We start from the raw sequence: 288358 nt of genomic DNA, 5'->3' as shown, positions 1-288358 counted from the left end.
GCATTTAAAACTCAATCTAAAATTATAGTATTTGACAAGCGCAAATACTATAAAGTAGGGAACACACTCAATAGTTCAAAACATGGTGTGCGCTGTTATCCTTTTCCTTAAGTAAAGACACACGGATAGATAGAGCCAACTCTCCCCCAGAATGTGAATGAGAAGGAAGGAAAGGGATGAGAGAATAACCAGAAAAGATTAACTGTCTTAGCAGAAAACAGCAACAGCAAACAGAGGCGCAGGTAGGTGGAGAAAAAATACAGTCACACCAGGCCAAGCCCTGGAACCACAAGTTCCACACTCCTAAGTGGCTGGCTCACCCCCAAGCAGGATGGAACAGGACACCAAAGCTAAAGAGACTCACTAGGACATCATGATTCACCTCTCTCTGTGTGGACGAGTGGCTCCTGGAGGCTTTGTTCTGTTTGGGGTTGGTGGGGGGGGGGCTTTATTTTTAACTAGAAAGAGAAAAAAAGAAGCAAAGTTTACTGATGATGACCACCCTCCAGAAACGCTCAGCCCTAGACCCACCTTCCATGGGCAGTGGAAGGACTTAACAAAAATACAGACTCTCACCTGCAAAGTGGAGGATTCCAGCATAGCCAGGTAAAGAAGTAGAGGAATCAACAAAAAAATTTTTTCATACTATTTTTTTGGACCAAATAATAGGCCTGGGTAGAATTTTCCTTGGTAAAAAAAAAAGAAGAAGCAGACAACAAATAAGGGCTCTTCAACAACAGCAAGAAAAAAAATACGGGGAAGAATTTAAATAATAATGTTTAAATAATGTTTAAGGAAACTTAAAAGAAATATCGCCTGAGTGGAAAAGAAAAACAAAGAGATCAAAGCTGTCAAATCAAAGTTGACATGATAGAGCTAATGAGAAATGAAGAGAAAAGCAATACGAATTCAGAACTTAAAAATGCCTGAGAAATATCCAGAAGCAGAATTAACATTTCAGAAAAACTAAATCTATGGTGAGGAGCCCAGCTTTAAAGGAGGGGAAAAAATCACCTGGAAGGCAGAGGAGATGGATAAAGAGATAAAAAAGAAGATAAAGAGAAACCATGGAGGACAAGATAGCAGAGCAGCTTTGTTTATTGTGAAAAAGTTCATTCACCTTTAACACAAAAATCTGATTTTGCTAATGGACAGATATGAGGGGGAAGGTCCATGCAAGCCACAGGATAGAGAGTTCAGAGGTAACTCTAACTGAGACATCATTTCATCATACATTCATTCATTCAATAGGTGCTTACTGGTTGCCTTTTATCTGCAAGCAGCCCATAGGCTCACTAAACCAAACACATGACTTTCCTGCCTTCCTGGGGCACACAATCTAGTAAAGGAGCAGAGAATGAATGAATGAATGATGAATGAATGATAAAGAAATAAATAAAACTATTACAAACTGTCACAGGTGCTACATAAGAAACAAACAAGGTGCTGAGACAGAGAACAAAAGAGAGCCTGCTTTTGACAGAGCAGCAGGGAAGGTCGGGTGGGAAGGAGCCAGCCCTGGGAAGAATGGAAAGCTAGCTACAGGCTATGAACTATCAAAAGCATGGTGAGTTCCAGAAGAGGCTGGACTGTAGTTAGATGATAGTAGCTCAAGAAAATATGCAAGAAGTAAGCAGGAGCCAGGTCACACGGAATCATGCAGGCCATAGGAAAGAACTTGAATGGCCTGCTAAATATTTCTTCTAAGTCTGAGAAATGCTGAGTTGGCCCCGCTTGTCAGGTCAGGGGGAGGGGCAATAGCCAGAAGGAGGAGATGCCATGCCATCCCACTTAGCCACCAAGGATAGTGGCTCAAAGGAGGCCCGTCTTAGATGTCTGCTCGTGTCCGGTTGGCTACGGGGTCGTTCGCCTCCTAATACAGTAGGAAAACATTCAGCCCAGGGCTAACATATCAAATCTCTTCTGTGAATACAAAAGTGAGTTTAAAAAGCGATCTACGCATGCTCAACTTGTCACAGACATATTCTCTCTAGTTCAAAGTTAAGATCTTTATAGAGTAGGAGGCAGCCATAGCAGATGGGAAGTCTGCTGAGCCAAGACCTGGATCCCTTACCCCATTCTCACTCTCCCTTCTCTGTCTGGGACTCTGAATAAACGTTTGTTGGACTGTTTCGTCTCTGTATCTTAATATCCTCTCTTAAGCATAACCTCTCTCATGTCATGCTATCTGTGCCTCAGTGTCCTCACCATAAAGCCTAGGGGAGAGAGCAACCTGCTCTCTAAGGCCCCTTCAGTATAGAAAACGTAGGAAATCTCTGAGAGAGGAGAGCCCACTTATATATAAATAGCTAGTTGTTGAGTGGTCAGAAATGGAGGACAATTTTTATGCCAAACTGAAGTAATCTGCTTGGGTTTTCCTTGCACAAGACATGGAATATTATTTTAACAAAAACATTATCATATTCATTTCCATAACAGCGAGTCTTCCATACATAACGTAGAAGTTCTGTATTTGTTGAACAAGCGACACAGCTCCCCTCACGTGGCTACAATTTTTTTCTGTTGACTAGGAAATTTTTAGCACAAATGTATTTATTAATCACTGCCCATTTAACAAACTATTTATTAAGATATGTACTGCCCTTCTGGCAGAGTATTCAATGAATACTCTTCATCAGTTATATTTAAAATGTGATGTTTTTAAAAATGAGTTAGATTTGGGGAAAGAAAGAGGTTTTATTTTTTAACTAAGCAGACCTCTAAAAGGCAATAGATTATTCCAGATGCCATTTTGTACTTCCAATATCTTTGATTAAAAAAAAAAAAAAATCTGTCTGCTCTACTGTATTGAATCATGTCTAAAGGATTCTGAGTATCTGAGATACTGTTCATTTAGTCATACATGATAGTGAAAGGAGAGACTCAATAAACAAATAAATGAGTAATTCCAGAGCATTCTCTGTGGTAAAGAGTACTATGAACAAAATAAGGTAGTTTAGAAAGTAGCGCTACCCAGGGATAGTATTTCATATCGAGTGGTTAGGGAAGGCTCGCTGATGCGATATTTGAGCAGGGATCTGCGGAGGGTTAAGGAATAAGTAAGAAGGATAACTAGAGAAAGAGAAAAGGCAGTCCTTGCAAGAATTTACTGCCAAAATGTATTTCCCCTGTGTAGGCCCCCCCCCAAAAAATCAAGCTGTAAATTTATTTTAAAATGATATTGGAGCAGGAATGATCCTAGGCACCTGACAGAAGCAAAAAAAAAGAAAAATTCTCTCTGGAGAAGGGCACCTTCATCTTTGGCCTCAAAGAATTCCCACAAACTACTTTTTAAAGGACAACGTGAAACTCACAGAGAAAAAACACCCAAGCACCCTAGGAAACAACATATTATAAGCAGACAACATCAGCAGAAACACATCAGCCAAGACTAATGTTATGGGAATTATGAAACACAAAGTATACAACAATCATGCTTACTTTGTTTAAAGAAATAAAGCACAAGCCTGACAATATCTGCAGGGAACAAGAATCTGGAAATCATGAAAGATTTGAAAAATAACCAAAGAGAATCTCCAGAATAAAAAAAAAAAAAAAAAAAAGCACAGAAGATCAATGTCTGGGTTTAACAACAGATTAGACATTGTTGGAGAGAGAATTAGAGAAAAAGTCCAAAGAAATTGGAAAATATTGCAAAGAGAGACAATACCAGAGAAAATACAGAGAAGATATTAAGATACAGAGAGGATTCAGTCCAACATACATTTATTCCAAGTCCCAGATAGAGAAGAGAGAGAGAATGGGATAAAAGCAATATTTTAAGAGAATCATTGAGAATTTTTCAGAACAAATGAAAGACGCCAATCACAGATTCAAAAGGCTCAGTGAAACACAATCACGGTAAGTGAAAAGAAATCCACTTCCAGACACATTATAGTGAAACTTCATAAAACTAAAACAAAGAAAACATCTTAACAACAACCAGGGAAAAAAGACAGATTACTTTGAAAGACTGGCAGTTGCCTTCCCAATAGCAACAATGGGGGCCAAAGACAATGGAATGATATCTTCAATGTATTAAGAGAATACAATTGCCCATCTGGAAATGTATCCTCAACAAAAACATCTTTTTAAAATGGGAGCAAAATAAAAACATTTTTAAACAAAAACTGAGAGAATTTGCTACCAGGAGATACTCACTAAAAGAAATTCTAAAAAATATTTTTCCAAGAAGAAGAACAGTAATCCCAGATGAAAGATCTGAGCTACAAGAAGGAAGAAGAGCTAAAAAAGTAACAAAGATGTAAATAAATCTAAATTGACACTATTTGCATAAAACAGAAAAAATGCCTTGTGAGGTTTTTTTTTTAAGGAATAAAATGCATGACAACATAATTTATAATCAGGAGGGAGGTAAATGAAATCAAAGTGTTCTGAGGTTAGTGGGTAAAGAAATTCAAGAGGGTAAAGAAATTTATTAATTTTAGACTTTGATGAGTGAAGCATGTATGTTATAACTTCCAGAGGAATCACTAAATATAAATAGAGTGCATACATTCAGAACCAGGAAGGAAAAAAAATGGAATGATATGAGATAACCAAAAAGGAGACAAGAAAGGAAAGAAAATAAAACATAGAAATTGGCAGAAAAAGCAGCAAGTCCAAATAAGAGATGTAAACCTAAATAGATCAGAGGTAACATTAAATATGAATGAACTAAATATTCCAGCTAAAAATCAAATTGTCAGACTGAATATAAAACCAAATCCAGCTGTATATATGCCATTTGCAAAAGACCTGTATAAAATATAAAGATATAGAAAGTTGGAAAAGATACATAATACAAATACCAAAAGAAAGTTGATATAAATATATACAGATATCACTTATATATATATATATATATATATATATATATATATATATATACACACACACAAGCACACACACACACACATCATACAAAATATTTAGGCACCAAAGGCTTTATCCTAAGCAAAAGGAAGGATGGAGGTGGGTTTAATGAAAGGTGAAGAGAAATTAAGATGAGAGAGATTATAACTGCTGGGTTACAGTTTTAGAGGTCAGAAGTCCCAAATGGATCTCGCTGAGCTAAAATTGAGGTGTTGGCAGGGCCGAATTTCTTCTGAAGACTCTAGGGGAGAATTCATTCCCTTGTCTTTTCCAACTTCTAGAGACCACCTGCATTCCTGGGCCCATGGCCCCTTCCACTACCTTCAAAGCCAGCACTGTACCGTCTTCAAATCTCTCTTTAACACTCTTGTCTCCCTCTTATAAGGACACTTGTGATTACACTGGGCCCACCTGGATAATCTTCCCATCTCAAGATCCTTAACTTAATCACATCAGCAAAGCCCAATCTGCCACATAAGGTAACATATTCACAGATTCTAGGGATTAAGATGTGGATATCTATGAAGGAGCAGGGGAAGGGCATTATTCTGCCTACTACACACTGGAAGTCACACGGTGTCACTTCTGCTCTACACTGTTGATCAAAGCAACCACAGCCAGCCCTGATTCAAGAGGAAGGGGCACAGACCAGCCTCTCAGTGGAAGGAGTGCCAATGACTTTGTGGCATGTTTTTAATGTCCCACCACTGTCCCTGTTGTAGCTGCTCCATGGGCAGGAAGGAGCTCCATCCCATTCTTCACTCAGCGCATAAACACACAAAGAGATGAACAGTCTAATCATTCCACAGACATGAGAGCGGAGGCAAAGGATTCGCAGTGCAGTCGCAGTTTTGGCCAATTTTAGTGTCATATAAAACAATAAATACCTCTTCTCTTTATGCACAGTCAAGCAAATCCTACTTTATATTTATCCCTCTGAGAGAATCAGACTCAAATTGTGTAAGTTTTGAATTATGTGAGTGTTTGCGGAATGCATCCCTTGCATAAACTGTGAACATGCTGTACTTGTTTTTATTCTGTAAGGGTCCAAAACATAATGTAACATGAAGAAAGAAAACAGAGGAGATGTGAAAATTACAACCAACTTTCAGCATGAGGATTAAAGAATCACCAAATGATTAACTTCCCTCAAAATACGAGTTTCCCATGTTGTTTGAATTGAAGGAATGTTTTTTTCTGTTGAAATCAAGCATTATTAGTAAACAGCAGTTGTGAGAACTCGAAGTGGCTAAATTGTAGGCTTTGTTGGAAACAGGCCTGAATAGAACATATTAGCATAAATTGTATTTTTTATGGTTAAGCTGCAGTGTTAAATATCAAACTGTGCTAAACGATTGCTCTCCATACAGCGGCTAAATTGAACTACCTGTTATATCAGTTTAGTAAATTGTCAAAACTGGAGAAGTCAGCAATTTCAATGGATGTGTTTGTAAAATATCCTAAGGTACTCTGGCTTAACTTCAAGGAACAAAACGCCCCTTAGAGTGTTAAAAGCTTGACTATTAAAAATAAGGATTAGCAAGGGGGTAAAGTATAACATTAATGTGAAAAAGGAAAGCCAGTATACCATAAAAAACGAACGTAAGACGTTCGGTTCACATTTCATGTCAAAAAAGTTTGTATTGTGTCTTAATTTCCTCTAAATTAAGTATTGTGTTCAATCATTTTTGCCTCACTATTGTACCTTCAGGAGACTGGACACTGAATTTTGCCCCATTCAACTGATCATCACTGTCTGTTTCCTTCCACTTTTGATCCTGGATATTTAGCACATTTTATGAAATAAGGAGGGGAAATTAAGCAAAAGGTATACCCTCACGACTTCATGGTTTTTGCTCAACTTTATATATTCTTTGAGAATACTGAGCATTGCAGATAGACCTCTGCCTTCTACTTTAAATGGATGTTTGTACACCACCTGGCAGATATATGCAGCATCCTGAGGGTAAGCGGTTTGCATATGGCTTAGTTCTGCCAAATGTAAAATTGAGCATCTATGTTAGACAGTGTTGGATGCCAAAGCTAATCGTTGAAAATAAGATCATAAACCCTTATTTGAGGTCTGACCATTCAAAACATTAGAAATATTTGAAATAATCAGGCACTAGTTAACAAATGGGTTTCTTATGTCTTCTATAGTACAAGAAAATTGCTAGAAGATAAAGTAAGTTGTCCCTAGCACTTCCCTCAGGCTATTTTGCCACTCTTATTTTGGTACCATCTACATAACTGGGAAACATTTTTCATGTTTTTAATACTTTTTTCTAATTACAAAAGCAACACACTCTCATTGTAGAAAATTTAGAAAATATAAACCAACTAAATAAAAAAGTAAAAATCCCCCATGATAATTTCTTTTAAAGTCCCTGAATTAGATTCCCAGTCTCACTCTTTAAATCAAAAGAAATTAGAATTGGAGCAAAGGGGTAAATAAAAAAAATTAACTCATAAAAGTGCTAGAGGGAGATACAGGTGAATTTTTTATAAGTACCTCCCCGGCAGTCCCTCCCAGGATCTCATCAGCAGGCCAGGTTTGCATCTCACATCAATGGGCATTCAAGCCATTACCATTAGAATCTCAAAGCCAGGAAAACTCCAGAGGGCAAATGGGACATGTGGACAATTCATTATAACATAATGCAAGTTGAGATAAATAGAGAAAAATTAAAGAGCTGGGGGAACTCAGAGACAGAAAAGAAGGGATCTGACCAGCAGGATCAGAGACAGTATCAGAAAAGAAATATTTGAGTGGAATTCTGAATGATGAATAAGCTATCAAGAAGCTAAGAAGTCAAAGGGAACAGCATTCCAAGGAGAGGGAACACAATGGAAAGGACAGAGTTAGTTGTGACATCCAATAAGGATAGTGATCAAGTCACAGAAGAAATGCCTTGGGGACCCACTCTTCAATCATCAAGAAAGTCAAGCCAGACAGCAATTTGATCCATCCTTTTTTCCGTGTTTTCTTATGAGGCCATGTCAGGGCACTCTAGAAAATCTAGCATCTTCAAACATTTCTGAACTCTGCCAGACAGGGTTATTTTAACTGCAGTTAACAGAAACCCAAGTCAAACTAGTAAAAAATGGTAACTTGTTAACTCACATATTGAGAAGCTTAGCTACCACTTGCTAGCGTAAATGAAGAGCACCGTCTTCCCCACTAGATCTAGTAGAAGAGCCTCAGGGAGGCATCTTTGTGACCCAAATGGGAAAAACACCCACCCCTAAACCTCTCACCATGACTGAGGAGATGTCATACTAGGGTTGGCCCAGCGTAGATCACATGTCCACGTGACAGCAGAAGGCAGTACACATCACCTTAATGGACAGCCCCACCAGGACCACATGAGGTGGGATAGCAGCTTCCCAAAGGAAGAATTGGAGGATGGGAGAGTATGCTTGTCACATACAGCTTTAACCATCACAGTCTATCTCCCAGATATGTGGGGGGATTTATTCCATCTCAAATGTGGGAATACATCTTCATAGTCCCCCAGACTTAAGTGTGGTGTGCCTCACACGCTGGGGAGGACTGCTGGTGGATGACAGCTCTCCTACAATATATGCTGCTGAGAGGTATACTAAAGACACATTCAAGCCAACACCTAAACAACTCACCTGACAAAGATTTTCAAGAAATGTTCAAAATGGAAAGCTGCACTGAACTGAGCCCAGGCAGTCCAGATCCAGAGTCCGCGCTCTTAACCCCAACCCTGGAGTGCCCCCACTCAAGATAAATCATAAAGTAAAAATGGAGAGTAAGGGGACAGAAAAAAAGAGACAGTGATGAATACTACACTGAAATGAAGCAGTCTTCAAGAGAACAAGCAAGCAGATGTATAATAACATAATCTAGACAGAACTGTCAGCTCCAAAGCATGAACCTGTGGGCATAGCCTCAACGCTGGCTAGGACACACTGTCAAGAGAGGCTGGGAGCGATCTGCTTTAACTAATCCAGATTAAGGGCTCCTCCTACACTAGTGGCATGAAAACATCCTCTCCCTCCCACAGATGCCATGCCCACAAAGGCAGCCTGGCATGTGGGGATAACCTTTCTACACAGGACCCGAGGCAGCTCATTGTCATGTTCAATAGTGTTTCTTTAATATTGAGGCTTCTGTGGCCGCCTATTACTAGGAGAGTCACAAGGGCTGAAAGACCAGGTTCTGGGATCAAGAATGTATTTATTGTGCACCTACTATGTGCCCAGCCCTATTGTGCACCTACTATGTGCCCAGCCCTATTGTGCACCTACTATGTGCCCAGCCTAGGCCCTGAGGACACATAGGACAATGATCAGACAGACTCAGCCATGCCCTCACAATACTTTCCACCTAGCCCTGGTTCGTCTCACACTCTAGCTGAGGTTAACTAGAGTGTTTAGCATCTTTTACAAGAAGACCTGGTATCTGGACAGTATGCACCCCTACAGGCATACTGGTTGGTAAAATAGTGATTTTTTTTTTTTTTTTTTTTTTTTTACTGTTTAGTAAATAGCCATTACCTAAGTCTCTTAACTGTCCCACCACTGCCTACCGTACCCTGGCCCCCTTCCCAGGAACCCCCGGCATGTCCCCACAATCCATTAACTACAGGACTAACCCCGGTGAGGCAGGGGGTCTCCAGGACCACTCTCCAGCACATGACCTGCATAAGTTCTGATTGTGGATGCCCGTGCCCCTGCTCATATGCACTAAAAGTAGCCAAATGGCAAACAGTGCCTTCCCCCTCTAAGCAAGTGTTCACCTCACACTATTCTGGTTGATTGCCAGCTCTCTTTAGAAACAGTAGGTCTTTATGTTTTTTTAAAAAAAGGAAAAGCATCAGACACAATGTGACTATCAGCAACTGTCTGAGCGCCGCCCGTTGATGCAGAGAACATCTTGCCAAGATGGGACCAAACTATCACCTCCGCCCATGCCGTCCACCACAGCGCCTCTCCACAGACACCTTCAGAACGGGGGCCTCAGTGAGACACACCCAGATGGCCCAGCAGCCACGGTAACCAGAGGGGTCTGTCTCATGGCCCAGACTCCTGCCGGCTGTGTCAGTCACGAAGGGGTGGCAAGTCACCCCAGTCAAGTAGCTTCACCCACTCGCTCAGGTGACAGCCTCACTCGCTGGGAAATCCCTCTACCTGCCCAGGTGCCAGGAAAGATGGAGACTGGCCCTGAGAGATATCTGCAAAAGCAGACTCAGAGGCAGTCAGTTCCCTGTGATTACTGTGCTCTCAATCCTGGCTGTACCTTAAAATCACCTGGTGGTGCTTTAAATATAGATGCCAGACCACAGCCGGGCACCATCAGTTGACCACCAATCCACTGGGACCTGCTGTGGCAGAGGGGGCTCCAGACTTGTGAACTGCCTCCATGGACCAGTCAGACCCCAAGAATTTCACTTTCCTACAGACAAGCCGGCAGCCCAAATGGAGAGTTGTTCAGATGGCACTCTGCCTGCAGGTCCCCCCGCCCGCCCTGCCCATGTGCTCATACAGCAGAGTGAGCCATGGGCCATGAGGGGTTTCCCCCTTCTGCCTGGGGCAAGTTCTGGAGGCTAAGCGATTCTGCCACTTTGCCCACACATCGTGGCTGGACAGTGAAAACAAGAAAGACATTTGTTAACAATCCTAAGATGAGACTGCAAAATTTTTATATCACAAATTATTTATCCATCCTAATGTTTATGGAAATCTGGGTGGCTTCCAGTTTGGAGCTATTAAAAATATTCTTGTACTTATATCTTGTGGAACAGATGTCCACACTTCTGTTGGATATGTATCTAAGGATGTGACTGCTTGGTCACAGAATAATATGCATATATTAAGCTTTGGTAGATACTGCCAAAGGGTTTTTCAAAATGGTTGTACCAATTTATGCTCCCACCAATGGTATATGAGAGTTCCACTTGTTCTACATCTTTGCCAACACTTGCTATTGTTTGTCTGTTTTAAATTTTAAACTTCAGTGGGTACATGGGTATTTGAAATTCCTGATGACTAATGCCATTGAGCACCTTTTCTTAATGTTTATTGGCCATTGGGATAGCCCTTATTGTGAAATTCCTGTTCAATAATTTTGTCCATTTTTCCACTGTGTTTTCCATCTTTCTTTACTGTATTGTAGTTCTTTATATATCCTTGATGTGAATCCTTTGTCAAATGTATTACAATTATCTTCTCCTACTCTGTAGACTGCCTTTTCATTCTCTTAATGGTGCCTTTTAATGAACAGTTCTTATTCTTAATGAAGTTAATATTTTCTATCATGGTTAGTATATTTTGTGTTCTGTTTACTTATCTTTGCTTACCCTAAGGTCATAAAGATGTTCTCCTGTGCCTTTCATATTTAGATCTGTAATTAATCTGGATTGTCATTGTACAGATCAACCATATATATATATATATATATATATATATATATATATATATATATATGCACTTAAGTGTCACCTTTGTCAAAAACCAGGTGAGCATTTGTGTGTCAGTCTATCTCTGAACTATATTCTGTTACAATGGTCTATATGTCTTTTCTAGTGCCAGATACTGCCTTAATTACTATAGCTTTATAATAGATCTTGATACCTAGCAGTGTAATTATTCCAATTTTGTTCTTCTTTAAGATTGCCTTGGATGTTTTTATAGAAATTTTAGAATCAACTTGTCAATTTCTGTAAGAAAAAAATGTGGCTGTTTTTTAAAATTAGGATTGCACCGAACCTATAGATCAGCATGGAGAGAGTTGACATCTTTAAAATACTGACTTTATAATCTGTGAACATGGTATAACCCTCCATTTATCTAGGTTTTCTTTAATTTATCAGAATAATGCTTATAGTTCCATCTAGAGCTCTTACATATCTTTTATTAGCTTTATTGCAGACTATTTTATGGTTTTGATGCCATTGTAAATGATATTTTTAAGCTCAATTTTTATTTACTTGAGGTTCACATATAGAAATATAATTGATTTTTAAAATATTATCCTGTGTCAGTGGCCTTGATAAAGGTCTATAGATTCTTTTGGATTATGTAAATACATAATTATTAGATTACTTGCAAATAATGATGGTCTTTACTTCTTCCTTTCCAATATTTGTGCCTTTTCATTCTTTTTCTTGTTTTATTTTACTGGCTAGGCCCTCCAGTAAAATGTTGAATACAATCGGTGGATAGCAGGCTTTCTTGTAACATTCCTGGTCCCATCACTAAGGATGATATTTGCCACAGGGTTTTAGTAGATACTCTTTACCAGAATAAGGAATTCCTGTCTATTGTTAATTTGTTAAGAGATTGTTATCATGGCTGAGGAGATTGCAAATTTTAATAGTGTCATTCATTATTGCCTTCCAGGGATTTGGGTTTTTTTAATTTTCTTAACTGCTAACTAATATTTTAACTTTTTTAATATTAGTGACCTATACAGAAATTAAGATTTAAAAGTTGGCTTCTAAATAGACTTACAGATATAGAGAACAAATTAGCCATTACCAGTGGGGAGAGGGAAAGGGGGAGAGGCAAGATAGAGGTAGGCTATCAAGAAGTACAAACTGCTATGTATAAAATAAGCAAGCTACAAGGATATATTGTACAGCACAGGAATTATAGCCAATATTTTATAATAACTATAAATGGAATATAACTTTTAAAATTGTAAATCACATGTCATACAACTGAAACATATAATATTGTACATCAACTATACCTCAATAAAAAAGTTGGCTTCTCAAAGATAATATCATGCAAAAGGGGAGAAAAAAATCATAGTCTAAATGAGTCCTCATTGTCTTCTGAGCCCCTCTGCAAAGTACCCTGTGCTTAATTCAGCAGAGGGGTCCTTGTCCACACACCCTGATGCCAGTGGATCCAGAGAGAGGGCCATGGCGACGGAAGAGAAATCGCTTTGGGAAGCAAGTCTTTCAGGCACTCCTTCCTGGCACAGATCCTGAAATCTTGCCCCTCCCCTGAGGCTGCCCAGATTGGCAGGGAACCAAGCCATGGTGCCTCAGAACCTCCCAAGGTCTCCTTTCTAAAGAAGGATCATGTCTCTTGCTTTGCTGACAAGGAAACTAAGGTGCAGGGAGGTTAAAGGGACCAATTCAATGAGCAAATGTCTCCTTAGGGCAAAAAATGTCACTATCAGTACCTCAAGAGCACAGTAAAGAGAAAAACCTCCGACATGCATTGGGCAGACGTAAACTTGAGATTTCAGTTAAATTAAGCTGCTGTTAAATGTGTAGTTTTTCCACCTTTTAATAGCTTTGTTTAACCTATACATTCCGATTGAGGGGATTCATTGGCCTCAAGCTGTGTCCCCCGCACCCCCTGACACACACACAAAGTTGTTGCAAATAAAGTTCCTGAATTCTCTAAAAAAAAAACCAAAAAAACAGTGTAGTTTTTCTATCTCACAAATCTTGCCACCAAAAAAAAAAAAAGGAACGAATCAATGTAACTATCCCGGGTTAGGTACTAAATCTGGGCAAAGTGACGAGGCATCTTGTGCGGCAGGTCTCCCCTCCACACTGTCACTGCTGAGGAGGCCAGTCGTTGGATACAGCCTGGCCGCCTCTCCTAGCAGGAGGACCTCCTTCACAGAGAGGATGACAAGCAGGTGAGGGAGCAGGCCCCAGGCGGAACTGAGGAGGAAAGAGGAGAGGAAAGCAAACCAAGGAAATGAATCAGAGGGCCAAGGGAGAAATCTAGAAGCACATGAGCTCCAAACAGGCAGAGTCCAAAGTGCATTCCAGGGCTAAAAATGTGGCAAAGATAAAGCAGGAACTTGGGAGTTCCAGTTTTCTCTGTCAAAACCAAAATGTGCCCCTCCCCTAATTAGAAAGCAAACCTTAAGTAGGTTTGCATCTCCTGGTTCTAGAAACAAGGAAGAGAGGGGAGCTTAATTTTCATTACTTTTACATACCAGCAACTCTTCCAAAACCTAAGTACGTGACTTGGGCAAGCCATAACCTCTTTGGATCTTGACTGCCTCATTAGTAAAAATGGGGTTTAAAATGGTAAAAATGATTGCCCAAAAGGCAAAGAGTTGGACCAGATGACCACTTGAGCTTCACAACATATGACTGTACAAACTACTGAGGAATAGACTCTATTTATGTAAAAGATATATCCCTAAACAAATTGTCAATAAACTATATCTAAAACGTACCACAGACTTCACTCTTAGAGAAATTCCATTGTCTGTGGAGCAGTGGTTCTCTTAGTGACCAAAGAAGCAGCATCAGCCTCAACCAGGAACTTAGAAAGGAAAATTCTGGAGCCGCCACCCCAGACCAACTGGCTCAGAAACCCTAGGGGTACAGCCCAGCAGTCTGTTTCCCAAGGTACTACTACAGCAACTCATTTAGTAAACATTATAGCTCCTAATATTTGTTTCAAATATTAGCTTTATCTGTAAGCATTCCTGTCACACAGTTCTAGAGTCTTTGCTTCAAACAGTATCTGTATCAGCGAAGAAGAGAAACCTCCCCTGCAACAGGCCTCCTTGCTGTCCTGGATGCGCCCACCTTAGGGCCTTTGTCCTGGCCATTCCCTCTGCCTGGAGCACTGTCCCCTCCACCCAACTCCCTACAGGACTTGGCTCCAATGTCACCTTCTCAATGAGGCCTACCCTGTACCTCTGATTCCCCTTACCCTGCTCTACTTTTCCCAAAGTTTTTATCTCCTTCTAAAGAACAAATAATTTCCTTATTACTATATAGGGTTTTCTGAATGTCTCCCTCCAGTAGGAAGTAAGTTGCATGACTGTAATTTGTTTTGTCCACTAAGAGAGCCTGGAATAGTGTCCGACACATAGTAGACCCTCATATATATTTGCTGAATGATTAAATGAGTCAGGCAAACAAACATTTGGGGGTGCACAGCTCTCCTTTATTTTGTAAAGACTCAAGTGAGGGGCTACCTTTATGAACGCAAGAGAAGTTTCCATTTCTCATGGAAGGCTGGAGAACTGGTGCCCTAGCACCTCACCTAAGGTCCCAGTGTTGGTGCCACAGTGCATCCTTCTGAAGATCATCCTTCTGATGATGTTGTTTTGCAATCAACATTTAAGAAAGAGTGAATTGTTAGAAGCACACTATGAATCAGTAGTGAAGGTGTTGGGTGTAGAAAGCTTAGCCATCAGTTGAATGCACCATGCAACTGAAAATACTTCCTCTCAAATAAAGCCTTCTCCAGTGTTTAAAAGTTAAGACTTTTAGTTAAATTGCACAATCATCAGAGTTAACTAAAATTCAATACTTCTGCTTCTAGCTTAAAGTGGGAAATGTGACATCCTGCCAAACACCTATGACATTTTCTTGGCTGGTGATTTGGAAGTAAGGTATCCAGTCTCTCATAACTAGTTTCTTTTTTATGATTTTCCTGGGAATTTCCAGAGCTAGATATTTTTCTATAAAATGGTTCTACACAGATAGCTTTAAGGTCACAGCAGGGTAAAAGTGAAGGCTTACCACTAGAAAAGATCATTGGATCATTGGTAGATGTTCCACAGTCTTCCCATCCCCCATTTCCTCCAAATAAACCATAACAAACAAATTTTCCATCACGTATTTTAGTCTGGAAACTAAGATCTGATGTACTAGTGAATGTCACAATATTCATTTGCTCCCACCCCCATACTTTTCATAATAGGATCTTCTTTTATGCAGGGTATACTCCCTCGCCATGTATCCACACGGGGTGCCTCCTGACTGGTCTGAGTCAATCATGGCTATCCAATGATTGGATATACCTTTCCGATCATGGCTATACTTTTCCAATGATCGGCTTAGGAAGAAGACAAAATTTTGGTCAAAACATGAAGGAAAGTCTGTTGGAGCTTCTGAATAAGAGACATTCTTGTCTTCCTCTGGAAACCGTTATTTCTAGATGTGGTGCCTGGAATGACTGTGGACATCTTGTCATCAGAGAGGAACTAGCCTGCATACAAAGCCAACAAGCTAAGGATAACACAGTAGAATGAGAAGAATCAGGAACCTTGATTGTTATTTGCCATTATTAAGCTGATTAATTTACCAACCTTGGTGATGCCTTATCTCTGAATTTCATATAACGTAAGATAATGCATTTCCTTCTTGCTTAAGCCACTTGAGGTTGGCTTTCTGTTCCTTCCAGTCAAAAGCACACTAATTAACACAGCTGAGTATAGAATTCTTGGTTTACTTTCTTTTAGAACTTTGAAAGCATTATTCTACTGTATACTGACATCTACTGTTGTTGATTACTGAAGTGATATGCAAAGCTATTTCCCATTTCCTTGTGAATAATCTGATCTTTCCTCCTGCTGAGAGCTTCAACAGTGTTTGCCTTCATTCCCAGAGTAGTGAAATTTCATCAGAATGTGTCTTGGTTTGAATCTTTTCTCATTTATCCTGCTTAGTACTCAGTGGCCCCTTTTAACTGAAGAATCTGATTTTTTAGAGAAAGTTTATTTTATTATTTATTTGATTATTTCTTTTGTGTCAATTATACAGATATTGGACCTTCTCAAACTATATCTATTGTCTTTTTTCGTATCTCTTATACTTGCCACCTTTTCTCTCTAGGTTCTGAAAAAGCTTCTTAACTTTATCTTCCTGTTTACTCCCTTGGAAATTATCAGCATCCTTTCTGTTATTTAGACATTTTTACTACACTTTCAGATTTTCAGTAATCATATTTTTAATTTCTGAGAATTCTTTTTTGTCCTCTTTTTACATTCTCTTTCATAGCTGCATGTCATTGTTTTATCCATGTGAATATCTTCAAATTGCTTTTCATATCTCCTTATCCACTCAGGTGACTTGTTTGTTTATCTTCATCTTTGTCTTTTATGACATTGATTTCCCTCAGACATTTGGTGGTCCTTAGTTAACCATTTATACTTACTGATGAAGGACTTTGTAGATTAGTGTGAGTAGCTTGCCTGATTTTCTTTTGTGGTTAAGAAGGCTCTATTTGCTCTGAATGTGAGGGCAGACTGTAGCCTTTTTGTAGAGAGATCCTTCTCTTCAGTATACCTGGGTAGGGAGCAGGCAGGTGGATTTGGAAACCCCACCGCTGTCAAAGAAAAGTAGGGCACTTAACTGCATTTCCCTCCTAGTCTGAGATGACTCTCTTTTTTAACCCTCTGGCTCTACCCCAGAATTTCCATTTTATCCTGTGGACCGCCTTCAAATATTAGTCTGCCTTGCTCCTTTGCTCCAACTTCATTACTTGGACTGTCCTTTAGCAAATCTTTCACAAGTTCAGAAAACAATTCTTAGAATTCAAATTGCTCTATACGCATCTAAGAAAGGAAGAAGCTACTTAGCCAAAATGTCCTGAGGACATCCTTCTAGTTAACCACCCAGATTGCTGCCTCAAAGTTCATTCTTATCCTCTATATGTAACAGTTCTAGTACCTGTCTGAAGAAAGGCTCCCACATCCAATACAATCCCCCATTTGAGATCTAGGCCATGGATTCCTATGGTATATTACACTCATGAAATAATAGAAGGCAAGCCTATCTCATTTCCATCTTCCAGAAATTTGATGAAATCTCTTATCAAACCACGGCACGCATTCCTGTTTTCAGAGCTGTCATGGATTCATTTTTTTCTACATATCTTTAACTGTCATTTCAGTGGGTTCTAGGAAGGCAGGGGAAGCAAATGAATGTAAAGTCTGTCATCTTAAACCAGGATTCTTAATATATTTCTATTAACACAAACCAACTTTTTATTTCCATTTTTTGACATTGTGAGAGGTTTCAGAGTATCTGGGAAGTCCCCGAAATTGTATGCCAAATTTGATATGTATGTGCATATGTGCATTTTTCTAGGGAAAGCAGTCATAATTTTCATCACATTCTCAGTGGCCTGTAACCCAAAGCAAATTAGGAAACCAAGGGGAAATGGATAAGACAAACAATTGAGTGTTGTTGGTGCAAGTGAAATTCATATAATGTGGGAGGTAATGGTCTAGAAGTAAAAATTAATGTACTGTGTAAAAAAATTTAAATCTAGACTCAAATGTATAAAGTCAAATATGTTTTTCTCAAATTAATTTTAATCAGAATTAATAATTTGTCTTGGGACACCTCCCCCACAATTCCCTCCAAAGTTAGAAATTTAATCTAGGTTATTTCCAGGTAAATCCAGTCACTTCTGGGTAAAAGTAAGCATTTCAAGCTAAAACTTGTCAATTCAAAATATCACACCATAATCATCCTTCTTGCCAGGGTTCTATCAAGCGTGGCTCAGGCATTTGGGAACATGGTGCCTGCTCTGGCCTCCATCACACTGCTTTCCTCCCACCTGATCTTTGGTCACTGGTCTCTCTCCTCACCAAATTCTTCACTGATGTCTTTGGTCCTCATGTTGGCCTCCAAGCATAAGGTCCAGAGGGGTCATATGCATTCTTTTCATCTCAGCCACAAATTTATTCAGATTCGCTGGCTCATTCACACTCAGTCTCTTACTTCATGTATCTCTTTGCTACTTCAAAACTACCTTGAAGACCAGGAGTTTTGGATGCTGTTGTGAGCTAGACTCTAGTCTCAGACTTAGACATGCCACCCTTACCTTTTGTACCTTGCTGGTCCTGTACCATTATGATACAAAGAACTCTACAGGGCTTCTCCCTGGGAAACAGTGGGAATGGGAAGTAGAGTAGTAATGACCCTGCTCTTGAATTCACCTCACCCCACCTTCAAGGCTCAGCCCACTGCATAAAGATAGGACACTGGATCTCCTTCATGAACCCATGGCAATATGAGCTCTATCACAGCTCCTCCAACTGATGACATCTCAGATTTTTTTTTAATGTATTTTTTTAAAGTCTTTATTGAATTTGTTACAATATTGCTTCTGCTTTATGCTTTGTTTTTTTGGCCATGAGGCATGTGGGATCTTAGTTCCCCAACCGGGGATCGAACCCACACTCCCTGCATTGGAAGGCAAAGTCTCAACCACTGGACCACCAGGGAAGTCCCAATGACATCTTAGATTTGATGAAACTTGATATTTCCAATCTGTTGCTTATGGCATAACTTTTATGTCTTGAGTCTTAGGTTGCTAGGGCTGCCATAAACTGGCTTAAACAACAGAAAGTTATTGCCTACAGTTCTGGAAGCTAAAGTTCAAGACTAAGGTATTAGTGAGGTTGGTTCCTTCTGAGGGATTAGGAAAGGATCTGTTCCAGGCCTCTCTCCTTGGCTTATGGATGGCCATTTTCTCTATGTCTTTTCATATCATCTTCCTTCTATGAGTGTCTCTGTATCCAAATTTCCCCTTTTATAAGGACATCAGGCTTATTGGATTAGAGCCAATCCTAAAGACCTCATTTTAACTTGAATACCTCTATAAATACCCTATTTCCAAATAAGGTCACATTCTCAGGTATTAGGGTTTAGGACTTATGAATTTTGGAGGGACACAATTCAACCCATAACACCTTGATTCCTTCAAAGATTTGCTTTTGATGTTCAAAGCCCAGCTCTTACAAATCAAAAGTCATGCCTGTCTCTATTATGAATTTAAATTCATTCATTCATTCATTCATTCATTCATTCATTTATTTATTCTCTCAGTAGGATCCCTGACTGTTTCTTTATCTTTACATTCCTGCTGTAACAATCCAAATGCTCCCCAAGCAATAAATTAATAACAGAATAAGCAGGACATACGGAAACTTTAAAGGGTGAGGAGGAAAGAAATCTCTATTAATATTTCAAAATTTTCTCCAACTTCATTAAATCAACCCTAGGTGCCAAATTCACTGGGTGAAACCCACAGAAATCTGCTACTTCCAAGGACTGCTTTATGTGCTGTTCAAAATTCTCGACTGAAGTACTTCCTAACAGCAGAGGAGTGGAAAGACACCACAGGAATTTTGAAGACATAACCCAAAGCAGCTTATCAGAAGCATAAAATTTTTACATCTCCTGTTTAATCTTTAAATGCCATGTGAATTTTAGGTTGCCCTCCATAATATTCTTCAACTCATATGTGGCAACTGTTTTTATGAGGAAGAAGAATTCAAAACCATTTTCCCCCAAAGTTTCGAGTGACATCCAGGAAGATGTGCCCAGTTTATCCTATGATTCCATGTGCCCCTGGCTTAATGCCCCATGTTTGAAAAGCACAGCTTTCAGTGGAGGAAACAGGAAGTTCCACAGATAAAGGGGTTTTGTTTGTTTCCAGTAGAGAAGGAGCTTCATTCTGGCACTGCTAGGAAGCCAGTCCTTTTCCACCCAAAGGACAGCATTTCCTGAAGAGTAGATACATGTTCCTCCCCAGCTGGGGGAGAGTCTGCGAGATGAAGAGAAAAAGGCCTGCCACAAAATTAACAACAGAGCTGCACTTGAGCAAGGATGCGCACATCACGAGGAAAGAAAGGGACTGGGGGCAAACAGGGTGAGAGTTCAGGGAGGAGAAGAAAAACCAAAGCCCAGCACAGAGCAAAGAAGTCAGCAGAGTGTGCAAAGCATAAGCAGGAAGGCAGAAAGAGCACGGGAAGAAGGGATGAGTAGATTAGGATTTTGGGCAAAGGTCAGCAAAGTCTGAAATGGTAGTGGGACAGCAGAGCACAAATACAGCTGGGCCAACCAAAAACATCCTACCCTGAGCTTCATAGAGTACCCAGAACTGCTACCAAGAAACAACTCCTTTGGGGAATTCCCTGGCAGTCCAGTGGTTAGGACTCCGCGCTTTCACTACCGAGGGCTAAGATCCCACAAGCCGCCTCTACCGCGTGTCCAGTGGCACTATTCCGTCCTCTCAGTTCCGTTAGCTTGTTGTCTTGTGACACCTACTTAAGTGAAGACTCTGGGCACTGATGATGCTGAAGTCGCCAGGTATTAACTTTAAATTCTATGAAAATTAACTTTAAGTTCTATGAATCAAAGCTAAATGTAGGTCAGAAAATTACTCAACCACCCCTTGAATTAATGCAAGTCAGTGATAAACATTTTACTTCACAATCAGTTAAAAAATGAGTCTTTGTTGGTTTTCATTTGCATTTCTTGGATTATTCAGCATTGACTTTAAATGTGTTCCAGGCTGGGTTCCTATATACTCTTGTTTAGAAAGGTCCCATTCTGCTGATTTCATCTTTCCCTACTTTGCTCACGTACAGATGTGACGGTAAACACATCTGTGACTGCCAGGCCTCTGTTGGCCTCCAAAGGTCCCTGGCAGCCCCCCAAAGCAGCAAAGCAGGGCAGAAGTGAGACAGCCTCCACAGACCATACTTAAGGAAATCCCTGGGATCATGGCCAATTACATCAAAACCCGACAGCACCACCACCAAAGCAAAGAAATAAAACTGGATCTCTTCTCTTCTATTTGTAATGGAGACAACTCTCAGTTCTCAAACTCAAGCGTGTAAGGAATACAACTTTACTGTTCTCTAATAATCTGATGTGTATTGAAATCCTCCTTCTGGTAGTTACATGCAATTCAAAGTCTCTCCCCAGCCCCATCTTCCTAGTGTAATATCTAAATTCCAGGGCCTTCCTTAGTGAGTGCCAAGGTGCCAGAGGCAGAGAGGCACCTGATCCTCCAAGTTATCCCCCACCCCCCAGCCTCTGCCCACACCTCCTCTCCCCTCTCCAGCTTGGATCACGGGTCCACTCCAGGTATCATGCAGGCCGCCTCTCCCGACCACAAGGCTGCCTCAGCCACTCTCTAAGCCAACCTCCAAGTCTTCCACACCCCTTCTGGGAGCACTTTCCCTCCCCTGTGCTGTGCAAGGGCTCTGGGAAGTGCTGGGGTGGGGCTGGGGGGGCTTCTCTGCCTCTGTAGGATTTGAGGCCATTTCTACTTGAATGTTCCAGGGCCATATTCGTGATGCGAACTCGAGTCATACCTCCTCCCTGGGCTTTGCCTAAACGCAGGGCCACAGGTTTCCTCTGCACTCTGGTTCCCCAGGCTTGTGAGGGGTTTGCACTCACTGCCCTTCAGGACTCAGCCTAGACACAGGGCACAGCCTGCCTCCTCAAGGGCCTCAAACATCTTTCTCCCCTCCTTCCCCTCCACCACACCCCTCCCCTCACCAAGGGTACCATTACCCCACTGGGAGCGGGGATGTCTGAAGAGCACTTCTCTTACTCATCAGGCATCCTTCTAAATCTGCTGTCTACGCACTGAGTTCTTTGGTGCCCCCACGAGGACCAGGCTTTGGAAATGCAAGAGCCAAGCATTGATTTCTGAATTCCACTATGTCACTTGTCCCTTGAGGCAATGAATGTGAAATGCCCTAGCTGCCTAGGCAGGGGAATGTGCCATAACTAAAAGGAACCAAAGGGACAAAAACCTCAGTGAATAACTGGAAATAGTATCCTGCCACCTTCCCCATCGTCCTTCAGCTGCCCACATGGCTATGGCTCTGTCTGCTTTCCTTTCATGCTTTGTCCCTTTTGAACTTCTCCCCTCCAAAGTCCTTAGTAAAAGCATCAAATAATTAGATGCTGTAATTGCTGTTTGCACAGGGACTAGAGGAAAGGGTAAAAGGGGCTTTTGGCTAGTCATGTAAGGGTGAAACAGCATGAACAGTTCAAGGAACAGCAAGTAATAGAATGTGGTTATGAAGTAGGGAGCAGGGCTTCCCTGGTGGCACAGTGGTTAAGAATCCGCCTGCCAATGCAGAGGACATAGGTTCAAGCCCTGGTCTGGGAAGATCCCACATGCCACGCAGCAACTAAGCCCGAGCGCCACAACTACTGAGCCTGCACTCTAGAGCCTGCGAGCCACAACTACTGAAGCCCATGTGCCACAACTACTGAAGCCCGTGCACCTAGAGCTCATGCTCCACAACAAGAGAAGGCACGGCAGTGAGAAGGCCACGCACCGCAACGAAGAGTAGCCCCCACTCGCTGCAACTAGAGAAAGCCCATGCACAGCAATGAAGACCCAATGCAGCCAAAAATAAATAAATAAATAAATTTATTAAAGAAAAAAAAAGAAGTAGGGAGCAAGTATCCCATTTATGTTTTAAAAAAGACTGTATTTGTACATGGACATACATATGTGAGCAAAGGTACAGAAGAAGATGTTGGGAGGCAGTGGAATTGGGAAGGGGACTTCCATGCTTTTTCTCTATATACTCTATTTTGTTTAAATTACTTCCAATGAGAAAGTATCAGTGTTCCGTAGAAAAATGAAAGGCAGGATGCATGTGGAAGGTGAGTGGCAGATAAAGATGGATAGACAGGCAGGAAGGATGGAAAGAGATGCCTTCACTAGGAGTTTGATCATTATTGTGAAGCTAGTAAAACACAGACAGAATTTGAAAGTCCTAATTAGTATCTTTTGATTATTAAATCAACACACACTTATTGTAGGGGATTTGGAAAATACAAAGAAATATAAAAATAAAATGAAAATCATTAGTAATCCCATCCCCAAGAGATAGCCAATGTTGACATTTTGGTATATTTTCTACAAATTTGAATTCAATTTCTTTGAATTTTGCTTTTCAAAGAAAACTTTAATTTTATACAGTCCAATTTATGGTTCCAAGATCGTAAAAATGTTCACCTATTTTTAATGTGGAACTTTCATTTTATATTTAAATATTAAGTCTAGCTACAATTTCCTTTGGTTTAAGAAATGAAGTAAAGATCCAGGTTGCTTTAAGTAAAAATTTTAATGAAGTATAAGATACATACAGAGAAGTGTACAAAACATAAATGTACAGGTTGATGAATTTTCACAAGTAAACTCCCCCATGTACCACACCATCCAGTTCAAGAGCCAGAACACAACCCACAAGGCAGAAGTCCCCTTAATTTCCCCTCCCAGTCATCACCTCCCCTGGGTAACCACTATCCTGGTTTATATCCCCAGATATTAGTTCTGCCTGTTTTGGTGTCTGGCTTCTTTTTCTCAGCATTATACTTGTGAGATTCGTCCACATTTTTGCATGTAGTTATAGATTACTTATTCTCATTCCTATATATATTACCATAGTATGAATATATCAATACTATGATTTACTTATCCATTCTACTGTCTTTGGACATTTGGGTTGCTTCCAGTTTAAGGCTATTATGACTAATATGAATGCTATGAACATTCTTATATGTGTTTTTTGGTAATCATATATATACATTTCTGTTGGGTACATACCTAGGAGTGGAATTTAAGGTAGAGGGTATAGAGTGTTCAGCTTTAGTAGATACTACCAAACAGTTTTCCAAAGTAGTTGTATCAGTTTACACTCCCACCAACAATATATGAGAGTCCAATTGTTCCATGTTCTTGCCAACACTTGGTATTGCCTGACTTTTTAATTTTAGCCATTTTGGTAAATATACGTAGACATACTTATCATAGTTTTAATTTGCATTTCCCTGAGAATTAGTAAAGTTGCGTACCTTTTATTGACCATTTGAACATCCTCGGTGTGAAGTGTCTATTCAAGTTTTTTTCCATTTTTCTATTAGGCTATTTGTCTTTCTCTTATTGATTTGTAGTTCTTTGCAGTATCTTCTACTCTGTGGCTGTCCTTTCATTCTCTTAATGATGTCTTTTGATGATGAGAAGTTCTTAATTTCAATCTAATTTAGTTTATCAATATTTTTCTTTATAGTTAGTGCTTTGGTGTCTTGCCCATTCTAAGGCTGCAGACATTCTCTTACACTTTCTTCTAAGAGCTTTATTGTCTTACTACCATATTTAGATCTACAATGCATCTGGAATTAATTTTTGTGAATGGTTTGAGGAAGGGGGGTCAAGATTCATTTTTTTCACATGGCTATTAAATTGAATCAGCACCATTTATTGAAAAGACATCCTTTCTCTACTACATTTTGGTGTCACCTTTGTTGTAAATCAATGATCAGCTGAGGGTCTCTTCCTAAACCGTCTACCATGTTCCGTTGGGCCATTTGTCTATTCTGGCACATACACCACACTGTCTTAATACTATGGCTTTATAATTAGTCTAGATATCTGATAGTGGAAGTTTTCTCAACTTTGTTCTTATTCTTCATGATTATTTTGGCTAATTTTGGCCCTTTTCCTTTCCATACAAATTTTATAATCAGATTGTTAATGTCCATTTTAAAAGCCTACTGGAATTTTGAATGGTGTGCATAATTTACAGATAGATTTGGGGGAAATTGACATCTTTACAATATTGAGTCATCCAGTCTATGAACATGGTATATCTCTCCATCTATTTAAGTCTCATTTAATTTCTCTCAGTATGTCTTCTTGTATTCATTGTAGAAATCTTGTACATCTTTATTATATTTATTCCTATAAATCTGATGTGTTTTGAGGTAAATGGTATCATTTTTAAATTTTCATTTTGCATTTTTGTTACTAGTATATTGAGTACAATTGATTTTTATATATTGACCTTGTATTCAGCAGCCTTGCTAAACTTACTTAATAATTCCAATAGTTTATCTATAGATTCTTTTGGATTTTCTAAATACTCAATCATGTTACCTCCTAATAATGACAGTTTTATATCTTACTTTCCAATCCATATGCCTTTTATTTCTTTCTCTGGCCTTGCTGCAATGACTAGAACTTCTAATGCAATGTTATATAGAAGTGGTGATAGCAGACATCCCACGGAGAAAGCTTTCAACATTTCACCATTAAGTATGATGTTTGCTTTAAGTTATTTGTAGATACTCATCAGATTAAGGAATTTCCTTTACTAAGACTTTAAGTCATGAATCAATATTGAGTTTTATAAAATTATTTTTCTGCATCTATTGAGATGACTATATTCTTTTTCTCTTTATTCTGTTACTGTGGGGAATTACCTTGACTTATTTTGACTACTCTTGAATTCCTGAAGCCTGTCCCACTTGGTTATGATGCATTACCCTTTTTATGTATTGTTTAATTCATGTTGATTATATTTTGTTTAGGATTTCTCTACCTATGTCCATGAGAGAGTTTGATCTTTAATTTTCTTTTCTCGTACTGTCCTTGTCAAGGTTTGGTATAAAGGTTTTTCTTGAGAATGAGCTGAGACATGTTACCTCTTTTTCTATTCTCTGGAGAATTATTTTAAACATCTTGAAGACTTTACTAGAAAGACCATCTAAGCCTAGAGTCTCTTTGTTTGATTGTTTATCTGTTTGGTGGGAAGGTCTTTAAGAATGAATTCAATTCTTTAATGGATATAGCTCCATTCAGATTTTCTATTTCCTCTTGTGTTAGTTTTGGTTTTTTAAGGAATTTGTTTATTTCATCTAAATTGCCAAATATTTTGGCATAAAACTGTCCATAATATCCTCTTATTAATAATCCATTTCATCCTTAAATGTCTAACCATTTTTTCCCAAAATCACTTGTTAAATAATAAATCTTACAAAATGATACATATGCTACCTCTATTATATATGAATTTCATTTAATCAGTCATTCAAAAATATGTATTGGCTCAAACTATGATTCAGTCATTATTCCAATGCTGGGAACATAGCATTAAACAAGACAACATTCCTGCTTCATGAAGTTTACATTTAGTGAAGAAAACAGATAATAAACAAGATAATGATAAGGGTTCTGAAGAATATACCAGACAAGGGTCTGAAGAGGAGGAAGGGGAAGAACTATTTTACATATAATAGAGAAGGGTCAACTTGATGAGGTCATATCTGATCAGAGACCTGAATGATGTGAGGGAATGATCCATAAAAAGACCAGAAGGAAGAAGTATAAAGGCCCCACAGCAGAAATGTACTTGGCATGTTCCAGGAAGAGCAAAAAGGCCAGTGAGACTGTAGCAGAGTGAGTGAGAAGGAGAGAAGCAGAGATGTATTTAGAAACCTAGGCAGGGGCCAGATAATGCAGTGACCTACAGACCATGGTAATGATTTGGGATATTCTAAATGTAATGGGAAAACAATGGTTTTGAGCAGGCAAGTAACATGATCTGACATGTTTTGAAAAATCTCTCTAACAAATGTGTGTAGAAGAGACCGTAAGAGGAAGAAATGGAAGTATAGAAGTCAGTTAGGAGCTATTGCAATAATCCAAGTAAAGGATGGTTATGGCTTGGACTATGGTGGGAACCGCAGAGGTAAGGAGAAGTAGTCAGATCCAGGCTATATTTTGAAGGTGGAGTCAAAAAAGTTTGAAGAGGACTTGCTGATGGCCTAAATGTGGGAGTTACAGGAAAGAGAAGACTCAAAGATAACTCCTAGGTTTTGGGCCTGAGCAAAAAGATGGTGGTGCCATTCTAGGGGCCTTTTCAGGAAGGGAGCAGGTTTGGAGGAGGGGAGGTTGGGAATCAGGACAAGTTAAGTTTCAGATCCTCTTAGACACCCAAGTGAGAATGGAAGTGGGCAAGTGAATATATGGGTCTGATTCTCAGAAGAATGATGAAAACCAGAAATACAAACTTAGGAGTCAGGCAAATAGCTATTTAATACTACAGGACAGGATAAATTCATCTAGGAATGAAGCCTGAGCCCTGAGATACTCTAGCTTCAGAAATTGGGAAGAGAGGATCCATAGCAAAGAAGACAGAGGAGTATCCAGTAAGGTGAAATTCTCATATGTATATGAGCCTGTTTCTGAATTCTCCACTCTGTACTCCTGATCTTTTTGTCTGTTCTTGTGTCAGTTTTGATTCTTTTAATTCCAATTAACAGACAACCTGGGCTTCCCTGGTGGCGCAGTGGTTGGGGGTCTGCCTGCCAATGCAGAGGACACGGGTTCGAGCCCTGGTCTGGGAAGATCCCACATGCCGCGGAGCAACTAGGCCCGTGAGCCACAACTACTGAGCCTGCGCGTCTGGAGCCTGTGCGCCGCAACAAGAGACGCCGCGATAGTGAGAGGCCCGCGCACCGCGATGAAGAGTGGCCCCCGCTCGCCGCAACTAGAGAAGGCCCTCGCACAGAAACGAAGACCCAACACAGCCATAAATAAATAAATTAATTAATTAAAAAAAAAAAAAACAGACAACCCAACTCAAATCAACTTCAGCAATTAAAGGAAAACCAGGTTTGACTCCAATAATGTCACTTAGATGCAGTTCCTCTCCATTTTTCTGCTATGCTCTCCTCCGTGGGTGACTCATCCTTGGAGGCTGGGGTCCCACAAGCAGGAAAAGAGTGAATGCTGCTGGGCATCAGAATCCACAGATGTCCACCACAATTATTGATTACAATTCCTCTGCCAACACCAAAGGGGTTTAATTACTTTATCTATGGATACACTTTTCATAAGTGGTAGGACTTTTATGTTTACATCACTATGATTCTTAAAAAAAAAAAATTCCAGCTATTCACTCATATTTATTCTGAAAGAATCTATACTTATAATCTGTCTCCTTCTACTCTGGTCATATGGGCCTGTTCCCCCAAAGCACCTTAAACTTTTCTTGCTTACAAAGCACGTTTCATCCTCATTCCTCCCCTAGAAAACGTTCTCCCTTTCTCTCTTCCTATCCATAAATTTACCCTCCTTCAATACACAGATCAAATCTTCCTTCCTCCATGATATCCTTCCCAATGATCACATCTGGCAGTGTTATCTCTGTCCTCCTATATACTTTACAGCATAAATAACATTTTTTTAAATGGTCCAGATTTGTCAAGTATCTTTTCCTATTTGCCGATCTCCCAACTAGAGTGTAAATTCCTCCAGGAAGAATCCTTATTTCATATTTCTATATAATCTTCTCAGTAATCGGCCCAACCCTAAACAAATAGTTTCTACACTGAATATTTTTAAACAATGGGCTGGTTAAGCTACCACCCCTATTTTCTCTCCTCTTATTTTCTAAAGAATGAACAGCAGCAGAAGAAAGCAATAAAGGAATAATGTTTGTGGTTTATGATGTGGATTCTGCTCTGTAGGTGAGCTTCATCATTTGGGAATGGTTGTAAGTACTTAGTATATAGTACCCTGGGTGCTGAAGCTTTGGTTTTAGGTACTCTGCAAGGTGCTGGGGTACAGTGATGAATAATATAGACATAGTATCTGTCCTTGTGAAGCTCAAATATTTCTTTTCCAGTACTGTAATTAATTATTACCTTCTTTTCATAGTAGCTTTTAATTAAAATAAATTCTTAATTTTAATGCAATCAATATTCTCAATCCTTTCTTAAGTTAAGTTTGCTTTTTGCAACTTATTTAAGAAGTCCTTTCCATGCAGGGATCATGAAGGTATTCTCTTGTATTATCAAAATGTTTATAGTTTTTCCTTTCATGTTTAAGTTTTTAAATCCCCTTGAAATTGATTTTCATGTATTGTATACGATAGTCAGATGATGTTTTTCCATATGCATATCCATGAGTCACAGTACCCACTTATTGGAAAATTCAGTGTTAAACTGTAATGCATACTTTGCAATACATAAAGAGTCCATAAATGCACAGGTTTGTTTCTGGGCTCCCTATTTTGTTCTGTTGGATTGTTTGGTTATTCTTGAATCAGTTTCACTCTGTTGTTATTACTATAGCTTTATTATAAGACTTGATATCCATAGAGCAAGTCCTCTGACCTAGTTCTTCTTTAAAATGTCTTAGCTATGATTGCGGATATTTCTATTGCTCCTTATAGTTCTGTCATCCTTTCCTTTATATACTATGCTATATTATTAACATATATTTAATATTTCAAACTGATATTTTTCCTGGTAAAAATAACTTTTTACCCCTAGTGATGTTTTTAACCATAACATCTGCTTTATCTGATATTGTGCTTATTGTTTTGACAGTATCCCATCCTTTCACTTTCATTCTCTCTACAGTTTTGTTATAGATAAGTCTTTCTTGACTAGCTGTGATGTTATACACTCTGCTTCTATTCTTTCCCTGGTTATTCTAGAAAATACAATATACATTGTTAACTTATTAGTCTTAGAATGACTATTAATCTTTACTTTCCTTCCAGGTAATATCAGGACGTTAGACTCCTTTAACTTGTATGCCATTGTTATCTTATTTTCAATTCTCTATATTTTAATGCATAAGATATTAAAATTCTATTTTATATTTCATTTTTCCTACATTTACATTTACCCACATATTTACCTCTTTTTAAAATACTTCATCCCTTACTAGCTCTCAGCTTTTACCACTGGAGTCACTTTCCTTCCGCCTAAAGGAAAAATCAGTGAAGATTTCCTTTAGGTAGGCAAATTCACAAAGTGTTGGCAAACTCTACGTTTTCTTTATATAGAAATGTCTTTATACTGCCATTTTCTTGAAAGATATTTTCTCTGTGCATAGAATTCTAGGTTATCAGCTACTTCACTATAGAAATCATTCCACTGTCTTCTGGCTTCCATTGTTGGTATTGGGAAGTGTGTAAATCACTTTTCAAGGCAATGTGTCTTTTTTCCTGGATGTTTTTAGAATTTTCTCTTTGCCTTTGGTGCTCTGCTTGTGAATTTTTGGCTTGATATGTTTTACTGATTCTGGAAAAATGTCAGTCATTATCTCATCAAATAGTTGCTTCTACCCATTCTCCCTTGCCTTTTTGTACTCCAATTAAATGTACATTAGAACTTCTCATTCAATCCTCCATGTCTTTTTTTAAAAATGTATTGAAGTATAGTTGATCTATCCTCCATGTCTTTTAACCTCTCTTCCATATTTTCTGTATTTTTGTCTCCCTATGCAGCATTTTGGATAATTTCTTATCATGTATCATCCAATTCACTAATCTCTCTTTGATTTTATCTAATATGTTACCTAATGGTAATCCATTAAGTTTTTAAATTTCAGTTTTATATTTTTATTTCTAGAAGTTCTATTTGGTCTTTTTCAAACCTGCCAAGTCGTTTTTAACTGTTACCCATTCCCTGAAAATATTTTCAAGCTTGCTTTTATTTCTATGAACATAATAAACATAGTTATTTGTCTCTGATTAAATACATAAAAAATTTGTGAGTCTTTTTTTTTTCTTTCTATCAGTTACATCTGCTAGTTCTCTCATCATGTTTTGTTTCCTCATGTGCTTTTTTCTTTCTGACTGTACTGCTCATTGGCCCTGGAAAACTAGGAAGATGCTTTCCTTTAGAGAAGATTCATCTTTGATTCTGCCAGGTATCAGGGGAGGGGAAGGGGCAGGGAACACCAACAACCTGGAACTACCTTAAAGCCAATTTTTCGTACATTTACATTTACCCACTTATTTACCTCTTTTTAAAATATTTCATTCCTTGAAGTATTTTACAACCTAAAGACTCTCTTTTTTCCTTGCTGCCAAAGAGACAGAATACTTCCTACATATATGGCAGCTTGCCTATGTGATTCTTTATACAACCCTTCTTCTTTCACAACTTTGAATCAAACTATGCCAGGAGGGTTTCTTCTACCAGCTGTACATCCAGTTTTCACAACAATTGCTGTAAGCAAGGGATATAGCTTTTTCACATCAGGGTGCACTTTTCACCTTAAAGAATATGACTTTTCTGGTACTTTCTAAGATCTACTGCTGCTGGTCTCTCTCGCCATCTCTGTGCTGCCTCCCTTCAGTTCTCCCCACGTGGCTTCTACCTGATCTCATCTATTTGGGACAGTCTTTACACACATTTTGAAGTCTACAGATTAAATTTCTCTCCTAATTTTGCTGGAAATGGGGTTTGCAAAATTTTCATTATTATTTTTTCACCTTCCTTGTTGCTTCTAAATATTTTCAAGGAAGAGAGGGGGAAATGCCAACTATTGCAATAATGTTTATACACAAAGGTTGGAATCATCTTGACTCCTCTCTCTCATATCCAGTACAAAAATACATCATTAATTCCTGTCAACTCCACCTTCAAAATATATTCAGATCTTGTCCACTTCTCACCACCTCCATCTCTACCCTAGTCCTAGCCACCATTGTATTTTATCTGGACTATTGCATAGCCTCCTAATTAGTTGTCCTGAATACACCTTAGCTGCCTTGCAGTCTATTCCCATACAGCATTTACATTTATTTTTTTTAATTGAAGTATAATTGATTTACAATGTTATGTTCGTTTCAGGTGTACAGCAAAGTGATTCTGTTATACTGAGAATATATATATATATATATATATATATCTCCTTTTTCAGATTCTTTTCCATTATAGGTTATTACAAGGTATTGAATATAGTTCCCTGTGCTATACAGTAGGGCCTTGTTGTTTATCTATTTTATATATAGTAGTTTGTATCTGCTAATCCCAAACTCCTAATTTATCCCTCCCCTCACCCCTGTTCCCCTTTGGTAACCATAAGTTTGCTTTCTACGTTTATGAGTCTGTTTCTGTTTTATAAATAAGTTCATTTGTGTCATATTTTAGATTGCACATACACGTGATAAAATATGGTATTTGTCTTTCTCTTTCTGACTTACTTCACTTAGTATGATAATCTCTAGGTCCATCCGTGTTGCTGCAAATGGCATTATTTCATTCTTTTTTTATGACTGAGTAATATTCCATTGTATATATGTACCACATCTTCTTTATCCATTCATCTGCCAATGGACATTTAGGTTGCTTCCATGTCTTGGCCATTGTAAACAGCAACATTTACATTTTTAAGACATAAGCCAGATCACGCCACCTATGCTCAAAATCTTCCAATGGCTTCCTACCTCACTAGAATAAAATCCAAAGTCTTTAGCATGGCTGTGAGGTTCTAATTCCCTCCCCCTCCCCTTCTCCCATGATTGTTACATTCCAGCCACCATATCCTCCTTGTTGTTCTCTAAACAGGTCAAGCATACTCCCACCTCAGGACCTTTGCACTTGCTAAACTGCTCCACCCCTAGGTTCCCTCATGGCTCACTCCTCACTTCATTCACATCTCTGCTCAAATATCACTATGTTGGGAGGTCTTCCTTGAACAACCTCTCTCACACAGCATCACTACCCCGCACATCCACTCCATGTCTCCTTACCCAGTTTATTTCTCGTCTTGGCACTTATCACCACCTTACATATTTTATACTTACTTGCTTCTTTGTTTGGCGTTGTTTGCTTTCCCCCACCAAGATATAAGCTCTATGAGAACAGGGCCTTTGTCTGTTTATGTTCACTGATATATCACAAGCATCTAAATGGTGCTTGGCGTTATAGTAAGTGCACAATAAATGTCACTGAATGAATGCTGTGGCTACAGAGGAACCCAATTGCAGGAAGTACAGTGAAAGCAGAGACTGGGCAGCTCCTCCATCTCTGCTGCCACACCGTCTCTCACTACTTGCCGTCCAGCTTCTCTGCTCACTCAGCCACTTCCAACATCACCATTTTTAGCCTGAGTCTACAAGTTCTTCCACCTGAAGTTCCTCAGCTTGGTGTCTAAATCCCAAATATCAGATTGGTCTGCCTTAGTCCAAGAACCCTTCCAGAGTCCAATTAGCCATTGTTGGGGGATAGACAGTGGGTGGGGTCTGTTCACATGCCAAGTAGAGTCACCCTCTCCAGGCTCTTTACAAATGGGAAAGATGCTGGGGATCTTTAACTCAGATACAGAACAAGCCTCCACTAACACATCCCTGACATTGGCAGAGAGAACGGGCGTGACTTCTACAAGGGTGCCTCTAACAAATGCCTTCAGAGTCCTGGCAAGTGATATAAATGAGTGAAGAGGGGAGGATGGTAAAAATGGCAAACTAGGGAGTCTGTGCTACATCCAAAGAGGGGTGGCTACTATAACTAACTACTGCCAAGGAGGAATGTGGACCTGGCATTGCCAGATCTTCTGATGGTTCAAGAGAAACCAAGAAATTTGGCAATTTGGAAATTGTAGTGTGAAATCTCCCACTTTCAACTAATCCAATTTTTTAAAAATAAAATACTGTGCAGACCAAATAAAACACATCTGCTAACCAAATTTGGTTCAGGGCTACCCGTGTGCAATTCTGTTTTATACAGTCAGCTCAAAAATAGGACACAGGTAATTTATCACCCTCAAGAGCAATGTTTGTCAGGGGGTTCAATGTGAAGATTTCATTAGCTGGGGGAACCAGAACTCTCGGTCCCCTTTCACAGCACCTGCCTTCATCTTCTCTACCAGTCCTGGTACAAACTCCCAGCAATTTTACCCATGAGAGACAAGGCTTAATGGAAAGAATTAGGGCTTTGGAATCAAACAAACTGGATTAAAACCCAATGCTACCTCTTAGCTTTCCTTAACTTCTCCAAAACTCAGTTTCCTCATCTGCAACCTGGGAATACTAATTGCTACCTAGAAAGGTTCTAAGGAATGGAATCAATATAAGTAAAGTGCTTGGTGCATAATAGAGGCACAAAGTAGATAACTCTTATTAATAGACTAGGAGTCGCCCTCACCATAGAAAGGCATGATAAAATTTTCCATAATATAAAAGTTTTGAAAGAAAGGTTACAGGAGGACACAGCTACAACCTGAAAACAAAACCAAGCACTCTTCACTCTCCACTCTGTGTCTAGACACAGAAGAATCTGGGAAGTGCTCAGATCGACAGCCTACAGGGTTCCTGTACTCCCGGGACAGAGATTGTGTCTTTGAAGCATTACACGCAGTGTCTTCAACAAAACCGCCTTTAGAAAAACTTCCTAGAACTTTTCAGAATTATTCTGGCAGGACTCAGCTTCCCTTCTTGGCCTATAAACCCTTGTGCCTCCACAAATTACCCTGACAGCCTCCTCCCACTCCAAGGGCCTCTACTTCCTGTTCCAAACTACCGTGTTGAGCAATCCAGTTATGGAAATAGCTCCTGGGTGGCAGACGAACGCCTGTGTTCTGGAGGCTTGTTCAGCTGCTTCTCCCTCCTGCCTGTCAGAAGGGAGGGTGCTGTTATCACTTGCAAGGACTCAAGGAACACTTTATATTTCCCTCTTCTTCCTCCTCCCTCTAGCCTCAATATGCTCCTAATAAGAAATTTTTTTAACATCTAAAGTGGAGTTTTTCAACCTCAACCCTATGAGCATTTCAGTCTGAGCAACTCCTTGTTTGGGGGGCCATCCTGTGCATTGTGGGATGTTCAGCAGCTTCCCTGGTCTCTACCCACTGGATGCCGGTAGCAGGTATGCTGTCCCCAGTCGCAACAACCAAAAATGTCTCCAGACATTGCCAAGTGTTCCCTAGGAGGCGAAATCGCCCCTTGTCGAAAACCACTAGTCTAAAAGATAGTGGAAAACCAAGGCCAATATTGTCCTGGCAAAAAAAAAATGAGATTATACAGTTTATTTCCACATACACTATTAGACAAAGTATTTCAACTTATAAATTTGGAAATATCAATACAGAACTGAAGAAATGTCGCATCCTAAGCCAGAAACACATACAGGAACAAGAGAAAAATGAACTTACAATGCTCGCAACTATTTCTTCAGTCTTTGTGGCTTCCTGTGTAAATCTTATTTGTTTCCTCCAAATTATCCTGTTTTCCAGTCAATGTGGTAACCATTTCATGCCAAGCCTTCTCTGACGTGCCATGCAATCCGCATTGGAAAGAAAAACTCCTAATGCCTCTCTGAGCACTCCCCATGAGGTGTGCTGGCTCTACAGTACACACTCAACAGGTATCACTGGAGAACAGAAGCCCCCAAAGAAGATTTCCCAGTGAAATCAGAAGAAAGCATCACGTCCTCCTGGTATGGCTTCAAACACCACCAGATTCCCATGATGGCCAAGAAGCAAAACACAAGGCTAAAAAAGCAGTGTGAGAGGTTACAACACCCAAGGAGAAATACTATTCTATTTCTTCGTTAGGCAGAGGGAGTTTCCCATGGTACACTCCCCTCTTGAAAAGAAAGAAAATCTGCTTTCCAGTCTGCACAGGGCTTACACTAGCCACAGTCTGTTATTCAGCTTTGGGGGATATAAATACAAAGCTGTCTCTCCTCCCCACAGCACTGGACTTCCCAGCTCCACTCCCAACGCCCCCCTGACCCCAGAGAGATGTTGACACGTTCCTCCTCTCTGACGCTTGCGGACTGGCAGATGCTGGGTGCAGGGGACTCTGTCTTTCGGGGTCCATTACTTCTGCAATCCCAGGCCACCACCTGTCTCAGTCTGGATCCCCTCAATCCTAGATTCTGGCCAAGGCCTCCCAACTTGTCTCCCTGGTTTAGAGTTTCCCCTCTAATCCAGGTTTCACACAGATGTTGATCTTTCAAGAGCACAATCCAGAAGGGCCCAGAATCCTTCTGCGGTTTCTCGTTCCCTATCACTGGATACAATCCCAGCTTCTTCTGTGCCCAGATTTGTGAAACACACCAAATGGATGGCTCAGGAGGTGTCTGAGCAGGAGCAGGATAAGCACGGAGTGAAACAGGTATGCACACGTGGGGGATTCATCCATTGTATCGACGGTGAAGGGAGAAAGGGGTGGAGGCTGTTAGATGCAGTGACCTTAAAGTTTCCTTTCAACCCTGACTTGCCACGATGCTGGGAACTCCTGGATCCGCCATTCAGGTCCTGCCATCCAGGTCCTGCCATCATCTGACCCCAAGCCTCCTGCAAAGTGATGCCAAATGGTCCTCCACGAATGCTCCTGCATTGTCCAGCACATGATTACCCCACTTCCACAGCATGACTTCTTTTCTGCTTGTCTTTTATTTTTTTTAATTACAAAGGAATGATGCTGGTGGCAACAGAATAAAACAATACTGAAATATTTAAGATAAAGTCTCTCGACCACTGTCCCATGGTGCAGTGCATGGTGGCCACTGGCAAGCATACATCGTGTGCCCTCCAGTCCTTCTCCATGACACATACACATACGCATGCGCACACACCCCACTCATCTGATACTTGATCTTATACTGTGCCTTAGGGAGGAGGACATTTAATTCTTACATGCATTGACTCATCTCTCCAGCTCCCCAGGAGGTTAAGGCTAGTTAGTTCATCTGCTTCAATTGCTATTATTCCACCAATGAGGCAATGGGAGGCAGGGAGATCAGGTACCCTCCTCAAAATCACAGATTAGTTGGTGACAGAGTTAAGGCCAGAATAAGAACTCTTAGCCCAGTGTTTGTTATTACACTGTAAGTGCTCTTCTCCCCACAGTGCAGGGTGTATGCAGGCAGCAGGTAGAAATAAATACTTGCTGGAAAAAAAAATAACCTACAGAGGCAGGATAGCACAGTGGTTAAGTACTTGGACTCTGAACTCAGGCTGCCTACGTTAGGATCTAGCTGTCGTTTACTTAACTATGTGACCTGAGTCGATCAACTGGGCCTCAATTTCATTGTCTGAAACTGGGGTAATGATAGTACCTCCCTTATAGGATTGTTGTGAGAATTAGATAAGTTAACATCTATAAGGCACCCAAAACAATGCCTGATACCTATGCTAATAAAATCAGCATCATAATACTAATATAGTCCCCAAAATACAGTAAATATCATCCTTCTTAAAATTTAAGCTGGCAAATCAAAACTAAATCTTGTTAACTCGGTTCCTTGTTCAAAAAGAAATCAGCATGTGGGGAAAACTCACATGCTATTAGTCCACAAAATACTTAAGTGACACCGTGACTGAAATCATTTCTACAAGTAGGAATGACCTCATAATGACCTCATAGATCAAAAGCATTGTAACACCTACCGCACCAAAGAATAAAAAACCTTAACAGCCTCTAGCGGTAATTACCTAAGTAAAGTAGGCTGCAAAAATGTTGAAGAATTGTTTTTGCCATGATAATATTTCGAGTAAATTGCTGCTTCTATACTAAAAGTACTGGTGTTGCAGAACTGGCATACTAATAGAAAGATTATTATAGAAACACTATTAAAATGAATTAGACATTATTAAAGATTCAACACTACAACAGTGCCTGATTACAAGAGATTTCAAGCTGTATTGCTTAATGGGCAGAAAAAAGTGCTAATTAAGCCCACTCTTAGAGGATGTCCCTAGGCAGGTCTGTAAACCACAGGCAGCAAGAGGTCTATGGACTAAATGCAGAACCAGTAACACCAGCCCAGATGGATACAGTCCTACCAGGAAGATAGGGAGAGAACAGGAAAAGCCAAGGTTTTCTGCACAGGAGGGGTAACCTGGTAAAGCAGACAACTATCCAAACTTATTTGAACCTCAGGGTTTTGGGGGTTTTTTTGTTTGTTTTCCTTAACTGCTTTGTCAGCAACACTTCTAATTCCTCCTTTGCTTAAGTGAAGAAACCCAAATAACCCACCATAGATTGGCGACCCTTAATAAACAGTATAAGCAGGGAGAGGCAGAGAAAGCCTTGCCATTATCACCAAAGCCTTCTCAGGCAACCAGAAGACACTGAATTGCTCTCCCGGCAGCACCTCGGCCAAAAGCATCTCTCACCGCAAACAGCCTAAAGCTCTCAGTGGTTCTCAGAGTTGCTAGACTAAAGGCATTAGCCATGCGTTTCAGGATCTATTTTGCTTTCCCACCTTGTTAATTAACTAATCAGGGATGGCAACGCGCCTCACAAATATAAATTTGGGAAATGCTAAGTAAATTCGTCTACACGTTCTGTCAATGCTCAATTAGGAAAGGGGGAAGAGCGAAGGGCTGAGCTTTCCCCAGAATGCTGCAAGCTAGGGGCTAGCCTCGCTAACGTACAGGCGGAGAGACCCGTGTGCCCTGCAGCAGCCTCCAGCCCAGAGCAGGGCTCTCGGCAGGACTTCTGGAAAGGAAACCTGGACCAGGGCCACCCCGGGGCAAAGGCAACGCTGCTCGCAAGGCGCATCCTCGCAGCTCAGCCTCCATCTCTCCGCATCTCTCAGATGTCAACAAACCCGGACCACAAAGTGAAACTTTCCGGGCCCCCGCTGTCGCGCTGGTTGTCTGCCCTCTGCCTGGGAGCGCGGCACGGGGACAGGTGTGGGGCCGAGGCTCGGGAGGGGCCCCTGCCCCCAGCCCCAGCGATTGTGTAATCGGCCCGAGAGGGGGGTGCTCGGGACCAGCCCCACGCCGGGATGCGGAGGCGCGGCCCGGGGACCCGGCTGCAGGCGCGGCGCCCGGAGGTGTGGGGGGGATGGGGAGGACGGTCGTCCCGCCCCCCGGGACCGCCCCCGGGGGGAGGCAAGGGGAGCCGCGGCGCTGACACAGCCCGGAGGGGGCGCCCGCGCGGCGGACCGCTACCGAGTAGGGGGACGCGATGGCTCGGCAGCGCGGCCGGCCTTACCTGCGCGCCGGGCCGGCAAGGCGGGAGGCGGCTCGGGATGCCTGGGCGACGGACGGCGGTCGGCAGCGCCGGCAGCCACCGGGGCCACGACATGTAAGGAACCGCGGCGGCGGCGGCGGCGGCGGCGGCGGCGGCGGCGGCGGCGGCGGCGGCGGCGGCGGCGGCGGCGGCAGGCGCGGGACTGACAGCCCCAGGCCCCGCCTCCAGGCTCTGGGCCCCGCCCCCTCCGCGGCCGCACGGCTGGCCCCGCCTCCTCCGCCCACCGCCGGGGTCAAGCTCGGTCCACCGGCCCGGAGGGCGGGGCCCCTCGCTTCCGATTGGTCCGGGAGATAACCGCCTCGCCTACTCCCCACCCCCTCCTTGGCGGAGAAGCGGCGCGTGCGCGGTGGCTGCGATGGGCAACGCGTAAGTGCTGAGTGCTGGCGTTCTGGATCCCCTACAGCTGGTATTGGGCATCCTTCCTTATCCGGAACGACTGAGAGCCTTGGGTGACCTGAAGAACCAGGATTCAGACTCAGACTCCACGGGGAATTGTCTTTATTCACCTGTGAACGAATCTGCGGGAAAAAAAGTCAAACCGGAATGGGCCAGGCTCTAACCACAGGAGACCGCGAAACTAGGAACTGCAACAGAAAACGAACCGCTGGCCCGGACGTATCTGCGACAGGTCTAGGGGTGCTTTATCCACGCGCTGGATTCTCTCCCTGGTCAACAAGTGTGATGGGTGTGCAGAAGGTCCAGTAGTTGTGAAGCGAGGTTAGGGCATTAAGGTGGTGCCGACAGAGGAAGTGAGGGATGTTGAAGAAAGTAGCCTCTCTCCAGCGCCTACTTCCTTCTCCCCACCCCCCCACCCCTGTATATCTCACCGCTCCCTCTGCGGTTCCCGCCACCCTCAGCCTGTAAATAAGACCAAGACTCTCCCAAAAAGAATCAACTGAGACCCAGCAATTCCACTCCTAAGTATTACTCAAAGGAAACATATATCTACAAAAAAACTTGTACACAGATGTCGTAGCATATTCGTGATGGCCCAAAATTGGAAATAATCGAATGTCCATCGTTTGATGAATGGATAAACAAATTATGGTTTATCCATACAATGGAATTTCATTGGGCTATGAAAAGGACTGAAGTACTGATCCATGGTATTATATGGACGAACATTGAAAACTAAGTGAAAGAAGCCAGGCACAAAAGATCATATTGTATATAAGTCCACTTGTATGAAATGTCCAGAATAGGCAAATCTATATAGACAGGAAATAGGTTGGTGGTTGCCACGGGCTGGGGGAAGGGAGAATGGAAAGTGACGGCTAATGGGCATGGGGTTTCTTCTGGGGTGATGAAAATGTTCTGGAATTAGATAGGAGTGATGATTGCACAACTTTGTGGATATACTAAAAACCACTGAGTAATACATTTTAAAAGAGTGAATTGTATGGTATGTGAATTATATCTCAATTTTTTTTTTAAATCAAGCTACAATTTTTAAAAAACCACACCTAACTCCCTTGAGGCTGTACCCTTTCCAATTACCATGCACTTTTCCAGCCCTTCTCATCCAAGATTCTTGCAAGGGTGGTCTGCATGTTTTTACTTCTACTTCCTCATCTCCCACATATATATTAGTTCCCTAGAATGTGGCTTCTGCCTGCACTAGAGCTCAAAACTGATGTCTCCCTTAATCCTGCGGCTTTCTATGACCCTGAACATTCCTGGTTCTCCCCCTTCTCTCCATTCTTTCTGTCTTTTGACCTTCATTTCCTTGGCAAACTTATTTTAAATATTGATGTTTTCCATGGCTCCTCCCAAAATCCTTCTTAGGTTCTATCATCCATGTCCATGAGTTCAGTTACTGTGCTGCAAATTCTTACATCCACCTGATGTCCCACAGGTTTCTCAAACTCAGCGTGTCCTAAGCAATTTGTCACCTTCCCTCCCCCTGCTCTACCGTCTCTCTAATAGTGATATCTATCACTGCATGCTGGGACCTGGGAGTCATCCTTGATTCTTCCCTTGTTCTTCTAGAGTCAACCACCAATCTTTATCCCATAAATGTCCTTACATCCCACGGTTCTTCTCTATTGCGACTGCCACAGTGCTAGTCCGCACTCCATCATCTTTTGCCAATTCCCTTCATCTTTCGTCCCCTTCAAATCGAGCTCCCAAACAGCTGGTAAGGTGGATACCCACTGCTTTAGCTGACATAGCGAGCATTCCTCATTCTTATGAGAGCAACGCCCTGATTTTGCTTTAAGAACCCACTCTCCCCCGTGAGATATAGGCTTGGTGAGACTGCCAATCAAGATGCCGACTTTACCTGGTTCAGGCTGGGTGTGCCCTCAAGCTGGGACAATACAACATCCTTCTTCTGGAATTTGAATCCTGCACAGAGCAAAATAAAAACAGAAGGTGGTTGGACCTGATTTTCCCCAACCAAGGAGACTGCCAGTCAATTCCTGATATTTCTGTCCTGGGAGCTCTTTTCAGAGCCTGGGTGCTGCAGCTTTTCCTTCGGTTTTCTGAATGATCCCATAGCTCTCCAGTGAATTCCTTTTTTGGAAGTTAACCAGGGTTGCCTGCAACCATAGATCCAAACGAATACAGTAATATGTCTAAGACACAAACCATGTCTTTCCCTACTTAAAACTGTTTAGAGGCATCCTATCACCCATAGGATAGACTCCAAGCTTCATGACCCTGCCCCTGCCTGCCCCTCCCACGTCTTCTCTCCCCACCCCCTGCCTGGCCCTTCTGAATTACTTGGAGTTTCATGGAAACTCACTGTAAGATTTCATGCCTCAGCGTTCATGAGTCCCCTCTGGGTAGAATAACCTTCCCTATTTTCCACCAGCTAACTTCAACCATTCTTTAAGGAGTTCTCCTCCTTCAGAAAGCCTTCCCTCGCTCTTCCCTGTTCCCAATATTCTGCTTCCTTTGTGTTCTCAAAGCACCCTATTCTTCCAGCTGTTACTGCACTTAATGGTGTAGTATTTTACTTATCCACTTAATTATCTTCCTCTTCCACTAAACTTGGAGTTCCTAGAGGGCTATACCCTTCTCTTTCGTATCCTTAGCGCTTAGCACAGTGCCTGGCACATGGCAGGTGCTCAGAACCCTCCTTTCTTCTTCTTTGCCTCTGTAATTCCTGAATAGGTGAATAAGACACTGAATAAGTGTCTCTCATTGTGGGACATTAACAAGCATTTTTCCCAGAAAGATAAAAAGCAGAAGTTCAGCCCTAAAGCATCTATACAGTTGCCCCAAAACTGAATTCCAGTTCCAAAAAATTTTCCAGAAGATGGCTAAAACCTCAGTAAGACTAAAGAACATTTATTTAAATGATATAGTTCTCATCTCTAAAATCTACTCAATTTCTCCTGAAAGCCTTCATGGCTTAATGAGATGCAAAATTAAGTGACTCAGACAATTGTACTCATTACTGTGACTAAATAGCAAGGTGTGTTTTTGTGCTTATTTGTAATCATAGCGGAAGAATAAATTGAACATAACAAGCAAATCCATAGTTCCATCTGGATGTCTATTGTGAAACATGTACTACCTTAAGAGGGATTATAGAACCATCCATATGCAGATGCTGAGTGAGAAGAGCTGGGTTCTTGTTTTAACTTGGCCATGACCAGCTACTTGACCTTGGGTAAGTCGCTGCCCTTGGATGCTTGCAGTCAGACTCCCCAGTGTCCATTCCTCCATTGTCCCACCATCAGAACCACAAAATTTCTTTGGAAAACCACTTTTTCTCCATTCTAATCCATATAGTCTTGCTTAACCTGACCGCAAACTCCAGGAGTTGGGCCTGATTGACTTAAAGCAATCATTCTATACCATTTGGTTACAGAAATTAGTTCAAAAGCAGACATGAAACTCAGTCAAGGCAATGAGTTTTGAGAAGACATTTTCAAGGGCTTCTGACAAAAAGAAGATTCCTCTCCCTGCTGTAGCTCCTATCAATGATGTAAGGTCTAGAATTAATGCAACCACATGTGACAACAAGGATAGAGACTAGATTGCCAGACAGTGGATGAATCCTGAGAAAGGCTTAATGGGAAAATGGAAAATAAACAGAACCTCAGTTACATTGTTGAGCAGTGAGCAGCTAGATCAAGCCACACCTGAAGCTGTTACCCCATACTTTCCAGTTATATGAGCCAATAAATCCCCTACATTGTTGGAGTTTAGTTTTCTGTCTATAACATAAATTGTCCTAACAATAACACTTAACAATCTCTGTGGGCCTCCATTTTCTCATAAATAAAATAAGGTAATATGAATAATCTCTAGGAATTCTTCCAGCTCTCACATCCTGTGAGTCTCCAAAGGGTTAATGTACTTATAAAGATGTAAGCACATTATGATTTACTAGTAAACACTAAAGAAAATAAGACTCTCTAATTTAACCCAACCAAAGAGACTAGAAATGCAAACAAAAATCCTTAATCTTTAGCCTATACCAGGGGCTACCCTGATCTCCACCCTCTCCCCCTATGTTTCAGCCACTTGTTCCTACGCTCTGAGAATAGTTATTGGGGGAGGGGTGATCTGGGAAGGAAGCACATAGGTTGCCCTGCTTTAGAAGATCTATGATTCTTGGTGGTGCCCATGGCCTTAGACCCCTTGTTCAGATTCTGACCTCTTCTACCTGAACTCTTTGACCTGAGCCTTCCCCTGTGCCTTCTCTCTCTCCCCGGATCTGACCTCTGAGTCATATGTTTAACCTGCCAGCCTTCCCCCATATCTGCGTTCCCAGCACTGACCACCTTCAATCAGCTGGAAGTGCTGATATATTAGCCAGCAACTCCAGAGCACAGGTTCATTTATCTGTAGCAACAGGGCCTAGAGGAAGGAGACCGGGATGGTTACTTAACTGAGGAAAGTCACTTAATAGAGATTAAGCACCTTAGAAGTCTGAAGGGTTGAGCTAATTGTTTGATATACTGCACTAGCAATTACGCGTGAACGGTTTCACATACAGGATATGTAGCTCGTATAAAATAATGCATTTGGACATGCAATTGTAATCAACATCCTAATTCAAAAAGACATTTCCTGGGTCCCTGTTAGGTATTGCATTGGGACACTGGGGCCATACCTGAAGGCACTGGGAACCCCGGGAAGAAGCGATGTGGAAAGAATCCGTGTTGCTTTCCTAGAAATGGAAATTAAGAGCATGCTGTTAATTAAGTTTGTTCTTTGTTCTGCTTTGCAAGATTCATGGAAAAAGACAGATCTCCAGCACAGTTTTGATTGATTCATTTAACATTTTATGACCAAATCACCTTTATATACAGAGATGACTAAGATAATGTTCCTATCCTTCAGGAGCTCAGGAGCTGGGGCAGGAAATGGACACTGGATCAGGCAGGTTGCAGCACTGGCTGATCTGAACAGAAAACCCACAAGAGAGTCCAGATGACACAGTTTATAGGGATCAGTCTCCCGGGGGGAGAATAAAGCAGAGAGGGCGGAGAGTGGATATAGAGCATAAACATAGAATAATCAGTTCACTTCACCCCATTTACCATCCAGCTTCCATTACTGCCTTTCATTTTAGTAATGAAAATCTCATCCCAAATACAAGGAAACAGAAGTGTCATCAGCCATCGTATTATTATTGGTGATGTCATCTAAAGTGTACTCCCACCTGCAATCTAAATTTTGAGGTTAGCTACCACCAGTATTCTTCATGTAAAGAATAGGGAAAGGGGAGGGGGAAAGAATCAATTAGCATAAAATTAGTATGACTGTTATAGTCACCACTTCTGTAGCCTGTCCCGAGGCAAGAGCTCATAATCATGGCTTCCTTCTTTGATTATCCATTCACCTTACCCTCTACCAGCTGGTGGGATGACCCAAACCTTCGTCTCAAGGTAACTGAGCCCTTACTAGTCCTCTCTGTATTGGGTTACCAGTTTTCCAATGAACTTTATTATTGGAGTGGAAATTCTAAGAAGTGGCCCCATGAATCCCTTGGGTTCCAAGCAGAGTCTTCTCAGCCCAGTGCACAGCAGACACCCGATTTCCCCTTGATAGCCAGGACAGTGATCTGCTTCTCTTCTTGGTGATTTAATGGCATGAGGAGTCCCCAAGTGGCCAGGGACAAGCTCAGCTTCCAATTCATCAGAACCATGACTGCATTCCTTAGTGGGAACATACCTCTCTTAGAACCAACATCCCAAACCTGTCAAACCCAAGATCATGGAGAAAGAAACAAAAGTTCTGTTAAGGGGAGTGTTCACTGTAATTGTTAGAAGGGCCACTCTTAACTCTTCCCTTTGGTCCCTAGCCCATGTGTTGTTGCTATGGAGACAACACCAGCTATCGACTGCTGGTTTAAAGCATACACTGCATCCTACAGGTAAGCTCAAGCCTTGCATAGCATCACATCACAGCTGGCCTACTGGCCCTTCACTTACAGACATCTTCGTTACAGTAGCCCTGTGTTGAAAAAGACAGAGATGCTGTCAGTCTTTTTTCCTGGATGACAGTATGGAGCAGAGCTGCCCGCAGATTTCAGAATTGTTATGTATGAGAGAAATGCATGCCTATATTCTTTAAGCCATTCTCTTTGGGGGTCACTTTGGCTCTAAGTAAGATAGCAATCATGGCTGTTAGCACAGCCCCAACTTGTGCTCTTTCTAGCTAGGTTACAGGGAGGGGCATGAGGTGGAGAGTATAGAAAGAGGAGAGCCTCTGGCACTTATAACCCACGTTCAAATACAGCTGCTGGCTGTACATTCCCCACTGGGCAACCCTCTGCCTCAGAAAACCGCCCCTGTACTTAAATTCCAGGCCCTGCTCTTGCTCAGGTGTTTTCCTTCAATGGCAGAGGGAAGAGTGGGGGAAAGAAGGGACACTCAGAGGCAGGTAGGACTGCTTGGACCTGCTCTGAATCACTCCCTGCCCCATCCGGTCCATTGCTGCCCTGACACAACTGTCCACCCTCAGCCAGCACTACTAGGGCCCTGCTGCTTCTCTGTCTTGAAGAGATGAAGATGTGGGCAGTGACCTGCCCAGGGAGAGAGAAATAATTCAACTCAACTAAAAGACTTCCCTCTAGCCTAACCCCCCTAGGCTTCTACCCAGCACTCCTCTGCTCTGTGTGGTTGTTAATCATACAGAGACACCAACTACATTCTGTCTCCCTAGGGGATTCTCACCGTCCTTCTGATGGTTTCTCAGATCCATCGACTTCCCTCTCCCATCTGCGTTGTCAGGGAAAAGTTGAGTGACCAGTGCTGGTTCCCTGTCCTATGCTGAGATGAGGTTTCAGAGGTAGTGGGGAGACAGGTCAGAAGAAGCTGTTGCAGAAGGAGGTGGGGTATGCATAGGAAGGTGGTTACATAGTATATGATCTCATTTATATGAAATTTCCAAAATAAGTCAGTCTATGGAGAAAGAATGCCGACTAATGGTTTCCAGGGGCTCAGGGGAGGCAGGAATGGGGAGTGACTGCTTAATGGGTAGGGGGTTTCCTTTTGGGGTGATGAAAATGTGCTGGAACTAGACAGCAGTGATAGTTGCACAACACTGTGAGTGTCATAAATGCTGCTGAGTTGGATACTTTTGGCTAAAATGGTGAATTTCGTGTTATGTGAATTTTATCACAATAAAAATAATAGGCAGTTAGACTTTATTCTGATTGGACAGAGAAGACACTCAGGAGTTCCAGGGTGAATCTGGTGGAGACTGAAGTAAAGAGAGCTGTAAGAGGTTTATTTGACCTTGGAGTCCGTCTTGGAGCATCTGTTCCCTTGAGCACGGGGACTGATGGGGATGAAGGAGAGCAGGGGAGAGAGTAGGATGAGTAGAGGATGCTAACTCCAGGAAGGGGAGGAGAGCAGGTGTCTGGGCCAGGTACCTCTTCTGGATTCTCCTGATGTCATGGATTTTCTGTTGTTTTTGTTCGTTTGTCTGTTTCTGAGTACTCGGCATTCTATCACCTCCTCATCTGGGGAGAATTCAAAGCGAGGGGTGGGGCATGGGCGGGTGGAACACTCCTTTGTAAATCTTGTCTATAGGCAGGGACCTTCCTCCCAATCCACAGTCTGAGAAGGCCAGAGACTTTCCCTCTAAGCCCCACACCACCACCTGCTAACTTGCTTAGCTGATGGGATATTTCTTCTGGGACTTCAAATCATGGAGAGTGATGCAACGACACAAAAGCAGGTGAGAGACCACTCACAGCAGCCAATCCCAAGGATGAGAGTTCACCGGTGGCAGCAGTGGACCGAGTGTGGGGCTTTGGCATTGAGGGTCCAGGGGCAGCTGTACCTGGCAGCATCTCCATCACACTGACCTTGAGGGTGGCCTTGGCTGTGGTAGGCACGGCCTGGCCTCTTGTTCTGGTTATCTTCTGAGCCTGGTTTGCCAGCCTCCCTTCAATTCTCAAGCCACCTGACATCCTTCCAATAAATCCCTTGACTGCCCAAGTTAGCCAGAACTTGTTTCCATTACTTGTAACTAGGAACCCTGGTACGTGGATGTGGCCTTACCGCCTCCCTTCCAGACAGAGAACGTGGTGCATTCCAATTAAATGCAGACGGCTTCTTGCAAAACTGAAGTGCTCTCTGCACCTTAATTCTTGCGTGTGTGCCTGTGTGTGTGTGTGTGTGTGTGTGTATTTCCTTTTAAACGTTACAGATGTGAAAACAAAATGCATTTCTAGTCACTGACTTATTGCAACTATAGTGATGGGCAGAAAGAGCACTGATCTAGCAATTAGAAGACCAAGCCACGCTAGTAGTGCATCCCCGGGCAAGTCAGTTTCTTCTTTATGTGGCTGACGTGATCTATGAGACCTTCTCCAGTACTTAAGATTCTGTGATTCAGGAAATGCAAAGGAAATAATTTATATTAGCACCGTGCCTGGGAAAACAAAGTATTCTCTCTCACAAAGAGGCTCTGTCTGAGTCAGTGTCATACAATGAAGACAGCCTCAGGTGTCAGTCTTTACTTCATCTATTAAATGATGCACAGCCTTGTAGATGAGCCACAGAAATTAACAACCACCTCTTCTCCCCATGGGGGTTGCCGTCTGCAGTAATCATACTACTGAGAGCTCCCATTTGGAGCTCTCATTTAATCTCTACAACAACCCCATGAAGGAAGTGCTATTATTATCCCCATTTTACTGATGAAGAAGCAGAGGTACAGAGAGGTTAGGTAACTTGCCCAAGGGCCACACAGCTAGTAGGTGACAGAGCCAGGACTCAAACTCAAACTTTCTGGCTCCAGAATCCAACTGCCTTATGTGTATGTGTGTGTGTGTGTGTGTGTGTGTATGTGCTAAAATTCACATAACATAAAATTCACTATTTTAACCATTTTAAGGTATACAATTCAGTGGCATTTAGTACACTAACAGAATCTGTGCTTTAAACAATACACTATATTGCCAAAACTATATATATCATATTACTCAGCCATAAAAAAAATAAGATAATGCCATTTGCAGCAACATGGCTGGACCTAGGGATTATCATATTAAGTGAAGTAAGTCAGACAGAGAAAGACAAATATCATATGACATCACTTATATGTGGAATCTAAAAACATGATACAAATGAACTTATTTACAAAACAGAAATAGACTCACATACACTGAAAACAAACTTATGGTTATCAAAGGGGAAAGGGGGGAGGGGTAAATTAGGAGCTTGGGATTAACAGATACACACTACTATATACAAAATAGGTAAACAACAAGGACCTACTGTATAGCACAGGGAACTATACTCAACATCTTGTAATAACCTATAATGGAAAAGAATCTGAGAAATACATACATGTATGTATAACTGAATCACTTTGCTGTACACTTGAAACTAACACAACATTGTCACTTAACTGTATTTCAATTAAAAAAACTATATATGTCATCAAATAAATAAACCCAATTTACCATCAGTTTTATAGACTGAGAGATCGTGAGATGAAGCAGTCATTTCTTTCATCCACTCCCTTGAATTTGATGGGTAGCAATGTAATTTCCCAATGGTGATTATAGAGTTGTGGTATGATTCATGGTATTAGGTAGCTTCTACTTCTAATCCACTCTTTGCCTCCACAAAGGCTGCATCTAATCTTTTTTTTTTTTAACGTTTTTATTGGAGTATAATTGCTTTACAATGGTGTGTTAGTTTCTGCTTTATAACAAAGTGAATCAGTTATACATATACATATTTCCCCATATCTCTTCCCTCTTACGTCTCCCTCCCTCCCACCCTCCCTATCCCACCCCTCTAGGTGGTCACAAAGCACCGAGCTGGTCTCCCTGTGCTATGCGGCTGCTTCCCACTAGCTATCTATTTTACATTTGGTAGTGTGTATATGTCCATATATACACTGCCACTCTCTCACTTTGTCCCAGCTTACCCTTCCCCCTCCCCGTGTCCTCAAGTCCATTCTCTAGTAGGTCTGCATCTTTATTTCCATCTTGCCCCTAGGTTCTTCATGACCTTTTTTTTTTTTTAGATTCCATATATATGTGTTAGCATACGGTATTTGTTTTTCTCTTTCTGACTTACTTCACTCTGTATGACAGATTCTAGGTCCATCCACCTCACTATAAATAACTCAACTTCATTTCTGTTTATGCTGCATCTAATCTTAATCAACCTCACAAGATGAGTTTCCATCACACTTTAACACTTCAGTAGAGGATCTAGCAAGGGAACTCCACACTTCCTCCCAGGGCTGGTCCCACCTTTTAACGACATTCCAACTCCAGAAAGTCCTGACCTACATCCTCTTTCACACATGGAAGCTTTCAACTTTAATGCTGACTTTGGGGACAGAGGGGGAGGTGTTGAAAAAAGATGGTCAGCGTTTCCTCTGCGGTGATCCTTCATGTTTATTGAGCGTCTGAACCGCCAAGACACGACTGTGGCTTTGGGCAAATTATCAGTACTTCTGAGGAGTCTCCCTTGTGACATTCATTTACTCAACAGCTATTGGTGGCACCTGTTTTGTGGCAGGCGCTGAGCTGAGCCCTGGAAGCAGAGAGGGTTGGAGGGGTCATGGGGTGGGTATGAAGCCAGTGGTTCTCAGCCTTGTTAGACCACAAGTCATCTAATGGAGCTTCTCAAAATACAATGTTCACTCCCACTGGATTCTGATATCCATGTGGAGGCTGGAGTGGTAGGTGGATGTGAGGGACACGTGCTTCAAAAAATCTGTTACATAAAAGGTACCAACTTCCAGTTACAAGATAAATAAGTACTAGGGATGTGATGTACAACATGATAAATATAACTAACACTGCTGAATGTTACATATGAAAGCTGTTAAGAGAGTCAATCCTGAGTTGTCATCCCCAGGAAAAATTTTTTTTCTATTTCATTAATTCTGTATCTCTACGAGAGGATGGCTGCTCACTAAACTTATTGTGATAATCATTTCATGATGTATGAAGTCAAATCATTATGCTGTACATCTTAAACTTATACAGTGCTGTATGTCAATATTATCTCAATAAAACTGAAAGAAAAAAATTTTACTTTTGAAAAATCTCTCCCAGATATATCTCATCTCCCTTATCCTGCCCCACCCCCCGGCCTCCCACCACTGCCCAACGCCTCACCCCAAGTGCATTTATCCTTTCAGAACCATTGGAATTGGCAATTTCTGAAACTACTTTGAACTCAGAGTAAAATTCCGTGGTTCGTTCATTAATATACTTCTCAATTCAGCATTTACTGAGTGCCTACTCTGTACCAAGCACTGGAGATACAGGTAAATCAGACCTAGGTAGACACCATCCCTACCTCCGAGAAGCTCTCCATCCGGTTGGGGCAGACAGACAAGCAAACCAAGCACATCTATAAAACATGAGGAAGTTGGGACACAGGGGAGCATTTTATGAACTGAATGCCCCTCTGTAGACAGCTCAACCTTCTCTTCTCCAAAATAAATGATTCCTTTGTCTTCTTTTCAAAGTTTCTATTTTCTGATGATCAAAAGCAACCATATAAGAAACATCTGACAAGTTCTAACCCTAATACATCTACCTTCCTTCTGGTTTCAGATGCAAAGCACATTCTCCATGGCACCTCACACCAAACGCAAATCCTGCCTGCTAACACTCCTCTACCCAAAGACTATTTTAATGAGGAGCTCGGTTCAGGCGTCAGCTATAGAACATTAATATTCATGGTTAGTATTTGTAAAAACCTTTATTTCAATCTTTTGTTTCTGTTGAGGGGGGAAGTCTTAAAGTGGCCAGAAATTCCCAATTCCCGTAAATTCTCTCTAGGCCTCTATTTTCAGAGTATTTTCTTTTTGGCTCCCATTATTTCATCAGGGTTGGCAAGAAAAGTTAGTTCTGCTCCTGTCCAAATGTTAAATGGATACTCATGTGTCTCTTTGCCACACTGGTATAATTAATTTTTATTGCAAATAGGATTTTTCTTTTTTCCCCTTTGCATGCAAATGTGGTACCCTTTCAGTGTTTGCATAATAGCAGTAATTCTTTCATTTGTACAAAAGGACATACATTATTTTGGCAGATAGATGGAGCTTTGATGGAGAGATTATTACATTTCCAAAAGCAAAGAGAATAAATCAGAATTTAGCCAGACGCTGACTAAACACCCCCTTCCCCCAACAGCACTGATCATCTGCCAAGTGTCTAACACACTTACACTTTCCTCCCAGAGAATAAACCTTACGTCCAGGAAGTAGGTGTCTACTCTCTGCCCTGCTCACCTGGGTTTCCCTGCCCTCTGGCTTCTGTTTGGGTTTGGCCAATGGGAGGCAGCAGCGTGAGAATGGAGGGTGGGAACAGAGAGAAGCTGGGGTATTTACTCCCCTTCTTCCCTCCTTGTTTGCCGGGGCTCAGACAGTGGCTGTGCTCTCCCTAAGGCCACAGTCCAGCTCTCACTGGACTCTGGTAATCCGCTTCCTTCTTCTTGCTGCTCCGTGCTAGACCTGGGAACCTCACTACCCCATGTTGGCTACCCCTGCCCACATCTGTCCATATGGCCCTTTATGTTCAACCCCTTTGAGTGAGCCATCTCCTTCCTTTTAGGACACTGAGAAAACCACCACATTTCTAAGATGTCACTTAGCCCACTAGGAAACATACACACACACACACACACACACACACACACACACACACACACAAATCCATAGCACTGGGAAGTAGTAAGGAAGCCCCAAACAACTGAGGTATGGAGGCATCTATGCATCTTCACAGAGTTTTTAGGAATTCCACCAAGCAGAAGAGGCATTTTCCCTAGGTGTGTCTAGCCTCACTGAAGTTATGTAGACGGTCAACATCTGCTGCTTTGCCCGCCTGTCACTTGGTCCCCTTCTTTTGGTCACAGTCCCCTGATTTTTCTTGAGGAGCCATCTCTTCCCTTCTCTTGGCACACATGATTGGGTGGGGCTGTTCTCACCCTTGGCTCAGAGGAAATACAAGATCCCAGCTTGGCCACTCAGAATCTCACCTCCCTCAGGCGACAGTATTGGTTCAGGGATGGGCATGTGATCTAAGCCAGGCCAATGAAAACCACTTGGATGAAATTCTGGGAATTTGGCTCGGGCAGCTAGGGAAAAGGTGCTTTCCAGCCTCTGAGGTTGCTGAGGACAGAAGCAGAAGTTTTGGTGGCCATCTGCCATGAGGGTCAGAGCCCACCTGAGAAGTGAACAATTGCAGAGCAAGCAGAGCTGGAAAGTGAAAAGAGAAAAGCTGGACTCCGATCACATCATTTGAGCCCTGGATCAAGCTCTGCTTTGCCTTTGCAGTTACATGAGGGGAAAGTTCTCTTTTTTTATTTACTTAGGCTGGGTTTCTTTCACTTGCAACTGAAAGAACCCTAACTAGTACATTGAAGATAGAAGCTCTTTTTTTTTATTATTATTTTTTTTTATTTTATTGATTGATTGATTGCTATGTTGGGTCTTCGTTTCTGTGCTAGGGCTTTCTCTAGTTGCGGCAAGCAGGGGCCACTCTTCATCGCGGTGCGCGGGCCTCTCACCATCGTGGCCTCTCTTGTTGCAGAGCACAGGCTCCAGACGCGCAGGCTCAGTAGTTGTGGCTCACGGGCCCAGTTGCTCCGCGGCATGTGGGATCTTCCCAGACCAGGGCTCGAACCCGTGTCCTCTGCATTGGCAGGCAGATTCTCAACCACTGCGCCACCAGGGAAGCCCCTAGAAGCTCTTTTTAAACTAGGAACTATTGTGGACTGAGTAAAGGGGAGATGCAGAAGAAAACAGAATTTCTGGAGCAGCTATTGTTTGCTCTAGATTAAAGCACATATCAATGTAGGTTAATTTATTTAATTCTCAAAATAATTGTTCAGCTAAGTTGAGGAACTTACCAAGTACTACACAATTAGCATATGGCAGGGTTAAGTTCAAACCAAGGACAGTCTGCCTGCAAAGTTATATTTGCTCCACTCTGATGTGCTGCCATTATCATCATGATCTTCTTCATCTTCCTCCTCATTATCATCTCCTTCTTCAGGAAGCTCCCAGAGGATCTGGACCACAGAGTAGGAAGCTGAGTTTCCTGGCCACCAGAAAACATAGACCCTGACATATATATATGAGGGTACAAATAACTGAACATGAAGGAGACAGTAATCAGTACCAGTAAAGAGGAGCAGACATCATGTTGAGAAGGATTACTTCCATCAGAGACAATGGAAGACCAACATTTAAAGATGGTAGAAGGGAATCCAAAGATGAGGAAAGAGTCTGAGCAAAGATATCAAGGTTAGGAATGCCAGACCATAAAAAGATTTGGTTTGCACATTTACAAACTTATGTAGTTCTCTAGTTTTCCAAGTTTCTCTCTTTGGACCCCTTCTTTATTTTCTCTTATTTTATTTTATTTTACTTTTTTATTTTGGTAAGAACATTTAACATGAGATCTTAACAAATTAAATTGTGAATCCTCTTAACAAGTTTTCCAGTGCACAATAGAGTATTGTTTTTTTGTTTGGTTTGGTTTTTAAAGATTTTTTTTGATGTGGACCAATTTTAAAGTCTTTATTGAATTTGTTACAATATTGTTTCTGTTTTGTGTTTTGGTTTTTTGGCCACAAGGCATGTGGGATCTCAGCTCCCCGACCAGGGATTGAACCCGCTCCCCCGGCACTGGAAGGTGAAGTCTTAACCCCTGGACTGCCAGGGAAGTCCCCAGTATTGTTGACTATAAGTACGATCTCTAGAACTTATTCATCTTGCTTAACTGAAACTTTGTGTCCATTGATTAATAACTCTTCATTCCCCCGTCCCCCCAGCTCCTGGCAACCACCATTTCACTCCTTGATTCTATGAATATGACTATTTTAGACACCTCATATAAGTGGAATCATGCGGTATTTGTCATTTTGTGACTGGTTTATTTCACTTAGAATAATGTCTTCAAGGCTCATCCATGTTGTTGCATATTGCATAATTCCATCTTTTTTAAGGCCAATGGTATTCCATTGTATATATACAACATTTTCTTTATCCATTCATCTGTCAACGGACATTTAGGTTGTTTCCTAAACATCCTTGGCTATTGTGAATAGAGCTGCAATGAACATGGGAGTGCTAATATCTCTTCAAGATCCTGATTTTACTTCTTTTGGATAAATACCCAGGAGCGGGATTATTGGATCATATTATAGCTTTATTTTTAATTTTTTGAGGACTCCCCTTACTGTTTCCATAACAGCTGCACCATTTTGTCTTCCCACCAACAGTGCACAAGTGTTCCAATTTCTCCACATCCTCACCAACACTTGTTGTCTTTTGGTTTTTTATTAATAGCTATCCTGGCATATGTGAGGTGATATCTCATTGTGGTTTTGATTTGCATTTCCCTGACGATTAGTGATGTTGAGCACTTTTTCCATAAAGGAAACAATCAACAGAGTAAAAAGGCTACTTACAGAATGAGAGAAAATACTTGAAAACCATACATTTGATAAGGGGTTAATCTCCAAAATATATAAGTAACTCAGCAGCAAAAAAACCAGTAACCTGATTTTTTAAATGGACTCAGGGCTTGATAGACATTTCTCCAAAAAAGGCATACAAAAGGCCAACATGAAAAAACAAAACAAAACTCAACATCTCGATTTTTTTCTTGATGTTCTTCCTTTCAATAACAAGACCAGAAGGTTGATAACTCCAGTCTCCCACTTCCCATAGTGCGTGGTACATTCCCTCCAACCTTCAGCACAAGGAGGGGAGAGCTGTTGAGTCTTCCAATATAAGTATACCTACTCTTCAATGGAGTTCACCTTGGAGACACAAGGAATAATGAACTGGTAACCATGCTGCCTGGTTTTAAAGGTGAACCTACAAGCCTCTGATCATGTCTTTAAAATCCCAGCATGTTGAGGCTCCTATCCAGTTCCCAAAGAAAGAGGTGTCGTGTGTTCAAACATTGACGCTCGTTCCAAATATTGTATGAATTCAGCCCTAGAGACACAGCCCTTTTTCTCTTTAGCAGAAACCCTGCTCTTGACCTCTCCTTTCCCCTACTGTTGTCTCACTCCTCTGTGAACAAGTGACAAGCTTTCACACATGCATCAATGCCTTATTTTATCACACTTCCTGCCTACATCAATTAACGAAAGGTGTTCTACTGATGCTAAACCAGGCAGACAGACCAACCCCCCTCAGTCAGTGTGTCTGCCAAGTAAAACACATGAAAATATGGTGCTCTATTTTTAAAAGCAAGTTAAATAAGGTGCCTTTTAAGTTGAGTCTCCTGGGATTGTATTGAGTCCCTAGGTTCTTGGTTTTGTGAGCCCAAGAGACAAAGCAGGTTAGCTTTAATTGTTTAACTAGGCCACTTAAGCCACTGAGCCCTTGTCTAATAGGACAATATTTATAGGCATTGCATCATGCATAGTTGAACTGCTCTTCTCAGACTGAGATCATCCTTCAGTTTGTTGAGATCTTTTTTTTAACTCAGGAGGGAAGAAATGAAGAAGGTCTTTTCATGAATAGAAACTACGGATAAAAACAGAAGAGTAGAAAAATGTTGAGATGCTAACTTTTTAGAGGCATAAAAGGTAGATTCTCTCCTGGCAAGGTTTTGATTCATAGCCATGGAAAATTTGAAGGTAATATTTTGACCATTGGAGGCTGGGACATATTTGATTAAAATTACTAATCTGGAAAACTCAATTTAGTCCAATTTTCTTCATAAAATACATTACTATTGTTTGATATAACTTTATCGTTCATGTGGAGATTGACGTGGTTTTCACTGTTTGGACTACACATAATCCATTGTAAAAGAGAGTTTATTTTGCTGTTATTTTTTCAGGTGAACTTTCCAGTTATGTCCTAACCTCATGATTTGGTTGTTTTATTTAACAAAATTTATTGACACATATACTCATGATTTAATCATAATGATAACAATGGTTAACATCTATTGGGCACTTACTATGTGCCAAGCGCTGTGTGTAAACACATCAGGTGTATTATGTCAATTGATCTTCACACAATCCTATTAGTTTCTATTATTACCACACATTGAAGATGAGGAAAATGAGGGTTAAAATGTTGTAAAACCTGCCCAAAACATACAACTAGTAATCACTGGCCAGGACTGAGTGATTCCCAGGGATTCCCAAGGCTCTTAGCCACTACATTAGGCTGACTTCCATCAACAAGTGAGATCATGCACTTTCTCCATGTAGTTCTACAGAAATCATGATTTTCTAGATGGTTTGGCGGGGGGAGGTCCTGTGGTATATGAAGAGCACAGAAATCCCCATCAAAAACAACAGACTTTTAAGTTGCTTTATTTTCATTAAAACAATGAAAGTGTTTATAAATTTGGGGAACTATTTTTATAATAAATATAAGTAAAATTATTTAATAAAAATGTCATTTTAAGCATGGAGTTATATAGCTATAACATGTAGCTTTCAGAAACTAAAATTAAATGGATTTCAAACAAAATGAAAAGCTTTACAATGTAGATTGGACTTCCAGCCAAGATGAAGCATCAAAGATGAATGCTTTGATCCACCCCCTTTGCTCCAAACACATTGCAGTGATTGATAAAGTATAAGAAGAGAGAGGGAAACAAGATAAACATCTCCACTGACCACAGCTGGCAATGAATTACAAAGTGTTGAGTGGGTTTGAAGGCACAGGTCTGCTTTGTTCCAAATCTGCAAGCACATGGTGGCAGTTCAAATGTGGTTCCTACCATGCAATGGTAAGTAAAAGTGCTTCATGCACAATAGTGGATCAGACCCAGGCTCACCACTTGAAGCCAGAGGCTGGGATGGGGCTCCTCCCTCTACAGAAAGAAGTCTATTAAGAAAAAGCAATTATCAACTCACTTCCTGAGACTACAGTTTCACAGAGGATTCTTGGCTTAGGAAAGCAGGCTGTAGATATAACTTCCTGGGCAGGAAAAGAGCCAGCCACCTGCTGCCCCATGACTGAATCTGTATAGCCCCAATATCACTGCAGAGAAAATTCCACCTGGTGCTGTACTGGGGACATAGAGGAGGGTCAGATGGAAGCAACTGCAAATCCCCAAAACTGCTAGACAAACAGGATGAGAGAAACACACACACACACTCACATTCAAAATGTGGCTGCCATAACAAGTAAAGAAGTCGAATACTAAAGAAGACAGCCTATAAAACCATCAAAATTGTTGATTGAAGTATGAAATGCCTAGAGTTAAAATTAATTTTATGAAACAGTCTTACAAAGACTTTAAAATAAGTATGTCTGAAATGTTCAAAGGCATAAGCTAAGGTATCATGTCCATTAACAATGAGTAAGAAATTCTGAAACAGAAAAGAGACATATATGAAACAAAACCAGGTGAGTATTAAGAAAACCCAAATATATATTACAACTAAAAAAAAATGTGGTTACCAAAATAAAAACTCAAAAGACAAGATAAACTCTAGATTAGATCCAAAGAGTAGTGAACTAAGAATTAGTCATGAGATGGACACACAGAACTTAGTGTTGAGTGACAATGAGATTATTTTTAATATAGTGGTTAACAGACATGGAAGATACCTGAGAGGTTCCAACCTATACCTGGTAGATATTCCAAAAGAAGAGGATGGAGGGAATGATGGAGGAGAAATATTTCAAGATTAGGGTTGAGAATTTTCATAATTGCAAAAAACATGTGTCCTCTGATGGAAAGCACACTCTGTGGACAGAACCTGACACATTCAGTGAAAGTGCAAATCACCAGTGATAAGAAGAAACTCTTGAAACCTACTAGAGAGAAAAAACAAAAAATACCCAGAAGGAATCATAAGGCTGACAGCAACTTATTTTCAGCAACAATTGTGGCCAAAAGACAATGTAGTAACATATCCTTAACATGCAAAAGGAAAATAGCTGTCAGCCTACAAATTTATATTCAGTTAAATTATTATTTAAGAGTGAGGGCAAAAAAAAAAAAAAAAGACATTTTCAAAAGCACAAAGACTGAATGGGTCCTCCCACATACATATCCACATTTACACACTTAGTGAAGTATATATATTCAATAAAAAGAAATGTAAAATTACTAAGGAATAGAAGAAACAATGAAATAATGGTGAGAAAAATAAATGTATTTTTAGGCTTAATTAAATATTAACTGTGCATACACTCTGTTTAGAAGGATAGAAATGCCAAAGAACCATATGTTTGTTAGAATATTTTAAATTCAAACAAGTTATGTTAAAATTTTAGGAAAATCACTAAAAGAATAGATTAACAGCCAACAAAGAATATAATAAAAGAAGTATTTAAAAAATAATTTGCAAACCTAATAAAAAGCCAAAAGGACTGGGATGGGGTGAGGAGGAACACAGGACAATGTTAATAAAAAGAAAATATAAAATAAGTTAAAGTATATCAGGAATCAAAATAAATGCAACTGTATTAAATGCATTTACTACAAAACAAAGATTAACATATTGGATTGAATGGACTGAAAGTAAAGAGTTGGAAAAAGATATATCCAATAAAAACTAGTGAGGTGATGTTTAATGCAAAAAGTTAATAGAAATTAAGAGGGGAATTACATAACACAAACAGAAACAATCTACCAGGAAGATATTAAAAATCATGAATTTATATACATCTAAAAACAAAGCTTCAAAATATATAGAGCAGAATCGAATTACAGGGAAAAGGATAAATTCATAATCAGACTCCAAAAATTTCAAACACTTCTATCAGACAGAATCAGATAAATCAAGCAGGCAAAAAATTACTAAGGCTATAGTAACTTTGAAGAACAAAATTTTAAATCATGATATAATACAAAATTTCCTAATTTTTCAACATAGCACTTTTAAGAAATATATTTTATATCAAAACCTAGTATACAAATGCACATGTGTGCACACAGAGAGAGAGAGAGAGAATTTTACAAACAATATTCACCTTTAATACAAGTGATGTATTCTGATACAATTTGTTTCATTCCATTCTATTTCTTTTTTAAAAATGTGAATTGCCCCCAACTAAATTGATTTCACAACCCAAGAATGGATTGTGACCTACAGTTTATGAAACACTGATCTTATAAATATATAAAGCTGTGTATCCAACAAGTAACAATTATACATTCTTTTCAACCTGAAGTAAACAGCATATACAATGGTGAAACCACAGAAGCATAAAAATTGGCAACAAGCAAGGTTGTTTTCTATTCCAAGGGTCAAAGTCAATGTACAGAGGAGGAGAAAGGAATCAGAGGTATAGGAGTTTGAAAGGTTGAATGTAACAAACTACAGCTGATTTATTATCTGCACAGAAGACAAACTTTTAGTAGTAATATGGTCAACAAGATTCTAAACACAAGAATGACAAACATGAATTATTTTTCTAAATACCAGTAATGATCAATTAGAAAATGTGACAGAAAAAAGTTATCATTCATAGTAACAACAAAAACATAAAGAATCTAGAAGTAAATTTAGCAAAATTGCATAGCCTTTATGAAGAATATTACAAAACATTTTAAAAGATATAAAGGAAGACCAGAATAAATGGAAAGGCATAACATGTTGAAGGATGATGAAGACTTGATATGAGGAAAGTGGCAATCCTCTCCAAAATACTCTGATATTGGATAAAATTCCAATCAAAATCCCAATAGATAAAGGTGATCCTGAAATTCATTTGGAAGAGCAAAGAGACCTGAATAGCTGACATAATTTTGAAAAAGAAGAAGGTACGGGGACTTGCTTACTAGAAAAGCTAGGTTTAACTGAAGCCACAATAACTAAGGCAATGTGAAGTTGGCTTAGAATGAACAAATATATCAATGGAGCAGGACAGAGAGTGCAGAAACAAGCTACCGTATGTATGAAAACTTGATATATGACAAAAGCAGCATTACAATCATTGCAGCAAGGGTGGGTTATTTAATAATTTATGCTGTGACATATTCAAAAGGAAAACTTACAATGCATTCTTCAAAATAAATTCCTGATAGACTTAATGTTAATTTTAAAATTAAAATGTTAAAAATCTCGAAGAAAATATAGAATATCTGTAAGGTTGTGGAGAAAGGCTTTTTTAAAAAAAATAAGATTTCTTAAATGAGAAGCAAGAAGTACCAACCACAATGTGAAAGATTGATATTTTTGTCATTAAAATTAAGTTGATATGTCCAACAAAAGTTATCATCAACAAAGTTAAAGATGCAAACTGAGAGCATATATTTATGATGCATATAATTAACAAAGGATTGGTGTCCAAAATTCAGATAGCATGTCTACAGTTTGATAACAAAATGACAAACAATGAAATGAAAAAGTGAGGAAGGGACCTAAACAGACAATTCATAGAAGAGCAAACTTGAACAAACCATAAATCTATAAAAACATATTTGAGCACACTGGAAATCAGAAAGTTAAAATTATATAACATTTCACCCCATCAGATTGTCAAAATTAAAAATTTTGATAACACCAAGTACTGGGGACTACTTATAGCTACAAGAACTCCGACACATTGTTTAAGGAAGTACAACTTGGTACAACAACTTTGAAGAATAATTTGACCTTATCTTATAAAGATGAGCTACTCTCCTACCCAGCAATTCCACTCCTAGGTACATACTGCAGACAAACTCTCATACATGTATGTAAGCAGAGAAGAATGCTCACTGCAGCACTGTAATGAAAGCATAAAATGGAAACAACCTAAATGTCCATAAATAGAAGAAAGGATAAGTAAATTGTGGCATCTTCCTTCAGTGGACTATTCTACAATAGGTAAGTAGATAAACTAAAGTTACATGCATCCATGTGGATGCATGATTGCATGATGCTGAATGCAGAAGTAAGTTGCATGGTGAGATACTCAGGATGATAATATTGGCAACAGTAAAATATGATGAAAGATGATGCTAATTTATGGCTACATATAAATGTAGTAATAGTATAAAAATATGCATGGGAATGATGAAACCAAACTGTTGTTTATCTCTGGGCAAGGAAAAGGGGAAATGGGATAAGAAAGAGGTTGTCGGGGGCTTCAACTCAATCTTTAATGCTTTTATCGTATGCCAAAAAGGGAAATAGGTTTTGACAGAGCTGGGTTCAAGGTACACAGGTGTTTGCTGTTACTCCCATACTTTTCTGCATTTCATCAGATCTCATCATCACAATTAACTCTGTCCACTTCCTCTTTTTGTTTATTTGTAGATTGTGATGTTGTTTGTTTAAATCAGTTCTGAATTAACAAATTGAAAAACCTAAACAAAACAAAATCTACCTCGTATTATCTGTTCTCAAATATTCTTTGCCTGCAAAAAAATGCTGTTGCTATGAAAACCTGTATTGTCACCTCATTTATGTCACTTCAATTCAGATAATTCCCACTGGTTCATAAGGGTAAATTTCTAATCCCATCAGAAATCTATTTGCGTAATTGGTTCTCTCTTTTTAAAAAGTATAGAAGTAATATAACACAATTATAGAAATTTGGGGAAATAGAATTTTTTAATCAACTCAAAATCCTCCTCTCCCCAAAACCCCATATAGGACAATTAGGATTTAACAACAAAGTAACAACAGTTAGGATTTAACAACAATTAGGATTTAAGTATATCTCTCACTAGCCTTTTATGCCTGTGCATATTTTAATGCAGTTGCAACCAATTTGCATACATAACTTTGTAGCCTGTGTTATCCTCTTAAATCAATACTGCTACATAGTCTTCCTACTCTTCGTAACCTTCCTTTATATTGTGTACACAATAGTCCCTCAAATCTTTCTACCATTAACCTTTCTCTTATATTTGGACATTTAGATTTCTTTCAATTTCATATTTATGTAAATAAAAGCCCATGACAAAATTTTTTTGTAAAAATATATTTTATGTATGTGTTTTGGATTATGTTAGAACTGGGATTTCCAGGTTACAGAGCATGAGCTTTTCCATAAATTGCTTCCCAAAAGCGACCTTGCTGTTTCCATTGCTTCATGACAATGTTTGAAGGCCCTGAGAAGCTGATGGAGCCCTGGACTCAAGTTGGAATTCTGTGGCACCAGAATCCTGCTAATTATTTTTTTCCTAAAATGTTAGCCTTAATCTTTGTGTCTATAGCAAGTGGACAAGCTGACAGGTGCCTCTTTTGACCTATTTATAAAATTTTCTAAAAGGTGATCTGGGACAATGGCATCTCAAATGCCATCTATATAATTAGAAGTAACTCTTACTTTATGGTCATACCCTTGCATTTGCACATTTTTTTTTATAGATTTTTAATTTTTTAATTTATTTATTTTTGTCTGCGTTGGGTCTTCGTTGCTGCGTGCGGGCTTTCTCTAGTTGCGGCAAGCGGGGGCTACTCTTCGTTGCGGTGGGCAGGCTTCTCATTGCAGTGGCTTCTCATTGTTGCGGAGCATGGGCTCTAGGCGCATGGGCTTCAGTAGTTGTGGCACACAGCCTCAGTAGTTGTGGCGCGCGGGCTTAGTTACTCCGCAGCATGTGGGATCTTCCCAGACCAGGGCTTGAACCCGTGTTCCCTACATTGGCAGGCGGATTCTTAACCATCGCACCACCAGGGAAGTCCCGAATTTGCACATCTTAAATTAAAACTATGTTCAAAATTTGCAGGGCAAGAGGGAAAGTTTTATTTTTTAATCTAAATTATTGTAGATAAACTTCTCGAAGGTTGAGTTTTTAATAACGCTGTGCTACAGGTCCCGTATCTTTCCTTGAGTATAGGAGGAACATATTGAGAAATACCAAAATATGAGAAATTAAACATAAGATAATGAAAACCTAATCTGTTTTCAGGCTGATTAATTAAATAAAATTTTATTAAAAAATCACAGGACATTTTGTTTTTTCTACCAAAGTAGGTTAATTGGGGCATATTTTGGAAGTAATTAAATGGTGGTAACTCTTGCAGGGACATATGTAAAAGGATGTTCTTTGCAGCACTATAGAGGTAAAAAAAAAATCTCAAAACAGAGTGAAAGGCTATCATTAGGGACTGGTTGAATAAGTGTCACATGCATGCTATGGAATGCAAGCAGCAAATAAAAAATAGGCTGCTTCCCTGCCCACTTTGTTGGAGAGATTTCCTCAAGGTACTGCTAAGTGCAAAGCAAGATGTAGAGATTATATAATAAAAACAACAGACAAAAATAGCATGTGTATATATAATTATAAATAAACAGATCATCAACATGGGTTATCTGTGGGTAGGAGGAGGTTGGAAGGGAGAAGGAAGAAGAAGCAAGAAAAGAAAAAAACTCCATTCTTACAGACAACTTGGGCAAGTGTTTAAGTAAAACGTTATGAATGAGCAGTAAAGGAAGCAAGAAGTTATGCCACCAAACACAGTGGGAGAAGCTCAGTCCAAAACTTCCCCAGAATGACCCCCCAAGTTGCATCACTTAAAGGTCACCAGTATTGGAGACTGGTATCAGATTCCATGTTCTATCCTTCATGTTTAGTTGTACGTAAGTAGTATAGTAGACAGCATTGAGTTCTCCTTTAAAATAAATAAATAAAAACAAAACTTTAGAGGATGAAAGTAGACACACTAAACGAAGCAGTTGACAAAGGATTAATCTCCAAAATATACAAGCAGCTCATGCAGCTTAAGATCAGCAAAACAAACAACCTGATCCAAAAATGGGCAGAAGACCTAAAGAGACATTTCTCCAAAGAAGATATACAGATTGCCAACAAACACATGAAAGGATGCTCAACATCACCAATCATTTGAGAAATGCAAATCAAAACTACAATGAGGTATCACCTCACACCAGTCAGAATGGCCATCATCAAAAAATCTATGAACAATAAATGCTGGAGAGGGTGTGGAGAAAAGAGAACCCTCTTGCACTGTTGGTGGGAATGTAAATTGATACAGCCACTATGGAGAACAGTATGGACGTTCCTTAAAAAACTAAAAATAGAACTATCATATGACCCAGCAATCCCACTACTGGGCATATACCCTGAGAAAACCATAATTCAAAAAGAGTCATGTACCACACTGTTCATTGCAGCTCTATTTACAATAGCCAGGACATGGAAGCAACCTAAGTGTCCATCGACAGATGAATGGATAAAGAAGATGTGGCACATATATACAATGGAATGTTACTCAGCCATAAAAAGAAACGAAATTGAGTTATTTGTAGTGAGGTGGATGGACCTAGAGACTGTCATACAGAGTGAAGTAAGTCAGAAAGAGAAAAACAAATACCGTATGCTAACACATATATATGGAATCTAAAAAAAAAAAAAAGGTTCTGATGAACCTAGGGGCAGTACAGGAATAAAGATGCAGACGTAGAGAATGGACTTGAGAACATGGGGGTGGGGGGAAGGGTAAGGTGGGACGAAGTGAGAACGTAACATTGACATATATACACTACCAAATATAAAATAGATAGCTAGTGGGAAGCAACTGCATAGCACAGGGAGATCAGCTCAGTGCTTTGTGACTACCTAGAGGGGCGGGATAGGGAGGGTGGGAGGGAGACGCAAGAGGGAGGAGATATGGGGATATATGTATACATATAGCTGATTCACTTTGTTACACAGCAGAAACTAACACAACATTGTAAAGCAATTATACTCCAATAAAGATGTTAAATAAAAAATAAATAAATAAATATAATAAAATGTTATCTCATTGTAATGTTAAAAAAAAAAGAAAGTAGACCCACTTTATTGCTCAGAGTTCTCTACAGAAACAGAACCAATAGGATCTATATATCTCTAACTGATATTTATTTATATTTTTATGTATATATATATATATAGAGAGAGAGAGAAGTTTTAAGGAATAGGTTCATGCAGTTATGGAGACTGGCAAGTGGCGAGTCCCAAATCGGCAGGTTAGGCCAACAGGCTGGAGGCCCAAAGACGAATTGGTGATTCAGTTTTGAGTTTGAAAGCTGTCTGGAGACCGAATTCCCTCTTCCTTGGGGGGGAGTCTTTTTCTCTGAAGGCCTTCGACTGATTGGATGTGGCCCATCCACATCATGGAGGGTCATCTGCTTCACTCAGAATCTACTGATTTAAATGTTCATCTTATCTAAAAAAACAAAAACAAAACAAACAAAAAACCCTTTCTGGCCACATGCAGCCTGGTATTTGCCCAGATATCTGGTTACTGTGGCCTAGCCAAGTTGGCACATAAAATTAACCATTGCACGGAGCAAACAATATCACTTCAAAAATATCAAGCCCATCTCACTTACCATTTAGAAATGAGCCGGATGAGACGACCACATTTTCTCTTAAGTTATATTAGAAAATACAATCAGAACACCCCACAGCATTCAAGGTTGTTGAAACTCTGGCCTTGATCCCAATTTCCCTCACTGACTTGGCTGAGTAAATGTTAGTGGGCACATACATAAGAACTCGATGGTGTATATATCAGCAAATTTCCTATGTTATATGGATTTACCTATATTAAAAGCTCTCTGGGACTTCCCCGGTGGCACAGTGGTTCAGAATCTGCCTGCCAATGCAGGGGACGCGGGTTCGAGCACTGGTCCGGGAAGATCCCACATGCCGCGGAGCAACTAAGCCCGTGCGCCACAACTACTGAAGCCCGCGCACCTAGAGCCCGGGCTCAGCGATAAGCCACGGCAACAAGAAGGCGGCACACCACAAGGAAGAGTAGCTCCCGCTCGCCGCAACTAAAGAAAACCCGTGTACAGCAATGAAGACCCAACACAGCCAAAAATCTTATTTTATAAAAATAAAAATAAAAAAATTTTTAAAAAGCTCTCTGCATTTGCCTTTCTATGGGATTAGTCACATTTCTCTGACTTACTCTTCCAGCCATTCTCATCTCTCCTCGTGGGCTCAGAAATCCCTGTGTCCATCAAGGCTCAGCTTAGATATCTTTGCTTCCTAGAAACTCCCCCATAACCTCTACCCTCTCCCATCTCTCCAAGTCCTGCCCTCACCCCAAGTCTGGTGGGGTACTCCTCTTTGGTGTTCCCGTTGTCCCCCTTCCATTGTCCCCCCCACGTATACCCTTCCATCCTAGCACCTGCCAAGCTGTATTTTAATTTCCTGTTTATGCATCTGTTTTACCCCCAATAGACTGTGAGTTCCTTGATGGCAGGGTTGATATCTTATCCATTATTGTATTCCCAGTGCCTCGGCAGTATTTATTAGAAGAATTAATAATTAAATTCTGCATTCATTATAAAGTTTTTCAGAGAATCTTGCCCAGCTTCTCCAGTCCGATATAGCTGAAGGCAATTTCACCTTGCACTTTGAAGGATCAGGACCACTTCCTTTAAAGAGGGTCGGGGCATCTTAAAGGCATAGCTACTACGGATGCTATTACACATTGTGAATGTTTAGAAAGCAGCATAAGGACTGGGCAGTCTTCTGAGGGAAGAGCCTGCTGTGATCTTTTGATTAAAGTGAAGATTGATGTCCCCAAGGCAGCCCTTAATGAGGCCTTCAATGCTCTCATAAAATTTCCACCTAAAATAAACACTTTGGGAGTGTTTGGCCCAGCTCCTAATCCCCCATCCCTTTTGTCTTGGAACTGCCTCTGATCCCCCAGGGCAGGCTGCTGGCAGCTATGTTTGTACCATGTGACAGTGTAAGATTGGACCAGGGGCGAGCACCTGTCCCTGGGGCAATCCGATTCTCTCTGACCAGCTCAGAGAAACCAGCAAATTAGTGTCAGCCTGTAGCTGAAAGTCAGAGCCATATTCTCTCCCGTGAATGGAAGAAATAGAGAAAGTTTGTCTCCGGTGATAAGGACTAAAACGGAGATGAGGGGTGGAGTGAAAGAAGCCCGGACTTTTCAGCGTCTGGTTTCAGTTCTCCCTTAGGTGGCTGTGTGCCCACTCAGGAGGTCCTTCAGACCCTCTTATATTCTTAAAATAAAGTCCCCCTTTCCCAGTTATGCTTACTCAACTGGATTTCTATTGCTCACAACCAAAAGAGCGCTATTGGATTTTCTAGCCCAGGAAGAGCAAGGGCAGAAAGCCCCCAGGTGTCCTGACTTACCTGGGCAAAGGAGCTGGTTACACAATCATCCTCACACTTTCTCCGATAAGAAATGGACCAGGGAAGGGAGAAGAGGAAATGCATGGAGGAGCACCCTAGATATCCTAGCTTCACTTCATGAACCTGATGTATGTCCCTGTAACTCCATCATGCTTCCATTTTTCCCACCTGTGAGACAAAGACAATGTTTGCTGAACCTTCCCCAAATCAGCGATATGAGGCTTAAGTAATAAATGTTTGCTATGCGTGTTGAATTTCTCAGATTAAAAAAAATGACAAATGAGACTCAGTCTGACTTGGAAATTTACCATTCAGGGAAATATATTTTCCAGTGACACCTTCCTTGAGCGCTTGGAATGCTCAGCTACATATTTTACCTAAATATGAACTAAGAATCTGGGCCTATCTGTGTCACCCCTTGACCTACAATTTCCCCACTTGTGAAATCAAGATTTGACACTTGCAGTAACCTCTGAATCACCCACAATCATATCAGAGAGGGGAAAAAATGAATTAGTACAATGTAGATATTTTCCAGAGCTTTTGTTTCAGACAGAACCATTAACATCCTCTCTAGTAAATACTAGTTCCAGTCTCCCTTCTTCTTCCAGGGAAAGCAGGAAGGGAATAAACGCCTCTGCTTTAAGAGCATAGAGCCATTTGGGATATGAGGAGCCCACAAGCAAGATATGCCAACAAGAATTCATAGAGTAATTGCCGTCCTGGAGTTTCATCACCCAGGGGTCTAAGAATTAACTAGGAGAAAACCTGAAAAGACTTGCAATGAGAAAGACAATCAGCAGAAGCACAGTTACCATGAAGCTGATGCAACTTAAACGTCATACAGATTGCCAACAAACACATGAAAAAATGCTCAATATCACTAATTATTAGAGAAATTGAAATCAAAACTACAATGAGGTATCACCTCACACTGGTCAGAGTGGCCATCATCAAAAAGTCTACAAACAATAAATGCTGGAGAGGGTGTGGAGAAAAGGGAACCATCCTATACTGTTGGTGGGAATGTAAATTAGTACAACCAGTATGGAGAACGGTATGGAGGGTCCTTAAAAAACTAAAAATAGAACTATCATATGACCCAGCAATCCCACTCCTAGGCATATATCTGGAGAAAACCAGAATTCAAAAGGATGCATGCACCCCCGATGTTCATTGCAGCACTGTTTACAATAACCAGGACATGGAAGCAAGCTGAATGTCCACTGACAGACAAATGGATAAAAAAGATGTGGTACATATATACAATAGAATATTACTCAGCCATAAAAAGGAACGAAATAGTGCCATTTGCAGAGACGTGGATTGACCTAGAGATTGTCATATAGAGTGAAGTAAGTCAGAAAGAGAAAAACAAATATTGTATAATATTGCTTATATGTGGAATCTAGAAAAATGGTACAGATGAACTTATTTGCAAAGCAGAAATAGAGTCACAGATGTAGAGAACAAACTTATGGATACCAAGGGGGGAAGCGGGAGTGGGATGAATTGGGAGATTGGGACTAACATATATACACTACTATGTATAAAATAGATAACTAATGAGAACCTACTGTAGAGCACAGGGAACTCTACTCAGTGTTCTGTGATGACCTAAATGGGAAGGAAATCCAAAAAAGAGTGGATATATGTATATATATAACTGATTCACTTTGCTGCACAGCAGAAACTAACACAACTTTGTAAAGCAACTATACTCCAATAAAAGTTAAAAAAAACTTCAGGGCCCCTCATGTGGGTAAATCCCCATGAGAGCTGGGAGGTGTTGGAAGTGGTGGAGGGTTCCAGAAGGGGAGGGGAAGCCAGGTGATAATCAGACACAATTTAAAGGTATTTCTGGTCAATTACCTAAAGAACTCTTAGAAGAAAGGGACCTAGAGCTCCTGGGCCCAGCAATTTGTTGATTTTTTTTTCCTTCTAAGAAAATACTTAGTATTTTTTAAAGTACTTTTAGTACTTAATTTTGTATTTGCAAGTCCTTTTTCTTAAAGAGGGCACCCTAAATGTTATAAATGCAGGCCTCACAAATTCTGGATGTGCATTGATGATTAGGACTCTCCATAAACAAATTGTAAAGTCCTTCTTCCACCCCTCCCGCCTGCTCCCTTCCCATCTATTATCCTGATTTCTAACTGTCCAGGCCTTGCCAAGGTCAAGCTCCACCCCGTCTCTACAGTCACAGCCCACAGTTCTTCCCATTTCCCCTCATCCAAACCAACCTGCCCTTTCTAGTTCTCCTAGGACCATGCTGGCCCACTCCCATGTTTCCAAGGTTACAATTAGTTTTCTAATAGACTAGAGTTCTTTCTAATGAGGTGATACAGCCTGAAAAATGGGTTGAAATGATGAGTTATACTGAAGATACAGAGTCTTAACCCAAATGAACACACTTCAGTTGAATTAAATTTTTTTTAATTTGTGTTTATTTCATACTACATAAGTGGCAATTTAATTGAGAAATTTTAGTAAATACAGAGCAGTCCAAAGAAGATTATTAAAAAATCACCCTGTAAGAAAAAAAAAAAAGCAAACCCACTAATCTCATTACCCCTTGCTAATCCCCATTAACATGTTCTTTTGGGCAGTTTTTTTTTTTTCTAAGCATATATAGATGTATAATATATGATTTCTGCAAAAATGGAATCAGAGTGTAATAATATTTTGAAACCTAATTTTTGGAGTTAAAAATCTACTGTGAACATTTTTCCCTCTCGTTAAATATTTGTTTACAGAATCATTGTAAATGGTTCCTCAATGCTCCGTTATATCAAGGATCAGCTAAGTTTGGGGATAATCTAGATGAAATGGACAAATTCCTGGAAAGACACAAACTACCAAAACTGACTCAAGAAGAAACAGAAGATCTGAATAAACCTATAACAAGTAAAGACATTAAATTAGTAATGAAAAATTTTTTTAAAAGACAACTTCCCACAAAGAAAAGCACAGGCCCAGTTGACATTACTGGTTAAATCCACCAAATGTTTAAAGAGAAATTAATCCCAATCCTCCTCAAACTATTCCAAAAAAAGTGAAGAGGAGGGAACACTTCCTAACTCATTCTGTGAAGCCAGCATTACCCAAATACCAAAGCCAGATAAAGACATTACAAAAAGAGAAAGTTACAGACCAATATCACTTATATGACTATAGATGCAAAATCCTCAACAAAAATTAGCATCCATCTCAACAGCATATTAGAAGTATTATTCACCATGACTAAGTAGGATTTATCCCAGGAATACAAGGGTGGTTCAACATAAGAAAATCAATCAATGTGATACATCACCTTAACAGAACAAAGGGGGGGAGCACACAATCACCTCAATTGACACAGAAAAGGCACTTGACAAAATCAACACCCTTTCATAATGATAAAAATTCTCAGGACACTAGAGACAGAGGGAAAATTCCACAACATGATAAAAGTTATTTATGAAAAATCCACAGCCAAAATCATACTCAATGGTGAAATACTGAAAGCTTTCCACCCAAGGTCAGGAACAAGACAAGGATGCCCACTTTCACTGCTGCTGTTCAACATTGTAGTAGAAATTAGACAAGACAAAGAAATGAAAGACATTCAAATTGGAAAGGTAGAGGTAAAACTATCTCTATTAATAGATGACGTGATCCTATGTATAGAAAAATCTCAAAGAATTCACAAGAAAATTTCTAGACCTAATGAATAAATTCAGCAAAGTTGCAGAGTACAACATCAACACACAAAAGTTGGTTGTGTTTCTATATACCAACAATGAACAGTCAAATAGGAAACTGAGAAAGCAATTCCATTTATAATAGCATCTAAATAATTAAATTAAATTATATCTAAAAGCATCTTAGGAATAAATAACAAGGAGGTGAAATACTTGCATGCTGGAAACTATAGAAAATTGCTGAAAGAAAGTACAGAAGACCTAAATAATTGAAAGACATCCCATATTTATGGTTAGGAAGACTTAACATTGTTAAGATGCCAATAATATCCAAAGCTATCTGCATGTTCAACCCAATTCCTATCAAAATTCCAACAGCCTTTTTCACAGAAACGGAAAAACCAATGCTCAAATTCACATGGAATTGCAAAGGGCTCCAAATAGCCAACACAATCTTGAAAAGAAGAATAAAGTTGAAAGACTCACAGTTCCTGACTTCAAAACTTACTACAAAACTACAGTAGTTAAAACAGTATGGTACTAGCATAAAGACACGCATAAATAATACCAATGGAATTGAATAGAGAGCCCAGAAATAAAATCTCATGTATATTGTCAATAGGCTTTTGACAAGGGTGCTAAGACCAGTCAATGGTGAAAGGACAATCTTTTCAACAAATAGTACTAGGAAAATTGGATACCCACATACAAAAGAATGAAGGTGGACACTTAACCTTACACCTTGTAAAAAATTAACTAAAATAGATCAAAGACTTAAATGTAAAAGCTAAAACAATAAAACTGTTAGAAGAAAACATTGGAGAAAATCTTCATCACATTGGATTTGGCAGAGATTTTATGGATTAAAGCCAAAAGCACAAGCAACAAAAGTAAAAATAGATAAATTGGACTTTAGCAAATTAAGAACTTTTGTGCATCAAAGGATACTAAAAAGAAAGCAAAAAGATAACCTGTAGAATGAGAGAAAATATTTGCAAATCATATATCTGATAAGACATTAATATCCAGAATATATAAAGAACTCCTAAAACTAACAACAAAAACAAACAAACAACCCAGTTCAAAAATGAGCAAAGGATTTGAATAGGCATTTCACCTCAGAAGATATACAAATGGCCAATAAGCATATGAACTAATGCTCAACATCATTAGTCATTAGGTAATTGCAAATGAAAACCACAATGATATACTACTTCACACTTACTAGGATGGCTATAACAAAAAAAAAAAAAGAAAGAAAGAAAAGAAAAGAAGGAAGGAAGGAAGGAGGGAAGGGACAGGGAAAGAAGGAAAGGGAGAAAGAAAGAAAGAAAGAAAGAGAGAGAAAGAAAGAGAGAAAGAGAGAGAGAGAGAGGGAGGGAGGGAGGGAAGGAGGGAGGAAGGAGGGAAGGAGAAAGGAAAGAAGAAAGGAAGGAAAGCGTTGGTGAGAATGTGGAGAAATTTGAACCCTCATGCATTGCTAGTGGGAATGTAAAGTAGAGCAACGACCATGGAAAACAATCCAGCAGTTCAAAAGGTTAAATGTAGAGATACCACAGACCTGGCAATTCTACTCCTAGGTATATATCCAAAAGAATTGAAACAGAGACTTAACCAGTTATTCATACACCAATGTTTATAGCAACATCATTCACAATAGCCAAAAGATGGAAACAACCCATGTCCATCTACAGATTAATGGATAAACAAAATGTGGTATATATTGATACATACCTTGAAAACATCCTGCTTAGTGACATAAGCCAGATGAATAAGGACAAATACTGTATGATTCTGCTTATATGGAGTGCCTAGAATAGGCAAATTCATAGAGACAGAAAGTGTAATAGAGGTTATCAGGGGCTGATGGAAAGGAGAAGGGGGAGTCATTGTCTAATGAGTACAAAGTTTTTGTTGGGGATGATGAAAAAGTTTTGGGTATAGTTAGTGGTGATGGTTATACACAACAGTGCAAATGCATGCCACTGAATTAAACATTTACAAAAGGTTAAAGTAATAAATATTACAATATGTATATTCTACCAAAATTTAAAAAAAATTTAATTAGTAACTTTCATTCCTCACAAAACACCATTAAGAGAATGAAAAGGTAAACTGCAGAGTGGGAGAAGATATTTACAGAACATAGAACTGATAAAGAGCTCACATCTATAGTATCTTAAGAACTCTTACAAACCAATAAGGAAAAAGACAGACAACATAATAAAAAGATGGGCAAGAGACTAGAATAGGCACTTCACAAGAACATAACCAAATGGCCCCTAATAAACATTTGAAAAGATATTCAACTGCTTTAGTCATCTGAGAAATGCAAATTAAAATCTCAAGGAGATTCTTCTACATACTCAACAGTGTAGCTAAAATTAAAAGGACTATTACCAAGTATTGGCAGAGACGTGAAAAAACTGAAACCCTCATATACTGGCTGGGGAGAGTGTAAATTGGCATAATCACTTTAGAAAACTATTTAGCAGTATCTAGTAAAGTTGGACATATGCATATGCTAGGACCCAGTAATTCCGTTTCCTAGGTATACACAATAGAAACATGTACATATGTGCCTATAGCATTATTATTCATAGCCCCAAACTGGAAAAAAAAATGTCTAGTGATAGAATGAAAAAAATAAACTGTGGTAAAGTCCTACAGCCGTGAAAATGAGCAAATGATACACAACAGCATAGATGAGTCTCACAGACATAATGCTGAACAAAAGAATCTAGACACCCCAAAAAATACAGATTGCATGATTCCACTTATTTGAATTTCAAAACCAAGCAAAGCATCATCAAAAAGAACACAAAAAATAAACGTTGGTCAGGATGTGGAGAAAAGGGAGCCCTTGCACACTGCTGGTGGGAATGTAAATTGGTGCAGCTGCTGTGGAAAACAGTATGGAGGTTTCTCAAAAAACTGAACATAGAACGACCATATGACCCAGCAATTCCACTCCTGGGTATATATCCGAAAAAAACAAAAACACTAATTTGAAAAGATACATGCACCGCAATGTTCATAGCAGCATTATTTATAATTGCCAAGGTATGGAAGCAACCTAAGTGTCCATCAACAGATGAATGGTTAAAGAAGAATGGATATATATATATACATATACACAATGGCATACTACTCAGCCAAAAAAGAATGACATTTTGCCATTTGCAGCAACATGGATGGACTTGGAGGGCATTATGCTAAGTGCAGTAAGTCAGAGAAGGGCAAATACTGTATGATATCACTTATATGTGGAACCTTAAAAAATACAACAAACTAGTGAATATAACAAAAAAGAAGCAAACTCACAGATACAAAGAACAAACTAGTGGTTACCAGTGGGGTGGGGGGGAAGAGGCAATATAAGGATAGGGAAGTGGGAGGTACAAACTATTGGGTGTAAGATAGGCTCAAGGTTGTATTGTACATGGGGAATAGAGCCAATATTTTGTAATAACTGTAAATGGAGTATAACCTTTAAAAATTGTATTAAATTTTTTTTTTTAATTTTTTTTAAACAAGCAAATCTACCTCTGGTGTTAGAATAAGCAGAATAGTAGTTACCTTTGAGGTGAGGGATTAGGGTCTGCCAGGAGACTGGGGGCTGGGGGTGTTCATTATGTTCTGTTTCTTCCCTGCATGGTAGCCACACAGGAGCATTCCCTTTGGGATGAGTCACTGACCTGTGCCCTTAGGACTTGTGCATGCATGTAGTATGTTACTCTTCAATCAAAAAGCCTGAAAAACAAAAGTAGATGTATTTGACTACAGTAGCATCTTCATCCTAAGTCCATCCCAGCGGTGTGGTCCTGGTGTCCACTGACCTGCTTTCTCAGGTCTAGAGAAACCCATTGACCAGCTCCTCAAAACCCGCACAGATCCAAATACATGCTGTGGTCTTTGGCTCGTAGCCCCAAGTCTACCATTGTCCAGTGTGCCCCAGAGCCTACGTGCAATGGCAGATAAGGGGCTTGATATTTGAGCCTGCCATGTCTTTCCTTTCCTTGGCCCCAGTCCTCCAAATGTATGGCCTCTTGCCTCTCCACACCTGCCTCCTCCAGTCCTAAAATCACACATGATTTTCTCCCAAACCATCTGAACTTTTTGGCCCATGTGCCTGAAAAAGCTTCCCACCTCATTCATAAAGAGAGATTATTGCAGATCCCACACCCCATCTCCTAAGCAGATTCATCCTGTATTTGAATCCCACCTTGGTGACTTACTAGCTGGGGTAGTGGCCTTGAGTGAATCACTTAACCTTTCAGAGGTTAGGGATTTAAAATAACACCTGATTTTCAGGTTTGTTCCAAGGATAAGAGATAGTATGTGTAAATACCAAGCACAGAGATTTGCACTTTACTCTATAATTTCATTTTTGCTAAAAAACAAAGGCAGAAACAAAACGAAAAACACCCCCTTTCTAAAGCTCCTTATTGGCAAGTTGGGGAAGCCATGCCAGAGCTGAGAGACACAAAAATAAGAGGCAGGAAGGAAACACAGGCACCATCTGACCAGTCTTCCCAACAAAGTAGGGCCCCTCTGCCAGTTCACTTCAGGGACCACCTGCTTCCATGCTTCCCAGCACAAGAAACTCACCCCTTCACACTGCAGCCGCTCAGCTTTATTAATATTGGGCTGGCCAAAACGTTCGTTCGTTAAAACCGAACGAATGTTTTGGCCAACCCAATATTTACCAGTTCATCCAAAAAAAATTTCTTTTCAGCAAATAGTGTTTTTATTTCCCCAAAGGTTTCCTTTTGTTTTTAAACATATTTATTGGAGTATAATTGCTTTACATTGTGTTATTTCATTCAACATACCTTCTAATTCACTTAATTCTCATTTTAACATGTCAAATTCTTTTTTTTTTAGCATCTTTATTGGAGTATAATTGCTTTACAATGTTGTGTTAGTTTCTGCTGTATAACCAAGTGAATCAGCTATACGTATACATATATCCCCATATCTCCTCCCTCTTGCGTCTCCTTCCCACCCTCACTATCTCTGCCCTCTAGGTGGACACAAAGCACGGAGCTGATCTCCCTGTGCTATGTGGCTGCTTCCCACTAGCTATCTATTTAACATTTGGTAGTGTATATATGTCAATGTTACTCTCTCACTTCGTTCCAGCTTACCCTTCCTGCTCCCTGTGTCCTCAAGTCCATTTTCTACATCTCTGTCTTTATTCTTGCCCTGCCCCTACGTTCATCAGAACCTTTTTTTTTTTAGATTCCATATATATGTGTTAGCATACGCATATTTGTTTTTCTCTTTCTGACTTACTTCACTCTGTATGACAGACTCTAGGTCCATCCACCTCACTACAAATAACTCAATTTCGTTTCTTTTTATGGCTGAGTAATATTCCATTGTATATATGTGCCACATCTTCTTTATCCATTCATCTGTCGATGGACACTTGAATACGTGACATACACCAGACCCTGCACCCGGTGTTGAAGATGCAGTGACGAGCAATACAGGGACCAACCTTACGTTCTAGGCACTTAGGACCCAGGTGGGTCAAGAGCTCTTACTTTTAGGAAGTTCTTTATGTAACAGTGTGTTGAACAAGCAGGACTTGTGTCCAAAGCAACTGGATTTTTGTTTCCACTGTTCCTTCAGGTTCTGGCCACTCTTGGTGGCCACTCTTGGATAATACAAGGTCCCCCATCAGTCACTAGGGCTCTGTAGTTATCAACTCTCCCACATCCACTCAGCCTTACAGCTCCTCACTCCCTACTCTGACCAGTTGCAGTGGAAAACCCCAGCTTCTTTCCTCTTTCTCCCTCCCCCAATTGCTAACTGCTAATACTTACTTCTCCCTGCCAGGGTCTGAGGCAGGTGGGAAGGGAGACGGGTAGGAAGAAAGAGGAAGGTTCTTATTTGAAGAGCGCTGTGCATGCTGCCTCTGGGCTGTCTGGGGCTGGCAGGTGTTTAAAGTCGACCCTTTCTTTCGTGGGTGTTTCTGTGATCCCTCTGGGGATGGAGGGACCCTCACCTGACATTCCGTTCATCCAGCATCCCTGGCATGTTTGTTCCTTCAGCGGGACTTACCCTGACTCCACCCGCTGCTGCTTGTATGCGTGGCCCAAAGCCGGTCTCTGCAAAACACCCAGACTTCCTTCACCGTGATGGCAGGGAGTGTGGGGCTCACCTCCTGCATCCGCCTCTTGTCACTCATCCATCTCAGCCGAGCAGCCCAGTCCTTCCCTTCCCTAGATTTCCCACTGCCCCTCCCTGAAGTGCAGGGGCATAAACAAAGTTTCTGAATTCCCCTTCTCTCTTGATTTAAGAAAAATGAAGAATCGCCCCCAAGAACAGCATGCTAAGGTTGAGTGTGTGGCGAGGGTAACCCACCACAGCTGTGTCAATAGGAGGTGCAGTGATTGTAGAGAATTTAAAAATCATAATAAAACCAATCAAATGCTGGCCTAATTTTTTTATTACCAACAAGCTCTGACAATGCTAACAATATCTGTGATCAGCACTTCTCTCCGCTGGGGCCGACCATTCCTGATACACCTCTCGATACACTGCTACCCCTGTCTCTTCCCTTGGTGTTGGGGGACCACTTGGAGCCCACGTACAGCTCTCTCTAAAAACCCTCTCCACCGACGGTTACGCAGTCTGGCCTTTGAGAGTCATCAAACCAGTTTTATTATATCGCCTTTGAAAACGAACATCTTGGACTGGCCCCTCACTATGAAATGTATCTTGGTGCGTCGCTTTAAACTTCCAATTTAATAGGCCATTGCCCTCACATCAAGCTGGGATACACCCTCCTGTAACTCCTACCCACCTCCTGGAGATGATAATGCCTCTCGGGGGCAAGAACATTCTGAGGATTCAATGAGTTAAGAGGCAAAGCACCTGGTTCAGGGTTTGGCACACAGCAGGAACGCCCACTCCCCTCCCCCTGCCTCTAGGGACTTGGGGGAATGATGGAGAAGTGTACCTTTCTCACCTGTGCTTGGGTCTGCCTTAAACAGTCTCACCTGTCCACCCATCTGCCTGCCCCACCCATGGAAGGCCTTTGCATTCTTTCCCACCTATATAAACATCACCTATTCTTTTGTTTTTAATTTTTTGAATTAAAAAAAAACAAGAGTGTTTTCGTTGAACACTTGGAAAATACTGACAAATGTAAAGAAATAAAATTAAAGCACATATCTCACACAGAGAGCTAAACACCATCAATAACATTTTAGGGTATGACGTTCTTGTATATTTTTGTGCATTTATCTACATAGAGATTATATAGATATAGATTATGTGCACACACATACACCTCTCCTTAGAATCAAATTGTGCATCGAATCTTATATTCTGGTTCTTTTCATGTAATCTCTTTGCTCCTTCTTACAGCCTCCCTCTACTGCTTCAATATTGGTTGCCCTGCCCTCCCCCCAACTTCCATAGTATTTTGAAGTATCCCAAACTCTTAGCAGTTAGTCACATTTCCTGCAATGACATTGAACCATTTAATGCTTCCTCTTTTTCAGGTCAGTTTTCCTCCAAAATCTGTATCTTTTATTACAAAATTGATGCACGCTCATAAAAAAGTCAAACATTACAGATATGTATAAAGCTAAAAGTAGAAACTTCTCCGCCCACCTTCTGCCACTTCTGTGCCCTGGAATTACTCAGTTTCAGTGCAGCCTTTCACATTTCCTATGTATATACAAATATATATGGGAATATATGCAAGCATATACATATATGTTTTTCACAAAAAAATGGAACCTTTCTATGTATACTCTTCTCAAACTTGCTTTTTTTAAGAATACAGCTTGGACATATTCTATATCAATACATATTGATCTACTTTATTATTTTTAATGACTACATAATATTCCATTATATAGATACACCATCATTTTTAAAGTTGCTCCCTCTTGATGGATGTTTAGGGAGTCCTGCTCACTGGCCATCACTGACAATGTTTCTGTGAAGATCCTCATAGGTAATTATCAAAGTATGTTGTACGATGCTTCTGTGGGATGAGTTTCTAGCAGTGTGATTGCTGGGCCATACAGGATGCATGTCTTTAGGAATGCTGGATGCTGCCAATTGCCCTCTAAAATGCTTGGGCCACTTTGTACTTCTGCCAGCACTATACGAGGGACCCATTGTCCCACATACTCACCAATATTGGATGAAATCACTTTAATTTTAGCTACTCTAATTGGTGGTTTTTGTCTAATTTTTGTTATTGTGAAATTCAGTGGAGGGACAGAGACTGCCAGTTCTTCTCCTGAATCCAATCCCCTTAATCCAATCTTCCATCCCAGTACAATTTCTAGCTGAGCATTTGTTCACCCAACTAAAGGGATATTCCTTGGAGTCTCTTGAAGCTGGGTGTGTGGCTGAGATCTGGCCATACATGTGGCCAGACGTAGGCATAAGAGAAGTGTGTGATTTCCACATTACGCTCTTAAAGGAAAGGGGCATTCCCTCCCCTTCCCCTTTTGCTAGACTGCTGGACGCGGGATACTGTGCCAGCTGACTATGGATGCAATGGCAGAAAATAGAGCAGCCATCTTGGACCATAAGATGGAATCTGGGGCTTCCCTGGTGGCGCAGTGGTTGAGAATCTGCCTGCCAATGCAGGGAACACGGGTTCGAGCCCTGGTGTGGGAGGATCCCACATGCCGCGGAGCAACTAGGCCCGTGAGCCACAATTGCTGAGCCTGCGCGTCTGGAGCCTGTGCTCCGCAACAAGAGAGGCCACGATAGTGAGAGGCCCGCGCACCGCGATGAAGAGTGGCCCCCGCTTGCCGCAACTAGAGAAAGCCCTCTCACAGAGACGAAGACCCAACACAGCCATAAATTTTAAAAAAAAAGATGGAATCTGAATGTTGAGGATGCAGAGAAACAAGATACCTGATACCTCACATCCCCGACACTCCAGAATCACCGTATACTGGCTCTGGACCATCCACCCATATTTTTACATGAAAAAGGAAAAAAATCTTCCTTCTTTAAGTCACTGTATTTTGAGGTTTCTTTATTACAGCCCCCAAACTTGACTAAAAGAAGTAGGAATTGGGAAGACTTTTTAAAATGCACTTACACTGACTTTTTCTGCAGAAGTCCTGTCAGCCTCTTTTCCCAACTGGGTTTAAGTTCCTTGTGAGCAGGACCTTATCTCACTGGATATTTAATGATTGATTACAAGTGTTCTGTCCGTTTTCTGGTCACTCACAGTTAAGGGGAACCTACCTTTACACACTTGCATTACTCCTAGAGATGACCTATTGCCCAGATACTATGCAACGCTGCATCAGGACCAAAGGAGAAATAGAAAACTGTATCTAAAATGTGTGGCACAGCAATCACTGTGCTTTATGCAGTTTAAAAATTCTCATAGAATTTGTGTGATTTCTCAGAGTTATATATTTTTTTAAGTTAGAGATTCAATAGACGGTGAGCACCAATACGATAAAACTCTTAACTGCCTTGTGGACATGCATATGGCTCCTAAACAAAGCAGTCTGGAGTGCCAGGGGACATGGACAACAAAAACAACCACATATGTTGATGTGCTAAGTCATCCCTGAGATGTTTCTTCTAAACTGCGCTCAATTCTCAGCTGCCGGACAGACAAACCAGCTGTGATGGAAGAATCCATGGAATCTGGGAAAAGTACCTTGGAATCTTCTTCTTTTTTTTTTTTTAATTTTATTGAAGTGTAGTTGATTTGCAATGTTGTGTTAATTTCTGTACAGCAAAGTGACTCAGTTATAGATATATAATATATATTCTTTTTTATTTTTAAAAATTTTTTATTGAAGTATAGTTGATTTACAGTGTTGTATTAATTACTGCTGTACAGCAAAGTGATTCAGTTATACATACATACATTCTTTTTTTTAATATTCTTTTCCATTATGGTTTATCATAGGATATTGAATATAGTTCCCTGTGCTATACACACAGCACAAGTAGGACCTTGTTTTTTATCTGGAATCTTCTGAAGCCCAAATAATTCTAAGTCACAGCACATGATGGTAAATGCTAGGAAGGGTTTAAACTGGAACAAGGGTTCAGGGTGAGTTGGGAAAAAAAAAAAAAAGGTGTTCTACTAAAGCCTAGGAAAATTAGGGCTAAGTGAGAACAGTTACAAAGCTGGTGCAAATTGTTGGGAGGTTCATTTCACCTCATTCCCATATTTTCAGATAATCTGTGGGCTTCCCTTGTAATGTGGTGAGTTTGCTGGAAGTTTTAAGGAGGAACTGGATGATCATTTTCTAGGAGACCATCAAGGAGCTCACCTCACTTACGAATGATCAGACCATGTGACTTCCACAGCTCCTGTAATTATAAAATTCCACATCCCTATGCCTTACCCCAGGGACCCTTACTTTTTTATTGAAGTATAGTTGATTTACAATGTTGTGTTAGTTTCTGGTGTACAGCAAAGTGATTCAGAGATATATATGTATGTGTGTGTGTGTATATATATATATATGTATGTGTATATATGTATATATATATGTGTGTGTATGTATTCTTTTTCAGATTCTTCTCTATCATAGGTTATTACAAGATAGTGAATATAGTTCCCTGTGCTATACATTAGGACCTTGTTGTTTATTTTATATATAGTAGTTTTATCTGTTAATCCTAAACTCCTAATTTATCCCTCCCCCCACTCCCCTTTGATAACCATAAGTTTGTTTTCTATGTCTGTGAGGTTTCCGTTTTGTAAATATGTTCATTTGTATCATTTTTTTAGATTCCACATATCATATGGTATTTGTCTTTCTCCATCTGATTTACTTCACTTAGTATGATAATCTCTAGGTCCATTCCATACATGTTGCTGCAAATGATATTATATCAATCTTTTTTATGGCTAAGTAATATTCCATTGTATATATATACCACATCTTCTTTCTCCTTTCATCTGTCGATGGACATTTAGGTTGCTTCCATATCTCAGCTACTGTAAACGGTGCTGCTATGAACATAAGGGTGCACGCGTCTTTTTGAATTAGAGTTTTCTCTGGATATATGCCCAAGAGAGGGATTGCTGGATCACATGTTAGCTCTATTTTAGTTTTTTGAGGAAACTCCGTACTGTTTTCCATAGTGGCTGCACCAGTTTACATTCCCACCAGCAGCGTAGGAGGGTTCAGGGACCCTTACTTTTGACTAAAGCCTTATGAAGGTCATAAGAAAGGCCTTTGTATGTCATTTGTATTCTTTTCTAAAATGTCTCTAAACCTCCCAGGGCCTCCATGAGCTATCACCCATCATCCACAGGTGCTTCGCTATAAGACATAAAGTCTTTTAAAGTTCATGTGTATTTAGAATTATGGATGATTAAAAATATCAGTGATGCCTCTTACATCTCTCTTCCCTAAGCAACTTAGAAACTTGTCCCCTAAATTTATCAAGGTAAATACTTTGCCAGCATCTTCACCCCCAAAAGACAGAGTTGTACAATACATTGTGTTGCTTTGGGCTAATAACAGCTTTAACTGGGGTCACTACATTCCCCACACAATCTAACATAAAGGCAGATTCAGGAAGAAATCCATGATGTGGCAGAGACCATGTGTGGCAGGTATGATCTTTGTAGAATGAGCACCTCTCTTCAAGATTTAACTGTGGTTAAGCTTTTCGCTTGGAACCTCCCTCACCCCACCTCCATGCCCCAGAAGGAGCAAACATAACTACACTTTCACTTAGACTTTGAATGCACTGAAATACCAGTAAATGTAAAAAGTAAACACTCTCAAGATGGACCCCTGCTCTCAAAGTACAAAATACACTCCCTAGTGACTGACAGTCGAAAACAGAAGTGAACAAATAGCTTCATCAATATGAGGTCTGATTGCCCAAATCCATCAGCTTTTCTCCACTACCTGGAGGCTACATGGTCAGCCTCCTCCCACCTTGTTCAGTAAAGCCTATCACTGAATCATTAAATTCCACCCATCCATGTGCCACTTGAGGAAAAGAACCAGAGAGTCTAGGTGATTTTCCAGAGCTGCACAGCCCTTAAGTGGTGGAATGAAGCAGGGAGTTGACATCTGCATGCCCGTTCACAGCCTCTCTCGTGTCACCAAATAAGTACATTTTCTCTGTTGCCTCCACAGTTTCTTAGTAAAGGAAACTAAAGTCTCCTTCTGCCTTTGTGCTCCCTGACATTCTAACACGCTTTGGTGAAATGATCAGCAGCAAAGTCTTTAGGTCCTATTATGGCAGCTTGAATATCACACGCTTCAGTTCTTATTGATTTTACCTTACATGCCTGCATAAAATAAAGAATGCTTGCTGATTAGAAGAAAATCTGGCAAAGAACTGACCATAGATATATTAAGGTTACATAACATCACATCAAACATGTGGAAGTAAATATATAGATGTTAGGGAGAAACTCTCAGAAATCAGGTCACCCAGTGGTGAGCTGGTCAATGTCTTAACAACAGACGGCAGGGTGGGGGTGGGGAGGGGGGCAAAGGAGGTCTGGCTTGTAGCAGTTGCTGATTTCTGTGGTGTAAATGCTGCCACCAGGGCTGATTTCAAGCTACTGTGACATCACTGAACGCAGAAATGGGGAAAGATGTGGATAACTGGGTCCACGAGTAGGTATGAAGCAGCTCCAGTACACACCACACACCATAATGAGATTTATGCTACCTTATTATTTACTTATTCTTTCTTTTTTTTAATCACGTGCCTACTATAAGCCAGACATTGTGCTAGATACAGGAGATTAATAGGAAGGAAAAGGAAACTTGGTACTCATCCTCTTGGAGCTCACAGTCTAGTGGTAAGATAGACATTCAATCATAAAAGTATGAAAAAATGTAAAATTTTAACTGGGATAAATGTTAAGGAGGGGTAATATATGGTGCCAAGAGGTCATGGAGCTGGAGGATGGATGGGGTCAGCTTACCTGAGGGAGTGATCACTGAGTTGAAGCATCATCATGCAGAGTGGGGAGAGATCTGGTCAAGCCAGAGGCCAGAGCATGAGCAAAGGTCCTGTGGTGAGAGGGAAGTTGCCTATCACATGATAACATCAAGACATAATTGCCTTTGTCCTTTTCTTTGCCACATTTCCTTACCTGTCAAGGTTTCAAAACTCAGTCAGAAGCATCCTGGGTTGCTGCAAAGATAATTGGGATTTTCGTATCAGGAATGCAAAGATAAATATTTAATGTTCTATTTTTCAATTTCTTAAAATAGGCTTCTGTGTTGAACCCCATGTCAGAAACGATAGTTTTGAAAGCCAAAGTTTTGAATTTGCAAGAACTAGCTTTTATTGGGAGAGAACAGGAACATCTCTTGAGACTCCAAAGGGAAATGATGTCAAATTTAAGCCTTATCTGCCAAATGGACAGAGGATAGAAGACATCAACCACACCCTTCCCTGGGCACTGGATGGGGATGTTGGATGAAGAATGATCCTCCAGGAAGAAAACTGGTGGGTCCTGGGCAAGGGGAACAGCGAGGACAGAAGGAGATAAGAGGCACACCTCTCTCCAGCACCAGGAGGCTGTGTGGAAGCCAAGGCAGCGCTCATAGACCATCATCCAGGGAGCTCCAGGGGTCTCCCCAGCTGAGGGGCCACATAAGCAGTGCCATCACTGCTCTCTGGAGAGGACCTTTCATTGACAGTTCCTGCAGGTCACTCATGATGAACCAGAAAAGTGACACTCTCCCAGACCCCGAAGTTGTGTTGAATGTCATTGGCGCTGCCCCGTGCTCAGCAATCCAGGACACACATCAACTCCCAAACACAGGGTGGTGTTCCTGGCTCCCAGAGGGGCTGGGGCAGGTGTAGAAGGCAGAACCCTTAGCTGCACTGGGATGGGAGAGGGAAGTGGTAAAACCAGCCCTTGTGCACTCAGCTGAGAAACACGAAGGTGGACGGTGTGGCTGGAGAAGTGTGCAGGTGGAGGGATGGAGAGATGGAGGCCACACCAGAGGGCCTTGTAGACCCCACTAAGGCACATGTCTTTTGATAAAGCAGCAGCCCGCTGGAGGGTTTTAAGCACGGGAGAGCCAGGAGTTGCGGTGTGAAAAGAAGCTGGAGGCAGAGTGCTTTCTGCGAGGGCTGGATGAATAGCCAGGTGGCCGGCACATCCCTGCCCTCACGCTCTCCCTCAAATGCTCTGCCCAGCATTGCCAGCATCCCTGCTGAGTATCATGAGTCCCAGGCTGATCCCGGAGTCATAATTCTCTTCCCACATTATTACACATTATTGGGGACAGTGTGAGGAAATGGGCTTTGTCTACATGGTGGCGAAAATTAAAATTGTAAAAATTTATAAAAGTAAATTTTCCATATTTTGGAAGTTTATAGACATGTATCCCAAAGAAACAACCTAAATGTCCAGCTGTAGGGAATTACATAAATAAAGTATGGTACACGGTACATCTGTATATGGAATATTGTGCGACAGTTAGAACGAGGTTGTACAATTTATTGGCATGAAAAGATCCCCAAAAGAGAGTGTGAGGTGTAAATAGCAGGTTACAAAATTGTACATGTAGTGTGACTCGTGTGTGTGGATGTGTGCACACGTGTGTGTGTCTAGAGCAAAAAAATATGGAGGATTATTTCAAGCTGATGATGGTGACTTTCTTTAGAGGGGAAATTGGGGGGAACTTTCTCTTTTTATGGGGGACATTTCTGGAATATTTGAATCATAATGTATTATTGCATCTGAAGACATGCAAAACAGTAAAAAAATTAAGGCAAGTTGGATAAAAGGGAAGCTCTGACAAATGGTCAAGAGGCTCCCAAGGAGGGTGACCACACCTGGGTTTACTCTTTCCTCTGACCCTGGGCAAGGCTTTCCATCTCTCTGGCCCTCAGTCTCCTTATCTGTAAAAGACTGGAGGCAAGTATAAGTTTCCTGGGAAAAGCTCAGACCTGCATTCAAATCCCAATTCTTCCATTTACTAGAGGAGTGACTTCGGGCAAGTGACCCTGTTTGAACCTCAGTTTTCCCATATGTGAAATGGGACCACCCCACCCCCTCAAGGGTGGTCATGAAGACCAACACAGCAGCCTTGCCCCATCTTGGAGCAGGGTAGGCGTTTATGCAAACTTAGTTCCCTCATCCCTGGTATCTTTAGAGTTTCTATCCCTCTGAAGTTCAATGATTCCGGACCTCTGAGTGGTCTTGCCTGAAAACATGACCTCAGGCAAACCATCCCCCTGCTGCGAGAAAGCTTTAACTTATCACCGTGTGCTCAAGATACAAAAATTCTTTATGCTACTTTGTGTCCAGCTTCAGGGATTCAAATGAAATATTAATTTCACCATCCTTCCCTTAAAACAATTTGCAGTCTAATACAGGATTTGAGAACTCTTATTTCACCAACTTAAAATTAAAAGACTGTTTCTTTATAGCCATTTTTATCTCACAAAAATGTGATCCTTTTCTATCATATGAGAGGTCTTGTCAAAAAGGAACATTAACTATATCAAACACTAAACACAGCTTTTGAAACTCTGAATTTTAGCCAACTAATTGAAAATAATTATATTTCAAAGAATTCTTACATTTCACTGAAGCTAATCCAGCCTAGTTAACTTTATTCATTCATTCACTCATTCATTCATTTAATCAATGAGTATTTTAATTTTGAGTACCTACTGTGTGTCTTGGTGTTAGAGATCATTATTTTTAAAACATACAGAGATTTTAAATATCTCAACCTTCGTGAACCTTATCTTCTAGCAGGGATGAGAGCTGAGAGACATGGATAATAAACAAATAATGATGTAAAGGAAAACAAAGCATCTGAGATGAGAGTTCTGATTTTAAATACCAGAGTCAGGTAAAGCCTCACTGAGACCAAAAACCTGTAAACCTTGCTCTACATGGGCAAGTCATATGGGACTAGCAAGTGCAAAGGCCCTGAAGTGGGAGTGAGCCTGGCACCTTGAAGAAATGGTCAAGAAGCAAGCCAATGCAGATGGAGCAGAGACACAAAGACGAGAGCTGGAGAGATGAGTGGGAGAGGCAAGTTCCAAGATGGAGTATCATCTACCAGGTCAAGAAACGGCAGGGACGCCAGAGGCAGCACAGAGGTCCTTTCGAGGAGCTGCCCTACCAGGAAAGATAGATGGCAGCTGGCATCCAGTGCCTTCTCCCAGAGAGAGATATTCATCAGCACCAAAGGAAGGAAAAGCAACCCACATCTGCCACTATCCCAGAGGGTAGTTGGAGCAGCACTTGTGCTCAGACATAGGGAATGGTCAGAGAAAAGATATATCCCTTGATGTTGGAGACATCTATCAAGCATGAGAGTGTGCTCTAGAGGCATCCTAGCCTTCTGAGAACATCTCTGAGGACCTCTACGTAGAAATATATCCAAGGACCTGTGCTGTCACTGTGGATTCAAATGACTTAATCAAAAAGACTCATGTCATAGCAGCTGATTCATGACAAAGTGTGGACTTGGTCCTCCCCATACGATGTTGACCATCATGGCCATTACATCACCTTTTTGTTGAGTAGCAAGAATAAAGCCACAGCTACCATATGATTCTCTTACAAAAAAAAAAAAACAGAGTGGGGACAGGACAAGCAGTAGATGCAGTTGGGGTGTAACTGAGACCATGCTGCATAGGGCTACACAGGTCACTGCAAGGACATCGGCTCTCACTCTGTAAGACAGAGGAGCACTGGAGGGTTTTGAACAAAGGAACAGTGAGATCTGAGTGAGGTTTTAACTAGGTCACCCTGGCTTCTGTGCTAGAGAGCAAGAGTCGAAACAGGGAGACCAGGCAAGGGGCCCGTGCAAGAATACCCCCAGGAAACAGTGGAGGTGAGGTCAGAGTGGGAGCTGGGGCGGTGGTGAGAAGCGGTCACATCTGGGTGTATTTTGAAGGTACAGACAACAGGATTTACTGAAGGACTGGATGTGGCGTATAAGCGAAAGTGAAGGGACAAGGGTGACTCCAAAGATTTTGGCCTGAACAATCAAAAGGATGGAGTAAGCATTTACCAAGATAAGAAAGAGCAGGTTTTAGGGAGAAGACCAAGAGTTCATTTGGGACATTTCACATTTGAGATGTTTAATGGACATCCAAATGGAAACATCTTGTAGGAAGTTGGACCTACTATGTTGGAGTCCAGGGAAGAGGTCTGAGTGAGGGATAAGTCTTGGGAGCTGGGAGTGTGTAGATGGCATTTTAAATTCCACTGATGAGACCACCAAGCAAGTGAGTGAAGAAAGGAGAAAAGTTCCAAGCTCTGAGCCCTGGAACACTGCAGCATTTAGAGGTTGGGAGATGCAGAGGTACCAGTGAGGGAGACTGAGAATGGGAGGCTAGTAGGATGTAAGGAGACTGTGGTGTCCTGGAAGGCAAGAGTCTCAGAAGGGAGAGATGAACAGTGACAAATCCTGCTAAAGGAATTCAACCTTACATCTGTCTGGCTCTGGAGTCCCCGCTCCCAAGCTCTCCCAACCTGTTAGTTGGAAATCACATGCGAAGCTACAGTGTTATACTCAGCAGAACTTACTGGTAGGATGAGCACCATGTGGACAGAGCTGGGCATGATTATGAAGGCTAAGTGGAAAGAATAAAAGTATACTGTCTGTTTAGAAACCTTGGACCTTCCTGAAGAAATTTACAATCCATAAATAAAAGTGTTCAGGGTGGTAATTGCACATAACACCATATTGAATTTTCTTAAAGCAAAGCACATTTATACATAGAAATATAAAATGTAGAGAGCGAGTGTAGGTAAATTCAAAGAAAGAGACTTGCCCAGGGAGCTTTTGAGAGGAACATTCATACTCCCTGAACTTTGTTTAATATCCAGATTATTGATCTTATAATCCTACCAAGCACTTAGCATATTTTAAAACATTAAAACCATTATCATGACTCAGTCACACATGATTTATACAAAATACAAATCACAGCTGATGGATTTAACAACTTAGGTTTCCACAAACATGAAAAAACTGATTACTAACTTATTTAATTATTCTTCTGAGTGCTTAGCATCATAGCTTTCTCACCAGATTTTCTTAGATAACTTAAGCACCCCTAAAATATCACAATGTTTAAGATCTGATTATTACTGTTATATTAAATACCATTTAAAAATACTAATACCACAAATTTAAACTTAAATAATTTTCCCTTTTTCTGGGGTTACCTCCTAATATTGTGGTAATTTTACCAGATATGATAGCTATACCTGCTTTGTCCCATATAGTAGCCAGTAGCCTATATGACTATTTAAGTTTAAATTAATTTAAAATTTAGTTCCTGCTCACCACATTTCAAATTCTCAATAGCTACACATAGCTGGTGGCTACTGTATGGACAGCATAGACATAGAATATTATTGCACTATTGCAGATGGTTCTTTTGAATAAAGCTGTTCTATACCTTCTTTGGGTTATAGTCATCTTATTTGACTCTAAAGAAGAGACAGATTCTGCCTTGGAGAAGCTAAATATGCAAGGTTCAGGATATCAACCTATTAGCTCCTGGTTGAGACACAGGACCTGGTTGCACAGTCCAAGAAGATTCAAACCTGAGCCCCCAATCACTGGCCTGAGCTTCTTTTAGAATAAAATTTCACTCACTACATCACTGGGATTTATTTCACATAAGATTCAGGTTTTTGACATTTCATCTCTTTCCCAGATATGTTGCCCTCTTTAAGTTTCACCACTCAGAATGACCTGACTCAATGATTATTATTGTGATCTATTCCGTTAGTATTATTGAAATTTTAAGAGAGCCTTGTAAGAATCTCACTATAATTAGCAAGAATTTCTAAATGAGAGGTAGAATCTGTGCATTCTCCTCTTCAACAGACTGGATAATTCATCATCTCAGAACTCACTTTGCTCCTACTACAGGTGACCACTGATGCAGAACAACTGCCGACCCCTATTGACCTGGTTCTCTCAATTGGCCCATGGTTTCCAACAGGCCTTCTTGTACTTGGTACCATTCTGATTTTTTCCAGGATTCTTGCCTCATTGGCTTGTTTGTGTTTGTTCTTTCTTGCTTAAATAGGTTAAAACACCCTTGAGTACCATGAGTAAAATCAGCAGACACCACAGACAACAGAACAAGACCCACAAATACTTCTGGAACTGGAAATACCAGAAAACTCAAAGAAAATTATGATTAATTTTTTTAATAAAAGACAACATGTATGAGACATAGGTGGGAAGGAGGAAAATATAGAATGACTTGGAAGATAAAAATATAGAGTGACTTTAGAAGACTGAAAAAGGACCAAATAGAACTTCTGAGAAAGAAAATATAAAATAACTAAAATTAACATATTTATAACAAATATAAAATAACTAGTAGGTTTAGATACATTATAATTTGACATGTTTATGTACCGCAATGTTCACTGCAGCACTATTTACAATAGCCAGGACATGGAAGTAACCTAAGTGTCCATCGACAGATGAGTGGATAAAGAAGATGTGGCACATATATACAATGGAATATTACTCAGCCATAAAAAGAAATGAAATTGAGTTATTTGTAGTGCAGTGGATGGACCTAGAGTCTGTCATACAGAGTGAAGTAAGTCAAAAAGAGAAAAACAAATACCGAATGCTAACACATATATATGGAATCTAAAAAAAAAATGGTCCTGATGAACCTAGGGGCAGGACAGGAATAAAGACACAGATGTAGAGAATGGACTTGAGGACACAGGGAGCAGGAAGGGTAAGCTGGGACAAAGTGAGAGAGTGGCATGGACATATATACACTACCAAATGTAAAATAGATAGCTAGTGGGAAGAAGCTGCATAGCACAGGGAGATCAGCTTGGTGCTTTGCAACCACCTAGAGGGGTGGGAATAGGGAGGATGAGAGGGAGGTGCAAGAGGGAGGAGATATGAGGATATATGTATTCTTATAGCTGATTCACCTTCTTATACAGCAGAAACTAACACTACATTGTAAAACAATTATACTCCAATAAAGATGTTTAAAAAAAAAGAATTTGACAGGTTAAAATGAGAATTAAGTGAATTAGAAGATATGTTGAAAGAAATTATCCATCTTGCAACATTCAGAGACAAAATATGGAAGATATATTCAATAGGTTGAGATATAAAGGACAAAATGAGATGATCTATTACAAGTTTATATGTAATAAACATATAATAGTTTACTATATGTTTCCTGTTCCAGAAAGAGAAGGAAGAGAGAAAATGAGTCAGAGAAATATTTCAAGAGGAAATGGTTAATAATTTTCCAGAACTGATAAACAATACCAATCCACGTATTCACAAAGCCAAACAAAAGCCACACAGCACAAATAAAAATAAATACACAGCTAGACACATCATAATGAAACTGCCAAACACCAAAGACAAAGAAAAAAAAACCTTAAAAGTAACCAGAGAAAAAAAGACTTACTACTTTAAAAAAAAAACCTCATCTAGACTGAGAGCTGACTTCTAAACAGAAACAGTGAAAACCAAAAAGCAGTAAAATCATATCTTAATGGCCTGAAAAAAAGAATTGCCAAACTAGAATTACAGAGCCAATGACAATGTCTTTCAAAAATTAGGGCAAAATAAAAACATTTTTCAAATAAACAAAAACAGAGAATCCACACTAAGGGAAATTCTACAGGTTGTACTTATTTTTTTATAAAGTTTTTTTTAAGAAATTTATTTATTTATTTATTTAGGCCACACCACGTGGCATGTGGGATCCTAATTTGATCAAACCCGTGCCCCCTGCAGTGGAAACGCAGAGTCTTAACTACTGGACCGCCAGGGAAGTCCCTACAGGTTGTAGTTAAAGCAAAAAGAAAGTGATCCTAGATGAATAATCTGAAATTCAAGAAAAAAATGAAGAAATTGACAATACCAAGTGTTGGCAAAGACATGGAGCAAGTGGAACTCTCATATGTGGCTGGTGGGACTGAAAAATGATACAACTGCTTTGGAAAACAGTCTGTTACTTTACTATAAAATTAGATATATACTTACCTTACAAACCAGTTATTCTACTCATTATTCACCCTAGATAAATGTAAATATATAACATATGTAACCAAATATTATAGCAGCTTTATTCATAACAGCCAGAAACTAGAAACAACCAAACCCAACTCAAATGTCCATCATTTGGAGAATGGATAAACAACTGAGGCATATCCATACAATATAACACTATTCAGGAATAAAAGGTAATGAGCTACTGATACAGGCAACAACATGAATGAATCTCAAAAACATTGTACTGAGTAAAAGAATCCAAGCACAAAAGAGTATATGCTGCATTATTCCATTTCTAAGAAATTCCAAAAGGCAAAACTAACCTATAGGAATGAAAAGCAGGTTAGTGACTGCCTGAGGCCGGGGTAGAAGGGGTTTGACTGCAAAGGGCATGAGGAATATTTGTGGATGGTGGAAATGTTCTTCATTCTAATTGTGGTGGTAGTTACACATTTTTTAAAACTCATCAAACGGTACAATTAAAATGGGTGCATTTCACTGTATTTATATTTCACTAAAATAAAGTTCTTTGAAAAATAAAAAAGATAACACAATAGCATCAAAAAAAATCTGATACCTAGAAATAAATCCAACAAACAGATGCAAGACCTCTATACTGAAAACTATAAATGAGAAAAATTAAAGACTTAAATATAAGAATGAATTGGGATAGTAAATATTCCACAAATTCTTTACAGCCATTAAGAGGTAGACTCTATTTTTCCCACTCTTTGAATTTGAGTGGCCCTGTGATTTTCTTTGCCCAACAGAATATAATGGAAATGATATTGTGAGAGTTTCAGAGTGTAGGCCTCTTGGAGCACCATCCTGAGGCTGCCATGTTAAAAAAAAAAAAAAAAACTGCTGGCATACTAGAGGGTAAGAGGCCAGTGGAGGAGAACCAAGGCACCCCAACTGATGCCTGCACCAACTGCCAGATGCATGAGTGAGGCCGTCCTGGATCTCTCAGCCCAGCCAACCCACAGAATCAGGAACAATAATAAATTATTACTATTTTAAGCCACTAAGTTTTAGGGTGGTTTGTTATAGAGAAATAGATAATTAATGGAAGTGACATACTATGTGCATGGATTGAAAACTAGATATTTTAAAGACGTCAATTATCACCAAACTGATCTTTAGATTCAATACAATTCCAATAAAAATACCAGTGGGTTAGTTTTGTGTCAAGCTAATTCTAAAAGTTATTTGGAAATGTCAAGAGCCAAAAGTATCTATGTCACTTGTAAAGAAGAACAAGATGTGAAAATTTATTCTATGAGATTTCAGGGTTTATTATAACCCTCTAGTAATGAAGAGAGTGTGGTATTGGTACAAGATTAGATAAACCAATGGAAAAGATGAGAGAGCCCAGAAATACACACGCACACAAAAATGCACATACACACAAGTGATTGATGACAATTACAGAGAAAATGATATTGAAGAGAATTGGAGAAAGAATAAGTTTTTTTTAATAAATGGTACTCAGTTAACTGGATATTCATATAAAAAAAGGTCATACTTGATCCCTACCTCATATTGTGTACACAACATGAATTACAAGTGGATTATGGATCTAAATGCAAAAGGCAACAATAGCACTTTTAGAAGATGATACAGGAGATCTTCACAATATCAGGGTGGAGAAAAGCTTAAGAAATAGGACATAAAAAGGACTAACTATAAAGAAAAGATTTATAATTTGACTACATTTATTTAAGAGCACCTCTTCCTTGTTGGAGAGGAAGAAATTTTCCTCTACCCTTCTAGGTTCTTCTGGTTGATCTAAGTATTAAATTGACAAGAGACAGATCAACAGGAGAAAATCAAACAAAAGTTTAGTAACATGTATACATGGGAGAGATCCAGAAAAGTTGAGTAACTTGCCAAAATGGCCAAGGCTCTCACCTTAAATGCCATCTTCAGCTAAAGACAAAAGAGGATGTTGGGGGTAGTGGTTTAGGACGTCAAAAGGGAGGAAAGCAATCCACAGGAAGATGGAAAAGTAAATGTTTGGTAAATAAATGTTTGCTGGGCCATGCAGAGACAATGGGACACAGAGTGGACTCTGATTGCTAAAAATTTCCCCCACCACCCCTAGCCCATATTCCTTGCAGATATCTCTGGTGATAACTCTATTCCAGGAACAGGCCCACTACCTAAATTCTTCTAGGCAGTTGGAGGAAGGTCCAAGTTTCTTCCTGAGTCTTTTGGGTCTCGATTGTTTTTAGCTCAAAATAATCTGCATGCCAAAGAGACATTTTGGGGTAGCAAGTTTTGCTCCCCTATATCCTCAAAAGACACCATTAAGAAAGTGAAAAATTCAAACCATAAGAAGGGAGAGGTTATTTGCAACAATATAGGTGACAAAATGGCTTGCACCCAGAACGTCTACAAATTAATAAGAAAAAACTAGAATTGAAAAATGGGCCCTGGGACTTCCCCGGTGGCGCAGTGGTTAAGAATCCGCCTGCCAAGGCAGGGGACACGTGTTCAAGCCCTGATCCGGGAAGATCTCACATGCTGCGAAGCAACTAAGCCCACGAGCCACAACTACTGAGCCCATGCCCTCCAGAGCCTGCGTGCCACAACTGCTGAAGCCCGCGTGCCTAGAGTCCATGCTCTGCAACAAGAGAAGCCACCACAATGAGAAGCCCGCACACTGCAACGAAGAGTAGCCCCCGCTCGCCGCAACTAGAGAAAGCCCGCACGCAGCAACGAAGACCCAACGCAGCCAAAAATAAAATAAATAAATAAGTTTATTAAAAAAAGAAAGACGGGGCTTCCCTGGTGGCACAGTGGTTGAGAATCTGCCTGCCAATGCAGGGGACACAGGTTCGAGCCCTGGTCTGGGAGGATCCCACATGCCGCGGAGCAACTGGGCCCGTGAACCACAACTACTGAGCCTGCGCGTCTGGAACCTGTGCTCTGCAACAAGAGAGGCCGCGATAGTGAGAGGCCCGTGCACCGCGATGAAGAGTGGCCCCCACTTGCCGCAACTAGAGAAAGCCCTCGCTCAGAAATGAAGACCCAACACAGCCAAAAATAAATAAATTAAAAAAAAAAAAAAAAGAATCTAGTGCTCTTTTAAAAAAAAAAAAAAAAAAAAAGAAAGACGGGCCCCCCAAAATTGAACAGGTACATCACAAAAGGGGAAAAAATGAGCAATAGCACGTGAAACAGTGCTGAACATCATTGATAATTAGGAAAATGCAAATTAAAATTACAGTGAGACTACATGCCCTATGACCCAATAATTCTACTCTGCCTAGATATATACCCAACAGAAAATATGTACGGGTGCACCAGTGTTTTTGGCTGCTTTACCTGTAATGACCTCAAACTGGAAACTACCTAAATGTCCACCAACAATAGAATGGATAAATGCACTTGTTGTATATTCAAACAATGCAGTATTACACAGTATTGAAAAATGAAAAATTTACAGCTACATACACGATAGATAATCACACAAACATAATGTCAAGTGAAAGAAATTATGGCTCAAAGAACACATTCTTTTCTTTCGTACATTTAAGTTTTCAAATTAGGCAAAACTAAACTACAGGATTTAGGGATACGAGTTTAAGTGGTAAAGTTATAAAGAAAAACAAAGACATAATTACCATAAAAGTCAGGATAATTGTTACCTTTGGGGGAAGGGAAGGAATAGTAACTGGCAAGGGGGTTGGCGGGGGTGGCCAGTGGCTGGGGATACTAGAGATGTTTTATTTTCTTGACAAAGCCAGTAGTTACACAAGTGTTTGATTTGTGATAAATCACTGAGTTCTGTATTTTTCTGTACTTTTTTTGCATGTGCATTATATTCTATAATAAAGAATGTTGAGTAAAATGAAAAGAGTAGCATTAAACTTTCTACCGGGGTAGAAGGGGTTTGTCACTACCGGGAAATCTGGACGGTAGAATATAACAGAGCAATGCCTTCAAAATTCTAAGAGATAATTATTTTCAATGTAGATTATTACATTATTATAATCAGACAAGTTATTTATCAAACATATGGGTATTATAAAAATATTTTCATACATATATGAATGAAAATAAATTCACCTTCTGCACCCCTTTCCAAGGAAGTTTCTTGAAGATATGCTTCGGCAAGATAGGAGTAAAACAAGAAGAAACATTGGTTTCTAGAAATAGCAATGTAACCCATGAACACAGTGAAGAGAAGTTCCACAATGATATCAGAACAACCACTCTAGATTGGAGTAGGGGGACTGAGGTCCCAGAAGGGAATTCTCCTGGGAAACATTTTCCTCAGTAGTATGTCTGATAATTACTAATAGTTTCGAAAGATAGAATAACAGGGGAAAAAAGCAATTTTTAAAATTTAAATTCAGGTGAGAAAATTAAAATCATAATACATCACTTGGTTGTGCAGGGAACAAAGTCTTTGTCATAATAATATAAAGTCTCGATATGTAAAGAGTTTGTTGATCTTTAGCTTCTAGAATCAACCTAGAGCTAAAGCGTATTATAATTATAGAACTTACCATAAACATCAGTGATTTTGGCAATATAAACATGAAAGTATATAAATGACAGAACTTGGGGTATGGAATAAGGAAAGGAGGTGAAGAGAAGAGTACAGACACTGACAAAGAGGGGAATCAAAAGGTACTGCCTCTATTTGATAGAACAAGAAATAAAGACATGTCCCTCCATGATCTAGTCCCTGTCTACTTCCTTAATCTAGTCTTACACCCTTTTGCATTGCTTCCTGATTTCCTTCATCACCTCAGGTGTCTTCACTGTCTCTGCTCAAGTGTGAGTCATGGACAACTGGCACTCTGTCTTCCTCTTTGCTCACTTAACAATCTTCATCCTCCAGATCTCACTTCAAGCATCACTTTCTTAGGGAAGCCTTCCTATACTCTCCAGATTAGATCAGATTCTCCTATTAAATACTCTTCTAGTTCACTGCACCTTCAAAAGATGCAAAAATGTTCAAAAGAAGGTGAAAAATAATTGCTCTGATCATAGTTATTCATATGTGTATCAGTCACCCTTGCCACAATAATGCTGCATAACAACCATCACCAAATGTAAGTGGTACACCACAATAAATATTTGTTCTCTGGGGCAGTTCAACTAATGTGTGGTGGGACTCACTCATGCATATGTGGTCAGCTGCAGGTCAGGTAGGCAGGTTTGCTGATCTTGGCTGGACTCTTTGTCAAGTCTGGAGCCTTGGCTGGGACAGTCTTTCTCCAAAAGGATAGCCCAAAATTATTCTTAGTGTCAGCATTCCAAGAGAATGAGCAGATAGGCACAGGGCCTCTTGAGATCTGGGCTCAGGACTGGCACACCATCACTTTTGTCTCAGTCTATTGGCCGAAGAAAATGCAAGGCTAGCTAAGATTTGAGAAGTGAGAAATAGACTTCATCAGTTGTTGGGATGGCTGCAAAGTCACATTACAAAGGGTTGGATACAAAGAAGGGTGGGAACTGAGCCCTGTTTTTTAATTTTTTTTAATTTTGATAAAATGCCCATAACATAAATATTACCATTTAACCAGTTTTAAATATACAGTTCAGTGGTATTAAATAAAGTCACATTATTGTGTAGCCACCACCAAAATCCATCCCCCATGGCTCCTTTCATCTTATAAAACTAAAACTCAATGCCTATTAAACAATAACTTCTCCTTCTCCCCTCCCCCCAGCCCCTGGCAATTACCATTATACATTCTCTCTTTATGATTTTGACTAAGTATCTCATATAAGTGGAATCATACAGTGGCTTTTGTGTGTATGTGACTGGCTTGTTTTACTTAGCCTAATGTCCTCAAGATTCATCCATGTTGTGGCATATTGCAGAACTTTCTTCATTTTTAAGGCTGGAAAACATTCTTTTATATGTATATAGCATATTTTGCTTATCTATTCATCTGTCAGTGGACACTTGGGTAGCTATGGTGAATAATGTTGTTATGAACAAGAGTGTACAAATATCTCTTTGAGACCCTGCTTTCAGTTTTTTTGACCATATACCCAGAAGTGGAATTGCTGGGTCATGTGGTATTTCTATTTTGAATTTTTTTAGGAAGCTCCATACTGTTTTCCACAACAGCTGTACCATTTCACATTTGGAACTGGGCCCATTTTTGCAATCAGTCTACCACAGGGTGACTTATTTGATTAATGTCTGTCTCCCTCACGAAACTATAAAGCACTATAAAGGCAGGAATTATGTTTTGTTTGTTCACTATTTTATCCTCAAAGTCAAGCACAAGTGCCTGACATGTTAATAGTTACTCAATAACTGTGTTAAATCTGGGTCTGATAATTTTACTATCTGAGCTTCTGTGTTTTTATTTTCTGTTCTTTTCTTTTTTCTGATGAATGTCAGTCATATTATCAAGTTCACTCTGATGCCTGGTTTACTTTGATGTTGAAGGTTGCATTAGAAAAATTGTTTATAGGCATAACGCAAGGTCTCGGATGGCGATAACTTCCACTAAGAAGACTTATGTTTGCTTTCACCAGGTGCAAGGGGAAAAGAACGAAGGGCACCAGGAATCCAGGACCATCTTAACCCAGTTGCAGGAATTGAGATTTTCAGGGCCCTGGAGATGGGCCGCCGAGCCTGGGCAAGAGCAGGTTTAGACATTAACAGAAAGATAGACAAAATGAAAAGGCAGAGAGCTATGAACCAGATGAAGGAAAAAGATAAAACCCCAGAAAAACAACTAAATGAAGTGGAGATAGGCAACCTTCCAGAAAAAGAATTCAGAATAATGATAGTGAAGATGATCCAGGACCTCGGAAAAAGAATGGAAGCAAAGATTGAGAAGGTGGAAGAAATGTTTAACAAAGACTAGAAGAATTAAAGAACAAACACCTAGAAGAATTAAAGAACAAACAGAGATGAACAATACAATAAATGAAATGAAAAATACACTAGAAGGAATCAATAGCAGAATAACTGAGGCAGAAGAACGGATAAGTGACCTGGAAGACAGAATGGTGGAATTCACTGCCCCGGAACAGAATAAAGAAAAAAGAATGAAAAGATATGACGACAGCCTAAGAGACCTCTGGGACAACATTAAACACACCAACAGTCACATTATAGGGGTCCAAGAAGGAGAAGAGAGAGAGAAAAGACCCAAGAAAATATTTGAAGAGATTATAGTCGAAAACTTCCCTAACATGGGAAAGGAAATAGCCACCCAAGTCCAGGAAGCGCAGAGAGTCCCAGGCAGGATAAACCCAAGTAGAAACATGCTGAGACACATAGTAATCAAACTGACAAAAATTAAAGACAAAGTAAAATTATTAAAAGCAACAAGGAAAATATGACAAATAACATACACGGGAACTCCCATAAAGTTAACAGCTGATTTCTCAGCAGAAACTCTACAAGCCAAAAGGGAGTGGCATGATATACTTAAAGTGATGAAAGGGAAGAACGTACAACCAAGATTACTATACCCGGCAAGGATCTTATTCAGATTCGAGGGAAAAATCAAAACCTTTACAGACAAGCAAAAGCTAAGAGAATTCAGCAGCACCAAACAAGCTCTACAACAAATGCTAAAGGAACTTCTCTAAGTGGGAAACACAAGAGAAGAAAAGGACTTACAAAAACAAACCCAAAACAATTAAGAAAATGGTCATAGGAACATACATATCAATAATTACCTTAAATGTGAATGGATTAAATGCTCCAACCAAAAGACACAGGCTTGCTGAATGGATACAAGAACAAGACCCATATATACGTTGTCTACAAGAAACGCACTTCAGACCTAGGGACACGTACAGCCTGAGAGTGAGGGGATGGAAAAAGATATTCCATGCAAATGGAAATCAAAAGAAAGCTGGAGTAGCAATACTCATATCAGACAAAATAGACTTTAAAATAAAGAATGTTGCAAGAGACAAGGAAGGACACTACATAATGATCAAGGGATCAATCCAAGAAGAAGATATAACAATTGTAAACATTTATGCACCCAACATAGGAGTTCCTGCTAACAGCTATAAAAAAGGAAATTGACAGTAACACAATAATAGTGGGGAACTTTAACACCTCACTTACACCAATGGACAGATCATCCAGACAGAAAATTATAAGGAAAAACAAGCTTTAAATGACACAATAGACCACATAGATTTAACTGATATTTATAGGACATTCCATCTGAAAACAGCAGATTACACTTCTCAAGTGCACACAGAACATTCTCTAGGATAGATCACATCTTGGGTCGCAAATCAAGCCTCAGCGAATTTAAGAAAATTGAAATCGTATCAAGCATCTTTTCTGACCACAATGCTATGAGATTAGAAATCAATTACAGGGAAAAAAATGTAAAAAACACAAACACATGGAGGCTAAAAATACATTACTACATAACAAGAGATCACTGAAGAAATCAAAGAGGAAATCAAAAAACACCTAGAGACAAATGACAATGAAAGCATGGCAATCCAAAACCTATGGGATGCAGCAAAAGCAGTTCTAAGAGGGAAGTTTATAGCAATACAATCTTACCTCAAGAAACAAGAAAAATCTCAAATAAACAATCTAACCTTACACTTAAACCTAAAGGAACTAGAGAAAGAAGAACAAAGAAAATCCAGTTAGTAGAAGGAAAGAAATCATAAATATCAGAGCAGAAATGAATGAAATAGAAACAAAGAAAACAATAGCAAAGATCAATAAAATTAAAAGCTGGTTCTTTGAGAAGATAAACAAAATTGATAAACCTTTAGCCAGACTCATCAAGAAAAAGAGGGAGAGGACACAAATCAATAAAATTAAAAATGAAAAAGGAGAAGTAACAACAGACACCGCAGAAATACAAAGCATACTAAGGGAATACTACAAGCAACTCTATGCCAATAAAATGGACAAGGTGGAAGAAATGGACAACTTCTTAGAAAGGTATAACCTTCCAAGACTGAACCAGAAAGAAATAGAAAATATGAACAGACCAATCACAAGTGATGAAATTGAAAGTGTGATTAAAAATCTTCCAACAAACAAAAGTCCAGGACCAGATGGCTTCACAGGTAAATTCTAACAAACATTTAGAGAAGAGCTAACACCCATCCTTCTCAAACTCTTCCAAAAAATTGCAGAGGAAGGAACACTCCCAAACTCATTCTATGAGGCCACCATCACCCTGATACCAAAACCAGACAAAGATATTACAAAAAAAGAAAATTACAGACCAATATCACTGATGAATATAGATGCAAAAATCCTCAACAAAATACTAGCAAACAGAATCCAACAACACATTAAAAGGATCATACACCACGATCAAGTGGGATTTATCCCAGGGATGCAAGGATTCTTCAACATATGCAAATCAATCAATGTGATACACCATATTAACCAATTGAAGAATAAAAACCATTTGATCATCTCAATAGACACAGAAAAAGCTTTTGACAAAATTCAGCAGTCATTTATAATAAAAACTCTCCAGAAAGTGGGCATAGAAGGAACCTACCTCACATAATAATGGCCGTATACAACAAACCCACAGCAAACATCATTCTCAATGGTGAAAAACTGAAAGCATTACCTCTAAGATCAGGAACAAGACAAGGATGTCCACTCTCGTCACTATTATTCAACACAGTTTTGGAAGTCCTAGCCATGGCAATCAGAGAAGAAAAAGAAATAAAAGGAATCCAAATTGGGAAAGAAGTAAAACTGTCACTCTTTGCAAATGCCATGATATTATACATAGAGAATCCTAAAGATGCCACCATAAAACTACTAGAGCTAATCAATGAATTTGGTAAAGTTGCAGGATACAAAATTAAGGCATGGAAATCTCTTGCATTCCTATGCACCAACAACAAAAGATCAGAAAGAGAAATTAAAGAAACAATTCCATTCACCATTGCAACAAAAAGAATAAAATACGAAGGAATAAATCTACCTAAGGATGTTGAAGACCTGTACTCAGAAAACTATAAGACACTGATGAAAGAAATCAAAGATGACACAAAGAGATGGAGAGATATACCATGTTCTCGGATGGAAGAAAAATATTGTGGAAATGACTATACTACCCAAAGCAATCTACAGATTCAGTGCAATCCCTATCAAATTACCAATGGGATTTTTTACAGAACTAGAACAAAAAGTCTTAAAATTTGTATGGAGACAAAAAAGACCCCTAATAGCCAAAGCAATCTTGAGGGGAAAAAAAACGGAGCTGTAGGAATCAGACTCTCTGACTTCAGACTATACTACAAAGCTACAGTAGTCAAGACAATATTGTACTGGCATGAAACCAGAAATACAGATCAATGGATCAGGATAGAAAGCCCAGAAATAAACCCACACACCTATGATCAACTAACCTATGACAAAGGAGGCAAGGATATACAATGGAGAAAAGACAGTCTCTTCAATAAGTGGTGCTGGGAAAACTGGACAGCTACATGTAAAAGAATGAAATTAGAACACTCCCTAACACCATACACAAAAATAAACTCAAAATGGATTAAAGACCTAAATGTAAGACTGGACATTATAAAACTCTTAGAGGAAAACACAGGAAGAACACTCTTTGACATAAATCACAGCAAGATCTTTTTTGATCCACCTCCTAGAGAAATGGAAATAAAAACAAAAATAAACAAATGGGACCTAATGAAACAAAAGCTTTTGCACAACAAAGGAAACCATAAACAAGATGAAAAGACAGCCCTCAGAATGGGAGAGAACATTTGCAAACGAATCAACGGACAAAGGATTAATCTCCAAAATATATAAACAGCTCATGCAGCTCAATATTAAAAAAAAACAAACAACCCAATCAAAAAATGGGCAGAAGACCTAAATAGACATCTCTCCAAAGAAGACATACAGATGGCCAAGAGGCACATGAAAAGCTGCTCAACATCACTAGTTATTAGAGAAATGCAAATCAAAACTACAATGAGGTATCACTTCACACTGGTTAGAATGGGCATCATTAGAAAATTCACAAACAACAAATGCTGGAGAGGGGGTAGAGAAAAGACAACCCTCTTGCACTGTTGGTGGGAATGTAAATTGATACAGCCACTATGGAGAACAGTATGGAGGTTCCTTAAAAAACTAAAAATGGAATTACCATATGACCCAGCAATCCCACTACTGGGCATATACCCAGAGAAAACCATAATTCAAAAAGACACATGCACCCCAATGTTCACTGCAGCACTATTTACAATAGCCAGGACATGGAAGCAACCTAAATGCCCATCGAGAGACGAACGGATAAAGAAGATGTGGTACGTATATACAACGGAATATTACTGAGCCATAAAAAGGAACGAAATTGGGTCATTTGTAGAGACGTGGATGGATCTAGAGACTCTCATACAGAGTGAAGTAAGTCAGAAAGAGAAAAGCAAATATCGTATATTAACACATATATGTGGAACCTAGAAAACGGTACAGATGAACCAGTTTGCAAGGCAGAAATAGAGACACAGATGTAGAGAACAAACATATGGACACCAGGACACCACCGGGGGAAAGGCGTGGGGGTGGGGGGTTGGTGGTGGGATGAATTTGGAGATTGGGATTGACATATATACACTAATACATATAAAATAGATAACTAATAATAACCTGCTGTATAAAAATTAATTAATTAATTAAAATTTTTAAAAAAAGAGCTGGTTTAGCTCTCAGATACAACAGACTAATTTTAATATGTCCAGCTTTTCTCTCTGTCTTTAGCAAGGGGATTGACCTTCTATTACCAAAGGTGGACACTCTCCCTCAATAAATATTTGTTCGATGAGATGCTGGATAAATTTAATGGTCTTCATTCTTGGCCTTTTTGCAATATTTAAATATTACGGGAGGAATGAAAACGCTGCAATTTTCAGAGGTGCTGCAGCTGTTTCTGCATTCTAGTGGTGGCAGCAAAATTCGTCTTTGGGAGAGACTGTTCTTTTGTTTGGGAAAATGCTTTAATGAGCCTCTTGAGGATGCAAAGGTGAGGCCCAGAAATTAGCCTGGAAGGAGAGGTCAAGACACTGAAGAGATAACTGCACTGCCAGCAAACATAAAATATTCCTGGGGTGCAGAATTTACAATGAGGCAAACTAAATGTTTCCTTTCTTGGGTGGGAATAAACAGGAATCTGGGGCCCCAAATCTTGGAGAAGGAGGATTCTGGGTTTAGCAGACTCTGAAGTAGGAAGAGCTTTAGACCCCCTATGCGAGGGCACGGCCAGTCCTGTGCTGTAATTCCTCTGTGCTACATTCACATCTCCGCTTCTTTGTTATTTCTGCAGCCTGGTATCTGCGGCACTGAAGGGAACTGACTGGTCCACAACTGGGACAGCCTGGGGTGTAGCAGCATCTCAATGGAGGAACATACCTCCATATTCCACAAACCCAGAGCAGCAGTTCAGAGCTGGCAGTTGCAAATGGTGCCCAAGTTACAAGCCTCAGGCATTGACAACTCCTGTCACCATCACGCCATATGCAATTGCTCTCCTAATCCCGATCATTTTACTCCTTAACTAGCTCTTAAATCTCACCCCTCCTTTCCAGCCCATGGCTCCTGCCCTTAAGGCCTCACCCATCTGACCTGGGCAATTGCAGTAGCCTTAAGCCAACCTCCAGGTCTTTCTGCTCTAGTTCATCATCACAGCTGCTAAGGTAATTTTTTCCAAAGTACAGGTCTGGTTGCAAACTCTCTTATGCAGAATCCTCTGCTACAGGGTAAGGTCTCAGCTCCGGCATTGGGCAGACAAAGCTCTCCACCATCCAGCCCCAACATATGTGCCAATCTCGTCTAGGTAGCTTCCCGCCACCTCTGTGTCATGTGCTTAGGCTACATGGTGACACAGTGTGGTGGCGAAGAGTACAAACTCACAGCCAGCCTGCCAGGGTTTGAATCCCAGCTCTGCCACTAACAAACACTGATCATGGCTAAGTGACCCAATCTCATCTGTACCTAAGGTTGTTGCGGGGATTAAGTGAGCCAGTAAACCTAAAATCTAAGAACAGTCTGAGGATGTGGCTACATAAGTGTTTGCTAGTGTTATCATTGTTACTATTATTCCCAAACTCTCCTGCTCTATGCTCTCCCAGCCACCCGACCCCAATGTCCTTCCCATCTCATGTGCCTGACAAATTCCTATTTATTTTCAAGGCTTCTGTCACCTCCTCCATGAGGCTATTTCTAATCCTTCATGCCCCTGGCATTCACTTCTCATTTGAGATCACAATTCTCTGTTCATGTGTCTGTCTTCCCATCAAGTTATGGGCTACAAGTGAATAGGCCCCTCCCCCATCTTACTGTCTCTATTTCCATAATGTCTGGCACATAGTAGATGTGCAATAAATATTTCTCAAGTTAATGTCCATCTCCCATCCGAAACTAGGATGCTCAACATGGGACCATGTCTCAGTCATCTTTATATTCCTCAGTTCTTAACCCAGCACATTGGATTTTATCTTCCATAACTACCAACACTCTTCAGCCAACCCTGTGAGATCCCCAGATCTCCAGCCAGTCTCTGAATAATTCTGATCTTAAACACTGGTTCTTGCCTGGTGAATGCCAGAATAGCTCACTGTTTGACCTGTCATCCACTCTTGCTATGGGCTAACGCTATGCTCCTTTGCCAGTAGCTTGCAGCCATAGGCAGAGAATTCAGAGTGTTTCGAGGATTGACACAAGAGGAAAATGGACAGCTTTTGTTGTGACCCCAGTTCCCATAGAATGCCAATATACATATATTTATTCACATTGGGTCTGAGTTAGCAAGAGTCTAGAGAATCGATGGGCCAAATGGTCACTGGCCACAGAACACTTCATTGCAAAGGAAAACATCCACTTAAGTAAAAGATAAAACAAAGCAGCATGCCAACTTTATGACCTTGAATATTTCTTATTTCATTATACATTGGAGTTAAAATACTGTGCGTAATCTCAAAAGGATGGTCAAGGATATCCATTTCCGACACATATTCTTGGTCTTATTGGAACAGAGGAAAGAGATAAGTTCAGCAGACACTGAAAATAATAATTGCTTTGTCCTGCCAAATGGCCTGACGGTAACGTAAATCAACCCCCATCAGTGAGCTTGTGGAATGCACACAAGCCCACGCAATCCTAAAAGATGGCTTATTGCTGGTGAGTAGAATCCATCTGTATTTTCTAAGATTCAGAGGACTGATTACCCTGTCTTTTCTTCCCTTTTTCCAGTTTTTACTTTATTTTTTTTAATTGAGGTAACATTGGTTTATAACATTACATAAATTTCATGTGTACAACATTATATTTCTATTTCTATGTACCCCACAGTGTGCTCACTACCAAAAATTTAGTTTCCATCCATCATCATACAGTCGATCCCCTTTGCCCATTTTACCCTCCCCCTGCCCCTTCCCCCTCTGGTAACCACTACTCTGTTCTCTGTATTTACCTGAGTGGAGGTTTTGGGGGGCTTGTTCATTTATTTTGTTTGTTTGTTTGTTTTTTATATTCCACATGTGAGTGAAATCATATAGTATTTGTCTGACTTATTTCACTTAGCATAATATCCTCAAGGTCCATCCATGTTGTCACAAATGACAAGATTTCACCTCTTTTATGGCTGAGTAGTATTCCATTGTATGTATATGCCACATCTTCTTTATTCATTCATTTCTCGATGGGCACTTAGGTTGCTTTTATATCTTGGCTGTTGTAAACAATGCCTCAGTGAACCTAAGGGTACATGTATCTTTTCAAATCAGTGTTTTCATAGTCTGGATAAATTCCCAGAAGCAGAATAGCTGGATTGTATAGTAGTTCTATTCTTAATTTTTTAAGGAATTTCCATACTGTCCTCCACAGTGGCAGCACCAATTTACATTCCCACCAACAGTGCATGAGAGTTCCCTTTTCTCCACATCCTCTCCAACACTTGTTATTTCTTGCCCTTTTGATAATAGCTATTCCAACAGGCTTGAGGTGATCTCTCATTGTGATTTTGATTTACATTTCCCTAATAATTAGTGATGTTGAACATCTTTGCATGTGCCTGTTGGTCATCTGTATGTCTTCTTTGGAAAAATGTTTATTCAGCTCCTCTGCCCATTTTTTTAATCAGGTTGTTTTTTGTTGTTGTTGTCATTGAGTTGTATGAGTTCTTTATATATTTTGGATATTAACCTCTTATTGGATGTATCATTTACAAATACCTTCTCCAATTTAGTAAGTTGTCTTTTTGTCTTGTTGGTGGTTTCCTTTGCTGTGCAGAAGCTTTTTAGTTTGATATAGTCCCGTTTGTTTATTTTTGCTTTCGTTTCCCTTACCTGAGGAGTCATATCTAGAAAGATATTGCTAAGACTGATGTCAAAGAGCATACTGCCTATGTTTTCTTATAATAATTTTATGATTTCAGGTCTTACATTCAAGTCTTTACTCCTTTTTAATTTTTGTGCATGGTGTGAGATAGTGGTCTAGTTTTATTTTTTCCATATGACTGTCCAATTTTCTCAACATCATTTATTGAAGAGACTATCCTTTCTCCATTGTATGTTCTCTGCTCCATTGTTGAATATTAGTCATCCATATATGTGTGAGTTTATTTCTGGGCTCTCAATTCTGTTCCATTGATCTATATATCAGTTTTTCTGCCAATACCATGCTGTTTTGATTACTGTGGCTTTGTAATATAGTTTGAAATCAGGGAGCGTGACACCTCCAGCTTTGTTCTTTTTTCTCAAGATGGCTTCGACTATTTAGGGTCTTTTGTGGTTCCCTATAAATTTTAGAATTGTTTGTTCCATTTCTGTGAAAAATGTCCTTGGGATTTTGATAAGGATTTCATTGAATCTGTAGATTGCTTTAGGTAATATGGACATTTTTAACAATGTTATTTCTTCCAATCCATGAGCCCAGAATATCTTTCCATTCATGTTTATCTTCCGTTTTTTCCATCAGTGTCTTATGGTTTTCAAGGTACAGGTCCTGCACCTCCTTTGTTACACTTATTCCTAGGTATTTTATTCTTTTTGTTGTGATTGTAAATGGGATTGTTTTCTTAATTTCTCTTTCTGATAGCTCACTGTTAGCCTATAGAAACACAACAGATTTTTATATGTTAATTTTGTACTTTGCAACTTTACTATTTCATTTATTATTTCTAATAGTTTTTTGGTGGAGCCTTTAGAGTTTTCTATATATAAAATCATGCCATCCACACATAGTGACAGTTTTACTTCTTCCTTTCCAATTTGGATGCCTTTTATTTCTTTTTCTTGCCTAATTGCTCTGGGCAGGACTACCCTGGCTTTTCTTAAAACCAATAGCTCAATATTTCGACTGTCTCTTACCTGAATAAAAACTGGATAACAGAGAACTCCAGTGTTTTAAAAAGTCATTTGTTGAAGAGAAATAAGCACTGAGAGAGGAGAACTGGCTGTTCACAGAAGCTTAGAGGACATAGTGATTTAGAGTGGTCACTCCATTCCTCGGTCTTCTCCCCATTTGGGGACACTCTTGCCTGAGCACCAGCTCCAAGGTGGACACTCAGTAAACCAAATCACAAGAACCCAGAATGTGGCCCAGAACACCAATCTATTTGTTTCCTGAGAGTTAGGGTGCGGGTTGTAAATGACACCTATCATCGGAAAACGTCTTGGGGTAAATAATCAAAAAGGACTTGAAAACAAGGCAGTCATTGGCCTGGCTTCCCAGAGGTTCTGGAATGCAGGTTTCATGGAAAGAAGGTGGCTCATGTAAAGGTGGTTCAGTCCAAACTGGGGAAATATTTAAGGATCACCTCACACTCTAGCAGCACAGTTGTAGGAGCCTCAGGGTAAGTCCCTCCACATTTCTTTATCTATTAAGCATGGCCACCCCGTGATATCTGCACTCCCTTTGTCTTAGAATCTTCTCCACCGCACACATGAGAAGCAAGGAACTCCAAGAAGGAAAACTGGGGAACAGGGTGGGAGGGGCACCTTTGTATTGTAAACCTTTTTTTAACTTCTTGAACTTTGTGCCATGTGAATATATAGCATACTCAAAGAAAAAAATACGATTATAAAAAGAATATCCACACCCTTGGCCTTGGGAGCTTTTCTGGGAAAGGCATATGCCCCAAACTGAGCACTGTCCCAACGTTTCCTGGAGCCCAGGAGAGAGGCATGCCAACCCTCTCAGGATGGCCAGTCACAAGGGCCATCCCTGCAAGCATGCACCTGCTATGCAGAGTCCTGCCAGAGAAAGAAGCTGACACTGGGGGTGTCTTCAAGACAATGTTGGAGAACTTCAGTCCATCCTCTCTTGCACTTTTCAGTACACGAACATTTTATGCTTTAAAAATAAATCAATAAAAAGAATGTGTCTGTCTTACAAAGTACTGAAGAACTCCTGAGCTGGTGTAGAGCACTGTCTGCCCAACCTTTTGGGGGGAATCAACATGAAGAAAATGTATGGCCGAGTGGTTAGGAGTTTTGGGGTCAGAGATATCTGGAACTGAATCTTGGCCCGATCAATTCCTAGACAAAGGATTTGGGCAAATTACTGGACTTTCCAGAACCTCAGTTTTTAAAATTACAAGTTGGGGCTAATAGTGATCCATATCCACTGGAATGTAAGCCCCGTGAGGGCAGGGACCCATCTTTCTTGTTATTGCTGTATCTCAGGGCCTGGGCAATGCCTGGCACAAGGAGGTGCCCGGTACATAGGTTTGCAATGAATGAAGAATGACGAATATCTCCTAGGGTTGTTGTCAGGATTAAACAGGAAGATGCATGTGAAATGCTTAGCAAAGCATCTGGCCCTTGTTGAATACAAAGCAAATGTTGCCTTTTATTATTATTAATTTGGGAAGCAAATTGTCAAAACTATTTTCTTTTCCTTTTTTTCATTTTTTTACTTGTTATTGAAATCTAACATATATACAAAAAAGCACAACATTATTTGAATTATTTGGCCGCATCCCCACCCCACTTCCCTTTGGCTAAGGACACTTCTGCCACATGATCCACCCTGCAACATACTGTTTCTGAACATCTGTGCAGTGGTTACACCTTAAGCTAATTGGTTCAGTTAAACGGTGGCCAGTTGGTTTCACTTCTCCAACCTAGAAACTGAAGTAGAAAAATCTTTGTTCCCTGCAGGTACCTGCAACAGCCTGTTGGAGCATCCAGGAATGGGTATATGTCAGTGTAGACACTTCAATGTCAAGAGGACATCTTAGCTCTGAGGTCTCCTGTGGTTTCTGAGTGCTACATGCAAGTGCAGCCACAAAGTTAAGGGTTTTCTCATCTCCTCTCTTAAAGAGAGATCCTGCCTTTCTCAATGATGGTGCCAAGAGCAACTAGACAGTAAAACACCAAAGAGACGGGGATAAGCTAGGGAGTGGTCTTTAGAGTTACTTGCTCATTCATTCATTCATTGCTCATCACTTCACTCAGTGTTATCACTGAGTTACATGATGATGATAAAACCATCAATAGTTACGGTCCCTTCCTTGTAGAATTAATGGTCAGGTCAGCTAAGTAGATACTGGATGAATAATTACAGATTTAATGAATGTTCTGAAAAGGGGAAGTCTGGAGTTCTTTGTAAGTATATAAAGCGGGGAGCTAACTTCATGCAACTGGGCAAGGCCTTCCTGACATGTCATAGTTGTCCAAGCAGAGACTAGAGTTTGTGGGAGACCAGGTGAGGCTGCTCTCGGGCACCTTTCTAAGGAGTCCCTCAGCCACCTTGACTTGTTGTCACTGAACCACATTGGAGCCGCATCATGAAAATGCAAGGCTTTTCTGGATGCCTTGGAGTTCCTCAGGCTGTGCCCTTGGGCAGTTGGAAGTTCTGACCTTAAGGGGAAGCCAGGACAGTCACATCTAAAGCCCATCCCGCCTTGCCTGCCTCAGCATGAGAGGGACGTTCCCTAGTCCTGTGTGGCCAACACTTCCCTCATGATAGACCCTTGTCCTTCCTACTTTGCGGTAAGTTTCCAAGCTTTGGATCTTGAGATGAAAAATTCAGCTTCAGAAGTTCCAAGAAAATGCCTCCTCTCTCCAAAGTCTGCCTTTCTAGACTAGGGTTGAGAAACTTTTTTCTATAAAGGACCAGATGGTAAATATTTCAGACTTCACAGGCCATATAGTTCTGATCACAACTACTCAGCTCTGCTGCTATAGTGCCAACGCAGCCATAGACAATTTGTACACAAACGAGCATGGCTGTGCTCCAATAAAGCTTTACCGAAACAGCCACCAGATTTGGTCCAAATGCCGTAGTCTGCTGACTCCTATCCTAGACTATTGTCTGTCTGTGGATTTAGAAAGTCTAGTTTGAAATTTACGGCTGGCGATGATTCCTTTGTTCTAGGTAGTATCCTCCCTCCTCTCTCCTGGGGCAATGAGCTTGGTCTCCTGGACCAGCTTTAAGGGCAGCAAGGGAGTGAAAAGTAAATTACTAAGAAGGGAAAATATGTCAAGAGGTTCTTCAAAGCATTTTCCTGCAACATATTCATGCAAAAAAAAAAAAGTCTTTATAGCAAATAGAATGAAATCCTATCTGACTTTATTCATGTTATACAAGCTTGGACAGCTTGGAACTAATCTCCTCCCTTCTATTCTTGCCTCCTTTCAACCCATTCTCCACTGTCCTGCCAGAGTGTCTTTTAAAAACACAAATCTGATCATGTCGCTCCCTTACTTAAAGCCGTACAATGGCTCCCCATTGCTCTTAGGATAAAGGCTCTGCAGGACAACAGAGCTCCTACCCAGCAGCGGCCCACTTCTTCCTCGCCACCAAGCCCAGCGTGCCTGGCCCCAGGGCGTGAATCATGGCTGGTCAAAGCCAATCACGGCAACCCTACACCATGACTGGTCTGGGGGTGGACTCGTGACACCATTCTGGCCAACAAGACACAAGAAGAGGTATGCTGGGGACTCTGGGGAAAGTTCTTCTGTGATGAGAGAGCATGTAAAAGAAAACTATGTTTTCCTCTGCTCTCAGAACACTTCTGATACCAAATGTGTGGAATTTTCCACACCAAGCAATTCTCCAGTTCTCAGTGGGCACTGATTGGGTGCCCTGCAACTTAACTTGATTCTGACCCTAAATGCCAGGGGTTAGTACGGACCCCATGGCTAAGGGCTCAGTCCCACAAGACGGCCCCCCACTTCTGACTCTGTTTCAAATTCCAGGTGGTCCCCTGTACTTCTGAACCACCAGCTATAAATGGGGAGTTCCCACCACCCCCTCCTTCAGGGTCAATAATTTGCTAGAACATCTCACAGAACTTAGAGAAACATTGACTTATGTTTACTGTTTATTATAAAGGATATTGCAGAGGATGCAGATGAACAGCCAGATGAAGATGTCCATAGGACAATACCTGGGGAAGGGGAGTGGAACTCCCATGCCATCTCTGGGCGCAGCACCATCCCAGCACCTCCATGTGTTCACCAACCCGGAAGCTCTCCAAATTCCATAGTTTAGGGATGTTTATGGAAGCTTCACCATGTAGGCATAATCAATGACTAGCTCAACATCCAGTCGCCCACCCTCCTCAGAGGTTGGGAGGTGGGGCCGAAAGTCCCAAGTTTCTCATCATGGCTTGGTCTTTCTGGTGACTTCTGAAGCTATCTAGGGGCCCTCAGTCACAAGTCATCACCTTAGCATTCAAAAAGACATTCATCGCTCTGGAGATTCCAAGGGCATTAGAAGGTCTTATGTCAAGAACCAGGGTCAAAGACCAAATATTAGAATAAAAGATGTTCCTAACCTCCCATCACTCAGGAAATTACCAGGGTGTTAGGAGCTCTATACCAGGAACCAGAGACAAACACAAATATATCTCTTACTACACCACAGCAAGCAAGGAGAAGGTTTGTCCATAGCCCCTTCCTTTCTGCTTGGGAAACTGTCATATGGAGACGTGATGCCTGGAGCTGCAGGAACATACTGGATCATACCACTCCCAGGCTCTACCTCAGAGAGAATGAAGTTGATCCAGAATCCCCTGGGAGCCCTGAAGCATCAAGTGCCCAAGCTTTAACCCAGGGTGAGCTAAGTTTCTAAGAAAGCTGGACCAAATTCAGCTCTTGACTGTGTAGGGAACAGGAAGATGGATGGACGGGTCCCAGTCTCCCTGGGTCGTGGCTGACAGGAGCCTCTCTTCCCTTCCTCAGTGTGCACATCAAGCACACTCTCCTCCCAGGGGACAAACTCAATGGATAGTCACCAAAGCTGTCCACTGATGGCAGGTCAGGCCTATGGCCGAGCACTGTCAAGAAACTTCAGGTTGAATTAACTTGCAGAGCTGCAGAAGCACTTGGTTTTATTTACCCAGCTCAGTACCCAGATGGATTTTCAAGACTTTGAGCTCTTCTGTATACATGTCACGCCGCCAAAGTTGCTATAAACCCTTGGGCAATTTGCAACATATCCTAGACCAGTCTTGGCTCCCAGGGGTCACCCTCCAAGGAGGCGCTGCTGGGTTCTTGGAATGTGGTCAAAGAACTCAACAATCAAGGACTTTTCCAAATATGTGCATAAAGTTGTGAAAGCTGTACCTTCTCCCCGCCTTGGCCCAGAAGCTGGGGCTCTCCAATAGGCAGGAGCCAAGCTCATTTTTCTTTTCTTTCCTGCTGGGATAGCACCTTTTTTTCAGACTGACTTTAAAAGGAAACAACAGTGGGAGAAACTGTAAGGGATCCTGCTGTTGGAGAGAAGTTGAAATCACGGCCCTGAGTGGCGTTCTCTTCCTGTGTCCCTTGACTGCCTCTCAACTCCTTCCTTTGCGGTCTCTGGGCCTCCATGTGTCAGAAACCAGGAACGGAAGGCAAAAATTCTAACTAAGCTGGGATTTTCTCCTAGGAGAGGAAAAAGGCTCAAGGGAAAGAGAAACATAAAAATACAAGGCATATTTGTACATGCACCCAGAATGAGGAAAGCCAAGATTTCTAAGATGGAGTCTTCCCTGCTCAGGAAGTTAATATTGAAAAACACCGAGTGGTTACTATGTGTCCAGCCCTGTTCTACCATGGTCGTCACGTGATAACTTATTTAATCATCACAACAACCCTATAAAGTAAATGCTATTATTATCGTCATCCCATGTTCCAGATGTGGAAACTGAGGCCCTGAGTTTGAGTTCCTTGCCCATGACTACCGAGTTAGTGAGTGACAGAGCTCTGATCTGGACCCAGCAGTCCCATTCCAGAGCCCTCTGTGACTTCTTAGGGATGGAGATAAAACATCAAAGACAGGGGCTTCCCTGGTGGCGCAGTGGTTGAGAATCTGCCTGCTAATGCAGGGGACGCGGGTTCAAGCCCTGGTCTGGGAAGATTCCACATGCCGCGGAGCAACTGGGCCCGTGAGCCACAACTACTGAGCCTGCGCGTCTGGAGCCTGTGCTCTGCAACAAGAGAGGCCACGATAGTGAGAGGCCCGCACACCACGATGAAGAGTTGCCCCCACTTGCTGCAACTAGAGAAAGCCCTCACACAGAAACGAAGACCCAACACAGCCAAAAATAAATAAGTAAATAAATAAGATTAAAAAAAAAAAAAAATCACAGACAGAGTGAGCTCTTTAAAAAACAAATCAGATGGCGTGACCCCCCACTGCTTAAAATCCCTTCCGTGGCTTCCCACTGCCTTTAGGATGGAGACCAGCTCTTCACCCAGCCCACAGAGCCCTGTGTGGTCCAGCCCTGCACTCCTCCATGCTGGCTGCTAGCTGTGTCTCGGGCACAGTGCTCACTCCCCCTACTGTGCCTTGGCACTAGCTGATTCCTCTGCACGGATTGCTTTTCCTCCTCCCCCTCCTCCCCCTCCTCCCCTTCCCCCTCCTCCTCTTCCCGCAGATCTTCTATCATCACTGCCTTAGGGGAGCCCTCCCTGACCCCTGAGCATCCCCCAGTCCATGCTCTCATCTGCCACATCACTTTCCTCATGAGTGTACCCTCTCACCAACTGAGTGATTCTTTCATTAACGTTTGTCCCTTCTCTACACAAACACCATCTAATAGAAGTGGTGGAGGCACATGGGTCATTTCAGAGTTTCTCACAGCCACATTTTAAAAAGTAAAAAGGAACTAATGAAATTAATACTTTTAATAATATATTTTATTTAGCCCGCTGTGTCCAAAATATTATCATTTGAATATGTAAGCAACATGAAAATTATTAGTGAGATATGTTACCTCATTTTTATCCTACTAAGTCTTCAAAATCCAGCCTGTATTTCACACGCACAGCACATCTCAATTCAGACTAGCCATGTTGCAGGTGTTCAGGCCACATGTGACTCGTGGCCCCTGCATTGGACAGTGCAAGTCTAGTCCAGTCTCCTCCCCTCAAGGAGGTCAAGTATGGCCATTTCACAGGTGATACAACTGAGATCCAAAGTGGCTAGTCCCGTGGCTCGTGGCCAGAGGTGATTTCTCCCCCAGGGGACAGCTGGGGGCAGTTTTGATTGTCATGACTTTCCCCGGGGTGGGAGGTTAGGGTGGAGGCCAGGGATGCTGCCAAAGATCCTACAAGGCGCAGGGCAGCCCTTCACAATAAAGAAGATGTCAGTAGTGCCCAGGGCTAGGTGTGTGCTCTAGGATGTGTGCATGCGTTCACTGGTCGTCCCCTCTTTCCCTCCCGCTTCCAGAACCTGTTCCTTCTGTTGTCTGCACTGGCAACTGTGCCTCTTTGAGACTCACAGCCTCAGTTCCTGGCGAGCCAGCCTTTATCCATCAGTCCAGCAGGTCCTTCCCAACAGACTGCCAAGCCAGGAGAGGGGGACCTTTCACACCTGCCTCCTGGAAAGGGGTAGGGAGCCAAGTGGCATTTGCCTTGGGTTTGTATCCTACACACACACACACACACACACACACACACACACACAAGACTCTGGGGACGGGATCCAGTGGTGATTTCCATTGCAAACCATTTCTGAGCATCCTTTAAAATCTTCACTTGAGTTTGTGAAAGGAGGGCGAGAGCACCAGACCATGAACAGAAGCACTGTCTCCGCCTTTCCTGGTCTGCCGGCCAGCCGAGTTTGCCTCCTCAGGAGAGGAGCCGGAATATGCATGAGACAGCCCTACAGCCCCAGGGGAGCTTGAAAAGGATGAGCACGCAGCCTGGGGCAGAGAAAACACTCAGGGCCCTGCCCTCCTCCGAGACTCCGCTTCCCTGGCTTATCTCTGAGCCGGGAAGCTGGTGCTGCCAACTGAGGGCATCGCAGAAGCACACTGATCCTTCAGCCCCCAGCCCCAGCCCCAGCCCCATCGTTTTAGAAGGAAGTTTAAGGAACACAGCTCTGAGACCGGCTGGCACCTGGAATCTGGGACTCTTTGCTGCAGTGCTTGCACCTGGACAAACATCACCTTAAGCAACAAAATACAAAGAAACTACAAGGGACTAAAAATAACCACGTGCATTCGCAGTTGGGGCAAATTATGGACAATAAGATACAAAAAGACCAAACCCGCCGCCCACTTCAGAAGAGCCAGGAGCAAAACAGGGTACTGCGCATGCCCCCTGCACTCAGCACCACCAAGAGGGTGGGCAGATCACCTCAGCCACCCCTCCAGCCCAGCCCCTGCACCCTCCCCTACCCTCACCCCATGTAAAGAACCAGCTCGGGGACTTCCCTGGTGGCGCAGTGGTTAAGAATCTGCCTGCCAATGCAGGGAACACGGGTTCAAGCCCTGGTCCGGGAAGATCCCACATGCCGCAGAGCAACTAAGCCCGTGCGCCACAACTACTGAGCCTGTGCTCTAGAGCCCTCGAGCCACAACTACTGAGCCCGTGTGCCACAACTACTGAAGCCCGTGCGCCTAGAGCCCGTGCTCCGCAACAAGTGAAGCCACTGCAATGAGAAGCCCGCGCACTGCAACAAAGAGTAGCCCCGCTCACCGCAACTAGAGGAAGCCCGCGTGCAGCAACGAAGACCCAACGCAGCCAAAAATAAAAATAAATAAATAAATTTAAAAAAAAAAAAAAAAAAAAAAGAACCAGCTCGCCCTGCCTTGGGGAGCAAGCGAGGGAACCTGTTACTTGTCTTCGCTCCCCGCTGCTGCAGCAGGGGCGCTCATAAAGCCTTGCATGAATTTCTTGTCTGGCCTCTTATCAATTTCTATTGATTAAGGAAGGCCAAGAACCCTGATTGGTAACAGCTCCACAGAACTCGCTTCCTAAAAGGGTCAAAACTACACATTTGGAAAGCAGAAAGCTGGATTGAGATGTGAAGGGATTTCCCCAAGCTCTCCCCGTGCATCCTCTGAGCAGCCACCCCACCCCATGCCCTTTATGGGGCACACTTGCTTGCACAGGCTCTACCCAGGTCCTGTGAGAACAAAGTGAAAGTGCCCGGTACAGGGCCTGCCCTTTACTGGAGAATTAATTTTAAAAAATAATTTTTTAAAAGGCAGCAACCTAGAGGGAGCCTGAGTTGAATCGCTCAGGGCCTCCAATAACTCCCCAACCCCTCCCTCGTCACACCTGAATTTCACTTTCAACAGCTTTACTGAGGTATAATTGACATTAAAAAAAAACCTGAAGATATCTAAAGCTTACAATTGGGTAAGTTTTGACAAATGTATACACCTGTGAAACCACCGCCAGACTCAAGATGGCAAATATGTCCATCTCTCCTAAAGTGTCCTCAGGCCCCTCTGGAATCCACACCCTCCCCCACCCCACCCCTGTCTCCCCTCACCCCCAGGCAACCACTGATCTGCTTGCTGTCATTATGGATTCATTTGCATTTCCTAGAATTGTATATAAATGGGATCATAGAGGTCTACTTGTTTTTTTACCGGGCTTTTTTCACTCAGCCCATTTTGAGATTCATCCACGTTGAATAGCATTTGCTGAACAGTATTGCGTTGTAGGCATGTACCAAAGTCGTTTATCCATCACTTACTTGATGAGCTATTACAACTAAAGCTGCTGTGAGCATTCAGGTACAAGTCTTCCCGTGGACATGTCCTTCCATTTCTGTTGGTTAAATACCTAGGAGTAGTTACCTAGCAATGGCTGGGATCATAAGGTATGTGTGAATTTAACTTTTTGAGAAATTGCCAAACTGTTTTCCAAAGTGGTTGTACCATTTTACATTCCCACCAGCAGTATTTGAGAGTTCCACAGCCTTGCCAACACTTAGTATTGCCAGTCTTAATGAAGTCAGTCTTTTTTAATTTTAGCTATTCTAGGGGGTGTAAAATAATATCTTAATGTGGTTCTAGTTTGCACTAAAGCCATGACAACAGATGTTAAACATTTTTTTTCATGTGCTTGCTTGCCATTCATTTATCTTCTTTGTTGAAGTATCTGTTCATATCTTTTACTCATTGTAAAAAATTGAGCTGTTTTATTATGGCCTTTTGAGAATATATAATCTGATTCAAATATTTTAACATATATAGGATTTACAAATATTTTCTCCCAGTCTGTTGCTTGTCTTTTCATTCTCTTAACAGAGTCTTTCGAAGGACAAGAGCTCTTAATTTTTAACTTAAAAAAATACTCACTTTACTGTGAGGTGGTCTCACAGATGTTGGGGGTATCATTAAGACTACTTTGCTAGATGTTAAGAATAGGTTTTCTCATCTCATACCAAACCACCCTCTTGTTGAGCAGCCTACAGCCGTATGGAACCTCCCAAGAGATTTCCAGGACAGACCTCTCTGTGCCTTGGTTTCCTTCTCTGTGAAATGAAGATAATAATAATACCCACTTCATAAGGTTGACATAGGAATTAAATTAGTTACCACACCTAAAACTCTTATCACTAAGTGTCTGGCACTTAGTATGTGCTACATAAATGTTATCTAGTATTATTACTTCACACTAAGGATTTCCAAGCAGGCCAAATACACCACCTTGGGGCAAAATACCTGGACGGTTCTGGTTGTTTTGATAAACATTCATCTCTGTGCCAGTCTTGGACTAAATGCATTACTCATTTACCCATCATAGCAAAGCAAAGAAGAAAGTACAATAGTTAGTCATCCCCATTTTACACACAAGGAAACTAAGACCAAACCCCGTTTGGGAGTGGCTGAGCTAAAATTCAAGCTTAGGTCTGTTGGGCCCCAAACCCATGCTATTAACTGAAGAACTCCTTATCTATGAGTAGAGTGGGCCTAAAGTCACATGGATTTTCTGCTGCTGGCCTTGTTGGCAGGACAGTGGACCAGCTCCAGGACCATTTCAGGTTGGGGAGCCTGCCCTTATGGATGCCCATTCTAGACGTGGCTCCTTTCTAGAGCAGAAATGGTACCACTTCAAGGGCCACTTGGATACAAGTCAGACATATGCCCATAGGCTCAAGAATGGAAGGAACTCTCTGGGTCACCAGGTCAGCCCTTTGCTGACACAAACTCCCCACGACCACCTTTGGCCCTGCTCCGATGAGAGGAAGCTCCCTGCCTCCCAGGAGGCCTTTCCCTTCTCCAGCTCCAACTGTTAGACACCCTTCCTGCCCCCCTGCAGCCTCCTCACACAGCAAAGACACTCAACCAATGTTTTTGAAATAATGGGCTGTCACGGAGTAGGATTTCTAAGGCAGGATTTGCCAAGCCTTTTCAATACTACAACCTGTGGTCCACAGGAGATACCATGCCTGCCCTACACCGTGCTCTGGAGTTGGATCCTGGCTGTACCAGTTCCTCCTGTGCCACCTTGGCACCTGACTTTATCTCCCAGAGCCTCAGTTTCTCCATCTCTAAAGTGGGGGTGACTCCCTCACAGAGGTGTTGAGAGGATTAAAGGACTGACAACTGCCTGCACAAAGTAAGTAGCCAGTCGCTGCTGACAGATGATGTGATGGCGACGATTTCCAGAAAGGTCCCAACATCCAGATTTGCTGCCAAGTCTTCTTCCAAATAACGGTGAAAGAGGAACTGGGACAATTTGGGGATGTATGTTTCAGTAACACAGTGCATTTTTTTTTTAACATTTTTATTGGAGTATAATTGCTTTACAATGGTATGTTAGTTTCTGCTTTATAACAAAGTGAATCAGTTATACATATACATATATCCCCATATCTCTTCCCTCTTGCGTCTCCCTCCCTCCCACCCTCCTTATCCCACCCTTCTAGCTGGTCACAAAGCACGGAGCTGATCTCCCTGTGCTATGCGACTGCTTCCCACTAGCTATCTATTTTACATTTGGGAGTGTTTATATGTCCATATATACACTACCTCTCTCTCACTTTGTCCCAGCTTACCCTTCCCCCTCCCCATGTCCTCAAGTCCATCCTCTAGTAGGTCTGCGTCTTTATTCCCGTCTTGCCCCTAGGTTCTTCATGACCATTTTTTTTTAGATTCCATATATATGTGTTAGCATACGGTATTTGTTTTTCTCTTTCTGACTTACTTCACTCTGTATGACAGACTCTAGGTCCATCCACCTCACTACAAATAACTCAATTTCGTTTCTTTTTATGGCTGAGTAATATTCCATTGTATATATGTGCCACATCTTCTTTATCCATTCATCTGTCGATGGACACTTAGGTTGCTTCCGTGTCCTGGCTATTGTAAATAGAGCTGCAATGAACATTGTGGTACATGACTCTTTTTGAATTATGGTTTTCTCAGGGTATATGCCCAGTAGTGGGATTGCTGGGTCGTATGGTAGTTCTATTTTTAGTTTTTTAAGGAACCTCCATACTGTTCTCCATAGTGGCTGTATCGATTTATGTTCCTACCAACAGTGTATGAGTTGCCTTTTCTCCACACCCTCTCCAACATTTATTGTTTGTAGATTTTTTTTTTGATAAATTTATTTATTTATTTTTAGCTGTGTTGGGTCTTCGTTTCTGTGCGAGGGCTCTCTCTAGTTGCGGCGAGCGGGGGCCACTCCTCATCGCGGTGCGCGGGCCTCTCACTATCGCGGCCTCTCCCGTTGCAGAGCACAGGCTCTAGACGCGCAGGCTCAGCAGTTGTGCCTCACGGGCCCAGTTGCTCTGCGGCATGTGGGATCCTCCCAGACCAGGGCCCGAACCCGTGTCCCCCGCACCGGCAGGCGGACTCTCAACGACTGCGTCACCAGGGAAGCCCTGTTTGTAGATTTTTTGATGATGGCCATTCTGAGCGGTGTGAGATGATATCGCATTGTAGTTTTGATTTGCATTTCTCTAATGATTAATGATGTTGAGCATTCTTTCATGTGTTTTTTGGCAATCTGTATATCTTCTTTGGAGAAATGTCTATTTAGGTCTTCTGCCCATTTTTGGATTGGGTTGTTTGTTTCTTTGATATTGAGCTGCATGGGCTGCTTGTAAATTTTGGAGATTAATCCTTTGTCAGTTGCTTCATTTGCAACTATTTTCTCCCATTCTGAGGGTTGTCTTTTCGTCTTGTTTATGGTTTCCTTTGCTGTGCAAAAGCTTTTAAGTTTCATTAGGTCCCATTTGTTTATTTTTGTTTTTATTTCCATTTCTCTAGGAGGTGGGTCAAAAAGGATCTTGCTGTGATTTATGTCATAGAGTGTTCTGCCTATGTTTTCCTCTAAGAATTTGATTGTGTCTGGCCTTACATTTAGGTCTTTAATCCATTTTGAGTTTATTTTTGTGTATGGTGTTAGGGAGTGTTCTAATTCCATTCTTTTACATGTAGCGGTCCAGTTTTCCCAGCACCACTTATTGTAGAGGCTGTCTTTTCTCCATTGTATATTCTTGCCTCCTTTATCAAAGATAAGGTGACCATATGTGCGTGGGTTTATCTCTGGGCTTTCTGTCCTGTTCCATTGATCTATATTTCTATTTTTGTGCCAGTACCATACTGTCTTGATTACTGTAGCTTTGTAGTAGAGTCTGAAGTCAGGGAGCCTGATTCCTCCAGCTCTGTTTTTCTTTCTCAAGATTGCTTTGGCTATTCGGGGTCTTTTGTGTTTCCATACAAAGTGTGAAATTTTTTGTTCTAGTTCTGTGAAAAATGTCAGTGGTAGTTTGATAAGGATTGCATTGAATCTGTAGATTGCTTTGGGTAGTATAGTCATTTTCACAATGTTGATTCTTCCAGTCCAAGAACATGGTATATCTCTCCATCTATTTGTATCATCTTTAATTTCTTTCATCAGTGTCTTATAATTTTCTGCGTACAAGTCTTTTGTCTCCTTAGGTAGGTTTATTCCTAGGTATTTTATTCTTTTTGTTGCAATGGTAAATGGGAGTGTTTTCTTAATTTCACTTTCAGATTTTTCATCATTAGTGTATAGAAATGCAAGAGATTTCTGTGCATTAATTTTGTATCCTGCTACTTTACCAAATTCATTGATTAGCTCTAGTCGTTTTCTGGTAGCATCTTTAGGATTCTCTATGTATAGTATCATGTCATCTGCAAACAGTGGCAGCTTTACTTCTTCTTTTGTGATTTGGATTCCTTTTATTTCTTTTTCTTCTCTGATTGCTGTGGCTAAAACTTCCAAAACTATGTTGAATAATAGTGGTGAGAGTGGGCAACCTTGTCTTGTTCCTGATCTTAGTGGAAATGGTTTCAGTTTTTCACCATTGAGGAGGATGTTGGCTGTGGGTTTGTCATATATGGCCTTTATTATGTTGAGGTAAGTTCCCTCGATGCCTACTTTCAACACAGTGCATTTATAAATAAACAGGTCAAAACACGTATCGATGAACTCTGCCCCATCAAGTGTATCACCTCAGACTAGTCAACGATGCTTGAAAATTTTCGGCGTCACTGTCATTCCTGGGCCACTTCTTCAGGATCCCAGTAGTGGCAAGTCTTCAAGGGAAGGAAGGCAGGGACCAAGCTGGGGTGCCATTGGGGTCCAAATGAGATGTAGTAAAACACCACGAGAATAGTCTTCCCTGATTGCTGATTTGAGCCATATGTGAACTAGGAGCCGACTCTGGACTTGAACAGCCATTTCTTTTTTTTTTTAATTTACTTTATTGACGTATAGTTGATTTACAGTGCTGTGTTTATTTCTGCTGTACAGCAAAGTGATTCAGTTATACATATATATATATTCATTTTCAGATTCTTTTCCATTATGGTTTATCACAAGATATTGAATTTAGTTCCCTGTGCTATACAGTAGGACCTTGTTGAACAGGCATTTCAGCTTATACGTTTTGATCTTTTTTTCCCAATACTATTTCTGAGGCGTTTTTTGATTCATTCATTCGAAAAGCATTTATGGCCTTTCAGCAGGAACCACCATCTTCCAGTAATTTCGCCAACATGACTAACACAAAGGGAAAGAGGAGGAGCACCCGCTGTAGGTTTTCCAGGCCTTTTAGAAAACAGGAAGTTGTTCCTTTGGCCACATACACGTGAACCTACAAGGAAGGTGATATCGACATCCAGGGACTAGCACTGTTCCAAAGGGAACACCCATGAATGTCACCACGGCAAAACTGAAGGAGTCTATGACATGGCCCTGTGTGCTGCTGGCATTATTGTAAACAAACAGGTGAAGGGCAAGATTCTTGCCAAGAGAAGGAGCATATGTGTTGAGTGTATTAAGTGCTCTAAGAGCCGGGATAGGAGGGAGCCAAGGAGAAAAGTGCCCAGGTTCAAGGGAAGCACCGGCCCACTCCCCCCAGAGAGGCAGGCTTTGTGAGACCGATGGAGAGGAGTCTGAGCTGCTGGGACCCATTCCCTATGAACTCATGACATGATGAGGTGAAAAAACCAAAACAAAATAATCACAGTGAAGATACTCTGTGTGGTATCATAATGATGGATGGATGTCATTATGCATTTGTCCAGACCCACAAATACACAACACCAAGAGTGAACCCTAAGGTAAACAATGGACTTTGGGTGATCACGATGTGTCAATGTAGGTTCATTCTTGGTTTTAAAAAAAAAGGTAACATTCTGGTGAGTATTGTTGATGATGGGGGAGGCCATGCATGTGTGGGGCCAGGGGTGTATTGGAAATATCTGTACCTTCCTCTTAATTTCGTGGTAAACCTGCTCTAAAAAAATAATGAGGGAATTCCCTGGTGGTCCAGTGGTTAGGACTCTGTGCTTTCACTGCCAGAGCCCTGGGTTCAATCCCTGGTCAGGGAACTAAGATTCCTCAAGCCGCTTGGCACGGCCTAAAAAAAAAGTAATAATAATAATAATAATAATAATAATAAAGTCTTTTTTTTTTAACCCTCTGGAATTTTTTTTCTTTAAAGGCACTTATTGAGCACATTCTTTTTGCCAGCATAGATTTAAGCATTTGGGAGATACAAAAATGAATAAAATATAGTCCCTGACCTTGAATAATTATAGCCTATGCTTTTATAACTTTCTCCATATGTGAGGCTCTGTGAATATGCTTTACACATATGAACTCATTTATTCCTCAGAGCAACCTTATGAGATGGGTACTCTCATAAACCCTATTTTATAGATGAGGAAACTGAGGCAGGGAGACATCAAGAAACCTGTCAGAGAGATCACATTTGGTAAGGAGCAGAGCCAGAATTTGGGCCCAGGCAGACTAACTACAGAGCCCACCACCTCACTGGATGGCCACTTAAGAGCCTGAGCTGGGAAGGAAGGTTGAGAGAAAAATAAACATACAACTAGACAGCACCTGTGAAGGAGAGGCAGGTCCCTCATATGTCCTCACAAGCTCAAAGGGGTTCTGTTGAAAAGCCTTGGTAACCCTAGTCCAGAAAATGTTACCTACACCAACCCATTTATTCAAAAACTACTCATGGAGCCTGTACAATGTGCCAGGTGTGTGCCCAATGGGAGGGACCCACCATGAGCACACCAGATGGGGTCCTGCCTCATGATGGAGAAGATGTACCTGGGCTGGGAGTCTCAAAGGCACCAAGGACGTGCACAGGGATTTGGGACCACCTTTACAGGGGAGTAACCTCCTCTGAGAATTAGAGTAAACTTGCTGGCAGGGGAGGGGGGTGGGGAGGCGGGGAATTAGCTGAGAGTTAGCTATGCTATGTGGCGAGGAGTGGGGTTCTAAGCAGAGGGAAATGCATAAGATAAGGTCATGATATTGGAAATTGCCTGGGGCACTCAAGGACTTGAGGGAAATCCAGCGCAACTGGTGTGCAGAAAGAGGAAAAGATATGCTGGATGGACCTGGAGAGATTTTTCTGGATCCTTCATCATGAAGCGATGGGCAAGCCATGCAAGTAGTGGGTTGTTTTAATTAGGGTAAGTTAAACTGCTATTAAAAATCAACTCCAAAATGTACAACCTTCCATCACGATAGAAGTTTCTCTCTTACTCACAGCAGAGTCCAAGAAATAGATTCATTCCTGGTTGGTAGACTGTTGTATCAGTTATCTAGTGTCCTGATGCTGCGTAACAAACACCACAAAACTTCAGTGGCACACAACAGTAAGTGCTTAGTGCACAGGCATCTGGAAGCAGATGGGGCTTGGCGAGATAGCACTGCTGATCTTGCTGGGCTCATTCACCAGCTCGTTCAACCAGCTCATGGGTTGCTGGTTGAAGGTTGGTCTAGGCTGGCCTTGGCTGCACAACTGGAGTGTCTTGGCTCACTCCATGTGTCTCTTCTCCAGCAGACCAGTCAGAAATGTTCATATGGAGATGGCAAAGATGCAAACAAATAGACAGAAACATGCAGGATTTCTTAAGACTTGGGCTTGGAACTGGCACATCATCACCTCTACCTCATTTTATTGGCCAAAGCAATGGGATATATATATATATATATATATATATATATATATATATATATATATATTCCATTGATTTAACCAACGTACTCCACCTTTACAGGAGGTACTCCAAGTTCACATGACAAAAGCTACAGGGAAGGATGAACCATTAAATGCACTCTATTTACATGGCCACTATCCTGAACGTGTTGATTCAGGGACCCCGGCTCTTTCCTTCTTGTGACTCTGCCATCCTGTAGAGCCCTGTCACCATCTGAAACCAATCAGTAAAAGGGGGAAATCAGGATGGGAAAGGTGCGCTGTCTCTTAAGAGCCTTGAACTGTAAGTAGCCCTCATTGTTTTTTCTCACATTTCAGTGATGAAAGCCAGTTATGTGACCAAGCCCAGTTGCATATTGCTGGCCAGATAGCTGCTTTCCATCCAGGACTGTGTAGTATGAGAGAGGAGAGGAAATTTTGATGGACAGCCAGCCATCTCTGCCACAGGGAATGACTCACCACCATGCTACCCTCAATTCCTAAAGGAAGCAAGAGGAGAGTAAACACCTCCTGCATCATAGTGCTGCCCCAGGTAGAAGTGATGGCAAACCCTCTATTATAACCCAACTCACCCAGCCAGATGTTTCAAAGGGGCACCAGAGAACAGCATATGTACTTGGGCATCAGCCGACAGGGTGGCAGCCAAGGTGCTAGCCTTTGCGGATCCCAATGCAACAGATTAAGGAGTAGAGACCGGACACATTCCTTTGTCCCTGGGCTCCAGCGACCCTCCTGAAGCCACACCCGGGCTTCCAGTGGAGCTTATGTGAGTGCATCCCCCTCCTTCGATGCTGACCGCCCTCTCCCACAAAGAGGCTGCCACACAGGCACTTGGGACACCCAGCCAACATCGAGCTCAACCGATTCAGCCAGGGGGGCAGGAGGACTCCCAGCACCCCCTGCCCGCTCCCTGTCGAACGGTACCCCAGGATCCCGTGCCTCTAGAAAGCGGCGGGTTGGCTTGTCAAGCCTCTCTCTGGAAAGCCGAGACACGAAGCGAATGCCAATGATCCTCCACACCCGTGAGGAGGAGGACACAATTATAGCAAATTCTGCTTACTGTTCAGATTCAATATTTGGAAGGGATAATCCTGAAATAAGAGATTGCCTGATTTCTCTCCCCAGCCTGTGAATGGTTCATTAGCTCCTATTTGACATTTGATGGTTGAGTCTGATTGGCCTTATTGTGGGAGTTGGACTTTAAGAAGTCCCCAAGACAGAGCAATCAAGTTTCACAATGATCCCCAACTGCAAATTTCAAAACATAAATGGCAGCTGCACCTTGGACATCAATCCCATGAATGCTGTGGGGAATTTGTATTTCATCCCCACTTAATGAAACTCAATCCTGCTTGGCAAAGCGGGGGTCCCTGACTCAGCAGTTAGGATTTCCTCAGCAGCTCAACCCATGGGCTGCAAACAAAGAACCCCCAACGGGAGCATCGGTAAAGATGGTGTGTCCTGGGCTTGTGTGGGACCACCTGGGCACTGGGATCTCTCAGGAATGTGAGATGGAGGCTGTGTCCTGGAGGGGATGTAGCCTAACTGTGGAGACAGGTCCCTTGCACCCAAACCGAAACAATTAAGGTAGCAGGGGCTGGGTTCCATGGAGGGGGCACAAGGGCCGCGGAAGTTCCCAAGAAGAAGAGGAAGGACTGTGGTCTGGGCTGGCTTCCTGGAAGAAGCGTGCTGGGGCAGGACATGGGAGAGGGCTGCAGGAGCATCCCAGGTATGAGATGTAAGCAAACAGCTGGAAGGGCCCCCGCTTCCACGCTGGAGGCAGGTGGGGCCACCTCGGGGTTCCTGGCACCTCCTGAGCTTCCCCATGCCCCGTGTCTGTCACACGGCATTAACCTCACCTGTCCTCATGGACCATGAGCCCTTTGAGGGCAGGGACTGTCTTATCCATTTCTGAGCCCTGGTGCCCAGCAAAGAACTGAAGCTCAATAAATGTTGGCCGAATGAAGGACTGCATCTAATCGTTATGTATATGCATCTATAGCAGTATGTTGTTGTTACTGTCACATTGCCAGTGGTGGGGATACATTAACTAACATCCAGGTCATTTCTTTGGCAAATTCCAGGACTCCCAGAACTTCTGAGAGGTAGCATTCATGGGGGATGTGAAGAGGACTCACCCTCTCCCTCAACTGTTGCCTTTAACTCTTAGGAAGGACAGAGGGTAGTGGGGACGAGGGGACAGCTACTGAGGGTCTACGAAGTGCCCAGCACTGCAAGGGCTGCCTTATATCCACTTACCGCTTACACAGGCCAGGTGTATAGTGCTTATGACACCAGCTCGGGAGCTCTGCCACTTACAAGCTGTGTGTCCTCAGGAGAGTTAGAAAACCTCCCTTGCCCCTTGCCCCTTGCCCCGGTGTTCTCGGTAAAAGGAACGCTTTCTACCACCGAGGGGGATGTGAGGAAGCCACGTGCTTGCGCTTGTAGAGCCCTTAGATCAGGGCCGGCCCATCGTCAGTCCCCAGTGAACATTCGCTGGCATTGCTGTGCCTTCGTCGCCCCCCGTCCGCCGCCACAGTGTGCTGTTTCCATGTCACCATCGAGAGAACTGACACTCAGTGAAGGGAATGATTTGCTCGAGAGCCCACAGCAGTGTGACCTCGGCTCTGCCTGACTCCAAAACTACAGCATCTGGGCGGCTGCCGGAGGGTGCTGGGGGAGTTGAAGAAGCGAGAACATTCGGATCCGGCTGCCCTGGGCTGGACGCCTTCCCGGGTCCTCCGTTAATCCCCCGGCTTCCAGGCAGCTGCGCGAAGGCTGCTCCCCCAGGCCCGGCCTCCACCTTCCCAGCCCCGAGCCCCCGCGCCCGGGACCAATCCTGCTTCAGAGGGACCCTGGCGGTCACCCGGCCCCTGTCCACAGCCAAGAGAGAGAGGCCTCCCTTCCAGCACCCGGCACACACTCGCACTCCCCCGCTTACACACGCACGCAGACACAAACATGCACATGCTCACATGCACATGCCTACACACGCTTACACGTACCTATTCACACACCACCCACACACGTGCAGATGCCCACACAGATGCAGACAGCCTACCCGTGTTCACATGCTCTCACACACACACGCACACACACGCACTCACCTACCACGCACGTGCACACACACACTCACCTATAGACACAAAGTGCACACATATCTACACGTACTCACAGCAGGCAGGCAGGCACACATGTGCTCACACACCTCTGACCACAGGGGGAGGAAGGCAGAAACACACCGACAAAAGCCAAGGTCAGAGACACACCATCTCCTCCCAAGAGAGCAGCGCAGCTCAGGCAACAGCAGACCCTGGAGGCCCAGGTGTCCCCCCCTTGCTGCGGCTCCCCGCTGCCTCGGGCTGCCCCTTAGCCGCTCCCAAGCCCCAGTCCCACCTGTGGCCTGCACCTTCTCCTCCCTCCCCTCGTCACTGCAGTCTTCTTGTTCACCTCAGCATCCACTACCTGGAGACCACAGGACTCAGACACCAGCCAGCAAGCAGGGGCTTTTCCCTAACCACCTCATGCGCTTCCCCTTACGGAGACTGTCACAATCACATTGGCAGGACCCTCCGCCCCTGGGAGGAGACATGGGGACAGAGGCTTTCCGCTGCCCCTCAAATCAGAGAGGATGTGTCTCCTCATCCATTAACTCTCAAGGGGTGGCTCAGCGAAGGATGCCTTAAGGACAAGGGCAGCTCGGCTCTCTCTGCCTGCAACGCTCCCTGCCTGACACCAGGGGACAGCCCTGATCCACTTATTTATGCTTAAACACTACCCAAACCCCAGTCCATAACGACGATTGGAGCTGGGGAGAATACAAACAAACCTGAAAGGGCTGTGTGTGTGTGTGTGCGCGCGCGTGTGTGTGTGTGTGTCAAGATCAGTACAATATGGGTAGACTGGGGAAATGAGTCAAAAGGGAAGTCATAGGTTGAATGAGATTCAGTGTAGTTACTTATATTGGGGTACAAATTTGGTTCTGAGTCTCCCATTGGCCATAGCAAAAATAGAACCATTCACTAGGTCACCCACTTCTTCAGGGAAGGGCCAAAATCTCATCAGGGAAGCTGCTGGAAAACCACCACACTTTGGTTTATACAATTCCCCATACAGGGTCTTCTAGATCGACTCTGCTTATGTGTTAAACCCAATACACCGATTTTTCTTTAAATTTGTCATCTCTCCATTTTACCCTTTAATTCAAAGTGAATGTTAAGCTCTCTAGCTCTAGAGCCAGACCTCCATTCTCACTGTGTCTATTTCCTGTCCTCCTCTTCTCTCTTGATCCCACTCCGATCAGGTTTACATCCACCGCTTTCCTGAAATTGATCCTGTCAAGGTCACCGGCCACTTCCATGTAGCTAAATCCAGGGGCAGTTCTGTCTTCACTTTACCAGAGCTGAGCCAGCCTTTGACCCCAGGGAGCATGCTGTTGTTCCTGAAACACCTTTTTCGTTTGGCTTTGAAGACACAACCCTCTTTTTGGGCTCCGTCTACTGCTCCTTCTCCATCGGCTTTGCCGGTTCCTCCTGCTCTACTTTACCTCCAAATACTGCAGGGCCCTGTTACAGCTCGGCCCTGGGACTGGCCTCTTCTCCAACCAGTCACTCTCTCAATCCAGTTTCAAGACTCTAAGTATCAGATCCTCCTTGATGACCACACATGTATATCTGTGGCCCATAGCATATCTCTACTCAGAGGTCAAGCAGGCATCTCAAACTCAACATGTCCAAACGGAACTCTCCAGACCCTCACCTGACTTGCTCATCCCTGCTTCCCATCTCGGTAAGTGGCAGCCCCATCTGACGTGGAACAACGTTGAGTTGTCCTTGACTCCTCCCCATTTACCCTCCACATCCAAGGGAACAGAGAATCCTGTGGGCTCTGACTTCAACGAATGTCTAGAACCCAACTTCTTCTCACCATCCCTATTCTGACACCCCCCCCCCCACCCACCATTTCCAAGCCACCAGCACTGCTCTGTGGGCAGTGGCTTTGTCTGTCTTGTTGGTTGCTGTATCCCTTGTGCCTAGAATGGTGCTTGGAACATAATAGGCCGTCAATAAATATGTGTGGACTAAATTATTATATACCCTAGAGTTTGCTATGCACATACGACACAAAAAGGATTTTGTTTCTTGATAAACAATGATTTCACAACTAGGAACACTAGTTCACAAATGTCTTCACATTTTTTGAACAGTCACCAGGCCCCTTACATATGGCAGGAAGGTGCTAAACAAGATGAATGAGGCTCAGAGAAGTAGGACATTTTCCAAGACCAAACATCTAGTGGTTGGTGGAGTTAACATTTGACTCATATTCATTTATTCAACTCATCAGGTAGTTATTAAGCACCAATTATGTGCCATATATTGTTTGGGAAGAACCAAGTAGACCAATTCCCTGCATTCTAGTAGTGAAAGAAATGCAAGAAGTGAAATGTGTGTATATGACAGGTGCTACAAGAAAGCAGGTTAAGGGAACCAGGAGTGGTGGGGAAGCTTTCTGAGGTAGGATGGTCGGGAAAGATCTCTTTGGGGAAGTGGCATATGAGCAGAGACCTGGAAGAAGTGATGGGGTGAGTTATATAAGTGCGTGGGTAAAGAGCAGAGTCCCGAGGTAAGCAACTTTTGGCAAGTTTGGGTGACAGCAAGGAAGTTAGTGTAGCTGGAACCCAAATACAAGGGCAGAATTTTTAGAGATGAGCTCAGAGATGTGAAGGGGAGCCAAAGGGACCTGGAAGGCCAGTGGAAGCCTTTGAATTTTACCCTGAGTAAAGTGGGAAGCCATTAGTGGGTTTGAGCAGAGGAGAGACATGGTCTGACTTAAATTTTAACAGGCTCACTCTGGCTGCCGCCTGGAGGCCTGAAGACAGGCAAGAGTGGATACAGAGAGATCTGTTTGGAGACCTCTCTTGGCCAGGCTGTGGTGCCCAGTTGTTTGGTCAACCAGCAGTCTAGATGTTGTTGTGAAGATATTTTTTCAGATGTGATTAATATTTACAGTCAGTAGAGTTTAAGTGAATAATGTGTGTGGGCTTCATTCAATCAGCTGAAGGCCTTAGAAAGACTGAGGTTTCCCGAAGAAGAAGAAGGAATTTTGCCTCAAGGTTGCAACATGGAAACCCTGCCTGAGTTTCCCACCTGCTGGCTTGTCCTGCAAAATTCAGACTCATGACTGCATCTGAATTTCCAGCCTGCCAACCTGCCTTACAGATTTCAAACTTGCCAGCTCCACCAATTGAATGAGCCAATCTTTTAAAATAAATCTAGACAACTTATCTACAAAACAGAAATAGAGTTACAGATGTAGAAAACAAACTTATGGTTACCAGGGGTGTAAGGGGGCGGGAGGGATAAATTGGGAGATTGGGATTAACATATACACACTACTATATATAAAATAAATAACTAATAAGGACCTACTGTATAGCACAGGGAACTCCTCTCAATACTCTGTAGTGACCTATATGGGAAAAGAATCTAAAAAAGAGTGCATATATATATATATAACTGATTCACTTCGCTGTACAACTGAGACTAACACAGAATTGTAAATCAACTATACTCCAATAAAAATTTTTAAAATAATTAATTAATTAATTAAATTTAATAAAAAAATAAATCTAGACAGAGATAGAAGATAGATAGACAGAATATATATAAATATATAACAGGATTGGTTCTGTTTCTCTGGAGAATCCTGACTAATACAAGGGTGTTGCAAGAATCCACGAGACCAGTGATGCATGGTGATAGCTTGGACCTTGGCCGTGGCAATGGAGATGATGAGACATGGTTGGAGTCTAGAAATATTTTGAAGGTAGAGCCAACTGGATTTGCTAATGAATTGAATTTGGTAATCAAAACAAAGGGAGGCATCAAGGATGACCCCCCAGATTTTTGGCCTGAGCAACTGAGTGAATGTAGTACCCTCACCTGTTCTGGGAGATGCTGAGGAGGTAGATAAATGAGTCTGGAGCTGAGGGGAGAGATCAGGCTAGGGAGTGAACAGGGTACCAATGGCACTAAAGTCCTTGAGACTGGATAAGATCTCCAAGGGGGTGACTATAGACAGAGGAAAGTGGTCCAAGGACTGAGCCCTGGAGCCCCTGGGGCATTCTAAGCTCTAGAGGTCAAGAAGAGAAGAAAAAAACAACAAAGGAAACTGAGAAGATGGGCCAGTGAAATTGGCAGAAAATCTGAAGAGCGTGTGTCCCAGAAGCCAAGTGGAGAAGGTGTTTTATTCCAAGAAAGATGGAGTGGTCAGGTGTGACAAATGCTGCTGGGAAATGGTCAGTTTGGGGTCAGGGATGTACCGTGGCGGTGGGCACTGGGCAGGGAGTCCAGTGCGGAGAGAGGAGCAGCCCAAATACACACAGAGGCAAAGTGCCACCCACTCTCCTCCGTGTTCGAGGTTTCCACACAGAGACCAGAGTCGAGGCTGGCATGACAGTCACTTCCCATGTCCCTCAAGAAGGCAGCACCCTGAGAAACGTCAACACACACTGGCTGAACGGGGCAGCGGCGAGGGTTTGTGTCTGTGCATCTGTGGCGTGATGGATGGTGAGTCATTGGTGAAGAGATTAGGAAGAGCAGCGTTGAGATGTGAATCTGCGTCAGATTAGGCAGACAAGGAAGCCACACCTTGTTCCCAGGGAAAGAGTGACACATGATGGGCCCTGACTGGCAGAACTGAAAGACAGAGGAGGGAAGGCCATGGCTACCGGGGCCTCCAAACCTACAGGCTTGTTCCTTGTCTCTTGGTGTCTGGCCAGTGGGGCTGAGCTTGCCTGGTGGAGAGAGCAAGGACTGGGGATTCGAAGATCAGAAGTGTGCCATCTGCAGGTTCAGAGATGGGGCCTGTCAGGGAGGGCTGCATGGGGAAGGAGAGGCAGGGAAACCACCACTCACGACATGGCCCCCACAGACCAGGCACGTGCTGGGGAAAGGAAGAGTCACAGGTTCCTTTGGGATGGGACTGTCCAGTTTTTCCTCGCAATAGCCACTGTGAGGTTGTCCATTACTTCCTCCACTTACTGATGAAGAAATGGAGGCTTGGAGAAGCCACCCAAGGTCACACAGGTGAGAAGTGCTGGAGTCTGGGCTTGAACCCAGATCTCCTTACATCCAAGGCCTGTGTTCCTTCTACCATAAGCTGAGCAGAGGCAAGAATTCCAGAGAGAAAACCTGCTGCTCACACAGTGCTTGAACTTGTTGGGCCTGTAAAATGAATTTCATCTGTAAAATGAAGACAATTATTACACTGTCCCATCAGATTGAATGGGATTATGCCCATAGAACAGCATGGCGCCTGCATATTAGAGAAAAGACAGTTATTGTTACTGACAGTTATTTCAGTTTACAGATATGAAATCACGTAAGATAGTCTATTAAATTCTTCATACTCATAAGAGTAAAGGTCAAAGTCCATATTCAAAGCAAGACAAAGGAAATACCAAAGTTCACTCAAGCTTTTTTCATTTCACCCCCCAAGAAAAGAAGGAAGGAGATGAGTATTTCAGGCAGGTGGAAAGCAGCAGCAAAAGCACGAGATGGGATTAGGCTCGTGCAAGGAGGATCAGCCTTAGGGAATACAATGACATCAGATTTTAGCCACAGGTTGGAGAGCCAGATGGGCTATCTGGGCTTCAATTCAATGTTATGCATGGGGCACCTACTGCATGCCAGGCTCCGTGCCTGGAAGAGCAGAGCCCTGGGATGGATGCTGTTGACAGCTGCCTGGGCTGGCAGTGGTGATGACGCCCTTGCAGACTTTGCCCACTTCTCCCTGACCCAACCTTCAATCACGGAGGTCATAGGTCATGCACTGCCCCGAATGGCAACTGTGAAATTAAGGGACCTGTGACAGCACGAGTTACCCCCAGATGAGGACGAGCTCAGGCAGGCCCAGCCCCATCACTCTCACAGCAACCTCTTGTGGTGGATTCTATCATTATGCCCATTTGATGGAAGAGAAAACTAAGGCTCAGTCAGAGTCGACGTGACTTGCCAAGATCACGCAGCTGCAGCAGGATCAGGATTTGAACCCAGGTCAATCTGTCTCCAAGGCAGGTGCACTTTCCTCCATACTGGGGTAGGCTACTGGCTTCTGAAAGGCACCGACAGGTGAGATGGACAATACCTGGCCTGAGTGTACCCATCACCATGGGAAATGGCAGGCAGAGACAGGTTGAGGGCCTGGGCAGGGACTGATCAGAACGATGGTTCTTAAATAGAACTGGGGAGAGGGGAGCGGGAGAGGCATGGGTCTGAGGGCATGGAGAACTCTGAGGTCAGCCTTGTATCTGCCCACCTTGCCCTGGACCAACCTGTCTGTCTGCACCTTTTGACCTGAGAAAGAACCCTAGGCTGAGCTGGGTCAGGTGCCTGAGGACCTGCTCTGCTATCGACTAGCTCTGTCACCTGGGACAAGGCACTTTACCTCTGGAGCCTCACTTTCCCTGTCTGTGAAATGGCCTCCCTCTCACCCCGCTCGCTCGCTGTCTTGCGCACAAGGCAGGCGCTTAACACTGCATCATGCTCCAGTGTGCTCTGGGCCTCCTTACCTCTATCATCCCCAACCCCTTTCCCGGGAATGGGCTCTGGGCTTGTCCGGATGCCAGCCAGCTGTCAACCCCACCCTGGCTGGCCAGTTAATGAGTGACCAGGGAGCTGGAACCCGGCCTATAAAGAGCTGCCAGCTGGGGAAGCAAGTGGGAGCCTGGTGGACGGTGGCGAGACACAGAGGGAACGAGATGGCTCGCAGGGTGGTGTCAGGGCTGCTGCTGTGTGGGGTTGCTGCGGTTTTCCTGGTACTGCTGCAGGGCGCACAGTCAGTCTACATCCAGGTTTGTCCTGAAGGTCCCCATGGTGAGAGGCTGGGATGGAGAGGGAATGCTGGGCAATTCACTGAGGATAGCTGAGGACCCAGGGTTCAGCCCAACACCCAATCACAGCCCAGGGACACAGCTGGTGGGGGGGGAGCAGCTGGGATGCCAATGGTGGCTATGATGGTGATGATAATAACAGTAAATTATGGTCATTCAGCATTGCTCTCCTCAAATGCCCCTCTCAGTCAGAAATCAGATGTGGAACAAGACGTGATCCCTGCCCTTGAAGAGCCCAGAGGTCAGGGAGACTTCTTTTATGCTCCCACAACTCTCTGTATTCACCCATGTGTGGGGAGGAGGGTGGAGGGTCACCAGAAAAAGTTGCCCCGGCCGGTAACTCGAGCTGACATTGTAGGATGGGCAGGAGGTAGCCAGGCACAGAGGTCACCGACTGCTCCAGACAGAGGGCACAGCATATGCAAAGGCCCAGAGAGAAGACAGCAGGGAATCTGGGTCTCCCTCCAGGGCAGCTGTGAGACAGAAGGAGTCTTCTGGAAACAGGGCCTGCCTGTGGGTGTGGCAGGATGCCGCTGGGCTGCTGGGTGGCACATTCCTGACTCTGGGCGGGGCCTCCTCGGGAAGGAATAAGGAAATCCTGGGGAGCGGTGTCAGCTTCCCCCTGCAGCCTTGGCTTTGGAGCCCAGCTGGCTAGACTAGGCATTGCCATCATTTTGCCATGTCAGTTCAAGGGCAATCATGCAGTTATCGAGGGTGCCCTGGGTACCAGGCACCAGAGAGCAGAGGAGTTTGATTATGTCCATTTGTCAGATGAGGCTCAGAGTGGGGAAGAGATGGTCAGCCAGTCGGGAAGAGCTAGGATTTGAACCGAAGTCCCCCGGCCTTCAAAGCCCACGCCTTGAACCAATGTGCTCCACGGCCCTGCTCGACCTCATCTCCCAGTTAGCCTGTGACACGGGGGTGTGAAGTGCCAGGCACCACCTTCCACGCAGGCAGTCTTCCGAGTGTGACCTTGACTTTCCCACTCGGTGAGAACAGGGAAGCTCTGGGGGGCCTGAGGAACCCTGGTCTCCTGGCAGTGCCCCACCCCCTTCCTGCTCAGGTTTTGATGCCCTCCCATCTCCTCTCCCTCCTCCCCCAGTACCAAGGCTTCCAGGTCCAACTGGAATCGGTGAAGAAGCTGAATGAATTGGAGGGGCAATGGTTGCCCAGCCCTGGCCTGCAAACCCAGAGCCCCCAGCCCTCCATCTGCCACCACCCGGCCCTGCCACTGGACCTCCAGCCCATCTGTGCCTCCGGGGAAGCGGACAGCATTTTCCAGGCCTTGAGTGAGTCCCCCCACCCCTGGCAAGCCTCCTGCCTCTCATTCTCTCTCCTCCCCACACCCCAGCTCCTCTACCTCGTGTGGTTTCTGTTAAACACCCAGTGGCTGAGAACAGGGAGATTCAAGAAACTCAAGCCCCTGGCCTACCCGGTTTGGGCACTGAAATCAGGCATGCCAGGAACTCCTTCAGTCCCCGGCAACCTGGACAGGGTGATCAGCCTACCTCCAAGACTACACAGATTGGGGGGAAGGGGACACAGGAAACGGACCCACAAAAATGACTGCAATGCAGTGGGATGATAGGGGAGGCACAGTGGTGACACGGGAGAGAGATGGCTCACGTCCACGGTGGCATAAGTGTTACTGAGTCCAACCGCACGACAGGCCAATAAATCAGAGACGAGGTGTTGAGGCATGGAATACAACTTTATTTGGAAAGCCAGCAGACCGAGATGATGGCAGACTAAGGTCTCCAAAAAACCATCTTATCGGGGTTTGGGTGCCAGTTTCTTTTATAGAACAGAGAGGGGGAGGAGATGAGGAAGTAAAGTAAAAAGGCCATAAGTTTTGCAAATGTCCCTTGGAATGGCCAGCCTCTGGGAGGGAATGTGTTAATTTCTTCTTTCTTGCAGCCATCCACAGGGTGGACAGGGTCAGGATGCTTCCCTGAACAATAGCACTTTGGTTTAACATTCAGGCAAAGGGGCAGGGTTCCCCAAGGCAGGCCATTATGTATAGACAGTATCCTTTTAGTGAACAAAAGCAGCGGAAAGCAAAGGATAAAGTAAAAGAAACAACAGATCCAACATGTAGTCAGATTTGGCTCTTCCTTGTTACATAATGGGATCTGAAAGGTTTCCAAGACAGGGTGACATCTAAGCTGAAATGTGAGGGATGAAACAGCTGGCCAGGAGAATGCGGCAACTGGCTAGTATTTTTTTTTCTTTTGATTTTATTGGAGTATCATTGATTTACAATATTGTGTTAGTTTCAGGTGTACAGCCAAGTGATTCAGTTATACATACACATCTATTCATTTTTTTTTAGATTCTTTTCTGATATAGGTTATCACAGAATATTGAATAGAGTTCCCTGCGCTATACAGTAGGTCCTTGTTGGTTATCTACCTTATATATAGTAGTGTGTGTATGTTCATCCCAAGCTCCTGATTTATCCCTCCCCCTCCACTCTTCCCATTTGGTAACCACAAGTTTGTTTTTGACATCTGTTAAGTCTGTTTCTGTTTTGTGAATAAGTTTATTTGTAACTTTTTAAAATTAGATTCCACATGAGTGATAGCATAGGATATTTGTCTTTCTCTGACTTACTTCACTTAGTATGATAATCTCTAGTAGCTAGTATTTATTGAGCACCTACTAAGTGCCAGGCCCTGGGTCAATCCCTTTGCCTGCAAGCTCTCCTCACAACCCCTCTGTCAGGCTGATACAGTCGAGCAGGCAGGAAAACTCAGGCACAGAGTTTAAGTGACTTGCCCAGGCACTGCTAGGAGGACAGAACCTGGGACTTGAGCCCAAGCTGCTCACGCTTCTTCTAAACTTTCTTGCTCTTAATCTATGAGAAGGATGCCAGGCCCCTGCCTCAAACCCTCTCAAAAGCAGGCCTTCTCTGGCTGCCTGGTCAGTGGCTCCTTGGACCACAGATGTTTCAGCTTCAGGTTCAGCTGACCAGTTTTCTCCTCTGCCCAGGGACCATCGCTGCTGACGACTGCGAGCTGTGCGTGAATGTTGCCTGTACTGGCTGCAGCTAAGATGGCCTGGGTGCCCTGAGCCCACCCTGGACACCGTGCACCCCCCCCCAGCCCACTGCCTTCACAGCACCCGCCCCCATCCAGGCTCTGGGGGTCCCCGCCACCACGGTCATCCCCGCCCCCCATCCCACCCTGCAGGGCCCGAGCAGCTGGATCTGGCACAAAGCAGTTGGACCCACCGTCGGAGGAGAGTTTGGCCCCTGAGGCAGCCCTGCTGCTGAATAAAGGTTCCCCACCTACACACAGAGTCAGGTGTCCATTTGTTCATCCCCAGGAGCCATAGGCAGAGCTGCCTAGGAAGCTGGGTGGGTTGGACTCCTGAGTCAGGTATTTTCCTGGTTTCCTCGCCTGAGAAGTTGCTCTATTTCATATCGAAGGAGTGAGGCTCTGGGTGGAAATGAGTCGCCCGTGATCACAGGGCTGGGAAGCCACAGAGCACCCAGATCCATCTGACGCCCCAAGCTGAGCTCAAGGCCTGGCCCAGCTGCAGAGCCAGAGCTTCTGTGCTCCTGATGGGTCTGGGGGGAGGACGGGGGGCTCCATCCCGTAGGTGGGACTGCGGTGGAGGGGGTGGAGGGAGGCACCACGTGGTGCCCCTTCGGGGCTGATTCTGCCCCCGGGCCTGCCTGAGTTCACCTTTACCCTCCTTCTTGGGCTCCCCGGGACTGCCTGGCCAGCTCCATATGGAAGGCCTTCCTTCCCTCTCTCCATCCTGGTGGCCCTAAGGAATATTAATAATACCAGCATCTATTGAGCATTTGCTATACCCTAGGTACTGTTCTAAATTCTTTGTAGGTATTAACTCACCGAGTCCTCACAACAGTTCAGTGAAGCAGGTACTATTCGTATTACCTTTACGAATGAGGAGACCCAGGTGCAGAGAGAACTAATTAGTCCAGGGTCACAGGCTCAGCAAAGTGGCAAAGCAGGCTTCTTCCCAGGAAGTCTGGGCCAGAGTCTATGCTCTGAACCATCACGTTACCGCCTCCCTGTGACTCCAGGCCCCAGCTGCAGCTAATGACACCCAAGGGAGGATGCCCTGCAGCCACTGCATTCCCCCAGGGGCCTTCAGTGCTCTACTAAAGGCCAAGAGCCAGACTGGGAATTCCTGGGAGAAGGGCTTTCCACAGGGTGGCTTCCTCCCCGGCCTCTGTCCCGGGCAGCCAGAGAGGAGAAAAGCCAGGTACAAAGTGGCCACACCCTCTGAACTCAGCTCCCAGGGCCAAGGCCATGGTGGATTCCCCCAGACCAGCTGCCCCTCCTGCCTGCCCAGTTGTGCTCAATCGTCCTGTAACCTCCCAGCCTCCCAGGCCACACCCCTCGGAGCTCTGGCTCCTTCCTGTCCTCCCCCCCGCAGGCAAGTCTGGCTAGGCGCCTTTGCAATGCCTCCTGCGTCTCTCTGGGCCCCTCTCATCCCTCTATCATCACTGCCTCCCTCCCGTCCCCATCCTCTCTCCCCCGCGAGGCCAGAGCTTCCTCCCTGCCCTGCATCCTGCAGGCTCTCCATGCCCACCAAGCCAGAGGAACATTGCAGCGCTGCTCCAACAGTGCCCCTTACCCTTCTGTGCCTCCCCAGTACCAACTCTCAAGTCTAAACTGAGCCCACTCACCATCTGGCCTCGTCTCCCACCTGCCTGGGAAGGAGGCAATAATGGGAACTGCCACTGAGTGAGCACCTGCTATGTGCCAGGCACAAGGAAGAGCCATCTAGACAGAAATAATAATAATAATAATAATAGCATCAGCACAGTGCTCACTCACACTGGGCCCGGTGGAGCTCTAAGAGTTTTCCCTGTATTACCTCATTTAATCTTCACTCACCCCTATGAAGTAGGGGAGAGAACAGGCTAAGTAACCTGCCCGAAGTCACACAGCTGGTAACAAGCAGTGCCTGGACTGACACCCAGAGAGTTTGGCTCCAGAGTAGGAGCATTAGATAATTCTACCCCACCAGCCATCTCATCAAGCACCCCTGCAACCTGGGGAGGAGGGATCTCCCAAGAGATCAGGGGTGAGCAGGGGTGAGAGGAGCAGAGGACATAGTGAGAACTATGGCTTGGGGTGTGGGCCCTGGGGGGAGGGCAGGAGGCAGTGCTGAAGTGGTCAGGACGGGGCCAGATTCTGAGGCCCCTTGAACACTCCCCAGCTAGGGGCTGATCTCATAGCCCCTCAGTGCTTGTGTTGGTCATCCAAACCAGCACAGGAGCTCACATGTGGCTTAGGGATCATGAAAGAAAAGCAGAAGTTCCACCTCCTCCATTGGTGGTCGTTGGATTCAAGTCTCCTCGGTGTCTGTGAGTGGGGGGCAGTACCGATGCTGGCTTAGCAGGAAGAGCAGGGTTCTTGCACTTAGCACACTAAACCCTGAGCTGGCGAGGGCAGGGTAGGCATCCATAAAGTGGGATGAAAGAAGGAAGGAAAGCAACACCAGGAGGACTCTGGAATCTGGTTTATTAGCCGTGGGTGGGGGTGGATCTTGGAAAGCACCGGGGGCAGGGGCTGGGCCTCCCCAGCCTGCCCTCTCGTCACTCCTCCATTCTGGGTAGGTGGAGCTGCGGGGAGGGAGAGCGGCCTGCGGGGGAGGGACAGAAGGTAGCGAGCACCCACCGTCCTAGCATCCAGCACAGGCAGCGTAGGCACAGATCTCACACGTGCTCGGATCCTCGGCGATGGCCTCTGGACAGGAGAAACGGGGCCCCGTGAGAGCAGCTTCCTCTGCCCAAAGCTCCCGCCCTCCCTTGAGCCAGAGTTTGAACATCCGCCACCCAGGAGAAACCCAGGCCTGTCCTCTCGGACCATCGGCACTTTCCACCCCAAACCAGGACACAAGTACTGCAAGCCAGCCAATCAGGGCTGAGAGCCTACCCAGAAAGGCGTTACAGCTGAGACCAGACAAACCAGGACGCACAGCAGAGGGCTTAACAGACCCACCAATCAGAGCAGAGGGCATCCTCGGAATCCCACCAATCAGAACACATCTCTCCTTCAAGTGCCACCAATCAGGGAATTCCTGGGCCCCGCCCTTCAGAGAGGGGGTTACTCACCGAGCCTCTCCAGGATCTCCTGGGCATTGGGCCCCTTGCAGAGAGGCTTGAGTTCTTCGGGAAACCTCGGGGAGCTGCAGAGGATGGGAACGAGGGATCCACCAGTATTTCTAGGGCTCCCAGGCTCCTGGAGCTGCTGGAGGTCCTTGAGCTTCTTCACTGACTCCAGAGAAAAGGAGAACTTTCCATCCTGAGAGAGACATGTCCAGGGTGTGAAGCCAGGCTACAGCCTGCTCCCTGGCCGCTTCCCCGAGGACTGCCCCCTCTCCAGCCCCGGTGGCACTCAAACAGTGTTTGCGGCACGCGGGAGCCAGGTGCTCCACTGCGAGGCAATATGAGGTGGTCAGAGCTCAGAGCCAGACACTGGGCTTGAATCCTGGTTTTGCTCTGCGGCCATGGACAGGTCATTTACACTCTGGGATTCTAGGGTCTGCCTGTTATATGAGGAATGGAGAAGACAGATTTGAAGCAGCAGGGACACAATAGGTGCCTATTAGTGGGAGCCACTGTGCTGATTTTCAGGGAGAGGCACAGAGCTGGGACCAAGGCTCAGGCATCCTGAATCCACGTGGCTGTGCCCCAGTTGTCTTCACCCCTGCCTGAGAGCAGCGTGGGCTGATCCCCTGGCCCCCGGCTCCAGCCTGCTGCCTGGCTGATGTTTGAGAAGCAGTAAAAGGCCTCCCGGGGCCTGGCTGTGATAGAATGGGGCCCCCGATGAGTACCAGGCTGGCCTACGGCTAGCATCCACACTGATGGGCACACCCTTCCGTCAGGACCTCCAGGCTGCCCAGGTGATTCCTGAGACCCAGGCCAGGGCTTTGGCTGAGGAGGAAGGTCTGGAACTGAATCAAGCTCCTTCACTTCCCAACCATGTGCCCATGCCCAGTTACAGAATCTCTCTGAGGCTCTATTTGACTCCTCTGAAAAATGAGACTAATAATCCCTCTTGCCATGGTGATCCTGGCGTTGCAGTGACATACTGGAGGAACCTGGTCATGGCAGGCACTCTGTACATTGGCTAATCACCTGCCTTTCCCAAATTGTTTCTCTTTTCTCTACCTGATGTTCTTTCTCCAAGTTTGAAGAGGAAGGCGTAAGAGGCAGGACTGAGAAGGGGGTCCCTGGGGAAGAGTCACGCCTTAGACATACCCCCCACTCCATCCCCAGAGGGGTGCTCTATCAGGGGACAGGCCCTGGGCCCTGGACATAGAGAGCCAGCTGGGCCACAGTAGGGACAGAGAACTTACCTTCACGGTGACTTCCCCTGCTAGGGCGGCCCAGGCCCCAAGGAGGCACAGTGCAGAGAGCAGGAGGGTGTTCATGGCAGCAGCGCCTAAGAGAGAAGAGTGCTTTGTTCTGGATGCCAGGGGAAAACAGTGGGACTTTTAAAGAGGGCAGGGTTACTGAGTAACCCAGGAGTCTTTGCCAGTGTCTCATCTGCTTGCTTGTCAACTTAACCCTAATCAGATAAGGCTCAAGACAGCCCTGTCTGGTAAGAAAGCAGTCGGGGGGAGGCCGTCAGAGCCCCAGCCTCTCCCTGGGCTCCCACTTTAACCCACGGCTGGGCTGGGTCCTGCATTCAGGACCAACCACTCACACTCACTGATGGCTCTGGGCCAGGCCATGCACCAGGGTGGGGCTGCAGACCCAGCCCAGCCCTTAAAGAGGGAGGCCCAGTGGCAATGCAGGGTGATTAGGGGAGTGGGTGGGCATGAGGAATGGAGGGGCCATTCAACCAGCCAAGGGGCGGGGCAGTTCAAGAAGCGTTCCCAAAGGAGCTTTAGAGAATGGGTGGAAATTTTCTTAGAGAAGGGGCTGAGGGTAGAAGGCCATTTCTTGCAGAGGATACTACATGTGAGACAGCAGGGAGGTGAAACAGGCCTGGAATAATCAAGGAAATGTGAGTAATTCAGCCTGGGGGGAGGAGGAGGTTGCCAGGGGGCTTCAAGTGTTAAGAAATGAGATTACCGGGGCTTCCCTGGTGGCGCAGTGGTTAAGAATCCGCCTGCCAATGCAGAGGACACGGGTTCGAGCCCTGGTCTGGGAAGATCCCACATGCCGCGGAGCAACTAGGTCCGTGAGCCACAACTACTGAGCCTGCGCGTCTGGAGCCTGTGCTCCGCAACAAGAGAGGCCGCGATAATGAGAGGCCCGCGCACCGCGATGAAGAGTGGCCCCCACTTGCCGCAACTAGAGAAAAGCCCTCGCACAGAAACAAAGACCCAACACAGCCAAAAATAAATAAATAATTAATTAATTTAAAAAAAAAAAAAAGAAATGAGATTACCAAGGCAGGCATTAGGTTTGGCCACTGTGACTTTGAGGAAGGACTCAGCTCTGCCATCCACAGGCCTGGTTCGAGTCCCACTTACTGCCCCATTCCTATGTGTGTGAATCTGGACAAATTGTTTCCCTCTCTGAACATCAGGACCCCTTGTATCCTCTCTGGGGACCAATATAATAATACGTACCTCGTGGGGTTATTTTGAGAATTAAATGAGGTTATAAAAATGCTTACCTCAATGCCTGGCATACAGAAAGCACTCAGTAAAAGATCCTTCAGTTATTATTACTTTGATCAACAGCCACAACAGCTTCTGGCCCCCGTTGGCCCCTCTGGAGACCACCTGCCCATCTGAGCCATAGCCTGTTCTCACCCAGTGCTGGGCCTGCTGTCCTGCCTGTCCTGCAGCCTCAGATCATCCTCGGATGTGCTCTCCCCACTCCCTCCTGATTCCCTTGCCCCTCTAACCATCCCCCCCACCCCCCGCCCGCACCGTGTCCCTCCTCTTTCTGCTCTGCTTCCCCCAGCTAACTCAGCCTAATCTCCCCCACCCTGGCCTTTCCTGCCAGGCCCAACTCTCCCAGCATCCCTGCCTTTGAATATGCTACTCCATCTGCCTGGAAGGCTTTTCCTTCCTTGTCACTAGGTGAACTCCTACTTAAACTTTAAGGCCCAAATCCAATAACCCCCACTGCATCCTCAGCTAAATAACCTCTCTTTGTTCTCACAGAACCAGACACATTCCCCTACTGGGGATCTTGTTGAGTTGGATTACTTGGGTGTGTGTCTCTGCCCCTCTAGACTCTGACCCCCATGAGGACTGTACCCCGAATAGTGTGTGTTCATTGTGTTCTTTTGTGAGCAGAGCCTCCAGGACACGGAGGAAGGGAAGCCCTGGGAGCTGCTTTGTTCTAATCTACAAACCAATCTGGCTGCAAGCCTGGATGGCTCCAAAGAAAGGGATGGGGGTGGGAATCCCTGGGTGGGGAGAGTCACTGCAGGGGAAATTGGAGGGAACTTCAAAGGGGTTCAGCCCAAGGGAGGGGCAGGAAACACTTGGTCATCCTGCCCTCTCAGGCTAGTCCTCAGAACCAGACTAAGATTCCCTCCCTTTTCTAGTGTGTGTGTGTACACTGAGGAGTGTGTGTAAATTGAAGTGTGTTAGTACATGCGAGGTGTGTGTGTGTGTACGCTGAAATCTACATGTCCAGTCCAGCCACATGGTGGCTGCTGCTAGCTGAGAGCTGGGTGGGAATGAGCCCCAGCAGAGGGTTAGGGATGGGATAGGGTACCTTAGGGTTACGGATGGAGTTTGGGTTGAAGGTGAGGCTAGAGATACACATGAGGGTAGAATGTATTGTGATTGGGATGGTGGTGAGCACAGGTAGAGATCAGGAGTGCAGCTGAGGCTGGTGCTGGGGTTGGAACTGGGGTTGGGTGGACTTGAGCTGGGTTAGGGTGAAAGCTGGGTTAAGATCAGTCTTAGGTTACCAACTGGGACTGGAGTTACATTAGGGCAAGATGAAGTAGCAGATAGTGATAGGAGTTCAAGTTAGGACTCAGATTGGGGTTTGGGTCAGGGTCAGGATGGAGCTGAGCTCGGTCGTGGGGTAAGTGTCACGGTTAGGCTTGGAATCAGGGGTGCAGCTAGGATTGGGTCGATGTGGGGATTGTAGCTGACACAGAGGTTGGTTTGGGGTTAGCTTAGGGTTCTGTGGTAGGGTTAAGGTGGGAGCTGAGTCTGCAGTGTAAGTTGGAGGTGTGGGTGGGGTCAGGTTTATGACTGGGGCTGGATCTGGGGTGAAGTGCGGGGCTCGGGCTGCACTGGGATTTGGTTTAGCATGAAGGATGGGGCTCGGCGCGGCCGCTGTGGGCTGCAGGAGCCCTGTTTCTGGCTCCCTTTGGCTTTTCAGTCTTTCCCCTCCTAAGTTACAGTGGGATTGGGGGTAAAGGGAGGGGCCTCTGGTTCCTGAAGCCTCTTTCTCCCATAACCCCTTAGCCGGGGCTTACCTGCTGCAAGGCTGGGGTGGAGTGGGTGTGTGGGAGTGATGTAACTCCACACTGTGGGAAAGAGGAAACGGCTCCTAGGCATTAGCACTTTGGGCCCTGCCCTACCCAACCCTACCTCTGACATCTCCCCTGGGAAATGGGAACCAACACCCCTCCCTCCCCTGCCAATTCCCTGGCCCAGCCTGGGCCCAGGTGTGAGTTCAGACCCCCTCCCTCCTCTCCTGCATCGAAGCTGCTGGACCTTGGTGTCCTCTTGGAAGCCTGGGGTTCTGGATCGCCCCGGGCCCCCACCTGAGTCCTGTGGCCTTGGTTCCCCAGCACCCCAACACCCCTCATCATTTCTTACGGGTGGCGAGTGGGTCTGGGTTGTTTGGGCGCCTCACATCCAAGGCCACCTCTTCTGGCAAGCTCTCACACCTCCATAGCCTCCCAGGCCATGCCACCTCTACCTGCCTCCCCACCTGAAAACCCATCAGTGGCTGCCCCAAAACCTTCAGAAGGAAGCCCAGACTCCCTGGCCTGGCATTCAAGGCCCATCATGGTCAGGCCCCTGCTCACCCTTTGCCCAGGATCCCGAAAGACTCCCTAGGAGTGGGCCAGGAAGAAGGGGGCCCATACCTCGGGTGCTGTAGGTGGAAAAGCTCCAGCTTTGGAGCCAGGCAGCCCTGGGTTAGAGTTCCAGCTCCATCAGTGAACAGCTGTGTGCCCTTTCTGAACCTCAGTTTTTGCACCAGAAAAATGGAGACAATAACAACTACACTGTGAATTTTGGGTTGCCTAGAAAACTTTCCTCACTCACTTCCAGCCCCAGCAAGCCTGTGTTAAGACCATCTCCACCACCTCTGGGCTCCACCAGCCTCCTATACTTTCCCCTTATAAAACCTACCAAACTATCTGTCCTGCCCACTTTCCTACGAGCTTCTGAGAGCAGAGCCTGTGTCTTGCTCCATCGTGGCCCCAGTACCCATACAAGGCCTGGCACTTAGTGGGTACCCCTGATCTCTCAGGAGACCAGGAAGGCTGTGGCATTAGTAATAATCATAACATTAATAATAGCAGCGAACGTTTATCAGGCACTCGCTCTAGGCTACGTGCTTTACAGGTGTGAAAACCAGACCCAGACCTGCAGCCCAGCCACCCACTGCTGGCAGCTGCCTGGGTTTCCCCTGCTGTCAGGCTGCCCTCTGTTCTCTGTGAGGATGCTGATGCCATTCCTTTTGGCCTAGAGATTGTTGAACTCTTGTGTTTGGGTGACCTCGTCATGGTTCCAGTGTGCCTGTTAAAGTTGGGTCCACTGAGGCCCAGCCCTCCCAGGCCTGGCTCTGCTTCCCTGCAGGCTGGAGGCCTCAGCTGACCCTAGGAAGAAAGGCCTGAACAGAGCCCAGGTGGGAGTCTGAAGACTCCCATGTTGATCTGTGTGACCATGAAGAGGGTGTGGCCCACATTCTACAGCCTCCGCATCCTGCTTGCAAACATGTCCTGGAGGTTCTTCTGAGAGCCCAGAACTGCCTGAGGAAGGCATCACGATGTATGTGAACCTCCCAATAGCTCTGGGAATACGTAAGAAATCGCTATAGAACCCCATTTTATAGGTGAGCACACTGAAGCTCAGAGGCCCAGAGAGGGTAAGAAACCATGACTTTCCCAAGGGTGCGGACAGAAGCTCCGGGCACAGTTTCACTGGTGGCGCTCTGCACGAGGGCACCAGCCAACAGAGAGGGAAGCACAGACACAAGTGTGGGGCTAGCTCAGCCTAGAGGAAGGCACAACTTTTCAGACTCATTGCCAGGTGGACTTGGCACCAGCTGCAGTCACAAAGCTGTAAATTCCAGAACAGAGGCCAGTTCTCACAAGTGCCAAAGAAAAGCTTAAACTTCTTTTCGGTTCACACCTCCTGTCCTGTCTTCCTAGCCCCAGACCCCCATCTTTGGGGAAGGAGAAGAAGAAAGGCACAACCATTGAGTCAGACCCTGTTTTACAGGGCAGCGATACCCGTTGTACAGAGGAGGAAACCAGGCTCCTGGGAGAGTGCCCAGGGCCACAGAGAAAGTGGATGACTGAGTGGGAATTTGAAGCCTGTTGGCTTGAGCCCAAGTCCAGGCGGGGGTGGAGGGCTCCCTCCCCTCCCCCAGGCGCTGGGGTGGGCAGGATCTTCCCCGTGATGCTCCGGGGGGCAGCTGGGGAGTGGACAGAGGGTGTGTCTGATTGTTTGCTCAGCAGTGTCATCTCACATCCCCATGGCCTGGCCGGGACGAGGCACTGGGGGAGCTCCATTCACCATCTGCTCCCCACACGGCAGGGCCTCCTCCTCCCACCCCCTGGCCTGCTCTGGGCATCGGCCACGGAAACAACCCATCACACTCGAAGGCTGTCAGGGAAGGAGGGAGACCCACCTGGTGCTCCTGCCATGTGCCCCAGAGCCCACAGGCTAGAGGGAGGATAGGACACAGGCACAAACTCCCTGGGGCTCCGCAGGGAGAAAAGGTCCCCCCGTGGCCGGGTCTGGGGATGCTTGCCAGACCAGGTGGCATTTGAACTGGGAGGATTTGATCAATGGGAGGATTTGGACCCACAGAGATGGGGTCTATATGGCAAAGGCCTGGCAACAGGAAGCACACAGGGGAAGGGAGGGGGGGATGGGCTGAAGCAAAGAGTGTGTCAAGAGGGGCTGTGGGTGAGCAGCCAGAGGCGGCTTTAAACACCAGGCTAAGGCGTTTTGCCCTTCACCCGCTGACAGTGGGAAGCTAGGGGAAGACCATGAGAAGAGCTGTGATTTAGAAAGATCATCATGGCCCTTGGTGTTGGGAGCGGACTGTCTAGGTATGGCTGCTGCACTGGTCCAGGAGAGAAGGGGTGTGTTCCACCCCCAGCAGTACCTTGGGAGGACCAGGGGTGATTGGAAGGATGGTGTGCAGGGGAATCCATGGGTCTTGGCATGTGCAAGAGAAGCAAGGGAGGAGGGCAGACAGGGAAGGCAGATGGGTCCTTGGGACTGACAGTGTGCCAGGGCCTGTGCTGGCTGCTTCCATCTGACTTCTCATGGACGGTCTCATCAACACTTTAATCCCATTATACAGATGAGGAGACTGAGGCTCAGAGAGAGCAATGTCTTGCCCAGATGGAACTTTAGGTTCTTTTGACTCCAGAGTTCGTGTTCTTTCCATTGCCTCATGTACTTTTCTGGCCTTTGAGGCCTGTAGAAAACACGATCAGCCACAGGCCAGCAACTCACAATGGACCAGCTTCTGGTCTGGCCAGGAAGCTTTGTGGGGCACAAGGAGGAGGGTAGGAGCTGCCTGGGGGCAGGAGCAGGTATAGATAGATCTGGGATCCAGTCCAAAGGGCCACAGTGGGGAGGAGCAGTGACAGCGGCCAGGCCAGGGATGTGATGAGAAAAGGGGAAGAATTCATCTGTATTGGACTTGCAGGGCCTAACCCTGAGTGTGCCTGGGAACCCGGCTCTATCCCAGGCAAATGTCTCCGGGGACGTGGGCTGCTGGGGAAGACTCGAGTGGCTAACAAGGTTAGGAAGGGAGGAAGAAGCCAGAACCTGAGTGGGGAGCCATCCCGCCCTCCCTACCCTGGGCAGAATGCCTTCTCTCCTGTCTGCGGCATACGATCACACACAGACGCACTGAGGCACACAATCGCAATCACGCAGGCGACACAATCACATACCCAGGCACAGACACATGAGCACACAATCACAAGACACACAAGCACACACATACAAGGTCTGGCTCACACACACGGAGGGCCTCATGAGCACAGTCGGAGTCACACAAGCACTCGCGGTTACCCTGACTTATAGGACCTACACCCCCCCACCCCAGTCACAGAGCTCATGCACTCACACGCTCTCACACGGAACCAGAGGACCATTCCCAGGAAGGCCTCTGCCTATGGACGTCACTCAGGCATGGGAAGGGTGGGAAGTGCCCCTTGGACGTCTTTATTGCCATCGTCTGGGACGGGAAGTTGCCTCTCTGACGTTCTGGGGGCTGCGTCATGAGAGGGGTGGCCTTCACCCAGTGACGTCAGCTCAGGCCCCGTGCTAGGGTAGGGGGGGTTGGGATGGGTGTGGTGACTGGCACTGAGGGAGGTCAAGGGCAACTGGGGAGTGCTGTGGAAGAGGCCATAGGCCTCGGTGGGAAGAGCAGACTGGAGTAAGGCAGCTCTGGGTTCCCGTCCCCTTGCCAACCTCTCACTGATGGTGACCTGGGGCAAATGACTTCACCTCTCTGAGTGGCAACGTCCAGCAGTAAAAGGAAGATAATGACACCAACCTCCAAGGCAACTGGGAGTGCTAACTCAGATAACTGCTGTCAAGTACTGGGCACAGGGCCTGGCAAATAGTGGCAATAATCATAATGTTGTGATGGCCCCGGGACTCGCTGTGTGAGTGTGTGCGGGCTCAGAGGCAGGGCTGGGAGGACAAGGGTAGACGCCCCGTGGCAAGGTGTGTGGCAGGCCCGGCCACACTTGCCTAAACAAGACATCAACTGGTCCCAGGAATGCAGAGCCTCAGGAAACTCAGAGCTGGGGTTGATGGTGGGGCGACCTTCCCCACCCGAACCTCAGAGTAGGTGACAGTGGGCATCAGGAGGGCTGGGCCCAGGCAGCAGACTCAGAGGCCACTCTGCAGTGGGCGCCCCCAGTATGTTTATCGCTGAGGACTAGAGGGCTCCTCGGCTCCCTCCAGCAAGCTCTGATGCGGCAGCAGAGTCTGAGCGCTGGCCACTGGGGTCCCTATCTGTCTGTAGGAGCTCCCAGCTCTGGGGGCTGCAGAAGAACAGAACACGGCCCCTGTGGTAAAGGAAACCTTCCAAACAAGGAAAGGCACACAGCTGGCAGCCCTGCGCCCTCTGGCGGCCTCTGGTGCTCACTGCGGCCTCATGGCTTTGTTCTAAGGCTCCCCGTTCTTTGCCCTGTAGGGACTGACAGCACAGCGCGCTGGAGTGTAGACACTGGGGCTGGATGGCCTGGGTTTGAAATCCCGGCTCTCCTGCTCCAGCTATTATTACCTCTACCACTTACGAGCCAAGAACCCTGGGCAGGTGACTTAATCTCTTTGTGGCTCAGATTTTTCCTTTGCAATAGGTTGACAACAATAGTTATCTACCACACAGTTGTTTTGAAGGCGAAATCTGATAACCCACAAGTACTTGGAATAAGTAATGTGAAGTAACAAGGAATACATGGTGGCCGTCCTACTCTGGACTTCCAGGGTCAGCGTTGCTGAAGGCACAGCTTGAGAGCTGGGTCGAAGCAGCCTTGACCTGGGGTTAGACTCCGGCTCTGGTGCACTTACCAAATGTGTGCTTTGCACATGTTGACTTGTTGCTTATCATGTAAGGCAGAGACACAGGGAGGCTGCTTATCATGTGAGGGAGAGACACAGGGAGCTAAGTCCAAAATCCTCTGGAAAATCCTTTACGAAGGCACCACACTGGGGAAAAACACACCATCTCAATAAGCCCAACATGGCCATTTTTCCTAATTCTTGGTTACAGTCTGTCTTTGAAGTAGCTGGCTTGCATCCAAGTGCAATGTTGTACAGAATGTGTATCTTCACCCACTGGAACGACACTCAGTGGTGAGATGCTCAGGCAGAGAGGTACCTGGAAGTAGACATCAGTTATGGTCTCAGGTTTGAATCTTCCAACTCGTACTCACTGAGGGGCACACGTTCATCACAGGTAGATACTATCACATTAAGATTTCCAATCTTGGGAGAAAATATTTGCAAATGAAGCAACTGACAAAGGATTAATCTCCAAGATTTACAAGCAGCTCATGCAGCTCAATAACAAAAAAACAAACAACCCAATCCAAAAATGGGCAGAAGACCTAAATAGACATTTCTCCAAAGAAGATATACAGATGGCCAACAGACACATGAAAGAATGCTCAACATCATTAATCATTAGAGAAATGCAAATCAAAACTACAATGAGATACCATCTCACACCGGTCAGATTGGCCATCATCAAAAAATCTAGAAACAATAAATGCTGGAGAGGGTGTGGAGAAAAGGGAACAATCTTGCACTGTTGGTGGGAATGTAAATTGATACAGCCACTATGGAGAACAGTATGGAGGTTCCTTAAAAAACTACAAACAGAACCACCATACGACCCAGCAATCCCACTACTGGGCATATACCCTGAGAAAACCATAGTTCAAAAAGAGTCATGTACCAAAATGTTCATTGCAGCTCTATTTACAATAGCCAGGACCTGGAAGCAACCTAAGTGTCCATCATCGGATGAATGGATAAAGAAGATGTGGCACATATATACAATGGAATATTACTCAGCCATAAAAAGAAATGAAATGGAGGTATTTGTAATGAGGTGGATGGAGTTAGAGTCTGTCATACAGAGTGAAGTAAGTCAGAAAGAGAAAAACAAATACAGTATGCTAACACATATATATGGAATCTAAGGGAAAAAAAAAAAAAAAAAGGCCATGAAGAACCTAGTGGCAAGACGGGAATAAAAACACAGACCTACTAGAGAATGGACTTGAGGATATGGGGAGGGGGAAGGGTGAGATGTGACAGGGTGAGAGAGTGTCATGGACATATATACACTACCAGATGTACAATAGCTAGCTAGTGGGAAGCAGCCGCATAGCACAGGGAGATCAGCTTGGTGCTTTGTGACCACCTAGAGGGGTGGGATGGGGAGGGTGGGAGGGAGGGAGATGCAAGAGGGAAGAGATATGGGAACATATGTATATGTATAACTGATTCACTTTGTTATAAAGCAGAAACTAACACACCATTGTAAAGCAACTATACTTCAATAAAGATGTTTTTAAAAAAAAAAAAAAATTTCCATTCTTTCTCTTTTTGGCCAAGTGTGTATAATTAAATTCCCATGCTTTAATCGAATGCATTCAGGAGGCTGCTGCCTTGTGCCTTACCTCTCTAAAGCAGTTTGCTTTTCTGTAAGCCGGAGCAATAACTACAGTAACTACTACAGCATCATGTTCTTGTGTAGATCAAGACAATGTGTGAGGAATTTTAAATTCCTGCCAGAAGATGACTTTCTCACTCCTCCCCTTCCCCCAAATTTCCCCTAACTAATGTATGACTTTGAGCAAGTCACTTCCCTCTCTGGGTCTCAATGTTCTCAACAGCAAAATGTGGGTGTTTTATAATATTAGATGATTTCAAAGGCCCCTCCCAGCTTGAAGCTTTCAAGATAGTTCTGTGATCCTAGGGCATTTTGATGCAGTCAACCCTTCTATGAATGCTAACTGATGCTTACATGGTTCTGCCAGGACTGCTTTGTCTGACTGGTAAGGGCACATCTATAAACAGCAGCCCTTAACACACTGTAACATGGTAAAGCCTTAAGAATGAAACATGCATCTTTATGATCTTTTTTTCATTTGATCAGCACAAAGGTGCACTGTAGCTGTGCCTGAATCAGCACAAAGTGACCAGATCTAACCATGCCCCCTACTACAGTCTTTCAGAGGCACTGAAAAAGCAGAGCTCCTCCAAGTCACACACACACACACAGAGGATGGGTAGGCACTATCCCTGGGTGGAGCAAAAGGAAATGGGCTTTGGAGTCAGGCCAGACTGAATGATCCCAGATCCTCCACTACCTATGAGAACTTAATTAAGGCAAGTTAATCTTTCTGAGCCTCAGTTTCCCATTGGTAAAATGGTTATAAATAGGTTTTCCTGACAGTGTTGTAGGGGTTAAGTTAGAAGTAGTGAGGGGTCCTGAGCAGGATCGTGGGATTGGTGGGGATCTCTCCCCTTCCTGAGTGAGACAGACCGCAGCTTCAAGTCCACTTCCACCAGTGTCGTTGGTCTGCCCATTGGTAGCCTCTCTGAGCCTGTTTCCACAATCAGGTCGGGACACCACCACTCATCCTAACTCCAGGGACAGCTGGTGCTTGGCTCTTAACTAGCAAACCGTCACTTCTTTGGCTTCAACCTCACCCCGGGCCCATGCTAATCTAGCTTCCATGCCTGGCTCAGAGCAGTGGTATAAATGGAAACGCCTTCTCCCGTTGAGTCCTTTGAAAACTCAACTTAAAAAGCCCATGCCCACCCCAAAGCTTTCCTAAGCCAATGCCCTAGCCTCAGCATGACCTAACTGCTCACCACCAGAATCTTGCCTTGCCAGGGGGTATCTTCAGAGTAGCTTCCCTGGGCAAGTTCCCTGGGCTGGCATTTGCTCCCTGTCCTGGGTAAGTCTGTACCCCCTACAGCCAGAAACTGTGGCTTTTTCACCTCTAGATTTCTCATGGGAAGGGCTGACACAGTGTGGGCTCAGCAAATGTTAGGAAGCTCCACTTTCACCTTTTGGAAAGAGCACTCTGGGAAGGCAGTGCTGGGGGCAAGACTAGGGTCCAGGGTAGGGGTAGGGACAGGGGTATTCCGTTGGAAGTAATAGAGGATGGTGTAAAAACATGACGTTGGAGTCAAATGATCTGGATTCAAACCTTAGCTCTACCACTTGCCAACAAAGGATCTGGGGAAGCCATTATACCTCTACTTGAGTTGTTCCCATATGTAAGATGAGGATAACAATATCTACTTAGCACAGCACGTGGCACATACTGAGTACTTTTTATGTTCCAGATGCTGTTCTAAATGCCTTAATTAATTTAATCCCTCTACAACTCTAGGAGGTAGGTATTATTCTCATTTTATAGGCACTGTAAATGAGGAAAATGAAGCTCAGACAAATGAAATAATTTCCTCAAGTTCACAGAGCAAGTGAGATGTTCAATAAACAGCAGCAATGACTGTTCTCAGGCAGCAGTACATGGGACACAATCTCTGAGACCCCAAGGAATGACTAACTCCAGGCTTTCTGCTTCTGGACTAGCTCCAATCTTGTTCCCTCAACTGCAGCAAATGACACAGACCAATCGGTGTTGTAAATAGAGTTAACATAATATATTTATTTTAAGTGCCATTCATGCATATCACTTTTGGCAGCAACAATCCTAATGACACTTGGGATATTTCTTTACAGCACTGAACAGTTACAAAGAATGGGTGCCGTTCATCATAGAGGCAAAATATGAAATCGTGCAATAGCAAAACTGTAGAAACATTAAAACACTGACTGTCCAACAGCAGTACAGAGAGCAGACTGTGTTTGCACAAAAAGCCAATGCATTTTCATCACATATATACAATATAGATATGTACACATCACCCTCTGAATGAACAATATCAAAATACTCTATTCCATTTGAAATAATCCCCAGATTGATTCCCTCCCACTTCAAAGGACATCTGAGAGACATGTATTTACAAGAACATACATGAATACATTTACATTTCAAAAACTGCCACAAATGCCAGTCGGATTATTCTCCTGGACAGAGTACCCCCATTTGATTATATGCATTTAAGATTCTTTTCCCCAAAAGCCTTCAGTCAATTTAAGCCCAAGACAGAACTTGCTCTGCATTTACAACTACCAACTGAGATGGCCACTAGAGGGATGCTCTGCACCTCACTAGGGAGCCTTGTCTGGCTGGAGCCCGTGAGAAAGCCTGTCCTGGGCTCCCTGGCCACATGAATCACTAGTGTGGGATGGGTCTGGATGGAGGCTCTGCCTCCAGGGCCATTCATGGTAAGTTTAAATTCTCACAAAAATATTGATCACTGCAAATCAGTAAATGACTGCCAAATGGGAAATTAGCTTCACACAATTTGTAACATCTTCATCAGCAGTTTCTACTTGAATCACTCAGTATAAGCTACTGCATTCTAATACCCAAATTGTTTAAAGTGCACACTGCTACCCACACAATTTATAGTCTCAAAACAGCTATTTTGGTATCTAGAGAACCGTGACTTGAGCAGACTACTGAGAATCACCCCCTTTTTTCCGAGCTTTTACTCTGCAGGCTATCTCATCTTGATTGGCTGCCTTTCCAGAATCCTCTGATTTCTACTGATCCAAGGGGCTGGAACTGAGTTTCCTTTTTCATGCCAAGCAGGATCCAAACAACAGGAATATAAAGCCCTTCCCTTCTCCCCAACCTCACCAGCCTTTACCATGGCTGGCTTCCCAGTGATTCATTCAAGGCAACACTCCACTAAAAAAAATACCCAAAGACGTTCGCCAACACTCTCACATACACACACAGAGAAACAAAGGTGTTTGTTTAGTTCAAGTAGAGATGACTCAACCACAGAATCAGTGAGGGTAATTAAAGTGACTTAATAAGCATGGCTGATGGAGACTAGAGATGCTAAAAAGCAACCAGCGAGCAGTTAGTACTCCTTGATTTGATGGAACATCGTTTCCCCATTAGAACTGAAAAATTCTGCTTTTTTTTTCTGGTTTAAAGAACCAATTCAAAATCTATTCATTAAAAAAAGAAATCTCATTTCTCTTAGTTTCATTGCAAAACTAAGACAATCAATCCATGCAAAGTAACTGTGAAATAAAACAAAACAAAAAACAAACAACTAATAAAAACCCCTAAGAGGCAGGCTGCATTTCAAAGAAAGGAACCAAACGTCATGCATACACAGACACACAGGACAACAGAAACAGCAGGCCACTCAACAGTAACTGCACTGAAGACTGAGGCAAATAAAATCCATGTGTGGCTCTACCCTCCTTTCAGTGCTTCCTAAATGGAAAGAGAATGAGGGGGAAACTTGCTATACAAACACTGCCCTGCTGTTCTGTTGCCCAAATGAACTCTGATTCAAATTCCAGAAAATCCTACTTAGCAAATAAGTCTCAATTAGCAGGAATGCAAAGATAGAGAATATACTCACATGGCAGGAGTAATGATAAAGAGAATGACACAATCTCTCTCTGATTGTCTTGTCTGTAAACTCTTATCAAGAAAAATAATTCTGTGCTTTCAGACACTGCATTTCTCCTTAATGAACCCAAGAGGAGTTGAGCATTCACAGAAGATAGCAATAAATATTAAAATAACACTTTTGAATAATAAATACATAAGTGAATGTGGAGACATTGATTTGTTTCAAAAGCCAAGCAGTGCCCAGCTTCTAATCAAACACATTTAGAACTGGCATACAATGCAGACTTAGAAAAACAGATGCTGACATGGTGCAACATGAACTCTAGAATCCCCCAGGCATCAAAAAAACATTCGGTCAGTCCTTCATGCTGCTCAGGAACAACATGCCCCTTTGGACTGTTTGGAGAGTATCAAACTCTGGGTTCTCTGGCTTACTGAGTAGAACTCAATACTCACATTTCCGAAAAAGATTAAATAAGGGGAACTGGGCTTTGAAAAAATCTATTTCCTTTCAGTTGCCTACATCAGTTAAAAGCATCCTGCCAAAAATAGCCTAACAAGGAATAAAAACTCACAGTAACTTCCTTTTCAAGACATAATAATCCAATTAGAAAAAATTGAAGCCTTTCAATAATTTTTGTACATGTATTTACACATATGCATCTATAAACTGCTTGCAGCAAAATAGGCTCTGCCTGAAAAATCAGTCTGGCACTTGTGGTCAACATCAAACTGACACAAATATGCAAAAGCCGTTCAAATCACACAACAATTAGGAGCTACATAGGGCAGCTGGCAGGGAGACAAACATGTAGTACTTGTCTGGGTCAGATAAAAGCAGTAAGTTATCCAGCTAAAATCTTTCTGATTGTCTTCAAAAAAAATTTCGGTAACATTGGTAAAATGATTAGAAACTTTGTTTTCTCAACTGGATACTCTCAAACCTTTCCCTTCACTGCACAGAAAGGTAACACTTGGGTCTGTCTGGTGCCTTGAGAAACAAGCTCTACACAATTGAATCCCAATCAAAGTCATCCTGGATGTCATCTGGAGGCAGAGAGCGCCGCATCTGGAAGGCTTGGGAAGGCATCATGTGCTGCTGGTTCATGGCTCCGTGATGGCCTGGAAGGAAGGAGGCAATGTCAGCAGTGACTTGGGAGAGGATAAAGGAAGAAAGAAACACACACCTACTGAACACTTCCTATGTGTGCCAGGAACTCAGTGCATATGCTCTCACTTACCCACCCAGAAGCCTCTACAAGGTGGCTCTTATGATCCTCATCTTACAGGTATTCTGCACCCCACCCCTCTGAAACAGGGAGTTCACCCCCTCCTGAGGCAGCCTCCTTCCCTGTCGGGACAGCTAAAGCCTTTTTCAATATTAAACTCCGAGTACCAACCCCAACACACCACACCCCAAACTACCTGCAATTGTTGTTCCTGGAGTGCTGAGTGCCTGCGGGATGTGAGGATAACCAGGGGGAGGCATCACTGAAGGAGCGAGATTTTGCCTGGTGTCTATGTACAAATTTCCTAATCAGATCGAGAAGAAGACAGAAGGAAAACATAGTACCATAAGTAAAGCAAATCAAACATAAAAATCTTAATAGAATTGTTACCTAAAACTAAATTAAGCCAGTAAAGTGAGGAAGAAAAGGGAAGGAAAAATCACTCCTTTTAGATGCTAAAACTCTGCCAAAGGTGGTGCTGGATTTTCAAACATGGTGCCAGGCTGGGTGTGAGTACACTGGTACTAATTCTGGCACTGCCTCTAACTCTCCGGAAGCTCGTAGGTAAGTTATGTCTGTTGTTGTTACATACCTCATTATAGTTCAAGAGCATTTTCATATCCCATTACTTCATCTGAGTCTCCCCCTAGACCCACAATGAAGGCAAGACAGGGATTACCCCCATTTTATGGATGAGGCAACAGAGGCTCAGAAGGCTGAGAAGACTTGCCCAAAGACACATCAGTTTGACAGGGCCTAGGGCTAGAATTCAGTTCTCCTAACTCATGGGCTCTTTCCAGTAATGGTTGTCTCTATTGCCCTGATTTTCTCATCCTTAAAGCAGACCTAAGTGTGCCCTAGCTGATTAACAAAGTGACTGGAGGCACAAAGTGACAGGAAAGATTTGCATAAAGTAAAAGAGCTATATCAAAGGTGATTAAAAACATATTATTTAGAAGATGTGTAGATGGGAAACATAGATCTCATTTAAATAGCATTTCAGAAGGTTCTTAAGTTAATATGCTTTCACTGACAGCAGCCATCAAGTATAATAGCTCCAGAATGCCAATTACATTGCATCCTAATGCAAAATAGAAAGGGAGGGGAGGAAAAATCATGCAACCTCCCACAACAACTCCTGGGGAAGAACCACCATAACACTGGTTTATATTATATGAAACATCCAGAATTCTGGAAAGGCTATTTCCCTAAGGTATTCTAATGTTTCACACAAACTATACTTGCATTCTAGGAATGCTGTAATCAAACTAGAAAACAGCAATCATTTTCCCAGAGGAAACTAGAAAGGGAAGAAAAATCTTCGTTTTATATTCATGGTAGGGCACACTATATTTGGCTGCTCACAAGTTCCCACCTGCCACTGGAAAGTCAGACTGTCCAAGTTTGAGATAGTCTCAGAGATAATCTAATCCAGCTCTACTTCTGTTCATGTAGGTGAGGAAATGAGACGAGAGAAAATGAGACAGAACCAGGAACAGAACCCAAGAGTTCTGACTTCCAGCCACTGCCTCCCAAGATAACATGCCTTTTTATAGTAAAGTTTAAAATCAGAAGTGATCTCTCTGACCAATTTACCATACTGAAGATTTAGGAAGAAAAGAAGAGAAAAGTTATACTAATAAAATTATACTAAGTTACGGCTCTAGTATATTTTTGCAGGAGAAAAAATGTGATCAGCCTTCATATTCGTGGCTGATGTACCTTTTAAAGGCTGCATCCGGCTAGAGGGGCTGCCCTCCTCTGAGTAATATTGTCATTCACTTACCAATGACTTCCCAGCCTCCATCCTGCAAAATCTTAGCTCTCTTTCTACTTATCCTTAACAACTCAAGTCATAAGACAAAACCTAATTTTTATTGGAGATTAATCTGTTTTTATATTTTTTTTTTCATTTCTCTTTTTTTGACTTAGTAATTCTTACCTTAAAGGAGGAGACAGGTGAGAATTAGAGAATTATGGAAATAAACAAGATTATGGGAATAAATAGACACTCACATTAAACAAATGGCCTTAACTTTTTGAAACTTGTCACATTCATAAGATTTTATTTTCATATAGAGATTCTCATTACTCCTCATTTTTTTCCCATGTTCTCATTACAGACTGAACAATGAGAGTCTACCTGGACTTTCTAAGCAAGAAATTAACTTATAATGCAGTTTCCAAAGATGTCTGAGATCCTGTAACACTTAGAATGTAGTTATGAGAATTTATAAATCTATACTGTGCTGTACACCTAAAACTAATATAATATTGCAAATCAACTATACTTCAATAAAAATCTAATCATGTAACATATTTCTTGAAAGTAGACTGTTGTTGAATGACCATTCATTCATTCAAGAAGTATTTGTGCTAGGCACAGCTCTACGCACTAGAAATACATAAATAAAGAAACAAACTCCTTGTCTTTTTGGAGCTGGTTCTCAGGGGATTGGGAGGGGTGAAGACGGGAGGGAGGAAAATAAAGTAAATTATATAGTATGTTATACACGCTACAGAGAAAAATAAAGTAGGGAGAGGGAAAAAGGAGTGCTGAGTAGGTGCCATTTAAGTAGGATGGTCAGGGAAGGCATCACTGTAGTAGGTGCTTTTTTAGGGAAAAACTTGAGTCATGTGTCTATCTGGGGAAGCTCACTCAAGATAGAGGAAAGAGCAAGTACAAAGGCCCTGAGGTAGGTGGAGGGGAGGGGAAGGGAAAAAGAGACAAGGTCAGAGAGTAATGGGGGACCAGACTGTGTAGGGCCATATAGGCCACAGTAAGGTCTTTGGTTTTTACTGAGAAAAACGGACACTAATAAAGGGTTTCGAGCAGAGAAATGATCAGACTTCTCTGTCATACAGAATCCCATTTATCCTGCAAAGTCCAGCTGAAATGTGTCATCTTGTATGAAGCTTTTCTTTCTCCCCAGGACAAGTAAGCCCCTTTCTCTTATTCCCATCACCCTGTGGTAGAAATGTAGTCCTCATAATACTGTATTTCTTGATAGACTTGTCTCACCTATCAGGCTGTGAGCTCCTTGAGATTAGGGACTATTCTAGAGTCACCTCATTATTCCTAGTCCCAACTATGTAGTCAGGCACAGGAAAGGTGTAAATAAATGTTTGCTGAATTAATGCACATCTACTTGTATTTAATGACCTTTAAGCAGAGCATCAAATTAAGAACAGCACAACTAGAGGACTTAAACATTACTGGAGGATTTAAACATTTTGGGCAAGACAAATTGTAAATACAGGTAAAATGATTTAGGAAGAAGAGGGAATACACTGTGTACTACAACATCCTTTTCTCCTTCCCCCTTCCACACTAACACATTACAACACTAGTTTCTGGCATCTCTAAGGAGGCCAAAGAGGTATTTACCAAAAGGGGAGTCCTGAAGACAGACGGGACAGGGAAAGTTTGAAGGATATGGAAACGCTGTATTCTGGGAGTCAAGACCTATATCTAAATGAACTTTGTAATTTCAGGCAAGTCACTTTCTCTCTTTGGATCAGTTTCCTTACCTGTTAAATAAAAGGATAACAGCTTTAACAGCTCTCTGAAGTCCTCTCTTATACTACATTTCTAAGAAAATGTGGTAAAGAATTATTGGGTGGTAGAGATAAGAGAAATGAGATATCTGAATGAATGTGAAAGACAGGGACGCAAGAAGGAGAATAAAAGAATGACAGAAGTGGCTAGGACTTAAAACAAAAGGAAGCAGGCTGGCATGTAAAAAACCTGAACGTGGGGCTTCCCTGGTGGCGCAGTGGTTAAGAATCAGACTGCCAATGCAGGGGACAGGGGTTCAAGCCCTGGTCCAGGAAGATCCCACATGCAGAGGAGCAACCAAGCCTGTGCGCCACAACTACTGAGCCTGCGTGCTAGAGCCCGCGAGCCACAGCTACTGAGCCCACGTGCCAAAACTACTGAAGCCCACGCGCCCAGAGCCTGTGCTCCGCAACAAGAGAAGCCACCACAATGAGAAGCCCACGCACTGCAACGAAGAGTAGCCCCCGTTCACTGCAACTAGAAAAAGCCAGTGTGCAGCAACAAAGATCCAATGCAGCCAAAAATTTTTTTTTTAATTTTAATTAAAAAACAAAACCAAAAACAAAAACCCTGAATGTTTGTTAATAGACATCAGCAGGCATGAGGTGATAGATACTTAACACCAGAGCTGATCACACAAAGTGTTGACAAAGGTCAACGTGGCTTGGCAGGCCAGGGCTCGTTCAAGTTCTTTTGACTCAGAAGGAAAAGACTAAAGGGGAAGGAAATTGGGAGACAAATAAACACTGAGGGAAAACTACAGGTCTTCTGCATCTGCCAGGCTATGAATGGAGTAGCACTGAGAATCAAGAAGGAGTTGGGGGGACCCTAGAGGGAAAGGAAGTGCTGGCAATAAAAGGGAAAGATGGCAGAAAAAATCAAGAGAATCATAAAAACCAGAACCAAATAATCAAGGTCAAGGATCAAGTAGAGATGACCACAGAAGTCTACTAACAAAGGGCTTTAGGGAAATAACCCAGGATCTCAGCCTAGAGAGAATCTAGAAGAGATGTCTGGCCACTCTGACAGAGGACAGCAGCAGATGGAAAGTGCTTTTTCCATGACCAAGAGTACCCAGTTCCAAAATCAAAAGGTACTTTTGGACCTTTCTTAGAAATTTAGGCCACAAAATTGAAGAAAGTCTTGTTTCACCATACAGCTTTGAAATTGCAGAAAGGAGAGCTACTGGCTAGCATGTACAATGGCCTTCTGAAATGGCCTTCTCTTAAGACTGACCCACATCTTCTTCTACCTGTCTTTCCTAGAATTCCCTGATCTGAAGGCAACAATCTGAGCAACACAGGGGCTCACCCCCAAACACACATGCATATTGATGTACATATAAACTACTCAAATTCACTTAGTACTTTTAAGGTTGACTGAAATGGTTTAAGGTGATTTGGAAAAGAGAATGTGGCAGCACTTAGAAGGGACAATTTTGGTTGAACAGGGAAAGAAAGGAAGAGAGGAGAACCAAGAGACAATGGACAAAGTATGGTACACCTGGTCTAGGACTTCAAGCAAGCTAGAAAAGTAAGTGACGTATCCTGAAAGGGACAAATTATAGGCTTAGAACCTATCAGAGGACCAAAGATAAGCTGTCCATGTAGAAGAATAGATTAAAAAGATGGAATGGAAGAAGACAAATAAGTAAAAATACATGCCAAATCATAAAGATCTTGATACTTAAACATGAAGATAGGGAGAATTCTGGGAAGATGGTGGAACAAGAATCTAGATAAAATTGCATGGGTAAAATCTAACATAACTAGTTTGCAACTCTGGACTCTCTATAGAAGGTTCACAACTTGCAGAAGAAGAAGGCTTGGTTGGCAAATTGCAGTTAATTTTGGTGAATTTCAGCTCTTAGCACAGATATAGCTACCTATCCCCTCACTCCTACCCCCATGGCAAGCAGCTGGAACAGCTTATACAAACCCTACAGGAGCCAGTGTAGGAAAAAGGGTACTGTCCACCAAATACTGGGGGTCTGTGCTCTGAGCACTGATTGTTGCTTCTGATTACAGAGGTGCAGACAAAAAGGAGGGCGGCCATTATTGCTGCATCTCCCCCCAACACTGCAAGCTCCTCTCCTCTGGCTGAACTGATTTCCAGGAGATTTAAAGGGCTGCTGCCCCCTTTCCCCTCTTTCTTTTCTTCTTTCCCCTCTGGGAGCCAGACATTAAAGACTAGGATACTGAAAAACAACTGCATATCCAGGGAAAGTTAGAAAGTGACCACCCATGCCAAAAGAAAAAGCACAGGCTCAGAGAAAACCTGAAAAGATCTTAAGTTTAAACCTTAAGTTGATCCTCAGCACAAGGATAGCCTGTAACAATCAAAAAAACGAAAACAGTAACAAAATCCTGCAAACCCTTGGGAAGAGGAAGAATCTGATTTCCACAGGTATCACATTAACAGATTCAAGTGTATGGTTTTCAACAACAACAACAAAAAAATCACAAGGCATAAAAATAAACAGGAAAGTATGGCCCATTCAAAGCAAAAACAAATCCACAGAAACTGTCCTTGAAAAAAATCCTAAAGGCAGATCTACTACACAAAGATTTTAAAACAACTTTACAGATGTTCAAAGACTAAAGGAAGATGTGGAGAAAATTAAGAAAGCAATGCATGAACACAATGAAATATCAACAAAGAGACAGAAAACATAAAAAGAAACCAAAAAGAAATTCTGGAACTGAAAATTACAATAACTGAAATTAAAAATTCACTTAAGGGACTCAAAGAAGAGCAGGCAGAAGAAAGAATCAGCAAATGTGAAGATAGGATAGGAAAATGGAAATTATCCAGGCTGATTAACAGAAAGAAAAAAGACTGAAGAAAAGCAAACAGAGCCTAAGGGACCTATGAGACACTATCAAGCAGACCAATTATGCATTGTGGGAGTCCTAGGAGAAGAGAGAGAAGAGGGGGCCGAAAGAATATCTGAACAAATAAGAGCTGAAAACTTCCCAAATTTGATGAAAGACAGGAATATAAACATCCAAGAAGCTCAGCGAACTCCAGGTAAGATGAAGTCAAAGGGACCCACACCAAGACACATTATAATCACATTTTCAAAAGCCAAAGATATAGAGAGAATCCTGAAAGCAGCAAGAGAGAAGTGACTTGTCACATATAAGGGATCCTCAATAAGATTATAAGCAGATTTCTCATCAGAAATTTTACAGGCCAGAGGTAGTGGGCCAATCTATTCAAAGTGCTAAAAGAAAAGTGTCAACAAAGAATCCTATACCTGGTAAAAGTGTCCTTTCAAGAGTGAGAGAGAAATTAAGACATTCCCAGATAAATAAAAGCTAAGAGAGTTTGTTACTGTTAGACCCGCCCCGGAAGATAATGCTCAAGAGAGTCCTGCAGGAAGAAATGAAAGGACACTACACAGTAACACAAAGCCATATGAAAAAAGTAAAGATCTCAATGAAGGTAAATACATGGGCAATTATAGAGATAGCATTATCATAACAATGATTTTTAACTCCACTTTTTGTTCTATACATGATTTAAGAGGCTAAAATGTTTTCTAAAAACTATTAGTATAAAAGCTCATATTATTGTAACTTTGGCTTGTAACTTCACATATTGTTTTCTACATGATTTAAGAGATTAATGAATTTGAAATAATTATTAGTCTATGTTTTGGGCCACACAATGTAGAAAAATGTAATTTTGAGACATCAACAACCAAAAGAGGTGGAGGTGGAGCCGAAAAGGAGCAGAGTTTTTATATGTTATAGAAGTTACATTGGTATAAATTCAAATTAGAGTGTTGTAACTTTAGGATGTTAAATGCAATCCCCAAGGTAACCACAAAGAGCTACAGAATATACACAAGAAGAAAGGAGAAAGGAATTTAAACATTTCACTACAAAAAATCAACTAAACACAAAAGAAGACAGTAATGCAGGAAATAAGGGACAAAAAAGCTACAAGGCATAGCAAAGAAATAGCAAAACACAGAAGTCACTCCTTACCAGTAATTCTTTTAAATATAAATGGATTAAACCCTCCAATCAAAAGACAGAATTGGCAGAATGGATAAGAACACATGATCCAACCATATGCTGACTATAGAAGACTCACGTGAGATCCAAAGACACAAACAGATGGAAAGTGAAAGGTTGAAAAAAGATATTCCATGCAAATAGTAACCAAAGGAGAACAGGGATTGTTGTACTAATATCAGACGAAATAGACTTTAAATCAAAAAATGTTACAAGAGATGTCTTGTGAAGTCTTACTTCTTGTAAAGAAGGACATTATATATCAACAAAAGGTGCAATACAGCAAGAAGACAGAACAATTACAAACATTTATGCACCTAATAACATACTGCAAAACATACGAAGCAAAAACTGACAGAACTGAAAGGAGAAATAAACAGCTCTACAATTACAGTTGGAGACTTAAAGACCCATTATCTCAATAATGGATAGAATAACCAGACAGAAGATAAGCAAACAGAATTTAACACAATAAATCAACCTGATCTAACAGGCATATATAGAACATTCTACCCAACAACAACAGCATACACATTCTTCTCAAGTGCACATGGGACATTTTCCAGAACAGACCATATGTTAGGCTACAAATCAAGTCTCAATAGATTTTAAATGATAGGTACCATACAAAGTATCTTCTCTGACCACAGCAGGATGAAGTTAGAAATCAAAAACAGAAGTAAAAAATGGAAAATTATCAGATTTGTGGAAATTAAACAACACACACTTAACCAATGGATTAAAGCAGAAATTACAAGGGGAATAAGAACATACTTAGAGATGAAGGAAAACAAAAATACAACATACCAAAGCTTACAGGAAACAGCAAAAGCAGTGTTAAGGGGGAAATTTATAGCTATAAAGACTTACATTAAAAAACAGACCTAAAAAAGAAGAAGAAACAAAACCCAAAGCTAACAGAAAGGAAGAAATAATAAAGATTAGAGCAGAGATAAACGAAATAGAGAACAGAAAAACATTAGAGAAAAATCTTTAACACCAAAAGTTGGTTCTTTAAAAAAAAATCAACAAAGTTGACAAACCTTTAACTAAATGGACTAAGAAAAAAACGACTCAAATTACTAAAATGAGAATTGAAAGTGGTGACATTACTATTGATTCTACAGAAATAAAAAGGATAAGAGAGTTCTTTGAACAACTGTAAACCAACAAACTGGACAACTTAGATGAAACAGACAAATTCCTAGAAACACAAAATCAACACAGACTGAATCATGAAGAAAGACAAAATCTGAATAGACCTATAATGAGTAAGAAGATTGAATACTTAATCAAAAATTTCCTGTACAAAGAAAATCCCTGGATCTGATGGCTTCACAGGTGAATTCTACCAAACATTTAAAGAAGAACTAAAACTACAGACCAATATCCCTTATGAACCTTGATGCAAAAATTCTCAAGACAACAGCAAAATGAATTCAATAACATAATAGAAGGATTATGCACACCATGCATGACCAAGTGAGATTTATTCCTGGAATACAAGAACAGTTCAACATATGAAAACTGACCAGTGTAATATACCACATTAACAGAATGAAGGGGGCAAAAACCCACATGATCATCTCAACTGACACAGAAAAAGTATTTGACAAAAGTCAACACCTTTCATGATAAAAACACTCAACAAATTAGGAGTAGAAGGAAACTACTTCAACATAACAAAAGCCACGTATGAAAAATCCCATAGTGAACATCATATTCAGTGGTGAAAGACTGAAAGCTTTTCCTCTAAGATCAGGAACAAAGCAAAGATGTCCATTTTCACCACTTCTATTCAACATAGTACTGGAAGTTCTAGCCAGAGCAATTAGGCAAGAAAGAGAAATAAAATGCATCCAAACTAAAAAGGGAGAAGTAAATTTATCTCTGTTCACAGATATAATCTCATACATAAAAATCCCTAAAGATTACACACAGAAAAACTGTTAGAATAAATGAATTCAGCAAAGTAGTAGGATACAAAGTCAACATGCAAAATTCAGTCACATTTCTATATACAAACAATGAACAATCTGAAAAGGAAATTACAAAAACAATTCCATTTTTCAATGAGATCAAAAAGAATAAACTACTGAGGAATACATTAATTACAGAAATGAAAAACTTGTACAATGAAAACTAAAAAACATTGTTGAAGAAATTAAAGAAGACATAAATAAATAGAAATGCATCTCATGTTCATGGACTGCAAGACAATATCGTTAAGATGTCAAAGCAATCTACAGATTCAATGTAATCCATATCAAAAATCTCAATGACTTTTTTTGCAGAAATAGAAAATCCCATCCTAAAATTCATATGGAAGCTCATGGGACTGTGAATAGCCAAAACTATCCTGAAAAACAACAGCAAAGCTGGAAGATTCACACTTACTGATTTCAAAACTTACTACAAAGCTACTACAGTCAGACAGTGTACTGGCATAAGACCAATGGAACAGAATAGAGAACCCAGCAATACACACATATATAGTCAAAATGATTTTTGACAAGGTGTCAACACCATTCAATGGGGAAAAGACAGTCTTTCAAGAAATGGTAATAGGAAAATTGGATATCCACACACAAAAGAAACTGGACCCTTATATAACACCATATATAAAAATTCACTTAAAATGGGTCAGACTTACATGTAAGACCTAAAACTTTAAAACTCTTAGAAGAAAACAGAGGGCAAGAGCTTCATGACATTGAATTCCATAATGATTTCTTGGATACTATACCAAAGGCATACACAATAAAAGAAGAAAAAAAAAAGACACTAACAACACAGTAAAAAAGAAAACAAAAGAATGGGAGAAAATATTTACAAATCATATATCTGGTAAGTAGTTAATACCCAGAAATATAGAAAATTCCTAAAACTCAGCAGCAACAAAAACCCAATCAAGAAATGGGCGAAGGACATTTCTCAAAGAAGATATAAAAATTGCCAATAAGACGACGAAAAGATGCTCAACATCATTAACCATCAGTGAATGCAAATCAAAACTACAATGAGATTCCACTGGAATAGCTACTATTAAAAAAAAAGAAAAGAAAATAACAAATGTTGGTGAGGATACAGAGAAAATGGAACCCTTATGACTGTTAGTGGAAATGTAAAATGGTACAGCTGCTGCGAAAAACAGTATGATAGTTCCTCAAAAAATGAAACATAGAATTACCGTAGGATCTAGCAATTCCACTTCTGAGTATATACCCAAAATAACTGAAAGCAGGGTCTTGAAAAGATCTGTACACTCATGCTCACAGCAACATTATTCACAATAGCTGAAACATGGCAGCAACCCAAGTGTTCATTAACAGATGAATGGATAAGCAAAATGTGGTATATATTATATATACAATAGCCTTAAAAATAGCCTTATACATACATTCAGCCTTAAAAATGAAGAAAATTCTAACATATGCTACAATATGGATGAACCTTGAAGACATTATGCTAAGTGACAGCCACAAAAAGACAAACACTGTATGATTCCACTTATATGAGGTACTTAGAATAGTTAAAACTCAAGACACAAAAAGTAGAATGTTGGTTGCCACGGGCTGGGGAAGGGATGAAATGGGTGGAGAGGTCTTGTTGAATAAGTACAGAGTATCTGCTTTACAAAAATGAAAACAGTTATGGAGATGGATGGTGTTGATAATTGCACATTATGACATTATGAATGTATTTAAATACCACTGAACTGCACACTTAAGGATGATTGGGACAGTGAGTTTTATGTTATGTGTATTTTACCACAATAAAAATAAATTTTTTGAAATTTATTTTAACAGGAACCAAAAAAGAAATGACAAAAGGAGAGAGAGAGAGAGAGAGAGAGAGAGAGAAGCTAGAGTTATTAAAAAAAAGAGTTTAGTGGCTTAGTATCTGGCACATAGAGGGCATTCAATATATTCAGTTAATACTAAGTACCTCATATATATACGAGGCATTGAATGAGGCTCTTCTATGAATATGATTTATGAAATGAATAAGTCACCAAAATCACACAACCACTGAGACTTTCAAGTTAGGTAAGTTATTCAAGTGGAAGAAGCAAAGATGGAAGATTTCTTTTGTATCAAAAGAAGATTTCACAAATGAAGATTTCACAAAAAGGACTAGGGATCTTGAGAACTTAGAAAGACCAAGTATGTGAAATAATTTAGGATAATGACTGAAGGAAGCCACTCAGGATAGAAAAGAGAGCTTTTTAGCATCAACTCTAAAAACAAGACAACGTACAGAAAAGAAGTCAACGTGGAGATAAAGGCATCAAGAAATTAAAATGAGGAGAGAAAGAACTTGGATATTAAACACAGAATGTAAACTTGAGAAAATTGTAGGCTCTGCAATCAGAGTAAACGAGATGGCTACAAGGGTAAAAAATAAAGGAAGAAAGTGAGATGAAAAAATACAAAGCACAAGTTTTGAGTCCAGAGTAAAACATAAATGAGACTACCGTTAAGTATACTCTTCATATACACTCTGAACTTTAATTTTTTTTAACATTCTTAGAAGATATATAAAGATGTGTTGATTTTCATTGCAAGTCTATACAAATTTAAATTGGTAACATCTCATAACTATGTTCTTATTAAAATTAAAATGTACATATCTTTAAGACATTTAATTCTTGTTTGGTAACTTGAAAGGTTAAAGTTCACAAAGGAAAGTCAATTATAAACAATAAAATAATCATGTAAATCATGACAGAAAAACATAGTCTCTTTTATCTCAATTTTTCTAAGATATATCTTAAATAAATTACTCGATTTCATTCATTTCTTAGAAATAAAAAGATATAAATGCATCACTGCTATCATTAACAACATATCAAGTGTCCCCAGACAGTTACTGAATTTCATATGAATGAGAAAAAGAGAAAATCAAGAAGATAATTAAATCCATACCTGTTCCAATGTGTTGGGAAGGTTTTGTTGGATGCATGGCACCATGACAGACATTCTGCTGAACATTACTCTGTGAGTGGATAAGGCCAGTTTGTGTAAAGAACTGATTAAGAGAAGAACAGAGATCAGCAAATTGAACCTGATCTAAAGACCAGTTCTTGAGATCTGCCTGTCTCATACTCTCCATCAAACCTATGAGGAAAGCATTAGAAATACAGTTAGCATGGTTCTGCAAACACTGCAAAGAAAACAGCACTTCTTTTTTCCAGCCCTCAAAATTTCCACTGGTAATCTTCTGCCCATGCAATGAAGAATGACATTTTAAAAATTATTCAAAGTCTGATTCTTTTAAATGTGGCCAGATTTCCTTCAGAACTCTTGTCTGTGAACCTCCGCTACATCAACTGGCTGAAAGGCTTAATTACGAATTTTGCAAAGTGTTGTTTTTAAGCATACTACCAACTGCAAAAGAAACACTATATAAGGAGATGCTTATTTCCACTAAAAAGAGACTTAAAATCTATTCAAAAACACATGATATGTGTATTTGGTTATAAGTGAGAAGGAACCAATACTCACCTTGGAACTGTGAAAGGTCTACATCTGACCAATTAACACTGCTGGCGATTCGACAGCTTTCTTTTAGCATATCAAGTGTTGCATACCAATCATTTGAAACACCTATAAAAATAATATTGGCAATATTATAAATCTTGGATAGCGAAAGTTTGAGCTGGCCTTACTCCTGATATTGGCCGATCCCAATCCAGTTTTACAAATGGATTCAAACCCATTATATCATGCACTGGGGCAATCTGCTCTGTGAGACAGGCAGGAAAGGTATTATTTCCCTGTATTTTACAAACAAAAGAAATTGAACCTAGAGAGGAGGCATGACTTAGCAAGGCCACTATGATGAATCCAAGACTTGAAGCCAGCTGTACTCTGCACCATTCCAAGAGGCCCCATTCACCTTGTAGTCTATGTCTATGGTACCCTCTGGAGTTCTGCAGTGCGGAGACTGCCTGGTCTGTGAGCAATGTCAGTTAAGCATCTCACCAGAAACCATCAAGACCTATCTTAAGAGCAACAGACATTTTTTTTTCTTTTAAAATCAGGGTATGAATCTATCATTCTAAACGAAATACTTGGCAGGAATATGCAAAGAAAGAAAAAGTGGGAACATTCACTGAATATGTAAATGCAAGGTACTAGACTAGGCATTTCATATTTTGTAACCTCAATATGATCCTCATAACAACACTGTATACCAGTGTTGTTCTACAGCTAACAAAATAATAAGACCAAAAGAGTTAATGCACCAAAGGTCATAAAGAGCCATAATGAAGATTCAAATACAGGTCTTTCAGACATAAATCTATACTCTTTCTTCTATACCACACTAAATCACAATAAACTGCAGACAGACTGTGCATTCCACTCTTCTTTCAAACGCTCACAAAAACACTTGTTTTCCAGAAGGACAAAAGTTAAAACCAAAACCTGCAAGGGTTGCTGAGTTTGCCTATGTTACCACATAAACTGTAATCAAGACAATATCCAGGTGAATCTATAGACTGAAGGACTTACAACTCTAGGACTATGGCAAGGAAACACAAAAGAAGATGGATAAGAAGAGTATTGGTAGAAAATATATATAAGCCCCAGATAACAGATCCAAATTCACAGTTAGCCAAACACACGTCAGAAGACAAAAACTTACCAGAATTACAGGATACCTGTTGTGGGGGAGGGGGTGCCTGATGTGTTAACGTCTGATGCTGATGGTTCGGATGGTGCTGTACGTGCTGGTGTGGAGAGGGGTGCTGGGGGTGAGGGGACTGGAGCTGGCTGTGTTGCTGCGGGTGTGGTGCTGGGTGCTGGGGACGCTGTGGATGCTGTGGTAAACCATGCGGTCGATGGGACGGATGTGGAGACGGCTGTGTGTGCATCTGGGGGTGGGACAGTGAGACCTGTGCAACCGAATTACTGCCCGTGGTGTTGAGGCCACTGCCATGACTGTTGGTCAGGCTGCTTTGGTTGCTGTGTGGGTGAGAGCTCACTGTACTGCCGGGAGAGTGCTGATAGGAACAAGAAGTGTGGGACTGCTGGGAAGATTCAGAAGGGATGTTCATCAAACCTGAAAACAGACAAAGTAAGAACACTGATGGTCAGATTTCAGTTATACCTTATGACAAACATTTGCAAAATTATTTACAGAGCAAAGGTATATGCTGTCAGGAAGCGATTTTGGTTCAGTTTAACAAGTATTGATAGAGTATCCACCATACCCTGGGCTCTGGGGCTACCAAGAAGAAACATCATTCTCTGCCCTCAAGTAGCTCGTGGTCCAGTGGAAGAGACAGACACTTGAGGAGATTACGTCCAACACTGTAAGTACTAAGGCAAAAGTATACAGAGGGAATACAGGAACTCTGCTTCTTCCCCGTTTTACCTAGGAAGGGGCTCTGAAATACAGAGAAGCCTTCCTTGAAAAGGCAATATCTGGGTTGAGTCTTGAAAGATGAGTAAAATGTTAAGGGAAAAGTGGGAGAGGTGTTGGGTCACATTGAGGATGGTTCTCTATAGGTCTGAAGACCTTTGACAAAAGAGGAGGGCAGAAATAAAGCCCAGTTATTTCTGATCTCTTTCTCTGACTACTCCAAAAACTTTAAGTCCAAGATGGCTAGAATCCTTAAGACCAAGCAAAACAAAACAGCCATCTCCACTGCTCTTTTTCATTACTCTTATGGAACATTCTTGAGACAGACACAGTTTAGGGGTTAAGATTACATATTTCTTAACACCAGAAAAGAGGAATTAAAATCTCTGCACCACAATTTACACACTTGCTAACTCTGGAGAATTATTAACCTCTCCAAGCCACAATTACCTCAATTATAAATGGGTATGATAATAGTACCTGCTTCGTAGAGTTGTTGTGAGGATTACATGCCATGGTACAAGGGCAGGCTGCAGGCTTAGCTCAGTAAATATTAGCCACTATGATGATAATGATGATTAGGCCAGAAGTGCTTAATGTTAAAAATAACGTATTGTTTGGTTTGCAGGTAGACACTCACTTTAACAAACCTTATTGCAACATGTAGTTCTATATAACTACACTATTTTCATATCCCAGAAGACAACATATAATGTTTTGCTGAACCAAACACAAAAAAGTTTTACTTGAATGAAATGAAAATAAAGTCCCATACCATACTGTCAGTCAATAAAAGAATCAAAAATTTTAAACAAAAATAAAAGTATTCTCATACTTGTTATTAGGAGTAAAATTATATCAGAGTACATTATAAGATAATCTCAAAACATAATAAATTAAGGTTTTATAGGTAGAAGAGTTAATAAAAGTGCTTGCCTTAACCCTGGGAAAAATGTCATTTATATGGAATCTACAGGGTTACTACAATAAGATGAAAGAAAGCAGTTATTTCATTATCTATTTCCAATAAAGTCCTAACATTTTAAGAGGGCACCCAGATATAATCTCTACCAACATTTTTAATCCCAAATTGTTTTTAAAATAAAACAAAACAAAATACCTTTCAGAAGCCCAGTATGTAAAACTAATAAATGTAAAGTTGTTTTCTGGGAAGCCATGAAAAGAAACCTGTTAGGTCTCCCTCTTCATCTGCACCCTTCTCTCTGAAACCTCCAGGAAACCCAACAGCTCCAAAGAGAACAATTTGGAAAGCACTGATCTAGTCTAATATTCTTCACTGTACAATGGGAATGCTTAGGTCTAAAGAGGTGAAATTAACTCAGTTGACTTTATGGTAGAACCTGGACTAGAACCCAGAATTCCTGTCAATCTTCTTTTCTTTTTTTATTAGTGTAATGAAACAGCATTATGGGTTTCAGAAATTGTCGCCATTGTTATTTCAAAGCCAGTATTTTTCTACTATGATCAGCAAAGCTGGATCTGCTTAGCAAAGTCTTAGTTTTTTTTTTTGTACTTTTATAGAAAGAAAATTTAATATAAAATTTGAGAAAATACATGACTCTTACTTTAACCAGAAAACCAACTTCCTAAACAAACTACTGATATTCATCAATATATATAACACTTACATATAACATTAACTTTCATAATATCTGACAATGATATGTATTAAAATGTAAACTCTTTAAAGGAAGGGATTTTTGTCTACTGCCGTGAACAGGTAAACCCTCTGAGTTGGGGTATAAATAGTCAATCTGCCAAACAAAGCAATGCTTCAATGTTTGAGTTCCCAACAATTTCTGACTAGTGTTCGTTCTATTATGGAACAACAATGAGACACCTTGATCCTACTAAATGACTCTGATTAAAATTAAACCAGCAGCTAATAGGACAGTAATACATAATAGCAACAATCTAGCATTTGGTTGAGATGTAACAGTACATCTCAACCAGTATCACTTTTAGTGTTAAATCTGATTTAAGTATGTTGTACAAAATAATGACCACTAACTAATGTGTTCACTTATAAGTGCCGTACATGAAACTGCAAATTTGGTGCTACCATATTCCAAAAGTTATCTCTTTGCTAACAGCAGTCAGAACAGAAAAGCAAGGCACATCTATTCTTGTGGTGCAACATTTACCACTCAAACACTTCATATGCTAGACATCACTAATTAATCATGGCAGTCTTTCCCACATGGCATAAATGCAGTGTCAGAATCCTTTAACACAATGCTCCAGGACACCACTAGTAATCAAACGAAGTAGGCATGCATGAGGAGATAGATTTATCTGCCATTCTTGTGCTATGATAAAAATATATACAGACTATAGTAAAGGCACAAAGAACCTTCAATCCTTATCATGATGGTAATGTTCTAAGATTAAGGAACTATAACAGCTGCGATGTGAAAATAATTCTTTAAAAATTTTCAATAAAAAATTACAAAAGAGGTATTAAAAAACTCACCTTGTTGACTAAGTGACTGCTCAAAAACTGACTTATAAAGGCTCCGAAATGAGGCACTGAGATCTTCAAAATTATATTCTGAGAAAAGTAGTTGTTTGTCTCGTTCTGGAAGGTTGTACTGTGGCTGTTGTTGAGGAGTTAATGACTGAGAGACTGGTTCTGGATGATTTGTCACCTAACATTAAAAGAAAAAAACTGCTAATTTAGTATCTCTATATGAGAATTGGTTTGTTACATATAAAACTGAAAATATCAGAACAGTTTCTAGAATCCAAAGGAATTAACTTCCCTGTCTTCGGCTTTCCTATCGTCTGTTAAGTTGGGTATACATACAAGGACAGACCACAAATTGTTAACTTAGGTCTTGAAGAATCTCAGAAATCTAATCCAACCTCTACATTTCACAGTAGGGGGGAAGAATTCAAAGTTAAAGGACCTTCCCAAGGTCATAATAAGTGATAAGCTAAGCCTGGAACCCTTCCAGTTTCTGTGGAGTCTTCATCTTGATTTCCACAGAAGCAATTTCATCTCAAACTCACTATACTCTGAAACTACTAACATTTCTCATTCATTTATTCAATTAATCTTTAAGTATTTAAACTCAAATACTGTGAGTCAGGTTGTATGACACTGCCCAAAGCATCAAGGAACTTCAACACACCTAACTCTTCAATGCAGGTAAATTTTTCTTTTTTAAATGAAACTTAAGGAAAATAAGAAATGAAGGGTAAAAGACAAAGGAGATTCTGAGAAAAACAGAATGGATCAGGGCCTCGAGCTATGCAAGGAAAAAGAGCACCATGAACACCTAAAAAATAAGAATTATCTCTGAAGACAGCACAACTAGAAATAAAATAAAACATGATCAGCAATATATCTTAAAGATGATATCAAGCAGTAACAAACTACCATTTGGTTTAGTGTTTTGAAAAAATTAAGATATGAACACTGGCTATAAATTTATGCAGCCTTTCAAAATGATGCTTACAAGGAGTCTACAATGACATGGAAAAATACGAGTTTTGTGTAGGGGAATGGCTCCACCACTGGCACATGACTTCATCATTACTGAGTACTTTAATTCACCACCTGATCAGCTAAATACGTAATTTTTTTCAGGAAGGGTGCATGAAAACAAGGGTAGGATGCTTTCTAAACTCTGTGTATCAAAGAATTAATGTCTTTTTCTTGACTTCACAACTGAATGAAAATTTGGTGGGCATAATATTTATAATTCCAAACCTATCCCCTTGACACTCTGTATAAAGTGTTCCATCATCTTCGGGCATTTAGTATTATGGAAGAGAGGTATGATTTGTGTTTCTCTGAATGTACCTTATTTCTTCTGCTAGAGTACCTATGATTACTTCTGAAATTTAAAAATTTGTTATGATGTGTCTAGATATAGTGTTTTTCCCATTAACTTTTCTTAGAACTCAGTAACCCTTTTTGTTCTCTATTTCTTCTGAAAACTGCTTCTGTACCAACTATTTGGGGACACCTATAATTCGCAATTCTCCATATCTATCGTATTCTTTTACATAATTGTTATTCCTTTATCTATTTCTTCTGCATTCTTGAAAAATATTTTAAATTTTTTCCCCCATAGCACTGTTAACAGTTTTGAGTTGTCTTCTTTCTCTTTTCCTACATTCAAGGTGAGTTTTAAAACTGCTCTCTGAATTTGTTTCCCTCGTGTTATTTTCTTATTTCAGGTCCCCCCTCCCCCTTATATCTTTTTTCTGTGTAAAGTTTTTACCTATTACTCATCTTGGAACAGGGAGAGATCTGATGAGATCAAATTTATACCATGAACAGTGTGGCGTATGGCTCTCTCCGGCTCTGTTCTGTCTACCGGGGAGGATAGTTGCAAGATGATTTGAAAAGAAGTATCAGATAACGGAAGGGTCAGCACAGGCGCAAGAATACTCACACAGGTCCCTTTATAGCATAGCTTTGTTTTCCAGACCCAAACTGAAAATACAAGACTGGTTAACAACTGAGTACCAGGTCATCCTAACCTTTGGGGTTTGTAAAATCCCCTTCTTAGATATGCTTCTGGGAAACTAGGTGATATACATATCCTCTAAGTTCTTTTACCAAGGACTGTAAAATATCATCAAACATAGCTTTAGAAGACTAAAGTAAAAATTCTTTTCCTATTCCGATTGTGTTTCACTTGGACAGAGAACAGATGAAGTAGACCAAAATATATAACATTGTACAACAATATATTTGTATCTAACTTGCTAAAATATAATAGAAATCTGCTCTACTTATCTAAGCTAATGATCAATTTGATCAGTGAGAAATATACATCTTCACTTTTTATTTGCATTTCAATTACATTTGGTTCCGTTTTAAGCTCTAAATGAGTACTCAACAAAGGAGTTAACTTCACCAAGACTTACCGGTGTGTAACTATGCACACTTCCAACACTGTTCAAATTAACAGATGCCAAACTCTGATCTGAGAGACTGTTGTTAAGGCTACTGCGTGGGCTATCACTACCATCCTGATCAGTGTTGTACAATGTTACCTACAATGAAAAGAACAGCAACATTCGAATAAGTAGGTCCTACTATAAAGAGTACTTTTTAAGCAACTCTACAAAAATACAACTAACCTGGTAGATGGAAGGAAAACAAAATGTTACTGGTCTTTCCTTTGGTGTTTACCTACCCCAAATCCATGCTCTACATCGCTAACTCCATGTTCACCATGAAATATTGATAATTTACTTTCAAACTAACGGATATATCCCATCCAGAGGTACATAAATTCAATTTTCTAAAAGGTATAATTAGTTCATCGACATTTAATAAGAGGGGATTATAACAGAGTTTTACTGTTAAATATTTCTATAATGCATAAACTTATTTTTACTCAAGCTTTAAGCAAAATCAGTTTTCTTCTTTCAAAATCTTAGGCTTCAAAAAAAAAGGACACAAAAAATAGAATTTAGGCATCATAGTGTTTATAATATTGAAAACTGTAAACTTAACTGTCCAACACAATTGCAGAATCATAAATATGTGATCTGATTTTTAAAATAACAATAATATGCTAACATATGCATTAGACATGAAAGAACTATGTATCAAACTGTTAACAATGGTTAACTGGCAGGGGGTTGGGTATTCCTGAAGACTTCTGTCACTGATAGTGTATATTTTTACAATGCTTGAGTATGTTTATAATGTGCATTATCATTTTTAATTAGAAACAACAACAAAAAAGATATTTTTAAAACAGAAAACTAGTCTAACTATCCTTTAAAGTTCTATTCAGATTCTACTACCAATTTTCCTTTCTATGCTCCTACTTTCATGGGAAAAATTAATACTTTTGATTTTATGGTGTAACTAATTTTTATCAAATTTTTATCCACTACTAGCCTGTTAGCAACTTGAGTTCCCCAATAAATAATCATAAGCAGCATAATGTTTTCTACTCAGTATACACATAATAAATACTTGCTGAATTTAATGACCAACTGAGCTATTACCACCCTTCTGTCTGTGCTGAAAATGGGGTCATGCTCAATGCTCATTTGCCAAAAGAGGCCAAAACCTGGAAAACTAGGCATATATGCCTCAATACTTCAGGCAAAACCAAACTGTCTCACATTCACATCAGCTAGGAACAATCATGTGTCTAGGAACTAGTAAGGGAAAAGAGTATAAGGAAAAATGAGAGGAAATAAAACTATGGCAAAGATTTTTCTGGTCAATATTTCCAGCGTAAATTTCATTTTAAAAAAAATCAACCTTATGGGCTCTTAAGCAATACAATATCAGCAAATTACAAGCATCCCATGGTCATTCTGTTGGCTGCTCATTCTCTCCTGTCCATGCTTAGTTACCTATCACTCAAGTCAGAAATACTTCCCACCATCTTGGACAAATCCTCATAGCTAAGGAGGATAAGATTTTTATTAAAATGTAACATATTATGGAGAGGAAAATACACGAGTTGTTATAGTTTATTAATTATAAAACGGGCATACTCATGGAATCATGTAATCAACAGCAATTCTCAAACTTTGATCTTAGAACCCTTTTGCAGTCTTAAATACTAAGGAGGCAAGGAGCTTTTGTTTATTTTGATATATTTATCAATAACTGGCATATTAGAAATTTAAAAAATTTTAAATACTAATTTAAAAATAACTATTACAAACTCAACTATATGTTAACAAAAAAAATATTTTCTCTCAATAAATAAGTAAAATTAGAAGGGTGCCACTGTTTTACATTTTTGTAAATTTCAAAGCCTGGCTTAACAGGAAACAGTTAGATTCTCATATCTGCTTCTGCATTCCATCTGTTGCAATATGTTGTTTAGGTGGAAGTATAGAAAGAAAACCCAGCATCATATATATACATATATATATATATATATATATATATATATATATATATATATGCTTGGAAAAGGGAAGCATATTTTAATAGACTTTTCAGATAATTGTGGATAGTCTTTTTTGATATTACACAAAAATATGACAAGTGACAATTTTTTAAAGATTAGTTGCAATGTAACATCTGAAACCATATGAATAAATTTTCATACTCTTTTACATTATAATCCACTTTCCACCTCGGACTTTGAATGGATCATTTACCCATGCATGATTTTATAACATTATGCATTGGTCATTTGGAAAATATCATTCACTAAGTTATGCAGATCTTCCAAATATTGACATATTTCTTTACACAACATCAAAACATCACACTTGTTAACATTACCAATAATCTCATTGGAAAAGTGTGTAAAGACTGTGAAGCTATCAGACTCACTGTGGTGGATGTAAGTTTTCCAAACCTGTATGTTTTGCTTAAAGGCTCAAATTTTACCATTGGCAAGAGATACTGTCAATTGTTTTCCTTTAAGTGAGAGGCTTACTTTATTCATTTTCAAGAAAATATCTGCCAAATACCCAAATCTGAATAATAGTGTCAGTTGTTCTTTCAAGTAAAATCAATGCTCCATGAACAAAGTGGCTAGTTCAACACAAATGCTCTTCCTTGAAGCAACCACTGTACTTCGGTATACACAGTTTAAGCGTTTTATGCATACTTCCCATTTCACCACACAGATTCTTAAAAACGTATACTCAAAGGTCACAATTTAATAAAATTATTTTTCCTGCATCATCAAGGATATTCTTAACTAGTATTTTTTTTTTTTAATCTGAAGGGTGTGTGGCTGTGAAGAATACAATGACTACTAGTACAGTCAGGTGTCACTGCCTTGACTTGTGCTAATGTTTACAAATTATTGCTTTTGCTGCATCTGTGAAAACACAAAAATAAAGGAAAAGGCAAATAGCATTTTAGTATTATCATGGAATCCCCAAAAGGGTATTGGTTACTCAGGTGTCCACAGATCACAGAACCACTGATACAGAACATACCTGCACACCAGAAGGCCCACTCATGAACTCTCCCAATCATCATTCACCAGCTAGTCATTATCCATCCGCATATCTCCTGTTACAGGTAACCACCATGCAGACTTCTACCATAAATGACTGGTTTCATACAACGTATATATCCTTTTCTGTCCTTTTGCAGTAAATTTAGCTAAAGGATTACGTAAAGCTTCGTTGTGTGTTGCGTTAGCATCGGTTCTTAATCTTTTGTTACTTCCTTCATTCCACTTCTTAAAACATATTTTATTCTTTTTCATCCAATTGAGAACTTTATCATTTATATTAAGGTCTCAAATCCATCTGAAATTGATTTTTGTGCATGAAAAAATCTCACTTTTCTATTGATTCAGCACCATTTGTTGAAAGACATCACTGAACTCTGTTCCATAATTCTATGTGTCTATTCTTATGCCAATATTACACTTTCAATTATTGTAGGTTTACTCTTGATATTTGGAAGTATAAATCCTCTTTTATCTTTTTCTTCAACATTTTCTTCAACTACTGTTTACCATTTGGAGTCTCATTTATCTTTCAAAATCAGCTGGTCATTTCCTACTATCTTCCTTCCCCTAAAAAAAGCACTGTGGAATTTTGATTGGGATATTATATCTGTAGATAAACTCAGGAAAAACTGACTTCTTTACAATAATCTTCTCTATGAAAATTATATATCTACTTATTTATACCCCCTTTGTTCTCTCTCAGTAATTTTTTATAGTTTTCTGTGCAGAGTTCATCTTTCATTTAATCCTAGCTACCTCAGAGTTACTGCGGGTTTGGTTCCAGACCACTGCAATAAAGCAAGTATTGAAATAAAGCAAGTCACACGAATTTTCTGGTCTCCCAGTGCATATAAAAGTTATGTTTACAATGTACTGTAGTCTACTAAGTGTGCAATAGCATTATGTCTACAGAAACAATGTATATACCTTAATTTAAAAATACTTTATTGGTAAAAAATGTTAACCATCAGCTGGCAACACAGGGTTGCCACAAACCTTCAATTTGTAAAAAGCCCAGTATCTGGGGAGCGCAATACAGCTAAGCACAATAAAATGAGGTGTCTCTGTATTTGATGTTTTTGAATGTTAATGTAAGTATTATCTTTTAAATTGTATTTTCTAACTGTCCATGGCTAACACAGAAAAATAACTGACTTCTAAAATCCAACACTGATCTAATATTGACACCTTGGTAAATTCACTTATTAATTCCAAGAGTTTATCTGTAGATTCTGTTGAATTTTCCATATGAATAATGATGTCTTCTGTGAACGATGGCTTTACTTTTGCCTTCCCAAATTTTTTTGCTTTACACAGTTATCCTTTAAAGAGATTTACATTTTTTTTAAAAAAGCTTTATATTTACCCACATAGTTATCATTTCTGGTGTCCTTAATTGCTCTGTGTAGATCCTGATTTACATCAGGAACTTCAATTACACATATTATAGGTTGCCTGAAGCTGTCCCCACAGCTCACTAATACTCTATTTACTTTCTTACAGTCTTTTCTCTGTGTTTCACTTTGGATAGCTTTTATTGCTATATCTTCAAGTTCACATCTTTCCTTCTACAATGCCTAATCTGCTGTTAATCCCATCTAGTTTATTTTTCAACTGGGACATATTTTTATCCCTAAGGAGTCTGACTTGGGTTTTTAAATATCTTCCATGTGTCTATACACATGTTCAACCTGAACTTCCATAAAATATAGTTACATTAACAGTTCCCCCCACCCCCTAGCCCCCAGCTTGAGATATAATTGACATATAACATTGTATAAATTTAAGGTGCACAATGTACGAGTTTGATATACTTATGCATTACAAAATCACTACCATCATAGCATTAGCTAACACCTCCATCACCTTACATAATTACCATTTCTCTTTGTGGTGAGAACATTTAAGAACAACTCTCCTAGCAACTTTTCTCCTAGCAACAGTGTTGTAGTATCATGCCTGTAATCACCATGCTATATATTAGATTCCCAAAACTTAATCATCTTAAAACGAAAAGTTCTCTTTGACCATCTCCCCACTTCTCCCCACCCCCTAGGCCCCCAGTAACCACCATTCTATTCTGTTTCTCTGAGTTTGGTCTTTTAAGATTCCACATATAAGTGATATCATACAGTATTTGTCTTTCTCTGCCTGACTTATTTCACTTGGCATAAGGCCTTCAAGGTCCATCCATTTTGTCACGAACGGCAGGATTTCTTTCTTTCTCATGGTTGAACATTATTCCACTGTATATTACATACCACATCTTCTTTATCCATTCATCTATCGATGGACACTTAGGTTATTTCCGTATCTTGGCTCATGATAACTGTTTTAATGTCCTTTTCTACTAGTTCTATCATGTGTGTCACTTCCGGGTCAGTTCTAATTGACTGATTTTTGCCTCATTATGGGTTGTTTTCTACTGCTTCTTTGCTTGGTAACTTTTTATTGGATGCCAGACTATTGTGAATCTACATTATTAAGTGCTATATTTTTAGATTCTTATGAATGTTTTTGAGCTTTATTCTGGGACACAGTTAAATTACATGACAACAGGAATGAAATACTGATACATGCCATAACATGGATGAACCTTGAAAATGTTTAGTGAAAGAAGTCAGACATAAAAGGTCATATATTTTGCAATGCCACTTACATGAAAGGTCCAGAATAGGCAAATCCAGAATGTTAGAAAATAAATTAATGGTTACCAGGGGATGGAGGAAATGGGAAATGAATGCTAATGGGTATGAGATTTTCTTTTGGGAGTAATGAAAATGTGTACACATACCACATCTTCTTTATCCATTGATCTGTCAATGGACATTTAGGTTGCTTCCATGTCTTGGCTACTGTAAATAGTGCTGCTATGAACACTGGGGTGCATGTGTCTTCTCAAATTACAGTTTTCTCTGGATATATGCCTAGGAGTGGGATCACTAGATCACATGGTAACTCTATTTTTAGTTTTTTGAGGAACCTCCAAACTGTTTTCCACAGTGGCTGCACCAATTTACATTCCCACCAACAGTGTAGAAGGGTTCCCTTTTCTCCACACCCTCTCCAGCATTTATTATTTGTAGACTTTTTGATGACGGCCACTCTGACTGGAGGGAGGTGATACCTCACTGTAGTTCTGATTTGCATTTCTCTAATAATTAGTGATGTTGAGCATCTTTTCATGTGCATATTGGCCATCTGTATGTCCTCTTTGGAGAAATGTCTGTTTAGGTATTCTGTCCATTTTTTGATTGGGCTGTTTTTTGTTGTTGTCATTGAGTTGTATGAGCTGTTTGTATACTTTAGAAATTAATCCCTTGTCGGTCCCATCATTTGCAAATATTTTCTCCTAGTCTGTAGGTTGTCTTTTCATTTTGTTTATGGTTTCCTTTGCTGTGCAAAAGCTTATAAGTTTGATTAGATCCCGTCTGTTTATTTTTGCTTTTATTTCTATTGCCTTGGGAGAGTGACCTAAGAAAACACTGCTATGATTTATGTCAGAGAATGTGTTGCCTATGTTCTCTTCTAGTTTTATGGTGTTATGTCTTATATTTAAGTTTTTAAGTCATTTTGAGTTTACTGTGTATGGTGTGAGGGTGTGTTCTAACTTCACTGATTTACATGCAGTGGTCCAGCCTTCCCAATACCACTTGCTGAAGAGACTTGTCATTTCTCAATTGTGTATTCTTGCCTCCTTTGTCAAAGATTAATTGACCGTAGGTGTGTGGGTTTATTTCTGGGCTCTGTATTCTGTTCCCTTGATCCATATGTCTGTTTTTGGCGCCAATACCATGCTGTTTTGATTACTGTAGCTTTGCAGTATTGTCTGAAGTCTGGGAAGCTTATGCCTCCAGCTTTGTTCCTTTCCCTCAGGATTGCTTTGGCAATTCTGGTTCTTTTATGGTTCCACATAAATTTTAGGATTATTTGTTCTAGTTCTGTGAAAAATGTCATGGGTAATTTGACAGGGATTGCATTAAGTCTGTAGATTGCTTTGGACAGTATGGCCATTTTAACAATATTAATTCTTCCAATCCAAGAGCATGGGATATCTTTCCATTTCTTTGAATCACCTTCAATTTCCTTTACCAATATTTTATACTTCTCAGCATATTAATCTTTCACCTCCTCGGTCAGGTTTATTCCTAAGTATTTTTTTTTGATGCAATTTTAAAAGGGATTTTTTTTTTTACTTTCCCTTTCTGACATTTCATTGTTAAGTGTAAAGAAATGCAACAGATTTCTGTATGTTAATCTTGTACCCTGCTACCTTGCTGAATTCGTTTATCAGATCTAATCGTTTTTGTGTGAAGTCTTTAGGGTTTCCTATATACAGTATCATGTTATCTGCATATAATGACAATTTTATCTATTGGATAGAAGTGGTGAGAGTGGGCATCCTTGTCTTGTTCCAGATTTTAGCAGGAAGGCTTTCAGCTTTTCATGGTTTAGTATTATGTTGGCTGTGGGTTTATCATAAATAGTTTTTATTAGGTTGAGATGGGTTCCCTCTACACTCACTTTGGTAAGAGTTTTTATCATGAATGGATGTTGAATTTTATCAAATGTTTTTTCTGCATCTATTGAGATGATCATGTGGTTTTTGTCTTTTCTTTTGTTGATGTGGTGTATCACATTGATTGATTTGCATATATTGATCCATTCTTGTGACCCTGGGATGAATCCAACTTGATTGTGGTGTAATATCTTTTTTATGTGTTGTTGGATTTGGCTTGCTAATATTTTGTTGAGAATTTCTGCATCTGTATTAATCAAAGATACTGCCCTGTCATTTTCTTTTTTATTATTATCTTTGTCTGGTTTTGGTATCAGAGTGATAGTGGCTTCATAGAATGACTTTGGGAGTGTTCCCTCCTCTTCAGTCTTTTGGAAGAGTTTGAGAAGGATCAGTGTAAGTTCTTCTTTGCATGTCTGGTAGATTTCCCCAGTGAAGCCATCTGGTCCTGGACTTTTGTTTGCAGGATAATTCACCTCTGCTGAATTATCTATTTCTTCTTGATTCAGTTTTGGTAGGCTGTTATGTTTCCAGAAACTTGTCCACTTCTTCTAGGCTGTTCAATCTGTTGGCATATAATTGTTCATAGTATTCTCTTATGGTTTTTTGTATTTCTGCAGTATCAGTTGTTATTTCTCTTCTTTCATTCATTATTTTGTTTATTTGGGTCCTCCCTCTTTTCTGCTTGGTGAGCCTGGCCAGAGGTTTGTCGATTTTGTTTGCCCCTTCACAGAACCAGCTCTTGGTTTTATTGAGTTTTTTCTACTTTTTTTTAATCTCTATTATTTCTTTCCTTCTGCTGACTTTACGTTTTGTTTATTCTTCTTTTTCTAATTCTTTTAGGTGGTAGGTTAGGTTATTTGAGATTTTTTCCTGTTTTTTGAAGAAGGCCTGTATTGCAATGAACTTCCCTCTAAGAACTGCTTTTGCTGCATCCCATAGATTTTGTATGGTTGTGTTTTCGTTGTCATTTGTCTCAAGTATTTTTAAATTTCCTCTTTGATTTCATTGCTGATGCATTGGCTTTTTAGTAGCATGCTGTTTACTCTCCATGTAATCATTTTTTTCTCAGTTCTCTTTCTAAGGTTGATCTCTAGTTTCATGCTGTTGTGGTCAGAAAAGACTCTTTGGCTTTTAAATGAATATTCAGCACATTTACATTTAATGTATTCCTTAATGTAATTAGATTTAAATACTTTTTATTTTCCTGTGTTCCCATCTTTTCTCTGTTCATTTTTTTTTTCTCCTTTCTCGCCTACTTTTGGATTAACCAAGGATTTATTATTTTTCCTTACTTGGTAATATTCTTTTACTATTCTTGTAGTAACCTAGAGCAGTGGCTCATAAGGTAAGGAACTTGGACCAGTACATGACCAGTATCTGAGAACATGTCAGAAATGCAATTTTTCAGACCCCAACTCAGACCTAGAGAATCAGAAACTCTCAGGGTAAGGCCCAGTAATCTGGGTTTTAACAAGCCCTCCTAATTATTCTGATATATGCTGAAGTGTTAAGAATCACTGCCCTAGATTTTACCACATGCCCTTGACTTAGTACTTTTACCACTTCCCATACAATGCAAAGACATTAACTGCAATATATTTCCTAATGCCTTACTCTAGTATTGTCATGTACTTTAACTTCTACAAGTATTTTAGACTCCAAAGCACTATGTTCTATAACAGCACTGCTATTGTTTTAATCACTCGATACATATTTTTATTTACTGACATGCATACTCTTTTGGTGTTCTTCATTCTTTTCTGCACAGGATAATTTTCCTTCTATCTGAAAAATTAACCTCCTTTAATTTTTTAATACTGTAACATTCTCTCACATTTTGTTTCTGTAAAAGCCAATTTACTTAACCTTCATTTTTCATACAAATTCTGATTTTAGAATTCTGGATTGGCAGTTATTTCCTTTCAGCACTACAAAAATTTCATTCTGGTGGTATCTGACTTTTATCATTTCTATTCAGAATTCAGTGTGTTCCTTTGAAGTTGCCTGTTATTTTCCTCTGATTTTAAGATTTTTTTTTAAAAATCCTTGTTTTTTTGCAGTTTGACTTTTATTTGTCTGATAAGGTTTTCTTTTAATTAGTCCTTCTTGGGGTTCTCAGAACCTCTTGAATCTGTACTGTGTTATCTTTCATCAGTCTTAGAAAATTAAAATATTGCTTCTTCTCTATTCCCTTTTGCTTCTCTTCTGGAACACTAATGACAAGTTTGTTAGATCTTTTCCCTGTATCCCATTTATCTCTTAAGCTTCTTTGAATTTTCCATTCTTTGTTTTTCAACCAGCGTATTTTCTATTGACCTATCTTCCAGTTCACTGATTGTCTCCTCTGCTGTGTCTAATCTGCTGTTAAATCCATCTATTTAATTCTTAATTTCAGTTATTATATTTTTCAGTTCTCTTGATTCTTCCATACAGATTCCAATTCTGATAAATTTTCTATAATTCATCTATTTTCTTCAACATATTAGTCATAGTTATTTAAAAATCAGTATCTAGATCACTTGTGGATATGTTTATACTATCTTTCCATCTTGGCATTTAATTATTTGGTCTTGTTTCCTGGAATGTCTGAAAATTCTGACTGAAAGTGAGACCTTACTTATGAAAACTTGCAAAAGCTCGGGATATGTTATCTTCCAGAAAGGATTTAGTTTTCTTTTGGCTAGTGGAATATTAGCATACCACCCTAGTAACAGTTTGAGACTGGTGTTATTTTGATTTGCTCTTACTTATAGAACATAATCTTTCTTAAGTATCAATTTCAAAAACTGGGGTGTTTACCATGGCTCCCTCTTTAAAGAACTACAACTTTTGTCCCCCCCCCCCCGCCTCTGTGAGACTGCTGAAGTCTGGCTAGTGAAAAATCCACATGATTTGCCTGTGTCTGAGTCAAAGCACACACAGGTTAGGGATTAGCCAATGCCTTAACTGGATACTGCTTGCAAACAGTTGAGGTCACTTCTGAGATTCCTCAGGATCTTGGTCCTTAAGCCCTGGCTCTTTGGTAGCCTCAAACTCTGGTTTTTACATACCTAGCTCAATGACTGCTCTAGGTTGTAGCTTTCTGTGCAGCCTCTATGCCATGCACTGAGAAGTGGGAAATGTCCCAAGGGAAAACACATAGGGCTTATCTCAATGTGCCTCCCTTTTTTCTGAGATCTTCTCTTCTGAAGTCCTGCCTGTCTTTTTCTCCAATGCCTTTCTTTTTTATTGGTGGGCAGGGTGTGGGGGGCAGGGTGGTAATTTTATACAGATAGGGAGAAGGGTTAATCTGATACTAGCTATTCTATCATATCTGAAAGCAGAAGTCCAAAAACTCCAGCTCCTTTATTTAGTCACGAAGTCCCAGCGTTACTACTTTCTAACTGTTTCCTAATAGCCACAACTGTCTATGTTTAGGCATCAGTATCTCCTGCTTGGACTATCGCAAAGAGCAGTACTGGATACCTCTGATTCCAACCCATCTATTTCACCGGAAATTCTCAAGTCTAGCTGGGTATCATTAGGGATGATTTTTAAAAGTACAGATTTCTGGGCCCTACCCACAAGGATAAAGTAACTGATTTGGTAGGCCTGCAATGGAATCTGGGAATTACTACCACCACCAAACACACGTACACACTAACAACCCCACCCCTCCCTTAAATGATTCTGATGGAATCAGTCCATGTATTGCTATTTGGGAAAAATTATTACTTTACACCTCAGTTGTCAGTTTCCTATCTAAATTGGAATTCTGATTAGTCACTCTGATTATAATCTGTCTTCTACCTGCTTATTCATTACCTTTTACAAATACAAAGATACTACATGTATTAGTGCAACTGAAAGTATACATGTTTGTGTTTATGTGTGTGCACAAGAAAGTAGAAGAGATTAAAAAAAAAAAAAGAGCAAGTGAAAGCAAGGGAGATGGGGAGAGGGTAAAAGCAAGACTGACAGACTGTATGAGTACAAGAGTGAGATATATTATGGCTTCAAGGTGCTCATCATGGTCTAGTAATGGAGGAAATAGATGCACAGAACTGAGTTATTTCATGAACCTCCCAGAGCCTTTTTAGGGTTTTGAGATATGAGATTAAGAAACTACCTTGTAAAGAAGAGATATTTGTACCCTACTAGGTATCTAATGAGTTAGCACAAAGTTTTGACCCTTGCTTCAATAACAAAAACAAAACAAAAATTGCAGCAGACTACCACATACTACACTTCTGGGTATGTACCTAGACTTGAGTATCATGAAAGAGGTTGACCACCGTTCTAATGGACTCTTGAGTTTGTCTGAATTATTTATTTTACTGGATTCTGTTGACGCCCTGGTTATTTGTCAATCTCTTTTTAAATCACATATTTAGAGGGGTATTCAATGATTTTGAAACAAATTGATTCAATAAAATGCTGGACTCAAAAATTCAATGGGATTGGTAGTGTCAAGAATTTAAATTTAATATAGAGCTTCCCAATAAGCATCTTCCAATTCTTCCAGAGAATTATTTATTTACTTCTAACTTGTGTAAAGCTAAAAGCATTGTGGATTCAGCTTTCAAACTGCCATGTATGGTTTGGTCAAATTTATATCAACTTTAAACTCAACCATACAGTAATCTACTGTTACTATAAAAGCAAATTAAATGTATTACTCAACGACATTTCAAAAGTGTTCAAAAAAATAGAATTACTTTGTTAGTCACAGTGTTGATTGCCAGAGTTGGAGAGGCACTTCCCGAAATAATACACTCCATTCCCAAAGAATCTGAATCTATGCTATATGGAGTTGAGGCCTAAAATACAAGAACAAAATAAATAATTATTAGCTCATAAAACCACCAACTTTAACACAATTTGAAGTTATTTCATCAAATTCTCCAACATCCAGTTTTGTGCTTTGTTTCTGAAAATAAACTTAAAATCATTACTGAATTCTCTTCTACTATATTTTATTATGCTACTAACCTGATAATCACAAAGTCCATTGGTATGGCTACTCCTTACCAACTCTTTTAACTGGTTGTGGGATAGGTTTGCCAAAATTAGAGATAAACTTCTGTAGTGGAGACTACTAATAATCGGGTAACACTCATTCTCCCCTCTGCTCCCTTTTAGCAATAGATCCCTGTAGTTATCAACTCATCTCTGCCCAGCTAAAGACCACCTTTTCCAGACTCATTTGCAGCTAGTTGTAGCCATGTGATTAAGGTGCGACAAATGGGATGTGAGCAAGAGTGATGTGTGCAACTTCTGGGTCATGTCTTTGAAAGGAACTTGCTTGCCCTCCATCCTCTTTCCCTCTTATTGCAGGCCTGTGACACAGATGTGGTGGTGGTGATCCTGCATAATCAGAAAGCTGAGGGTAATACCCTGGGGAACACTGGAAAGATAAGATTAGAAGGAAACATCTGAATGACCTTGTGGAACAGAGCTGGTTATCCATCTGATCCACCTCTCAGCTTGGACTTTTACCTAAGAGAGAAATAAATCTATCTGGTTTAAGCCTCTCAGGTGTAGTTTTGTCTTCCTTTGTCTGTTAATGCAACTGAACAATATCCTAAATAACACAATTTCATATACATTGTTTACACAGCTAACATGGGTGTCAAAAATCAATATAGGTTTTCTACATTTAGAATTTTGGATATAGATTGTGATAACTCCTTTCTCTCTCTCAAAATAAAGAGTAATTTCACTGAAAAACATTTCTAAGATTGATTTATTTATCACTTAATCCCTTGGCATGAATTTCTTTCATCAGATAATCCAAGAGGGTAGGGAACAGACATCTTGAAAAAAGGAAAAGACAAGGGTCACCCCTAGAAGGTAGAATCTACTACTTACGTGCTGGATACACACTGAGAGTTAGGTGAACATGGAAAAGCACTTCAGAAATACAAATGGAAGAACTACAAAGACAGCTCTGTCTATGCCCCAACTTTGGTGCCTGCCAATTTAGCTACAATTTATGCCCCAACTTTGGTGCCAGCTAATTTAGATAAATTAACACAGAAGATTACTTTAGAAAGATGCAAATCTCATGTTCCTCTAACACAACTCAGTCATCTCATTCCAGACTACTGGTTCACTATCTAATTCTCACTCCTCCCCACTGGTAACAAGAGGCAAGCCTGTGTTGTGTGATTTCATGCAAACTACTCAACCTTTATACTCTTTTCCTCATCTATAAGAGGATTATGCCACTTCCTTTAGAGGTCTGTTAAGAGCATTAATGAAATAATTTATGTAAAGCACTTAGCATAGTACCTGAAATGCACAGTAAGTGCTGGTTTCTATGATGACTACTAACATGTATCTACTACTGATGCTGAGAACCTACTGATAGAGAGGAATATTCAATGGTGATTAATGAAAAAGGAGACAGCTGTGGTATGTGGCACTGTATTCCCACAAGGCCAGATTCACAGCTTTAACTAGAAAATCTTTTAATTAGATATTCTTCATGGATACTAAAAATCTGGTTCAATCAACAGAATAAAGGACATTCACAGAAAGATAGACAAGATGAAAAGGCAGAGGGCTATGTACTAGATGAAGGAACAAGATAAAACCACAGAAAAAAACCTAAATGAAGTGGAGATAGGCAAACTTCCAGAAAAAGAATTCAGAATAATGATAGTGAAGATGATCCAGGACCTCGGAAAAAGAATGGAGGCAAAGATCGAGAAGATGCAAGAAATGTTTAACAAAGACCTAGAAGAATTAAAGAACAAACAAACAGAGATGAACAATACAATAACTGAAATGAAAACTACACTAGAAGGAATCAATAGCAGAATAACTGAGGCAGAAGAACGGATAAGTGACCTGGAAGACAGAATGGTGGCATTAACTGCTGTGGAACAGAATAAAGAAAAAAGAATGAAAAGAAATGAAGACAGCCTAAGAGACCTCTGGGACAAAATTAAACACAACAACATTCACATTATAGGGGTCCCAGAAGGAGAAGAGAGAGAAAAAGGACCAGAGAAAATATGTGAAGAGATTATAGTCGAAAACTTCCCTAAAATGGGAAAGGAAATAGCCACCCAAGTCCAGGAAGTGCAGCGAGTCCCACACAGGATAAACCCAAGGAGAAACACACCGAGACACACAGTAATCAAATTGGCAAAAATTAAAGACAAAGGAAAATTATTGAAAGCAACAAGGGAAAAACGACAAATAACATAAAAGGGAACTCCCATAAGGTTAACAGCTGATTTCTCAGCAGAAACTCTACAAGCCAGAAGGAAGTGACATGATATACTTAAAGTGATGAAAGGGAAGAACCTACAACCAAGAGTACTCTACCCGGCAAGGATCTCATTCAGATTCGATGGAGAAATCAAAAGCTTTACAGACAAGCAAAAGTTAAAGAGAATTCAGCACCACCAAACCAGCTCTACAACAAATGCTAAAGGAACTTCTCTAAGTGGGAAACACAAGAGAAGAAAAGGACCTACAAAAACAAACCCAAAACAATTAAGAAAATGGTCATAGGAACATACATATCAATAATTACCTTAAACGTGAATGGATTAAATGCTCCAACCAAAAGACACAGGCTTGCTGAATGGATACAAAAACAAGACCCATATATATGCTGTCTACAAGAGACCCACTTCAGACCTAGGGACACATACAGACTGAAAGTGAGGGGATAGAAAAAGATATTCCATGCAAATGGAAATCAAAAGAAAGCTGGAGTAGCTATACTCATATCAGATAAAATAGACTTTAAAATAAAGAATGTTACAAGAGACAAGGAAGGACACTACATAATGATCAAGGGATCAATCCAAGAAGATGATGTAACAATTATAAATATATATGCACCCAACATAGGAGCACCTCAATACATAAGGCAACTGCTAACAGCTATAAAAGAGGAAATCGACAGCAAAACAATAATACTGGGGAACTTTAACACCTCACTTACACCAATGGACAAATCATCCAAAATGAAAATAAAGAAACAGAAGCTTTAAATGACACAATAGACCTGATAGATTTAATTGATATTTATAGGACACTCCATACCAAAACAGCAGATTACACTTTCTTCTCAAGTGCGCACGGAACATTCTCCAGGATAGATAACATCTTGGGTCACAAATCAAGCCTCAGTAAATTTAAGAAAATTGAAATCATGTCAAGCATCTTTTCTGACCACAATGCTATGAGATTAGAAATGAATTACAAGGAAAAAAAAGGAAAAAACACAAACACATGGAGGCTAAACAATACGTTACTAAATAACCAAGAGATCACTGAAGAAATCAAAGAGGAAATCAAAGAATACCTAGAGACCAATGACAACGAAAACACAATGATCCAAAACCTATGGGATGCAGCAAAAGCAGTTCTAAGAAGGAAGTTTATAGCTATACAAGCCTACCTCAAGAAACAAGAAAAATCTCAAGTAATCAATTTAACGTTACACCTAAAGGAACTAGAGAAAGAAGAACAAACAAAACCCAAAGTTGGCAGAAGGAAAGAAATCATAAAGATCAGAGCAGAAATAAATGAATTAGAAACAAAGAAAACAATAGCAAAGAAAGATCAATAAAACTAAAAGCTGGTTCTTTGAGAAGATAAACAAAATTGATAAACCATTAGCCAGACTCATCAAGAAAAAGAAGAAGAGGACTCAAATCAATAAAATTAGAAATGAAAAAGGAGAAGTTACAACAGACACTGCAGAAATACAAAGCATCCTAAGAGACTGCTACAAGCAACTCTATGCCAATAAAATGCACAACCTGGAAGAAATGGACAAATTCTTAGAAAGGTATAACCTTCCAAGACTGAACCAGGAAGAAGCAGAAAATATGAACAGACAGACCATTCACAAGTAATGAAATTGAAACTGTGATTAAAAATCTTCCAACAAACAAAAGTCCAGGACCAGATGGCTTCACAGGTGAATTCTAACAAACACTTAGAGAAGAGCTAACACCCATCCTTCTCAAATTCTTCCAAAAATTTGCAGAGGAAGGAACACTCCCAAACTCATTCTATGAGGCCACCATCACCCTTATACCAAAACCAGACAAAGATACTACAAAAAAAGAAAATTACAGACCAATATCACTGATGAATATTGATGCAAAAATCCTCAACAAAATACTAGCAAACAGAATCCAACAACACATTAAAGGATCATACACCACGATCAAGTGGTATTTATCCCAGAGGTGCAAGGATTCTTCAATATACGCAAATCAATAAATGTGATACACCATATTAACAAATTGAAGAATAAAAACCATATGATCATCTCAATAGATGCACAAAAAGCTTTTGACAAAATTCAACACCCATTTATGATAAAAACTCTCCAGAAAGAGGGCATAGAGGGAAACTACCTCAACATAATAAAGGCCATATATGACAAACACACAGCAAACACCATTCTCAATGGTGAAAAACTGAAAGCATTTCCTCTAAGATCAGGAACAGGACAAGGATGTCCACTCTCACCACTATTATTCAACATAGTTCTGGAAGTCCTAGCCACGGCAATCAGAGAAGAAAAAGAAATAAAAGGAATACAAATTGGAAAAGAAGAAGTAAAACTGTCACTGTTTGCAGATGACATGATACTATACATAGAGAATCCTAAAAATGCCACCAGAAAACTACTAGAGCTAATCAATGAATTTGGTAAAGTTGCAGGATACAAAATTAATGCACAGAAATCTCTTGCATTCCTAGACACTAATGATGAAAAATCTGAAACAGAAATTATGGAAACACTCCCATTTACCATTGCAACAAAGAGAATAAAATACCTAGGAATAAATCTACCTAGGGAGACAAAAGACCTGTATGCAGAAAACTTTAAGACACTGATGAAAGAAATTAAATCGATACCAACAGATGGAGAGATATACCATGTTCTTGGATTGGAAGAATCAATATTGTGAAAATGACTATACTACCCAAAGCAATCTACAGATTCAATGCAATCCCTATCAAATTACCAATGGCATTTTTTACGGAACTAGTACAAATCATCTTAAAATTTGTAAGGAGACACAAAAAACCCCGAGTAGCCAAAGCAGTCTTGAGGGAAAAAAACGGAGCTGGAGGAATCAAACTCCCTGACTTCAGACTATACTACAAAGCTACAGTAATCAAGACAATACGGTACTGGCACAAAAACAGAAACACAGATCAATGGAACAAGATAGAAAGCCCAGAGATAAACCCACGTACCTATGGCCATCTAATCTATGACAAAGGAGGCAAAGATATACAATGGAGAAAAGACAGTGTCTTCAATAAGTGGTGCTGGGAAAACTGGACAGCTACATATAAAAGAATGAAATTAGAACACTCCCTAACACCATACAGAAAAATAAACTCAAAATGGATTAGAGACCGAAATGTAAGACCGGACACTATAAACCTCTTAGAGGAAAACATAGGAAGAACACTCTTTGACATAAATCACAGCAAGATCTTTTTTGATCCACCTCCTAGAGTAATGGAAATAAAAACAAAAATAAACAAATGGGACCTAATGAAACTTCAAAGCTTTTGCACAGCAAAGGAAACCATAAACAAGACGAAAAGACAACCCTCAGAATGGCAGAAAATATTTGCAAATGAATCAATGGACAAAGGATTAATCTCCAAAATACATAAACAGCTCATGCAGCTCAATATTAAAGAAACAAACAACCCAATCCAAAAATGGGCAGAAGACCTAAATAGACATTTCTCCAAAGAAGACATACAGATGGCCCAGAAGCACATGAAAAGCTGCTCAACATCACTAACTATTAGAGAAATGCAAACCAAAACTACAATGAGGTATCACCTCACACCAGTTAGAATGGACATCATCAGAAAATCTACAAACAACAAGTGCTGGAGAGGGTGTGGAGAAAAGGGAACCCTCTTGCACTGTTGGTGGGAATGTAAATTGATACAGCCACTATGGAGAACAGTATGGAGGTTCCTTAAAAAACTAAAAATAGAATTACCATATGATCCAGCAATCCCACTACTGGGCATATACCCAGAGAAAACCATAATTCAAAAAGACACATGCACCCCAATGTTCATTGCAGCACTATTTACAATAGGCAGGTCATGGAAGCAACCTAAATGCCCATCGACAGACGAATGGATAAAGAAGTTGTGGTACATATATACAATGGAATATTACTCAGCCATAAAAAGGAACGAAACTGAGTCATTTGTTGAGACGTTGATGGATCTAGAGACTGTCATACAGAGTGAAGTAAGTCAGAAAGAGAAAAACAAATATCGTATATTAACGCATGTATGTGGAACCTAGAAAAATGGTATAGATGAACCGGTTTGCAGGGCAGAAGTTGAGACACAGATGTAGAGAACAAACATATGGACACCAAGGGGGGAAAACCACGGTGGGGTGGGGAGTGGTGGTGTGATGAATTGGGAGATTGGGATTGACATGTATACACAGATGTGTATAAAATTGATGACTAATAAGAACCTGCAGTATAAAAAAACAAACAAAAAAACAACTAATACTAAACTTTCTTTGGGTTATTTGTATGGAAATATGTTAATATAAATGTTTCAGACATTACATGAAATTTCTAGAAATCTTATATGTTCTGGTATAATGTTATAAGTCATAATTCTAGTTATTACTTTAAAATGTATATCTCAGAAATAACTAAACTTCCTTGTCAGTTGCATTATTATGAACTTTCATCAAATCTTTAACTGTGGTCATTTTTAAGTCTTTTGTCATTTACAGACAGTTCTGGGTGTACACTGATGCTTTTGCAAAAATGTTCCTTATAAAAGGGTTTCATCTTCAAGGAATTCATGGAAAAGACTCTGACAAGTACAGGTTTCTGGTAACTGACCATACTGCTGAACTGAATGAATAAGCATTTTCAAAACTCTAATGGAAAACTGATGAATTCATAGAAGTGGTAACAAAAGATCAAGATGAAAAAAAAATTACATGGGACTGAGTGAACTGATGAGGATGATTATAATTTTTGTCACTTTCTGTTTGAAAAAAAAAAAAATCCCACAAGGACTCAGAGGCAAAAAATATACAAGTCAATTTTCACTGCAAAGTAAAGGAGCTGTTACAGTGGAGGATTACTGGACTGAATGTCAATATTATGACATAGTATGAGTGTGTTTTGTGTTTGGTGATTGCAATCATTGTTGCTTTTGGTGTGGTCATCCATTTACAATGCTTGGTGTCAGTTTATTTATCTCTTGTAAAAATAAAATACAGTGTGTGTAAAAAAAACAAAAAGACAAGAGAATAAAGGACCCAATTCTCTTTACATGCACTGATATGCTCAATAGTATGGTATATATTTTTATTTGTAGATACACTGATTTGACGTTATTAGTAGACAAGTAGCCTGATTAATAAAGCTAATTTAACTTGGAATCTACAGATCCCAAAACGTATTTGAATAACTGTTATTACTGCAGCCAAAACCCAAATTCTGGACAAAGAAAAGTATCAGTGAATCTAATCTAGGTGGCATCTCTCAGCTTATGAAAGATCCTTTCTGGAGTTTCCTCATACCCCATGTCAAAATCCTACTCATTCAGGTTCTACTTCCAGAATGGTAGTAGTGTGACACCTACCTTCTGCTGATAACTACCAATCTGGGGTGGGGGAAGCGGAAAGGGACACGGGATGACCACTAGCTGAGGAGTCTGATGGATAAATAAAATAGGTAGATTGTGGAGAGAAGGCAAAACTTGGGAGAGACCTGCTTGAATTTCCTGTTTTGCTGTAGCTTTGCCCCAAGGTCAGGTAGTAGATGCGGAGTATGAGCAGCTAAAGTTGTCTTTCTGTCAGGAGGAACTAGGGAAAAGAGCCCAGGTAAACACAACCAGCTACTAAAGAGAGAAAGGAATCCCACAGGGGATAAAGTCAAAAGAGATCCCCTAAAACTGTATATGAAACACCACAAAAGTCTCAGGCTCACCCCTGAACCATGCATATGCAGATTAGAATAAGGCAGAAGTTTAAAGAATCAAACTGAAATTGGAACCACTGCCCACAGACGGTGAGAGAGAACTTACAGTTTAAGTCTAACATGGTTAACTGCCAGCTAAAATAAAAATACCAATATTCTACAGAAGATTATAACAGAACCCAGAGTCTCTATAACATTCATAATGTCCAGGATACAATCCAAAATTACCTGATATGTAAGTAATAGAAAAATGAAACCCATTCTCAAGAGAAAAGATAATCTACAGAAGCCCACCACAAGAAGACTAAGATGTTGGAACTACAAGAAAAGGATTTTAAAGTAGCTATTATAATTATGCTCAGTGAGATAAAGGAGAAAAAATCTGAATGAAAAAAACATAATAATAGAAATATCAGTGGAGAAATACAAAAAATATAAAAAGAACAAAATCAAAATTTACCAATGAAAAATATAATATCTGAATTTTAAAAGGCAATGGATGGACTTAATATCAGAATGGAGATTAAAGAGGAAAGAATCAGTGAACTCAAAGGCAGATCAACAGAAATAATCCAATCTAAAAAACAAAAAGTAAGAAGACTGATTCTTTTTAAAAAAGAAAGAAAAAAAAAAAAGCCTCAGAAAGCTATGGGATAATCTCAAAAGGCCTAACATGTATATATGAGTTCCAGAAGGACAGAAAAGAGAGAAAACAGCAGGAAAAAATATGGAAGAAATGATGACTGAACACTTCGGAAATTTACTGAAAGACAAATTTACAGATCCAAGAAGCTCAGTAAACCTCCATCAGGATAAATTAAAAGAAAAATCACACTTGGATATATCATAACTGAACTGTTGAAAAATAAAGGTAGAAAGCAGGCAGAGAATAATGACATATCACATAAAGAAAAAACATTGATTGGAAAATGACTGAATTTCTCATAAAAATAATGGAGGTCATAAGACAGTGAATATCGTTGAAATACTGAAAGAAAAAAAAATTTCAATCTAGGCTGTATATCTAACAAAAATATTATTTAGGAAGGCACATTTTCAGAAAAGGAAAACTAAGAGAATTCGTTGCCAGGAGAGCTACAACATAAGAAAGTTCATTAGGCTAAAGGGAAATTATAGCAGAGGGAAACTTGGACCTTGAGGAATGAAAGCACCAGAAATGGTAAACATCTAGGTAAATTTAAAAGACCATTGTTTTCTCTGAGGTTTTAAAAATCATGTGTCTTTATTTAAGGCAAAACTTATAACACTGTCTTCTAAGATCATCAGTATACACAGATGTAATACTATGGGGAATGGTGAGGAAAGGGACAAAGGAGACTTATATTATTGGAAGATCTCTACATTTTATATGTACAATATTAACTCTGAATAGACTGCAGAGGTTAGGAATATATACTGAAATCCCAATATATAAATATAAAAAGAGGTACAGCTAAAAAGCCAGTAGATAAGAATACAAAAATATATCCAAATAATCTGAAAGGCAAGAAAGGTGGAAAAAAGGAACTAAAAATACAGAGTGTTACCAGAAAAACTGGGTTCGCCTCTTGGTGGGTGTAGAGCTAAAAGACACAATCAAGGCAAACAGTGGGAGAAGGAAGGATTTATTACTTGCAGCAAGTAAGGGGAACACTGGGGATCTTTCCCAAAGCAGTGTCTCTGCCAACAGCAAAACTGAAGCAAGTTTTAAGCTAAGGGTACATGCATATTCATGAAGGGGATGGGGGGGTGGGGCCAGAGAGTCCAACCTTTACTTGACTGAAGTCACGAGGGTCAGAAAAGGTCAACATCATCCTCCCTTAGGTTCCAGTTGATCTGGTACTTGAGCGCCTGCCAGAGGGGTTTAAATTCTGCAAAAACAGCCCAAGAAAGCACTCGGGCTAGCCTTTGAAACAGAACTGGGAATGTTACAACTGATTTATTATCTTTGCTACTGTCACTTCTCATGACTGGTAACAGTTTGTTCTTTTGTTCCCTTAAAGTAATTATTACTGAGACCTGTTCAAGAGCAAGCATTATGGCCAGGCTTAGATCACAAAATGGCTTAGGCCAAAAATGGCTTTTCTTATGTCAAGAAAGCCATGTCTGGTTCTCTTTCTCTGGGGACCCCCTACCTGCTTATGAGAAATCAAACAGAAAACAGTATCATTAATTACATTAATAACAATATCGATAATTCTGTTAGGTAGCTAGTCAGACAGGAGGGGGTCCCGCCCCACCCTGGATGGTTCGTCTTTCCCTCCCCCACCTGGACACTGGTGATCGGAGCACACCCACAGTCCTCCCTCTTGTGGTCAAGGATCACCACTAGGTTTCCAGCCATATCAGGACCAAGCAACATGAAACCACCAGCACAGGTTGGCGCAGGCACACCAAGACCTAAAAGGTGACTCAAGGTAACATAGGATTCATTATGCTGTATAGGTAATAAATTAGCATTACGGTTTTTGCATCCCCGCCCCCCCCCCCACTGTGGGTTTCACTTGGGTGCTTATGAGTAAGCACCTGCGCACTAGGAGAAAAGTGATATAACCTAAAGCTGTCAGTCAAATGATGCAAGACACAGGGAGGAAACACCACTCTAAAAAACCCAACCCCACCCCATCATGAGGCTGCTTCTGGTTTCCAGACAGCCCGCTTTCATCCTTTCTCAGGAGTGTACTTTCGCTCTATTTAACAACACTCTTGCTACTTAAAACTGTTCTATGCCTTCTTGACTGAATTCTTTCCCTCAAGAAGGGCAAGAACTGAGGAAATCACCCGTTCCGCCGGTGACAACTGCATTAATGTTGATGGTCTAAACACTCCAATAAAAAGGCAGAGATTGTCAAAAAGATGTTAAAAAAGCAAGACTAAGCTAAATGCAGCCTACGAGAGTCACAACTTCAAATGAGACTAATAACAGAGCTTCAAAATATATGAAGCAAAAACTGACAATTAAAAATCAGTAAAGAAAAAGAACACTGGAATAAATTAGTAAATGCCTTGATCTAACTGATATTAGAGAACACTATATTGAACAACTGTAGAACACATATTCTTTTCAAGTGCACACAGACATTCACCAAGATACAGCACATGCTAAGTCCCAGAACAAGTCTCAATAAATATGTAAAGGCTGAAATGAAAAAAAAATTATATTATATAACAGTAAGATACCTAGGAAAACCCAATATTTGGAATATTTGGAAAAAGTAATTCATGGGTCAGAGAAGACTCAAAAGAGAATTTTTTTAATATTTTGAATTAAATGGTAATGAAAATGCAACATACCAAAATTTGTGAGATGCAGTTAAAGCAGTGCTTAGAGGTAAACCTACAGCTTTAAATTCTTATATTACAAAAGAGGAAAGGTCTCAAAACAATTATTTAAGCTGGAAACTGAAGAAGCTAGAAATATTAATAAGAAAAACTGGTAACTAGAAAGAAGTAAATGATAAAAGATAAAAGTAGAAATAAAACAGAAAACCAACAACAGAAAAAAATTTTTAAAGACAAAACCTGGTTCTTTGAAAAGACTAACAAAATCAACAAACCTTTAGCTATACCAAATGAAGAAAAAAAGAGAAAACAAATCATCAATATCAAGAATGAAAGAGGATTTATTACTACAGATTCTATAAATATTAGAAGAAAATATTATGATCCACTTTACACCAATAAATTCAACAACTTAGATGAAAGGGACAAATTTCTTAAGAATATAATTTACCAAAACTGGAATAAAAAGAGAAAATTTGAACAGTCCCATAACAAATAAATATCAAAAACCTTCCCACATAAAAACAACTTCAGGTCCAGATGGTTTCACTGATGAATTTTCTCAAACATTCAAGGAAGATATACCAATCTACAGAAACTTTTTCAGAAAAGAGAAGGAAAATGGCCCAACCAATTTTATGAGACCAGTATAACCCTAACATCAAAACCTGACAGATACTACTGCAGATGAAAAATATCACCTGCCATATCAGTAAACAAAGGATGTTGAGGCCATCAAGCCATCAGCCACCCTCAAATGTGCACCTTGAGGTGAATCTGGAGAAAAACAGGACACTAGCCCGAGATAGTTAAGGTGCACATCAAAGGAATGATTTCAATGAGCCCAGACTCTTGCATCTTCCCATATACAGAAAAGCACTAAATTCATTAACTTGAGATGTCAAGTTTTCTTTAATTAACAGTAATCTTTTGATGTTCCAACTACCTGGTTTTTGTTGCGAAAACTATATATCCTGGCTCCTCCTTTACCTCCTCAGAGCAGTCCCTCTAAGCTACCTGAGAAGCTGCCTCCAGGGCTTAAGCCCTCATCAAGTCCACCAAATAAAATATAATTCTCAACTTTAACGTTGTGCATTTTTTTTCAGCCGACATTACAAAGAAAGAAAATTATAAATCCATGTCCCTCATGAACACAGATGCAAAAACACTTAAGATATTAACAAAATGAATCCAGCAATATATTAAAGGAATAATATAGCGTGACTCAGTAAGGGTTTATCCAAGGAATACAAGGTTTAACATTCCAAATGCAATCAATGTTATTCAACATGCAAACAGAATAAAGAAAAGCCATATAACCACTTCAATGGTACAGAAAAAGCAGTTAACGAATTCTACACCCACTCATGATAAAAACTCTCACCAAACTGGGCTTAGTATCTAAGCATCTGACATCTACAAAAGCCCTGCAGCTTATGTCACACTTAGTGGTGAAAGACTGACCAGTTTCTTCCTAAGAATGGAAATAAGGCTGGGGGCCCACTTCCACCACTTCTAGTCAACACTGTACTAGAGATTCTGGTCACTGCAATAAGGTTCTAGGAAGGGACGGGGAGGAGAAAGGAAAGGCACAGGAAAAGTGTCTATTTGCAGATGACATACTTGTTTATATAGAAAATCCCAAGGCATCTTTAAAAAATACTAGAACTAACAAGATCGTAGAATACAAGGTTAATATACAAAAATTAATTACATTTTTATTACTAGTAGCAAGCAACTGGATTTTAAAATATATAGCATCCAAATCCAAAATATTCAGGATTAAATCTAACTGGAAACATCCAAGTCCTCTACACTGAAAACTAAAAAACATTCCTGAGAGAAATTAAAGACATAATGAATAGAAAGATACAACACTTCCATGGCTTGAAATAATATTGTTAAGATGTCAATTCTCCCCAGATCAGGTTGCCTGGGGATAAGAATGGAGGGAGGCACAAGTTACAAAGGGGCATGAGGAAACTTTTGGGTATGACAGAGATGCTCATAGTGTCAACTACTAATAACTTCACATGTCAAAAATCCTCAAACTGTAAACTTTAAACATTCAATTAATTGTACATAAACTATCTCTCAATAGTACTGTAAAAAACAGAGAACTAAATCTTACCCATTGATCAAAATAACCCCTTATGAAACACTTTCTGGTCTACAACTCTGTGTAGCATTTCTCCTGCTTTAAAAAGAAATTCTATTTCTACATATCTCCTGGAGGCAACATGTAGTGCCTCCCACCTAATGTATACCCAGTATGTTTGCCCAATTGAAATAAATGTTTTTTTCTGTTCTAAGAATAAGTATGTAGACTGCATTCCTTCCTCTGCTCACTTACACCTTTAACTGAACCCTCCCTCATTCAGACTCAGCCTCAGAGAAGGAAGGCACACAGTGGGGGATCACTTAAACAACAAAACCATTCTATGTAACAATGTGGGATCTCAGTTCCCTGCCCAGGGATGAACTGTGCCCCCCTGCAGTGGAAGCACTGAGTTTTAACCACTGGACCCAGGGAAGTCCCCCATCATTTGCTATTTCCCATGCCAAAAACTTACACTTCTGTATCAAATTCTAAGTCTCACTCCTCTTCCTATAGGCCTTCCCAGGGCAGCATTATCTATTGATATTTTGAGTCACTTTAGTTACCACTGTTTGATCTAACATGTTGATTAATTACTTAGTAATTTGCTCTGTCATTTATAATAATATTTATGACAATTATATATATATGAAGATTAAATGTGGGGAAGTCTCTTAAAATCAAGGACCATTAACGAAACCAAAGACACTACAAAAAGAGAAAATTACAGGCCAATATCTCTGATGAATATAGATGCAAAAACACTCAACAAAATATTAGCAAACCGAATTCAACAACATATAAAAAGACACACAAAAAAGCATTTGACAAAATTCAAATCCACTCATGATAAAATCTCTCTTCAAAGCTGGTATAAAGGGAAAATATCTCAACATAAAATGGTCATGCATGACAAACTCAAAGCCAACATCGTACTCAATAGTGAAAAGCTGAAAGCCTTTCCTCTAAAATCAGGAACAAGAAAAGAATGCCCACTCTTGCCACTTCTATTACACACAGTACTGGAAGTCCTAGCCACAGCAAGCAGACAAGAAAAAGCAAACAAAAAAACCAAGGCACCCAAACTGGAAGGGAATAAGTAGAACTGTCACTACTTGCAGATAACATCATACTATACATAGAAAATCCTAACGTCTCCAGCAAAAAAACTATTAGAACTAATAAATGAATTCAGTTGTAAGATACAAGATTAATATACAGAAATCTATTGCTTTTCTATACACTAATAATGAACTCTCAGAAAGAGAAAGCAAGAAAACAAACCCATTTAAAATTGCATCAAAAAGAATGAAACACCTAGGAATACACTTAACCAAGGAAGTGAAATACCTATACTCTGAAAACTGTAAAACAGTGATGAAGGTTTGAAGATGATACAAAGAAATGGAAAGATATCCTGTGTTCCTGGATTGGAAGAACTAATATTGGTAAAATGGTCATACTACAAAGCAATCTACAGACTTAATGCAATTCTTATCAAATACCCATGACATTTTTCATAGAAGTAGAACAACTAATCCTAAAATTTATACGGAACCACAAAAGATCTTGAATTGCCAAAGCAATCTTGAGAAAAAAGAACAAAGCTCGAGAATCACACTCTCTGGCTTCAAACTATACTACAAAGCTACAGTGATCAGAACAGCATGGGACTGAGACAAAAACAGACACATAGATCAATGGAGCAGAACAGAGAGCCCAGAAATAAATCCATACACTTATGGTCAATTAATCTATAACAAAGGAGACAAGAATATACAATAGAGAAAAGAGTCTCTTCAATAAATGATGCTGGGAAAATGGACAGCTACATGTAAAAAGTATGAAATTAGAACATTTCCTCACATCATATACAAAAATAAACTCAAAATGGATTAAAGACCTAAATGTAAAACCAAAAACCATAAAACTCCTAGAAAAGACCATAGGCAAAACATTCTTTGAAATAAATCATAGCAATATTATTTTGGATCTGTCTCCCAAGGCCAAAAATTTAAAAAGTAAACAGGATCCATCAACAAAACGAAAAGACCACCTACTATATGGGAGAAAAAAGTTGTAAATGATATGACCAATAAGGGGTTAATACCCAAAATATATAAACAAGCTCATACAACTCAACATCAAAAAACAAACAACCCAATTAAAAAATGGGCAGAAGACCTGAATAGACACTTTTCCAAAGATATACAAATGGCCAACAGGCACATGAAAAAATGCTCCACATCACTAATCAGAGAAATACAAATCAAAACCACAATGAGATATCACTGCACACCTGTCAAAATAACTATCATCAAAAAGTCTACAAATAAATGTTGGCAAGGATGTGGGAAGAAAAGGAACCCTAGTACGCTGCTGGTGAGATTGTAAATTGGTGCAGTCACTATCGAAAACTGTACGGAGTTCCTCAAAAAACTAAAACAGAGAACTACCATATGATCCAGCAATTCCACTCCTGGGTATATTATCTGAAGAAAACAAAAACACTAATTTGAAAAGATATACGCACCCCAATGTTCATAGCAGCATTATTTACAATAGTCAAGATATGGAAGCAAACTAAGTGTCCCTCAACAGATGAATAGATAAAGAAGTGGGAGATATATATATAAAATACTCCATTATACATACATATATATATATATGCATACATGTATTATGTATAATGGAATATTACTCAGCCATAAAAAAGAATGCGGGACTTCCCTGGTGGTGCAGTGGTTAAGAATCCACCTGCTAATGCAGGGGACACGGGTTCGAGCCCGGTCCGGGAAGACTGCACATGCCGTGGAGCAACTAAGCCCACGCGCCACAACTATTGAGCCTGTGCTCTAGAGCCCGCAAGCCACAACTACTGAGCCCGCACGCCAAACTACTGAAGCCCGCGTGCCTAGAGCCAGTGCTCCGCAACAAACAGAAGCCACTGCAATGAGAAGCCCGCGCACCGCAACTAAGAGTAGCCCCCGCTCGCTGCAACTAGACAAAGCCCACATGCAGCAACAAAGACCCAATGCAGCCAAAATAAATAAATTTTAAAAATAAATTTATAAAAAATAATAATAATGATGAAATTTTGCCATTTGCAACAATGTGAATGAACCCAGAGGGTATTATGCTTAGTGAAAAAGGTCAAATATTCTATGTCATCACTTACATGTTGAATCTAAAGAATAAAACGAATGTATACAACAAAACAGAAATAGACTCACAGATAGAGAGAAAAAGCTAGTGGTTACCAGTGAGGGGAGGGAAGTGGGGAGGGGCAAGATAGGGGTATGGGATTAAGAGATAGAAACTACTATGTATAAAATAAATAAGCAACGAGGATATATTGTACAGCACAGGGGAATATAGCCATTACTTTGTAATAACTTTAAATGAAGTATAATCTATGAAAATATTAAATCATTATGTTATACACCTGAAACTAATATAATAGTGCATATCAACTATACTTCAATTTTAAAAAATTTTAAATAACATTGAAGAAAAAAATTAGTATTCAAATCCAAAAATAAATAACGGCCCATTATCTCACAATAAGATATGCATATATAAAAAGAAATCTGATTCAGTCTTGTGATCTTCAGCACAGCAAATACTAGTGGCAGTATAACGCAGTTGTAAACAGCACAGACTCTGAAGGCAGACTACCTGAGTTCATAATCCTGGCCTTGGTACTTATTGTCCTTTGTACCCTTGGATAACAACATCCGTGCCTATCGGTTTCATCATTTGGAGTTACTATAAAAATTACATGAGTTAATATACATAAAATTCTTTAAGAAAAAATCTAGCACATAAACTCAATTATCTATTATCATTATTATGCTGTTATCTTAGCTCAGGTTGCTATAACACAATACCATAAATTGGGTGGCTTATCAACAACAGAAATTTGTTTTTCACAGTTCTGGAGGCTGGAAGTTCAAGATCATGGTGCCAGCATGGTCAGGTTCTGGTAACAGCCTTCTTGCAGGTATCTTCATTGCTATTCTCACATGGTAGAAAACAGCTAGCCAGCTCTCTGGCTATTCTTATAAGGGCACTGATCCCATTTATGAGAGCTTCACATTCCTGATCCAATTACCTACCAAAGGCCTCACCTCCAAATACCAACACACTGGGATGAGGGTTTCAACATAAGAATTTGGGGGGAACACAAACATTCAGTCCGCAGCAGCTGTTAAGACTTCTATCTTTTCCTTTAAAATAGCTGAGAATACTGAAGCTCAAAAAATCTAACAACTTGCCAGAAGTCACAGAAGAAGTAAATTGTAAAGCCAGAAGAAAAACACAGGACTCCTAGTCAAGGAGCCCACTCATCTTTACCAAGCTAAACTTTATCAATAATTCTTTTTAGGTCTTCAGGTCTACTTTATGATAAATAAAGAAAACATGGTAACAAGATGAAAGAAATCAGAAAAAGGAAAATGAAAGGCATTTACATATTCAAGGATTAAGAAAAGAAAGGAATACCACAACGGCCAAGAGAGAACAAGGGTTTACGTTCATGTAAATGGAGGGAACAGGAAGGCAGTCCAGACAACTGCATTAAGAATACTAGACTGGAGATAACCATCAGGCTTTAATTTTCATTTAAGACATAAAGATACTGTTACTTGCATTTTTAAAAATTGCTTCTCTTTACATTAAAAGCTCTTCTCTCTTCAAAAATGTGTGAAATACTTTGATGTTTCACATATAACTCTGATGCTTACACACGGACAAAGAAGTAACATTTCAAAAATTTAATAAGGAAATTTTAGGGACGTCAACATATTTACCATCTGCATTTTAAAATCCTCTGAAGTTTCAACTTACAGGTCATGTTTCGTTTTTGACAAAACTTTAAATGTTTAAAAATCGTACTCACTATTTGACCATCTTAGGCATTTCCTTAGACAACCCGATGGTTACTTAAATACAAACTCTGTCCTAATAAAAATACTACCCCCCCCAAAGCCTCTAAATGAAAAAATACAGACATATCAGTTTATCAGGACACAAAATTATGTTTCGTAAGAACAGTATCTTTCAGAGTGTTTGTTAAACAATATCTGTCTCCCTGTTTAGACATACTCTGATTACAGCTGTTCTCTTTCTATAGGTTTCTCTCCTACAGTAGCAACCAACACATAGCTCAGGCCAAAATAAATATCAATATACTAACTGAAAGGCTCTGGTACTGGATATTTTATGGAACTATACTACAAAGGCAAATTGTTGAAGCTTTTACATGCTTTAAACTTAAAAGGTAAAAAGATAAACAGCAGGAAATAAATACAGAAAATATATGTCCAAAATGTACATTCAAGAACATACATAAAACATAATTCTGTAATCAGAATTCTGTATTTCTATACAGACTTCCATTATAAAACTGACAATATGGTCTTCAGGAAAAAAAGGGGGCTCTCAGAAATAAAGAAGTATTGCTCTAAGAACTATGAAACAAAGCAACAGAATAAAAGTCAGGCTTAATATCCAAAAGGAATGCCCAGTTGTCAACCCAACTAAGAATTCAAATTTCCAAAAATAATTCAAGTTCCAGGAACTTCAGAAGAAGAGAGCAAATGGTAGAGAAGACCACAATTCCTCAGCCCTTCAAGATATACATCCTTGCTAATGCTCTGGGTTAAACAATGTGGATTCTTCTCCTCTTCCTTCAAAATCTGGCAATAAATGCTAAACATTTTATACTCCACTTTTTCACACAATTAAAGTCCATGTGCTCAATATGTTTTAAAAAGCAAAAGATGGAGGGGCAATAAGTGAGGTTCATTCCCTCTCAAATTTTTACATACATATCTCAGCCTTAAAACTCTATTACCAGAAGACTATGCCACAAATACTAAACTTTATCTTTTTAAATTTTGGTTTGTATAAAACCAAAAAGTGTTCTGACCTAAGAGTTCACTTATAATTCTGCAGAGCTTAGTAATTGGAGTACTGAATTCCCTCTGCTGGCACCATAAATCTGCCTGACTAAATCCCGTTGCTGCTATACCTCATGGCTCACCCAATCCCAACTTAAACTCAGCTTGAGGTCCTTAGAGACTCTGTGTACAAAATAATTATTACATGGTTGGAAGCAGGAAAAAACATTTTGAGGATAATCAGGAAAATTCAATATAATCAAAATGATTATCTTCAGTGAAAGGGAACGGTTCTGTTATATAAAACCAGTCCTCAGTGGTGTAGACACAGAGTAAAGAGTACCAAATTAAAACTCAAGAGACCTGGATTCTCCCTCAGTTAGATAACAGCTGTGCCCTAATTACAAAACAAACAAACAAACAAAACCCCTTTTACTTAATTCCTAAAGTGCCCACCTCACTTAAGAGGTGTTGAGATCAAATAATAAGTCTGAAAGTGCCTTGAAAAAATAGAAAATGCTATCCAAATAAAATATTACCTTCATTACGGTTATACTTACTGTATTACTGGAAATGAACTTTTAAGATCTATATTTCTGACATAATAACCCCATCACACTAAATTTGTGATAAAGAGCTTTTACCCGTTCTACAGATCGTGCTCTCTTCTTTGGCCGAGTAGGCAGCGCATCTTCCTTCGGATTGGTGTCTATTGCCCAATAGGACCCCTAAAGGTAAAGAAATAAATTATATTAACAGTATTTTACAGGAACTCTGTAACATTAAAATGGACTTTCACAATCCTCTGCTTCAAAAGCAAACATTCTGCAGTTACAATGGAAAAGTAGCATGAGAAGAAATACTAGTTTTGAATGGAGAAAAGTAAAGTTTATACAAGAAAAAAAAGTCCATTTATAACTATGTTATTAAAGAGAGAAAAAGTCACAAGCTGAAGAAGCCAAGTCCAAGAAATCTGCCACAGCCAAATTAAAAAGGGAAATGATCAACCGAACACATTTAAAACGTATATATATACTAATTCTTAATTGAACATATATGATAATTACAACAGCATATGACATTCAAGTCTAACAGAATTTTATTTTATATGTAGTTTCTGCACCCTGGAACCTCACAAAACTAAACAGGTAAGGGAAACAATTTATAAAAACAACTTTCTTGACCACGTTTTATACAATAAGTGCAATGGTCTGTATATAAATCTTTTATTGCTTATTCTATCACAGTTAATTTTAACTATTTATCCTCTCTTACATTTTGATACAAGTTCTCAGACCACTCTTTCGAAAATACATACTGAGGACCTACTGTGTTCCAGGCACTCAGAAACTGTGACTCCCTTGAAAAATAACTTGAAAAGCATAGATCATATAGTTTGCACATATACAAATGAGACCAAAGCTCAGAAAAATAAAAGTGGTCTGTTCAACCAAGGATTTGAGAGTCAGGACCAGAATCAAGTTCTTTGCCTCTATCATTTCATTAATCTTCCTAGGCTGCTTTTACAGGCAATATTTGACAACAAGGGGAAATACAGCTTTCATCTATCAATTTTCACACTTTGTGCCCAACATGAATTATCTCCTTATACCTCCTTAAATATACCATGTTCTTTCATGCATCTGTGCCTGTCCTACATACTTATCTCCTTGCCTATAACATCCACCTTACCACTGACAAACTCATATTCTACCTCCAAAACTTAGCTCAGATGTTATCTAAAGGAATCCTTCTCTGATCCTCCTACAATACTCAAGAATTCATCTCTCTCTCCCTCTGCAAGATCTCTATACTATTTATACATTTAGATGATTGTCTGCACTTAACATTACAATTTTATTTACAGGTCTGTATCCCTTCTAGGCTGCAAGTTCCTTAAGTGTAGAAACTCATTCCTATATCCACAGTGCACAGTAGAATATCAGACACAGAGCAAGTACTCAATAAACATTTGTTAAAATGGCGGGGGGTTGGGGGGGGAGATGTTGAACAAATTGTGCCAAGAATGTCAGAATACAGGGTATAATGCCAGGCTTCCCCAGGTCCTAATCTAGGCAGTATATGAACTCAGCACTCACTTCACACACAGCCATACTGGGGCATTCTTCCATGTTATCTTTTCTGCATTTCAGCTAATGAGCCTACCGGACCTGATGTAAACTTGCCAAGAACCATGTAAAATGTTAAGCACTAAAAATTAAAACAACAATTATGAGTATGGTTCAGGCTAGCAAGTTGCAAAATAAACAAAGCAGGAAAATGTGCTACACTCAGTTGTTGCTAAAGTTGACAGTGAAGCAGGAAGAAAAATACCCAAACTCACTGGACAACAGTTTAAAAACCACTGTTTATGGAAATGATAAATTTCAGTGTTTAGTTTGTTTTGCATGGTTGTGTATATTTGTATTAATCTGGGAAACCACTCACTGTCCAAACATTACATTGATTTATTAAACATTTTAATAAAACTACAAAAACAAATATGTATCTGTCCTTCCACACAAAATATAATCGGCTGTAGCTTATCACAAATAGATCAACAAAAGAGAAAAAAATCGCTCGTAAGCCTAACCCACCATTATGTACTTACAAAACCCTGAATGCCCATATATCCGAACAAAACTATATTTTGAAAAGATACATGCACCCCTATGTTAATAGCAGCACTATTCACAATAGCCAAGACAGGGAAACAACCTAAATGTCCACTGACAGATGAATGGATCAAGAAGATGTGTTATATATATACAATGGAATATTACTCAACCATAAAAAAGAATGAAATAATGCCATTTGCAGCTACATGGATAGACCTAGAGATTATCATACTAAGTGAAGTTAAGTCAGAAAGAGAAAGACAAATACCATATGATATCACTGTTACGTGGAATCTAAAATATGACACAAATGAACTTAACTACAAAACAGAAACAGACTCATATAGAGAACAGATTTGTGGTTGCCAAGGAGGAAGTGGGGCAGGGGAGGATTGGACTGGGAGTTTGGGACTAGCAGATGCAAACTACTATATATAAAACAGATAAACAACAAGGTCCTATCATATAACACTAGGGAACTATATTCAATATCCTGTAATAAACCACAATGGAAAAGAACATATATGTATAACTGAATCACTTTGCTATACACCAGAAACTAACACAACATTGTAAATCAACTATACTTAAAAAAAACAAAAAACAAAAAAACCCCTGAATGCTCAAATGCAAAAACAATTGAAATGATTCACAAAAGAAGTTGTAAAATCTTCCACCTAGTGGCTCTTGCTAACCTATTATCTGAGTTTCACCTGTGAACTTACCGGTTTGGATTAAATGACTTAAAACTTCCCTTCACAAATCAAAACTGCAAGATAACATTTGATACCCATTAGGATATCTATCATCAAAAAAACAGAAAATAACAAGTGCTGGCAGGGATGTGGAGAAACTGGAACCTTTGTGCATAGCTAGTGGGAATATAAAGTGGTACAGCTACTGTGGAAAATAGTATGGCAGTTGCTCAAAAAATTAAACATAAAATTACCGTATGATCTATCAATTTCACTTCAAGGTATATACCCAAGAATCAAAAGCAGGGACTTGAATAGATATTTGTACCCTCATGTTCATAGCAAGTTATTCACAATAGCTGAAACGTGAAAGCAACCCAAGTGTCAATCGATGGATGAACATATAAATAAAATATGGTACATACATACAATGGAATATTATTCACTCTTTAAAAGGAAGGAAATTCTGACACATGTATGCTATAACATGAGTAAACCCTGAAGACATGCTGAGTTAAACAAGTCAGTCACAAAAAGGAAAATACTTTGTGATTCTACTTACATGAGATACCTAGACAGTCAAAATTATAAAGACAGAAAGTAGAATGGTGGTTGCCAGGAGCTGGGGGAGGGAGGATGGGGAACTATTGTTTAATGGGTACAGAGTTTCAGTTTGGGAAGATGAACAACTTCTAGAGATGGATGGTGGTGATGGTTGCACAACAATATTAATGGACTTAATGCCACTGAACTATACACTTAAAAGCAATGACTACAACAGGGAGATCAACTCAATGCTTTGTGATGACCTAGAGGATGGGATAGGGAGGGTGGGAGGGAGGCTCAAGAGGGAGGGGATATGGGGATATATGTATACATACAGCTGATTCACTTTGTTGTACAGCAGAAACTAACACAACATTGTAAATAAAGCAATTATACTCCAATAAAGATGTGGGAAAAAAAAAAGTTAATCAGAAAAAAAAATGATTACAATGCTAAATTTTATGTTATAAATATTTTACCACACACACGAAAAATTCCTTTCAGCTACCTTTAAAAAGCAGCTACTTTTTCTCTTCCATATTAAACAATATTTCTCACAGAAACTGAACTGCTTAAATACAGCCAATCAACAAACACACATTCCTTCCCAGAGTAGGGCCTACTCCTCTAGGCTTATGTGGAGCAAGTAAGAAACAAGAGTTTTCTGTTTTCTGGTTTTATTTTTTCAAGTCAACTTTACTGAAGTATATTTTTTAAAAAATAAAGTGCACCCATTTTAAGCATACAGTTAAAGGCGTTTTGACAAATGTATACATGCACGCAAGTAACACCAAAATCAAGATAAAGAACATTTCCATCACCCTAAAAAGCTCCTTTGTGTGACTCAACAAGCAACCCCTCTTCCTTTGCCCCCACATGTCCATCCCATACAACTACTCATCTGCTTCCTATTATTATAGTTTTGCACTTTATAAAATTTCATATAAATAAACTCAAACCGTCACACTATTTTCTACTACTATTAGCAATGTATGAATCGAGCTGCTCCATGTCTTTGCCAATACTTGGAATTTTAAGTCTTTTCAATTACAACAATCCTAGTGGATGTATAGTTGTACCTCAGTGATTTTTGTGTGCATTTCCGTAATAATGTTGATAGGCATCTTTGCAAGTGCTTATTGGCATCCATGTATCATCCTTTGTGAAGCAGTTATTCATAAATTTTGCCGCATGTTTTATTTGGGTTATAAGATTTTTTGTTTTTTGTGTTACAAGGATTTTTTTATACTTTTTAAATAGCAAGTCCTTTGTCAGAGATAGATACATAGTTAAGTTTCTGTGTAAGTGTGAGGTAAGGATCAATATAAATTTTTCTTCCACCAAGGTATACACTATTTCTTGAAAAGACTATGTCCTTTCCCCACTGAATTACACTGGCATCTCTACCAAAAATCAGCTGAATATATATGTGAGTCTACTTCTGAACTCTAGTCTGTTCCATTGATCTACATGTCTACCATTGTGCTAATACCATTTTGTCTTGATTATTGTAGCTATATAGAAAGTCTTGAAATCAAGCACTGTAAGTCCTACAACCTTGGTTTTTTTCAAAATTGTTTTGCCTGGTCTAGGTCCTTCGCATTTCCACATGACTATGAGAAACAGCTTGTCAATTTCTAAAAAAAAAAAAAAAAAAAAAAAAAAAAAGAAAGAAAGAAGAAGTCTGCTAGGACTTTTATTGGCATTTCATTAACTCTATAAATCAATTTGGGGAAGACTGACATCTAACAATATGTCCTCTTTTCCACAAACATGCTATATCTCTCCATTTACTTAGGTCTTGTTTTATTTCTCTTGGTAATGTTTTACAGTTTTCAGTAAACATGTCTGCATATATTTTGTTAAAACATATCCCTAAAGTATTTCATTATTTTGGATGCTATTGTAAATGAAATTGCTTTCTTTATTTTCCAACCATTAATTGGTAGCATAAAAAAATTATACTGACCTTGTATCTTGTGACTTTGCTAAACTCACTTATTAGTTCTAGTGGCTATTCCATAGACTCCTTAGGATTTTCTACATATGCAATAAAGTTGTTTGCAAACAAAGAAATTTTTACTTATTCTTTTTCAACCTGGATGTCTTCTATTTTTTTCTTGTCTTATTCCATTGGCTTGGACCTCTAACAGAATGTTGAATAACAGTGAATGCAAGCATTCATGTTTGTTCTCAATCTCAGAGGAAAAGCATTCAGTGTCTCACCATTAAATATGATATAAACTGTTGGTTTTTTATAGATGCCTTTAATCAAATAAAGGAAATTCCTTTTTATTCCTAGTGTGCTGAACGAGTGTCAAATTTTGTCAAACTTTTCTACACTTGAGATAACATGATTTTTCAGTTTTCTTCTACTCACATGATGAGTTAAATCAATAGGTTTTTAAATTTTAACCTGCATTGCATTGCTGGGACAAATCCCTCCTGGTCATGATGTATTCTCCTTTCCATATATCAATAAATTTGCTAATATTGCGTTAAAGATTATTGGGTCTATGTTCAAAGATTATTGGGTCTATGTTCACAAAGATATTGGTCTGTACTTTTCTTATTATTTCTTTGCCATCATAGTGACAGTGACCTCACGAAATGAACTGAAAACTGTTCCTTCATCCACTTTTTTTGGGGGGACGGGGGGAGTGGCGGTAAGAGTTTCTGTAAGACTGGCATTGCTTTTTCCTTAAATATTTTAGCTTCTTGTTTCATTGCTTTTTGTTTGTTCATTTTCTTTTATTGATTTCCCTTTATTATTTCCTTTTTTCTACTTACTTTGGACTCACCTTGCTCTTATTTTTCTAACTTCTTAAGATACATGCTTAAGTAATTGATTTTGGACCCTTCTTATTTTTCAAATAAAAGCATTTAAATTTTGATATTTTCTGCTCTCATCACTCAGCTCAAAATATTTTCTAATATCCCTTATGATTTCTTCTTTGACCCAGAGGTACTTTAAAACTATATTAATTTCTAAACTTTTGGGATTTTCTAATTATCTTTTTGTTTTTTATTCCTAATTTAATTCTGTTAGTCAGAAAACATACATCTGTAAAATTTCATCATTTAGAAGGGATTAATATCAACTTAACAGCTCATATAACTCAACATCAAAAAAAAAAAGAAACCCCGATTAAAAAATGGGCAGAAGACCTGAATATTTTTCCAAAGACATACAGATGGCCAATAGGCACATGAAAAGATGCTCAACTTCACTAATCATCAGGGAAATGCAAATCAAAACCACAACGAGATATCACTTCACACCCGTCAGAATGGCTATCATCAGAAAGACCACAAGTAACAAATGTTGGAGAGAATGTGGAAAAAAGGAAACTCCTGTACACTGTTGGTGGGATTGTAAATTGGTGCTGCCACTGTGGAAAACAGTATGGAGGTTACCCCAAAAAGCTAAAAATAGAACTACCATGTGATCCAGCAATTCCACTCCTGGGTATATATGTATTAAAAAAAATGAAAACATTAATTCAAAAGATACATGCACCCCAATGTTCATAGCAGCATTATTTACAATGGCCAAGATATGGAAGCAACCTAAGTGCCCATCAACATAGAAATGGATAAAGAAGAGGCGGCATACATACACAATGGAATACTACTCTGCCATAAAAAAAAGAATGAAAGTTTGCCATTTGCAACCACATGGATAGACTCGGAGGGTTATTATGCTTAGTAAAATAAAACAGAGAAAGACATATACTGTATTTTATCACTTATATGTGGAATCTAAAAAAATAAAACAAACTAGTAAATATAAAGAAAAAGAAATAAACTCACAGATATACAAAACAAACTAACGGTTACCAGTGGGGAGAGGGAAGTGGGGACGAGCAAGACAGGGGTAGGGGTTTAAGAGGTTGGAACTATTATATATAAAATAAATAAGCTACAAGGATATATTATACAGCACAGGGAATATAACCAATATTTTATAATAACTATAAATGGAGTATTACCTTTAAAAATTGTGAATCACTGTGTTATACTCCTGAAACTTATATAATATACCACATCAACTATACAATTAAAAGACTGTGGATTTGTTGATTTCTCTTTTTAGTTCTCATAGTTTTTGTTTGGTTTTTTTGAAGTTCTACTTTTGGGCACATACATTTATAATTCTTAGATGTTCCTGATCAATTGATCTTTTCTTCTGCTGTATGCAATATTCTGTTAAGGCCATTCAGTGAACTATTCATTTAGTTATTGCATTTTTCAGCTCTACAATTTTCATTTGGTTCTTTTTATAGTTTCCATCTCTGTATTCAAATTCCCTATCTCTTCATTCATTCATTATTAGAATATGTTTTATTTTAATTCTTTCAACATATTTATAATGGCTGTTTTGAAATTTATGTCTGCTAAATCCACTATCTGGGCCACCTGTTCCACCTGATTCAGGAGGAGCTAACTCCAACTCTTATCTAAGCCATACTGACATCAATCTCTTTCACTTCCTTTACTTCAAGCCAAGCTCCCCATAAAGGTTTCTCTAAGTAATATACAATGCTAAATTTCAACAAAAGTACTACAGGCATACCTCAGAGATACCACAGGTTCGGTTGCAGACCACTGCAATAAAACGAATACCGCAATAAAGCAAGTCATGAATTTTTTAGTTTCCCAGTTCATATAAAAGTTATGTTTACACTATACTGTATTAAGCGTGCAATATCATTATGTCTAAAAAAACAATGTTATGTACCTTAATTTAAAAATACTTCATTGTTAAAAAATACTAACCATCATCTGAGCCATCAACTAGTCATAATCTTTTTGCTGGTGGAGGGTCCTGCCCCAATGTTGATGGCTGCTGACTAATCAGGGTAGTAGTTGCTGGTAGCTGTGGCAATTTAATAAAGTAAGACACATAAAGTTTGCCACGTCAATTGATTCTTCCTTTCATGAACAATTTCTCTGTAGCATGCAATGCTGTTTGATAGGATTTTACCCACAGAATTTCTTTCAATAGTGGAATCAATCGTCTCAAACCCTGTTGCTCTTTTCTCAACTAAGTTTATGTGATATTCTAAATCCTTTGCTGTTGTTTCAACAACCTTCACCTTCACCAGGAGTAGATTCCATCTCAAGAAACCATTTTCTTTGCTCATCCCTAAGAAGCTACTCCTCAACCATTAGAGTTTTGTCAAGAGTTTGCAGCAGTTCAGTCCCATCTTCAGGCTCCACTTTTAATTCTAGTTCTCTTGCTGTTCCCACTCCACATCTGCAGTTACCTCCTCCACTGAAGTCTAGAACCCCTCAAAGCCATCCATGAGGGTTGGAATCAACTTCTTCCAAACTCCTGTTAATGCTGATGTTTGACCTCTTTCAGTGAATCCATGAGTGTTCCTAAAAGCATACAGAATGCTGAATCCTTTCCAGAACACTTTCAATTTCCTTTGCCCAGATCCATCAGAGGAATCACTATGGCAGCTATATCTTTATAAAATATATTTCTTAAATAGTAAGGTTTAAAAGTCAAAATTGTTTGTTGATCCATGGGCTGCACCATGGATGCTGTGTTATTAGCAGGCATGAAAACAACATTAATCTCATTGTACATCTCCACCAGAGCTCTTGGGTGACCAGGTACAATTTCAATGAGCAGTAATAGTTTGAAAGGAATCTTTTTTTCTGAGCAGTAAGTCTCAACAGCAGGCTTAACATATTCAGTAAACCATGTTGTTAGCAAATGTACCTTGGTGGTCAGAATGTTAAATGAGCACTGGCTTCAACTTAAACCCACCAGTTACATTAGCTCCTAACAAGAGAGTCAGCCTGTCCTTTGAAGCTCTGCAGCCAGGCAGTGACTTCTCTTCTTTAGCTATGAAAGTCCTAGATGGCATCTTCTTCCAATAGAAGGCTGTTTTGTCTACACTGAAAATCTATTGTTTAGTGTCACCATCATAATGAATTATCTTAGCCAGATCTTCTAGATAACTTGTCGCAGCTTCTGCATCAGTACTTGCTGCTTCACCTTGCACTTTGATGTTATAGAAACAGCTTTGTTCCTTAAACCTCACGAACCAATCTCTGCTAGCTTCAAACTTTTCTTCTGCAGCTTCCTCACCACACTCAGCCTTCATATAACTGTAGAGAGTTAGGGCCTTGCTCTGGATTAGGCTTTGGCTTAGGAGAATGTTGTAGCTGGTTTGATCTTCTATCCATACCACTAAAACTTTCTCCATATCAGTAATTTCGCTTTCTTATCATTTGGATGTTCAGTGGAGTAGGACTTTTAACTTCCTTCAAGAACTTTTCCTTTGCATTCACAACTTGGCTAAATGTTCAGCACAAAAGGCCTAGCTTTTGGTCTATCTCAGCTTTCGACATGCCTTCTTCACTAAGCTTAATCATCTTTAGCTTTTGATGTAAAGTGAGAGATGTGCAACTCTTCCTTTCACTTGAATACTTGAGGGCCACTGTAGGGTTATCAGCTGGCCTAATTTCAATATTGGTGTGTCTCAGGGAATAGGGAGGCCCAAGGAAAGGGAGAGAGAAGTGCAGGAAAGTCCGGTAAGTGTAACAGTCAGAATACAAACAACATTTATCAATTAAATTTGCAGTCTTACGTGGGCATGGTTCACGGTACCCCAAAACAAGAGTAACATCAAAGATCGCTGATCACAAATCACCATCACAATTATAACAATAATGAAAAAGCTTGAAATATTGCAGGAATTATCGAAATGTGACACAGAGACGTGAAATGAGCAAATGCTGTTGGGAAAATGGTACCCAACAGACTTAACACAGGGTTGCCACAAACCTTCAATTTATTAAAAATGCAGTATCTGCAAAGCACAATAAAATGATGTATGCTTATACAATATTTAAAAGGTCATGTGATATCCTGAAGAGAACATCTATTAACCCATAGACCTGGATTCAAATCCCAGATCTGGTTCGATAACCTCGGACAAGTTACAAAACCTTTGATCCACTTTCCTCATATCTCTTTCATAGAGCTATCATGACAATCAGCCCTAAGTGTACACCAGGAAAACTAGTCATCAGTATTTATTTACTACCTGTGTCCAATAGACACTTCTTGTTTATAGTTAAGTCATTTTGCAAATAATTTACAGAATAAATAATAAAAGGATTGTGGGAAAAAACCTTGTACGAGATATTTTAGTAGGAATTTAAACATAGCAAACCCAAATTTTCTATATTTTATATATATAATACATATTTAAAATAGTCAATTTTTCTGGTTTTGAAGGTATGTATATCAAATGGTCAGTATCTTTTGAATGTAAGGGCTTAAACTGTCGCACATGAAACTAAAACATCTATCTTGTAAATACTGATTCCAGATTTCCAATCTCTAAAATGTTCTACTTTATTACTTTTGGGTTTTTTTCCCCTTATATTTTGCTATCAAAAGGCAATGCTGATTCCAGATTATAAATATATATTTAATAGATTCTAGCATATTATTAATTCTTGTTCTTCTTCTACTTTTCAAAATGCAATACATTTGTAATTTTTGATGGCTCAGAATTTTGTTGAAGGATGGCGACCTCTGCTCCATAACTGCAAAAAACATTTTCATATTTGGTTTATAAATCCCAAAGAGAATGATGAATCCAATTAATGGTTTCATTTCTATATCATTTATTTCCTTGTAAGCACTTTTGTTTACACATCAGACTTCAGGATCTGTCCACTTATGAACCGTATCAAGTGAATTTTGGTGCACAAACATCATAAAAGATGAAAAATACTGTAACATGACTTCCTAGGAAAAAATGGGATGATTCAGATTCTAGTCACAAAGTACTGCATGATGAAGACCTTCTTGTTGAATGACTAAATGGATGAGAATAGCACGTATTTTTTGTCCTTAGAAATATATCACTAACTCAGTATTTCTTGGGTTTGGGAAAACTAATCTATAATATCATGCACTCAATTTCACCATCATAATTAGAGTGTTGTTGTCTGTATTTATCTTCTGATTCTACTGATAATAGTAAACAATTTTCCTCTATCAATTTTCATCTCTTTGTCATTATGAGCAGAAAAAAAATACCTAAACTCTCAACTATGTTAAATGAAAACTAAAAGGGAAAAAAACAAAAAAAGACTAGACTTAAATGGCATCTACAGACTTTTATTATACCTTCTTGAACGATGCAATACTTTGGGCAACACAATAAGAAAACTGAAGGATAATAGTGATAATTTCGTTACTTCATTGTCCTTCTACATCATTCAATCATTCTGCTATATTCTTGTTATTTGAGTAGTTGGGCATGATGGAGAATAACTGATGGGTAATGATGAAATAATTCTTAAGATGATGATAAATTTTCTAACTGTGCTTTGGAAGACTTCTTTTTAAAGAATAAAAGTCATAAAGTAATAATCTTAACAAATTAGAACTACTCAAAATACATACTCAAAAACGAAATTGGGGGGGGCTTCCCTGGTGGCGCAGTGGTTGAGAATCTGCCTGCCAATGCAGGGGACACGGGTTCGAGCCCTGGTCTGGGAAGATCCCACATGCCGCGGAGCAACTAAGCCCGTGTGCCACAACTACTGAGCCTGCGTGTCTGGAGCCTGTGCTCTGCAACAAGAGAGGTCGCGATTGTGAGAGGCCTGCACACCGCGATGAAGAGTGGCCCCCGCTTGCCGCAACTAGAGAAAGCCCTCGCACAGAAACGAAGGCCCAACACAGCCAAAATAAATAAATAAATAAATAAATAAGTGAAATTCTTTTAAAAAAAAAAAAAAAAAGTGAAATTGGGTCCAACAGACCCTGATGATATACTAAGGGTTAAATAAAATATATATGAAATATTCCCTCCTCCATTATTTGATCACATATTATTTTGTATTAATCTTCTAGTATTCTTTCTCATCTCCTACAATTTCTATCAAAGAGTATGCTAATATGCACATAAAAAAATGATCATCATCATCTGCCATCAGGGCAATGCAAATCAAGCCCATTATACAATGAGATACCACTTCACATCCTAGGATGGCTATAGTAGAAAACGCACACAATAAAAGGTGTTGGCAAGGATATGAAAAAACTGGAAGCCTCGTAATTGTTAGAGTAAACTGGTGCAGTCTCTTTAGAAAACAGTCGGGGCAGTACAAAAGATTAAACATATGACCCAACAATTCCACTCCTAGAGAAATGAAAACATGTCCAAGAGAAATGAAAACATTACACCCATACAAAACCTTATACACAAATGATCATAGCATTTTTCATAACAGCCAAAAGTGAAAACAACCCAAATGTCCATCAACTGATGAAGATAAACAACTGTGATATACCCATACAATGAAATATCATCCAGTCATAAAAAAGGAATAAAATGCCGCTATATGCTACAACATAGATGACTCTGAAAGCCTTACACTAAATGAAAGAAGCCAGACACAATAGGTCACATATTGTATGATTCCATTTATATAAAATGTCCAGAATAGTCAAATCCATAGAGATGGAAAGTAAATTACTGGTTGCCAGAAGTTTGGAGGATGAGGGAGGGTACCTGTTAATGAGAAGTGGGTTTCTTTTTGGACTGATAAGATGAAAATGTTGGACTTCCCTGGTGGTGCAGTGGTTAAGAATCTGCCTGCCAATGCAGGGGACACGGGTTTGAGCCCTGGTCTGGGAAGATCCCACGTGCCGCGGAGCAACTAAGCCCATGCGCCACAACTACTGAGCATTCACTCTAGAGCCCACGAGCCACAACTACTGAGCCCACGCATCACAACTACTGAAGCCCGCGTGCTCTAAGGGCCTGCATGCTGCAACTACTGAGCCCACGTGCCGCAACTTCTGAGCCCGTGTGCTGCAACTACTGAAGCCCACACACCTAGAGCCCGTGCTCCACAGCAAGAGAAGCCACTGCAATGAGAAGCCCGTGCAACACAACGAAGAGCAGCACCCCCCACCTCAACTAGGGAAAGCCCATGCGCAGCAACGAAGACCCAACACAGCCAATAAAGAAATTAACTAATTAATTAATTAATTAAAAATGAAAATGTCCTGGAATTAGATAGTAGCGGTGGTTGCACAACTTTGCAAATATACTGAAAACCACTGAATCACACACTTTTAAAGGGTAAATTTTATGGTATGTGAATTATATCTCAATAAAAAATATTTTTTAATTAAGAAAAAAACTGGAATCAAGGAGCTCCAATCTAATATAGTGGTATACCCAACAGAGACAAAAGTCACTTGTCACAAAGCAAAGTAGGTGGTGATGCCCATAAAGAATTCAAGTTTCTTGATTTCAAGCTGTTTCCTGGCTTTCCTTTGGACCACGTTAGTCTTGATAAAAGTTCTAAATAGTCATTAATGTCAGAGTAAGTCAAGCAGTTCACCTACCCAAAGAATAGGAACTCCAAAGTCTCTCAAATTCAAAGTATATGTGAGTTAATATTAAGAAGTAAAATAAATTATCTTGACCCCTGGCTTGCTGATCAAAAGAAAAGGTCTGAGTGAAAAGAAGCAAAGTGACGATTTCTAGAACATCTAAAGACCAGCCTTTAATTTAAAACAGCAAGAGAATTAATATACAATTAGAAAAGTTTCCTTAAGAAGAACAGAACAGCTACTTCTTAGTTAACTAGTAAAAGACATGTTTATTCTTGTGATAAACACGTATTAAACATCTGCTATGTATCAAATATTATGCTAGGTGCTATGGGCCTATGAAAATGAAAAAGACTCAATCCTTGTCAACGAAAAACTCACAACTGGGTGGAACAGATCAAAATACAGATAGCTACACCATTTAGGAGCTGTAACAGTGGTATATTCAAAGAACTATGGTAATAAAAAGAAGAAAAGGTGAAAATAGGGAGGGAGGGAGGAAGGAAAGCAGGAATGGAGGAAGGGAAGGAGGAAGGAGAAAGGTGAAACAAAGAGAAAAAGGAAGGTTGCCTCCTTTCAGAGTAATGTTGACACTTGAGCTGGGCATTAAACAATGAGTAAAATAGAAAGAAAGACTACCTAGATACAATGAAGAGTATGGGCAACAACATGAAGATATTTAACTGCATCATAAATCCAAAAACAATGGTGCAGTAGAGCATCAATATAAAGTTCAGGGAGATGAAGCTGAGGGCTAGGGTTGAAAATGTGGCATTAGAGGTAGGTCTGTGTGTTTATTAGTGTACCATAGCTTAAGGCAGCAATGTAATAGATGGAGCAAAGGTAAGCAGAGATTAAAAGAAGGAGACAATTGGAGGTGACACAATAATCCATGTTATTTATCATTAATTATTTTTTTTAAATCTCATTTCTTCTAATTACTTTGTTTTCATATAAAAACCCAGAATCTCAAAACATCAGTGATGATGTAAGGAATCAGATGAAAGAATGCATTAGGTTCTAAACCCTATATAGATCAGGACAGTACTACATACCTTCTTATTATAAAAATCCACAGAGAAGCAGAAGCTCCTAGGCATGTCTCATGTCCACAAACTGGCTGGAGACAACACAGAAGCCCTACTGTTCCAGCATCAAAGCAAATGGTTAAACTCATTTCACCAATTTTCTCTTAACATACACAAAAAAGGATCAAATGGAAATTCTAGAAACAAAAAGTCCAATAATTCACCAGATGTGACAGAACAGAGTCAGAGAGCCAGAGATCTTGAAGAGAGATAAGTAAAAATTACCCAATATAAGGAACAGAAAGGAAAAGAACAAAGGAAAATTAATAAAGAAAGCCAGAATGACCTACGAAACAATGTCAAATAGTCTATCATATTTTAATTGGACACTAAAAGCAAAGGAGAGAAAATGGGGCCATATTTTTTTTAAAAGAAATAATGACCAAAAATATCTCAAATTTTGAGATATCTCAAATTTTGAAGGGGATGAAAACCCCTTCTTATTGATCCTAGATTAGCAAATTCCAAGCAGAATAAAGAAAACCACACTGAGGCACATCATAGACTGCTTAAATCTAAAGATAAAGAAAAAAATCTTGAAAGCTACCACAGAGGAGGTAGGGTTGGGGAAGGGCATATTACACACAAGAAAATAAAAGTATATTATAAATGACAGCTGACTTTTCTCCAGAAATAATGGAGACCAAGGATGATGGAACATCTTCAAAGGTCTGAAAGATGGGGAAAACCCAAAAAACTCAATATTCCACACCCCCAAAAAATATGAGGATGAAATAAAGACCTTTGCAAGTAAACAAAAGCCTACAAAATGTGTTGCCTACAGTCCTGCACTACAAGAAATGCCAAAGGATGTTGTTAGGCTAAAGAGGAAAGATATCAGATTGAAATTTGGATTTATAGAAAAGAATATCAGGAAAGATAAAAAATTAGGAAACTATTTTAGTCAAAATAACTTCCTTAAAACACAACTAACCTTTTAAAGCAAATAAAACAAATCTTAAGGTGGGATTTATGATGCAAGGAGAAGTACAAGATATGACAACAGCACAAAGAAAGGGATGGGTAGATAAATGGAATTATACTGTTGTAGGGTTATTACGCTTGTGAAACGGATGGGAAAAGGTAAGTAGTAAGTGGTATGAAGTGTGAGGTGTAAAGTGAAAAGTGGTATAATATTACGTCGAAATAGACTTTGATAAGTTAATAATACATACTATTAAGCTCTTGAATGACTACTGAAAAATTAAGAAAAGGAGCATATAGCTAAGAAGTCATTAGAGAAAATAAAATAGAATACTATATTTGATTAACCACAAAGGTTGCAAAAATGAAGCAACACAGAAACAAAAGAAAAAAAAACCACCAAACCAATAATCATATTAAATACAGACTAAGCACTCCAATTAGAAGGCAGAGACTGTTACACTGAATTTAAGAAGGAAGAGACAATGGCTACATGCTGTTTATAAGACACACACTTTAAATACAAAGATATTTATAGATTAAAAGCAAAATACTAGAAAAAAATATACCATGAAGTTGCACAAGAAAGCTGTAGTAGCTATATTAATAACAGACAAATAAAGTTTCAAGACAGAGTATTTGAAGAAATTAAGAAGAACATTTCATAAAGATAAAAGAACAATTCAACAGGAAGATTAAACACTCCATACATAAATATTAATTTGAAATGGATCATAGACCTAAATGTAAAAACTAAAACTATAAAACCTACAGAAGAAAACAGAGGAGAAAATATTTATGACCTTGGTTGATTTCCTGGACAGGACACACAGTCGTTAATCATTAAATTAAAAATTAATAAATTAGACTTCATCAAATCTAAAACTTCTCTTTTTAAGACATTATTATGAAAACAAAAAGGCAAATCACATTTTGAAAAAATGTTTACACAATATAAATCCAAGAAAAGACATATCTAAAATATATATAAAACTCTTACAACTCAGTAATAATGACAACCAAATTTTAAAAGAAAAAAAATTGCAAAAGACTTTAAAAGAACTTTAAGAAGTGAAGATATACAAATGACAGCTAAGCACATTAAAAAAGATGCTCAAAATCAATGGTCATCAGGAAAGTTCAAAATAAAACCATTATGAGACACTACATCACATCCTCTAAAATGACTAAAATTAAAAAGATAGAGGGAACTCTATTCAGTACTCTGTAATGACTTATATGGGAAAAGAATCTTAAAAAAAAGTGGATATATGTATATGTATAACTGATTCACTTTGCTGTACAGCAGAAACTAACACAACATTGTAAATCAACTATACTCCAATAAAAAGTAATTTAAAAAAAGATAGGTAATATCAACTGTCAGTCAGGATATGGAGCAACTGGAACTCACATGTCTTGCTACTGGGAATGTAAAATACACAACCACTTTGGAGAAAGACTTAGCAGTTTCTTATCAAGTTAATGTTCCATCTACCCTTTGACATAACAATCCTTCCATTATTCAAGAGAAACGAAAGCATATGTCCATAGAAAACTTGTATAAGAATTTCTTAGTAGCTTGTTCATAATAGCCCTAAACTGAAAACAACCCAAATGTCCACCAACAGATAAATGGACAAAAAATTGTGGTATATTCATACAATGGAATACTACTTAGCAATAATAAGAAACAACTGACATATGCAATAGCATCACAGACATTTTGCTGAATGAAAGAAGCTAGACACAGAGTATATACCAAATGAGTCCATTTATGTGACGTTCCATTATATGAGATTTATGTGACCTAATCCGTTATGGAAAAATCTACTATGGACTTAAAGATCACTATCTAAAACTGAGGCCTGAATACAACTTTGTTTTAAAGATTGAGATAATGCATGTAAAATAGCCCCCTAGTCTGTAAAGCTATATACAAATGTAGACATTATTATTAACTTATATCAACAATTCTGGTACAGCAAGTTAACGTCCTCCTGGAGAAGAATGCAATGTCTTAGTCTGTAAAATCCCAAAGAAAGATCACAAACTAGAATTGTCCAGCTCTGAAAACATCTTCCAAAACCGAATCACCTGCCAACTTCAAGATGTGTCAAAGATGAACAATGGACTTAAATGCCTTTATTTTCATCATTACAAAATATTTATCACTTCAAATAAAGTATATTTTAATTATTCCAATAATTTCTGACTGAAATTTTATGTCAATACAAAGTCCCCTGCTCTATTACACACTGAAATGACCTTTCTTTAACGGCTCTTAGATTAGAAATAGCATAATAAAAATGCCATTATCTGATTAAATATAAATAAACCCAAGAAGTTAATATTAATTTAATATTCCTGGGGAAAGCAGTCCCTGTCATAAATAGTTAGCCATTCCAAATGGCTACATCTGTGAATTTTATGTTTTAACTAACTATATTATCATGTATATATGCTCATTGGTAAAGTGAATCATCACAGACTATTCTCTGCTCTTCCTTTGCTCTCAGTGCACACCATATCAAGAGCCTCAGACATAGTACTGGATCCCTTTTGTCCCTAACTTCTTTGGCTTCAGACCATGTGTCTCAATGTTTTTTCTCTCCCAGTTTAGATATGGCAATCCAATTTTAAAAGGTTTTTGGTTTTTTTTTTACCCTCCATCATCTTAGGGTGCTGTTCCTGGGTAGCTGCCCACAACTCCAAGGCACAGCATTTGCATGCACCATATAGATAGAGTGAACATCCTTCCCGGTTTTAGTCTTGGTTTATACCTATTGCCTATACATAATTGAGAAAAACGTCTTTTTATTCTCAGAAGTTTCTAGTTTGGGCAACAGGTTAAATAATCACTCTACTCAGACCACAAAAATAGGCTACGAACAGTCAATACACAGTAGGCACTCAAAGGCAGGTAGCTTGGGTGGCTAACTGGCTGAATGAATGTACGGACAAAAACTATTCCAATGCCAGCTCAGGTCTCTGGAACATTCTTGTTGAACAAATACAGTCCTTTATTACTTTTACATTGATTATCAAATAATCTAAGTGTTGCCCAGAAAAGATTATTAAGGAACTCACTCTTAATCAATGGATTAAAAATACTATGTAAGAGTGAAGTAAGTCAGAAAGAGAAAAACAAATACCATATGTTAACACATATATATGGAATCTAAAAAAAAAAATGGTTCTGAAGAACCTAGGGGCAGGACAGGAATAAAGACGCAGACGTAGAGAATGGACTTGAGGACACGGGGAGGGGGAAGGGTAAGCTGAGACGAAGTGAGAGAGTGGCATGGACATATATACACTACCAAATGTAAAATAGATAGCTAGTAGGAAGCAGCCACATAGCACAGGGAGATCAGCTTGGTGCTCTGTGACCACCTAGACGGGTGGGATAGGGAGGGTGGGAGGGAGACGCAAGAGGGAGGGGATATGGGGATATATGTATACATATAGCTGATTCACTTTGTTATACAGCAGAAACTAACACAACACTGTAAAGCAATTATACTCCAATAAAGATGTTAAAAAAATTAATAATATGTAATTAGTATAGTGATTGTAGTATAGTAAATGGTTTCTCTAAATGTTAAGGATACTTAAAAGCAGTATACTCTATTAAGCAATTAATAGTTGGCCATATCTTGTTTTTAAATCATCAGTGCCTAAACCTAATCTTTTTAGAAATTATTTAAGTAGAAGATAAATAAGGTTTTACTACATCACAACTGATTTCCAAGAGACAGCTCACCTATATTTACTATAACTCATAATATTTACTATAACTCACATATGATAGATAGTATGACTTATATGTTACTAGTTTAGGTTAATTCAACACTGTCTTGTAACTCAGTATTTATCAAATTAATTATTGAATCTAAGCCTAAAAGAAAAAAACTTGATGCTCAAATGAACTTATGACTGGCAACAACCCACATGCTCTTCAAATGGTGACTAAACTGTGGTAAATCCGTAAGATGAACTATATGAAATAAAATGGAACTGCTGATACTAACAGCACAGATGGATCTTAAATGCATTATGCTAAGCGAAAGAAGTCAGACTCAAAAGGCCACCTACTGTATGAGTCCCACTTATACGAATTTCTGGAAAAGGCAAAATTATAAGAACAAAAACTAGATCAGTGGTTGCCAGGACTTGGAGTGGGGGGCAGTGGGGCACTGACTACCAAAGGGCAATACTGTTCTGTATCTTGACCACGGTGATGCTTACACTGTATGCATTGGTCAAACTACTAGAATTATATGCCAAAGAGTAAATTTTACCATGTATAATTTTTGTAAAAATTAATCTGAGGGCAAAAAAATTATTTTTTAAAAAGCAGTTTAGATCTGGAAGAGAAAAAAGAGGCCAACAGCAACAAACTGTTATCTCCCACCCTTAAGAACAGAGACTACTGCATGTGCAAGTAAAAGGCAGCTCTAACTAAACTACTTTGACTAACAGTGTATTGTCAGGGTTCTGTGCCAGCACTACTTTCTGTTTCTGCAGTGTTGTCTCTCTGAATCAGACCCTCACCTCTTATCTAACCCAATTTTTCAAATCCTCTCTGAATGCCTCTCTCAATGCTTAGTCTGGGCTTTCTAACCCTGGTTTGTCTAACTGACCGCCTTACATTCATAATCCACTTCTGCCTTAACATGCACTCTTGGCATCAACCCTTGACCTCATGTTAGTACTTACATTCAACCTCAACTCTTGACCTCATGTTAGTACTTACATTAATTCCCTTAATTCCTGATTCTATCTCAACTTTGTTCTGATGGATCCCTCTTGATCATGCCCTCTTCTCAGCCTTCAAAAGGGGGTTCTTACCTATCATGAGTTAAAACGACGAAGGGTAATAATTTCTTCTCTCCTTGAAGTGCTTTAGAAGTGGCAAACTCTAAAGCTTCCCTTGGGAACCCTATGAGTGTTTTTTCACTCCAATAATATGATGTACTTATTTTTGTCCAACTGAACTCTTGCCTATCTTTAAGTTCTACTTCCTGTTTGGTTTTATTCAAAGACACAGATAAGACATCAACTTCTTCCTTACAAAAATCATACATCTACTTTAAGACTATTATTAAACTTAATACTATCTTCCTTCTTCAAGGTACATACCTATGATTCCTGCAACACTGTTTATCACTTAATGCTATATCTTATGTTCTCTCAAACCTCTCCAGTCTTTCTACAACCCTTTACAAATGAAATGACCAAAACAGGATACTAACAAATAACAGACAATTTACAAATAAATACAACACAATACTAACATGGCCAAAAAAGAATACCCTTTGAACAAAAGCAATCAGTCAACTATGTTATGGTCTCTTACATTATGACAGAGGACAGGAGTAGAAAATAATCACAATCTCAGAACTTCCAAAAGTTAATTCTCTAGCAGTGAGCTGCTGTCTCCTCACAAACCAGGAGACCCCCAATCTCCACAGCCATTGAGCATTTACAACCTCCCCACCCCAGGGAAGAAAAAGCATCCAAAAAACAAAAAGCTCTTCTTACTATGAATTCACTGTAGTTATCTCTCCCAGGCCAGGCAGGGGGCCTTCACGGGGTCTTAAACTTCTTAGCTATCATTTCATTTCTCTTAGAGCCCATTGCTGCTATTTAATTATGCAATTGTTAAAACTACTTCTTATAATCTTTTATTTCCTTTAAAGTCAAAGTATCATTTTCCTGAGCTAGAGAAGAGGGAACAAGGTTGAGAAAAGATTAAGCTGGAAAGCAAAAAAAGAGAACTCTATTTTTTTTAAAAACTGAATTTAGCTGCTAGGATTTGTCTTTCCATAAATGTGAGCAAAATACTTACCTTGAAGATAATTAAGAGGCATTTGTGAATTCCAGAATAAGAAGGCTTTTACCAAAAAAATTAGATCAAAAAACCAGACAAAAATACAAAAAACAAAGCTAATGATAAGAGAGGAGATAAGAGACAGGAATTAAAAAAAAAAAACAGACTGCAGGATACAGAAACAGGGCTATAATCAAGGGAAAATAGAAATCTATCCCAAAAAAAGCAGCAGAGCTATGGATGCAAAATATAATTTCATTTTGTGTTTCTTTTTAAAAAAAGCAATAATGTAGCTGTTTATATTTAGTTTCAGGGAACTGAGAAAAATGGATTTCAGACCATCAATGTACATGGGAGAGTATCAAATATTAAGAGCTTTTATGACAAAAGCGTCTAGAAAATAAAGGATTGAGTCAGGAATAAATAATCATATAAAAGCACCTGTAATTAAACAATACTTTTCAAGTTTAAGTTGGCTTCTACACCTCTCCGGTAACACACTGAACAGAGAGTTATACCATTAAAGTATAGGGAAGAAGAAGCTGTATGAGCTACTTCTAACTCTACCTCTTGGACCCATCTGGATCATGGCAGCAGGTAGCAAAATCCTAAGGGTTTAGTTAAAGTACACCCATCACCCAAGACCAAAAACTACTCCCACCCCACCTTGGCTCAATGGTTTTCTCCCACTGTGGTGAGGGTGGTTTTGGAAAAGCTCCTCAAATGCCAGGAAACACTGTAATACAAAAAGAAAAAACAATTCATAAGTACCAAAACTTAACTAACATTTTGGCTTCCCTTTCAAGGAAAACTGGTATAGTGGAAAAAACGCCAGTCTAGGAACCAAGAAACCAAGTGTATTCTGCTTGTTGGGCACTCATTCTAAGATGCTTGTGGTACTCCAGGGGATTTGGTGGGGAGGGCACCACTCACTCACTGCTAAGGGTTACTAAACTAGTAGAATATATGCCAGAAGCTCCTGATGGCCATCTCTGTCATGAACTGGGCTGAAAATGAAGCCATCAGAGAAGCTAGCAGAACTAAGGGATGTAAAGAGACATCTCCGGTGATACAACTGAAGAATCCTCTCCAGTTCCAGCCCTTCCTGCAGATATTTTCTCCCTTAAGTTAGTCTGTAATAGGTTTCTGTGACTTGCAAGTAAGTCTGGCCAATACACTTGGGTTCTAATTCCACACTGAACTTGGGCAAGTCATTCCTCATTTACTGGCCTTACTTAGTTCCTCGTCTATAAAATGGGCTAGATCTGAGGTTTTCAAAACTTTTTTTAAGCAATAGAACTTTTTTAAACAAAAATCTTATTTTGATATCAAAAACTAAAATGATTTTATTCGTGTAAATGTATTTTATAAGATCAGGTTTACAACATTTACTTCTGACCAAAATCAGTAAGAACAATGGGTATTTAAATCTCACCTTGAGACTGAAAATAAAGACGACTCTATTAGTAGAAATGTATTATCAAATGTATGATATTTATCACATCAATGATAAATGTATGATACTTATCATATCAAATGTATATTTACTATAATCACCAAAGTCAATGAGAACAATGATGTGTTTTGATAAAAATGAAACTTTAAAATTAGAGACTAATGGTAGAAGTTGAAAGCTTTCATTAACCTCCCAGGATTCAATTTATTTCTGTACTGTTTTGGTTGCATAGGAGTAAGACAACCCTGATTCAAAATGAATAGTTGCAAAGAATAACATGGTATTACTTATTCACCTGCCTTACCCCATGATATTATTTAATTAAAGGTAGAAAAAGCTTTTAAGTTCTGCACAAAAAAAAAACCTAACAGCATAAGATTTTTAAAATAGATATCCAATTGGTTAAAATTTAGTACATAATATAGTTAAGCATTCATGGGTGTTGGTTTTTTCTTTTTTAATGATTTAAACCTCATTTAAAAATCAAATCTGAATCAAATGTTTACAGATTCCAATTAGTATCTTCATAGAACTCTAATAAAACAGCTAATCTCTAAACTCTATTAAGAAGATTTTTAGTCAGATTCACATACACTCACTACCCATCAGAAATTGTAATGAAGCAAATATAAAAAGTTATAATTCCTCTTTTTTTATAATAAGCCTGCTTTAAAGGAAAGAAAAATTTCACTAATTCTTATTCACAATCTTAGAGTTATGAATACAGACAAATAATAAACTGGGTCAAATAAGACTATTACAATAATCTATTCAATCTTATTGAGAACCAACTTGATGGGGCAGATCATAGAAGGTGCTATAAAACATTCATTATTTAAGAGTGCTTGCTTTACAATTGAGATGAATAACTCTCCATGCCCAACCTCAAGAAGTTAACAGTCTAGCAGAGGATACAATACAGCTGACCTTGAACAACACAGGTTTGAACTGCACGGGTCCACTCATACATGGATTTTTTTCAACATTAAATACTACAATACTACACGATTGCAGTTGGTTGAATCTGGAGATGCAGAACTGTGGATTCGCAGAAACCGTGTATACCAAGGGCTGACTATAAATTATACTTGGGATTTTCGACTGTGCAGAGGGTCAGTGCCTCTAACCCACGCATTGTTCAAGGGTGAACTTTACATTCATTCATTCAACAAGAGTGTCTCCTCAGTGCCACCAGCCACTGTGAAAGAAACAGGGGCTAAAAAGTGAACAATATACATACTATCCCTACCCTCTTAAGTTCAGACTTTAACCTAAAGGCAATAGATAACCAATAAAGATTTTAAACAAAGAGACCATATGATTAGGTTAATCTTTCTGAAAGATGGCTGGCTACTATTAAACTGGAGATAGTAAGCCCCAGGATAGAGAAACCAGTTAGGAACTACTACAATGCTGACAAAGTAACGGAAACTCAAAAGATGGAACAACAAACTCAGTTGAAGTATGTGAAAACAAAAAAACTTCAGAGGGTAATGTTGCAGCTCAATCTTAAACAACAAGAAGTATGCAGACAAGTAGAGGGAGTTTGTGCAATAAGAGAAAACCATAGGAAAGGCATGTCTGGGAAACCTCAAGTATCAATAAGTTCCTCACAGTGGGTCTTGAATGAGGTGAAATCATTGCTAGAAAGGCAGATTAAGGAAAAGAAAGTAAAGGATATTTTATAACAAAGAAACATCTCCAGGACACTGGGGAGTGCTTTTAAGCAGGGTGATAACATGACCAGGCTTACATTTTAGAAAAATTCTTCCAGGGACAGTAGCCTGAAGAAGATGACAAGAAGTCTAACCATCCAAAAAAGAATGCGTACTTGCCAACAGATAAACTATCTCAAAGTCCTAATCTAACTAACAATTTATCATGACAACCAAATATGGTCCAAGCAAGTACTCTGAGCTTTAGAAACCAAGCAACTAGTACCAAGTTCAGGCCACAATGTATTTGACATGGCTTTGATACCAAAAAAAAGGGACGTTTCTGCAGATAAAATACTAAAAATGTAACAATGGCAAAAGATAAATGGAATGAAGAGGAAAAAACAGCAACTAAGAAAACAAGGATATAACAGAGAAAATTTTACTTCAGGGTAAGAGTTACTTCCACTTGTCAATTACATACAGATTCACTTCTTCTATGTAATAATAAATTGTGGTTCCAACAAGCAATTCAAAAGCCAAATTTAATTTAATGCATAACACTTAAGAAAATAACCAAACAAAAACTAGATTAGAAACAGCAAACTGTAACAGAGGACCAGCTCTATACTAGCTAGCTAGCTTCTCATTGCTTAAAAAGAAATCTCTCCCTGTCTGGCTGGTCCTTGAAGCATACCAACTAAAAGGGTAAGGTAAGGTGAGGTAAGGTGAGGTGAGGTGAGGTGAGGTGAGGTGAGGTGAGGTGAGGTGAGGTGAGGTGAGGTGAGGTAGAATAGGGCGGGGTGGGTAAAGGAGGACTTGCTCTTTCTCAAAGGTTCCTTACCAATGAACTAGATGAGTTCCTAAATGCTTTCATTCCAATTCTCTTTCTTTATATTACAAAAATAACTCAGATTCAAACATGCCAAAAGATACAATGAAGAATCCAATTATTTTATCTTAAGAAAATGAATCCTACCTTTCCAGGGTCATCCTTGGATCGAGGCACTTTAAGGAAACACTTGTTCAGTGACAGATTATGTCGTATGGAATTCTGAAATTAAAAAAGAAAGAAAAGCCATAAGGTCATTGGAATCCAAAAACCAAAACCCCCTTTAGAAACAGAATCAGAAACCTAAATATCTCTACGCACCAGAATACAATTACAAATGGAATAAGTTTTTTAAATGAGCTTCAAATTTAAACCTTTCTGATTTTCAAATTATGAATGCTACAAAGGGGAGTAGTTATTGGAAAAGACAGTTTCTAGTGCATTTTACAAAACTCCAAATAATGGACTATATGTCCCATTTTAAATGTTTAGTAAGACCTTTCAATGATGCAGGAAGATGTCTGTGATTAACGTTAAATACCAAATATAAAATTGTATGCATATTATGATTTTAATTGTGATATATATTTATTAGCTAATTTATTTATTCTTGGAAACAAGTCATAATGCAAAATGCTAAGAGTTATTCTACATGGAATTATAAGTGATGATTATTTTCCTCCATTCAGTTTTCTGCAATGTTCAAATGATTTACAAGGCACATGTGTTATCACTTTTTAATGAGTTTAAAAAGTTATAAACAAAAAAATTCCACTGCTCCATTACAAGAGTACATAAAAACCAATTCGGTTCTCACTACAATATTTAAGAAAGAAAACCACATGGGAAGACACTGACTAGAGAAGCCAGCAAGAACACGTAGGTTCCTCAATGTAGCAAGAAAGAATAAACACCTTGGATGGAAGGAAAACGCACTTAGAGACCTGGAGAATCTGTGAAATAGCAAATCTTTCATGAATAAACAGGACTATGCCACAATTGTTACAGAAAATACCCAAAGGCCATTTCTTCTTAATTAAATGCTCTAAAATCCATTTCATAATTTTGTTTGTTCCAAAATGGCCAGGTCTGGTGGAGGGGCTCCAACTGTATTTAGCCACTACTTAGAATTGGATGTTGGGCAGGGGGTTATTTTTTGGCATAATGTCATTTTATTTTTAATGTAAAATTCAGAACTCTAACAATGCCTACATTAAAACTTGCCTCTCATGAGGCAATATTGGGATTAAAGAAGTTTTTAAAAGATGACCAGAGAATGTAAATTCAAGCCTATCTTATTACCAAACATCAATTAAAACTTATGGGGCTTCCCTGGTGGCGCAGTGGTTGAGAATCTGCCTGCCAATGCAGGGGACACGGGTTCGAGCCCTGGTCTGGGAAGATCCCACGTGCTGCGGAGCAACGAGGCCCGTGAGCCACAACTACTGAGCCTGCGCGTCTGGAGCCTGTGCTCCACAACAAGAGAGGCCGCGAGAGTGAGAGGCCCGCGCACCGCGATGAAGAGTGGCCCCCGCTTGACGCAACTAGAGAAAGCCCTCGCACAGAAACGAAGACCCAACACAGCCAAAAATAAATTAATTAATTAACTAATTAAAAAAAAAAAACTTATGAATGGGAGTTCCACCTCTACTTGGAATGTAAACAGCTACAAAGACTGATGATCCCTCCTAAACAATGAGAAACCAATGGGTAAGCCAAAAAAAATGTCTGTTTTTAAGCCACATCAGAGAGCTGAGGTTGCAAAGCAGCCCAACAAATAAAATTCCTAAGAGGGTAAGCCCATTCAAGGAGAAAGGGGACAAACTGTCTCACTTTTCGGCAGAATATGGGAGAAAGAGGTGGCCACCATCCAAGCACCCAAGAAATTAGCTAAAATTTGAAAGGCCAAGCATGGTATCAGTTTAGAGTAGCAAGGATCCCAGACACAAGGGAAATTTCCACTCACCCTCAAGCTCAGAAGAAGCTCTTGGACCTTCACCGTATGCTCACAAGAAAGATTGGGGGCAGGAAAGGAAACCAGAGAAAGTCTCCTTTGGGGCATAAGCAGGAAGGAGGTAACTGATGGCCACGAGGGGAAAAAAAGCCACACCACCTTCTACAGATCTTACAAAGCAAAAAACTTAAGTTTAAGGTAGGGGTAGCAAAACTTCTCACCCATAGGGCTCTGGCAAAGATTACTTCTGAGGAAAGAATGGAAACAAAGCCCTTCTGCCCCTAGGGAGGGATAGGAAACACTTTCCCAGGATACAGGCAAAGATCTATTGCTGATGGAGGAAGCAAAATCCTTTTACCTATGGGACAAGTGTCAGAAACTACCCAGGGGCCAGTATCCTACAGCAATACACCATGCTGAGGTGGAGGGTGACTATAGCTGGGAAAGGGACAGGAAACTCCCACGCAAAGGTAACTGGATAAACAAGGATAACTAATCTGGCTGAGGGAAAACAAACACTGAAAAAGCCCCACCCCCAAGTCCAAGGGCCTGAATAAGACTAAGGCTGGATCAAGACACCTCCCCCCCCCAAAAACAACCAGCCCCTACCACAAGCCCAGCAGTGGATAACAAGTAATGACAACCTGCAGAGAGAGGAGGGGCAGGAGCATGGACAGAGACCCCTATCTGTAGCAAGGTGGGCAGAGACAACTAAAAAGAGAAAACAGGAAAACTGAGAAAACCCTACAGCACCCAAGCCTCCCACTCCAAGCACAAGGTAACAGGAGTCTACTGCAGGAGGAATGTAAAGTCTGTGGTATACTAAAGGCAAAGATACCAACAACAAAACCCACATCCAGCTCAACTACTGATGAGTGTAATTCGACTCCCCACACAAATGGCCTGTGAAAAAAGATGTTTGTCCATTTACAGGTACAAATAGTATTTACCTCTATCTCTACCATTCTTCTACACATGTAGCTGGAACTCAATCAAAAATTGCAAGACACATGGAAAAGCAAGAAAAAAGAAAAAAGCCCATTGTCAAGAGATAAAGTAACCAACAAAACCCAACTGAGAGATGACGCAGATGTTAGAAATATCAGACAAGAACTTTTAAAAAGCTATGACTAATATGTTCAGGCACCAAGTAGAAAAAAGTGCACAACTTGCATAAAGAGATGGGGAATTTCAACAGAGATGTGTAAGCTATAAGAAAGAGTCAAATGTCAATGATAGAAATAAAAAACATGATAAAAGATAAAGGATTCCCTAGATGGTTCATCAGTAGACTGGACCCAATTAGGGAAAGGCTCAGGTATCTTGAGGCTAGATCAACAGAAATTATCCAAAATAACACACATGCACGTAGGCATGCACATATACACAAATACAAAAAAAAAAAGATCATCCAAGAACTGTGGAACAATACATATAATTAGAGTCCCAGAAGGAGAAATGGAAAAGAATAGGGTAGAAGAAAAATTTGAAGATGTAACAGACAAGAATCGTCCAAAAGTAATGCAGGACATCAAATCACAGATGCAAGAATTTCAGAGAACACCAAGCAGAAGGAATTAAAAATCCACACAACTATATTCATTATAGCCCAAAAGCTGAAAATCAAAATGAAGAGAACATCTTGAAGGGCAGCAAGAGAAAAAAAGAAAGATTATGTACAGAGAAATAAAGATTAGAATTACAGCGATGTCTCAAAAACCATGCAAGTTAGAAGACAACAAAGTGACATCTTTAAAACACTAAGAGAAAAAAAAAGTCAATTCTATATGCAGTAAAAATATCTCTCAAAAATGAAGGCAAAATAAAGACTTCTAGACAAACAAAAGCTGAAAGAAGTCATTTCTTGTACTGCCAGTTGGCTGGCAATATTAGAAGGAAGTTCTTCAGGCAGAAGTATGATACCAAATGGAAACCTGGATCTACAAAAAGAAATGCAGAGTTCCAGAAATTGTGAAAATGAAAGCAAATTTAAAAAAATCACTTCTTATCTGTAATGCCTTTAAAAGATAACTGTCTAAAGCAAATATAACAATTATTTATGAGATTTATAACATGTAAAAGTAAAATGTACAATAACACAAAGGTTGGCTCAGGGGAATTAGAAGTACAGCTGACCCTTGAACAACACGGGTTTGAATTATATGGGTCCACTTATATGCGGACTTTTCCAATAAATACATACTACAGTACTATACAATCCAAGGTTGGTTGAATCCGCAGATGAGGAACCATGGATATGGGGGGCCAATTGTAAAGTTATACATTCGACTGTGCAGGGGTCAGCGCCCCCTTAGTCCCCGGGTTGTTCGAGGGTCAACTGTATAAGGTTTATAAAGTTCTTACACTATACATAAAATGGTATAATGAAGGTAGAGTGTGGTAAGTTAAAGATGTGGGTGGTAAACCCTAGAGTATTCACATCCTAAAACAAAATTTAGGAAGAGGTATAACTAATAAAATAATAGTGAAGATAAAATGAAATCATAAACAATACCCACTCCAAATCCAAAAGAAGACAAGGAAAAGAAGGAACTAATCAGAAAAATTACCCATTTAAAAAGTTCAAGATGGGAAAAAACCAAAATCAAGATGGTAAGAAGAAATCAAAATGGTCATGTTTTCTAAATGGCTTCACAGTGGAAGAACACATCTCTACTTAGATCATCCTCCTCTACAAAAAGCTTAAAAGCTGGAAATCTTCAAGACTCTGCCACTGTCCTTTTTTCACTGCTACATTTGCTGCCTAGGCAATCTCATCTACAGCCATGGCTTCAATAACCATCTGTGACCTTTCTCCTGAGTTAACACGTATTTTCAACAATCTACTAGACATCTCCAGAAACACCTCCAACTCAACATGTTTAAAACTAAACTCAATCTTTATTCCCAGTGTGGTCTTCTGCCAGTTTTCCCTTCTCTATTTAAAGACAGTTATTCATATAACTGTTCCAATCAGAAACCTGTAAGACCTCCTTAACTCCTCCCTCCTTCTCACCATCTAAAACAAATCTGTCACCAAATCTTTTAAGTCTACCTTCAATCTACCTACTTTATTCCATCTCTTCTGTTACTACCTCAGTCCAGGACACCAGTCTCACCAAAACTAGTACAACAGCTTCCTAACTGGTGTCCACCCTCTACCTTCCTCTCTTTACCCCTCCTCCACCATTCTCTACCCAACAGGCAGTTACCTCTTCACAAGGCAAATCTGACATTAGTGCTTCAATTAAAACCTTTCAGTAACTTCTCATTGCACTTAGGATAAAATCTAAAATCCTTAAAGCCTCCACAAGACTCTTCATAATCTCACCCTATCCTGCTGTCATACTCTCTATACTAACCCCCTCCAATGGTCTCTCTCACCTCTAGGCTTTCCATTTATTGCTCCCCCTGCAAAAGTTACTGCTGCCAGCCTTCCTCCATCCCTTTCACCTGAGTCTACTTAACTTTCAATTCATTCTTGGTTTAAACGTTAGTTCTTTAAGGAAGTCCTTTCTGACTTTCATAAATTATTAGCTTAGGCCAAGCGTGGATTTCTCACCACACAGTAATTTGTTTAATGGTCTTCCTCCTCCATACTGTATTCTGTATCAAAATGTAAGTAGGCTCCATAAGGGTAGGGATCTTGTCTACCAACTCAGAACCTAGAATATAATGCTTTTCCTATGGGAATCACAAATCTGTTGAAAAAAATACCAAAAGCATATTTAGAAAATAAAAACACCTGGAGAGATATGAGAGCCAAGACATGTATTTACAACACACAATGAAGAAAAGAGATGACTTCAGACCTCACAACTTGGGGAGACACTACCTCTAACAACCCTAAGGAAAGAAGTTGGGAGAGTAGAGGTAGAGATAACTAGGATGGCAGATAGTAAGCTGGAGAAAAATGGCCCGGATTAAATAACTGATAAAGGCATACTGCTTGGCCTTGAAAACCCAGCTTCAAAAGTAGTTTCTCAAAAGTACAGTCTACTTACACCAGAATCACTTGAGATGAATTTTAATGCAGATTCCTAGGCTCTAAGATGACTAATTCAAAATCTCTGGAGTTGTGACCCAAGAATCTGAATTTAAAAGCACTCTCACTGATTTTCATTTTCACTTGAGTTTAAACTGGCATCTCTCATTCAAATCAACCACCCCATTTCCACCTTTATTTCTCTTCTCCCACTGTGAGAGCCCTGACTCCCCAAAACACTAATATATGTACTCATTTGTTCTATCCTACCATGCACATAAGATTGTTTCAGAATTGCTCCCCTTCCCAACTTCTTTTCTTGTGGTTATACAAGGTAGCGAGACTGCCTCTAGCAAATTACCACTACCAAAGACAAATCTACTAAATGAAGTCCATGATTCTTTCGTAATTCTTTTCAACCTTGGTATGCTCTTTTCAAAACTTCTTGAATTTTTCTGTGTGATTACGTTATACATTTGATATAAGGCTTATTTATTTCTACTTATATTCAGTTTTAAGGTTTTCTTCTTTCATCCTTTTTGATTTCCTAACTTATAGTTTTTTGAATGTGTAAAATACTTAGATGTTTCAAGACTCAAAACCATATAAAAAGGTACACTCACAATCTTGCTCCCTTCTCTATCTCTTCTACCTCAGTTCCGTCCATCCCTATAGGTAACTATGTTTACTATATTTCTAGTTTATTATTCCTAACTTTCTTTTTACAACAATAAGCAAACACATAATATATTCTTATTTCTTTTTTTCTTCACATAGAAAAGTAGAATACACCCCCACATACCCATACCACTCTTTTATATTTTTCTTTTTATTACCCTAAATTCCAGTAACTTAATAGGTTAATTTTCTTTAGTAAGGTGAATAGCACAAAAAAAATTCCTTTTCCTCTACTTCAGATTACAAAATCATTCAATTATGGAAATTCAAAGAGTTTTTATAACTCTTATGGACTATTCAAAGAATTGTTTTTAATATGTAATCTCCCTTCAATGCCCTGGCACAAAATGAAAGAGAGTTCATCTAAATATTACAATTCTATTTGAATCCTTTTAAGTAACCACGGCAACATTTTCTCCTCTGGGTGACTTTAGTTGGCTCTACATTTCTGGAAAGGTGGTTGACAACTGCTTTAGGATTTTTCTTCCATCCTCTCTTCAAACAATACAAGCTAATTTCACAAGTTCTATATGACCTTCCATTTTCACCTAACCCATCTCTTCCATACCTGAAGAAGAAACAGTAAGCAGCAAGTTGTACAAGTAACGCTAAACAAATCTTAGGACAGTGAATGGGAACTAAAACATGAAAACAGAGATAGGACCTGAGCAAAGGAGAAGATAAACCACTTTCCATTTGTCTCCATGTGAGATGTTCTAAATATTTCTATGTTTACAAAAATAAAATTTAAAGTAATCATGGCAAGTTCTAGGCTCCTAAAATTGGGTGGAAGAAACTTTTTTAAAAGAATAATTATGAAACAGCAATTCCCTGGGAATATTAAAGGTCTGCCTAAAGCAACAGACTGGACCAGATAATCTCCTTGGCGTATCTTTTAGTTCTAAAAAGCAACATTATCCTTCTCAACTTATTCCCATTTTTCGCTTTCCATCCTTCCTTCTTCATTACATCCAAACCATGTATCTTCCAGATGAAACTGTATCACTACTTCTAAACCAGTTTCAGACCATAACTTGGGGTGGCCAGCAGCAAGAAATCCAGCAGACTGAATCTGGCACTCTCAAGGTGGACTTAGATGAAACAAGATCCCTGAACAAAAATCTGTAAGTTCTATAATAGAGTTATTAATAAAACATATGGAAACACAAAAGATTAATTCCACAGGGAAAAGAGAGGTTACATATGAGCTTAAAGAATAAACAGAATAATGCCAACTGGACAAAGGGCAAGAGAAAGTCCAAGGACAAGTAAGAGAAAAACAAAAGCAAAAAAAATCAAAATATTTATTTCTAGGACAACTAATAGGCTGGAATATGTAGAAAAAACAGTATATGAGAGGGAACTAGCAAAAAATAAAGCTAGGAAAGAAAGCTGGGACCAGGATTCTGGCTTTCATTCAAGCTGCATTTATTGAGGCTTACTAAATGGAAGTACTGTGCTAGTGCAATGGAATAGAGGAAAAGATATAAAAAAAATCCCTTCCCATAAGGCACTTGATTATCTGGCATGATACACAGCACACATCACTGGTGCACAGTAATTCAGTAAATGCCTTTAATAAGTATATTCAAACAAAAAAGACAAAGGTGTTGAGACATGAAAGCTTAAGAGAAACAAGTGGAACTACCAGCTGATGGCAGACCTAAAGCTCTGTAAGTCCCCTTCCTCCACATGCACACACACAAATACACACACCCCACACAGCACACAACTGGATAACTCCTACATAAGAATATGAATGTAAAATGTGCAGATACAAAAGAAAACTGAATTATTTGTCGTATAACATAGATTAGGTAGGTAACTAATTTGAAGGTTCCTCAAAAAGCTTAGATGAGGAGCTAAGGCCTCTTTAAGAAGTAGCTGATTCTAGAGCTGAGGCAGGAAAGGCACGAGATGAGCCTCGAACATCTTGTGGTGCCAGAAAGTTAAGAAGTGGTAAATAAACAAAAGAACTGTACCATATCGAAGGGCACAGGAGCCAACCTGTAAGAGCTCCCAATGCCAAAAGCAGCAAAGATCTGAGCAACAAATAACGACAGCACAAAAAATAAAATAAATATCCATGAGTGCATACTATTACAAATACGCGATTGAATAAATAAAAGGGGAAGAAGGGACAAGCCTTCCATATTAATTGGGAAGAATCCCAATTAATATAGACGGAATAAAGGAAAAGAGAAAACCACACCTAGAAAACAATAAAAACTGCCGTAATGATCTACCAATGAACACTAAAATTAATGAACAAAAATTTAAGAAAAACAGGGTATTGCATGCTGTCAAAGTATCTCCCCCAAAACATTTCATAATTTACAAAGTGATAAATAGTAATTTTATAGTGGAGAAACCTGGCAGACACCACCTTAACCAAAGAACCATGGTGAACATTACCAGTAATAAGACATACTGACATCAAGTTCCCCCTGATATGACAGATAGACAGAGAAGGGCACATCACCTCTGCATTATTCTTCCCCAAAATGCATTACCTCAATCTAACCGAGAAAATATCAGACATATCCAAACTGAGGAACATTCTACAAAATACCTGACAAGTACTCTTCAAAAGTGTCAAGGTCATAAAAGACAAGAAAAGATTGAGGGACAGTTACAGACTGGAGAAGACTAAGGAGACATAACAAATGACAGCTAAATGTAACGTGGGATCCTAGATTAGATTCTGAATTGAATCCTGGAACATAAAAAAACATTAGTGGGAAAAACTGGTGAAATCTGAATGAAGTCTGTAATTTACTTAGTAGCTAACAGTACTGCTTAGTCAAAAGTATTAATTTCTTAGTTTTGATAATGGTACTATGGTTATATAAGATGTTAACAAAGAGGAATTGGTTGAAGGATATATGGGAACCCTTTGTACTACTTATAAAACTCTTCTATAAATCTAGAATTCTTTCAAAATAGAGTTTTTAAAAAAATCTTTGATGATAAAAACAGTACTAGTTGCAATACTATGCTTTTTTTTTTAAACCTCAGACACACTATCAACTTAACTGAACTGTGGGTATTGTTTTCTAGTGAATGCTACATTATCTCTGCTCCAATACTTTATGCTACGTCAGTCCTCTAATATAAGAAAGCTCTAACAAATTAATATTCTACCCAAAATAAAGTTATTCATCTAATTTAAAACATTTAATTTCTTTTAATCCTAAAAATGACTAGTAATCGGAATTTCATCTTTAATTATATAAGCCTCCACAAAGCTTTATCTTCAATAAAAGCCAGTATTGTTACTGTTTACAGCATAAAAATAAAAATTCAAATAAAATCCTTACCTTCCATCCACTGCCAGCCTCTCTATAATATGGGAAGTTATCACAAATCCACTGGTAAATCTCACTTAGAGTCATTTTCTTTTTGGGTGAGCTATTAATTGCAAATGTAATGAGGCTGGCATAACTGTATGGAGGCTTCCCATCTTTGTGCTGTTGGACTTCTTCCTGGTCCAGGGTTGTAGTTGGGTCAAGAAGTGTATTCTTCTTGGAAATTCCTGTTCCATGTGCATTTTGTGTAGCATCAGATTTTTGGATGGCTGCTCTCATGGTGAGCTGTGGTAACCAGTCCATAGATGTTAGGCTGCTCTCCAGTTCAGATGTCATCCTGAAGGTAAATAGACTCCTTAGTCAATATCAAGGAAAGAACCCCTGCTTCTCAAAATATCCAATATTCACAAATCTAGGAGTTCCAAAGTGAGGGAAAGCCTGAGTTAAATCTGGAGGAAAAAGATTGAGTATATTAATGACCAAACCAAATATTTAAGGGATCAACATTTCCAATCTTTTTTCTTAATTTCTTCCTCTCCAAACACAACAAATTTGGTTTTAAACTGTCTAAGAGATAGAACAATACATACACACAAAGTAATTCTGAGGCCAGTTTTCTTAAAAAGACTATCTGTCACTTTAAACAGGGAGACAGGATGATAGTATGAAAAAATCTGTCTGCAGTCCAGCTCTTTACTCACCAACACTGCAGGCCCTTTTAAAACTTAAGATTGTATATCTGGCATTTCTTTTACACAAATCTTAGGGAAATCATACAAAAAAATACCAAAATTAAAGTGTAGGCAAGAAGTCAGAGAAGTAACTGAGAAATAAGCACAGGAATTTACATGGAGGAAAGAAGGTAAAGTTGAGCAGGTGGGAGATAGGAAGAGTAAAGCAGGGTAGACAAGAATAGCAAGGAGACAAGCTAGCTGGGGGAGTTGACTGAAAAAAGAAATGCAAACTCAAGGACACTGATGAACTAGAGAAAAGGAGAAGAGGCAGTGCCAGGCAGTTTAAAAAAAAAAAGTCAAAGAACAAGCTTAAGAAAACTAAAGATCTGGGAGTGTAGGATATAAGAGATAAAATCACATAAATGGACAGCAAGAAAAGAAGCATTAAAAACTCAAGGACAGGCTTACAAAAACATCCAGTGATCTGGATTCTGTAATCTATTTCTCTCCAAGGCTGAAAAATTCAAACCATTATCACCCAAAGAAAGAAAAAAGAAAAAACAACATCTGCCAGGTTAACACATATTCTGGAGAAAGAAGGAAGCTGCTCTAAGAATGGAAGATAAAAATATAGAAACAAAGATTGACACCTCTCACTGGAATGGCAAACTTTCAACAAAAGGTACAAACTTTCCTATCCTGGGATCAAAGAAGCAGGAAAAGTGAGCCTGACAACAAAGCAGAGAGGAATGAAAGGCTTCTAAGTGATATAAAAATAAAGGGAAAAAGAAAACAAAATAAGAAACTTAAAGTATCTCAGTAAAAAGAAAAAAACTGTGGCTAAGAATCCCATATATACCCTTCATTCCAAATGGCTACAGGCAAAAAGCAACCTGGAGTATATGCTTAGGATCTGAACTTCTGGGAGGCAATGTAGAATTAATAAAGAACACAGGCTCTGCAGTCAGGCAGACCAGAATTCAAGTACTTATTCTACCAGTTACTATCTGTGAGACTATGAAAGTGTTACTATCTCTAAACCCCATCTCATCTGTAAAATGAAACAATAATAGTACCTACGGTTAAAATATTACTTTGAGAAATAAATGGGATAACTTATGCATAGAAGAAACATTCAATAAGTATTAGTTAATAATATTACTCTAGGAGTATCTTGGGAGGGTACTAATGAACCATAAAGTAAACAAGATTAAGCAATAGCAATTATAAATCAAGAGACAGCCATGAGGATTCTATCTGCATTGCCAGTAGAATATTAACTACTGGCAATGCAGATAGAATATTTTCCAATATTTTGATTAACAGTTTTACATTTTTCCTTTTCCCTCCCCATCTCTACTGTATGCATTCCTCTGAAACCTGAACTTTAAATTCCTCTATACAGCACCTTGCTCTACAATCTCAGCCAGAAATGCTTGTTCCCATCATGAAATAAGTTATAGAAACTTGTGGAATAAGAAGCCAAGATAATTTAGATATCACAGAATGTCAAAGAGTGGGCAAAGTACCCTAGAGATAAGAGAACAAGGCCTCCAATCTAAAGATGAAAAACTAAGGTCTACTGAAGTTAAAGACTTGTCCAAATTCACACAAATAGTTAACAGCGGTACTAAAACCAGAGCTCAAATCTCCTGATGCCCAATCCAGCAGTTTTTCTACCATACTTTACCTGTAAAATTAAAATAATACTACCTACCTCTCACTGATATAAAGTACTCAGAACAGCGACTGGCAAATAGTAAAGAGTCAATAAATGTTAGCTACTGGTAGTGGTGATAACAGTAGTTGCTGCTATTATTATTCACATTTTATTCTACGAACATTGGCTATTATTATACCATGCTATCATCCTATTTGCCTCAATTAAGTCTCCACTGAGTAGCTTTATTTTGTTCAAATTCCCAAAGCAGCCAGTCACATACATTTTCAAAGATAATGTAAAAGAACATTCCAAATTGGAATATAACTGATATAGTAGATGCTCCCTGTTGAGAACCATCTTTAACTTCTGTTTCCTTCCACCAGTGCCACTAACTGAGACTTTAGGAGAGTCTCAGTAATATAACATGAACACACACTAAGTAGGTACTTAATACTGTTATAAAAATAAACAAGAATTTATAATTACACACGTGTACAAGGCTATCCTAGAGTAAAATTTTATACACACAGCAAGTATGATAAAATTTCTGTCCTCTAGAAACCTGTACTCCAATTAGGAAGGTCAAACACAAGAAAGAGCTGGAAAAGAGCTCTGGGTGCTGCAATGGCTCAGAAAAAGGTGGAGGACAACATGGGCTGTAGCCTTAAGAGGTAGAGAAGGAAGAACTTCAGCTAAGACTTAAAGAAAGTTAAGATCTAAATAGGCTGGAAAGAATTTGGTGCCTAGTCATCAAAGGCATCATGAGTAAGAATTATTCATTGAAGTAGAGTATAAAAATCTTTCTTAAATTTAAAATCTGAAAAAGCGGGGCTGCTGTTTTCTCTGCAATTTGTTATCTTTTATATATTCTTGGTAGTGAGGTAAAAAGTGCCTCTATTGCTGCTTAGGCTGGTTGTTGCAGTGGTTCTCCACTGAGAACACAAAAAATGACCATTAGATTTGACCAGATCATCAAGTAACTTTAGAAAGAAACCTCTTAGTGGAATGGTGATGACAGAAGTCCACTTGTATAAGAGAACAGATGGTGGCAGATTTAAAAACAGCATGGGAGGCTCTGAGGAATCTGGTTATGGAAATCTGGTTAAGAAATGTCAGGCCCTCATTACCTCACCTCATTCCAAAAGCTTCCTAGCTGGCCTCCTAGGCTCTGATTTCTCACCACTCCTCCCTGCTAATCACCTCCAGAGTCCGTGTATATACTCCAAGGGAAATGCCAGCAATGTTTTCATGTCACTGTGCCCAAAAACTTTCAATGGTTCCCCTTCTCCTATTATACTAAATCTGAATGCCTCATTTTCAACTACTTTAGCTTCATTAACCTTTTATTAATCCTTCTCTATTAATTCCTAGAGCAATTATAACCTCAGTTTGGCTTTACCATGCTGTTTCACATGTATACTTGGAACATAAGCTTTCTACCCTCACTCCCTTTTCCCCCACCTCCCATTGAGGATAGTGACCGTACACTAGTACTTCAGATGCTACCCAACACCATGCCAGGTACACATTATCTGAAAAATAACACAGTATTTGGATAAGGAATGAGTCTTCCTTTCTGGAATGCCTTTTCCTTCCCACTCCGCCTAGCTGCTTCTACTTTTTCATCAAGACTCAGACCAAACACCTCCCCTTCCAGAAAGCCTGGTCAATCCACTCGTCCCATCCTCCATCTCCTAAATTGAACTAGATCCTACCCCCATTGACTATAAATACTTCTATCACAGAACTTACATAGAATTAAATTACCTTTATCTACCTCTCTCCCATGAGGCCATGAGCTCCTTAGAAGAAGGAACTTTCTTATTCTTTTCTGTTCCCACAATGCCTAGGAACACACTAGGTAAAGGGTCAATAGATGGTGGTTAAATGATTGAAACAGTGACTAGCCAATGAAGGCGTGGGTGTGCTGCTCCCCAAGCAAACAAGACCAAACACATTTAAAAGCTAAAAGGAAGAGGTGAAAGAGGACTCAATAGTATGAGGTAAGGATAACCACAGGATCGAAGTCCTTTATGAACTGGAAAAAAGCATGACTCAGCACAGACTGACAAGTGAGCACTACACAGGAACACAGAGAGTTCTACTGGAAAAGTAGAGAAAAATGGGAAGATGGAAGCCAAAGATAAGAAGATAATGTTACTTGTGGGATAAACCAAGGCATGAAAAAATTATGTCTGAAGTTCTTAAATCTATGATGGTATCTATTGCTTAAAAGAATAAGGAATTTTTTCTGCATACAATGAAAAGGTAAAGAGCATCCAGATATAACAACTCCACACTAATTTATGACATAAGAGGAGGGAGGGGGTTCTGACCTCACTTAATGAAATACTGCCACTGATACGATCCCAAATATGCATTTTAGCTACTTTAGCACATTGCTTGGCTTCCCTCTGTAACTTCCCTAACAACTGAGGAGTAGCCAAGGCTTACACAGAAAGTTTTCAACAGGATAAAAAGGTGGGAAATGGGTAGAGATATTGTTGGCTTTCCTAAATGGAGGTAAGACGAAGACATCAAGGAAAATAAAATAAGAATAATGAGGGTAATGATGATGTGACCTAGATATTCCTGAATCCTCTCCCTCCCTTCCTAGCACTTGGCATTTTGTCTTAACACTTGGCATGTGAAAAACTGAGCAACTGAGAACTCAAAAGAAATCCTTGTAATTACCATAGCAGTAATTCTGATCACACGCATCTCAGGGGGTCAAAAAATATATATATTTACACATAATATACATATATAAAAAACATAATTCCTGTTACTGCATCTCAGCACCCGAGGCAGCCAGAAGCAAGGTCTATGGCAGAGACCACTAACTGCCACTTAATATCTGTTTTGGCCTTCTTCCTTAAGAATACAACCCCAATTTTATTCTGGATGGTATTATGCCTTTTGCCCTTCCTGCTCTCTGGAATGTGGATACAATAGCTATTGCTCCAACAGTCATCTTGGACCATAAGGTGACCTTTGAGAATGGAAGCCATACACTGAGGACATGGGAGCAGAGAGAAGGGATCTGGGTCCCTGATTTTTTTGGTGAAGCAATTGTGAAGCTGCCATCCCAGCCCTGAACTGCCTACCTTCCAGACTTTTTATGTGTTTAACTACTATAAAAAGATCACTACCGGCAGGTGAATGCAATTCCTAACAAACATGGAATGTGGGACATGGAAGTGAGGTGATACAAGTAACAGGACCTAAAATTAGACACTCTCTTAGAGGAGTTGATGAGGCAAACATTAAGAACTCTAATACTTCAGGATGGAAAGCTGATTACACTTATTAAAGAGTGGCAAAGGATTTGGTCAAATTGTCACCTACTGTAACTGGAAAACAAACCATATGCCAACTGAGGCTATACAGCAAGGAGAGAAATACTATAGGAAAAATTGAGAATATTGGCATGTGTTGGCTCCTTCTAGCCACTTAAAACAAAGTACTAAAAGGGAAATAAACTTCAATTAGAGTTGCAAGCAGAGAAAACGCAGGTTTGCTAAGGGAGGTACTCCCTGCCTATGGCCTGCATTTCAAGCTAAAATTCCTATAATTTAAAGCCCTACATGGTTGAAAAAAACACCAACTGCTTCTGAAGTAGCAAACTGAAGTAAGTGAGTGATAGCTGCAAAACTACAGCCTTAGCAGTAGAGAAGACTGGTGCCTTGCCAAACAAAAGCAATGTTGTGAGGGTGCTGACTTTCCACCCAAGACTATCACTTCAAATGGCCCCACCCAGAGCCATCATTCCCTCAGGAGCTAAAAGAGGTGAACGAACTTGGATGGGGGAAAATATATTCTTTATTTCCACTAACTTGTAACTGAAACTTAGCATTTCCTTTAATTACAAAAGTGGACAACAAATCACAGCAGCATTAACAGTACCTGTGACTTTGCCATCAATAAAAATCACAAATATATTCATATGTGACAAATGCTGCAGAATCTCAACTTTTTAAACTCATCGACTACTTCAAATTTATGACAGTGTATTAGATTTGCCACTAGATTTTTTATTTAATGTGTTAATTCAAAGGCATATATATTACTATGTTACAAAGTTAATATTTTGCTAACCATATTTCAATATAATTAATTGGTTTCTTCTGTAATCCTAAGTATTTTATTTTATGAAGTTTGAGACCTTATTCTGAGAAGTGTCCACAAGTTTCACCAGACTTTGAAGGGGTTCCATGGCACCAAAAGGTTAGAAATCCCTGGGGTAAGTAGAGCACAAAGGGCAGAGTTTTCATATTAAAAAATTCTGCCTAGGAATGTCCTTTGGCTCAAAGCAGCAAAAAGTCTTGAAACTAAGCTTTTTAAGATAACTGTAAAGGGGCAGAGGGGTGCCTAGACTGCGAAAGCCTCTTAAGTTTCCAAAATAATACCCAAGCTAATCAACAAGAAGTGAGCTATAAAGCCTATGCATTTCCCAGATAGGGCATCTTCACCAATACCCACCGCAGATGTGGCCATGGAGGATACTGGACAAGGTGAGACCTTTCAGAGGGCACAGGGGACAATGGAGAGCACATCAAAGAGCAGAATCAAGGAACTTATTATACTGTCATGGAGTCTCTGCCACTGCTACCCAGGAGGATTTTATAATAGATATGGCCTAGTGACTATTTTGTGTTTCCCATTATCCTGTTTTCTGAATAAAAGATTTTATTGCTATTATCCTATTCCTTCACCACTATAAACCAAAAAGCCACTCTGGGATCTAATGAAAGTGAATGCACCCAGAGAGCTTAGAATTTCAGCTGGATTTAATAACTGGATGAAACTCTGGGTTGTTTCCCTTGGGAAAAGGGCAAGTAAGTTCTATTTATAGGAAGAACAGTACATGTGGATATTTGGGTACCCAAGGCTGATTGTGGCAGAAACCTAACAAGAAAGAAAATAATCTACTACAAATTGACCTTACATTTTGGAAGCATGTGATATAAAAAAACAATTTTTTAAATTTATAAATGAAGCAATAATTTAAGCTATTTCCAAGCAAAAGTAGCTGCTGTTATTTTTCAAAATTAGTTATCATACACCGGCAAAGCCAAAGTTTCTACTCTTAGTTCAATTTCAGGAAAATAACACAGTCAATGTCCTACATTAGAGAAGATATGGTGATTAAGAACACAGGCTCTGGAGCAAGACTGCCTGGATTGGAATCCAAGCTCTTCCACTTTTAGCTATGTGACCTTAAACAAGTAAATTAGCCTCTCTATACCTCAGTTTCCTCATTTGTAAGGTGAGGATAAAAATAATACCCACCCCAAAGGATTGTTGTGAGGATTAAATGAGTTATATATACAAAGCACTAAGAAGAGTTTCTAACACACAGTAAATAAGCATTCAATAAATGTTAGCTATTATTATTCCTATCAAATTCATACTCTTCAGAATTTTCTAAATTTTAAATGACTGTCACTCTTATTCAGTGGTTTTAGACTTACATGCCCTAAATCACACAATAATCATTTATCAACCTCAATGGAAATGAGCCCCTCATTCAATTATTTACTCTAAAGAAATGATCCAGAAAAGACTGTGCTTTTAAATTTTGTTTGTAGATTGCATATGAAAATTGAACATACACTTTTCCCACAGAAATAAGATTCTATGATGATGATTCCTGAAGCAGCCCACAAAATCCTACCTATTCTATACAGGAGTTCTATAAATCAAAGTTCTAAGAGTATAAAAGCCTCAGTTGGATATTTTGCAGCAGAAAGAAGTGTAACAAGGAAAATAAAGAAATAAGTTTTTCCATTTTCCTGGTGTAGGACCAGCTTGTTCCTGATAAAATTTCAATACACATAGTTTACATCTGGCATACTTCTAAGTACCTTCTATACCTTGGCTCTCCCATCTCACACTGCCATAAGCCTCCAAGATTGGCCCCTAAAGTTGGTATTATAAACTCCAAAATTAATTACTTGCTCTTCTCCTCCAGTAAAAACTCTAACCTTTTCAAAGCAGTTGATCTCTGCTCTATTTAGGAAGAAAGTGGACAGCATCAAACTAATCACCACTAAGGTATGAATAACTGAGGCTTTAAATTTCCTATGAGCAATGATCTTTTTAAAGGACAAGCCCAAAAAATCCTCATTGGTTTGAAGTGAAAATATAGGTAGAAGAATCATAATTTAGGATAGAGAATCCAATACACAACCAGAAGTTCACATTTCAAAACTCTTGACTTTCCCAACTTTTGTTTCACCCCTAAAATTCCAAGAATATTCACAATACAGCTTATGCAAAAACTTGGGGGATGCAGTGAGACAACTGTCATTTGTAAACAGAACTGTGGTTTCAGAGCTATTTATCATAAAATCAGAGATGAGAAAGAACCTCATTATGTCATTTTTAAAAGCCCTGCTATTACCTATTTTGGAGACCAACAATATTCTTTATCTCCAAGGGAAGAAAAGTTCACCAAATGTATACAGTAATTCATTTTGTTTAAAATAATAATAATAAATTTTAACAGACTAATCTATGTGTCTCCCTTGCTACAGAGAAGAAAATTTCTTTAAATTCTATCCTGGAAAATGAGAACTGGTCAGAGTTCTCTTCACAACGATGTTTCACATATTTTACAATATTAACACCATTTGGGTTCCTTCTCAAAAGTTTGAAGTCCAGAACTCCAATAGGATCTGATTTAAGAACCATAATATAATTACTGCTCTTCTCTAGATTCTCTCCAAATTACTCTATTACTCAAATATATAATCTTAGATTCATAAAACTGTATTCTAAATTCATACAAGCCACACTCATAGTTAGAACTCCGTTCAGGCGAAAACTTAGGGATCATATGGCCAAAAGACATCTTTATGTTATAAATGTAATTCTTATCTTAAAAATATTTTACTCTACAATTTAGGGAGGGAAAATAAATATTTTTGGACATTAACCACTGAACTACATTCTGTCATCAAGTAAGTACCATATTTTGCATTTAATCTCACTCTACCTACTGGAATCTCTATGTCTCTTGAGTAGCTGGAAAGCTAAAAAACAAGAGTCCCTTCGATACAAGAACACTCAAAGCCATCTTTGCAGATGTTATTTAAAAACCCAGACAGAATCTGCTATTAATACTTCTTATACTTAGTTTTTAAAAATGTGTATATGTAATAATAAACGTCCTCTGAGTAACATGTATTTACTCTGTCTCATTAAAGGGTTTATCCTGACCTTTCTGCAACCATACTGCTTCAACTCACCGTAGGACATTTACTGGATATCCTATCTCCACACACACTGTCTCCATGACATTATACCAGTAATATGGTATCAGTGTTGGCAGAAGGCTAACATCATGGAAGGTGATCCTGATGTGATACACATAAAATGCTAAAGAAACGGCTTAAGCTGCTACATATGATGTTTACAGTTCAGTGGTCCTCAAAGTGTGGTCCAGGGACCCTTTCAGGAGATCTGAAGGATCAAAACAATTTTCAGAGTAAGGTATTATTTGCCTTTTTCACTGTCATCCTCTCATAAGTGTAGAGTGGAGCTTTTCAGATGCTATGTGATGGGTGCTATCACAACAGAGTGAACGCAGAGGCACAGAACAGAATCCAGCTATCTCTATTAAGCCAGATATTTTTAAAATTTTGCAAATATGTAAGGCAACACCACTCTTCTAAATTTTTGTTTTGGAAAATACAATTATTTTTCATAAAACATGTTATCTATGTTAATATATAATGGGTTTATTATTATTTCTATGTAAATTAATAAATATTTTGATTTTTTCTTAGTTTTAACTTCTAATACAATTTTGATAGATATAATTCACAAACACATGCTCTTCGGGCACTAAATAATTTTTGATACCAAAAAGTTTAAGATGCTATAAGTCAACATCTCAAAGACTAAAGGTCACTGTTTCTAATATACTATAATGCAATGGAAAGTGTAAAGGCTTTGAAATCACCCAAAAGGGCTTGAATTCTTATTCTTCTCCTTATTAATTGCATCCTTGGACAAGTCAAACCTCTAAGCCTCACAGAATTGCTGTGAGGAGTAAATGACAAAATGTATGTGAAACACTGTAGTACAGAGTTAATGCTTGGTACAGAGTAGACATTCAACAAATGATAACTATTAGAAATCCCTTTTAAAAAAAAGACATGCTACCCACATGACTGTAAGGAAAGGCTCTGAATCCTAAAAATATCCTCTCTTGAAATCCTAACTCTTCTCACCCAACACTGGACACATGCTGCTTTTTATCCGAAACTTTTTGTAGCATTTTGCCTAGCTCACCAAGCTCTTTCTCAGCGTTGGCTCCATCCCCAGGGCCCTGAAAAGTGAGTACTACAACAACAAATTAAAGGATTTGAACCAGGGTTGGTACCTGACCCAAATTGTTCATCTGAACTTTCTTCTTCAGGAATTTAGTAATAGGACTTAAACAGTCTGGGCTGGTCTCCTGAATGAAAAAGCTAAGAACTTCAGAGGTATGGGATGCCCATGTGCCAGAAAACCAAAGAAAGTCAGTTTATAGAAATGAAAAGATATTACATTCAGCGAAAAGCAAGAGAGAAGAAAATATACTGCCTAGGTTCCTAAGAACCTAAGTTCTATTCCCTTAAGAGACCTAGCTACCTCTGGGTTCTGTGAAATACCCTAGTATTCACCAAATAAATTCCTTTTCTTTTTTGTTTGATACGTCCAGTGCTGATTTCCTTTACTTGTAACCAAGCAAAGCTTGACTAAAATAAGCTTACTGAATCAAATCATATAATTTCTTTTTTATTTTTCAGTATTATTTTATATTCTGTGCACTGCTTGTAGCCACAGATTTTATATTTAACTCCTTTATTTTGCCAGTATATTCAGTGATGCTTTTTAGTCTATTACCTCTGATATTATCTTCCCCCATGTATAAGAATTCATGACAACTCCAATTTCTCCACCACCTCCCTATTTAAAAACTGCTGACTTTCATAACAAGATTTTATTTTCAATTTTAGACAATGTATTTCAAAATTAAATCACTAGTTTTCTATCACTTATTTCTAGTTTCCTGCATTGGTATTTCCCATTTGCACTTATTTCTTCATAGTATCCTCAATTAAGTAGAATATTTTTTGGCACCCCTCATTTAAGAAAAAGCCTCAAGGGCTTCCCTGGTGGCGCAGTGGTTAAGAATCCACCTGCCGATGCAGGGAACATGGGTTCGAGCCCTGGTCCGGGAAGATCCCACATGCCGCGGAGCAACTAAACCCGTGTGCCACAACTACTGAGCCTGCACTCTAGAGCCCATGAGCCACGACTACTGAAGCCCGCATGCCTAGAGCCCGTGCTCCGCAACAAGAGAAGTCACTGCAATGAGAAGCCCGCGCACCACAACGAAGGGTAGCCCCCACTCGCTGCAACTAGAGAAAGCCCGTGCACGGCAACAAAGACCCAATGCAGCCAAAAATAAAACAAAATTTTTTTAAAAAAGAAAAAGCCTCAAATTATGATAAATACTGACAGCCAAGAGGCAGAATTTAGTGCATGGGCACTGGAGCAAGACCTCTGTATGAATCCCAGCTCTGTCCCTTATTCACTGCATGTCCTAGAGTTGCTGAACTTTTTTATCTCAGTTTCCTCATTTGTGAAATGAAAATAATCATAACACCAACCTCATAGAGTTGTTAGGGGAAATTTAATTAATATACCATAAAATGCTTAAATAATGCCTGGTCTAATATATTAGTAAGAACACCATAAAGCTAGTTATCCAAATCAATATTTAGTCCCATAAGTAACTTTTATAATATGTCCTTAAGTCAGTGACTAGTCAGTGGTACTCTTCAATACCTTATGCTCAGAAATGGAAGCCCAATAAGTCAGCTTAAAGATTAAATTACATTTAGGATGCTCTAGACCAGCATTGTCCAACAGAACTTTCTACAACAATGGAAATGTTTGTGTGTTATCCAGTATGACAGTCAGTAGCCATGGGTAGCTAACCAAGCACTTAAAATGTGGCTAGTGTGACTGAGGAACTGATTTTTTTTAATTTAGATTTAAATAGCCACATGAGGCTAGCGGCTACCATATGAGACAGTAAGCCTTAGAAGATAAGCCAAAAAGTTCAAAATACATTTTAGAAAAAGTCTCTGTAATGGTCAAAATTAAGACGGTTTCTCATTACTCTTCATTTAATTGGAACATGTCAGAACTAAACATGCAAATTAATAGATTTTATCAATTATAAAAAAAGTTTGATAAATATGATAACAATGATGAACTATGGCATGATAATGAAAGTTATTTCTGCCACTGTATGGGACTGACTTAAAAGCATAAAACTATATTAACTATAAATATGATAAAAATGTAATATTAAATGTCAGCAACATCCTTAGCCTGAGGTCAGTTGCAAACCTGAATGCTACTGGTAGATACTCTAGAATCTAAGAATTTAGACTATCATACTAGAGATTATCAAACTAAATGAATTAAGCCAGACAGAAAGGCAAATATCATTTGATATCACTTATATGTAGAATCTAAAAAAATCACACAAAACGTATTTAACAAAACAGAAACAGACTCACAGACACAGCAAACAAACTTATGGTTACCTGAGGGGGGAAGGGGAGGTATAAATTAGGAACTTGGGATTAACAGATACACACTACCATATGTAAAACAGATAAACAACAAGGTCCTACTGTATAGCACAGGGAACTATATTCAATATCTTATAATAACCTATAATGGAAAAAAATCTGAAAAAGAATATACATATATATGTGTATGTATAACTGAATCACTTTGCTGTACACCAGAAACTAACAACACTGTAAATCAACAATACTTCAATAAAAAAAATTTTTTTTTTAATTTTTAAAAATAAGAATTTAGGGTAAAGGGGAAATAGAAAGAAGGGGGAAAAGAAATCCTCTTCTACCCCATGTTCTTGAGCTGAGAACAAAGGATACAAACATGTCCTTTTTTTTTTTTTTTTTTAAGTCTTTTTCATTGAATTTGTTACAATACTGTTTCTGTTTTTTATGTTTTGGGTTTTTTGGCCCCGAGGCATGTGGGGTCCTAGCTCCCCAACCAGGGATGAACCCGAACCCCCTGCATTGGAAGGCAAAGTCTTAACCACTGGACCGCCAGGGGAGTCCCCAAACCTGTCCTCTTTTATTCTAAAAACAATGATCCCTTTTGCATTATACTATAGGAAAATGCAAAAAAGGAAAAAATACGCCAGATGCTTTATGTAATCAATATATATTTTATCCCATGAATCTTAACAGGCCAGGGAGGTAAACATTAACATCCCTATTACAGCAAAATCAGGAAAACTGAAGTAACTTACCCATGATCATATGAATAACACGCGGCAGAGATCTGAACCTGTATCTACCCAATTCTAAGACTAAATACCAGAGCTGCCTTAACAATAGCAACTCTGCTACTAGAAACAAGACAGCAAGAAGCCTTAAAATAAATCTACCCATCTCTGGTCATTCTAAATAGCAGGGTTATCAATATCAAATGGAGGGAAATGAGGAAACAGATGGACAGGAAATTCACTTGGGACACTAACACACAAGCTTCTCTGGTGCTAAAAATCCCTATGTGTTCCCCAACATATCCTAAACAAACAGACTGGATCAATAATAAAAGGCATCTTTAACGGAGAAGCGTAACAAAAAGGAAAAGATAAGTGTGAACAAGAAAGAAAGAAAAAGATAACAAAAGGAAGAGGTCTCAGGTAGAAGATCATAAACTACTTAAAGTACTACTGATAACTCAGCGTCCTAGGCTGAATACACATGTGAACCATAAAATCAATCCTCACAAATGTTAGGCAATTCAGAAATGCAGAAAGGGCCCCATTTTAACAAGTCCAAAGAAATATCAAATTTTATTTTGCTTTAATCAAACTGAATTATAACAGTCTAATGCTACAATATGTGAAAGAAATATGTTATATACATATATGTGTTTACCTGCCTACATAAAGCAAATGTTCAAGGAAAGCTTTTGCTTTTTTGGTAAGCTTTTGCTATTACTGAGTCTATATCTGGAAATAAAATGCAGGTACATCTCAGGATTCAAATCCATCTTATATAAACTCAGTAACCAGATTCTGCTAAATTTTTAAGATTCTATTGTCTGACAGAAACTGTATCCATCATTATCTGAACCCTTCAGTCCTGCTTTCCAAAACTCAGGAATTAAATAGATGTAGATGATCCAGTATTCACTATCCAGACTCTTACTATCCAAACTCAGGATATGAATGCAGTAGATTCGGATTGCAAGGAATACTTGCAAATCTTATATAAATTTTTAATATAATTTCACATGATTTACAAAATTAGCATTTTTAGCAACATGCAAGTATCCTACTAAAATCACATAAACACTGGCTGCAAAACAGATCTGAGAAAACACTTTTTTTAATATTTTTATTTATTTGGCTGCGCTGGGTCTTAGTTGCAGCACACAGGATCTTTGTTGTGGCATTCATGTGGGATCTAGTTCCCTGACCAGGGATTGAACCTAGGCCCCCTCTATTGGGAGCGCAGAGTCTTAACCACTGGACCACCAGGGAAGTCCCAAGAAAACACTTTTTAATACTATATTTCTTAGTAGTTTGCTGGAACAAGTTATTAAGTTATTGCCCCTCAGTTCTAAACCCGCATCCCTTCTTCCCAATCTGCCTTAATGATACTGGAACTGGGACTCTGCAAACCACATTTCTGCTTTGCCAGCTGATTTCCTATAAGGCTCTGCCAAGAGGGAGCACTAAAGATGGACTGCAAGCCTGGAGAAGAAAAAAGATACTTGGGCCTTCCTGTCTATTCTTTGGGCTTCATAAGAGCATTACCCCAGCAAAGGTTTCTTCACCCCTGCAGCAGAAGGTCCCCCTCACAGTAGTAAGTGAATAAAGTTTGCAGTTTTTCTAACACTTATGGAACTAGCTTAAGCATACCCCACTCAAAGACCCCAGCACCAGCCAGCACCCTTCCCCAGAGTTCTGAGTTTCAAACCTATGGGATTTCTATTCTGAGCTCGAAAAAAGCACTAGCATGTAGTACCTTCTCCTCAGAGATCTGAATTTTGTTTCCACAGGACCCTTCCTCTAAGTCTCTAGGTTTTCCCTTTGGTCCCCAAGCCCTTAGGGCTCACAGCTGCTTCTGGAAGTGTCTATCTCCATGATAACTTCAAGTTTTATTTTTATCCTTTCTGTTACCTAGTTAACAACTTTAAATCTAGTTAATGATTCTATTAAAGTCTCTGTTCAAATAACTGGTGTGGTTTCTGCCTCCTGATAGAACCCTGACTGATAAAAGAAAACAGCCTCATTATACTGTAATAGTATATGATGTTATTATAATAACTTTTGTTAAAATGCAATTCTACCCATACTAGCAATTAAAGAAGAACAAAATGTTAATTAAGAGCAATTTGATTAAAATTAAGAGTATACTTAGCTATCACTACAAAATCTTTTGCAACCATTCTTTTAAAGAAAATTTGGGTGGGGGTGCCTTTTTCTAACACACATAGCATCTACTGGAATAAAATTACATGATAAGACGACATGACCAAGGGCTATCTCTGTCTTCCCAAATTTTCTACAATAATTGATTTAAGATTACTTTTTAATCACAAAAATACAGTAAGTAAATTTTTAAAAATAATTTTAACATGTTCAGATTAAACAAGGATCCAATATCATCTATAGAAAACAATATTTAACTTGTTTACCCTAAATATTTAAAGGGCAGAGGAAGAGATTTAATTCATTTACTAAGTACCCTCTCCTACCCAACAAATTTTTTAAATGTCATACTTTCATTCCACGCCCTATCTTCACTTCACATAAGTCATCCACTCCCACTCCCACCTATGTTTACAACCCCCCACCTGCCTACCCATTTTCTCATTCCTAGCCACAGGGTCCAGTTCTTCTCCACCAACTCAAATGCTTTCCTGTCTTGAGGCTAGCCACTTTCTAGATATATAGGTAGTATATGCAGGTATATACAAGATATAAAGGTAGTATATACAAAGAGAGTTATGGCAAACAAGCAATGTTTGTCAGTGGATTTGAGATTTCCTGGGCTTCCCTGGTGGCGCAGTGGTTAAGAAACCGCCTGCCAATGCATGAGACACGGGTTCGAGCCCTCATCCGGGAAGATCCCACATGACGCGGAGCAACTAAGCCTGTGTGCCACAACTACTGAGCCTGCGTTCTAGAGCCTGTGAGCCACAACTACTGAGCCCACGTGCCACAACTACTGAAGCCCATGCGCCTAGAGCCCATGCTCTGCAACGAGAAGCCAACGCAATGAGAAGCCTGTGCATCACAACAAAGAGCAGCCCCAGCTTGCAGCAACCAGAGAAAGCCCGCACGCAGCAACAAAGACTCAATGCAGCCAAAAATGAATGAATTAATTAATTAATTTAAAAATTAAAAAAAAAAAAGATTTCCTGCTCTACTTCTATTTGGATAGTGTAGTTGGGAGGCCGTTTCTGGCTTGGGGAAGACTCTATGGGAAAGTAGACTAAAATTTATTGTGGTTTTAAGTAATCCAGTTTCTCTTCCCATTACCAAAAAAGAGTCATTCTTTTCTTTTCCTTATATCAAACCAAAACTAGCTTTCAGTTAGAAAAATCAATGACAAACAATGGTCTTCTACCCATACATCTGAGAATGCGAATTCTCTGCTTCACAGAGGGACCATATAGAATATTACAAAAAAATGAAAGATTAGAATATAAGGATACTAAATATCTCAACTCAAATGCCATAGAGTTTCTCAGTTTATTAACTAAATGCTAAACTTATAGGTACATCCACAAAAATTTGATTCTAGGATATTATACACTAGAATTATAACAGTGAGCAAGTTATAAAATAATTCATGGTATCTCTTTCATCATCTCTTCCAATTATATAATTCTATCAAGCAAAAAAAGTTAGGCATACATTATTCCTAATCCAATGTCATATACAATCTTCACCTAAACATAACTATTCAAATAAAGGGATTTAAAATCCCAGTAAATGACTTTAATATATGACTGTTTTGGCATAACCCACAAATAAAACATCTTTAAGGAACTCTATGATCAGTGGAAGATCAAAGTCTGCAAAAATATCCTGATATGGTCATATCTAAAGTTTTAAATATTCAAAAAAAGGGTAAAATGATTCCTCCCATCATATTAAACAAAAGGACTCTTAAGTGAAATTAGTTCTACAGCAGGTTTGGGGATTAAAGAAAAGAAGTCTTTTTTTTTTTAAGTTCTTTTCCAAACTATACAGGTGTCCCTTGTTGGGAGGTGGGGGTGGGGGCACATGGACTCCAACAAGGTAGAAAAGTAATCACTCCACCTACTTCCACTATAAGCTGGAAGATGCATTCTCAGGGAAAGAAATGCCATAAGGGCATGGAGTAAAGCTCTCCTACTGAGGAAAAGGAGAGCCAGCCTTAGTCTCATAAAAATTCAAGTATATAAAAACTAAAAAGGCAACTTTATTTTTCTTTGGTGGCATTCTGAACCACCAGAATTTCTTTCATGCCTAAGGATTCCTTGACTTCACATTCATGGCTCTAATAATTTTGTATCCCTCCTCTCTCTCTTTCCTGCCCTCCAAAGCTGGTCAATTCCACCTCTCTTCATCACTTACTCTGTTCCAGCCACACTGACCTCCATCATTGTTCCTCCAACCTAATGAGGCAAGTCTCCTGCCCCAGCAGCTCCTGGATTCCCTCTGCCCAGAACGCTCATCTTCTACCTACCCAACATATGGTTCATTCCATCACTCTTTCAGGTCTTCATTCAAATGTCACCTTTTCAGTAAAGCTTTCCCTGGCTACCCTATCTAAAATAACCCTATCTATATTTCCTATTCCCCTTCTCTATTTTATTCTTCATCTTAGCTCTTATCACTGTCGCTATCTAACATATACTTCTTACTTTTTTTTATTAATTACCCTGTCACCAAAATGTAAGCCCAATAATTACAGGATTTTTATCTGTTACGTTCACTACTGTAGCCCCAGCATTTAGAATAGCTCCTGACAACGTATTAGGTGCTCAATATGCTGAATAAATAAATGATACAGCTAGCTACAACACCACATGTAACTGGTAGGTGCTGCCATCAGCAATTCATATTCTAGCCTGAAAGACCCCAATTAACAGATTAGATTTAGGTTATTTTTTCAAACTGTGCGCTGGGAACTAGAGTAATCCCTCAGGGGCAACTGCAGGGGTAGAACACGGAAGCCCAAGCAAGCAGAAAAGCCCAGCATTTATCTGCTTTATTCACAGGTTTTCACTTAAGATTTAATTTATAGAAAGGATTTAGCAACTTCGAAAAAATCTAAAACCACTGGGTTGAATACAACTTAGTTCCTACTTTTTTACATTTTACTTATTTACTGTAAATGAGGATAATCTAGGTATCATATTTATATCGTCCTTTAAAAAGAGATTTAAATTACCATCTAGTCTTATTTAATAATCTGCTACAAAGGCAATAAAAATTTACTATGTGTTTTCTAATTAAAACAAGTAGAAACAACATTAGTTTCTTTTTAAAAAAGGAATAACAAAGAAGAGTAAAATTGTTATTTCATGTACTAAGTGGAGATTAAGACCCAAATCCCACTACCACAAATATCTCTGTAAGCAAAAATATGTCCCAATCTCACAAAATAGCACTATTTACCAAAACAAACTACAATATTTTATTCTGAACCTTACAGTAAAACTGATTCTAATATGACTTGACCAGCATAGCTTTTAAAATGTTACATGTTCTAATAAAAAGAAGAGCACTAACCTTAATGAAGTTACAGATGGACAAGCCTGTCCATACAAACCCATCTGGCCACAAAGAGAATCTGAAAAGTAAAGCAGAGTTAGTTATCAGATGCTCCAAAATAAATTAAACCATAAATCACACTACCATTGTAAAACAGAAATAGAACGCTAAAAGATTCACCATTATTTGAACACATACCCACAAAACATAAAAATGCTGTTGAGCAATAAGACAGATTACACTGATGAAGACTGACATACGAGGAAGCACAAGAAAAATAGGCACACTATAACTGTAACATCCAAAAAAGCTAATAACTCATAAAATTTAACAAATTGTTATGCTTAGTTACAGATAGAGAGTGCCCAAACTGTTTAGTAGAATCCTAAGGATTCCAGAGAGGTGCCTAAAGGCTACCAAAGAGCTGAGCATGCAGGTTCCCATCCCCACATAATTGTCTCCCACCCCATCTACCCTTCAATCAAAGCAGTGCTATCTTTGTTGGTTTTGCATAATGGACCTCACTAAAACTTCATTTGAAGAACAGTTCCACTGCTTAAAAAAAAGTTAAGAATAGCATTGAACAGAAGGAGCTTTGTTCAAATTCTAGCTGTGACACTAAGAGACCTTGAAGAATTTATATAACCTCAGTGAACCTCCATTTCTTCATCTGTAACTTGGGGATAATACCACCTGTAACTTTATTTATTCATCAGGGATAAACTGCAGGTTTGTTATTAGAATTAAACAAATCACTAAACAAGTGTGAAACTGTGTATTAGCACTACTACCTGGCACAAGGATGATCCACAAGTGTCTACAGGTAACATGAATGAGAGAAGCTAGAATGGGTATAAATATGCGTACACAGCACAAATGGAGATTGTGTGCCTGCAACTAAAGAAAACAGGTTCACTCTGAAAAGATCAGCTGCTATTCCCAGTTCTAGCCAATTGTTAAGCAGGATTGAAAGCCCAATACTGTTAAGAACTTCTAATATTTCAAAAGAAGCAAGATACCCAAAATTTTATCTGAAATCTCCTGATTTTCATTTTCTAAATACTATGTGGGTCAAACAAACCACTGGATGTTGTCCCAAGTTTGTAACTTTTAACTTAGCGGCTGACTGAATTCCCTGCATCTTACTGTCCATTGCATGCACTGAAGAGAGATGGACACTTCTACTTCTGCTAGAACAACAGAATAGATAGCTTGATCAACATGCCCACTGGAAATAACAAACACTGGATAAATTTTTTTAATCTTTACATATTAATCAATAACCTGAAAGAAAATAAAGTATGATCGAGGCTAAAAACTAAGTGAGGGCTTCCCTGGTGGCGCAGTGGTTGAGAGTCTGCCTGCTAATGCAGGGGACACGGGTTCGAGCCCTGGTCTAGGAGGATCCCACATGCCGCGGAGCACCTAGGCCCGTGAGCCACAACTACTGAGCCTGCGCGTCTGGAGCCTGTGCTCCGCAACAAGAGAGGCCACGATAGCGAGAGGCCCGCGCACCGCGATGAAGAGTGGCCCCCGCTCGCCGCAACTAGAGGAAGCCCTCGCACAGAAACGAAGACCCAACACAGCCAAAATAAATAAATAAATAAATAAATAATAATTAAAGGTGCTAATAATTTTTTTAAACTTTTTTTAAAATTTATTTATTATTTATTTATATATACACACATATATATGTATCCCCAAGAGAACTTAAAACATATGTTCACACAAAAACTTGCATACAGCTTCCTTTTCCAGTAAGCAGCCTGAGGTGACCTCTAAAAATGGTTCGCTATTCACTTGACCCAGAAAACCCCACAAAATCATGCAAGTCAAGAGGTTCAAATCTTCGTGTTCACTTTAAGAACACTCGTGAAACTGCCCAGGCCATTAAGGGTATGCATATCCGAAAAGCCACCAAGTATCTGAAAGATGTCACTTTAAAGAAGCAATGTGTGGCATTCCATCATTACAATGGTGGAGTTGGTAGGTGTGCCCAGGCCAAACAGTGGGGCTGGACGCAGGGTTGGTGGCCCAAAAAGAGTGCTGAATTTTTACTGTACATGCTCAAAAATGCAGAGAGTAACGCTGAACTTAAGGGCTTAGATGCAGATTCTCTGGCCACTGAGCACATACAGGTGAACAAAGCCCCCAAGATGCAGCACAGAACTTACAGAGCTCATGGTCGGATCAACCCATACATGAGCTCTCCCTGCCACATTGAGACGGTCCTTACTGAATAAGAACAGATTGTTCCTAAACCAGAAGAGGAGGTTGCCCTGAAGAAAAAGATATCCCAGAAGAAACTGAAGAAACAAAAACTTATGGCCTGGGAATAAATGCCACAAAAAATAAATGCAAATAAAAGTTAAAAAAAAAAAAAAATACAAGCAAAAAACTTGCATACAAATGTTCATAGCAGTATTATTTATAAAGCTAAAAGTGGATATAAACCAAATGTCCATCAACTGATGAACAGATAAACAAAATGTGACATATCTGTACAATATCCATATAATATATAATGGAATATTATTCGGCCATAAAAAAGGAATGACGTACTGTTACATGCCACAACATGAATGAACCTTGAGAGCCTTATGCTTAGTGAAAGAAGTCAGACACAAAAGACCACATATTGTATGACTCCATTTATACAAAATGTTCAGAATGGGGCAAATCCTAGAGATGGAAGGCAGACAGTAGTTGCCAGGAGATAGGGGGATGGGAGGAGGAATGGGGGTAGGGAATGACTGCTAACAGGTTTCTTTTGGGATTGATGAAAATGTTCTGGAATTAGATAGTGGTGATAGTTGCACGATCTTGTGAATAAAAACCTTTTGTATAAAACCACCAAATTTTACACTTTAAAATGGTGAAGTTTTACTACCAACTCCAGCTCCTAGATATCTTTCTAATCTACTGTGGTCTCAATGCCTTAGTTTCAGTTTTCTCCACTTTTAATTTAGATTACTGCACCTAAATGGTGTCTTGAACACCAGTCTGGTTAACTGTAAGAACAAATATACCAATCATCTTCTCCCTACCCAGGCAGATGTCCAGCAACATGGAACTCTCACAAAAGAAGGCTACGACGATCCACAGTGAAATCAGGAAAATCTCAAAGTGTCCTCCAAATCACAAACTCACATTTCTGAAGCCAACTATGTTGAACAATTATATTAATTTGTTCAATTACATCCAAAATGTATACAGTTTAAATTGGTGCCAACGTAGCATTTTCTGCAAATCCTCTGAAAATCAACATACAAGAAACTTTGCATAGCATGACACCACCAGAGGACGGGGAGTAAAAACCAGTCACTCACTGATGGGTATGCTCCAAGAGAAACTACTGCATTACATCCCATCATCAACAGAAAGAATATGGAATTCCTTTTAATATAAGCAGTCTTCAAGTGTACATTAAAATGAGTTACAAACTATTCACATTTAGGAAGCAGATGTTTAACAAACTAACAGGTGTATAACAATACATTATCTGGGAGCAGGAGGTGAAATGGGACTAAGTATTTTGAAAAGGCTCCCAAGTAATTCTTATGAGCCCTTCTCTCCTCTCTCCCACCACACAGAGATATAATGCTTTATAGTTTACAAAGAACTTGCAACATTCATGACCTTGCGTCAAGAACCCAATTGAGAATGCCAATTGTGACCTTAGGAATATTGTTAAAAGGAAAAATTCATGCCTCAGTTACTGTGACAGTAGCTTGAATGAAAGCAACACCATATCAGATAAAAGTAAGAAGTAAAAGTTTGTTGAAAATGAATACTATAAGCACTAGAGGTCAAGAGATTATTCCTTCTTTTTCTAACTTCGGAATTCAGCTCTTTCAAAAGACTTGAAAGTAAAAAATTCACTAGCATCCATGAAGGAACAACACCTCTGAATCAGGTTCCTTGACTGAACACTGTGAATTGTTATACCATTAGTCACAGGTAATCATTAAAGCAGTCATGGAAATAACCTGTGTCTTAATCAGCCTAAACAGGAAAAATCTGTCAGAGGAAGGCGTAAAGGGAAAAGAATCCTGCTGAGTGAGTAGCAATCAAGCTGTCCACTGCAGCTTCACTAGTTAAACCTGAAGGCAGTGATGCAGCTATAGCTAGAAAGTGAGAACTCAGAGTCACATGCTCTCAGAAAGCAAAAAATCATGTGAGAATGATCAATTCACCATGGTAATGTTAGAGGGAGAAGAGAGGCCAAAACTTAAATTTGGAGAACTCTAACAGATTTAGAGAAGACGAACCAGTTTAAAAAAAAAAAAAAAACTTGAGAAAACTGTACTGGAGGTTGCAGCAAGTGATTTAACGGACAGAAAGGCAATAGTGCTACACACAGATTAAGACGGACATAAACTGAAAAGACAATACTGGCTTTTAATAGAAGATCATTATTACTATAGAGGGTGGATCTTGTGGACTAGTGAAAGCAAAAATTAGACTGCAAGGGTGTTAAGAATAAGGAGAGAGAGTGAAGTAAACGTTTAGCTACAAACTACATAAAATGAAAATAAACAGAAAGCGCAAAGAGGTCAAACAGAGCAGAGAGGAACAGATTAAGAAATCAGGAAAGGTGAAGAATATGTTAGAAAGCTCATCACAGTATATCCCCATTATACTGTTTTATTCTTCATAGCTCGTCATCATCTGATATGATTTGATATGACTTTTGTTTTACTGTCTGTTTCTCTCCCACTAGAATGCAGATTAAAGTTTCTGTTTCGTTCTGTTATATCCCCAAATCCTGGTATATAGTCTGCAGTCATATTTGTTCAATGAATGAATAAACCAGGTTCCTCAAGAGTTGGAAAAAGAGAATAAACATAAAATAAGAACAACTAAGATCTAACTGAAAACTCACCAGATTGTTTTTAATGTAGTCTTTGTATCCATTACTTCTCTCTGCCTCCAAGCAAGTAATTTCGGACAAATTCACAGAAAAGCAAGTTAGGTATCCAGAATATATAAAGGACCCTTACAACTCAATAATAAAAAGACAACCCAACGTAAAAATGGGCAAAGATTTGGAGATACAACACAGAGGAAGAGCATTTGACTGCAAAAAAAAAAAAAAGGGCAGAGATTTGAATACACATTTCTACAAAGAAGATATTAAAATGTCCAATAAGATATGAAAAGATGTTCAACATCATTAGTTATCAGGGAAATGCAAATCGAAATCACGAGATACCACTTCACACCAGCTAGGATGGCTATAATCAAAAAGACAGATAATAACAAAGGTTGCAAAGATGTGAAGAAATTGAAGCTCTCATACACTGATAGTGAAAAATGTAAAACAGTGCAGCCACTTTGGAAAACAGTTTGGCAGTTTGTCAAAAAGTTAAACATAGAGTAATCATATGACACAGCCATTCCACACCCAGGGAATATACCCAAGAAATGAAAACATACCTCCACAGAAAAATCTGGGGGCTTCCCTGGTCGCGCAGTGGTTGGGAGTCTGCCTGCTAATGCAGGGGACACGGGTTCAGGCCCTGGTCTGGGAGGATCCCACATGCCGCGGAGCAACTGAGCCCGTGCGCCACAACTGCTGAGCCTGCGCGTCTGGAGCCTGTGCTCCACAGCGAGAGAGGCCGCGATAGTGAGAGGCCCGCGCGCCGCGATGACGAGTGGCCCCCGCTTGCCGCAACTAGAGAAAGCCCTCGCACAGAAACGAAGACCCAACACAGCAATCAATCAATCAATAAATAAATCTTAAAGTGTACAGTGGTTTAAAAAAAAAAAATCTGTACACGAATGTTCACAGCAGCATTAAATCATAATAGCAAAATAGTGGAAACAATCCAAATGCCCAGTAAATGACGAATGGATAAAGAAGATGTTATAACCATACAGCAGAATATTATTTGGCAATAAAAAGGAATGGTACATACTACAACATATATGACCCTTGAAAACATGCTAAGTGAAAGAAGCCAGTAACAAAACTACACATTACATGATTCCATTTATATCAAATGTCCAAAACAAATTTATATTAATAGTTAGACTATGGATTAGTAGTTAGATTAGTAGTTTCATAGGGCTGGAGAGGCAGGTAAAGTGGACTGACTGCTAATGAGTGTGGGGTTTCTTTTAGAGGGAGAGGAAAACATTCTATAATTAGGCTGCAGCAATGATTACACAACCCTATGAATATGTTAAAAAAAAAAAAAATTGGGGTTTCCCTGCTGGCACAGTGGTTAAGAATCCGCCTGCCAATGCAGGGGACACGGGTTCGAGCCCTGGTCCAGGAATATTCCACATGCCGCGGAGCAGCTGGGCCCGTGCACCACAACTACTGAGGATGTGCTCTAGAGCCCGTGCTCTGCAACAAGAGAAGCCACCACAATGAGAAGCCTGTGCACTGCAACGAAGAGTAGCCCCCGCGCTCAGCAACAAAGACCCAACTCAGCCAAAACTAAATAAAAATAAAATAAATTTATAAAAAAAAAAAAACACTGAATTTTACACTTTAAACAGGTGAATTATATGGTATGTGAATTTTATCTCAATAAAGCTGGGGGGGTTCCTTTGGTTTTTTTAAAAGAGCAAGTTTAAGAACCATCACACACAAAATGTTCTCTTGTTCTGTAAGCTGCTGCTTCACTAGTGCCATAGGAGCCCCCCCCACCCCACAAAAGGAAAAGGGGAGAGTAAAAGTAATGACTTCACCAGAAAGCAACTCTACTATAGCAATTATTTTCAAATCTATAACCCCTTGAACCATTAGTGGTTCAAGAAAGTTTGTTTTCTGGTGGGCTCCACCATTTCCAAACCATACTGTTTATTAATTAAACATGTTTAATGAAAATACACTTATGTATACACCTCTATATACCCTGAAAAAATTCTATAGGAAACCACTCTAACACTATCTATAAATCAACTACTTAGGTTATACCCCTCTCCTCCTAAAAACAACACTAGGGCCAGGTGGTGTTATTCTGATAACAGAAGATGAAAAAAAGCATGCCAACCAACCATCAGCTTCAGCTTTATAAGACTGTTCCTGTAGGAGTAGGAAGTGAAAGGCTGAACTGTCTCTTTACCCTCCATAGTTTAGGATTGCTGTCAATAAAACAGGTGGTAAATGTGGGTGAGGGGAGCTTCTTGGCCAAACATCACAGAGCTGTAACTTCTTCCAAACCCCAAACCTTACTTCCTGAAATTTATGTAAGCAGATCACAGGCCACCCTCTTCAAACCAAATCATAACCCAAGCAAATAACACAGGATTCTATTTCTGGGTCTGTCATTAACTCACTGGATAATCCTGAAACTTCAGTCTCTCTACTTTGCTCAATAACTTAACCACAATTTCCAGTCTCAAAATCAAATCATGTGGTCTAATAAAGAACATTTCCCCAACTTGTAGATGTACTTTTATGGAAAATCTAACAAAGGTGTATGAAGTTAAATCACATTATATGTTTAAATCATCTTTAATGAATATACATGAAGTATGAAAAATTCAAAAGACTGTTTACTCCAAAAATGTTGAACTCTTCCATTTTAAACTTTTAAAGGTATTCACTAAACAGAGAAAGAATACGTTTCCAGAGGGCTGAAGGGTTTTGAGGCTTTAAATTTAAGCTCAGTTATATTTAGAAAACCAAGATGCCACCTCTCTGGATCCCATATCTTTATCTTGGGCATTTGATTCATGTGCTTTGCCTGGTATAATTCAAAGCAAGAGATCCTACCATATCCCTGAAATGTAAATTGAACATATCAGGGATTCCCCTGGTAGCGCAGTGGTTAAGAATCCACCTGCCGATGCAGGCAACACGGGTTCGATCCCTGGTCTGGGAAGATCCCACATGCCGCGGAGCAACTAAGCCCGTGCGCCACAACTACTGAGTCTGCACTCTAGAGCCCGCGAGCCACAACTACTGAAGGCTGAGCGCCTAGAGCCGTGCTCTGCAACAAAAGAAGCCACCAAGAGAAGCCTGCGCACCACAATGAAGAGTAGCCCCCGCTCACCGCAACTAGAGAAAGCCCGCACACAGCAAAGCAGAACTAACACAGCCAAAAATAAATTAATTTAAAAAATAATAAAATAAATTGAACATATCAGAACATACTGGTTGTCAGAGGAATGAGATGCTATAACCTGAAAAGATGGACAGCTATAGTCTCCACTGCTAGAGCTGTTTAACAAAATAAGAATTACCTGCCTGGTCCTCAAAGCAAGTCTACAAACCATGGCCAACTTTATAAGAATCATTTCTATCCAATTCTTGGAAATCCTGATTCAACAGTCTAGAGTGAAACCTAGGAAATCTATTAATTACAAGTATCAGGTGATTCTGATACACAGCTTAATTCAGGAACTATTGGTTTAGGACAAGGATAGCAGAAAGGTTTCAAATCATTTGCCAATTATAGTCGATAGGTAGTAGCTGCCTGAAGTGCTACACTGCGAAGGTCATGTCTAAAAACAAGAAATTAGTAGTTTGCCATGGACATGGTGATGGGGAAGTGGCAACATCCAAACCATGTATCTGCCGTTATGTGATTCAGACCATTGAATGGGCTTTTTTCTTTTTTTAAGGAGGCTTTTGGGGTAAAAGAAGAGACCCAGAACTGGATTATTTACTTTTATTTTATTAATTTTTAATTATTGGCTGCGTTGGGCCTTCGTTGCTGCGTGTGGGGTTTCTCTGGTTGCGGCGAGCAGGAGCTACTCTTCCTTGTGGTGCGCAGGCTTCTCATTGCGGTGGCTTCTACTGTTGTGGAGCATGGGCTCTAGGCACGCGGGCTTCAGTAGCTGTGGCTCGCGGGCTTCAGTAGCTGTGGCTCGCGGGCTTCAGTAGCTGTGGCTCGCGGGCTCTAGAGCGCAGGCTCAGTAGTTGTGGCACACGGGCTTAGTTGCTCCGCGGCATGTGGGATCTTCCCGGACCAGGACTCGAACTCGTGTCCCCTGCGTTGGCAGGCAGATTCTTAACCACTGCGTCACCAGGGAAGCCCCTGGATTATTTACTTCTAACTGGCAGAAGCTCTGTCTCTGGAAAGGTAGTAGGCAGGAAGAACAGGCCCAGTGGCATATCTGCCAGGACTCTCCAAAAGTTAATTATTAAGCTTTCCAATATTATACAGAAAAAGACGACAAGATTTTTGCTCTCAAAATGTCTATAATCTTGTTTGAGAAATGAAAATTCTACATGACAATATAAATTTGGTCTAAAAAAAGGATATTTGTGCCTTGAGAAGTTCCACGTTAGGTAAAGGTGGGAATTAGTGGAGCATTGAGTGCCAGGCCCAAAACAGTATAGTTTGGATTAATTCAAAAGGCAATCAACTGTGGGTTCCTGATCAGGACATGCCTGAAGTAATGTACTAAGAAGATACCACTAGCAGCATTTTCCAGGAAAATATATGGGAAGGTATATCATCAAGGCATGACCCATCCTAAGGCAAATAATCTCTTTCGTATTGTTTCTGTATGTACCTGCCTCTGCCACTGGATTGCAGGCCTCCTAGTAGGCCAGGCACATGTCAAATTAATCTTTCTACCTCCCATAATGCCTAGCACATGTTTTATACATAACAGTCCAAAATGTTTGCTGAATTGCTGTAAATGAAGGAAAACTCTTAGAGCTATTTCAAAAGGAACAGTAACAGAACTTGGTATAGAGACACGAAAGGTCAAAGAAGTGGACACAATGAAATTATGCCAAAAAGTAAGGGGGGAACTGTGTTAGGCTAAAAGAGACAACAAACATAACAACTAGATGTAATGTGTAGACCTTGTCTGAAACCTGATTCAATTAAAAACCGACTGTAAAAAGACACAAACAGTCAAGGACATTTTTATTATGAACTGGATATTGTGATAACACTAGTAGGAAATATTGTTAATTTCGTTAGCTACAATAATGGCATATGGTTATGTAAGAAATGTCTATATTTTTTAGAGATGCACACTGATGTTTGTAGGAGTGAAAAGACAATGCCTATGATTTTCTTTATAATACTTAAGCAAAAGATAGTTGAGGCATATAGAGCAAACAGCTTAATAATTATTAAATCTGTAATGGGTACAGAGGGATTCATTATATTTTATCTAGTTTTGAGTGTACTCAGCAGTGGTGGACTTTTATGTTACTCCAGCATTGTACAATTAATTCTTTTCTTTCTCAGATTTCAGGAAACTTAAGAATCACTAGTACTTCTGAGAAAACAACCTAGACTCAATCAGAAAAAAAATGGGCATTCATGTGTTAGCTCTACTAATAGGAAATCAGAGAATCTACTCAAAGAACTTCTTGTAAATTAATATGAGAACTGAATATGAGCCAAGACAGTGACTCAGCTGCTAAAAAGAAAATACAGTCTTAGGGTTCATTAGAAGAATAGTATCCAGATCAACGAGGGTAGCGGTCCCATTCACTCTTCACTGGTTAGCTCACAACTGGAGTACTGTGTTCTGTTTTGAGTACCACGTTTTAAGAACACTTATGAGCTAGAATGCTTGCAGGGAGGGAAATCAGCCTAGTGAAGAGTTTAGAAGCCAAATGTCAAGTGTAGAATGAAGAAAATGGGTGTGTTTAGCTTGAAGAAAACACTTTCCAGCATTCCCTGTCACCTCTACCATAGAGACCCAGTGTAGTATTTTCCAGAGCTGTTAACAGGCATTCCATAATCAAGTAAGTTTGAGTCAAGTATTTTTTTTCTCTCTAAGGGACTTACAAAGTGTTCAATATCCTAAAGCGCTTTATGACTCTTCAAGAAGTTGTTCAGTATTTCCCAAATGTAACCATTCATTCATTCAACAAATATTTACTGAGCACCTATTATTTGCGAACACTCCTCCAGGCGCTGAGAATAAACAATGAACATTTTCAATATCCTTGAGGATAGTTTGTCAAACAGCCAGGCTGGGCCTCTTGCTACTCCTCTAACTTGCATTGTTCTTCCTCATCTCTAGGTTTTTGATTATGCAGTCAGCCTAGACTACCCCATCACTAATCTTAATTCAAACATTATTGTTTCCAAGAAGTTTCCTGATCATCATAAGCAAAACCACTCTTTTCAACAAACCCATGACTTTCTCTGTATCAGTTCTCTGAGAAGAGACTATGCCTCTTAATTACCTTTGGATTTCTCACAATGCCCAGGACCATGTCTTGCATATGTAGGTGCTGACGAAATATTTGCTGAATGAACAATCACATTCAAATATTTAGAGAGTTACCTTGTCAAAGAAGGCAAACTAGGTCTCTAATGTTCTGCAGAGAAGGACTAGGAAAAAGAGATGAAGTTACAAGCAAATTTTGCCCCAATTAGAGCTAACAACAAACAGGCTACCTTACAGCTATCGGTGACTACAGGTGTTCTAAGAGTAGCCGAATGACTCTTTATCAAGTGTTTTAGTGGGATATCTCGCTGGTCTGAATAAAAGATTAACTCTTAAGATGTTAGGAACTACTATATATCTATATATTACATATATAGACATACATATATATATTAGACAAAAGGTAACTTTTGATACAATGTATCAATATTAATATTCTTAAAGTTAAGCTCAAATATGAAATATCCTTCCATTTACTAGTACAGTTGATCCTGGAACAACATGGGGGTTAACCTGAGTATAACTTACAGTTGCCCCTCCATATCTGCAGTTCCTCCGCATCGGCAGATGCAAACCATGGACCGTGTAGTACTGTCGTAGTCACAATAGAAAAGCATCCTCCTACAAGCGGTCCTGTGCAGTTCAAACCCTTGTTGTTCAAGGATCAACAGTAAAGAGAATAAAAGACAAAAAAAGACACTGTCTCCATCCTAGAAGAATCAACACAAGTTTCTTAATTATGCTCCCAAAGCAAATCAGATATAAATATAAACGCCTGCGTCATCTACCTCAGTAAGCAACGCTCCTTAGATAAGGCAATTCTCTAGATCCATGATTTTCAATATTTTGCAGTCAGAAAAATAATTATGAAACCATCAGCTCCTCTTAAAGCCATCTAACCACACCACCAAAAGCATTAAAGTCTTCAAATAAGCTAGTCATGCTGCTTTTTAGTTAAAAACTAGAAAAACAGAAAAAATGGGTATCTCCATATGCCTAGGATCTCTCTTCTGATGTCTCTCCCAAACCAAAAGCTGTAGTCTTTGATGGCAGGGGCCCTATCAGTTACTTGTGTCCCCAGCATTTAGTACAGTTCCCAGGACGTAACACATGGTGAATAAATGAGCAAATGAATGAGAGAAACTGAGTCCAATGTCCCTGGATGAAAACAAGTACCTTAAAGAATCACTGACAATTTGGTTTTTCTTATTAGAAATCTGCCAAGGAAATGAAAGCAGATGAGTAGATTCTTAAATCCAGTTTTCACTATAAGTCAGAGTGCTATTTTTAGGTCATTTATTGATAAGTAATTACTATATGTAAACCTAAGTTCTTGGTTGTTTCTGGGGGACTAAAATTAATTTATTGACCAGTAGAGCTAAATGACCAATTTCTAACGCAAAGAAAAACCCAGAACACTTAATACACCCACAACTTGACCTATAAGATTATAATCAAATAATTTATCAAACTGATTTATTAACATAACTGCCTAAAAAGCAAAATACTTTGATAGCACCAGTGTTTAAACTACTCTTCAAAAGTGCTACGATTCACATTTTTCCAAATTCTCATTTGAACCATAAAAATCATACATGTTTATTTTTTAGTTAAAGACTAGAAAACAGAAGACTATAAAAATGTTATATGCTCACTGTAGAGAACTTACAGAAAATATAAACAGGTTCAAAGGAGAAAATAAAGACTACCCAACGTGATGCTTTCTTTCCCAGTCTTTTTTTCTGTGGAGTTATAAGTTCTTTATATACTGTCACTCTTCCTGCCCACCGGCAAAAAACAATACGTTCGCACTATGGTAGAAACCCAAGCACCCTCAATCTCTAAATGTTCCAGGTACAATTCCTCATTCTCTAAATTTTTATAAATGTATACTTTCATAATAATAAGACCAAATCTGCTATTTAGTAATCCTTAAAAGTTTCCCTTCTGATTCCATCTCCTCCTTACTTCCAGAATTCACAAAGACAAAGAATGCAAGTTCAAGTAAAAATGCATCCAACTACTGGAAATGGACCCAAATTTAACAAAGGAAGAAGCTGCTCTCAACAGTTTTATGTACCCTAGTCTGACATTATCACAAGACAAGTTCTGCTCCAAGGAGCCCAGGTCCTTTGGGGTTCTTAAACTTTAATTTCTACCTCAGAAATCCAAGTGTGTGCCTCATAAAAACCTTGTCAGCTGGGCTTCCCTGGGGGCGCAGTGGTTAAGAATCCGCCTGCCAATACAGGAGACACGGGTTTGAGCCCTGGTCCGGGAAGATCCCACATGCCACAGAGCAACTAAGCCTGTGCGCCACAACTATGGAGCCTGCGCTCTAGAGCCCATGAGCCACAACTACTGAGCCCGCGTGCCACAACTACTGAAGCCCGTGTACCTAGAGCCTGTGCTCCACAACAAGAGAAGCCACCACAGTGAGAAGCCCGCGCACCACAAGGAAGAGCAGCCCCCGCTCGCCACAACTAGAGAAAGCCCGCGTGCAGCAACGCAGACCCAACGCAGCAATCAATCAAAAAATAAATAAGAACGCAATGTAAGTTTTAAAAAAAAAACCTTGTCAGCTTTCTACTAAACAGTACAAGACTAGAAACAGAATGCAGGATCTAGGCTCCTGTCTCTGCTCTATTAAATAACTGAGTGACATTAAGTCAATCTTAGCTTGTATCTCATTTTCTCCATTTGTCAACAGGAATATGCATATTATTTGCCTTACCTATATCACAGGACTGTTTTTCTAATAGATCAGAGAAAAAGCTTTTCACAAAGTATTATTTAAATTAAGGTGGAAATCTTTCCAGCGCACACATGCCCTATAATAGACATAAAACATGACTTCCCTGATACACAAAGATGCCATTTCTGATGGTGATTACTATCTACGTATACACATGTGAGACAATACCATCAACAGGTCCTTACACAGGGTAGACAGGTAAAGCATGTCACAGATTCACAGACCCAACCACACTAGCAAAAACTGAGGCCATATATAGTTTATCTCCTGCCATGACAGTCTGCTCCATCTTCATTCAGAAGAGTCAACCTGCTCCTGACTGCAGCATATTTGACTGCTGTATCTGTAATTAATTTCCCAAAGTTCTACAGCCAAGCCACAGAAACTTTTTAGTTCTTTTTAATAATTTAATACGCACCCATATACACACCAGCCAAAATCTAGGATACTAATAACTTCTTTCTACCATACTGCACCCCCTCCCAATCCCATCTCTCTGTAAGCAAACAGAATTTGAAATTGTTATTAATGAGTTCTAGCAGTCTTCCTCCCTTCATCCATTCTCTCACACATCTATGTTTCACAGTAAGGCCAGGTCTCAGCCGTAGAAAAAGCCAATTCCAACTTCTGAAATCTTTAATAAGGTGACACTGGCACCACACATTACCAATCAATCAGAAGATCAGTCTTATATCCTTGACACCACTATATCAATGGGCAGGACTCCGTCTAGGTAGAATTCATTTACAGGTTTTAGCTTTGTACTCCAGGTAAAAACTTTAGCTACAACTAAGTTACTAGTAAAGTCTGCTTCACACACAGGGTCATCCTAGGATAATCAGTCAAGTCTTCAATGGAATCCATGACATATATATTATTTGAAAATAATGAAAAAATAGCCAATGCTACAGTTTAAATGTTTGTGTCCCCCCAAAATTTGTATGTTGAAATCCTAACCCCCAAAGATGATGATATTAGGACGTGGGGTCTTTGGGAGGTAGTTAGATCATGAGGGCAGAGCCTTCATGAATAGGACTAGCCTCTTATAAAAGATCCAGGAGGGATCCCTTGTCCTTTCCACGATATGAGGACACAGCAAGAAAGTGCCAGTTATGACCCAAGAAGGGGACCCTCACCAGAAGGTGACCATGCTGGCACTTGATCTTAAGACTTTCCAGCCTCCAAAACGATGAGCAATAAATTTCTGTTGTTTATAAGTTACCCAATCTGTGGCATTTTGTTACAGCAGCCCAAACAAAGACGGTCAACATGCCAGATTTCTAGACTCTCTCTAAAAACTTCCACCCAAAGACTTTGCCCATCTCCAAATTGTTAGCATTCAACTCAGAAGAGTTTTCTAGGACTATGTTCTAACAAGTTTCTCTTACTGCATCCCATAACAGACTACTTTATCTGTTGATGGGAAATAAGTCAGACAGGGCAGTGCGAACAACAAACTGATTATACCAAAATGAAATCACTTTAGATTTACAGTAAAATTCTTAGAGCAACCAGAGTAGTTTAGTAATTACTAGAAACTAAACTTAATGGTGCCAAAGAGTTCTTATTGAAAATGGTCCTAATTAGCTTGTATCATATTCATACTTACCCAGTATTTTCTCTTGTTACAGCATTAAAGTTTGACACCATATGAGTCTCATTTGCTCTCCATTTCAGTTGTTTTGTCTCAATTCTATAGAAAAGTAATAACTACTTTGAAAGACATTGCATTCTCAGGTTATCACCTGATATGCCAAGTAAAATAGCAGCCAAGGTACGTAACTACAAAAGATTACTTAAAATAAGTAGAATGCCATTGTTATAAATATAAATACATCTGGTTCCATAAAACAAAGCTATTTCCATGTCCCAGCACATGGCTCACAGTAATAATGCTTTGTTGATCTGGTTATAACAAATTCTTTTTTTTTTTTTTAACAAATTCTATTAAATCCAAAATCCTGTATAGCAGATGCCTTTTCCAATTTCAGTATAAGTCAATCTCTTTAACCAAAACACTGTGCTTTGGTTCTTGTTATTTGTGCACTAAAATCCAGTTATGCCAAATAAGATGGTCAAATTTTTTGACAGTTGTTATAAAATGCCTCTGTGGTGTTTTCTGAGTTTTGGGGTGGAGGAGGTAAAGAGTACCTCCATCTAGGACTGAAAGGCTAACTGTTCAAAATGGAAAACAAAGATTCACAGTTAAAGGGAGGCTCAGGAGAGGTTAAAGTAAGCTTTAGCTGTCCTAAGCCAAGGTTTCTGAATAGCGGCAATGTGGAAAGCTAATGACTAACAAAGCTGACAGTGAAGAGCACTGAAAATAATGCAATTTCTGAGTTGAGAGGCTATTAGCAGGGATAAACAGAAAAAAATGTACCTGGGTGCCTAAACAACACGCATCTCTGTACACTGAAGTGTTAGATTGATATTTAAAAGAAATGTGGATGCAATGTCAACTTAATTTTGCTGTTTGTTTCCCCAACTACATTCAAAATCCAATCTTCATATTCTGGTCATACCCTTACTTGAAATAATACCCTCTATTAATTCATAACACAGTAACAGTACAGTGATTAAGAGTCACTGAGTTCTGAAAATAGACTGCAGGGGTTCAAATCCTGGTTCTTTCCATCCCTAGCTACATACCCTTAGGCAAGTTGCTTAACCTCTCTATGCCTGTATCCTCATCTATAAATTTTTGATAACAAAAAGACCTACCTTTTAGAGTTGTTGTGAGGATTATATGAATAATAAATGAAAAATAGTTAGAACACTTTTGAGCCCATCCTAAGGCCTCAGAAAATGTTAGCTATTATTATTACCACTACCACTATCACCATCATCACATTAATCCCCAGTAAAGTTCTGAAAGAAAGGCAGAAATATGAAATGACTTATCTAAATCACAAACAAGTGACAGAATGCAGTAAGAAAAAATCTCATTTTATGTCCTTAAGATCAAACATTAAAAGTTACTGATTCCCTAAGCAAGGGGATTTTCCAACCTCTCTAATTCTCCAGGAATTCACAAGAGGCTCCTTTAAGTTAGAATAGCAGCATAGAGAAGTGGAAATAGCAATGGACATGCACTAAGATGATCTAATTGCTCCAACACTGACTTAACTGGGCAATCTTGGGCAAGTCACCTAATCTAAACTTCAAATTACTCATCTTAAAAAACGCTTTGCCTACATCACAGGGTTGTTGAGTGATAAAATAGATAACACATGAGAAAACATATGTAAACCATAAACACACCATATGAATGTTCAAAAGCCATGTCGTACTCATCTTTATATCCCCAGTGCCTAGCAGAATGCATAGTAGAGGTTATAATCTAAAAGACAAGCCATGAGAGGGATGAAGTTGGCAGGGTGAAGATTAAAATGAAGATAGGGAGGATTTTTAAAAGAGTAAGAAATCCCAATGTCCATCAACTGATAAGTGGATACATAAAACGTAGTAGAGCCATACAATGGAATATTCAACAATAAAAAGGAATGACATACTGATACATACTACTAAAATGGATTACCCTTGAAACACTATGCTAAGTGAAAAAAGCCAGACACAAAAGACCACATGTTGTATGATTCCATTTATACAAAATGTTCAGAATAGGCAAATCTACAGAGATGGTAAGTACATTTGTGGTTGCCTAGGACTGGGGAATGAGGGGAAAATGGAGAGTGACTGTTAACGGTTACAGACTTTCTCTTTTGGGATGATGATTGTGGTGCTAGCTGCACAATTTGGTGAATATACTAAAAATCACTGAACTGTACACTTTAAATGGGTGAATTGTATAGTATGTGAATTATCTCAGTAAAACTTTAAAAAAAGAATAAAACGTGTGAGAGAAACAAAGTACAAAATCACTGGCTTTAGAACACGTTTCTTTTCTTTAAAGAAAAAAAGTGAGCTTTCTGATATTTGAGTAGCTCGGACATGTGGACAAGAATGGGACTGGAGGAAGCATAGGAGAAAATACTAAGAATTACCACACCAGACCACAACATCTCTACAAAGCCTTCTGTGGAAAGCAAATCTGGCATCTCTTCTTATCCTTCCTTTCAAAATTCTAAGGTTACAAATCACCTCCTGGTCCTAGTTCAATAGTCTTTTCATCATGATCATTGTTTCTGAACTTTGAGACTACATCTGATACTGTCTACCACACTATCCTTCCTATCCTTGGCTTCTGTGGCACTGATGTACTTCCTGGTTCTTCTCAGAATGCTTTACCTATTAGCCTATAATGTCACCCACAGTTCCAAACCTCAAAGTTCTTTCGCCATCATGCTACTAACCTCCCAACACTCATCTACTCACATATTTTTTTTTACTACCAAATACAGCCCTGGTAAGTGCACAATCTACATTGCATCTCTGTTCATCTTATAGTGATATACTACAGGATTCCTCTATTCAAATCTTGATTATCTTCACTAAGGTTGGGAAGCAGTGGTATGGCTCAACCAAAATAATTCCTATATATTTTTTCTTTTGAATAGATCTGTTTTTCTAATTGTTTTGCTTAGATTAATATTAAACTAGCCTGCATTTCCAGAGCAAAACCAGCAAGGAGAAACGGCTATCGGGAGTTGCAGAAGACTAGCCTTTTATTGAAAACTTGATTGTATACAATCGAAGTGCTGACCATAACCCACCTTAGCTCATTTATCTTCACAGTGACACTTTCCTAATTTCCTCATCATTATCAGCCATTCTCCCAGGATTCTAGGCTTTAATCTTTTAATGTTTAATTTGCTCTCTTCCCTTGGCACACATTCAATCATCACTAAGTTCAAATTAATTTTTACTCAAACATACATCCTCTTACATATTCTATACACTCTTTCATAGGACAATATAAAGATTAAATGCATAAGCTCAAAGGCAAGACTGCCTGGGTTCAAATCCTGGCTCTGCTGCTTACTCTCTATAGGATTTAGGGCAAGTTACTTAATCTTTCTGTAACTCGGTTTCTTCATAGGAATAATAAGACCTTATTATGAAGATTTTATGAGTTAAATACATGTAAATAGCTTAGAACATTGTGCCTGGCATACAGTACTCAATAAATGTTAGCTATTATTTTATTCCAAACATCACCATTTTATCTCAGACCCTCATCATCTTGTTTCTAAAATTCTCCAAGAGCCTTCTAGTCAGTCTTCCTACTCCAGGACACTCAACTAATTATGAAAACCTTCCTCAGGAACAATATGCATCACCTTACTCTCAATCTTTAGAACCCACTGTGGTACCCCATCAAATTAAACCCTATATCCTTAATAAGGTCCTCCACCAATACACACTCACCAAGCCTAAACTCATTTATTCTTATTCACCAATACAGATTCCCTATGCCAGTCAAACTGCTCAATATCTTTTATACATTGCCACGTCTATGTCTTTGCAAATACCCCTTCACTAAATACATCTCTTGCCCTTTGAAAATTCCAAATTTTCCAAATCTCACTTATACCTCTGACTTTGGCTGCACCGTTATCCCAACCAGGAGCTTAATGTTGCTTGGAATTATGAATGATGCATGTTACATGTTGTTTCCCCAACAGAAGTGTGAAGAGACCACATATTTTATTCCTTGTGTCTCTTCATACAGACCACTTCACACGTAGCACTGTATTTTGCAGAAGTACACAAATGCTGACTGACTTAACTAAATAAATATGCCTCAGAATGTATCAGAACAACATTCTCTATTTTCCACTGCCCCACCCATACTTACCATGGTGAGGGCGGACAGAATCTGTATTTAAATATTTTTATTTTACATACCTAGAAGGAGAATATACTAACAATTGTACCAGATAAAAGAAAAAACAAACAAACAAACAAACAAACATACACTCAAAGAGAATGCACATGTGAAAAACCAAGAAAAAGAAATGGCCATTTTGGAATCTAAAAACTGACTTCAAAATATGAGGATTTTTCATTTCACCAAACTAATGAACCAAAATAGAGCCAAAATAAACATGTCCTGACCCCATCCAAAAAAATACCTAATAAAAGCATGAGGAAGACCCCAGCATCTTCAGCAGCACAAAACCAAGATAATGATTCACCTTAACTCCAAGAAACACAAAAAAAAAAGATATCTAAAAAACTAAAAAATTCAATCAAATCTCTAGATGCTACCCAAAGAGAAAAACAGAGAGGAGTTATTGCTTTTCTATAAATATCTGCTGAAGTCTAGGAGGAATACAAGGCTTCTCTCATTGCTACCGTGTCCTGTTCCCAGTTAAGGGAGCAATCTGTGGTCACAAAAGAGCAAAACACAGGAAGATGGAAACCTTAACCTGGAAGAGACATTAAGGAAAGAAACTACTCAAAACACGTTTCAAAAACAGTTTCAAAAACCAGAGAGTGCAATGATACTCAACAGAAAGAGAGGAAAAGTGAAATAAAAGAGCTCCCACGAAACGAGTGACTCAGTGAAAACTACCTAGTGCTGCCTTGCAAATAAAGAGCTATGCATGTAACACATCCATGACATGCACGCCTGCTTCACTGGCAAACAAAACAGAAGGAAAAAATAAAGTAAATGTTAGGAAAAGACAAGGAAGATGCCCACCAATCTCTAACTCCCTGGCCAGCCCAACTCAGCTCATTCAGGAATCCAACTAGGAACAACTGAGGCGTGGATTGCACAACACAGAAAAGAAAACCCTTCGCCAACCATACACACAAAAAGTAGAATGGAGAAGTGAAAACTATGCACCTCAATGCATCAGCAGCTAAAGCCTATTATTCTCTCTTTAGGATTAAATGGTAGAGAAAAGAACAAGAGCAGCTAAACGAAGAGGAGGAAAATGTCAATGAAACCAAGTCCCCTACTGGTCTCAATTTCAGAGAGTACAACTCTTGCTTCTTCCAGCTGACCAACAGTATGCCTCAGCAAAGCAAACTGACCCTAACACCTTCCACGCCACGCGAAGGAAATCACAAAGTAAAAACCACCCCGCTTTAACCTCCCTTCCCACTAGCTGCAAAAATGGAGGGGGGGTGGGGGGGAGACACCCTACCACGTGGGCAGGATGCAACACACACAGGACAGCAACACGTCCGCATGGAACGGCTGCCTCTGCCCAATGCCGGTAAAGGACACGGCGACAGGATGGGTGGGAACGCAGGCCCCCGCACGGGCCTCCTCACCCCGAAGGGCACCTCCGACGCGCAAGGTACTGGCCGCCTCGCCGGCCGAAAAGCACCCCAGAGCTTGAAGGGAAGAAGCTGCATCGTGCCGGGAAAGGGGGCTAGCCCAGGTCAGGGGCAGGTCACGGAGGAAAGACAGCCACTGTCCTCGGACTCGACGCCCCCGGGAACCCAGTCTGGCTCCCCCGGGCCCCGCCTGGGGGAGGGGCGGGAGGCGCGGAGCCGCCGCTTCCCCGCTGAGGAGCAGCAGCAGCTGAGAAGCGCCGCGGGGGAGGGAGCGACCCAGCCCTCACCGCCCGCCAGGCCTCAGCCTGGGCCCGGGCCCCCTGCCCCGCCCCGCCCGCCCGCCGCCCGCCCCGCGACGCGACCACGGCTGTGAAAAGGGAGAGGGAGTCTCGCGGAGAGCAGCCCCTGCCTCCGTCCCGGGAGATGCCCCGGCCCCGCCTCCTCGCCCGCCGTCCCGGCCCGACCACCCCGGCAGCGGGCGCTCACCTCAGGCTGCGCAGGCCGGTACGGCCCGGCCGAGCCCCCGGCCGCTGTGTGCGTCTCCGCCCCCCGGGAAACGTCCCAACGGTGCCTTGTGCGAGCGGCCGAGGCCCGGAGCAGCGCCGAGAGCGGCGGCAGCAGCGAGAACAGCCAACATCCGGGGCCGCGCACCCGGAACTACTTCCCAACCCGCTCCCCCTCCCTCCCCCGCCGCCACCCCCGCCTCCTGCGACGTCGCTGCGCCACCGGCACGGCGTCAGCGGCGTCACGACTCCTCCGCCGTCACAGCTGTGGCAACGCGCTTGTGATCCCTCCGCTGGAACAAGTAGTGCCCTGGGACTCCCGGGGCCTTGGTTCTGTGCTGCGGGTATCAGCCAGCCGCCGGCAGCTCCGAGCGACTTGGGGGGGAAGGGGGAAGGGGGGGCGGGGGTCTTTACTCCTCAGAGTGGCGGCCGGGGAGGGAGGGCGGCGGGGGCGGCTCTTTAGTTGAGGACAGCAGGGACCTCCGCCTGGGATCCTGCCCAGGGATTCCGGGGTCCCGTCCCCCGGGGGAATGGCGCCTTGTGACCTCTCCCCTAACCCCCTCCACCTCACCTTAGTGATAGGCACCTTAGCCTCTCCGGAAGACCGGGCACCACAGATTCTACGACCCCCACAAAGGCACCTTGGACCTTCAGGACACTTCTTCCAGAATGTCACAAGTCCCGGGTTCTAGACCCATCTCTGCCGAGGCCTCTCCTGTGCCTAGCCTTGGTTTCCTACTCCTTAAAACAAAGTATTTGTAACTCTGAAAGACCTTCTCATTCTAAAGCTGCTGCCCAGGTTATGGTCCTTGCTATCAACAGGTGGAGCGCTTGGAAGGGTAGTTGGGCGACTTGTGAACTTTGGAATTTACTTCTAGTCAGTCTTCACTGATTCTTTCTCTAAAGTATCAGCACTGCAAATCTGCCCTGTAATTTCACATTTAATTTCATTCAGACATTACTTGCTGTTGCTTCTTTCGCGTTAGTCACGTATAGCACCAAGCATGCTTTTGAACTCATAGTAGGTACTTAATATTTGGAAACTCAGATAATTTGTTAGATGAATACTAGGTTGATTGGACAAGATGAAAAGGAGAGGCCTGAGTGAATTGACCTTGGGAACCTCTTTTGATGTAGTGTCATATAGATCAGATGAAGACCTCCGGTAAAGAGCTGAGTACCCAATTGCTTCAGCAAACATTGAACACCTGCCATTCACCAAGCATTTCTAGGCACTCGGGATTCAAAGTACTCCTATATTCCTTTTCTACATAAGACTCCAGCAAGATTCTGAAGATTAAAAGATTCATTCACTCATCCAACAAATATTTGCTGATCACTACTAAGGTTGTCAGACCCTATTTTAGTGTTTGGGTTGGATAAGTGAATAGAAGAGGGGGGCAGGGTGGAAATACCCTTCCCTCTTAGAGCTATCATCTAAGTATGGAGAGAAAGATGATAAACGTAACAAGAAAAGAATTTGGTGTGATAGAAGGTGTTTAGTGCTATGGGGGAAAAAAATAGACCAGGGTAAGAGGTATGAGGAAAACTGGAGGGGGGGTGGGATTTTTTTTTTAACATCAACCGTTTCTTCAACAATAATGTGTTCATTTACTTCAACTGAACCATGCGTTAGGTGCTGGGGCTTCAGTGGAGAATAAGCCAAGCTTCTGCAGCTAGTAGAGACCACATGCCAGGTGCTTTCACTTGACCTCTCATTCAGTGCTTTCACCAGGTCCCTAAGGTAGGACTCCTGTGTTCATTTTTACAGCTGATGAAATTGAAGCTGAGAGGGCTAAAAACCTGAGCCGAGACTCAAACCTAATGTCTTCTGAGTCCAACTCCCTTTCCAGCTTCTCCTCAGCTGAGAACACATATTTTTCTGTTTCAATACACCTCACCTCCTTCGTCAAGTAAACTCATGCATTAATATAGGTG

At 40.1% G+C, this 288358-nt stretch overlaps 4 protein-coding genes across 7 annotated transcripts; 2 read left to right on the top strand and 2 right to left on the bottom strand.

The window, feature by feature from the left end:
- Positions 1 to 135530: 135530 nt before the first annotated feature.
- On the top strand, positions 135531 to 138899 carry GUCA2B (guanylate cyclase activator 2B). Its single transcript, XM_061186706.1, has 3 exons — positions 135531 to 135623; positions 136765 to 136951; positions 138654 to 138899. Exons 1-3 carry the CDS (start codon positions 135531 to 135533, stop codon positions 138713 to 138715), a joined length of 342 nt encoding a protein of 113 aa, XP_061042689.1. The 3' UTR covers positions 138716 to 138899.
- Positions 138900 to 141166: 2267 nt separating this feature from the next.
- On the bottom strand, positions 141167 to 143320 carry GUCA2A (guanylate cyclase activator 2A). The gene is made up of 3 exons (XM_061186705.1): positions 143007 to 143320; positions 141760 to 141949; positions 141167 to 141391 (listed from the first exon to the last, which is right to left on the bottom strand). The coding sequence occupies exons 1-3, from the start codon at positions 143079 to 143081 to the stop codon at positions 141327 to 141329; spliced, it is 330 nt and encodes a 109-aa protein (XP_061042688.1). The 5' UTR covers positions 143082 to 143320; the 3' UTR covers positions 141167 to 141326.
- Positions 143321 to 154963: 11643 nt separating this feature from the next.
- Positions 154964 to 286557, bottom strand: FOXJ3 (forkhead box J3). 4 transcript variants are annotated; one of them, XM_061184392.1, is made up of 13 exons: positions 286404 to 286557; positions 264881 to 264941; positions 245701 to 246025; positions 235911 to 235985; positions 210371 to 210454; positions 190173 to 190274; positions 177919 to 178047; positions 175508 to 175682; positions 172294 to 172710; positions 171150 to 171251; positions 170571 to 170762; positions 158255 to 158362; positions 154964 to 157951 (listed from the first exon to the last, which is right to left on the bottom strand). In XM_061184392.1, exons 2-13 carry the CDS (start codon positions 264922 to 264924, stop codon positions 157836 to 157838), a joined length of 1869 nt encoding a protein of 622 aa, XP_061040375.1. In that variant the 5' UTR covers positions 264925 to 264941; positions 286404 to 286557; the 3' UTR covers positions 154964 to 157835. The 4 variants fall into 4 exon arrangements, with proteins under 4 accessions (XP_061040375.1, XP_061040377.1, XP_061040376.1 ...); XM_061184394.1 differs by lacking the exon at positions 190173 to 190274; XM_061184393.1 differs by lacking the exon at positions 210371 to 210454.
- Positions 266633 to 267137, top strand: LOC133088676 (large ribosomal subunit protein uL22-like). The gene has a single exon (XM_061186704.1). The coding sequence runs from the start codon at positions 266647 to 266649 to the stop codon at positions 267103 to 267105; it is 459 nt and encodes a 152-aa protein (XP_061042687.1). The 5' UTR covers positions 266633 to 266646; the 3' UTR covers positions 267106 to 267137.
- Positions 286558 to 288358: the final 1801 nt, after the last annotated feature.

The sequence above is a fragment of the Eubalaena glacialis genome, chromosome 3, assembly GCF_028564815.1.
Source record: "Eubalaena glacialis isolate mEubGla1 chromosome 3, mEubGla1.1.hap2.+ XY, whole genome shotgun sequence".
Taxonomy (NCBI): Eukaryota; Metazoa; Chordata; class Mammalia; order Artiodactyla; family Balaenidae; genus Eubalaena; species Eubalaena glacialis.
The sequence above is the reverse complement of the archived record's forward strand: the minus strand, read 5'-3'. Positions and strand labels throughout refer to the sequence as shown.

Excerpts from the sequence above, each read along its gene's own strand:
- GUCA2B (XM_061186706.1), top strand. The coding sequence starts at position 135,531 with ATGGCTCGCAGGGTGGTGTCAGGGCTGCTGCTGTGTGGGGTTGCTGCG. Across the intron at positions 135,624-136,764 it reads CACAGTCAGTCTACATCCAG|TACCAAGGCTTCCAGGTCCA; the intron begins GTTTGTCCTGAA and ends CTCCTCCCCCAG. Across the intron at positions 136,952-138,653 it reads CAGCATTTTCCAGGCCTTGA|GGACCATCGCTGCTGACGAC; the intron begins GTGAGTCCCCCC and ends TCCTCTGCCCAG.
- GUCA2A (XM_061186705.1), bottom strand. The coding sequence starts at position 143,081 with ATGAACACCCTCCTGCTCTCTGCACTGTGCCTCCTTGGGGCCTGGGCC. Across the intron at positions 141,950-143,006 it reads CAGGGGAAGTCACCGTGAAG|GATGGAAAGTTCTCCTTTTC; the intron begins GTAAGTTCTCTG and ends TGTCTCTCTCAG. Across the intron at positions 141,392-141,759 it reads GGAGATCCTGGAGAGGCTCG|AGGCCATCGCCGAGGATCCG; the intron begins GTGAGTAACCCC and ends TCTCCTGTCCAG.
- LOC133088676 (XM_061186704.1), top strand. The coding sequence starts at position 266,647 with ATGGTTCGCTATTCACTTGACCCAGAAAACCCCACAAAATCATGCAAG.
- FOXJ3 (XM_061184392.1), bottom strand. The coding sequence starts at position 264,924 with ATGGGTTTGTATGGACAGGCTTGTCCATCTGTAACTTCATTAAG. Across the intron at positions 190,275-210,370 it reads GAGCACGATCTGTAGAACGG|GCCTCAACTCCATATAGCAT; the intron begins GTAAAAGCTCTT and ends CTTGTATTTTAG. Across the intron at positions 157,952-158,254 it reads TCCAGGAACAACAATTGCAG|GCCATCACGGAGCCATGAAC; the intron begins GTAGTTTGGGGT and ends CCTTCCTTCCAG.